General features: G+C 41.6%; 3 protein-coding genes, 1 long non-coding RNA gene, 1 other non-coding gene and 1 pseudogene across 7 annotated transcripts; 3 read left to right on the top strand and 3 right to left on the bottom strand.

Annotated features, from left to right (window-relative positions):
* Positions 1-23,465: 23,465 nt before the first annotated feature.
* On the bottom strand, positions 23,466-23,637 carry LOC112425203 (U2 spliceosomal RNA; annotated as a pseudogene).
* An 84,965-nt stretch (positions 23,638-108,602) lies between these two features.
* Positions 108,603-109,141, bottom strand: LOC139364095 (large ribosomal subunit protein eL21-like). The gene has a single exon (XM_071099419.1). The coding sequence runs from the start codon at positions 109,115-109,117 to the stop codon at positions 108,635-108,637; it is 483 nt and encodes a 160-aa protein (XP_070955520.1). The 5' UTR covers positions 109,118-109,141; the 3' UTR covers positions 108,603-108,634.
* A 17,248-nt stretch (positions 109,142-126,389) lies between these two features.
* Positions 126,390-127,995, top strand: LOC139364285 (uncharacterized). The gene is made up of 2 exons (XR_011625856.1): positions 126,390-127,601; positions 127,718-127,995. It is a non-coding gene; the product is annotated as an uncharacterized lncRNA (long non-coding RNA).
* A 108-nt stretch (positions 127,996-128,103) lies between these two features.
* On the bottom strand, positions 128,104-139,259 carry LOC105473600 (orthodenticle homeobox 2). 3 transcript variants are annotated; one of them, XM_011727455.3, is made up of 5 exons: positions 139,154-139,259; positions 138,934-138,997; positions 134,128-134,343; positions 132,954-133,129; positions 128,104-131,118 (listed from the first exon to the last, which is right to left on the bottom strand). In XM_011727455.3, the coding sequence occupies exons 3-5, from the start codon at positions 134,222-134,224 to the stop codon at positions 130,498-130,500; spliced, it is 894 nt and encodes a 297-aa protein (XP_011725757.1). In that variant the 5' UTR covers positions 134,225-134,343; positions 138,934-138,997; positions 139,154-139,259; the 3' UTR covers positions 128,104-130,497. The 3 variants fall into 3 exon arrangements, with proteins under 3 accessions (XP_011725757.1, XP_011725759.1, XP_011725758.1); XM_011727457.3 differs by having other exon boundaries at positions 132,954-133,105; XM_011727456.2 differs by lacking the exons at positions 138,934-138,997; positions 139,154-139,259 and adding an exon at positions 135,468-135,546.
* LOC105473727 (uncharacterized) lies at positions 138,066-256,685 on the top strand. The gene is made up of 5 exons (XM_011727675.2): positions 138,066-138,146; positions 140,752-141,028; positions 142,078-142,235; positions 255,379-255,942; positions 256,273-256,685. The coding sequence occupies exons 1-4, from the start codon at positions 138,066-138,068 to the stop codon at positions 255,397-255,399; spliced, it is 537 nt and encodes a 178-aa protein (XP_011725977.1). The 3' UTR covers positions 255,400-255,942; positions 256,273-256,685.
* Positions 154,111-154,217, top strand: LOC112425194 (U6 spliceosomal RNA). The gene has a single exon (XR_003016262.2). It is a non-coding gene; the product is annotated as a U6 spliceosomal RNA (small nuclear RNA).
* Positions 256,686-288,358: the final 31,673 nt, after the last annotated feature.

Raw genomic sequence — 288,358 nt, 5'->3', positions numbered from 1 at the left:
CCTTTGTACTAGGTTGAATAGTGTCTCCATGAAATTCTGGCCTTATTTGAAAATAGGATCTCTGTAGATCCCAATTTATTAAGGTGAAGCCACACTTCACTTTAGGGTGAACCCAAAATCTAATGATTAGTAAACTCATAGGAGGAGAGGACACACAGAGATAGAGACATGGAGGGAATGTGACCATGTGGAGGTGGAAACTGGAGTGATGTGTCCATAAGCCAAGGAATGACAAGAAGTGTCAGTTTTGATTGAGGAGAAAGGAAAAAAAAATGATTAGGCAGACAGGGTGGCTCTTTGGTTGAATCCTTTCAAACAAAAAAACAGCCTGCAGGGACAGATAAGGGAACTTGCACAGGAGGGCTTGCCTGAGACACGCTACAGCCATAGAGATAAGAAAAGCTACACAGGTGACTTGCCCAGACATGCCCGCAATGGAAAATTCCATCCCTGACGCATGTGCAGTAAGGGGAACCAAGCAATATGGAGTAACTCAAGCTACGGGCCCACATGCCCACTAGGAAGACGGGGTGGAGCTACCAGAAATGTGTGCCTTAGGCAAATGAGACACCCAGCCCTCATCAATTTCCTGTAAAAGCCTTTGCATGCAACTGTAAAACGACAGCCCTCTTCCAGGTTCCCTCTCTGCAGCAAGAACTTCTTCTTTGGCTTATTAAACTTTCGCTCCAACCTCACCCATTATGTCCAGGGTCCTGAGACAAAGAACTCTGGGTGATACCTTATAATGAGAAACTGCTACATTGTGGTATATTGGTGAGACTGTAACAGTTTGAGGGAATTTGTTACTGCAGCCCTAGGAAATTAATACATCATTCTTCACCGGTGACTCATCCCTTCTCAGGCATCTCTTCCTAAGGAGGTCCTTCCCTGGCCACCTTACCTAAGAGTATTGCTATTTTTCTCCTTTGTTGAAACTAGTTTCTTTATAGCCCTTAGCATGAGAGGAAGTCAGATATGTAATGTTTCATTTTGGGTTTTGTTATCTGTTTCACACACTAAACTGTAAGCTCCCAGAGGGCAGAGACCATTATCTACCTTTCTAGTACTGGCCTGAAACATGGTCAGTATCCAGTAAATGTTTGACAAACTAGTGAAATAGTGAGTGAGTGAATGAATGAATGAATAAATGAATGAATGGGATATTCAGAAGCTAGAGTGGACAGCACTTGTGACTGGTTTGATGTGAGGAAAAGGGGCTGCAGTGGGCAGAAATTCCAGGTTCTGGTTTGAGTCCTTGGTGGATTTGGGTGTCCTGAGCACAAGGAAGAGCAAGTTTAGAAGAAGGATAGTGAGCTCAGTGTTAGAGTTTTGAGTCTCAGGTGCCCATGGGGCATTTAAAAATAGATGTCCAGTAGCTGGTATCCCTGTTCCCACCTTTCTCTGCTCTCACTCCTATCCCCCTTCCCAGTCTATTTGCAACACAATAGCCAGAAGGAGCCTTTAGAAATACAAGCAGGTGACATCACCCTTTGCTCACCATCCTCTGATAGTGCTAACATCTTATTTATTTACTGTCCGACCTCCCCAATTCTAGTGACCTCTATGCTTCATGAGGATGGGATTTTTGTCTGTTTTGTTCACTACTTGTACATCCAGCACCTACAACAAGTGTTTGGAAGACAGGAGTAGTCGGCAAAATATTTGCGAAATAGAGAGATGATACTCCAGTAGGAATCCGGATTATGGGTCTGGCACTCAGTAGTGAGTTCTGGTCTAGAGATGAGGACTGGAGGCCACCAACATATAGACGGTACATGAAACCCTTGCAGTGGATGTGACCTCCCATAGGAAGGACACAGAGTAGGAATAAATGAGGGGCAAGGAAAGGGCCCTGAGAAACATCCATCTTTAAGAGAAGGGCAGAGATGAGGCCAGGTGCTGTGGCTCATGCCTGTAATCCCAGTACTTTTGGAGGCCAAGGGGGGCAGATCACTTGAGGTCAGGAGTTCGAGACTAGCTTGGCCAACATGGTGAAACCCCATCTCTACTAAAATACAAAAATTAGCTGGGCATAGTGGCACACGCCGATAATCCCAGATACTCAGGAGGCTGATGCAGGAGGATCACTTGAACCCGGGAGGCAGAGTTTGCAGTGAGCCAAGATCATGCCACTGCACTCCAGCCTAGGTGACAGAGCGAGACTCCATCTCAAAAAAAAAAAAAAAAAAAAAAAGAGAAGGTCAGAGAAAGTGATGTCCCCAAAAGAAAAAAGGAAGAAGCTTGTGTGATACCAAAAGACCAAGAGGAAAGGGCATTTTGGAGAGGGGGTGATCCAAGGTCAAAGCCACTGAGAAGAAGTAGTCTGAGAACAGAGATGTAAGGGTGGTTTCCTAGCATGACAGTGGAGAGTCCGATTTCAGTCTGGAGGAACGAGTGGGAAATTAGGATATGAAGACAGGAGCTGAGCAACTGACATGGACAACTCACCAAGAATTCAGACTGAGAAGGAGAGTGAGGATGATTACTGAAGGAGAACTTGGGGATCAATATGGATGTTTTAGTTTAACGATTGGAGCCAGCGGAGCCAGCTTAAATGCGGATGAGGAACAAGTGAAGAAAAAGCTTTCAGACACAAGTGAGGGACGGAGATGCCTGGCAGAGTGCAGAGAACAGGCTATAAAACCAATAAAGACTGGGGGGAGCCCTTCTGTGAAGGAGAGATACAGAAAGATGGGGCAGTAGCGTATGACAACGAGCACTTATTTCTTGCTTACACCCCTAGTGATGTGTAAGCACAACTCTAGTGATAAGACTAGAGTTTGGCTGATCCAGGTTAGGCACAGCTGGACTTGGCTTCAGGCTATTTAGAATGTCTCATTTCCTGGGACTGGCAGAGCAGGATGTCTTTCTCATTGCCATGACAGGAGCCAAGAGGGAAAACCCAGCTATGCAAGCACACCTCTATGCAGTGTGTTTGGGAAGTAGCAAGTAGGTCTGAGTGCCTCATAAATAGGAGTGAAGGCTACAGTGATGGGGAAAGAGTGTGGAATGGCTGGTGGGGCCATCTACAGAAGGGCTTTGTACGCCACGCTCAGGGCTTTGAACTTTAGAAGAGAGTTGAAGCAACATGAGGCCAGAGGAACAGATGGGTTTGGGGTATTCAGGGTTACCCAAGGTATATTTAGCCCTTCAAATAGCAGCCAGATGCCAAACAAATAATGAGAACCTGTTCCATCGACAGCCTGCTTCCTGTTTCAGGCTACCTCGCCCAAACCTGAAAGAGTGATCTTTGAGATGACTTTGCAGTTGCCCTTTCCCCAATGATCGCTGGCTTTTCTCTCCTAACCAGCTCCCAGGGTATTGAACGGTGACCTCTCTATGCTGAGATAGGGCTACATTAACATCTGCAAGGCCCTCTTCACTCCTGCCTGTGGCAGCCAAGGAGTGGAATGTCCCTGTAGGCCCCCCTGCTAACTTAGGCTTGGTCTTGAACATGACTTTCAATTTATCCCTGAATTGGAGTAGAGAGGGTTTTTGCATTTCTCCATATTTTCAAAGTGTTGGCAGATACCATCTATAGGAGCCTGAGTTAGTCTGGCAGAGAAATACACACGATCTCTTTGGAATGTTTGATGCCCTTGGAGGCTGGTGATAATGGCAGTCCCCAGCCCAGGGTCATCTCTCAACATCACTGTGTGTTCTGGATGGTATTTGATAAGCACCAAGAAAGAGAAGGAGCCCTCAGCATCATGAAGCAGTTTCTTCCTGGATTGTTTCTTGCCTTTCCTTCCATAACTCAGAGCAGGGGTGGGTGCCTGTGGTTCAGATATTGCCTCTGTTCCCAGATCCTTCGTGCCCTCGCACTATGCTTGCAAGACGTAACATTGCTTTCCCCCATCTCATATGCTGGCCAGAAGCAGGACACCCCAGCATCCCAAAGTTCCATAGGTCCACATGAGGAACACTCCATTACTACTACTTTTCGGCTACAATCTTATTTCTTTGCCTTTGGAGAGTGGCATAAAGCTTCCCACATAGTTCTCTACCTACATATTCAGAATGAAGTGCGTAATTTTTTGGTAAATTGTGATGTTTCTAGGGCAAGTCAGTGATCCACACTGAGCTTTCAGACATTACTCACTAAGTCTGTCGTCCAAAATGCCTTTGCATTGCACTGACATAACCTATTTGCTTTCTTGAGATGACTGTGTGTTTCCCAGGTTATTAAGGTGGAGCTTGGCCAGCACACTCCAGCCTTCTGAATGTGCAGAGCACCTGCTTTCTGTGTCTTAAGGCATTCTCTTCCAGGAGCAGTAGCCTTGGGTGAGGAGCTAGGGTGTTGCATGTGTTTAGGAGTTCGTGATCCCATCTTTCCTTCTCATTTGGGAGACCTCTGCAGGGCCTTGGACCTGACCTCTCTGAGCATCAGCTTCATCTAGAAAATGTAGGCAATGATATTTCCTCTATAGGATGCTGAGGGGATTCGATGATATAATAAATGCAAACTGGCCCATGCTAAGTGCTCATTCAGAATCTATTGCTGTTATTATACCACAAGCCAGGACTAGGCAGTGGATTTCCCCCGACTGTTACTCCCTTCTGTCTTATTCCATTTGGGATGCTAGAACAGAATAACATTGAATGACATATAAACAATAGACATGAATTTCTCAGGAGTCTGGGAAGTCCAAGATCAAGGTGCTGGCAGACTCAGTGTTTAGTGAGGGCCTGTTTCCTGGTTCCTTGAGGGGTGTCATCTTGCTGTGTCTTCACATGGCATAAGAGATCTTGGGGGTCCTTTTTTTTTTTTTTTTGAGATGGAGTCTGGCTCTGTTGCCCAGGTTGGAGTACAGAGGTGCAATCTCAGCTCACTGCAAGCTCTGCCTCCCAGGTTTACGCCATTCTCCTGCCTCAGCTTCCCGAGTAGCTGGACTACAGGAGCCCGTCAACATGCCTGGCCAACTTTTTTGTATTTTTAGTAGAGACAGGGTTTCACTGTGTTAGTCAGGATGGTCTCGATCTCCTAACCTCGTGATCCAACCACCCCGGCCTCCCAAAGTGCGGGGATTACAGGCATGAGCCACTGTGCCCGGCCAGGGATCCTTTTTATAAGGGCACTAATCCCATTCATAAGGGCTTCCCCATCATAACCTAATTACCTCCCAGAGGCCCAATCTCCAAATACCATCAGCTTGGGGATTAGGATTTCAACATAGGAATTTGGGGGAAACAGAAGCATTCAGTCATAGCACCTTCCTTCCCTCATTCCTGGACAATTTATTTCCCTTCTGGCTCAAACTCTGTTAGACTCAGCCTGTGGGCCACTGTGTGCTGCCCTCCGTTTCCAGCCAGAGTGGCTCCAGTGACAGCTTGACCACTCCCCGGGTCATGGATCAAGGTCACTGCTGCTGCTGCTGTCACCCCAGCAGACAGGGGAGTCCACTGGCTGGATTGTTCTCTCAGGCAGGGGTGCTGGCCTCCCCAATGGCTGCACGGAGACAGGTAATGCAATCCACAGTGCAAAAAGGTAAACTACCTATGGGCCAGACTCTAGCCAATGGGAGACAGGGATGGAAGGCAACTCTTGGGATCACTTATCTCCCTTTCTCCTCCTGGACAGACTGTGATGCAGTTCACATGGTCTTTCTAATGAACCCCACAGGATTGAGCAATCAGTGGCACCTGTTTCGAAGCTGAGACCAGCTCAGTAACATCCTCCCATATTTATCTCACTGCTTCTCTGCCTCAATTGACTTTCCCCTCACTTCTGCTTCCCTAGGATTGTAACTTGCACCCCAATAAAGGGTAACCATGTAAACTATTGCCTTGGGCACTGCCTTTTAGAGGACTTGGGCCAAGATGCACAGATATTTTTTTCCTAGCATACGTGTCAGGTGGTCATAAATGTGAGACAAAGACATGGGAGGACAATGATGAGCAGAGCATAAGGAGCTCACCATGTCATGGCCAGTCTTTCCACCATGGCTTCGAGCACTCTTTTCTCTGTGAGTTGGTTTGCATTCATGTATGTTGGTTTTAGTCTTTCTTCCTGGAACACATGGTGTGAGTCCACTACTCCTCTACTAATAGTACTTTTCATTTTTTATCCACAACAATGGCCTTCCTCAGTTTTCTCCACGTTAGACACAGCTAATCTCTTTATTCATTAAAAAAATGGTTTCTAGGCTCACACCTCCCATTGTTGTCACCTTCCAGGGCCGTGGTGTCCAAAATCAATGTTCCTCTTGAAAGGCAGCTTCCAAAACGAGATCCAATGTTGCAGGTGTAAACTGAGCAGGACAGAGGCTGCATGTGCCATGCTTTGGCCCCTCCCTTTGCTGACAACTGCATTAGATTAACCATCAACTCTCACCTGATTCACTGCATCTGAAGCATGGTCATCACCTCATTCTTATTAAATAGCAGAGGGAAGCCAGTTTTCAAAAAAAATAATAACAACATTTATTACGTAACTCCTTTTCAAAGTTTCCCAATTCAGAAAACTGGGCAGTACATTGACATCATAGAAAGAAAATTCATGAGTTTTGGGGTCCAGTGAAATTGGATTTGAATCTAGGCTCTCACTGGGAAAATTGGATAGCCAAATGCAGAAGAATGCAACTGAGCCCCATTTCTCCCCATATACAAAACCAATTCAAAGTGGATTAAAGACTTAAACATAAGACCCAAAACTATAGAAATACTAGAAGAAAACCTAAAAGAAAACTCTCCCAGACATTGGTCTAGGCAAATAATTTGTGACTAAGTCCTCAATAACACAGGCAACAGAAACAAAAATAGATAAATTAGACTAAACTAAAAAGCTTTTATACAGCAAAGGAAGCAATCAACAGAGTGAAGAGAAAACCTGTTGAATGGGAGGAAATATTTGCAAACTATTCATCTGAAAGAAACTAATTCCAGAATATATGAGGAACTCAACAGGACAAAAAGGTCCTACTAAAAAGTGAGCAAAGGAAATGAATAGATAGCTCTCAATAGAAGACATACAAATGGCCAACAGGCATGTGAAGTATATTTTTTGAATGCTCAGTATGACTAATCCTCAAAGAAATGCAAATCAAAACCACAATGAGATATCATCTTAGCCCCATCAGAATAGCTATTACTAAAAAGACAAAAATTAACAGATATTGGTGAAGATGCAGAGAAAAGGGAACTCTTACACATGGTTGGAATGTAAACTACTAAAGCCACTATGGAAGATTGTATGGAGATTTCTCACAAAACGAAAAATAGAATGACCATTTGATTCAGCAATCCCACTACTGGGCATCTACCCAAAGAAAATGAAATTAATATATCAAAGGGATACCTGCACTCACATATTTATTGCAGCACTATTCACAATAGCAAAGCAATAGCAATAGCAAAGATATGGAATCAGCAGATGAATGAGTAAAGAAAATGTGGTATATATACACAATGGAATACTATTCTGCCATAAAAAGAATGAAATCCTGTCATTTGAAGCAACTTGGATGGAGCTGGAGGTCGTTATGTTAAGTGAAATAAGCCAAGCACAAAAAGACAAATATCGCATGTTCTCACTTATATAAGGGAACTAGAAAATTTGATCATATGAAGGAAGGAAGTGGAATAACAGCTAACAGAGACTAGGAAGGATGAGTGGGGTGACGGAAGAGGAAGAAGAGAACTGGGTCAAAGGGTACAAACATACGGTAGTAAAACAGAATAAATTCAATGTTTGATAGCAGAGTAGGGTGACTATACTTAACAAAAATGCACTGTACTTAGATGCCCTGAAAACCCTGACTTGATCATTATGCATTATATGCATGGAACAAAATTTCTCATGTGCCTTATATGTTTGCATCAATAACTAAAAAATAAAACTTTGTGACCTTAGGCAAGTGACAATTTCAATGAGCCTGTTTTCTCTTCTTTAAATTAGAAATATTGAAATCTACCCCACAAGACTACTGTTAGCATTAAATTAGACAATATAACAGTGAGTGCTCAATAAGTGTTGGCCTTGACCATCCTACTCATTGAGCCTCTGCTTCCTTAAGGGTGGCTTTGAGACACAGAGAAAGTGCTCTGGACTGGTCATGAAGAAACTTGGATGTTGGTCCCAATTTTCTTTCTTCACATAGCAGAGGACTATGATTTTTGTTCTACATGGAGGCAGAGGTTGCAGTAAGCTGAGATCATTCCACTGCACTCCAGCCCGGGCGACAGTGCGAGACTGTCTCAAAAAAAAAAAAAAAAAAAAAAAAAAAAGATGGTTGTTTGGGTGGTTTTCTTTCCAATAGATTGCGGGCTTCTCTAGGGTAGGGACTTTGATAGGCTTGGCACATAGTAGGCATGCAAGCAGTGCTTACCTTGATGCATAGAAGTTTGTCATGTCAGTCAGTCAGTGAATAAAGAAAGCAATATTCTAAGCAAAGTGCAATATTCTGGACTCCAAAAAAATAGCACTGCGTGGTTAGGAAAAATGAGAAGTTCAAAAATGAAAAGGATATAGGCAAGAATTTGTGGGGCTAAGTTTAGGGCAAATGATACCATCTTGACAGTGAAGAGTCTTTTATGTCATAGTAAATATTTTTTTAAATTAATAGACTTTTTTTGAACAATTTTAGATTTATAGAAAAATTGGTTGGAAAATACAGTTTCCACACTCTCTTATCCCCTCTTCTCTTCCCCGTCAGTTTCCCTCATTAATATCTTGCATTAGTGTGATACATTAGTTACAATTGATGAGCCAATATTGATACACTATTATTAACTAATATCTATAGTTTACATTAGGATTCACTCTTTGTGTTGTTCAGTTTTACGGGTTTCAACAAATGCACACCGTCATATACCCACAAGTGTGAGTCACACAAAACAACCTCATTGCCCTAAAAGTCTCCTATTTTCTACCCATTAATCCTCCTCCATCTTCCCTGAAGCCCTTGGCAACCATGGATCTTTCTACTGTCTATATTTTTGCTTTTTACAGAATGTCATATAGTTGGAATCATATAGTATGTAGCCGTTTCAGAATTAATTTTTCTTTTTTTAAAAAAGGAATTTTTAGAGGCAGAATCTCACTTTGTCACCCAGGCTGGGGTACAATGGGATGATCATAGCTCACTGCAGCCTTGAACTCCTGGGATCAAGGGATCCCCCTACCTCTGCCTCCTGAGTAGTTTGGACTATAGATGCTAGTTACCTGGCTAATATAGGCCTGGCTAATATTTTTATTTTGTAGAAATAGGACCTTGCTACATTGCCCAGGATGGTCTCAAACTCCTGGCCTCAAGTCATCTTCCCATCTCATCCTCCCAAAGTACTGGGATCACAGGTGTGAGTCATACTGTGCTTGGTCCAGACTGGCTTATTTTACTTAGCAATGAGCATGTAAGGCCCCTCTGAGTCTTTTTGTGGCTTGATAGCTCACTTCTTATTACAGACTAATATTCCATTATATGGATATACTTGAGTTTGTTTATCCATTTGCTTATTGAAGGATATCTTGGTTGTTTTCAAATTTTCGACAATTGTAAATGTCAGGTTTTTGTGTGGGCATACATTTTCAACTCATTTTTGTAAAACACCAAAGAGTGTGATTGCTGGGTCATAGGGTAAGACTATGTTTAGCTTTGTAGGAAACTGCCAAACTGTCTTCAATAGTGGCTATACCATTTTGTATTCCCACCAGCAATAAACGAGAGTTCCTGTTGCTCTATATCCTCACCAGGATTTGATGTTGTCAGTGTTTTGGTTTTTATCCATTCTAATAGATATGTAATGGTACCTCACTGTTGTTTTAATTTGCAATTCCCTAATGTTGAGCATCTTTTCATGTGCTTAATTGCCATCTCTATATCTTTTTTGTTGAGATATCATTCAGATCTTTCACCCAGTTTTAAATGGGGTTGTCTGTTTCCTTACTGTTAAATTTGAAGAGTTCTTTGTGTATTTTGAATACAAGTACTTTATCAGGTAGGTGTTTTGCAAATATTATCTCCCAATCTGTAGCTTGTCTCTTCATTCTCTTAACAGTGTCTTTTGCAGAGCAGAAGTTTTTAATTCTAATAAAGTTCAACTTTTTGATTTTTTTCTTTCTTTCATGAATCATTTTTGTGTGTGTGTTATATCTAAAAAGTCATCACCCAATCCAATGTTATCTAGATTTTCTCATATACTATCTCAAAAAGTTTAATAGTTTTGCATTTTACTTTAGGCTGATGATCCATTTTGAATTAATTTTGCAAAAGGTGTAAGATTTACATCTAGATTCTTTTTCTTTTTCCTTTCTTTGCATGGTCCAGTTGTTTCAGCACCATTTGTTGCAAAGAATATCCTTTCTCCATTGAATTGCCATTACTCCTTTGTCAAAAATCAGTTGGCTATACTTGTCTGTTTTTGTGAGTCTATTCTGTTTCATTGATCTATTTGTCTATTCTTTCACCAATACCATACTGCCTCGATTATTGTAGTTTTATCATAAGTCTTGAAGTTGGCTAGCTTCAGACCTCTGACTTTTTCTTCAGTATTGTGTTTACTCTTCTTGGTTTTATTTGCCTTTCAATATAAACTTTCTTTTTTTTAACTCAAGATTTTATTGTCTTCCTAATCAAACAAAAGATGACACTTAGAACTGGATGACTTGGCCCTCTCTCTTCTTAACTCCTCCCCATTCAAAACGCTTGCATCTCTTCATAACCAGCATTCTTTCAGATCTGCAGTTGGGCTCAATGCACTCAAGTCTTAGCACAATCTTCTTTGTAATTTTAACCTTTTTCCAGAAAATTGGCTTAGTCTTCCCACCACAGCCGCTCTTCTTCCTGTCATAATACCACTTTCCCTGGGCATACAGAGAATCCTTGCCCTTCTTGTGCTGTATCACTTTGTGGGGTTGGTGCTTGCCTCACTTTTTTTTTTTTTTTTTTTTTTTTTTTTTTGAGACGGAGTCTCGCTCTGTCGCCCAGGCTGGAGTGCTGTGGCCGGATCTCAGCTCACTGCAAGCTCCGCCTCCCGGGTTCCCGCCATTCTCCTGCCTCAGCCTCCCGAGCAGCTGGGACTACAGGCGCCCGCCACCTCGCCCGGCTAGTTTTTTGTATTTTTTTTAGTAGAGATGGGGTTTCACCGTGTTAGCCAGGATGGTCTCGATCTCCTGACCTCGTGATCCGCCCGTCTCGGCCTCCCAAAGTGCTGGGATTACAGGCTTGAGCCACCGCGCCCGGCCAGTTTTTTGTATTTTTTAGTAGAGACGGGGTTTCACCATGTTAGCCAGGATGGTCTCGATCTCCTGACCTCGTGATCCGCCCGTCTCGGCCTCCCAAAGTGCTGGGATTACAGGCTTGAGCCACCGCGCCCGGCCGAAAAAAATAAACATATAAACTTTCCAATCAATTTGTTGATACTCACAAAATAACTTGCTGGAATTCTGATTAGCATTGCATTAAATCTATGGATCATGTTGGGAAGAACTGACATATTAATAATATTTAGCCTTCCTATCCATGAGCATGGAATATCTTTTGATTTATTTAGCTCTACTTTGATTTCTTTCATAGGTTTTTTTAGTTTTTCTAACATAAATGTCGTACAAATTTTGTTAGATGTACACCTAAATATTTTATTTTTTGGTATGTTAATGCAAAGATGTTTAACTTTATATTACAGGTGATAGCAAGTCAAAGAGGTTGCTATACAAGAGAATAATATACATTTATCTTTGAGATGTTTCTACTAACAATATGGAAGTTGGACTAGATTTGGGTAAGATTGGAGGTAGGAAGACCAGTTAAAAGAATTTTTTTTTTTAATGTGTACAAACAAAAGTAAAGTCTTTAACCCAGGAACTGGCAGATAGGGAGAACAGGAAGTCTCAGTCAAGAAATCAGGCAAATAGTAAGGATTTGGTATTTAGTAAGGTTATTTTCCTGAGATGCCTAGGTAGACATTCCAACAGCCTTGATGACTCTACACTAATCTTCACATTCCCCAAAGGGTTGGCATTTAAAGGTCAAAATGATAGTGTTAGCTGTCTGCCCAGCATCCATTTCTCCCCTGCCTCTTCTTCCTTCCCAACACAACCACAATTTTGCTCGAGTGTCTTCCTTTCACACCTGGCCAAGAATTAGAGGGGAAGCCAACTCCAGGAGTGGCTTGGTTGGTCTAAGAGTGACCCCAGCCTCCATGACAGGATGGGATCAGAAATGGACATGTGGGCCATCTGGCCAGTGAGACAAAATAGTCTGACATGGGCTAGACCATTTTTCCTCCATCCTAAGAGAAAGCAACAGGAAGAAACAGTCTTCTGTGTTGCTCGGCAGCTTGTTCCTTTTGTGACTCCCAGAACTGTTGCAGTCGTATTGCTATGAGTCCAAGGATGGGGCCAACAGTGAAGATGGGATAACCCAGAGAAGGCGTTGCTGAGCCACTGAATTAAAAAAAAAAAAAAATCACATTTCTTTATTATTTAAGGCAGTTTGAGGTGAGATTTCTGAGATCTGTATCTGAAAGCACTCTATTTGTTACACCCACTCTTACTTAGCAACTGAACTCCAGGAATCTTGCCTGCTATCCACCCACTCCTCTGGGGATGGTAAGTTCTTTCTTAGCATCAAATTAGATCATACCCTGAGAGCAGGACTTTGCCCATTGCTTCACTGCTCTATTTCCCTTACTAGAGCCTGACACTTAGTAGGCACTTGATAAATATCAAATGCACCAGTGAATGAATGAAGTACCCCAAAACTAAATTTTATTTTTATTTTTTAGAGATGAGTTTTGCTATGTTCTGAAACACAGTGGCTATTCACCAGCATGATCATAGTGCACTGTCACCTCAAACTCCCAGGTTCAAGTGATTCTCATGATTCTCCCAACTCAGCCTCCCTGGTGGGCCTACAGGCACATACCACCATGGTGGACAAGAACTAAAATTTGATTCACATTTGTGTAGCCACCCTTCACCCCACACTTTGTTTTATCCCATTAAGATTTACCATTATTGAGTTGCGACTGATATATGCCCTTTGCAAATGCCAAAGATTATAGCAAGAAAGAGCGATATCAGAATAGCTTCTGCATTTACTATATAACAAGATTGATAGACACACTGTATAATGTTCTCAAAGTTTCCTACACAAAGTCTCCTAAAAGAAAGTTAATGCACTGGGCGCAGTGGCTCACCCCTGTAATCCCAGCACTTTGGGAGGCCAAGGTGGGCAGATTACCTGAGGTCAGGAGTTTAAGACCAGCCTGGCCAACATGGTGAAACCCTGTCTCTACTAAAATTACAAAAATCAGCTGGGCATGATGGTGGGCACCTGTAATCCCAGCTACTTGGGAGGCTGAGGCTGGAGAATCGCTTTAACCTGGGAGGCAGAGGTTGCAGTGAGCTGAGATCACACCACCGCACTCCAGCCTGGGCAACAAGAGTGGAACTCTGTCTCAGAAAACACACACACACACACACACACACACACACACACACACACACACACACACAGAAAGAAAAGAAAGAAAGTTAATGCCGGAAGAAAAAACAAAACACCTCTCTTAGAGAATTGTCCTGCTTCCTTCTAAAAGGTTGTATGGACTGTCTCCTTGGGTATCCTTTCTTGCTCTGGCTGCCAGGAAGCTCAAGGCCTAATCTGATGCTAAATCACAGTAATTCTATTATACTTCCTAGTCAATGCTTGGTTCTTCCTCGTTTCCATGGCTTTGCTTCTCTAATTTTAGTTGAATGACTTTATTGTGTTTGCCTTTTTGTAAGTTGCTTCAAATCCTTTTCAGAAAGAGGTGCATATAAAAAAAAATTTAACAGCTCAATTCTAAAAAGCCATGGTTGGCACCACTTGCTCTTTGTAATAGCCTGGGAGGGCCCCCAAAGTAGCCTGGTGCTTTATCTTTATAAACACATGTCAGCCAGAGCAGCGGTGCTCACCGGAGATCTCAGGAGACAAGGGCAAAAATCACCCGTCATTTTCTACTGAATGGGTGTCTGGAGGACCATTCAGGCTCCTAGTGGCTGGATTTGGTGGGGAGGATTAATGTGGAGAGCCCTTGGAAAATCAGCATTGCTCCTGCCTGCACCAGCTATTGTTCCAGAGGTGAGTGTGCTGTCTATTTTGAAGATAGAATCTCTCTCCTGCCTGGCTCCCAGCCCTGCAAGCTTTGAATGCAGGGTGCTGCGCCCTTTCCCCTGACTCTGGGCCACAGGCCTCTCCAGCCAGCCCCCTGTGCCAACTGGCAGAGGGTGCTCTTGTATAGCAGATCTGACTCCCTCCCCATGCCTGAGCTCCTGATTGATGCCTTTCTGCTCCAGCCTGCTGCCTCGGACCTGCTGGGGGCCCAGGAACCCGGCAAGCACAGAGAGAAGGAAAATTCCTGTTTTCCCCAAAACCTGGCCCCACCTCTCCCTAAAATCACCGCTGAGCTGGCCTCATTTACCTTGAGGCTAGTGTGCCCCTCTCTGTACCCCAATTTCCCCCAGATGTCACAGAGGCTATATACATGTTGGGGGACTTGGGAGTTCGGCTTGCTTATAGAATATCATACATCTGTGTTCACAAGTGGATAGGAGGAGGCAGAGAGAGACAGAGAAAAGAATGGGAAAGATACTGCCTTCTTAGAGCTCTGCAATAATAGATTTCATGATTTAATTGGAAATTTAGTAAATCTGCTAAAACATTTAGTGGTTTAAATTTTTCCTGTTCTGCAAAGAAACAAAGGCTTCTGGTTTACTCTGTGTCTTTCAACAACTTTAATTTCATTTGTAGATTATGGATGGAAGTAGCATTTCCACTCGATTGCATACTGGGCATTAAGAAGACAAAAACCTTCATTGTTTGCAGCCCTCAGAATTTTTTTTCCAGACATTAAGCTGTAGGTGGCATTCTTTATACCTGACATCAGAGCACTTTTGTCAGGCGTTTAGTTGACAGGATTTACTGCAAGCCCGTCCTAGGTGTGTGAAGCAGGGAAAACAAGAAAATATTTCATTCAGGTGGACAGAAAGAGGAGCGCAGAGCCCAATCAGGCCGATCGGGTAACCGCTGCTTTTCAAACTGTGTAATTAAAGATCTTTAGAGTTCTTCGAAGGGAATTAATTAGTAGAGAAAGGCTGTTTTGTTTACAGTCTTTATCATCAACATAATCAAAAGCAAGCCTTGACATTGGTGGCAAATTGGACTGAATTCTCCCGAAGCCAAGGAGGCCTCCTGCAGCGCTTTTCTTGTGGTTTAAGGTTAGTTCCATCTGCAGTTAACTTGCCGTTGGGTGTCGGGGACAGAGTGGGATGCAGTGCCTCGCAGATGGAATAGGACAGAGTGGGATGCAGTGCCTCGCGCATGGAATAGGGGAGGGGCACACTCAGTATTGTCAGAACACCCTCAGCCTTGTTCCCGTCACTGATCACCCACCTGTGCGTGGTGCAGCAGTGGGTTGGGATTAATGTTTACATTCACCTGTCTGGATGGCTTGTTCATGAGTGACAATGTTTTCAGGTCTGAACCATGCACCTGGGAATCCCTAAACATCCGGTAACATGTCACAGTGGATGTCACTGTCCCAGCCTAGTGGCATCAGAAATTCAGAAATGCCTGCACTGCTTCACAATAAATGCAATTTTTGGGTCCCACCTAGTCTAGGACCTCCTGGGATAGGGCTCAGGAATCTGTTATTAACTCACTACCCAGGTGCTTCTGATATGCAGCCAGGTTTGGGAACTACTGATCTAAATTATTTGGTAACATGAACATGAAGAGGGGAGAAAGGCAAGGGCGCCCAGGAGATGATCTCAGGCCAGAAAAGGCCGGTCACAACGCATTAGACCCATGGCCTCCGAATAGAGACTGAAGCTGCTGGGTGGCAGGGCAAAAGACTCGAAGGACTATCCTGTGCATCTTGACTGAGCAACAAGGGCCAGTCCCCAAGCTGAGAGAGCCTGCAGGACAGCTCCAGCTCCATTGCCCATGTTCCCCTCAGGATCCCATTTCATGGTACCAGGAAATGTTCCAAAGGAACCACAGATTTAGAGGAAGGAGCTCTAGTTGATCGTATGATTATCCAATGTGTGAGAAGTCAGTCTCAGTGGAATCTGGGTTTAACAGGCCCAATGTGATCTGATGATCTATGTGAGAATATTCTGGATCCTATCTTGTCTTAGTCATGATAAGTGCTCATTTTCCTCAGTTGTTCCCAGTTGATCCTTACTTGGCCACCTATGCAATCCTTACCCACCATTTTCTCTGGATTTTATAGGAGATCTGGCTCTAGCCCCTGAGCTTCCATTTCAATGAAAAGTTTGTATTGTACAAGTAATACAATGTGGTGTTTTAAAAAATGTTTTTAAACAAGTAGAGGTGTTTAAAGTGAGGAGTGAAAGTTCTTCCTATAATCTCATCCTTCAGAGATAATCCCTGGTAAAGGAGTCAACTACCTCATTTAAAGATGTGGATACTAGGCTTCAGAGAGGTGAAGTCAAGCAGTCATTCTGTGGCAGAGCAAGGGCAGGGATCCCCGACCCCATCGCCCAGTGCTCTTTCCACCCCCTCCTCTGTGTAAGAGGCCTCTCCCAAGCACCTCAGGCCATTAGGAGCTTTTTGATGCCATCAACAGGGAGGTGACTAACCCATTCCTCATGTTCCCAAAACCTGAAGCCACACCTCAACCCCTGATTCTTCCAGATCACAGGGAACACGTCCTATGGCTGATTCCTCCTCCGCCTCCCTGGTCTTTGTAGCCATCCATTCATCACCACAAGGTTTCACTTTTCTGCATCGGTTCTCAATGAGGAAAGCAGAATTGTGCAGCCTTCGTAACTGTTGACCGGTTGCAGTCGGTGGGCGGAGCAACTGCAGCGATCTTGGAAAATGCCTTGGGAAGAGTCAAGAGGGTGAAGCAGGTTGGGTTATGGCCCTAGGAGAGCGCACTGGGCTATTCTGAGAGTTCTCCTAAGGGCCTTTGCACTTTTCCCTAATATTCCTGGAGACTCAAGCCTTCCCGTGGTTGTCCTATCTTTCTAATGATGGGATGAGGAGTGGGTAGAGTTGTAGAGTTAAATATCCTCAATTTCCAAGTAACGGGGGAGAATCCCGCAGCAGTTTGGTTATAGAGGCAACACTAACAACAGCACCCACAGCAAACTTAGAGGTTTAACAAGAAAGATGGAGGCTGTGTAGAGTCTCACTTAGCCCATTCACAGTACGTGCAGAGATACAACAATAAGCATCAGTATGTTATCTGCATTAAGCATCCAACATGTGCCAGGCACCAGGATTGGTGCTCCACATAAATGACCGTATCCAGTCTACGCTAGCAGAAGGTGTTATTATCATCTCTGTTTTAGATGAAGAGATGGAGGCCAGTCATGGTGGCTCACACCTGTAATCCCAACATTTTGAGACTTTGTAAGCCCAGACACTTTCGGGGTGGGAGGACTGCTTGAGCCCAGGAGGTCGAGGCTGCAGTGAGCCGTGTTTGCACCACTACTGCACTCCAGCCTGGGTGACAGAGCAAAACCTGTCTCAAAAGAAGAAAAAAAAAACAGAAAAGAAATTGAGACTCAGAGAAGCTATCCAAGGCCACACAGCCAGTTGCCAATAGAGGCAGATTTCCAATCCAGGTTGACATGATTGCAAAGTTTGAGAGTTTATACATATAAATGCAGGCCTGGTGTCAAATCTTGGCCTATATTCACTGCATTCTGAGACGCAGCTTGTCGAGGAAGGTAAAGACAGCTAAGGTGAGGACTGGTTTTCCACTCTGCACCCCAGCAAGTGGAGGCTGAACAGGGCTGTCCACGGCTGCTATGTTGGGTAGACCTTGTGGGGATACCATAGTCCCTGAAAACATGACAAGTGCAGATTCAGCCGGGTTTAGGAGCTCGTTATTCAGCCTGGCTGATTTATTTATTTATGTTTAATCCCCTTTTCCCCTAGAAAAATGATCTCCACCTCTTTTGAAACCCTTTGCCAAGAGTTCCGTTGACTGTAGTAATGTATACTGACCACAGCAATTGATAAAGAAATAAAGGTTTCCGTCAGATCTCAGGGTGGAAGGAAGCTGAGGGGCTACTAATCACTGAGAGGGACCTAGCCAGCTGGGAAGTAATTCCAGAGTAGCCAAGAGGCCAGCGGAGTGTTTTGTTTTGTTTTTTTTCTTTTGCCATTTTAAAACTCACGTCAGTAAAGCTAGGTTCTCCATGTGCCTCTCTGAGAAACCTCTTGCTTTTTTAAGCTTGGTCTGAATCTCTGTATTTGCCATGCTATTGTGGGAAGAGACCTTAATTTTAATTCTTTTCTTTTCTGTGGGCCCCTCCCTCTTCCCCAAATGTTTCAGCATCTGTTAATCCCAGCTGGAAACCTCCGCAGATAAAAGTCGTGTTCTGTGTAGATTGCTTCCAGAACAAATACAGGGTGGTAGATAATTCAGCATTCAGTTTCAGGAGGGTTTAGGGTGGGGGCTGCAGAGGACGGCACCTCTTCCTCAGAAGACATCCAGTGAAAGCCAAAGGAAAGTAATTCCCAAGCTCAGATGGAATGCATGTAGATCAGGTTCATTTCCAGAACTGCTGCTGCCTGCATTGAGGTGATATTAGAAGCCACCATGACAGCAAAGTAGTTTTATGCATAGCGGCTTAGTGAACACTTTGAGAACTAGTTTAGTGAAGCTATCAGGTTGAAAAATACCAAGTCACAAAGTTTTAATGAAACTAAGTGTGGATCAACGTATCATAAAGAGCATCCAGGACGACTTAAAAGATCCTTGGGTGGAAATTAGAATGGATCTTCAGGATTTATTTGGCAAAGCTGTTTATTTTGACCTTTTCCCATTTCATATTAAGGCTACCGAAAGTGTGTTTTGTTTGGCTGAGGCTGGAGGAGGACAGCAGCCATTGGTACCGTTACACTGATGCTGCCACTGAAGTTTACCTGCATTAATTGACTGATAAGGGCCCGGGCATCAAATAGAAGAGAGAAAGGCCATCAGAGATTTTCTTGCTTTATTTCTCTCTGCACTTCATTTACATCTTAAGCCATATTGGTGATCCAGATTTGAATAAAGCCACAGCTTAAGCAGTGATTAGATCTCAATAGCTTGGATTTCTATGAAATTGCTGCATTTTTACTAGATGAATTTAGAAATACTGGTGAAAACTGACACCTTGGGTAACTTTATCATTTAAAACGGAGCTCCAAGTGGATAAAAACCCCCAGCTAAAATGGGGGTATTAGTTGCCAGGCCTTTGACTCAAGCAGTGTCAGGGGTTAGAATTAGACAAAAGACAAGCTCAGCGTGACTTGAACAAGAAAGAACGCAGCTAAGTCAACCTACCACCTTCTTATAAGCCTCCTCTCCCCAAAAATGTTAATTGAAGCAGTGATCCCATCACCTGAAGAAAAATAAGGAAGCCACAACGAATATATAATGCAACAAGGAGCTTTTTTTATTTTGAGATTTTTTTTTAATCATAAAGCAATATTTTTAACTCTAAGGTTAACCTGCTAATCCTTAAGCTGGTGATATGACAGTGTCAAATGTGATGGGATTTTGTGATTCTCATTATTGTTATGTATTGTTCTTTCCCTGGTATTCCATATTAATATTTATAAATGCCCTTTTTATAGAAACAAGAGGACCAAAACCCATTATTAAATTTTTAAAATGGACAAACCTCGCATCCAATATAGTTGATTACAGTTTAGAACAAAAAGGATTTCGTTCCGTAGTAATCCACTTCTTGTTTCTCATTGTTGTTGATTTGTGTAGACAGCAGAGCTCCTGATGTTTTTTTTTAAAACTACTGTTTGCACAGAGTAACATCCAAATGACAGCGAATAACAGAATATCGATTGCACTGCACAAGGAGGAGGTGGAAAAGCGCCCTGTGCAGGTAAGAGGGCATAATGGAGAAAAGGTGAGTGTTTCACGTGCGAAAGTCACCCACCAAAGAGCAACGGCAAGATGAAACAATCGATTAAAATTTTTAAAAGAGGAGGTTGTTCATTCAGTTGTTTTCAAGTGCCTCATTTTACTTGACAAGTGGCCTCAGAAGGGTTCAGTGGGCATCCATGTGTGTGAAGGAGGAAGTCTCCATAATAAAGAGAGGCGAATCAATCATTCCATGCCCTACCTATAGAGGAGAGTCAAAATTAATGCCTAATCTACCCAGTCCATTTTCTTTTAGCACGATGGGATGCAATCCAGAGTCAAAAAGGAGGAAAAAAAGTCTTTTTGCTTAGAGATATTACTATGTTGCAAGATCTGGGTAGCCAAAGCCTTTAGCCCAGTGAGGAATATTTGTGGAAGGAGGATGTTTTATGGCTAACTGGCCTCATCACTCCCTCTGTCTCCGAAAGGACCTGCATAACTCATAGTAATTAGCAGGAGTGTGTAAGAATAATTGGTTGTGGTTTTGGGGATGGGGTGATTGGGTGGCCTGGTTTTGCAAAAGAGAAGTCAATGAGGAGAAAAGGTAATATTTCTGCTCCTAAAGCCAAGAACCAAAGCAGTGATAACAGATGGTTAGAAATATCTCAACTCATCCTTTTGGGGAGAAGATGTTTTCATAGGGGATATTTTTATTCTTGTTTATAATTTTTCCCCCTACTCAATACCTAAAGCCAGGCCTTCAGAATCAGAACTGCTTTGAGTTCTGGCTCTTGCCCTTTAAACTGTGTGATCACGGGCATGTTTTTTTTGTTTCTTTTTGTTTGTTTTTTTGAGACGAAGTTTCGCTCTTGTTGCCCAGGCTGGAGTGCAGTGGTGCAATCTTGGCTCACTGCAACCTCTGCCTCCTGGGTTCAAGCGATTCTCCTGCCTCACCCTCCCAAGTTGCTGGGATTATAGGCATGCACCACCATGCTTGGCTAATTTTGTATTTTTAGTAGAGATAGGGTTTCACCATGTTGGTCAGGCTGGTCTGGAACTCCTGACCTCATGATTCTTCCGCTTCAGCCTCCCAAAGTGCTGGGATTATAGGCCTGAGCCACTGCGTCCAGCCATGGGCATGTTATTTGATCAAGTTTCCTCGCTTATAAAATGGGGAAACTAGCACCTACTTCACACTGTTGTGAGGATCAAATGAGATTACTCTATCTTGGGCAGGACCTGGCACAGTAAGCACTCAAGAAATGGTAGCTCTAATTAATAAATTTCTGACTTAGAGATTTGAAACCCTGTTTCTTTCTGGATAATTTTCTCTGTTTTTTCCTCTCCTTATTTGGGAATTACAGCCCATGCATATGGGTCTTTGGAACTCTAGGTTTGCACATGCAAAAAATAAACCAAGTGGGATATGTGGTGGCCTGGGTCACTTGAGGAATTCCAGGCTGTGTTTGGCCTTCTGGAATAAAGCACTTGGGCATTTAGTTTTAAACATATCGAAGGTGTTTTCCAATACCAATAAGGAAAGAGGAGCCAGAATTGATGGCTAGTGGTTCTGACAGTTATTCTATTAGAGTGCAGAGTTACCGCCACAGAGGTAGTGTCTCAGCTCCCAGCTGAGTAGGATTGTATGTTCAAAGCAGCAACAGCGTAATCCAATTCCAGTGAAACCCAAGTTTGGTGGAGCAATGAGAAGGCTATTCATTGTGACCAATCTTTATAGAAACTGGCCTCGCCTTCTGGGGAAATGTGTCTTATGTTTCAAGCATGTGTAATGGCCTGGGTTTGCAATGTGGCCTTAGTTCAGAAAATATGCTAAGGATGAAGGCTTTTCAGACTTCTCAAAAACTTGTCAGTCTCCCTCTCTGTGAAGCCCTGAGTGCCCTGCTGTCTTTAAGCATCTTCATTTGAGTTTCTCCTAGAGGGACTCCTCCTGAGTATGGCTGGAGAACTTTGCCACAGGCGCTTCTCTCCTCCTTTCCACAGAGGACCTCTCAAGCTTCCTTCACACTCTCCTCGAGCAGTTGGCGATCTGAGTCAGTCTCACGGGCTTGCCCTGTTTTCCCCCTTCCACCAACTCTCACTGCCCCCAAAGGGTTCTTCTCCCACTGACTTATCGGGAATTTGCCTGTCCTCTGGTCCCTTTCCTCGGGAGGACCCTGAGGGAGCAAACCTGGCCCTGGAGTGGAAAGCCCAATAAATGCTTGATCAGAATTGAATACACATACTCAGTAGCTGGCACTAGCCTAGTGGAATGGTAACTTCTCCTCCGATAACATTTCCTTTAAGCCAGGTACCTTTGATGCCCTTTCTTCCCTTGACTCAGGCCACCGTGAGCTCCTGCTGTTGCTGCAGCAGCGTCCTGTGCAGTTGGAGCTTGACAGCCCTTCCTCGGCTGTCCTTCCTTTCTCCTGCTCCCACGCCCAGGCTTCTGTCTCTCCACAGCTCTGGTGCATGCGCACAAAACCCCGGAAATGGGGCGCCAACACTCCAGAGCAAACTTTGACCAAAGGATGGAAGAGCCAATGGAGAAAACCTCCCCTCTCCCATGCCTTTCAGTGGTTCCCCCGAAAGCCTCCCTGGGACACTTGTCCCACTTGTCCATGGGAGTAACCAGCTCTGTAGCTCTGTAATGCACCCCTAAGTTGGCTTTCCCTTCCTCCTTTTTTTTTTTTTTTTTTTTTTGAGATGGACTCTTGCTCTGTTGCCCAGGCTGGAGTGCAGTGGAGCAGTCTCAGCTCACTGCAACCCCTGCCTCCCGAGTTCAAGTGATTCTCATGCCTCAGCTCCCCAAGTAGCTGGGATTACAGGTGGGCACCACCATGCCCTGATAGTTTTTATATTTTTATTAATAGTAGAGATGGAGTTTCACCATGTTGGCCAGGCTGGTCTTGAACTCCTGACCTCAGGTAATCCGCCCACCTCAGCCTCCCAAAGTGCTGGGATTACAGGCGTGAGTCACCAAGCCCAGCCCTTGTTTGATTCTTCTTGATTCCCTCACACCAGACCCCTAGGATGGCTTATTAAAATAAACCACTGACACACAGGCCCTGGTCTCAGACTGCCGTTTTTGGGAGAAGCCAAGGTAAGACCTTCTTTTAAACAAAGGACTTCTTAAGAAAGCTTCCCTTCTCCATGGGTGGAATTTCCAGGCTGCAGGATACGTGCTGGGGTAATGCACTTCTCCCAAGCCCCCGAAGCTACCAAGGCACAATCTCACATGGCTTTTGTTCTGCTAGATTGTCAGGGCCCGCTTATTTGTTTATCTCCCACTTTACACTGAATTCAAGAACAGTGTCTTCGTTTTTTATTTTTCTGAGATGGAGTCTTGCTCTGTCTGCCCAGGCTGGAGTGCAATGGTGTGATCTCGGCTCACTGCAATCTCTGCCTCCCGGGTTCAAGCAATTCTCCTGCCTCAGCCTCCCAAGTAGCTGGGACTACAGGCGCCCACCACCAAGTCCAGCTAATTTTTGTATTTTTAGTAAAGACGGGTTTCACCATGTTAGCCAGGCTGGTCTCAAACTCCTGACCTCTTGACAGTGTCTCTTCTTTCTATATCTCTGTGCCTAGTACCGTGTCTGGCAAACAGTAGATCCTTAAAAGTATTTTTGATGGATGAATGGATGAATGAATGAGGTGAATGCAAGTGAATCACGACTGTCCTCATATTGGATATCATAGTTAACTATTTACTCTACTTAAACCCCACCTACATCCCCAGATAATTTAAACATAATACAACGGAAAAATAATATAACAGAATTACACTTGATCTTAGCCAAAAGGCCGAGAAGTGATTATAACAGAATTCAGTTAAATTTTAAGGGAAGAAGGAAGAGACACATAGTCTCCTGGATATTTCCGCCAACACACACAAAGAACTCTTACTTTTGTCACTGCATACCCGCTTCATTGGCACCCCTCCATTATCATCATGGTTGAGCCCCTTACGGTGGCTACTGAGTAGTTGCACTCGCCTCGGTCCCTTTCTCTTGCTTTCCCAGTGACCCGTTAGAGATCTGCATAGATTTTCCCTCAGAGATTCCTCTAGAGGAAGTGTAAGGGTGTCTTTTTTTTTTTTTTGGAGACAGAGTTTTGCTCTTGTCACCCAGGCTGGAGTGCAGTAGCATTATCTTGGCTCACTGCAACCTCTACCTCCTGGGTTCAAGCGATTTTCCCGCCTCAGCCTCCCAAGTAGCTGGGAGTATAGGCGTGCGCCACCACACCCGGCTTGTTTTCTATTTTTTGGTAGAGACAGAAGTTTCAGCATGTTGGCCAGGCTGGTCTGGAACTCTTGACCTCAAGTAATCCACCTGCCTCAGCCTCCCAGAGTGCTGGGATTACAGACGTGAGCCACTATGCCCAGCTGGAAGTCTTATATCAAGGATATGAAGATAGAAAGGATATAACTTTTCTATGAGGTTTTAGGACCATTCAGATGCAGAGTGAGTAGGCACACAGTGCCCATATTTCACCTGAGCTTCCCCTAATAGGAGACCAAATCATCTTGGGAAGCTGGCACCAGGAGAGACTTATCTTAAAAGGTGTCCTGGGATGCCAAGAAGCTCTGTCAGGTTCCCTTACCCTCTGAAGCATCACGTGCAACTGCAGTGTCACATGGTAATTTTTTTTCCACAACCAGATGCTGAGACAAGCGGGCAGGAGGCAGAGCCTGTGGGAGAATGCAGGTCCAGGGACCGAACTCCCTCCAGAGCCAAGAAAGTGCCACACCTCAGTGTTGTCCCCAGAGTTGGGAGCCAGATTCTCTCGCTGGCTTCTGTGGAGTCTTAAGGAGATAAATACTATAAAGCATTTAGAACAACTGGAAGTTTGTTTTTTATTTTTTATTTTTATTTTTGAGACAGAGCCTTGCTCTGTTGCCCTGGCTGGAGTGCAATGGTGTGATCTCTGCTCGCTGTAACCTCTGCATCCCACCGGGTTCAAGCAATTCTCCTGCCTCAGCCTCCGGAGTAGCTGGGATTACAGGTGCCCACCACCACACCTGGCTAATTTTTGTATTTTTAATAAAGATGGGGTTTTGCCATGTTGGCTAGGCTGGTCTCAAATTCCTGACCTCAAGTGATCCTCCCGCTTCGGCCTCCCAAAGTGCTGGGATTACAGGCCTGAGCCACCGTGCCTGTCCTGGAAGTTTATTTTAAATTTAGTTTCCTATTTAATTCAATTAGTTTTTTTTTTTTTTTCAAGACAGAGTCTTGCTCTGTCACCCAGGCTCTTGCAGTGGTGCAGTCATCGCTTACTGCAGCTTTGACAATTGGGGCTCAAGCAATCCTCCCACCTTAGCCTCCCAAGTTCCTGGAACTACAGGCATGCGACACCATGCCTGGCTAATTTTTAAGAAATCTTTTGTAGAGATGAAGTCTCACTATATTGCCCAGGCTGGTCTCAAACTCCTGGACTCAAGCTGTCCTCCCACCTTTGCCTCCCAAAATGTTGGGATTGCAGTTAGACATTGTGCCTGGCCCTAGATGAGAAAATGAGATTTTAGCAACATTCCTGCTACAAGAGTAGTAGTTGCAGAGGACTGAAGTTAAGTTTAATCTTGTATTGCTAAAAGCCATGATTTATCAGTTAAGATGCTTTTGATTGGAAGTAACTGTATTAGTCAGAGTTCTCTAAAGGGACAGAACTAATAGGATATATGTATATATGAAGGGGAGTTTATTAAAGAGAATTGACTTACATAATCAGAAGTCCCACAACAAGTAGTCTGCAAGTTGAGGAGCAAGGAAGCCAGTGGTGGATCAGTCCAAGTCCCAAAACCTCACAAGTAGGGAAGCTGACAGTGAAGCCTTCAGTCTGTGGCCAAAGGCCTGAGAGCTCCTGGCAAACCACTAGTGTAAGTCCAAGAGTCCAAAAGCTGAAGAACTTGGAGTCTGATATTCGAGGGCAGGAAGCATCCAGCTTGGGAGAAAGATGAAGTCCGGAAGACTCAGCAAGTCAAGTCCTTCTAAGTTCTTCTGCCTGTTTCATTCTAGCCATGCTGGCTGCTGATTAGATGGTGCCCACTCAAGTTGAGGGTGGGTCTGTCTCTCCCAGTCCACTAACTTACATATTAATCTCTGTTGGCAACACCCTCACAGATACAACCCAGGAACAGTACTTTGCATCCTTCAATCCAATCAAGTTGACACTCATTATTAACCATCACAGTAACAAACTCCAAATCAAACCAATTTGAACAATAAGGAAATTTATTATCTCACATAGCAGAAAGAAAAGAGGTACAGTAAGTTCCAGAGTTGTTGTTTCAGCAGCTCAAGGATGTCACCAATGATCCAAGACCTCTCTGCTCTCCCATCTTAAGTAGCCTCACCCTGGGGCTGGGAGTGAGATGGCTGTAGTGGTCCCAGCCTCACACCCAGACCTAAAATCTGGAGGGAAATGAGAAACTACCTCTTCCTGTGGTTTCTTTTAGGAGAGGAAACTTTCCCCAAAAGCTCCCTCATCAGATTTTTTTTTTTTTTTTTTTTTGAGACACGGTCTCTCTCTGTCTCCCAGGCCGGAGAGCAGTGGTGCAATCTTAGCTCACTGCAACCTCCACCTCCTGGATTCGGGTGATTCTCCTGCCTCAGCCTCCTGAGTAGCTGGGATTACAGGTGTGTGCCGCCACGCCTGACTAATTTTTGTATTTTTAGTAGAGATGGGGTTTCACCGTGTTGGCCAGGCTGGTCTCGAACTTCTGACCTCAGGTGATCTGCCCACCTGCCTCGGCCTCCCAACATGCTAGGATTACAGGCATGAGCCACTGTGCCCGGCCCCTCATCAGATTTTATCTGACATGTCATCTAGAATAGGGTCATAGCTTAAGCTAAATTATGCTCTAGTAGGAAATCATCCTCAACTCTCAGTAGTTTCAGAATGCAAAGGTGTGTTTCTTGCTTCATGCGAAGTATGTTGTGGTTCCAGAGACTCTCTGGGTTAGCTCGCTCCATAAGCTGGCTCAGAAATCTTGTGGACACCTGCATCTCCATTCCTCCACATTCCTTATGGCAGAGGGAGAGTAGCAGAGGGTCTTGCACAACTGTTTAATGCTGAATCCCTAAGTGATACTTGTCACTTTCGTCCATGGCTCATTAGTCATATGGCCCCATTCGATTGCAAGTATATGGAGAAGTATTGTCTTCCTATGTCCTAAGGAAGGACAGTAGAATCAGATGTGGAAGACACTGGAAAGTCTCCACCACCATGCCTAATCCTGACCAGTCACCCGAGAAGGTGGTGGTAGCAGGGCAGTGGAATAAGATTAGGCTAATTTTCTAAGGTGGGATGAATATTGAGGAGTAAATCATAAATCCACTCCAGGTGGTCTAACAATTAAGAAAACAAACATAAACCTTTTAGATCTAAGAAGATGACACAAATTAAAGAGTAATTTACTCTGTATTGCTCAGGTAATGATTACCCAATCTTTGATTTGATTGTCAGAAAAAAGAAGAATGACAAATCCAATTACGTGTGTTAGACTCTTACCTAAACGCACTACCACTATCCAGCTGAAAAATCCCTTCTGCCTAAACAATTTGAATTTGGAGACACAGGTGTTTCATACAATTTCAGGGTTCATTTTATTTGCACATCACAGTTGAACGTTTAAGGGTTCATAAAATGGTTTTTGATCCTGCAGAACAATCTTTATTAAATTAAAACTCTATTCAATCTCTAGCAACCAAATTCAGTCTCAAATATGAGGAAGAAGTTTATGGGCAACTTTTGGAAACTCTTTTCCTACAAAACCAAACACAGCACACTGTTTTTTTTAAAAAAGGGTTTCTCCTGGCCTCTCAATTTCTCAAAATGAAACCCAGCTTCTTCTTCTCTGCCACATTTGAAAAAGCTGTTTTTTGGTCTTGGCCATCCAGTGACCAGCTGCATCAAAATTCCCCGGAGAATTATAAACTGTCCTTCCTCACCACCACCACCACCACCCACCCACGCCCACACCTACACACACACACACACACACACACACACACACACACACACACACGGTAATAAATAAATATAAACAGAAAAAGCTGGAGCCTAGAGATTCTGCTTGAGTGGCTCTAGTATGTGGCTCAGGAAGCTGCACTTTTAAAAAGCCTCTCAAATAATCTGGGTGTGCTGCTGGTTTTACATCACAGTTATCTGTCAACAGGTAAAGGGCCGCCTATTGACAGTTATTTTCTTCACCTGATGGTTAGTTTATCTAACAAGTCATGGCTCTCATTAGGTTGTTAGGGCAACAGAGTGATCTTTATTGAGCCTAATAGAATAATAAATCCAGCTGGCGTCACTTTATTATATGTAAGTCTAGGTGTTTGTTTCTTGACACTATTCTGATGGGTGAGATGAGGATGTTTCTGATGGAAAAATAGATCCTTCCTTCTGGTTTGACTTTGTATAGAATGAATTTTAATGTAACTGAGCCCACCTTTAGTATAGCTTTTTCTCATTATAAATAGAAGTGGTTGCCAATATTCTTGCTTGCCTTTTAAAGTAGCAAATATTTAGTGATAAAAACCTTGTTTTGTTCTCTGTATGTCAGTTTATTCATCTGTAAAGTAGAGGCAATAATAGCATCTATTTGTTACAAGCGATGGTTAAAATTTAAACAAGACAGGCCAGGCACCGTGGCTCATGCCTGCAATCCCAGCACTCTGGGAGGCCAAGGTGGGCGAATCACCTGCGGTCAGGAGTTTGAAACCAGCCTGGCCAACTTGCTGAAACTCCATCTCTACTACAAATAAAAAATAGCTGGGTATGGTGGCAGGTGCCTGTAATCCCAGCTACTCGAGAGGCTAAGCAGGAGAATCTTGAACCGGGGAGGCAGAGGTTGCAGTGAGCAGAAAATGCACCACTGCACACCAGCCTGGGCAACAGGAGTGAGACTCCATCTCAAAAAAAAAAAAAAAAAAAAGACAGAACATAGTACCTGGAAATAGACCAACATACAAATATATCCAATCGAATTTTGATAAAGATGCAAAAGAAATTCAATAGAAGAAAGAGAGCCTTTTCAACAAATGGTGCTACAGCAATTAGACATCCATAGGCTGTTCCTTATACAAAAATTAATTCAAAATAGATCACAAACCTAATAAATGTAAATGGAAAAACTTCTAGAAAAATATAGGAGAAAATCTTTAGGATCTAAGACTAGGCAAAGAATTCTTATACTTGAAACCAAAAGCATGATCTCTTAAAAAAAAAAAAGACAAATTGTACTTAATCAAAATTTAAATTTTTGTTCTACATAAGACCCAATTAAGAAGATGAAAAGACAAGCTACAGAGTTGGAGAAACTATTGCAAATCACTTATCCTGTAGAGGATATGTAATATTCTAGTATCTAGAATAGAAAGAGAACTTTCAAAACTTCACAGTAAAAGCAAGCAGACAAACAAACAAAAAAAACCTTCACCAGAAAGGAGAACATTACAATAGAAAATGGGCAAAAGACATGAAGAAATATTTCATCATAGTGGATACACAATCATCATACAGGACACACAAATGGTAAACAAGCACATGAAAAGATATTTGACATCAACCATTAGGGAAGTGTAAAATAAAACCAGAGTGAAATATCAGTATATACCTATCAGAATGACTGAAATAAAAAGTAGTGACAACACCAAATGCTGGTGAGGATGTGGAGAAACTGGACGGATCAGACATTGCTACTGGGCATGTAAAACAGTTTGGCAATTGCTCAAGAATTTAAACATGCAACTACTATACAACCCAATAATTGTATTCTTGGGCATTTATCCCAGGGAAGCAAATAGTTACATTCACACACAAACCTGTACACAAATGTTTACAGAAGCTTTATTCATATAGTCAAAAACTGTAACAGGTGGATGGTTAAATTGTGGTACTTCTGGACCATGGAATGCTATCAGCAATAAAAAGGAATGAACTATTGATATATACAGCAATCTTGATGGATCTCCAGACAATTACGCTGAGTGGGGAAGGCGGGGAATCACGCATTACATGCTGCTTACTTCTACTCATACAACGTCACTGAAATAACAAATTCATAGACATGGAGAACAGACTAGTGGTTGCCAGGGGTTAAGGAGGGATGGGAGTGACAGGGAAGTAGGTGTGGCTATAATAGGACAATATAAGGCAGGGGTCCCCAACCTTTTTGGCACCAGGGACCCATTTAATGGAAGACAGTTTTTCCACGGAGTGCAGTGGAATGGTTTCAGGCTGATTCAAGCGCATTGCATTTATCAGATTCTCATAAGAAGCATGCAGCCCAGATCTTTCACATGTGCGATTCATAATAGGGTTTGCGCTCCTGTGAGAATCTAATGCCGCCCATGAACTGACAGGAGGCCGTAATTCGAGTGATGGGGAGCGGCTGTAAATACAGATGAAGCTGTGCTCACTCACCCTCTGCTCGCCTCCTGCAGTGTGGCCCTGTTGCTAACAGGCCACGGACCAGTACTGGGTTGGGGACTTCTTTTATAAGGGATTCCCATGGTGATGAAAATATTGCATATCTTGACTGTGTCAATGTCAACATCCTGGTTCTGACTTTGTTCTATGGTCCTGCAAGATATTACTATTGGGGGAAACTAGGCAAAGGATACACAGGATCTTTTTATTTCCTATAATTGCGTGTGAGTCTACAATGATCTCAAACTAAAAAGTTGAATTAAAAAATTAAATGAGGCTGGGCGCGGTGGCTCACGCCTATAATCCCAGCACTTTGGGAGGCTGAGGGGGTGGTGAATCACCTGAGGTCAGCAGTTCGAGACCAGCCTGACCAATATAGTGAAACTCCGTCTCTACTAAAAATACAAAAATTAGCCAGGCATGCTGGCGTGTGCCTGTAGTCCACGTTACTGGGGAGGCTGAGGCAGGAGAATCACTTGAACCTGGGAGGCGGAGGTTGCAGTGAGCCGAGATCACATTACTGCACTCACACCACTCCCCAGAGTGAAAGGGCTGACTCTATAGATATTTTAAGAGTGACAGAGCAAGACTCCATCCCCCCACCCCCCAAAAAATTAAATGAGATAATATCCATGGCAGACACATAGTAAGCCTTTAATAGGTTTTAGCTATTATTGATTACACTCTCCTGCACTCAGTTAATATAACTCCTGTTCTGTCCCTGTGTCCCTTCTGAAATACCATGAAGCAACATGATACAGATGAAAGGCAGTGCTAGCTGGGAGACCAACTCAAGTTCTAATCATGACTCTGACACCTATGAATCAGTTATATGACATTGGGCAAGATAAAATCTTTCTCTAGCCTTATTCTCATCAATAAATCGAGGATAATTCCTCTTTGTCCTCATTGCAGGCCTTTTGGGTTTGTTTGCTTGTTTAAAAATCAAATAAATGATATTTGGGGGGAAAAAAGGCTTTGAAATATCTTAAGTGCTATAGAAACACAAACATATTCAACATACATTTATTAAATCCCTCTTACTCATCTACCACTGCTATTACTAATAAATATGACCATTTACTCTCTTGAAACCCATGCTGGAATTTGGCATGCAAATATCCTGAGTGTTGCTCATTTGCATTGGAAAAAGGGAAAGAGGTGGGAGGCCTTTTGAAGCCTTTTAAAAATTGAGCTCGGGGGATGAATTCTTATCACTGGGCCCAAGGTGTAATTGATTTTCTACACAATGGCTCACAGGTGCTACGTTTAACACCCTGAGTAGTAGGAGGGTGGAAATGTATCCCAAGGTGCAGCTATTACTTAAAATATCTACAAAGTCAGCCCCTTCGCTCTGGGGAAGGCAGCGAAGTCTTGGGGGTGGGAGGACCTGGTGGGGGGATTCCACCCAATTGGTGGATGTGCTGACAGAGGCACCTGCTCCTTACTTATCCCACTTGGAGAACTGGGCCTTGGCTTCCATGGCCAGAAGCCAAAAGCACCTCTTTTTCAGACCTGGATCACAAGGGCCGGGAAGAACACAGGGCAAACCCACCATGAAATACATATTAATATTATAACAACCCTTTCAGAATTCACTGTTGCTATGTCAACAAAGCAGCTGGGGAAATTGGGTCTTTGGGAAATTGGGAAATGAGGTCGGCTTTGGCAACCTGGCAAATGTTTCCTGCTCTCAGAACAATTGGTCTGTGACACCAGTCAGCCTTTTCCTACCTACCCTTTCTTCTGCTTATTTCTATGAAAATTGAGAAGCAAAACAACAGCCATTAAGGTTTGGGGTTAGGGAATTTCTGTGTCATGGAAGAAGAAAGAGAAACAAAACGATTCTTCTCTCCCCACCAACCTTAACCCTTTTCACCTGTTTATGCCTTTGTCTCAGTTCCAACCTGAACTCCACCAGACTGAAATGGATTCTGTAGCCATCTCTGTGATTTTAATTGAATTACTGACTTCATCTCAGTTTCAGTTACCTCCTCTTCTAAAATGAAAGTATATTCGCAGGACTGACTACATAATCTGTGGGGCGAATACAAGATGGAAGTGTGGGGTCCCTTATTAAAAAATGGTTAAGGCTGGGTGCGGTGACTCATGCCTGTAATCCCAACACTTTGGGAGGCCAAGGCAGATTGATCACTTGAGCTCAGGAGTTCGAGACCAGCCTGGCCAACATGGTGAAACCCTGTCTCTACTAAAAATGTAAAAATTAGCCAGGCGTGGTGGCACACGCCTGTAGGAGAATTGCTTGAACCTAGGAGGTGGAGGTTGCAGTGAGCCGAGATTGTGCCACTGCACTCCAGCCTGGGAGACAGAGTGAGACTTTGTCTCAAAAAAAAAAGGTTAAGAATTTCAAGACAGTGATAGCAGACCATCAAACCAAGCACAGTGCCCTAAGCATGGGGCCACTTGTTGAGTACACAGGTTGCATGCCCCTGAAGGTGGGCCTCTGTATTAATTAAGATTCTGTGTTTACAGATGAGAGAAGCCAAGTCATGCTTGTTCTGCAAAAAGATACTTTATGGAACGGTTACTGTGGTGTGGAATCTGAGGGAGAGGTGATCAAGTGAGGGGTTTGGCCTGTGCCACATACTCAGCTGGGATGAGCCCCTAGACCCCTGTCCTCTCATCTCTGCTCTCCTCAGAGTAGCAGCTCTGTCCCTTGCCTTCGTATGTACCCTGAGGATTGAGCAGTTCAGGCAACTCCTGAGTTTTCCATTTTAAGGTTCAACCACCAGAGAGATTCACTGACATGCTCTTGGTCTCCTAAATACAAAAAACCTGGGAAGGGCCGCCCTTCAGATTAGCTCGGGTGCCCACCCTAGACCAATCAACCATGGATGGGGGCCCCCAGTGAGCTTCAGAATAATGGGGGGGAAGTTGGGGGCAGACTAGCAAATAATCCTTATAGGTGCCTACCTGTTATAGGAACATGGATGTCAGCCGGGTGCGGTGGCTCATGCCTATAATCCCAGCACTTTGGGAGGCCGAGGCGGGCGGATCACGAGGTCAGGAGATCGAGACCATCCTGGCTAACATGGTGAAACCCCGTCTCTAGTAAAAATACAAAAAATTAGCTGGGCGTGGTGGTGGGTGCCTGTAGTCCCAGCTATGCGGGAGGCTGAGGCAGGAGAATGGCGTGAACCTGGGAGGCGAAGCTTGCAGTAAGCTGAAATTACGCCACTGCACTCCAGCCTGGGCAACAGAGCGAGACCGTCTCAAAAAAAAAAAAAAAAAAAAAAGAGAACATGGATGTCTGATTTCATCTTACGGCTGCTACAGATCTATTGGTAGCAACTGCCTCGAGGTGTGGCTAGAGACTATGCCTGGGGCCTCGCTAGACTTGGTAGGGCAGGCCACCCTGCTGTCCATGGCCCAGCTGCCTGCATCTGCCATCCCTGAACTAGATGCTGTGAGCACAATGTTCTCTCACAGCCCTAACATTCTATGCGTATTGCATCTCTCTGCTCGTATTCATCCCCCAAATCAACTTTCAGGAAGCCTTCACATGTAGGGATAATTTATTTCATTCAATAGATGTTGGTTCAATCTGATTAAATCTTTTAAAAATAAATGGATTTATTTTAAACACACAAGAGAAATGCGCTAGCTTAGGCAATCCCAAAGCGAATCCTTTTGTAAAGCAGACTCTTATTTAAATTGAATAGCCACTTAGCTCCTTCACAAATAAGAATTTTTATATAGAGTTCTTTGCTTAACTGAGATAGACTGAGGCTACAACTTGCAAATGCAACCACTGAGGAAGAAGGTGGTTGGTCCGCAGCTTATAGAAAAATGTATCAATAGGCCTTGATCTATCCCACCCCCATCTAAGCGCAAGAGAGGGTTTCTCCTTCATTGGTACATCCTCTGGTGACTACTTCCCTTCAAGGACGCCTGAGTGTTTATTTCAGCATGTGTCCACTTGTAGAGGAATTTTTCTTTTTTGTGGTGGTATGAGGGTGAGCAGCAGAGGCAGATAACAGTGACGACTTTAGATAAGCACTGTCTAATTTGGTAGCTATGAGCCACATATGCTTTTTTCTCTTCTCTTTTCTTGCTTTCTTTCTTTCTTTCCTTTCTTCCTTCCTTCTTTCTTTCCTTCTTTTTCTTCTTTCTCTTTTTCTTTCCTTTCTTTTTTTTCTTTCTCTTTCTTTGTCTTTTTCTTTCCTTTCTTTCTCTTTCTTTCACTTTTTTTTTTTTTTTTTGACAGGGTCTTGCTTTGTTGCCCAAGCTGGAGTGTAGTCGTGCAATCACAATCACAATCACTGCAGCCTCCACCTCCCAGGCTCAAGTGATCCTCCAACCTCAGCCTCCCTAGCTGGGACTACAGGTGTGTGCCACCCCATCCAGCTAAGTTTTACATTTTTTGCAGAGATAGGGGTTTCATCATGTTGCCTAGGCTGGCCTCGAACTCCTGAGTTCAAACGATTTGCTTTCCTTAGCCTCCCCAAGTGCTGGGATTACAGGCATGAGCCACGGCACCCAGCCCCACCTGTGCTATGGAGCACTTGAAACGTGGCTCTACTGAATTGAGACATGCTGTATATGTAAATACCACACTGGATTTTGAAGACTGTATGAAAAAAAGAAATGTAAACTGTCTTATTTTTACTATTTATTAATTTCATGCTGAATTTTTTTCATATATTGGGTCAAATAAAATGTATTATTAATTTTACCTGTTTCTTTTTACTTTTTAATGCAGCTACTGAAAAATTTAAACTGACTGACGTGGTTCGTACAGGCAGTCAGGAGGCCATGCTCAACTGGTTGCTTCTTCTCTATGTGGTCTCCAGGCTTCTCTGTGTGTTCTCTCCAGAAAAGGAATGGTGGCTCAAAGGTTTAAAGGAAGGAAGCAGAAACTGTCAGTCCTCTTAAAGGCTGGGCCCAGAAATGACAGAAAGTCACAGAGTCTGCCCGGGCTCAAAAAGAGGGGACACAGACCCAGTTCCTGGTGGGAGGGGTCTCAAAAGTTTGGCTGGGCATCTGTATCCCCCTCTGCATCAATCTCATAGAAGGTTCATGCCCCCGCTCCAGCAGATTCTCCTCTGAGCTGAGTATGGTGATCATCAGGGCTGAGAAGGGCTGACAAGGGTGACCGTGGGGCACGGAACTCTGGTCACCCTGGTGGCCTCTGACTCTGCTCATCACCCACCATGCAGACACAGGAAAGCTGCTGGCCCTTCCAGGGATGTTTTCTTCACTTAATGAGACATAGAGACTGTGCCACCTCAAATCTCTGCCTGGGAACGATGGCCCCAGGGAAGGGCCCTTGTCACCAGGCCTGAGGGACATTGCACATGGGGGAGAGGGTTCTCACAGGACCACATGGCGTCTTCTAGAATGACAAGCTAGTGCTCCCTCAAAGGAAGACAGGAAGGGATTCACGGGCATTCCCATTCAGCAGATGATGGAAAACATAAGCATCCCTCTCTTGCCCTTCCTTGATTCTGTTCTAACCTAAGGCTTATCCTCTAAAGCGCTGATCTTCTGCCCACTCTTTTCCTAAGGACTGGTAGGAAGCAGCCCACCCCATTTTACTCGTTGTCACATCGGACCTGAGCCCACCCTGCCCATTGTTTCATCCCCTTCCCTCCCTCTCCCTCCAGACCTGTGCAAGAAGACTTATTTCCTGTGTGAGAAATGAAGCAGAAAGTGGCAGTGGACGATCCACCGTCATTTCTGAGGCGCACTGCCCACCTAGCAAGGTTTGGGGGCTCAGAACAGCTAAGTGGCACCTTTACTCCCTGGGGCAGTATTTGAAAGTAACGTCAGCCCCCAGTACCCAGTTAAAATTCATACCTTTTATCCTCCACAATCATTTGAGATTCATATCATTAAGTTTGATTCTGGGAAGATGCCTCGATATTCTAAATTATTTGTCAGCCTGGCACGGCAAATAAACATTTGTGAAATCCATTTCAAAAGATGTTAACACTGGTGAAACCCACGTGCCCCCAGAGGGATTATACAAATTTCCATGTCAAATATTTGAGGCAAAGCACTTGTAGAGAAACAGTGTTTTTTTGTGTTTTGATGCCTTTCATTTCCATAAACTAGATTACTTTCTGAAATTACTTTCACACAGAGAACAGTTTCTATTGAATTCCAGTCAGTGAACTCCTCCAAATGTGAGGTGAATAAAATATTTTGGGGCTGTGGAGCTTCCTTCATGCATATACACCCGTGTCGTGTACGGACAGCAAACCAAGTTGAGATGTTATCTTCAGAGCTCATGTACCCCGATCTGCTGTCTTACAGTAATTGCTAAACAACTGATTCATTTAGAGCCTAACAAGGATGCTCTCCAGCTTTCTCCTCCCCTCATCTCTCCTACCTGGCTAACAATGACTCCAGCTCTGTTGTTAACTGCAGATTTGCTGGCAGGCAGCTGCTTGCTACAACGAGGTTCTCCAACAGTCAAGTTTTATCTGCTGCTTGCAAACACTGATTCTGCCAAAAAAAATACATACAGAAAAATTTGATCCCAGCAAGCATTGTCCTATTGTCCTAGTTCTGTCAAACCTACAAAATTAAAATGGACTTCGTTTTCTTAAAGGGGGAAAAAAGAAAGGAAAAAGAAAAAGTAGTGGAAGAACCAAGTAGAATAAAGCTGCTGGGTTCAATGTTACTTGAAACAAACAGGCATTTCCCATAGGTGGGAGCTGTGAGCTGCTGTATGGAGACAGAATGTTGATTCCTATACGGGTGGGAACAGAAGGGACAATCTCTTGTTAAAGTCACTTGAAGTTCTTATCTCCTAGGCATACCACGGAGAGTTCTCGGAACTGGGAAATACATTTCTTAGCAAATTTCACCTTGACCAACTTTAAAATGAGCAACTAATGATCACGCGAGGATAGCTCCAGCTGCAGCCAGAATGTGGCCCTGAAGACATCAGAGACCAGGACACTCCCACCTGAGAGGGAGGGGGAACAAAAGGCAAAGCCTAGAGAAGGTAGGGCTTGCTTGGTTTGTTGGTTTGGTTTTTTTTAGTTTTCTTTTTTTCAGAGGAGAAGAGAGCAGAGTTTCAAGCTCTCCTCTAAGTAAGATGGGAGCCACTGGAGGGTGTAAACTGAGGAGCGAGATGATGTGATTTACTAATGAACAAGATCACTCTGGCCACTGAGTTAGGAGTAGACCACAGGAAGGAAGGGTTAGAAGGCTGTTGCAATCACCAAGCCAAGAGATGATGGTTGCTTGAACTAGACTGATAGCAGAAAAAAAGGTCAGAAAGGATGAATTCTGGATGTATTTGAAGGTGAGACAACCCCTTCTGGGTGTGAGAATAAAGGAGTAAAAGATGACCCCAAACTTGTTGTCCTGAGCAGCTGGACAAATGAAGTTGCCATTTACTTAGATGAAGAAGGCTGCAGATGGAAACCAGGATTTGGACATACCCGATGCTCATATTAGACTGTTGAGTAGAAAAAATCAAACAGGCAGAGAGGGCAGTCTACAGTGGAACATAACTTTGAGAGTCATCTATTCATAGATGTATTCAAAGCCTTGGAACTGGAGGAGATCACCAAGTGGGTGAAAGTAAAGATAAGAAGAGGCCCTCAGGCACTGCAACATTAAGACATATTTGCAGCCTATCAAAATGTAAATACAATGCAAAATCAGTTAATTTTGTATGGACAAAATCTATCTGGTCACTTAATAGGCCCTAGAGGATTGAAACACAGAATGCATGCCTTTGGAAGGAAACACAGCAAGGTCACAAGGATTGGTTGACATTTGAGGGAATGGGAAGGAGGAAGGAGTGACATCTATCATCTTCAGAGCAGGCTCACTCCAGAAAGCAGAGGTTGTAGCAGTAGCCAAGGATGCAGATAGGGAAGTCCAGGTGTGCTAGGAGGTCACTGAACTGTTGAAAAAGAGCTTGAGGAGAAGAGGAGACCAAAGCCCAAAGAATAACATCTGCTTTGCAAATTCGACTTGGTTTCCTTGTTTCTCCTCGCCCTTCTCTATTTCACTGCCTTCACTCCTCACGCCCATGCACTGCAGGTACACATGCACATGCCCACGTGCTCTCCCATATTTTCCCTCCCTTCACATCCAGGAAAGAGGTTGGTAACAGGGTGCAGTCCACGGAAAGAGGCCTCCTGCTGGGTGAACAAATGCTGGAGATGAAAACAGCCACCCCACCCCTTTCATGCTCCATCCCCTCACCCTGCTTCACTTTTCTTCATCTCTTCACCACCACCCAACATTTCATCATGGATCTGTTTGTTGCCTTCTCAACCACCGAACGGGAACTCCACGGGGGCAGAGACTGTGTTTTCTTCACTAATGCATCCTTAGTTTCTGGGACTGTGGCTAGTATTAATACAGAGCAGGTGCTCAACAAAGTTATGTATTGAATGAAAGGAATGGTGTGCTGAAAGGTACTGAGGGTTGCAATGCCAACACCAACGAGTTATGTGACTCCGGACAAGTTTCATCATCTCTCCTAGCTTCAGTTATTCGAACTACAAAATGGAAAGCATATCCATCTTGGTGGGTTGTGAGAATTAAATGAGATTGTTTTTGTAAAGCACCTGGTCTGGAATGGGTACACAAGGAAACCTTTCTTCTTTCATGCCCCCAACTTCCATCCAAAGAGAGTTGCAGAGAATTCAATTCTGGTTTTAGTGATGCAAACTAGCTTTTGGCATTGTGGGTTCCCTCTACCTTTTCTAGCTTTCTATGAAGCAAAAAAGTTTTAAGTGGCAGAGAATGAGTTTTCATGGTAAGAACTGCATTTTATAAAGTACTTTAGGCCATGCATGGTGGCTCACACCTGTAATCCCAGCACTTTGGGAGCCCATGGTAGGAGAATCCCTTGAACCCAGGAGTTCAAGACCAGCCTGAGCAACATGATGAGACCCTGTCTCTATGAAAAATTTAAAAATTAGCTGGGTGATGTGGCATGCACGTGTAGTCTCAGCTACTCAGGAGGCTAAAGAAAGAGGATTGCTTGAGCCCAGGAGGTGGAGGCTGCAGTGAGCTGTGATCGTGCCACTGCACTCCAGCCTGGGTGACAGAGAAGACCCTGTCTCAAAAAATGAAATAAGGTACTTTAACAACATAAAATAGTAACACATGTATGAAGGGATAATTTCAGAAAATAACCATACAACATTTTCTAAATGACGACTTTGTACCTAATAGACATTCAACAATATTAGACGAATGAGTAAATGGACAGTGAGATAAATAAAAATTCAACCTAAAAGTGAAGGCTTTACTAAATCTTGCTTTTGATTATCACAACTTTATTTTTTTTTAATGGAGATGGGGTATTGCTATGTCGACCAGGCTGGTCTTGAACTCCTGGCTACAAGCTATCCTCCTGTCTCAACCTCCCAAAGTGTTGGGATTATAGCCGTGAGCCACTGCATGCCTAGCCTAAATTTTATTTTTGTCCAAGTAGCCTTTATTGTATTTCCTTTTTCTTTCTCTCTTTTTTTTTTTGGTGGGGTGGGGGGGATGGAGTCTCGCTGGTCTGTCACTCAGGCTAGAGTGAAGTGGCATGATCTCGGCTCACTGCAACCTCTGCCTCCTGGGTTCAAGTGATTCTCCTGCCTCAGCCTCCTGAGTAGCTGGGATTATAGACGTCCACCACCACACCCAGCTAATTTTTGTGTTTTAGTAGAGATGGGGTTTCACCATGTTGGCTAGGCTGCTCTCCAACTCCTGACCTCAAGTGATCCGCCCGCCTCAGCCTTCCAAAGTGCTGGGATTACAGGCGTGACCCACCACACCCAGCCTATGCTGTATTTTCAAGAGCTCTCATTTTGTCAGTGGGCTTTCCTTGGAGTAAATACTAAAAGGCAAGATTTACATTTCTGCATTGAAAATATTTAATATTTGATTCTAAATGTCTTTAATTTTTTTCAGCAAAAAAGGTTAATTTATTAGTAATTATGCATGAAATATAAACACTTCAAATACACCCCATTCTCCTCTGGCCTTTGTGTGTGTGCTTTCTATATTGTACAGAGGGTGTTTCTCTCTAGCTGCAAGATTCCCACTAATGCCCAAGGAAATTCTGGGCACAGAATAAATAAGAGGAAAAGTTGCCAGGAGCAAGGTTGTGATGTTTGCCATCAATAAGAGAATAACAGTGTGCTCAGGAGAGGCTGTGGGAGAAGCTCTTTTAGGCTTAGGCCCAGAAGGGAGGATCCAGGACACCTGGAGAAGCTGTTGCTGGTGACAGAACTCACCTCCAGAAGATTCGGAGAGGTGGGGGTGAAGTCTACTTTGAGAGGACTTTTCTGGGTTAAAATTGATTAAATGACTAATTCAAAATCTGTCAAAAAGAGAAAAACAAAAATAAAAAGCTTCTTCTTGGCTTTAGATATCCCATGTCAGATTTCCGCCTGCAGCAAATTTTCACGGCAAAGGTAGGAAAACGGCGAACAAAAGGCAGTGCTATGGAAAATCACAGCCTATGGCGTGGTAGTATAAACACAGCTTCGATGGGGAGTCGGCTAGGGCGGGTCCCTTCCAGAAACAGTGCCCACCCGGCCTGTCCTTGTTCCAGTCCTACACGCGCCCCTGCCCTCCCCTCTCAGGCTTCGAGTCAGCCCTACCCCAGGCCAGGCTTTCCAGGAAAAGCAGTTAACTGTGTTCCCAGGGTGTCTGTGGCTGCCGGCATCGCCTCCCACATCTCAGGAGAACTAAAAGAGCCTAGAAACTGAAGTGTTCCTGTGGGGTGGGGCCAGAAGGGGTGGGGGTAGAATCATGGTAATATTATCTTTCAGGAGCACAGTTTCACAGGCAGTGGCTTTGATTCTCTCTTCTGCCTTAGTTAGGGCAGGAGCTAGGGCACCTGGAGAGCTTTGTGTGAAGATGGAAGTTTCTTTTTGAGACGGAGTTTCACTCTTGTTACCCAGGCTGGAGTGAGTGCCGTGGCGTGATCTCGGGTCGCCGCAACCTCTGCCTCCCAGGTTCAAGTGATTCTCCTGCCTCACCCTCCCGAGTAGCTGGGACTACAGGCGTGTGCCACCACACCCGACTAATTTTTGTAGTTTTTTAGTAGAGATAGGGTTTCACCATCTTGACCAGACTGGTCTTGAACTCCTGACCTCAGATGATCCTCCCGCCTAGGCATCCCAAAGTGCTGGGATTACAGGCATGAGCCACCGTGTCCGGCCGGAGACGGAAGTTTTGCAATGGCAGAGCCACTCTGGCTGCTTGAAGAGCACATTGCTTAGTTCTTTCACTGACAGAGTTCTAGTGGCCATAGTTTTGGGGGTATAGGGTGCTAACAGCTTAATACTGAAAATTTTATACTCATTATCATTTAATCTACACCACAAATCTCTGAGGCAAGAATTGCCCTTTCCATGGATGAGAAGACCAAATGCATGGAGACTTTCAGGTCCTTGTCCCATACAGCTAGTAGTAAGTGGTGGACGATCCCAGATTCCAAACGTGATGCCAAATTCGGGCCCCGAGCCCATTTTCTGTACTGTAAGTAGGTTTTTCTCTCTCTGTCCAGCAGGTAAGGAAACACAATAGACTTCTTCTAACAGAAGAATGCTTCCTAGATCAGCGGGCAGCCCTGCACCACACTTCCTTTGGCTGCTTCAATTCCAACTCCAATACAGCCGGTGGTCCTGAATTAACCTGAAGAAAACACATAGTACCATAGAGAAAACACATGGTATCATTGTGGCTTGAACGTGCTCAAGGTCATAATGTGAACTTGACCTATACTTAACCCTAGTGCAGTCACGTAGACCTGAGAGGGACACAATTATAGAACTTAAAGTCGCCTGGTCCTCGCTACTCTTGCGGGAAAACAAGCTATCTGAGCGTTTCTCCACAAACCATCTTGGGAGTGGCCGCTTGGTTAATCTTGATGGCCAGGGATATTGACCTTATGTGGTTTATTAGTTAACAGGATTGTTTTTCTTATTCCTAAGATAATATGGATGCTTCTAATTGCTTTGAATGGATCTATGACCACCTGTTAGAATAGACACCCCCTATGTAGAGCATACAAACTTTTTCTGGTTAGGTTAACACTGGCAGCTGGGGAAACCTTAAACCTCTCTGACTTCTGATTTTTGTGGTCACATGGAAGATGTTTTTTGACATAGAACAGCAAAGGCAGCCTGGATCTCCTGGGTAAGCAGACCACCTCAGAAGTCCACATAAAGTCACTTCCGAGCAATTTAACGGGTAGTACTTTACTGACTCAAAATGTCTTCTAAAACACCTAGGCATTTAGCTGACAGCAAGATAATACACAAGGCTCCACTCAAAGGTAGATTTCCAGTATAGCTCAGTTTTTGAATGTTAGTAGTTCATTAAAAATGGTTAAAATCGGCAAGGTCCAGCTCAAAAACCTGGGCAAGGACAAAGAGTCAAATGTGGCCACTGGGCCTGGGTGGGTGTAGTCCTTGATTTTCCATTTCCTCCCTGGGTGGGATTATGCCTGCAGTACTTGCTCGATACTGGCACACTTCCTGCGGCTGGGTCAGCTCCAGAAGGGCCCACCCTGCCACCTCAATCCCACCTCTCTTCCCCATCCCCACCCTGTCCTCTTGGTCCCACCAGCCTTAACATTCATCTTGGCCTCTGCTCTCCCATGATTCTTCCACACTTCCTTCCCCCACCTTCCTTCACCACACACCACCCTTAGTCCCAGCCTTGGAACTAGGGCCTTCCCTTTTCATTCTGCAGCAGGAGTGATACCTTAAGAGGCTCTTTGCTTGGGAGAGGAAGTATTAGAATTGTCTTAGAACAAAAACATTTGAGAGCCAGTGCCCTAATCGCTTGCAAAAACTTTTCTGCAAATGTAAAAAGGAGAAAGAGACCTTAGCTCTAGCCTGGGCTTCACCACCTACAGATAGGAACCCAGGAATCCAATGGTGGGACTTCTGGCTCAGAAGAACCCCTGAGCCTATTGGTTAATGAGGTTGGCAGTCCAGGGGCTGCCTGCCATTGCCTGTATTCCAGCAAAGCCTTCTTCTGCAGGATCTGGAAGGAAGGGGTGACACAGGAGAGAAGAGTGGGGTTGCATCTGCTCCTCCCTAGTGGCAAACGAGGTTGTGCACCCTGTCTGCCTGTATAGGATTAAACTCACATCCCTCAGTAATGAAGCGGCACCCCCTTCCCAGGTAGCATGTGATTGTCCTTTCCACACAGTGTCACATTTGGAAGCTTTGTCCATGTTTTTCAGGTAATTAATTTGTTGTGAAAGCAAATATCTAGAGAGAGCAAACTTTTCTCAGGGATGCAAATAACCATGGATGTCTGCATTTTGTAAAGACCGCTAAACACTGCTGGTTTCATGAATAGCTTTATTACATGTATGAACCATCAGAAATGTAGCCTCACTCCCAATCAACAGGAGCAATTTGTAATCACAAACTTTGTGACAGAAAGACAAATGTGGAAATCTCAGGACCAAATTAAGCATAATTAGTTTCCATACAGGAAACTCTCCAGTAACCTGGCACTTTGCAGCCTGGGAAGGACACATGCGGCATTGTCTTAACAACAAGTTCATCAAACATGTAATTAGCCACCGGCCACCAGCCACCTTTGCAAACCAGATCTGAGCTGCTGCCAGTCAGAGACTGGTGTGCGGATGCCTCTTAGCTGGAAACAGTTTTGAGCAGAAGTTTAGGTGGGTGGATGTGCAAATTCAATGCGCACCAGTAGGGTCAAAGAACTACGCCTCTCTGGCTTTTTATTTCATGGACTCACAATATTTTTCCTTGTTTTAATGAACTTGGATTTCAGGGGTCAGTTTCGCTGACATTACTATCTGAAGCAGGAAGTTCAGGGCATCACTTTATGTCACAGTTTTGCCACCACTATGAAGATAGTCTGCCTGTAAAGGATGACCTTGATTCAATTACATTTTTCATCATCAAGAATTGATTTCAAGCACTTCCAATAAAAAGAAATATTCAGGCCGGGCACGGTGGCTCTTCCCTGTAATCCCAGCACTTTGGGAGGCCGAGACGGGCGGATAACGAGGTCAGGAGATCCAGAACATCCTGGCTAACATGGCAAAACCCCGTCTCTACTAAAAATACAAAAACAATTAGCCGGGTGTGGTGGCGGGCGCCTGTAGTCCCAGCTACTTAGGAGACTGAGGCATGAGAATGGTGTGAACCTGGGAGGCGGAGCTTGCAGTGAGCCAAGATCGTGCCCCTGCACTCCAGTCTGGGCGATGGAGCGAGACTTTGTCTTAAAAAAAAAAAAAAAAAAAAGAAAAATATGAAATATTCAGAAAATGCCAGGATTCATAGCCTCATACAACCAGTACAGTAAGAAAGACCTCAGGATCCCCACCTTTCAATTCCAGCATTACAGAAAGAATTAACTAAAAAATATTGTCTCTGCAAATAAAAAATAACAGTGCATCCAATTAAGCATGACCAATAAAGATTAAAGTCAGTGGCTTTTCCTTCTGGACATATCTGTCAATTCACTCTAGGACCAATATAGACTATTTCTCTCAGGAGGTAAGATTACAAAGGAAGAAAAATGTTCTCAGAGCTCAGTTGGTAATTAATCTTTGCATATGACTTCTTCATAGTTCCCATTAATTATCAATATTCAATCATGCATTAAAAATGGATTTTTCTTTGACAGAATTTAGCTGTTTATAAGACGGTATCAAACTAACTTCTAATATAATCACAGAGCTTGGCCTTGCAAACCTTCACTACATTTTTACAAACCTTTTAGGGAAAGGTTACATACAAACAGATTAATAATAGCCATTTCAGCAAAATCAATGTGCAGAAAAACAATATCAAAAGCAAACATAAGCATATCAACCAACTGCAACATTTGGACTTTATTTGGATTCTGATTCAAACAAACTAATTTTTCAAAAACATGATGACATTCTTAAGATGATCGGAACTTGAACAATGACTGGATATTTTATATTAAAAATAATTTTAAGTGCTATAATTGTATTGTGGTTATGTTTAAATATCTATGGATGAGATGATATCTAAGATTTGCCTCAAAATAATATGGGAGGGAGTGGGTGAGGGTTTAGATAAAACAATATTGGCCATTAGTTGACAAATGCACATGGGGGCTTTTTTTGTCTCTTCAGCCACATATAAACAAAAATGTAAAACAAACACATAAAGTCGACACCAGCATGTGTCTCTCAAGATTATTTATCAGGTAGCAACTGCTTAATAAAAATAAAAGCTGGTCAGGTGAGGTGGCTCATGCCTGTAATCCTAGCACTTTGGGAGGCCGAGGCAGGTGGATCACTTGAGGACTTTGAGGTCAGGAGTTCAAGACCAATCTGGTCAGCAAGGTGAAACCCCATGTCTACAACAAATACAAAAATGAGCTGGGTGTGGTGCTGTGCACCTGTGATCCCAGCTACTCAGGAAGCTGAGGCATGAGAATCGCTTGAACCCGGGAGGTGGAAGTTGCAGTGAGCCAAGATTGTGCCACTGCATCCCAGCCTGGGTGACAGAGTGAGACCCTGTTTCAAAAATAAATAAATACATAAATTACAAAAATTTAAAAAATAAAATAAAAATGAAAGCCAATTCTTTTTCATAGTCAAAACCCTAAGCCAGAACTATTAAACCAGAGACCTGCCAGTTAAATCTGGCTTGCCATTGTGTTTTGTTTGGCTTACATGGGGTTTTTTCAAACATTTAAATGTGTTACTAATGATCAAATCAAGATCTTTTGCCAGATTGCTGGCTTCTCTTGAAAAGTCAAAAGATGAGATGACTCACGCTTGTAATCTCAGCACTTTGTGAGGCCAAGACAGGAGGATCCTTTGAGCTCAGGAGTTCAAGACCAGCCTGGGCAACACAGTGAGACCCTGTCTCTATTAAAAAAAAGAAAGGAAGAAAAGAAGAAGAGGAAGAACAAGAATAAGAAGGAAGAGGAGGAAGAAGAAGCAAAGGAAGAAAAGTCTAAAGATTTGGAAGTCCTGGGCCCACATTCCCACTTGGCAGCAATTGGTGGGAGCTGAGTGGAGGCTGCCCCTGTTGGATGGGGCAGGACTCCTAGGTTGCCAGTCCCCAGCAAGCCCATGTAATGTTTACATTATCTGTGTGCTTAGACTTCAGATTCTGCTCTTAGAACAGCCCTCCAGAGTTCAGGAACCCACTGCCTGCAGACAAAGGGTTTCAAATCAGTTTTTCGGCCATTGTCATAAGTTGCGACAAGCCACCCACAGTTTCAAACCCAGTCCCTTTTGTTAAAAAGAGCAAAATTCTCTTATCAGAGGCCAGAAAGGGCTTTTAGACCATCTAGCCCAGTGGTCCCCAGCCCTGGCTGCACATTAGAAATTACCCAGGGGGATTTAAAACATTCCAATGCCCAAACTTCAATTGAGGCCTTTAAATCAGACTCTTTAGGGATGACATCTAAATTCATCTGGCCCTACCCAGCCTAGCAGTCTGCCTTCCATGCTAGCCTATAGGAGCTCTACCTTCCACACAACCTGAGCTGCTCATGAGTGTCTAAATGTGTCCCAGATTTCCCATTCCCTCATAGATGATGTTCCTACCATCAAAAACATCCTTTGCCTGTTGTAAAACTTTCAAGGGTTTAGGTGCCATCTCCTAATGATGCCTTCCCTGATTTCACTCCCACGAAGCAAGATCTTTTTCCCTCTTCTGATCTCCCCCATACCAAGTAATTGAAAACTTTCTTATAATGTTTCCCCTATTCTGCCCTGTGTTACAGCGATTTTATACACCTGTCTTTCGTAATCCCTTTGAGGACAGGGGTTGTGTCTTCATTATTTTATCTCCCCCAGCACGATGTTTTAGAAGCAAATATTCCAGGGATGTCAGTGAAATGAATTAGTCTAGGCCAGGCATACCTGTCATCCCAGCAGTTTGGGAGGCTGAGGTGGGAGGATCGCTTGAGCCCAGGAGTTTGAGACCACCCTGGGCAAGGAAGTGAGACCCTGTCTCTATAAAAGATAGAAAAAAAATTAGCCAGTGAGTTGGCATGCACCTGTAGTCCCAGCTACTAGGGAGGCTGAGGTGGGAGGATTGCTTGAACCCATGAGGTCGAGAGTACAGTGAGCCAAGGTTGTGCCATTGCACTCCAGCCGGAGTGAGAGACAGAGAGAGACCCTGTCTTCTTTTTTCTTTTCTTTTCTTTTTATTTTTTGAGATGGAGTCTTGCTCTGTCACCCAGCCTCAAGTGATTCTCCCACCTTAGCCTCCAGAGTAGCTGGGATTACAGGCACCTGCCATCATGCCCAGCTAATTTTTTTTTTTTGTATTTTTTGTAAAGCTGGGGTTTCACCATGTTGGCTAAGCTGGTCTTGCAAGTGATCCACCTACCTCGGCCTCCCAAAGTGCTGGGATTACAGGTGTGAGCCACTGCGCCCAACCAAGACCCTGTCCTAAAAAAATAAATAAATAAAAATAAAATTAATTTGAATTGCATTAAATCACTGGGACCTCATTAGCTTCAGACTCTTCAGTAATACCCACATCAAAAAACTACCTGCTTAGAGACTTCCCACGCTCAGCAGCTATAGAAACTCTGTTCTTCTTACTACCCAGGCAGGACTGAGGGCCTCTAAAAGGAATGCCGCGGTCCTTCCTCAGCCCATGGTTGCACTCCTACAGTGGGTGAGAGTGCCCAGGAGAACGGGTGCGTCGCAGGTCCTCCTCAACCAATGGTAGTTGTTGATGTGTTATGGGTGCTCAAGTATCCTGCCAAGTCCAAGTGCAGAATGAGCAGCATGAGTCTCCCGGGGCCCCACAGCAGTTGCTGGTCCTCACAGAAAGCTCAAGTAGCTGTGCTTATTATTATTTAAATCAGGTAGCCTTTTCAGAAACTGAAGAAAGCTGTGGGCTCCCTCCTGGAAAAGGTACACAGACATCCAAAGGTTGTGTACCATTTCAGGGACTTTATGCACAGCCCTGCTGAAGCTCCTCATTAGTAACCCTTGCTTAAGAAACTGCCCACAATGGATGACACTATGCACTGAAGCTTGAGAGAGAATGCCAAGTGCCAGTCCCAGGAAGCACATGGTTGTGGGCACAACTACCACCTCCTGGCCATGTGGCCTTGGATGTAGATTACCTCATTACCCATAGGATTTTTGAGGACATTAAAAATGAGACTTCTTTTAAACACTTGTCATCTGTCATAGTGTAAGTCCTCAATAAAGGTTATTTCCATCCTCTCAGGCAGAAAGGACTCGAACTCTAGCTAACTGATCACTAGGCCAAGAGAACATCAACAGTCAACATATTTGGCTTGTCTTTTCTGGGAATCAGAAATCTAATCAAGTAAGAGGACTTGTACCACATCCTGAAGGTCAAGCCCTTAGGGCCTGTCAACCTGGGGTGGAATGAACTGCTTTCAGAGGCTGACTTCCCTTGTACTGCAGGATGGAGATTATTTGGCACATTTGAATTGCAATTGAAGGTAAACAGAGCACTTGTGAGTCACTGGAGAATATAACTGGGTGCCTGGTGGATGTGTGAATCCTATTTTTACATTACACTGTGGTCCTGTTCGCCAATACCACACTCCAAACAAGAAAATTAAATTAAGCATTGTTTAAAATGCCTCAGACAATAATATAAATTTGTATTAAATGAATTTAGTGTCATTTTCTTGTTTGGAGTGGAAGGTGGGAAAACACTGGAGTGGTGGATAGAGTAAATAGCTAACTTGATTAATCCTATTGAAGGAGAGGATGGAGCCACACGAGCGACTTTTGTGTGTGTTTGGTTAATATTTTACTGAAAATTGCTATTAGCTCTAACTGATCCGAATCAAAATCCACTGTGTAATATAGCCAACAACTTAATAGCTAAAGAATGGGACGGAAGGCTTGGCATGATACCACACTATTCAGGGAAATGGCAAAAACAACGGAAAACTAAAGGGGCTAGGGAAGGGCTGGAGCTGGGGATTTAAAGCCCAGCAGAGGGAAGGTTCCAACCAAGTAGGAAGGTGGGATGGTTGTGGGACTCTACTGGAAGTCTGCTTTTTGTCATTCATAAATGACAAGGAAAGCTTTTAGACATGGGGGACAGAGAATCTCAAAGTGAAACCCAATCCCTACCCACCAACAACCGTGGTTGTAGCAGCTGCCATCTTCCCTAGAATCCAGCAAAGTCTAGAGTGAGAAGAGGGAGAATTCCCACGCTGTCCTCAGCCTATGGGGTAATTTTTACCCTTAACCTGAAGGAGGGAGGGTTATTTTTAATTTCCTTTCACAGGGGTGTGGAGGGAGCCTGAGAGCAGGGGTCCAGTGGAGGCTGCCATGTTCAGCCCCTGCCTCAGAGCCCAGGTCACCTTACCCATTAGCCGGACCTCAGCCCAGTGAGGCAGAACCACTGTGGGCAAGGGAGGATGCTCTGAAGGGCTGGGCCCACAGTCTGGGGCTTTCCTCCTTCCAGAGACAGTACAGCCAGGAAAATGAGGGGCTTCTCCACTCCATTATTCCATTCTAAGGTACACAGCCTTTGGAATCTCGCAATTCATGGTTGAAATCCTGATTTTACCACTTATTAGCTATGAGCAGAAAATTATGTGTAGAAAATGAGGGCTATTGTGGGGAATTGAAGAAGATGACATCTATAAAGAGTTTAGCACTTTACTTTCCAGTACCAGGAAGTAAATGTCCACTATTACTGTTATTATGACTTCCAGAGATTCTGAGATTCAATCCAAAACGTTGTGCAACCAGACAAGAAGAACTGATTACATTTGGCTACTCAGACTATATCTCACATGTTCCAAAAAGGATTTCAGGTGATTTACAATGTGAAAAATAATATCAAGTGGAACATTAAAGGTAGAAACAGGACAGAAACCATCTGGGGAAGCAGAGGAAGCTGGTCTTCCAGGAACTCTCTAAGAGGAGTTAATTAGTGTTGCTGAGGATTGATTTTGGCTTTAGATCTGTAGGTAACTAAGGCAAGGAGGAAAGTATGTTGGGTTGCATGGTGTCCTTACACACACACACACAGATGCACACACACACACATGCATGGACACACACATACACACATGACTATGGAGAAATTCTTCCCTTAAAACTAATTTCCAGGAGAAATTTATGATGTGAGTCCTTGAATATAGTAATATTGAGTAACAGGATAATGCTTTCTATCATGGCTTGGATACTCAAAGAGGACTCTTCTACCCACCCTTATGTACTGTGAGGTCATGATGCCTATAGCTAAATTACAGCTTGGAGGGGAGGGCAGCAGCAACTGCGATAATGTAGTACTAGATATTTTGCTCTCTCCTGATATACTTAATAAAGTGAGAGAATGTGAAGGATCTAGCAGAATGGATAATGGACATGTTCTTTAGCTATTCCTCTAAAATTCTCTGGCTCCTACTATAGATTCATGGTAGAAATCTCCAGTAAGTACCTACAGTGACAATATTTGAGGGTAGTAGTTAAACTACAAGCCATTGGTTTTAGTTACCAAATGTGAGGGCAGTAGGAAAACATCCTACTGACCCAGCTATGCTTTACTTATCTAGCAGAATATGTTAAAGATGTTAGCACATCAGTAAAATGTGGGTAAAGAAAAGAAAATAGGGAACGAAAGAGAAAACATAAGCATAATTTTTTTATTTTAACAAGCTCAACAAGTAACACCTATCATGAAACAGTAGCCATTCCTTATAAACCCAAAAAGCAGGCTGGGTACAGTGGTGCATGCCTATAATCCCAGCACTTTGGGAAGTCGAGGCTGGAGGATCCCTTGGATCCAGGAGTTCAAGACCAGCCTGGGCAACAAAATAAGACCCCATTTCTATTTTGTAAAAGAAAAACAAAATTTTTAACCAAAAGCAAAGGGGGGAAATGAATCTAATCACTAATTCAATAGTAGCCTCTAAGATGACACATGAATCAGTAAAAGGTAGTCATGAAGTTATTCTAGCTGGTTATTGCAAAAAAATTGGAAATGTAGGCATTAATTCCAATCTTTTGAACAAATTTGGGGGTCTATAAACAGTCTTGCTGAAAAATAATTGTTTTCCTTCATTCAACAAACGTTTGTTAGCATCTATCATGTGCCAGGCATTGTTCTAGGTCCTGGAGATACATCAGTGAACAAAACAAAGATGCCTGCCCTGGAGGAACTCACATTCTCAAAGGGCAGACAATGACAATACATTTAACAACAAGTGAAACATGTAATGTTGAAAGGTGATAAATGTTGCAGGGAGAAAAACAAGAATAAGAGGAGTTTGGGGGCACAGGAGATAAAGAGATGGGGCAGGGTACAGTTTTGAACAAAGGTAAACCTTGTTGAGAAGGTAACATCTGAGCAAAGCCCTGAGGAGATGAGGGAGGTCTAGATAACTGGTAGATGAATTTGTGTTTCACAACGAATGTGAACTCAATTTCAACATATCCAAATTTCACCCTCCAGTCCTTCTGCCCACCGCTGTCTACTACTGTTTCCATCTTGGTGAATGACACCACCATTCATCCATGGAGCTAGCAAATAGCCAAGGAACAATGGAGTGCACTAGACCAGAGTGATCAAGAGTAAGGGCTTGAACCCCAACTCCCTGGGTCCACCTGGCGGTTCTGGCATTTGCCTACGCCTCTGTCTTCTCATTTATGAGTTGGAGATAATAAGTTTACCTCCACATTGAGTTATTGTATGCAGTAAATGAATCATTACGTGTAAAGCACTTTGGCTAGTGCCAAGAACATAAAAGTTTTCCATAAATAATGGCTCTTTGTAACTCCTCATAAAACAATCACTGAATCCCATTGCATTTTGTATCCTAAATACCTATCAAATTCACTCACATCTCTCCTTCAACATCACAGTCCCAGTCCAAGCTACCATCATCTACTCTGGCTTAAAATCCTTCCATAGTTTGGACAGGTGTGGTGGCTCACGCCTGTAATCCCAGCACTTTGGGAGGCCGAGGCAGGCGGATCACAAGGTCAGGAGATTGAGACCATCCTGGCCAACATGGTGAAACCCCCTCTCTACTAAAAATACAAAAATTAGCTAGGCGTGGTGGCACGTGCCTGTAGTCCAGCTACTTGGGAGGCTGAGGCAGGAGAATCGCTTGAACCTGGAAGGTGGAGGTTGCAGTGAGCCGAGATCATGCCACTGCACTCGAGCTTGGTGACAGAGCAAGACTCCATCTCAAAAAAAAAAATCCTTCATTAATTTCCCTTACACACAAACTCTTATGTGTTCAACAAGGCCCTGCATGGTTGTGCCCACCACTGCAACCTCATCTCACAGCACGCTCCTGGTCATCCTCTGACTCTGACCTTCCCATTCCTCACCAACACCCTCCCCCCCCCCAACACACACTTCTCCCTCCTATCACAGACCTTTGCTCTTGTTGCTCCCACCCTCCTTCACCTAGGTGAGTGCTGCTCAACCCTCAGGTCTCAGCGAAAACATCCCTTCCTCCTGGAAGCCTTCCCTGACCTCCTCAACTAAATTAAATCTCAAGTATTACGGATTGTCCTCATCCAGTGTGCCCTCCTTTGCAGCACTGTCCAGAGGCTGTTTACATGTTGCTCTTCCCCACAGCTGGTCAACTTCCTGAACACCATGCTCGCCTTTACCCACTGATGCATTCCCAGGGCTGGGAACAGCCTGCCCCCTGGTATGGATGCTCCATAAACACTCCCTGAATGAATGATAGAGGCCCAAAGCACCTGCCACCAAAGATATGTGAATTGTCCCCAAGGAGCACAATCCTCAAAAAACCACCATGAAGGGCTCCAGTTAAGCAAAAGATACAATCTTCTTTTGAGAAATTTGAACCTAGCTAGGGAGACACAGTTGAATATTTACAAACAGCATATTGGCAGGACAAATCAGGGCCATACAAAAATAATTAAGGGGTCAGAAGTTGCAAAATCATGTTCAAATAATGTCAGGTGTGGCTCCTATGAAGGAGAAGAGTTTTGAGACAGGTTTTAAAGGAGGTAGGGCTCAAAGGAGGGAAGGGGCATGTTTTTATTCAGTATTCAAATTTAGTATTATTTTTATTTAGTATGATTCAGTCTAGGACACATCTCTGGAGTCACAATGCTAGTGAAACCTGTGTGATCGTGGACAAATTGCTTTCCCTCCATGTGTCTCAATTTCCTCATCCAGGCTGGGTGCAGTGGCTCACAGCTGTAATCCCAGCACTTTGAGAGGGTGAGGGCGTGGATCACCTGAGGTCGAGGGTTCAAGACCAGCTTAACCAACATGGAGAAACCCCATCTCCTCTAAAAATGTAGAATTACCCGGGGGCACATACCTGTAATTCCAACTACTTGGGAGGCTGAGGAAGGAGAATCACTTGAACCTGGGAGGCAGAGGTTGTGGTGAGCCGAGATGGCGCCATTGCACTCCAGCCTGGGCAACAAGAGTGAAACTTAGTCTCAAAAAAAAAAAAAAAAAAAAAAAAGAAGAGAATAATAGTACTTACCTCCAAAGGATATGGTGAGGGTTAAACCAGTCTGTACTTGTAAAGTGCATGTACTAATACTGCATGTGTGTTTGCTGCTATTTTTATTGATTGTTGCTATATTATTCTTACTGGTAGAAGGAATGGGCAAGACAGAGGCAAAGAAGTGCTAATTAAATGCTGCTAATGGACTCTCGCATGTCCGGCTAAGGATAACAGTTTTTAACTGAGAAGGTTATGAACTCTAGAACAAAGTACTCTGTTGTTCAGTCAGCATTAATCTCAACCAGCACAGTGCCTGGCACCAGTATGGCCTTAATAACAATTTGTGGAATTAATTACTTTTTAACCAAGTACTGGTTATGTACAATATTCTGGGCAGTAAACTACTTTATATGGATGATTATATTTAATCCTCACAAGAAACCTACAAGTGAAGCACTATTATTATCTTTGCTTTTCAGATGAGGTTTAGGAAAGTTAACTTACCCAAGGGCACACAGCCAGTACCTGGTAGATCTAAATATGAACACAAATAACCTGATTCCAGAGCTCTTAACTGGTACTCCAGAACAAATGAACAAATGAATGAATGATCAATCAGTTAATAAAGGGTTTGAGTACTGTCAACAGCAAGAGTCAGAAATAACCATGGGCAGGAAATGCAAAGGTATTACCTGAGATTTAAAAAAAAAAAAAAAAAAGGTTCTTAAGGGGCAAGATAGTGGAGACAAAGAACTTATTTAGAAGCAAATATGGAATACAGGCACTGGGCGATAAGGACCTGGAAGTGAGATAAAACAAGGTCTCCTGGGCAAGACCACACCGAGGTTTCTCAAGTCCTCCTTTGCATAAGGAGACTGGTGCCGGGTACCACCTCTTGCTCTAAAATTTGTTGTTTTAATTTGGGGGAATTGCTGTCGGAATCTAACAAGAACTATGAGCCTGTTCTTTGGAAACACACATGAACAAGTGTTAACATCTCCAGAGGAGCCCAGGCCTCCTGAAGCCACCACAGGCCCAGGTTATGAGCCCTCCTGGTCTAAATCCAAACCGGCAAACTCAGGGCACCCACCAAGCTTGCTAGTTGATGTTAGTATCTGAGGGATATAAGCCAAGGGGAGCCCTCCTGCCAATGCATATTCGCTGACAGCCAGACTCCCCTGCAGTGAGACAAGGCTATGGAGTTCCTGGGGGATGAAAGAAAGCTGGTAGTTCTAGGTTGAAAGCCCCATTTTCAGCAGCGGGATGAGAATGTATTGTAAGCCCCAGGCTTGCTTTCTTTCCTTTTTTTTTTTTTTTTTTTGTTTGAGATGTGTCTCACTGTGTCACCCAGGCTGGAGCACAGTGCTGTGAACACAGCTCACTGTAGCCTCGACTTCCTTGGCTCAAGGGATTCTCCCACCTCAGCCTCCAGAGTAGCTAGGACAACAGGCTTGCACCACCCTGAGTGAATGGGACCGTAGGCTCATACCACGCCCGGCTACTTTTTTTTTTTTGAACTCCTGAGCTCAAGCATTCTGCCCACCTCAGCCTCCCAAAGTGCTGGGATTACAAGCGTGAGCCACCATGCCTGGCCGAGCCCCAGGCTTTCATAAAGTAAAGAGAGCTCAGTGTGAAGCCCTGCAGATATGGAAATAAGAAGAGAGGTCACCTCAGGGACAGCATTCTCAGGTGATAAGATGATTTTTGTGAATTTGCAAGACTGATAATTAATCTAGCATTTTAAAAAGAGCATCTGGCCAGGTGCTGTGGCTCACGCCTGTAATCCCAGCTCTTTGGGAGGTAGAAGCAGGAAGACTGGTTGAGCCCAGGAGTTCAAGACCAACCTGGGCAACATAGTGGGACTCTGTCTCTATCAAAAATTTAACAAATTAGCCGAGTTTGGTGGGGTACGCTTGTAGTCCCAGCTACTGGGAAGGCTGAGGTTGGAGGATTGCTTGAACCCAGAAGTTTGAGGCTGCAATGAGCTGTGATCACACCACTGCACTTCAGCCTGGGTGAGAAAGTGAGACCTTATCTTTTATTTTTTTTTAAAAAAAAGCATCTAAAGTCAGCACCAAAAGAAGTGTTTCCGTTGATATTCCCTTGCTTACTGGAGATATCTTCAACCCAGTTAAAATCATAAGAAAATTTAAAAACAACCCCGGAAAACAGGAGCACATAGAATTACCCCAGAATTCAGTAGAAATCTATTCCAAGAACACAGTGAAAAATTCTGAGTGAAAAAAGTATAATCCATCTTATACAGTTTCTACTACTGAAAGAAACTGCCCACACTAAGTATTTCATACACCCAAGTATTCCTTTGTTCAACTTTAATAAAAGAAGATTGAGGCTTAATCTAAAAAATTAATTTTAAACCATAATGTTTCCAAATATGTTTCCAATGTTTATCTGATGCTAAATATCACATGTCCTGTAACCAGACATTTAAAGGCATTTTGGACTTTTGTTTGTAACATAAAACAAGTCATCTACAATTAGGAATAAAATAATTTTTTTGTTGTTCACCAATATACTATTCCTTCCTATAGCTCTGAAGGGAAATGAAGTGTATTTCAATAGGGAAAGCAGAAAACCTACAACTGAAAAAAAATTCTCTTTTACAGCATTAAATTTCATTTTATTTAATTAATTAATTCTTTTGTTGTTGTTGTTGTTTTGTTTCTTTTTTGCTTTTTTTTGTGAGTCGGAGTCTTGCTCTGTCACCCAGGCTGCTATGCAGTGACCTTATCTCAGCGCACTGCAGCCTCTGCCTCCTGGGTTCAAGTGATTCTCCTGTCTCAGCCTCCTGAGTAGCTGGGACTACAGGCGCCCGCCACCACACCCAGCTAATTGTTTTTGTATTTTTAGTAGAGATGGGCTTTTGCCATGTTGGCCAGGCTGGTCTCGAACTCCTGACCTCAGCTGATCCGCCTGCCTCGGCCTCCCAAAGTGCTGGGATTACAGGCATGAGCCATCGTGCCCGGCATAAATTTTATTTTCAACAACCAGAAGAGCCTTTGGGTTTTTGCTACTTTTGTTTGTTTGCTTTTACATTCTAATGTAATCCTTTAGGTGGTGGGAAATGGGAAACATAGGCAATTAAGTGGTCATGTGTTCTACATGACCCCCTAAAACTTCATTGACCGCTTATGGTCACTGACCACTACATGATGGGTTCCTCCACCCTGTCAAAATGCTGACATGCCCTTGGTGCAGCTGCATCCAACAGCTCTGTCTACAACAGAAATGTGCCCTCGGAAACTCTCCCTCCAGTATGAACTACTTGACTCTCTTTTCCTCTCAGTCATGCTCTGGGCATCTTTATATTGTTGAGTTTCAACAGCTTAGGGGAATTTGCTCCCTGATGTTAGGATTCAGGCATCCTTTATCAGTCAGAGAAGGAGAAGGGATTCCTGGGAAATTCTAAGGTAGAAGGTGAATTGGAAAGATTGATGCTACAGGGAGACTCTGCTACACCAAACTACGTGTCCCCCTGTGTAAGCGAGAAGCAGAGGGTATATGGCGCTCAGGCAAGAACTTCATGCTTCTCTGAATGGTTGGCAATTCCTAGAATAAATGTTTTGTTTTTTCTGCTTTTATTGGACTTTACTCCCAGGTGAGCTTTTGGTCCCTGGACAATAACCTTTAAAAAAAAAAAAAAAAAAAAAGCCTTGAAAATGTGATCCCTGGGTGACCAGTGTCCAGGAATCTGTGTAGCAACAGGGACACCATTTCAGAAAGCCCTAGGCAGAGAGGAGACCATTTATCTTGATGCACTTCAACGAAAATCATCATGCTTTATATTGCCATGAAATAACAATCAGAGCTGGGGGAAGGCACACAATTTCCCCTGCCCAGTTGTCCAAAATGGCAGCCCTGCAGAAACCAATTATGCTAATAATATTTTCATACTTAAAAGGAACTGTGCCATTGCTGGAGATTTTGTTTTGAACGGATGTTGTTTTTTTCCATTGGGAAAAATTTAAATGCAATTTTGTCATTTTCCTTTCCTCAAAAATGGATCTCAAATGGCAATAAACCCCAGTTACAAGAATCTTCTAGTGAATTTTGAGGACTAAAGTGTCGGTAACAGTGCTTGCCCCAAGCTGCTTTCAGTTTCTGGCAGGTTAGCACGAGTGCCAGGAATTCACCTGCCCACCTTGTTCTGTTCTGGCCTCTTCAAGCTCCTTAGTCATTTTCAGTCTGTATCCAAACTTGCAAATCAAATGCAGTCTTCCGTCTCTCAGGATCACAACTCACACACAAACTTCCAGTGGAACTGTCCAAGCTGTGGCTGGTTCTGGCTCATGCATAACCAAGGAGGATGCGTTCTCCCCTAACCAGGCCACAGCCCTTTAAAATCAAAACAAACCACCCCAAGCCCAACACAAAACAATCTCTGGGCTCTCCCCACTTTCAGCCCACTCTCATCCCCTCAGGAGTGATGCGGTCAAAAGCTCTTCCTTCTTCAGAGTGATTTCTAGTAACCTCCAGAGCCGTTTTTCTAATTAAATAAACCTCATCTTGTCTAGCTTCCTGGTCAGCATTTTGAACCCCCTACAGATGGGTCTGAAGGATTAACAGCAAATCCTCCTCGACCTAGCTCTGGCAGATGGGCGGCATGTGTCTGATAAATACTCGGTCTGGGCTTGCTTCCTCCTGTTCCTAACAGATAGACAGAACACCCAGCAAATTAATTTTAAAATGGTGCCCCTCGTAACTCTTAGAATGGCAAAGGAGGCCAAACACAAATGATATGAATTTCATATGTGGAACACATTATCACCTCCCAATAACTGAGAAAAAGGACCTGTTGGGTAAACAGGACCTGGGGGGAGGCTTGGTCAGCAAGCTTGCCCTCAGCCTGGAGAGCCGTCTATGCATACACCCAAGGAGGCATCTTCCTGCTCCACGTCCATATTTGCGTGTGGCCCTTTCCTGCTGTGAAAATGCCTTTTTGCTTTTGCGTTCACTTCATGGTGATCCAGGAGCCTTTGGAATTTGAGGGTAGATAAACCCGAAGATAGAACTCACGTGGCTTTCATGTTTAAAAAAAAAGAAAAAAGAGGCAGCTGATAGAAATAACCAGGAAAGAGCAAAACATCTTCCCTAATTGTTAGAGATTTTTACATTTAAGAATTGATGGCTATCGCAGTCTATTCCAACTTGGAAAGAGAAAAGCAATGCTAAATTCTGGGAGAAGGGAGTAATACACGTAACTTCATTTATGAGATGCCCTGTACTCGAGAAAGCGTTCTTCCAACTGCACCTCACTTTGCAAGCTGCATGGAATAGCTGGCCAAGTTCACCTTGTTCACTGGCTGTGTAACCCCAGGCCTCTATGAACTCATTTTGTAAAATGCAAGGAATACTATTAAGAGCTGTGATTTACACCCCCAGTAACTGGACAAGACAGGCAGAAATGTTATTTTTCTCATTCTACACAAATGAGGGAATGTATTCTTGGTGAGAACATACAGTAATTGCTCAGTAAATGCTGAATACAAGAGTAAAGGATGGAAAGAATGAAACTCAGTCACAGGGATAACCTCCCTAACAACACACAGCTGCTTTCTGGAAGAGACGGAAGGAGAACCCAGGCTTCTAGACGGTGCATCATTCCTCTATAGAGACAATGTACTTTGCAGCTACAACTCGAATTTCCCCAAGTGATACACGTGCTGATAACTACTTCACGGTTGAAGCAGCCTGGCTCACAGACATTGAGGTGACTAGCCAAAGGCAATACAGGAATTCCAAAAACAATTCAGATCAAGAATTCAGGTCTCCTGGCTCTAGTTTCTGCGCCACCATAATCTCTGTGACCTTATTAGCTTAATTTTTCTTCATACCTAGGGTGACCAGATGTCCACTTTTGCTCAGGACAGTCCTGCTTGACACCGTTGGCCTAGCGTAATTATTAATAATTTCCTCTTTCACACCCAAAGGGGAAGTGGTTTGGATGATTAAAATTGCATGATAAATCACCAACTAACATACATACTTATTATTATTATTATTATAATTACTTTTGAGATGGAGTTTCGCTCTTGTTGCCCAGGCTGAAGTGCAGTGGCATGATCTCGTCTCACTGCAACCTCTGCCTCCCGGGTTCAAGCGATTCTCCTGCCTCAGCCTCCTGAGTAGCTGGGATCACAGGCATCCGCCACCACGCCCAGCTGATTTTTTTTTGTATTTTTAGTAGAGATGGGGTTTCACCATGTTGGCCAGGCTGGTCTCAAACTCCTGACCTCAGGTGATCCACCTGCCTCAGCTTCCCAAAGTGCTGGGATTATAGGTGTGAGCCACCGCACCCAGCCTTGTTTATTATTTAATTTCCCATTAGAATGTCAGCTCCGGGATAGCAGGAATTTGTATGCTTTGTTCAATGCTGTATCCTGAATATTTTAAATGGTACTAATACATAGTAGGTGTTCAATAAATATTGTTAATTTGTGTTTTAAATGAGTGAGATTTATGACCTGAGAAGAATATTAAGGAACAAACACAATAAAATGGGTTTGAGGTTTAACTCCGGCTCTATGTGTTTATGTGGGTTTTGAACCAAATCTCCAGTGTCTCCTGGACGAAATGGGACTAATGGGAATGCCAGCTCTGCCTACAAGGGTATAAGCAAATGTGCTAATGTCTATTAACATAGATGAAAATGGCTTAGAAATTCTAAACTATCCTCCAAATTGCTATTTGATTTTACTTCAACAATTATAGAACAGTGGCTTTGTTAGAAATAAGATGGCAGTAGGGATTACAATGAAAGTGGTAGCCGGGCGCGGTGGCTCACGCCTGTAAGCCCAGCATTTTGGGAGGCCAAGGCAGGCAGATCACCTGAGGTCGGGAGTTTGAGACCAGCCTGACCAACATGGAGAAATCCCATCTCTACTAAAAAATACAAAATTAGCTGGGCATGGTGGTACATGCCTGTAATCCCAGCTACTTGGGAGGATGAGGCAGGAGAATCGCTTGAACCCGGGAGGAGGAGATTGCAGTGAGCTAAGATCACACCATTGCACTCCAGCCTGGGCAACAAGAGCGAAACTCCGTCTCAAAACAACAGCAACAAAACAAAACAAAAACAGGAAGCGGTAAAGCTCATATTTAGACATTTTTAAAGGACTGGGATACACTGTAACTTTTCCTTGGCCTGTGCTAAAGCCCAATAAGCTAAGGAGAGCATTGTAAAAGGATATTTTACAGGGCTGCGTTTAAAAGGCAACTTTTTGCAGATTTCTTCGTAAGGAAGGAGGAAGCAGGGAACACTGCTCTTAAATGAACTGTTTCCAGGCCCAGCTGGCTGCCTACCTCTGCTTCTCCAGGAGTCCCAGGGCAGCTCTGGAGCCTGACCGTCAGGGCAGCTACGTGGGTCCGGCTCCTCTCCACGGGCCATTGTACACACTTGAAGCCAAACCACTGCAGGTCCAGGGCTTTCTACCCTCTCCCAGGGAGTTCCCAGAGCAATTAACAAAACAGAAGGCCTAATTAGGAGCAATTGGGATTTACTGCCGACTTTAAAGTGATCCTGAGACCCTTTTGAAGAAAAGTGAGGTCTTTTCCCAGGATCCTCCAAGCAAGAATTTGTGAAAGATTTGTCTAAGGTGGCAGGCTGGCAGTTAATTCTCAAGCCTCTCCCGATGGAATCTCTACTCTTTGAAGGGTTTTCCTCCATCTAGAAAAATCTAAGTAGCGAGGCAAGGAAACATAATTTTGACAACTTGAGGCCTCACCCTTTGCAGATGACTTTCTTGGCTGTTAATTTGTGTATTTTCTTCAGTCTACAATGAATTTTGCTTTTGACCTTTTTCTCTTTTTCAAGGCCTGACCATTTAGAACATGTAAGTAGTGTGCCTGTGGCATTCCCTCAGTAACCCTTCAAACAGCATGCAGTAGTGATGCCTACGTGCTTTGCGCCACCAGAGACATCCAGAACAGTAAAATCACTGTAAATGGTCTTCTCTGTCTCAGCATCACTCATAGGAAGAGAAATGCAAATTAAACCTATATTGTGATACCTGTTTTCACCTGTTAGATGAGCACAGATTTAAAAACATCTTGCACTGTGTTGATGAGACTGTGGATAAAGGTACGTTGCTGGGGCATTTAAGTTAGGGCAGCCTCTTTGGAAAGCAATTTGTGGATATCTTTGACCCAGCAATTCCACTTCTAGGAATTTTTCTTACAGACATACTAGTTTGTGTAGGAAATAGCTTCTCCATATCAATCGGAAACTATTTACAATGCCTTATTAGTACAGTCGTAAAAAAAAACGTGGTGTGATCTGCCAGTTATATTTCCAAGTTAAGAAAACAAAGGGCAAACAATGCGTGCAATATGCTACTATGTGTCTAAAATGGTGTAGGGTGATAGAGTGCAGAAACACATGCAAGTAAGTTTGAACTTACATAAAATGTCTCTGCAATGATAACCCAGCAACAGTTGACATTGTTTGCCTTTGGTAAAGGGAACTGGTAGTCTGGGAACAAGTATAGAAGGGAGCCTTCTTTCTATACCCTTTCGTTATCTTTTAAGTTTTGCATCCTGGGCAATTAGCTTATGCAAAATAAGCAAGTAAGAATGTAAATAAATGTCTTAAATGGTGATTTGTGCATTCTAGATGCTTTCACTCTAGGCACCAATATTTGCTTGATCTGCTTGTTGTGAAGCACTGTATTCCCATTTTTCATGATTTTAATGCAAAGAAATACCATGTTGCACTTCTGAAGTGGTTTCAGGTACAGAATTAACACAGGAAAATTGGTTAAATGGTGCCTCTCCAATAAAAACAACATTCTGCCTAATTTCTTAATTCTGTAAGAAAAATAAAAATAAGATTAACAAAGAGATGAATTTAAGGTACCTGGAATCAGATGTACATCTCTAAAACCAGATCGTAATATTTGATCTAATAACGATAACCAAATCCCCAAGAAAGTATATATTTAAAGCAGAAATTAAGTTATTAAGTTTACTTTAGTATCTCTCTCTTTTTTTTTTTTTTTTTTTTTTTTTTTTTTTTTTTTGAGACAGAGTCTCGCTCTGTCACCCAGGCAGGCTGGATTGCAGTTGGTACAATCTCAGCTCACTGCAACCTCCACCTCCTGGGTTCAAGCAATTCTCATGCCTCAGCCTCCTGAGTAGCTGGGATTACAGGTGTGCCCCACCACATCTGACTAATTTTTGTATTTTTAGTAGAGATGGGGTCTTACCATGCTAGCCAGGTTGGTCTTGAACTCCTGACCTCAAGGGATCTGCCTGCCTCAGCCTTCCAAAGTGCTGGGATTACAGGCATGAGCCACCACACTGGGCTGTCATATTGCTCTCTTCTTTAAAACTCTTTCATGAGTCACTCTTTTCATCTTCTGAATTTTTTGACCTTTCATTTATATTTTATTAGGTAGCCCCACAATACGTGTTTATATTGAGCACAATTTCTGTGGCTAACCTAAACATATGAGGCTTAGAGAGACAGGCTAGCTTCAGATCCCAAAGCCATATTTACTAGCTATGTGACATCAAGCAAATTACATAATTTCTCTAAACTACTGTCCCTCACCTATAAAATGGGATGGTCCTGATACACAGAAGAGTTGTAGGGATGAAGTGAGATCATTCACGCAGAATGCCTGGTGTGGTGGCTGGTGAATGGCAGCTATCATCTTTGACATTTTAGCTCCTTGGTCTACCTCCTTAACTTAATTATAAGTGATAGCAAAGCTGCCTTTTTTTTAACCTGCTCTTTTCTGGCAGCATTAGTGACCTACAAATGGTGAGCACTAAATAAAAGCTGACTAGCTCATAGCTCTTAGAGATACAGGCCTCATTTAGGTCCAAACCCTTGTGCAAAGACATTAGCCACATTTTTTTATTTTTTAATTATTATTATTTTTTTTCCTTTTTAAGACAGAGCCTTGCTCTGTCACACAGGCTAGAGTGCAGTGGTGCTACCATGATCACAGCTGACTGCAGCCTCGACTTCCTGGGCTCAAGTGATCCTCCCACCTCAGCTTCCCAAGTAGGTACATGCCACCATACCCAGCTAATTTTCTAATTTTGTGTAGAGACAGGGTCTCACTGTATTGTCCAGCCTGTTCTTTTACTTTTGGACTCAAGCAATCCTCCCACCGCCTCCCAAAGTGTGGGGATTATAGGTTTGAGCCACTGTGCCCAGCCTAGCCTCATACAAGGTAAACGGGGTCCTAAGACAGTTAAAGAACTTGGATTTTGACTTCTTTCTTTAAAGCATCATTCTTTTGTTCTTAGAGAAGTACAAAAGCTAACTGAGTATATTTATTCTTTCACACTGTATTCAAATCCACCCATTATATTTCTTGTTACATCTTTTATTAGGTTCTCTTTGTTTTCATGCTATTTTCTAAGACATGATGTAAAAATACCCTCATCGATTTTTTGAAATGAGACCAGATGATCTGATGGAGAGTCTCAGAGTTTCGGTGGGGGAGGGTGTTAGGGAGTGGGCAGAGTCTTTGTCTGGCTGTGAGGGACAGCAGGTTGCCCCTGAAGCAATGAAGACAGGGTTGTTCCTATATATGGTCTTGGCAGCCAACAACTTTTGAGAGGCAACTGATGCCCAATCTGCTAGGGTCCCAGGCGGAAGACAGAATGTTCTTGAGAAGCCTGGGGTGAAAAGAAGTCTACAAGGCCTTCGCCATAGATGCAAACTCATTACTACTGCTGCTATTTTTATGGTTGTCATTATTATATTACCATACTGCATTTTACTCGAGTCCAATCAGCTCTATTTTACTTAACGTATATCAATTACTCTTTTCTATATTTAGGCCAGAAAAACTGAAAACAGGGATTTAGGTGAAAAACCACAATAAATTCAGCTCTTTCAAAGGATATCCGAAGCCACTTATCACTCTCCTTCCCCATCTTTTGCTCTCATGCTAACTTTCAGGTGTTCATAAGGGAAAGGGGCACTGCTTGTAAAACAGCCTTCACAATTAGTCCTCTGTTAAGCTCTGCAGTATCATCTGTCGCTCCCCTGCCACACTCCAACCATACTGAACCACGTCAATTCCCCCCGAGCATCATGAAAAGCCAGGCATTAACATGGCGGCTCTGGAATGGAAATTGTTAACATGGTAGTTCTGGATCCCAAAAGTCATTAGCTTTTGTCATTAAATATAGTGGCTCTGGAATTGAACACCTGGACTTGAATCCCAGATCTTCCCATTACTAGCTCAAGGACCGAGGGCAAGTTTCTTAAACTTTCTATGGCTTTCTATGGCTCATAGAAGTGTTTCTATGTTTATAAAAACATTGATAAAAATGGGGATTCTGACAGTATATGCATGCTTCATAGAGAGGAATGTGTGTGTGTGTGTGTGTGTGTGTGTACTTAGAGGAGTGCTGTGCAAATAGTAAGTGCTCAATACATATTAGCCGTCATTACGGTATAAACTCCGAGATTTTGCCCTTGCTGTTCTATACCTAGCAACACTCCCACTTTCCATGTGTGCCCCTTGCCTTTGCCTTTTCCTCATCCTTTAGATCTTGACTTAAAGGTCAACTTTCTGCAGGAAGCTTTCTCTCAACATCCTACTTAACACCACCAAGACTAGGTGCCCTTCCCTTGAGATGCCCTCACCCCTTGCCACCCTTAGGTAGAGCATACTATCCTCATTTGTAAGTATCTGTTTACTTATAAACAGATGGTTTCTCCATTATATCACAGGTTTCATGAGGATAACTATTTAGTGGGTTCATCATTACATTTGTGGCACCTAGTCAAGTGCTTGGCACATAGCAGGTCATCCATATTTGCATAAGATAGAATGTTTAAGAGCCTTCTCCCTTGAGTCAGCGATCAGCAAATGTCTTTGAAGCAAGCTTCCTATTGGAAGACCTCTTGACATTCAAAAATGGGGAGCCAATCAGAGATGGACAGCCAGGATAGACCTTGACATGAATTTAAAACTTGAAAAAAAAAAAGGTGACTGTAGATTGTAAAGATAAACCACTATTGAAATATCCCGGGTAGTAAGTACTTAGTTCTCTGTGTATTTTGGATCCTGCCAGTTGTTATTTTGACAGATATTAGCTAATTCCCATCCACAGAGGTGAATAAACACATTCATGGAGGTGAAAGGGGATGGTGCCATTACAACCTGATCCTCTGGGCTTCTGCCTGCCAGACCCACCATCATAACCTTCCCTTACTCCTTGACCATCCTTTAGTCCTTCCTCCCATCAGGAAGAACGTGACCCCAGGAAGAGAGGCTTGGCATGAGCACCCAGTGGGTCTTGCCACAAGTTTCCTCACTGTGGTAAGAACTCAAGTTCTCTAACCTAATATTTTGGAAAACTGACAAATAGGCTTCTTGTTGGCTAATATAGCAATATGGTTTTGTATCCCCAAACTTACAAATAGATCTTCAATAGGCTGATATGTCTGTGTGTTTGTATATTTGTATTTTTTAAAAGAAGGTAGATTTCTAGGCAAATATCAGGACACCAGGTATAATGTTGCCACTGTGTTATTTTCATACTCTCTGGCCTCAGTACCAGGAGTACTAGGATTTCTCCTAAGTTTTTGCTTTGTTTTCCTCCCGCAATAACATAACCAATTGCCTTTCCCTTTTCAACCCAGCCACCAGAAAATTAACACTACTGCTTTTCTAAGTTAAAACTGCTTTTCAGAACTATAAAATACAAATGAATCATAGATACACAGAATTTTAGTCTCTTGTAGATGAGCTAGTCTGCCCTCTTACTTTTCAGATGAGGAAATGGATCGAAACCGAGGAAGTGGGGGGCCAAGCACAGCCTGTGGTTTGTGCACCACCCTCCTTTTTGGTGCTCTCTCACTTTCTTACTCTTCTTTACTTCATTTTGCTCACCTATTCTTAATTTATCTTGCTTAAGTAAAAACCATATCTTCACTGAAATTTTGGTTTCTTTCCCTTTCGCCCTGTTCTTAAAGTAAGAAACTGATGTCTCTGGGAGCCCTGGTCAACTGGAATTGGGGACTTGGTGTTGCTGGTTTGGCTGAGCTGCTGCTGCTAGGCCATCTGAACCCACAGCAAGCTGGTGATAGACTGCAGGAAAAGCTCCATTCAGATAGCAAGGGTCCTTCACCAGCCCCATTCCATGAGGCACTCAACGACCCTGCCTCCAAGGTGAGTACACAAAGCTCATTGTTTTCTTTGGGGACCCTTTGCCACATTTCCCTCTCACTGTGCTTTGAAAATTAACCACCAGAGTTTGGTCATTACGGCTTCATTAACTATTCCTTGTAATTGCACCCGTCATAATTAATTCATTTGTTATTCACATGGGTGACATACGGACGCTTTAATAGATTTTCCTCAGGGAATTCCACATATTAACTGATATTGATGGTGCTTTTTAGAAAAGGCTTAAAGGGGAATCCCAATGTAAACTATTTTGTATAAGTAGAGATAAGCTATTTTATTATAAAAATGAAGTAAATATTTTTAATCCTTCAATCTTTTCAGATAAAAAAGTTGAATAAACTGGCCCTTCCTCCCTCTACCAGATTTTTCTAATCTATAACTTAGAGTGCCAAAATAAAGTCATTATTATAAAAATAGATGGTGTATTTACACAATTGCATGCCACAGTATTTAAGTAAATAATACGTGAATTAATTTCAGGTTAAAAATCTTTCCTTTAAGACTTCCTCATTTTTTTTCCGATATCATCTGTATTTTAACATCTTACTGCGCAGCTGCATTTCTCATGTTTAATTTATGTTGGAGTTCTTTTGTGACAAGCCCAACTTATTTTTTAAAGGAAATCAATTTATTTTAGATTAAACATTGATGACCCAAATATTAAAAACCCTCAAATTATGCACAATCCCTCCCCTACCCCTGGGCTCCCCGACAAATACACATCTCTGTCCCCCACCACCTCCTTATTGGTAGAGCTGAGTGGGAATTGCACACTGCTGAATATTTAACCAAATACTTTAATCATTGGTTATCTGGTAAAAGCATCAAGCCTATGCTAACAGACACACAATTAAGTGGCAGAACTGAGGTAATTATCTATAAATTCAGTTTAAAAACTAAACTCAATGGCCAGTTTTGCCTGAAATACCCCAATCATGGAGAGAGTTCCTTTTGGTTTGCAAAGTGTCCCTTTGGTTTGCATTATTCCCATAATTGCCTTAATTCCCACTTGACTCCGTGTGAGTGGAATCACAGACACACAGAATTTTAGTCTCTTGGAGATTAGCGAGTCCAACCCCCTTATTTTTCAGATCAGAAAACTGAGACCCACAGAGGTTAAAAGGCCTGTCCCGGTCATCAGAGGGTGGTAGCAGAGTCCAGTCATGAGCTTACATCTGCCAGCTCCCAACTCAATACAATGTCACCTTGTCCTGGCTCCATTACCTCTACAGAAAGAAAACGTGTCACCAACAAGGTGAAAGGGACAAGTAGTTAGTTATAATTCTGGTAAACTTTAAATGAAGACAGCAAAACTCCACTGAAATCAAATGCAACAATTCACCTTGGCTGAATATCGAATAACTTTCTCTATACATTTTCCAAGAACACTAAAATAACCAGCTTTGAAAAATAAACGAGTCTTCACAAAATAAAAATAATTTTCACCCTTCCGGTTTTTTTTTTTTTTTTTTTTTTTTTTTTTTTCCTGAGACAGAGTTTCACTGTTGTTGCCCAGGCTGGGGTGCAATGGTGCAATCTCGGCTCACTGCAACCTCTGCCTCCCAGGTTTAAGCCATTCTCCTGCGTCAGTCACCCAAGTCGCTGGGATTACAGGTGCCCACCACGATGCCTGGCTAATTTTTTTTTTTTATTTTTAGTGGAGATGGGGTTTCACCATGTTGGCCAGGCTGGTCTTGAACTCCTGACCTCAGGTGATCCACCGGCCTCAGCCTCCCAAAGTGTTGGGATTACAGGTGTCAGCCACCATGCGTGGCCTTCACCATTCCTAATAGGTATCCAGTGAAAAACCTACAGGAATCTTTTAAGACCCACAGGGAAACTCAGTCCGGGATGTTGCACGAGCTGAATATCTGGCTCAGTGTGAAGGCGTGCCCAGCGAAGTTATCAGTTCGAGGGCCTTCAAGCACAGCCAACACATTACATCAGACCGTTACAAAAGAGCCCACACTTAGGCCCAAAGTTCTCTATAAAGGAGCTCCCAGCCTGTTAGGTTGCTTTTTTACTCTCCTAGGGCATTAAATTCGACAAGCACATATCCGTTTTTTGGGTTTTTTTTGGGTGGCGGGGGGGGACAGAGTCTCGCACTGTCGTCCAGGCTGGAGTGGCGCCATCTCGACTCACTGCAACCTCTGCCTCCCAGGTTCAAGCAATTCCTCTGCCTCAGCCTCCTGAGTGACTAGGGCTACAGGTGCATGCTGCCACGCCCAGCTAATTTTTTTTATTTTTTTTAGTAGAGATTGGGTTTCACCATGTTGACCAGACTGGTCTCGATCTCCTGACCTCATGATCCACATGCCTTGGCCTCCCAAAGTACTGAGATTACAGCCATGAGCCACCATGCCCGGCCTATATCCTTTGTTTTTGAAACAAAAAAGTTTTTTTTGTTGTTGTTGTTCTTCTGCCAAAAGAGTACTTTCTGTTTTAAAGATAGCTCAGGATACCAAATGCTTAGTTTATCTGCCTTCTCTACCTTGAAGTTGAGCACGTGATTTTTTGTTTGTTTATTGCATTTTATATCAGTATTTCTCTGATTTTCAGAGCCATGGAGCTCACCTGTATGGTGGCTTGTGAGTATAAACTACCCAGGAAAGGTTGTGGTTGTTCTACATTCTACTGGCTAGAATGGAGGACCCAGACTGGGTCAAAATTATTATGTGGAGATTAAACTGTAGAATTTAATTATGTGTTCTGTTGCTCCTGGTACATTTATTAATTTAGCAGTACAAACTGACTGGAGCTAAACAAGCAGGACTGATTAATTTGCAAAGACATCTAGGTAACAGATTGTGATCAAAGTGGGGACCTGATCCTGTTAGATTGAAATGTGTTGTTCCGTGCTGCATGAAGGACATGAAGCAGCATGGTTTATCTTTATCAATGCTTTCCTCTGAAGGAGGGGAACAAGCTTGCAGATACTAATCAGGGCTGAGGCCCTGCCACTCAATAATTACCCACTGTCTCATCATAATCCCGGAACTAAGCCCCTGCCCAATCCATCTGGGACCCTTTTCCATCTATTGCGCAGCTCAAGAATATGTGTGTAAGCTATTACCTCTGGTTGTGCTATCTGTCCCCTGAGTATAGATTCATGGCAGTGACCAATTAGGTTGCTGTGTTCTCTTTCTCCCTTTGCTTCCAATTCATCCTGTACTTCTCAGCACTGGTAATGAAGCGGATTCATCGGGGTGCAGAAATCCACTCACCTCTAAAAGCTGTCTGGACACAGTCACTGATAAACATCATATGATGCCTAATATTGTAGGATACTTTAAAAAGAGAGGTGGCAAGATCATACCTCTGTATTCTGAGGCTTCTTCAGGTCACTCTCAACCTGCCACTGCTTTCTGCCAGGAACAAATCACACATGGAGGAAAATATTCCTGACCCTAATCCAGAAATCAAACAGCTGAGAAGTGAAGAGGGCAAATGTGGGGATAATTGAATCCTGCATCCCTGAATGAGAACCCAGTGCCCAGGGTCCTGAAATCCAAGACATGTATATTGAAACTCAGGTTCTGCTGTTTGCCGGCCAGTCCCTTAACCTCTTAAAGATTCCATTTTTGCCCTTGCTAAAACAGCGTCTGCTTCATCAGGTTGCTCTGAAAGTTAACTGAGACATTCCGTGTAAAGAACTCAACTTTACAAATGATAAAACCTTGATAAAAGTTAGCTACTCCTACCATTTTCTGAATTCCTATTGAAGTTATAGCCAAAACAACAAAATAAAATAGCTCTTGATCAAATTGTGCTGACCATTATCTACTAATTATTTTGTGTGTACACATTTCATCTTCCCCAAAAAAATATACATTCCTAAAGGGTAAAATTCACATCTTGTTCTCTTGTATTTCCTACAGGTGGCCATTAATCAATGCTTACTGATCTCTGTATTTGAACATAAGGACTCTTCACAAAATTCTTCATAAACAATTTTGAAGGTGAAAGGAACAAGTAGTTAGTTGTAATTCTCAAATAAAGAAATTAGGCTGAGCCCAGTGGCTCACGCCTGTAATCCCAGCACTTTGGGAGGCCAAGGCGAGCAGATCACCTGAGGTCAGGAGTTCGAGACCAGCTTGGCCAACATGGTGGAACCCCGTCCCTACTAAAAATACAAAAATTAGCCGGACGTGGTGGTGGGCACCTGTAATCCAGCTACTCAGGAGGTTGAGGCAGGAGAATCACTTGAACCCAGGAGGTGGAGGTTGCAGTGAGCTGAAATCGCGCCACTGCACTCCCGCCTGGGCAACAAAGCGAGACTGTCTCAAGAAAAGAAATAGAGGCAACGATGATGTTAATCAAGTTAGCCAGCAGATTTGCTGTTATTAATGGCAGAAATTCATAAGGTATGTGTTTCAAGTTACTGTTAGTTGTGGAATCTGCGGAGGAACAGCATGGGGCCCACTGCATGCTCTTGGTCAAGGCAAAACCTACTTGAAACGGCAGGGGCTGTTTTCAATGTACACTCTGTCAGGGCACAAGCCCAGCTCTTAGTTAGCCAGGACCCTATTTCATATCTTTGCTGATACTGACAGGGTTTTAATTAGTTAAATCTACAAGTTGGCTCTTCTTGTTCTCTGGCAGAGAGGAAAATATGCTAACATGTGAATGTTTCACATTTACACTTCCAAAACGCCCCTTCCCCGAGGCTTTGAGGATGTACCCTGAAGAAGGACCACCCTTTGGAATTTATACCAGCAGCCCTGACAGCTGTTTTGTATTTATTTCCACGGTTGGGCCATTTCAATTTGTGGCTTTTATTCATTATATAAGCAAATATTTGTTAAAGGATCAGGCACGGGATGAGGTAGGTTTGTCAGGATTGTAATTAAGGTGGTGTGTATACCAGGGCTGCAAGAGGACAGAGATGGGTTGGGTCTTCAACCCACTGTGGCTGTGTTACTTTGAAAGACTCACAGACCTCTCTGGGCCACATCTGGCCCACATGGCCGTGCATGTGCTGTCCTCATTCCTACTGTCCTAAAGGGTAGAGAAGAAATAATTAATTTGAATAAAACATTTTAAGGCCCTAATACATTAGCTTTTGGCAAATTATTTCCCTGCAGTGTATACTAATGCCCTTTCATTTTTCAGATTGTCTTTTTCAAAGTGAATAATAATTTTTTTTTTTTTTTTTTTTTTCTGAGACAGAGCCTGACTCTGTCACCCAGGCTGGAGTACAATGGCGTGATCTCAGCTCACTGCAACCTCTGCCTCCTGGGTTCAAGTGATTCTCCTTCCTCAGCCTCCTGAGTAGCTGGGATCACAGGCACGCACCAGTATTCCTGGCTAATTTTTGTATTTTTAGTAGAAACAGGATTTCACCATGTTGGCCAGACTGTCTTGAACTGCTGCCCTCAGGCAATCTGCCTCCCTCAGCCTCCCAAAGTGCCGGGATTACAGGTGTAAGCCATCGCACCTGCCTGTGAATAATAATTTTAAAAAATTTCTGAAAGAAGATTTTGGTTTATAAGTTTTTAATTATTTCTAATACATTCACTATTTCACTTCTTACAAAACAATTTTAGATGTTATCAATGAGTACTTTGCAGAAGACATAATTATTTCTCTGAACAGTTTCCTGACTTTGCCAGATGGCCCTGCGCTTGCCCCCTGAGGAAAACCAACCTCAGAAGTGTGGCACTCACTTCTCAGCTCCCCTCTGGGCATTCCTGCATCCCCCAGCATTACTTGTAAATATTTCAGATTCTTGCCAAATGAGAACACATAGCATATTCACACATACAGTATAGACTGTCTTATAGGCCAACTCCTTCATTTCGTTTCATAGCTTACATCTTGGAAACTATAGAAATTCATCAGTTTAGACTCCTCTGGTTTCCAAGTAGGATGTGTCTACCTTGTTAAGGTGGGGAAACTCAGGCTGTTGTAGTTATAAGTCTTCCCAGGGAGTCAGTCCTCTTTCTTATGAGGAAGTTGCAATGCCTGATTCCCAGCCAGGCCCCCACACTAGAGAACTCCGGTTCTCCATGCTCCTCTTGCCCACCTTCTCTGTAGCTGGTGACATTGCAGACTGCACTCTACATCAAACAAACCTGTGGCTTCTGTAATATGACCTTCCCTGGCTCCTTCTCCTTCTGGACCTCTGACTATGAGTGTTTCTTAATCTGCCATCAGTTTCTTTCCAAATTTAAGCCCTCTAGAACTTGCTCTTTCTAGTATCCTTAGTATCATCTCTGTATAGAACTTGGAAGTCTCCTTCTCCAGTCCTGCCCATGCCCTTGGCTCTGATTCTGTTTTACCAGCTCTTTCCAGATGTCTGTGCCTGGAAAAACCCTCATCTCCCTAAGTTCCACATGGCCCCAAATAAGCCCATTAATGCCTCTCCCCCCATACACACACCCTAGGAAAGTATTTCCTCTTCCAAACGACAGTATTTTACTTCCAGCAGTGGCTCCACACAATTTGACACTTCCCTTTTCTCTAATTGCTTACTTTGTGTGTCTGTTTTGCCTCCTGACTAGACTGCAATATCTTTGAGGGAGGAGGTTCCGTGGAGCAGGAGGCCCCCGGAGAGTCCCTAATAAGTGCCAAATGCAAAAAGGTTGAAGTCACCAGTTGAGAAAATCCGCATAAAATACACCTGAGCTTTTGGCCTGTATAAAATCAGCATGATGTTTTCTCCTGGGAGAGGTTCACAGCATATAATTTTAGTTCCCATTCTCCCCAATGCTCAAGTTACCCCAGGAAGCAATTTGGGGTGAGAGAAAAGCAGAGGCCCCGCTGAATATAGGGAAACAAAAATGCTCTAAAATATCTTCCATAAGAAAACTTAGTTCCACCTGACTGAACATTCCCATGACACAGGTAGACCTCGGAAAATCCCACAATCCACAGGCAAGGTGGAAATACCTTGCTAAGGCAATACAGCCTGGCACTGCAGAATCAAGCAGGCCTGGGTTCGAATCCAACATCAGCTGCTTACGCTCTTGTGCACCGTTGAGAAAATCACTTAACCTCTCTGAGCCTCAATTTCTTCATGGTAAAAATGGAAATAAGGCTACTTTGTAGATTTGTGTGAAGATTATTACTAGTAATAATTCAGTGAAGTCCCTAATACAGTGCTTGGCACAATGAATGGTGACTTCTATTTATGAGGTGGATGATGAGGAAGAGGGTGGTGGCAATGAGGATGATGTCCAGGACACACCTATCCACAAGAGAGGTCTGCGTATATATTTGGCATGCCACCTGCCTGCTCTTGGTTGGGGACCTAAGGATCACAGCTGTGAAAAGTGACCTGTGTGTCCAACCAACAAGTACTCCAGAACCGACTTTCTTCCAGCCAAGTCAAATGCTTTTCCACAATGCTGCCCTATTTTGAAAGAAAGATGCATGGGGGAGATGTCCCTGAGTTTCTGTTATTAGTGAAAAATGTGACACTCACCTGTGCTTTCTTCATTGTGAGGTTTTTTTTCCTCTGGGCAGAAATGTCACTAAAGGATGAAGTCTTTAGAAGCACTGATTGTAGTAGGGGAGGGTACATCTCTGCAGTGATTGTTCCTGCCTAAGATTTTTGCAATGTCTATAATGCTCCTGGTCATCTCAAGAATTTCTAAAAATTGTTTCAATTCACTTTAATAAAAAAAGTTTTGATTCACTTTAATTAAAAAAAAAAAAAAAAAAAACTCCAAAAGGCACTGTGTCTCCAGAAACCTTTGTAATTACTGGCTCCTAGTCAGCAGGTTTGGTAGAAGAGGGAACAAGCAATGAATATTAAATCATAATCTAATCAGTAGATTTCCTTTCTCATTTTTTTCCCCCAGTTAATGGGCAACTTCAGTAGTGCAAATGCTCTGAGTAGACCACTGGCCCACACAGAAACACTCACTGGGGTTAGTGAAAAGACTAGAATCATTCTCACAGTGCTATAGATGGAGCATCTCAGATTCATACTACATATTATCTAGTTGAGTCTATAAAATGACATACTTAGGATTCTGCCACCAGCTCTTGGGATGCACTGCTTGTTTATCACCCCTTATACTCTCCCATCCACTTTCCCAGACATTGCCCTGCTCTGAAGAAACCAACCACTCATCCGCTATGTTCACCTTTGAGATGTCGCCTATTCACATCCAGTCTTTTCCTTGTCTCTCAGTAATAAAAGAGCAAGGGTCAGTCACTGGCACTCCATTCTTGGAGAATTTTCCACCTACTTCTAGACATCTTCCATCCATTTATTCATTCATTCGTACAGCTAGTTCTCTCTGGACTGATCTCATCCATCTATACTGGGAGAATCCAGCCCTTAAGCACAGAGAAGTCTCTCCTAAGCCACACCACTGTGAAAAATACTTGTCCTGTCGAGATGTTGCTTGGCTAAACGTACTTTAGGGACAGACCCAGAAGGTGTCTTTAATCCTATACAGTGTCACAGACTTCAGTCTATGTAAGTTGAAATTATATCCTTTAAACTTTAGGGGTAAAACATCTCTTAGACTTAAGGCAGCATGAAATGACCGTTGAAGGAGAGCTGAGAGGTGTTCGATTTAATCACTGAGCTTTGTGGTTGGGGGGTATTCTAAAATGGTTTATGATGATTTTATCAGTCCACTTGAGTGAAGGTTGAATTTTCCGTTTCCTAGGACCTGCCGATTTCCCATCTGTTGGATTTGAATAATATACAAAGCGCCCGATATGATTTATAATCCCTTTACTCTCATAATCAATGTGCAATGCATTGCACCTTGGCCTACAGACAAGGTAGCCATGGGTTCAGGCTGATTATTGTCTTCATATACTTCCCACTGCCTGCTACTTCTCTTCCTAGTTTCAGATTTTGTTCCTCAACTTTTCTGTGATAGAGAATGTGCTTATTGGTGGGGATTTACTCCAGTCTGGGGCATTTGTTAGACTTTCAGGCACTAATCCAATTGCTGCCTTTTTGTTTCTCTCTCACGGACCACTGTCTCGTTGCCTTCGATAAGGATTGAAAGCCTCCAGCTTCATTCAGAAAGTGTGATGAGAAATCCAAATCCCACCAAAGTTGAGTTCCTTCTTAACACTCCAGAGTCTGAGGAGGGAGCTTGCATAGGACTGAGTGGACATGTGTGGATTTTCCTCTCCAGGGAGCGGAGTGCAAATCCTGAAATGTACAATAGTTAACCTAAGGATGGGTTCAATATCTTAAAACACCTGCCTTTGCAAGCAGGAGATGTCTTTGAGACATTTTCCCCAATTCCTCTGAGACAATTCATAGACTTAAATGATGTTCTCAATCTAGAAAGCCTCCCCAAAAGGTTAAGTTGTGGCGACGGGTTGGGACCGAGAATACTTTAGTGGGCCTTGCTGAGAAATATTTCTCTCGGATAGAGAATGCGGGCAGCCTCGGTCTGTGGTTTATGCATATAGACAAAGGTGAGGACACCACAGTCTGCAGGTTAAAAACCCCATAGGCAGGAAAGAGCAGGGGAGTTCATGACTTTCTTATGACTGCTGCACCTTCCCCCCTGACACCAGGGAGAGCAGTGGCTGTTAGTTCAGTAGCTTCACTTCGTAGCCCATGAAGTGGGACACACCACAAGTGAAGCTCACCTCCCAAATTCTAAGGAAGCAGCATCATTTTTTCTTTCTTTATTTTTTGAGATGGAGTCTAACTCTGTCTCCCAGGTTGGAGTGCAGTGGGCAGATCACTCGAGGCCAGGAGTTCAAGATCAGCCTGGCCAACATGGTGAAACCCCATCTCTACTAAAAATAGAAAAAAATTAACCAGGGGTGGTGGCGCATGCCTGTAATTCCAGTTCCTTGGGAGGCTGAGGCACAAGAATAGCTTAAACCTGGGAGGTGAAGGTTGCAGTGAGCCAAGATCTTGCCACAGCACTCCAGCCTGGGTGACAGAGCGAGATCCATCTCAAAAAAAAAAAAAAAAAAAAAAAGGACAGAGATCCCTAAAAAGGAAAGCACTGGCCATTAATGTTAGTGACTGGCATCAGGTTTTGTTAGGAAGGAAAAGACAAGGGTACTAGAAATATGAGGAGGAAGGTAAAAGAACAACATCCAAATGATGGTGTGATGAGGTGACAATGCCATGGTTGTTTGTCCATCATGTTCTTCCCAGCAGGACGATGTCACCCTGAGTTATTCACATGACCTAATGGGTCCTGCTTGTGGCCAACAGTATGGCGTCTGGTAGGGGAGGGCCCACAAGCCATGGCCAAGGAACAGATCTAAATGGCCCACACACAGGGACGGAAACTGACAGGGTCAGTCACACACATTACAAAGATCACACAATTGACTTCCTTGCCGAGTTAGCTCTGAGAGGAAGGATGAATGTGGTCAATTTCAGTTCAGGGAACTATGCAAAGCCAGGGTCAGAAATGACGAACAGAAAAACCCAAGTGTCTTCCCTCCCAAATATTCACCCCACAAGCTAAAAGTGTCATTGTCCTTTATAATCAAAGATGGCATCAGAAAGTTCTGGGTATGACCAGGCAGATTTAAAACTAAACACTTGTTTACTGTGTGCAATAGACACACACTGATCTGAAGTTGGATCCAAAATACCATATAACTTTTGGCCAAAAGAAGCCACTCTATTGCTTAAGATGAATGATAAGCTGACCTCTTAGTAGGTACATTCTTCCACTTATCTAATATAAGGCTGTGAAGTTTGATTTGTAGTTCAGTGTGCTCTTAAGGGTTTTTTGTTGTTTTTTTTTTTCTGTTGATCTTATTTCAGTTGACTGTGTAGCACCTTTCTGATGGTTTTGTCACCCATTGTCTCCACAAGTCAACCTCCAAGATCAGGATGAGACAGCAAGTAGCATTTCAATGCTGGCAAACCACAATCCACGACATAGTTGGAGATTCATTATTGCTGTGTTATATGATGGGCTGTAAAACTTAGCGTAGCTTTCAAAACTCCCCAGCCTACTTTTAGGGGTTGGTTTGAGTGCTGCAGAATAAGTTTCATTAAGCCACATCGATTCAGGTAACATATCCTTTAAGCAGTCTGCTAGAATGGAAAAAGCATGGGATTTGAAGTCAGCCTGCTCTGTTTGTCACTTGCCAGCTCCGTGAACTTAGGCAAATCCCTCTTTTTTTTTTTTTTTTTTTTTGAGATGGAGTCTTGCTATGTTGCCTAGGCTGGAGTGCAGTGGCATGATCTTGGCTCACTGCAACCTCCGCCTCCTGGGTTCCAGCAACTCTCCTGCCTCAGCCTCCCAAGTAGCTGGGACTACAGGCACATGCCACCATGCCAGGCTAATCTTGTATTTTTAGTAGAGATGGGGTTTCACCATGTTGGCCAGGCTGGTCTCCAACTCCTGACCTCAGGTGATCTGCCAGCCTCAGCCTCCCAAAGTGCTGGGATTACAGGTGTGAGCCACTGCATCCAGCCAGGGCAAAATCTTTAACATCTCTGAGTCTCAAGTGCCTATTCAATAAAATGGTAATCACAATAGTTTATATAATGTTTTTTATAATGCTACTTTAAATACCATTATAAAATTAAAAGTAATAATTGCTTTATTGACCACCTACCTGTATGCTAGACATTGTACACATTTTATTTAACTTTTACAACTCTTCCTTGAGTTTAGTATTATTCCCACACCCTCTATTTTAGAGATGAGAAAACTGAGGCTTCTGAGAGTCAGATGATGTGGCAAAAGACATGAAGCCAGCAAGAGGTAGAATTTTGATTAGGACCCAGAGATTTCTCATCCGAAGTCCATGATCTTAATTACTACATTACCCTTCTAAGAAGATTAAATGAGGCAATTTAGGTAAATGTATAGTATTTGGCCTTCGGAACTTGCTCATAAAATGTTACTTTGCTTCTGTTTTGCCTCCACTTTTGTTCTTAGCCTACTGAATTATAGCTTTCCTTTCTGTGCTCAGGTAATTCATACTGTACTTGTATTTGGCTTACTTTCATTCACATTCACTTAGCAATAGATATTTACTGAGTGTCTACTATGTGTCTTGCCCTATGCCAGACACTGGGTATTCAGTCATGAACACAAAAGACACAATTCCCCATCCTGAATGCACTTGTAGCAATGCCAGCAGCGTCCTCCAGGAGTCTCTGAATATGGAGGCTGAGCCACGATGTACTTCTTTAAGATGGATTAATACCATAGCATTTGCAACTATAATATTATGTTACCTTGGACACCAGGCAATTAGCAAGTAATTAAATCTCCCTTGGTCTGAATACACCTGCAACCAAACTGTCTGCTAAAGTTCCGTTACTCTCACTAATTAGCATGAGTTGAATGACAGGATAATCAGAAAGAAAATACCTCCTCTTGGAGACTAGGAGTAAATGATGAAAAAGTGAAATGTGCTTTTAACACTTTTTTGCTTGGGTTTATATTAATGTAGAGTGGATGGACCCATTGTTTATCAATATTAATGTCTCTGGCAATAAATATGTGCCTAGGGAGGACTGACATATGCTCATATTTATATTCATTCTTTCCATATCACAAAAACTTTGAAAATAACTGTTGCTTATCTTCTGAATGCTTCCAACAGTAACAAATAACTATCTCTCGGAGCTAATAGTGAAGGCACTGACACCTGATTAAGTACGGGGATACTCATTCAAGAAGCTGCAGTATTATTTTTATGACCACCTACTACAAAGACACTATAGAAAATAGAGGACTCATGCAATTTCTCCCCCGTCCAAAATATTCCCCACTTCAAGAGAGACTGATGTCAGCCAGATTAGCTTATAAATCAGGATAAATTAGCTTTCTGACTACAGAGTACTTTTTTTTTTAAATAAATGGAGAGAAGTATTCAATAGATCTTTACAAATTAAGTTTCCCACTTTTAAAATTCCTTGGCTCTTTGATTAATACATTGCTTTTAAGACTTCAGTGAGATGTATCATATTATCCTTGTGTTATCCCCTACTTAGGAGCCTACGAATGTCTCTTAATTGGGGACAAAAGTCACCACCTGGGCTGGTGGCTGACTCATTGTGCATGCTTTGCTGGACCTGCCACTGTTGAGTCAGTGGTTCTCATCCCTCCACCCAGGGCCCAAACAAGCTCCAGACTTCCCGCCTTTAAGAAACGTCATGCGCCTGTCATTCCAGCACTTTGGGAGGCCAAGGCGCATGGATCACGAGGTCAGGAGATAGAGACCATCCTGGCTAACACGGTGAAATCCCATCTCTACTAAAAAATACAAAAAAATAGCCAGGCGTGGTGGCGGGGGCCTGTAGTTCCAGCTAATAGGGAGGCTGAGGCAGGAGAATGGTGTGAACCCGGGAGGCAGAGCTTGCAGTGAGCCAAGATCGCACCACTGCACTCCAGCCTGGGCGACAGGGCGAGACTGTCTCAAAAGAAAGAAAGAAAGAAACGTCATGGATCAGGGCTGCAGCAGAAACAGTGAGTTAGAGCAGACTCGGGACAAAGTAAAAAGTCCTGAGAGCCCACTCTGGGTTTTTCAATGTCTACTATTTGAGACATTTGCCAGCCCTTAAACAAAGGCTCAATGGACAAACTTCAGTGTTCCCAGCTCTAAAGGAATTTAGCTTAATGCTAACGCAGAAAAATTCCCCAGCCACTCATGTAACTTTATTAGACAAAGTGGAGCATGCCTGCTCTTAAAGAAGAAGAAAAAAGACATTATTTTCTTTTTCAGAGATTGTGCTACCCTCGAAAGGGAATGCATTTGAAGTAGTAAATGTAGACATTTCAGGCAAATATGTACTTTGTCTTCAAATGAACAGCTTTCAAAATGATCTTGGTTAAGCTCCCTTTTATTTTTATCTTTTATTCCCCTACAATGCCAGCTGAGGTTACCCATCTCCCAACAGCTACCAAATGGACTAGTAATTGTAAGGCTCGGTGATTTAATTAGTCTCATTCTAAACACTCACATTTTTATCAATTAGTTAATGGGCTAAAGAGAGTCTCTTTGTTGGAGCCAGGTCATTTGGAAGCTAGAGGCTTCTTGAGGGCAAGAAGCTGAAGAACAGCAGCGTTAATATCTGTAATTAACCTCACGAGTCCTAGGTTGTTCAATTAGGAATGACCTCCCTTCCCTTCCATATGCCTTTCGTCAGATGGGGTTTTAATGTGAAATAATCACTGAAGAAAAATGAACCAAAAAGAAAGCTTCCCAAAAGTTAGACCTGGATGAAAACAGGACAAAAGAAAAAGTTCCCCATCTCAAGTGCTTCTCAAGTTATTTATTCAACTAGGGTTGTTAATTGGTGGCGTTCCTAAAAATAATAATGATGAATTTTTCAGATCATTAATGCTACTAATAATAGATATCAGAACATCTTTTAAAATAGGGGTTTGTCTAATCATGCAAGCTGATTCTAAAACAGGGGTGATCTATTGTGCTTCTGAAAAATTTTAACCTTTGATTCCTTTTTGTAAATTATTGCCTTCAACTTTTTTTGTATGGAGAATTCCGTTTACACTTCCCTGTGAAAAAAGGCTACCATCCTCTGCCTATAGTTATAATAAATAAATGCTAGGTGCATTGAATCAAAGATTATTTTGCTTCTTAGCAAGCTAGTCAACTTCTACTCTTGCAAGAAATCCATAGGCAGTTCACGAATTGTACATACCTATTCCTACTGCTGATTACTGATAAAACATAAAGCATCTTTACACATAAATAAAGACTGGTATTGATTTAAAAAATTAATCTGTGAGGATGGGATAAAACAATTCATAAATTAAAACACACCAAAGACCACAATGAATGATCTATCAAAAAAATTAACACTCTCAAAGAATATACACCGTTCTTTTTCATTTCTAACAAAATCTTTAAATCTCTATTGTTCAGCATCATCAGCATTTTGAATTTCGAGGAAAAAGATATATTCACTTTGATGGCAAACACATCAAAATAGTAGCAGTTACAAAGATAATTTCTTTGTTTTCTGCCTGGTTAGAAACCATTCACAAAGAAAATAAAGGACTGAATTTCCTAGAAACATGCTCAACAGAGAGAAAGTGACACTTGTTTTGAGGATTTTAACAAAAAAGGAGGATGGACCATCACTTGAGAAAATTGAATTCTTTCAGGCATTCATCACAAACTTTGAGTCCTATCTATTGCTCCTAGTCATCAAAATTAAAGATGCCCAAGCAGCTGGTAAAAAGTAGCAATTCCTTTCTCCTGCTGTAATTGTGTGCATGTTTCAGCAGTTCTGACCAGTAGCAGTTTACGTTTATTGTTATGATCAACAATTATATTGTGCATGCTCAGTAAATATGCTGCTCTGCTGCGCTTCATAAATGTGTCCTTTGTTTCCTTCATCATTAGGCAGACATTCGTTCTGTACAATGTCCAACTTCCAGACAGGTGGAATAAGGAGGTGGCATCTGTCTAAATATTGAATGCCACGCTTCCCCCATCTGCTGTAATAACAGTGCTGGGTCTGCTTGGCTTCAGTTATCCTCTTCTGCATACAACCAGCCAGCCATATGCCCTATATACTGCACGTGCCACCAGAGTGGCAGGGCCTGTTTTACAGCCTCTGAGCAAGTAGCCAAACAAGTGGGGAAAAGATGAGAGGAAAGAGGAGAAGCAGAGGTTGGAGGTCAGGCCAGTGCAGGAATCAGCAGGTGATGGTCAATACAGCCACTGAGAGCTGCTCAAAGAACCAATAGAAAAGGCCTTCAAAAGTCAATGGCCAGCATAGAGCACACTGCCAATCAAATTTTACAGGGCATACCTTCCAGGCTAGGCAAATAAGAAGATTTAGAGCACATGGCAGTTCATCGTTTATAATCCTGTCTTAGCCCAGCATGGCTTAGAGATAGTTCAGTGACAGATGATGAGCACATGACAGCTGCAGGATCTTATACAAACGCATACAGTAAAATTAAAATTAAATTAGTGACACACGTGTACACATTGGTTGTGCAACAGTTACACAATCTGTTCGGGACCCCTCACAGACTCTGCCACTAGGCCTTCCATACAGGATACCAGTAAAGCGCTTTGAAAAGGCACCCAGGAGTTAGTCCTAGCCAGGAAGAGCCCTAGCCTTGGGCAAAGGTAGAATTCAAAAGGACTCTTAGGCAAATAAAGGTGCTCAGGTTCCCACCTACAAAAATGGCAAAGTTTAATGATGCTTTCCATTGGCCTAATTAAAATGGACTGAGGGTTTAGAGTATTCAGAGGAGGAGAAAGAAACCCAACAAGGAAGTAAGTGTATTGGGCCTGGACTAAACCATTAACCGTCATGCTCCTTCAATCTGTAATCTGCTGATTTCACTACTGACACTTTTTATATGCTGTCATAAAAATATGAATTCCTGTACGGATAACTCTAATTTGAGAATAACTTCTGTTATTTTAATGTCTAGGTCCTTCGTTACAAATTATGTGTTCCTTCATTCGTCTGAAGATTTGTTTTAGGTAATTTGTCACAATAAGGGATTTTCCAAATCGCGTTTCTCTATGCAACCTTACAAAGGTGTTACGGATTTTTCAAAATTTAAAGTTTATTTTACTATTTTTGCTCTCTTTCCTTGACCCAACCCATTTCAAACGCATTTGTGTTTGATTTTCATATTTGCTTCAACTCAGATTTTAATAAAAACCACCATGTTGGCAAACAATTATATTAGATAGAAGAAAAGAGTTTTGGTTTCTGAGCCGCTTGTCACACCTCTGTAAAATATTCTATTTGCACCTCATGAAATCAAAACAAGAATTATAACTCCACAGTTCTGAATGTTTATAATAATTTACTCTGTATGATTACTTTATAAATCAATTCTATATTTTAATACATAAAATAAGACATTAAATTTTTTTAATTAAGAAAGTTTTTTTAAAGACTACTTTAAATTATTAGAACGTTTATATCAAAACAAATTTTTATATTGTTAATCCTCACAGTACCTCTTTGAACACAGTGAGTGAAACGTAACAAAGCGCCAAAAGAAATAAGCAGTTTGACCAAAGTCACATGCAAAAAAAAAAAAAAAAATTCATCAGTGGAGGTAAGACTCAAACAAAGAACTTGTTACCTGCCTGGTAGACTTTTATTCTAGATTCAAAACCTCCTCACCTAATTGTAAATTCCTGTCACCCTTTCTGGGCCCTGCTCTTCTGCTTTAAATCACCTCCGTCTCCCATGCTCCTGAACACGAAGGCAACCTTAGAATCCATGTAAATGTGTCTGCAGATCAAGAAAAAGCCAACCAGTTCTTAAGGTAAGGACTGAAGCCTGACTTCTAGACTACTTTGGAGCCATCTCTAAAAACTTGAAAGAATTGTATTCTTTTAAGAAAAAAGAATTTTCTGACAATGAAATCTTATCTATCAATTCTAACAGTGTTTTGGATATAGGATTTATTGGAGACTTTTACATTCTCATGATGTAGTAATAAAATCACCTCCTGTTTTCCAACTGAAGAATCTTTGAACATTTCCTCTTTGATTTCTATGTGATATGTAGCTTCCCTTGAGGTCAAGTTACACTGAGTATGCACACAAATTATTACATGCCTCAACTAAAGAGATTTCCTTAATCATTCTTTAAGAAAAAAGAAAAACGAAAAAAAAAAAAAAAACACTTTCACAGGCAATTGTTTTGTTTTTATTGTTACTGATATTTGACCAAAGTTTCTGCCAAATCCCAATTCTCTGTCCCATTCCCAGAAGGATTTCAAACAAGTTTCAGCGCTGGTCATATGTGTTGTGTGGTGGTATAGTACAAACAGAGGTATGGCAAACACAAATTCTGTGACACTCTACATTTACTGTGAGATGGCAGAGGCCTTTGTTTGAAAGAAAGTGAAAAACAAATGACAATTTTGAATCTATATCACTAGCCCTTTATTTTGTATATCCTAACAACAGGCTGAAAATCTGCCCCCTCCAGGGCCACGTATTCAAATTAGATTCCTAGTTCATCCATATCGTGAGTATAGTCTGTGTACCTGCTAACACAAAAACCGGAGGGTTTGTTGTCCTAACCCGTGTGAGGCCTGGAGATCTACAGGTGGTCAACAATGAGGATGTGCACACAAGGGGATGCACTCTTCTTCCAAAGGTTGGAGAAAATGGAAAATAAACATTGATAGTAACTATATATGTCCTATTAAAGAAATACGCACATACATTTTTTATAAATACTGTCACAGGAAGAGAACATCCAGGCATTAAGGGTAGTCAGGTTGTTGTAAAAGTTACCCAGGGGATGGAAACTCAGGGTTTGGGGGATGAAGTGCCCTGCCTATAATGGGAAATAGTCACAATCACAGCAGGTGGTCTCAAGTTTATTGAAAAATGATACAAATCATAATACCGAGTAAATCATAAACATACACCATTAGGCTGATGGTTGAGTTGATAAAGTTGCGAAACCAACAGGGACCAGCGTTTTCTTTCAAGGGAATTCTGTGTCCCAGCTCATCTCTGTAGTCCACCCATCAGGATGAAGCTCAAATCTTTCCTGGGTGGGCAGCAATGGAAGGAAAAGGCAGGGTGGAGCATGGTCTCTCTATATCCCCAAACAAATCTTAAAAAAAAAAAAAAACTTACTTATTATTGTTATTATTTTAAGTCCCAGTTCTTCATTAGAAATAAAAGAGTTGTATTCAGGAGCCAAATCCGAAATGATGAAAATCCTGAGAGGAAAAGAAGCAAGAAAGATTTAGCAGTTCACCCTTTTATTACTGTTATGATTACTCTTTATTACTTAGCACTTACATGGCACTTTATTTTTTTCCAAGTGCTTTACACTCCTTAATTACTTAATCTTGAAATATATTTAGAAAGACACTTGAATTTATTTGATGCTGCTATTCAAAACCTATTTTGCCCCATTTTCAGCCCCCACTCGCGGCAATACAGTATCTTCCTGCTGGGAATTGAGATGTGGAAAGGGGTGGCTGATAGAAAGGAACTCCTGAAGAAAAATGGAAGGGGAGGAAGGAGAGGAGAAACCAGCCTGTGCTCAAATAACAATAATCAGCAATGACTACTAGTCTCTCCTTCTCTTTGGCATTCATTGCCAATCTGGAGTCTTTCAAATTTTTAAATAATCAGTAATTTATAAAATGCAGTAAATATAGATTCTGCATACCACACACACAACAGATTTTTCTAACTGAATTATGTTGCTTGTCATGCAAATAGGTAGTCCTGAACCAATTAAAAAACAAAGGCATGTTGTAATGTAGTAATGGAAATTTCTTGAGGCCAGATCTTGGGTACAGGGTCCTTAAAGACAGAGAAGAAGAAAAAGAAAAAGAAACATGGAGAAAATATCATCATTCTATCAGCAGTTAACTTGAGTCTACTTATGCATGATCAAAGACTACAAATATAGTTTAAACAGCATGAAATAATCGCCGGGTTTACAATATGAAATGACTTTTAAAAGCAAAACCGACAACAATCCTGGTGCCACTATGTTTGGAGACTAATTTTGTGATGTACAGCCAAGCTGAGGTAGTGGTAGGGAAATTAGGGTTAAGAGGCTAACCTCCCTCCTGGGTTCCCTTTGAAGATTTCTATATTCTGGGGAGAGGGTAATGAAAATATTTTACCACTCCTATTGCAATTAGGTCAGTGGGCCAAAGAAAAAGGCTGGTCACACCACCACACACCAATGCAATTGCAATCCCAAAGGAGGCAGAAGGATGGTATTCAGTTCCGTCGGCTGCCTCGGAAAGGCTAAGTCCAAGGGCAGTGAACAAACTTCCTTCAGAACAGGTCTTCCTCTCTAGCCCTGGCATTTTGACAAGAGAGTGAGAGACTAAAAGAAGCAAGTCTTCCTTTCTTCTTCAGCTTCTCACACCTGAAGCGCACCCACACCAACAAGGAGAAGGAGAAAACCCAAACAAACCATACCCACAGCTTGGAGATGAGGGCTGGTATTTACGAAGATAAAAAGAACAACCTTTGCATCTAGATTCCCCTGGTAAGAAAAGAAAGCTGTAACTGGTAGGTTCCATCTATTTGGCTGCTCTGTTATTTTTCTATTTTAATTTTTAATATTGATGAGGCAAAGAAGTGACACACAAAAAATTAGAAAGCAGAAACTTAATAAAACAGCTCTAAACATGACAGCATTTATGAAAAAGATTAATTACTAGGAGTAAAGAGGCCTGATGCCAGGAATTTATAGGATTGATACAAATATGATGCCCTGCTGGGCTGCTAGGCCCATAAAATGCAACCCTAATCTTCAGGCCTATTATTGTTTTTGCAGAAACAACAGGCTTCAGCCATGACAACAAAAGGGCATATAATAGAGTTTCAGTAGGGGAAAAAAAATCACTCCAGCCATAGAAAATAAACACCATTAGAGAATATGTTTGTGAACACCTAACCCAGCCTTCCCTTAAAGCACCAGTGTCTACAGAGTGAAGGTGGCATTGTTGTGTGTTATCTAGAGGACTGAAGGAAAGGAGAGGACCAATTAGTAAGAAGAAATGAGGCCACTAACGGTTCTGATTGGCAGTGGACAGAGAATTTGTTCACTTGGGAAATAATCCAGCCACTTTCTTAAATAAAAGAATTGCTCTGGTAAAGGTTATGGGACAACTTCTGCTTACACTCACTACTTTAATTTCTTGTAAACATTTTTAAAGCCCCTCTCCCCCTTACTGTGGTTCTCCTTATGCATCTTGCCCATCTCTTATAATTGATGTGTCTGACATTCAGAAACACTTTGTGAAACCACAAATTAGTCATGGCAGGAACAAGAAAAGAAGCTCAACTCAGCAATTGGATTACACTAACCAATCAGACTGGTGTCTGCCTTTGTTTGTACTCATCACACTGATGGTAAAGAGAAAGACAAATTTCATAACTCATAATTTGAGGTTTGCACTAAATTCACATCTTAAATCATACCCATTTTCTGGGGACCAAATGAAGGAAAAGCAGTGTGCCATCTATGTTTGTGTGTCCGTAGCATCTTTGAAAAGTATGAACGGGCATACGTAAAATCCCCTACCCTGAGTGTAACTTGTGTTTACATATGAATTATCTTGATGTTCTACATCATTCAAAGGGTTTGTTTATAACATATGGTATCTGTTTCACACGCTAACAGTGACTTTTTAATTTGAAGTCAGCCACAATCAGTGGTCCTAAATCCTCACTGTCTCCGGGATTAATTATGGGCACTAGACAGCAATAGCAATCCTCTCTTCCTGATAAGCTCCATAGACGAGTTGGCAAGAGGAGAAAATAGGCCTTTCAAGGTTAGAGAGTTTTCAGAGCTGACATACACAGGCCTTTCATGACACCCATTTGGAACTGGAATATTAAAGATAAAACTCCCTCCATTATTAGGGCATCCTAGTAAAACATCACGCATGCAAAAAATGATGTTTCTAAATGCTTGCTTGCTTACTTTGCTTTACAGAGGTTTACGTTTTCCCCTCAGTAGAACATTTTAAAGAACTGTCTACCTCTGTCTCTGTGGTGGTTCAGTGATTGCTAAACAAACAAAACCACCCCCACAAAGGTCCCTAATCAAAATCAGGAACGAAGCAGCAGCCTGTGGCTCCACAGGTCGGTGGCATCACAGCTTCACAAACCGGAACTTGGGGGAACTCAGAGTGCGTCCAGGACACAGTGCCTCACTACAGATAAAGAGACGCTAGGTGGCCGGGCGCGGTGACTCACACCTGTAATCCCAGCACTTTGGGAGGCTGAAGTGGGCAGATCACAAGGTCAAGAGATGGAGACCATCCTGGCCAACATGGCAAAATCCTGTCTCTACTAAAATACAAAAAATTAATCAGGCATGGTGGTGTATGCCTGTAGTCCCAGGGACTTGGGAGGCTGAGGCAGGGGAATCGCTTGAACCCAGGAGGTGGAGGTTGCAGTGAGCCGAGATCGCGCCACTCACTCCAGCCTGGCGACAGAGCAAGACTACGTCTAAAAAAGAGAAAAGACTCTAGGTCTCTCCCCACAGATAAATGAAGCAGACACAGTGTAACTCACAATGCACCTACCTGGTTTCCCTGTAATGTCCAACCTAAAGATAGAATGCCTCGTTACAATTTCTCATGCAGACTCATTTACGTAATAGATGCTCTAACCAACTTATTGGTTAGAAATATACTATTCTGCCCATTCATTGCCTACTTCTAAAGATTGGAGACAGGGTCAAATGAGATTTCTTGAGATCCTTTCTAGTCCTATTTTTCAGAATCTAAGATGTTTTATTGAAGCAGCCTGATTGTGTCACGGGCACCTTGTTTACATGTTGTTCACCTGAGAACTCTCAAGCACCTACACCTTGCTGCGCATTGATTGCACTTGGAGTGAGCGTACCATAGTGGGAATAATGAACATTGGAGTTCCTACCTTTAGGGCTGCCAGAAGAAAAAGGGCATTAGATCATTCCGGGGATTAGGGAAAGTTTCCTTGAAGAAGTGACTTTGGGGCTGAAATCTTAAGGAGGAGTAGAAATTACCTGAATGAAGCCAAGAAAGGAAAACAGAAGTCAGCTTTCTCCAGGCAAAGGGCGCATCATGGACAAAGTTCCTGAGATGAGTGAGGGCAAGTTTCTTTAAGGAATTGAAAGAAGGCTAGTGTCTGGCATCCTGGGAGTGAGGAGGGCCTGGTGCTGAAGGAGGCAGTAAGTGTGGGCCGGGGCCCAGCTGCAGGGTCTGGATTAATGCGAAACCCAAGAGCCTTTTCCCTATGTCCTCTGCTCTTGTAGAGTCTTGTCAATTATACCATGAACAAATAAGACTGTACGATCTCACTTTGGAAACTCTCAAAGATTTAACTACCCCATAATACTCGCAAATAACGTAGAATTATAGAAACCTAGGGTTTACAGTCTGAGCTGTTCAGATATCCAACTCCTGTTTTGCAATTAACACCCCACTTTAAAGGCTTAACCATCTACTAATTTCAGAGCTGTAGCCAAAATGTTCTCCTCATGTGTACAACAGGTTAGCCTCTGAGTTAGGAACTTCACTGGCATGCAAAGATGAATAAGCTCCTTTATAATTGGGCTATATTCAATAAAATTTTGGTCTTCTATGAATAAAACTTTGGTTCTATCATAGCTAAGAATTTGTTTCTCAGTGTCTTCTTCTTAAACTACCCACGCAATTTTTAAAAACTAAATACCAGCACTACCAGCACTAAGATACTAGACTCCTAAAAAGTGGAAAAAAGACAAAAACAAACAAACAAAAACAGCAAAATCAGCCAAACCTACCTTTTATGAGATTGAGTTAGCCTGCCAATGTGGACAAAGGATTGAACTTGTTGTAGATACACAATTATATAAGGTATAGTTTCCTATGTCTTTGGAAAGTTGACCCTATGGAAGGTAACACAAGGAAGCATCATAAGTAGGGATATGCTGACTATTAACTTGACTCAAACATCACTAAAGAAAACATCTTGGCTGGGTGTGGTGGCTCACGCCTGTAATCCCAGCACTTTGGGAGGCTGAGGTGGGTGGATGATGAGGTCAGGAGTCGAGACCATCCTGGCTAACACGGTGAAACCCCATCTCTACTAAAAATACAAAAAATTAGCTGGGCATGGTGGCGGGCGCCTGTAGTCCCAGCTACTCGGGAGGCTGAGGCAGGAGAATGGCATGAACCCAGGAGGCGGAGCTTGCAGTGAGCTGAGATCGCACCACTGCACTCCAGGCACGGTGGCTCATGCCTGTAATCCTAGCACTTTGGAAGGCTGAGGCAGGAGGATTACTTGAGGTCAGGAGTTCGAGACCAGCCTGGCCAACATGGTGAAACTCCTTGTCTACTAAAAATACAAAAAATTAGCTGCAGCTTATTAATTAGTGCATGCATATAGTCCCAGCTGCTTGGGAGGCTGAGGCACGAGAATCGCTTGAACCCAGGAGGCAGAGGTTGCAGTGAGCCAAGATCACGCCACTGCACTCCAGCCTGGGCAACAGAGTGAGACTGTCTTAAAAAAAAAAAAAAAAAAAAAAAAGAAAAGAAAAGAAAGAAAACATCTTTTTCTTAGCCTAATTAAACACGAGCTACTAATGTACAGGATAGATAGTACTGAGCACTAAATTTTGTCATTTCTTAATTCATAAATTGCCTCCAAAGCATCAACTCCACACTTCATTGAATCTTTTTTTTTTTTCTTTTTAATTTTTTGACTTCCCTGATACCTTCATTGATTCTTCTAGGCCTTTCTTAAGCTCTTTGATTCTTTCTGAGGATGAGGTTCTTGTTTCCCATTGTTGACTATATCTTGCTAGTGGACATACTTTTGGGATTTTTAATAAAGTGTCTTCTTACCCTACATTCTGTCTTCTTTTACTCAACTCCTCCTCATTCAAATTTTTAGTTTTAGAGACAGGCTCTCACTCTTTTGCCCAGACTGGAGTGCAGCGGTGCAATCATAGCTCACTGTAACCTTGAAGTCCTCGACTCAAGAGATCCTCCCATGTCATCCTCCTGTGCAGCTGGGACTATAGGCACGCACTACCACATGTGGCCAGTTTTTAATATTTTGTAGAGACCAGGTCTCACTATGTTGCCCAGGCTGGTCTTGAACTCCTGGCCTCAAGTAATCCTCCCACCTTACCCTCCCAAAATGCTGGGATTACAGGTTGAACCACTGCTCCCTCCTCATTTTAAAAAAACGTGTTCTTGTTTGGTTTATTTTCCCTGAGCCAATTGCTTTTGTATAAGGCAGTATTCTTTCTCTTGGTCTATCAAACAGGGACTCCTATCTCTGTCATCTCTTCAGCATTGGCACCAGTAGCGGCAGCAGATCAGTCCTCTGGACTTTGTTTCATTTTTTAAAGTTCGTGGATAACTGTTAGTACCCTTTCCCTTAAGAGTGGGTTTAATTTTCAGGAGCAAGAACCCAAACATCAGGAATGATGTCATCCTTCAGTGCTAAAAGGCAACTATTATAATAAAACCCACTCAGTTTATATCCAGAAGCCATATTTGCAGCTTATTAATTACATAACTCTACAGCAACCCTCCAGGCTATTGGCTTTCAGCCATTTCACTTTTCATTGGCACTTTCAGTAGAAAAAGAACAAGAAAAAAACAGAAGGTTGAAATTCTCATAAAGCAGCCTTGGTTTCTCCCTTGTATATTGAGAATCTTAAAAATTTGGGGGAAAGGGCTTTAGGGATGATGTAGCCCATCCAAGACATGAGGAAACTGAGGCCCAGGACCCCGCAACTTTCAAGAACACAGCACTGATGTGATGCCAATGTGCAGATTAGAGCTAGACCGCTGACTCTGGGCCCTATGCCTCTCTGCTGTATTACAGATACTCTCTTCTGGGACAGGAAGTCAAAGTTTGGAATTCTAGTTTTCTTCTAGCTTCCTTCTGACACTGCACTTATAGGGGAGTCTTGTAAGTTTTCTGAAGCCCAGGATGATAACACCTGAGTTATCTATTTCACAGAGTTACTATACAGGAAATACTTTAAAAGTCTATAAAAAGATTTTTCTTTTGGAGGGCGGAAGAAAATATATTTGAAACATTGTAGTGAAAGATATCTGGTTCCCAAGAAGATGGTAAACAACTCGTGATATTGGTTTTCAGCATGAAACCTCGATCCTCGGTGGTGCCACTGAGTGAGAGGGGAACCGATGATTCCAGAACGTAAAACCCCTGGTTCTCCTTGAATAGATCAGTCCAGGAAATGGAGGGAAGAGAAAGCAGACAGGTCAGGTATCACAAACATGCTTCAGGCATGGGAGGGAGTACTTCTCTGCCATGCACTTTTTCTTCCCTCAGTGCCCTCTGTGCACAAGCCACCACTAAACTACCTGGGGCAGAAAAATATTAGTGCCAGCTCCGCACTAGCTGGCGGCAGTAGGACTCTTGTCAAGATAGCCCTGCAGCCCAGCTGTCGTGAGAAGCTAATAACATAATCTATACCTTTCTTGGAATTCCAATCAAAATTCCAGGAAGACTTTTTGGAAACTTGAACACTTTAATTCTAACTTGAAAATGGAAGAATAAAGATCCGTGAAGAGCCAGGATGCGTTTTAAAAAGAGGAGCCAAGAAGGAGGAGGAGTATGATTTACCCCGTGAGACGCTCAGACATGCGGTAAAGCCTTGGGAATAATAAAAAACAGTAGTTGTGCGATACAAGAATAGACCAATAGTTCAGAATAAAGAGTCTTAAAATAGTAAAATAAATATGCAATAAAACTATATCTAAATATATGAAACTTCTCTTACATATCAAGCACTTTGCATATAAGAAAACCATCACCACAAATCAGTGAAGAAAAAAAATGGGTCATTTAGAATGATACAGTCTCGGAAAACAGATTCATTATACGAAGAAAAATTGAATTTATACCTAAAAGGATGAACTTCAGTGAGAATTGGAGATCTCATTGTGAAAGATAAAACTGAAAAGCTAATATAAGAAAAATGTTGCAGAATATCTTGGTAAACTAAAGGTGAGGAAAGAGTTATTTTAAAAAATTTAAAGGCATAAACCATAAGAGGGAAAACTGATGGACTTGAAAAAAATATTAAAATTGGGAACTTTATTCAACAAAGGACACCACAGACAGATAGCAATTAGGCGACATATAGGAAAAATGTGTGTGTACTGAGTAAAACCAATTAATTTGGTTTATTAATTTCTAGACTATCCAAAGAAATCCTACAGATGAACATGAAAAAAGGAGCCGGGCGCTGTGGCTCATGCCTGTAATCCTAGCACTTTGGGAGGCCAAGGTGGGTGGATCATTTGAGGTCAGGAGTTCAAGACCAGCCTGGCCAATGTGGTGAAACCCCATCTCTACCAAAAATACAAAATTTAGCCGGGCATGGTGGCAGGCACCTGTAATCCCAGCTACTCAGGAGGTGGAGACAGGAGAATCACTTGAACCCAGGAGGCAGAGGTTGCAGTGAGCAGAGATTGCACCACTGCACTCCAGCCTGGGCAACAGAGTGAGACTCTGTTAAAAAAAAAAAAAAAAAAAAAAAAAAAAACCACCAAAAAAAAAACTTTGATAAAAGCACAAATCCCAATAGGAATATGGTTCAAAGATATAAATATTGAAGTCACAGTAAAGGAAATCCAAGAGGTAACAAATACATGGAAATGTAGGCAACAACACTAATTACCACAGCTATGTAAATTAAAACAATAAAATAACTGTTATGTATGTCGGATTAGTACAACATTGGAAAATCAGATAATGCTAAGTGTTAGAGGCTGAGATATTATGAACACTTATGCACTGCTGGTGGGAGTGGAGGCCTGTACAGTTAAGCTAGAATATAACCTGACACTATTTATGATGCATATGTGAGAGAAATTCTCCAAAACTATCACAAGAACAGAAAACCAAACACCGCATGTTCTCACTCATAGGTGGGAACTGAACAATGAGATCACTTGGACTCGGGAAGGGGGACATCACACACCGGGGCCTATGATGGGGAGGGGGGAGGGATTGCATTGGGAGTTATACCTGATGTAAATGACGAGTAGTTGGGTGCTGACGAGTTGATGGGTGCAGCACAGCAACATGGCACAAGTATACATATGTAACAAACCTGCACGTTATGCACATGTACCCTAGAACTTAAAGTATAATAATAATAAAATTAAAAAAAAATGATCATCTACAATGATGCTTATGGCAGCATTTTCATAATAGTGGAGAACTGAAACAAGGTAAACACAAATAAGATAGATGCATATAATATTATGTAGTGATCAAATGCAATGAGCTATAAGTATATACAGCAACATTTGCAGATCTTATAGTATGGAGGAAAAATTTCAAGTGGAATAAGATCCACAGTACAGGCTGGGTGTGGTGGCTAACGCCTGTAATCCCAATACTTTGGTAGGCCAAGGGAGAGTGGATTCCTTGAGCTCAGGAGTTTGAGACCAGCCTGAGCAACATGATGAAACCCCGTTTCTACAAAAAATTTAAAAATTAGCCGGATGTGGTGGCACCCCAGCTACTTGGGAGGCTGAGGTGGAAGGATCACTTGAGCCCAGAAGGTCGAGGCTGCAGTGAGCCAAGATCACACCACTACACTGCAGCCTGGATGACAGAGTGAGACCCTGTCGGTGATGATGATGTGATGTTAACTGAAGAGTATCATTAACTCAACTGTTTGCATCTGATGTTAAAATTAAAATAGAGGATTTTAATTTTACTACAGAGTGGAAACGTTTCATAAAGTTTTAAAAAATATATGCTAAGACCAACAAGGAAAGGCATATTGTAAAAATTAAATAAAGTAGTCATTGTGGACTTTTATCTGGAAACAAACATTCTCAAGGATAGATGACTGTTAGTCTCAAAAATTTAGCCTCATCCAGCGGGTGAACCTAAATGTTAGGCATTTCTTTCTTTTTTTTGTTTTTCTTTTTCTTTGAGACAGAGTCTCACTCTATTGCCCAGGCTGGAGTGCAGTGGCGCGATCTTGGCGCATTGCAACCTCCATGTCCCAGGTTCAAGCCATTCTCCTGCCTCAGCCTCCCAAATAGCTGGGACTACAGGCATGCGCCATCACGCTCAGCTAATTTTTGTATTTTTAGTAGAGACGAGGTTTCACTATGTTGGCCAGGTGGGTCTTGAACTCCTGGCCTCAAGTGATCTGTCTGCCTTTGCCTCCCAAAGTACTAGGATTACAGCATGAGCCACTGCTCCTGGTTGAAATTTCTTTATATTCTGTCTTGCAGAACTGGTATAGGGGAACTTTGCATCTCTAAAAGAAATGTGCTAAACATTTTTATTAACAGCTGGAATAAAAATGTATGTCTGCTTTTCAGGGCCAGTGTTAGAGAAAACCACTAGGAGAGTGACACAGTATTTCGGGACTAAGTGCCACTCATGGTACATGCAGACGGCACCTACTCTAGGAGATTCAGCATATTTGCACCAGGGACAATTCTTTGTGTGTGTGTTTTTTTTGTTTGTTTTTGTTTTTTTCTTTTCTGGAGACAGTCTCACTCTGTCGTCCAGGCTGGAGTACAGTGACACAGTCTTGGCTCACTGCAACCTCCACCTCCCAGGTTCAAGCGATTCTCCTGCCTCAGCCTCCCAAGTAGCTGGGATTACAGGCGCCCACCACCACGCCCGGCTAATTTTTGTAGTTTTAGTACAGCTGAGTGTTCCATCATGTTGGCCAGGCTGGTCTTGAACTTCTGACCTCAAGAGATCTGCCCGCATCAGCCTCCCAAAGTGCTGGGATTACAGGCATGGGCCACCATGCCCGGCCTGCACCAAGAACAAGGCCTGCACCAAGGACAATTCTAAAGTTCTAAAACATGAGAATTAAAAATAAGAGAATCCATCCCTTTAATTCACTTTATTTCTAATTTTACTATTAGCAAACATACAATGCTTAAAGTATCATTTGAAAAGTACTCTCTATTTCAGTGATTTGCAGTTATTATCATAAAGCTGCTCAAATATAAATAGTAGAGTTAGAACTTTATTCCCAAAGGACTTCATTTCTAAAGAAATTTCATGATGCATGCAGTGTGGTCTCTGTATCTACAGAAGGAACTGGAAATGAATTACGGGCCTCTGAGTGGTGCCCCTTTTAAGTCTGAAGTCATTTGCATGGTGGTGGGTGGTGTCATAGAGCATGGTTGTAGATCCCCGAACAAGGCTTGGCTGCTCCTCTTCTTCCAGCCCTGCATGGACTGTCACCGGTGCATTACTAATTGAACATGATGGGTACTAGGTTATTAAAGAGAAAATTGCACTCTACTACTTATCAAATGCTGATTAGCATAAACAGGACATGGGCTTGCTTTCTCTTGCCCTATTCAATAAACATTTCATTTGAAAAATGAATTCTGTCACCTGGGACATGGAGTTCTAACTCAAACTTCTTACTTGGCATGTAATATCCAGAGGAACTTGATATATAGCCCACGGTTTGTGTATGGTCATATTTATTTGAAAAAAATTCCCCAAGCAAAGCTTGATGTCTTTCCCTTTTAAAATAGGGGAAGTAGGCAGGGCGCGGTGGCTCATGGCTATAATCCCAGCACTTTTGGGAGGCTGAGGCGGGTGGATCACAAGGTCAGGAGATTGAGACCATCCTGGCTAATACAGTGAAACCCCGTCTCTACTAAAAATAGAGAAATTAGCTGGGCGAGGTGGCGGGCGCCTGTAGTCCCAGCTACTCAGGAGGCTGAGGCAGGAGAATGGCGTAAACCCGGGAGGCGGAGCTTGCAGTGAGCCGAGATCGCGCCACTGCACTCCAGACTGGGCGACAGAGCCAGACTCTATCTCGAAAATAATTAAATAAATAAATAAATAAATAATAGGGGAAGTAAAAAAGACAAATTATGTAAGGTACTGGCCCAAGGCCGTGAAGAGCAGCTGACCCAGGCCCCTTGGGCAATAGACCAGAGCCCAGCTTCCAGGAGACCCAGGAGCCAAGGCGAACTCCTCTCAGAGCAGTTTGGCACAGGCCAGTTGCAAAAAGCCTAGAGGAACCCAGCCCTCAGCTCCCGGCCTCATATCTGGCTACAGCTGCAGCAGCTTTCCAAACGTGAATGCCTTCCACACCCTGCCTCCTGCTTCCTCTAAATAAAGTTGAAGGTAAGCAAGTATGAAGGAAATTAGGTGAATAAATCATGGACTCTTCCTCTTCTGCTGTAGTTGATAGCTTTTGGTGTGTCTGCCTAGCTCACAATGGTTCCCTCCCTTCTGGAAGTAGTTCTCCTACCCTGCCTGTCAACATAGTAACGTGGCTTGTACTTCATTACCCACCAGGATCTTCATGGATTGGATTAAGGGTGAGGGCATCTGTCCCAAACTAATTTCATTCCTTCCTCAGAATTTGGAAGTGGGTCAGAAAGGCAGCACACTAAATTCCGCTGATACTTGGAATCATAGTGTGTACACTCAGGAACTGTGAGGAGGCCATATTCCACTACGCAGACAACAGAGAGAAAGAGAAAAAGAGCTGGCCAAAGAGGAAGCAAACAAGAAAATTCTTACGTGTAAATACCCAGAAGAAAAAAGAAACATTGAAGGCCTCAGGGCTTTGCACTTCAGCTTCGTGACTGCCTCCTGCATCCCTGACTTGAGTCTAGAAGAAAACCTTTAGATCCTGAAATGTCCTTCCCACTTTTGTTTAAAGTAGTTTTAGTTTCTTTTCCATAGAATCCATGAGTCTTGACCAACTAATATACCATTTTTCTTCCAAGTAGTTCAAAGTGACTGAAAGAGAGTTCCAGAAATCATCAATATCTATGAGAAGCTAGGGCCAAGATATCCACAAAAGTTTAGAAAGTGGAAAGCAGATGGCCAGGCAGTAACTCTCTCAGCAAAGCAAGTAAAAAATGTTATTAATAACACCTGCAGAAGAGAAAGACCAAAATCAAAATCAAACAAAACAGAATAAAAGCAAGATTTATGCCACAGAACCCAATAAGGGGCCAGGATTCAGAGGCACTAGAAAGAATAAAATAGGCGTGGAACCTTTCCACCGAAGAATACATCCTGCAGGGGTCACATGACCAGCCCTCCCTCACATCAGCAGGAGATAGGAGGGCTACTCTTTCAATAAATCAAACCAGGGCACTCCAGACATGGGCTCTCCAGGAAGGAGGAAGGCAGGGCGCGTTAAAAGACAGAAGGGATGACAGTTTGCAGGCTGAGTCAGGACCATCCAAACTTCTTTTCCTGCTTTTCCAGAATGCCAGGGACATGTCTTGTTTTTTTTGTTTGTTTGTTTGTTTTGTTTTTTTGCTTGTTTGGTTGTTTTTTTTTTGTTTTGTTTTGTTTTTTTGAGACAGAGTTTCACTCTTGCTGCCCAGGCTGGAGTATAATGATGCAGTCTCGGCTCACTGCAACCTGCGCCTCTCAGGTTCAAGCAATTCTCCTGCTTCAGCCTCCTGAGTAGCTGGGATTACGGGAGCCTGCCACCATGCCCAGCTGTTTTCTTTGTATTTTTAGTAGAGACGGGGTTTCACCATGTTGGCAAGGCTGGTCTCAAACTCCTGACCTCAGGTGATCCACCGACCTCAGCCTCCCAAAGTGTTGGGATTATACCACTCCAGACCATGCCTTGTTTTTTAACATGTTGAATACAGCCAGTGTAGCCTGGCGCCAACCAAATGGAATGGACACTGACCTGAGCATTAAGGCAAGGTCCTGCAGGCTTTAACTGTTTTGTTGCTAGGTTGTGGGAAGGGAGTCTCAGTGTGGCTGGAATGAGGCAGTCTGAGAACTTGAGGCAGTGGTTATGGGCCACTAGCAATAGGAGTTTCAATATGTTTACAAGTATGGCTGCACTGGTGTGTCCAGTTGACTGTCACCCCTGTTCATTTCCCATAGGCAGAAAATTTGAGAATTCTTCTCTGGAGAAACTTAACAGGCCCAGAGAAAAAAATACTGAAAACTTAGAGCCCCCAATATAAAGACCAGGTTATGCCCAACCATCCTACGGTGGACTCCAATAGTCAGCAAAACTCTACCTATGCATATAGAACTTCCGATTGACTTTTAGTGCCCCATGTTTAAACATAAATGGATATCCAAGGATCACCCTGCTTTAAAGATAGAGACCAAACAAACAACGAAAATACAGAACTCAGAGGAAACAGAGACAAGGCAGAAAAAGGGGAGAGAAAAAGTCCCAAACTTAAAAAAAATTAAAAATTAATATCTTCAGAGAGCTGAGTGAAGAAAATGCATACACGAAACAAAAACAACTAAAAAAGCACATACATTCATTCATTCAACAACTGTTTGTTGAGCATGTATCAGACACTGTTCTAATGATCACATTCTATTTGCTATCTCTGAAATTGCTCTCTGTTTGGCTGGCTGCCCATCCACCACTCCACAGTTATAGCCCTAAAGCAGCCTTCATCACCTCTCAACTGAGTTTTTAGCAGCTGACCTCTAATTCTTCTCCTTGCATCCAGTCTTGCTCTCCTATAATCCACCATTTACATTTAGTATGTAAACTCCCAGGGTCGATGGCATCTCCACAGCCCAGAGAAGAGAGCACAGAAGTCTTAGTGCTACAGACACAGCCCCTGTTTATCTGGCCTCTGTCACTGCTCCAGCCTCATTTATCACTCTCTCCTCAACTCAACAACATCAAAGCACTTGAATTTCCTGTAATATCTTTTGACATTTTGCGGTTGCATAACTTTAAGTTCCTTCTGCCTGAAATTACCTCCCCAAAGTTATCCGTCCTTCAGGCCTCACTTTGAGAGACACCGCCTCTCATCTCACCCTAACACTAGGCAGCATTGAACACCCGCTCCTCACTGCCTGCGCCATTGATGTTATGCTCTTCCCCTTGCAGGAAGTGTTTGGCTTCCTGCTCTGTTGCCCCATCTAAACAATGCACTCCTAGAGGCCCGGGACCTTGTCTCATTTGTCCTTTGGGTCCTCAATAGTCCAGGGCTCAATGCCTGGTGGAGAAATGTTCTTTGAATGAATGGATAGGTGAGTGGACAAATCCAGAGATGAAAGTAGGAATGGGCACACTGAAAATGCTACCTTCCTGAGAACACAGGCCAGGTCTCCAGAATGAGGAGTTTGGTTTAGATATGCCACAGAATAGGAAGTCATTTTTAAAATGATGGCTCGTAGGTCTTCAAGTAGTTAAAGCCTTGAGTTAGAATGATGAGTCTGTCATGAAGTCCAGCGTGGATCCAAAAAAGTGAAGGGGGAGTGTGGAGAAAGCAACATGTATGAACCCCATCTGTGTGCATGGTGCTTTACACGATACCTCAGGCAAGACTCATTCCAATCTGATGAAGTAGGAATTATTATCCCCCTTTTAGAGATGAAGGAACTGAAACAGAGAAGTTAAGTAACTTTCCCAAGATCAAGTAAATGATGATAAATTTAAATCCAGGTCTAGTCTGCCAAGGTAACTCACCATGAAGATCGCATTCTTTTCATAACTTTGACTGGCATAAAAATCTATATCATTTCCATACTTGACCCAAAATATGTGAAGTGCTCTGAAATAAACACCATTTAAATTAACTTCTGGCTTTAAGATGGGGTTTATTTCACCTATAACTAAGCAAGAAAACACATGCTGCCATCACAGGAATACTGCCTATATATATATATATATATATATATATATATATATATATATAAAGAAAAAAGAAAAAACACATGTCTATACATGTCTACTTCACTGGCCATAGTTTACTCATCTAGAAACAAATAATTACCTCATAGAGTTGGTATATAGATTAATGAGTTAATAAACTTAATGGACTTCGTCTTGACTGGGCATGATGGCTCACACCTGTAATCCTAGCATTTTGGGAGGCTGAGGTGGGTGGATCAGTTGAGGCCAGGAGTTTAAGACCAGCCTGGCCAACATGGTGAAACCCTATCTCTACTAAAATTACGAAAATTAGCTGGGCATAGTGGCATGCTCCTGTAGTCCCAGCTACTCAGAAAGGCACAAGAATTGCTTGAACCCGGGAGGTGGAGGTTGCAGTGAGCCGAGATCATGCCACTATACTCCAGCCTGGGTGACAGAGTGAGACTCTGTCTCAAAAAAAAAAAAGTACCTTGCCAGGCATGGTAGCTCATGGCTGTAATCCCAGCAATTTGGGAGGTGGAAGCAGATGGATCACTTGAGCACAGGAGTTCAAGACCAGCCTGGCCAACATGGTGAAATGCCGTCTCTACTAAAAACACAAAAAACTAGCTGGGCATAGTGGTGTGTACCTGTAGTCCCAGCTAAAAAGGAGTCTGAGGTGGGAGGATTGCCTGAACCCAGGAGGTCGAGGCTGCACTGAGCTGTGATCACACCTCTGCACTCCTGCCTGGGTGACAAGAGTGAGATCCTGTCTTAACAATAAAAAAATAAATAAAAATAAAAATAAATTTAAAAATAAAATACTTAGCTAGTACTTGATATATATCAACACTTGATAAATATTAGCTACTATTGTCATGTTGTATTTCTTTTATTAAACTGATACCATTCATCTCGTAAGAATTCTAACCAACCATTTAAAATGTTCTCTTTGAACACAAAATTTCTTTGCAGCTTGCATTAGATATAAGAATTATTTTGCAATGTAACATTTTAAAATAAATTATAGGAAATGTATAACTGAATCGTCTGTGAATACAACTATAAACAGCTGTACTACAAATATATTAAAATTACACAGAAGTCAGTCCATCAGATTGATTTTTAAAGATATTGCATGAAATATGAAATCAGACACATAATGATGTACTGCTTTTGAACTTCTTATAAGCCCAAAAGGTACCACAACTTGTTTACTTGACAGCTCAGCCATTAATTTCAGAAAGGCTAAAATGAATAACCACCCAGGTTACAGTTGCCTTGCAGGAATCCCTCTGCTATAATCTCATAGTTTTTTCACCTAATTAATTTCCCCTTTCCTTGTACCAGAGTTTCATGAGTGTATCTTGTTTGGAGGAGATTAAGAGTCACACGCTTCATTAGCAAGGTGTAAATTATCAGCGAGGCCCTCTCCATCCACCTGCTTAATCGGGTTAATGAAGCACCTCTGCAGGGCCTTCCTGGGGCCGCCCTCACCGAGCTCTCTGCAGGTTTTACCTCCCTCGGCTGCTTGAAAAACAGGGAACTGTTTAAAGGCGCTATTGGCCTGCTCTGTTTCCAACAAGGGAATCCTTGTCTCTAAAGTTCAGCCTCGCTTTGGTCTTTTGAAAGAGAAAAATGTTGCTTGGGGAAAATTACCAACAGGTGTTTTTGCTTTTTCTCTTCTGTCCCTTGCTCTTTTAGATAATTTGCCACAAATGGGGCTTGAGTCAGCTTTTGAGATTAGGCTTGTGACCATTTTGTATAGAGTCCCAACTTCCTTCTAGGCCTTTTGAATATCAGTGCAAATGTCAGGAAGGTAGAGCCTTCATCATTATTTCTTCTGGTCATCTCAGTTTTTGAGATTATCAAGGTACCTTTTCTTTTTCATTGCATTTAAGTTCGTGAGTGTTGACTTAAAACTTCTACAGAAAATTTTTAAATTGAGACACATCCCAGCTGTGTTTAAGCTGGTCAGTTCTAAAATATCCTTACTTATAAAGGAATGTTCTGGTGGTTCTTCCAAGCCTCCTGGGAAATCTGCACACTGACCTGGGGCATGCTTATCTTATACCTATTAAAAAAAAAAAAAAATGAGGCCGGGCACGGTGGCTCATGCCTGTCATCCCAGCACTTTAGGAGGCCGAGGCAGGTGGATCACTTGAGGTCAGGAGTTCGAGACCAACCTGGCCAACATGATGAAACCCTGTCTCTACTAAGAATACAAAAATTAGCCAAGCATGGTGGCATGCACCTATAGTCCTAGCTACTCAGGAGGCTGAGGCGGGGGAATCGCTTGAGCCTGGGAGGCAGACGTTGCAGTGAGCTGAGATTTCGTGGCTGCACTCCAGCCTGGGTGACAGAGTGAGACTCCATCTCAAAAAAAGAAGAAAAAAAAAAATAAAGAACTACAGGTGTGCAATGTAGACATTTACTGGGAGACTTAAATAGGTTTCTGGCCTGCTCTCCACTGCCGTCTTTCCTGATAGGTACAGCCGGCAGCTTCACAGCTCCCTCAGGTCCATGTATAGGTGAATGGGACAAAAGTGGTGGGAACAAACTCTTGGGATCCCTCTTTGGCATTTCCTCAGACCAAATTTTCAATGAACTTAAAACTAATTAGAAGTCAACTTTGGGTGTTAGTGACTATCTTGGGACTTTTATCAGAGAAAGAAGCCCATTCGTTGTGCTTAAATCACTTGGCTTTCTGAATGAAATCTCTTTTCAGAATTTGTCACTATGAGTTCCCTTATGTCCGATAAGAAATGCTCCTCTTCCTCCTTTCTGAAACTCCTTAAAGTGCAAGAAAACATACAGGGAGGAAAAAATCCTTTACTAGATCAAGTTCTCCCTCTGATCATCTGTATACACTTTGATTTAAAGGGAATCCGATAGAGGAGGTAGGTGGAGGCATAAAGACAGGAACAGAAAGAGGCCTGTGAACACATTCAACATGTGTGCTTGTTTTAGCTACTCAGGTGGAAACCACTAAGCATAAGTATGCTAAAGCCTTCAGTTGCTTCTGTAGTGTTTATACCCTTCAGTTTATATAACCCTTAACACATTGAAATTTGGGTTTTTAAGATGATGTCTCATTTGGTTAACAGTAGCCCTCAAACATAAACATACACACACAAGCACAGAACATACACAAACACTTACATGGATGACACACACATGCACAGACACACATATACAATTCTGTGTTTCATGGAAATCCATTCTTCAGTCTTACAATAGGGTAATTTAAGGCAAATTATGTGAATGACAGATTGATCCATCTGTAATGTCAACACTGATAATGCAAATATGGTAGGGATTTTAGACCTGTAAGCTTTTTCTTTTATTATTAATGGAAAATTAATCAAATGACAGCTGAATCTGTTTCCATTCAGCCTTGTGAAATAGTGTTAATATTAATGTTGGGATCTGTTTATCTTCACTGTCAGTCCTGGTTACAATTATTATGTTGTTAAGATAAGAAACCTTTACATTTACAGTAGGTTCCTCATTCTTTTATAATCACTCCCATTACAGACACAACTATCCACTTCTGATGTAATAATTCTCTTTTTAACTGTGTAATCTCTAGGACAACACCCATTAGCCTGCACCACGCTGACCTGAATGTGTGTGAGCCACCAAGAAGCATCCGGGGCTGCTCGGCAGTCAGGGCGCGGTAGCCAGCTCTGCCACCCCAAATGTGCTAGGAAACAAATATTAATCTATTCCTTCCTCTTTTCATAAGGAACATTTTTGCCTTTCTTTCCTTTGTAAACAAATGCAATTTCTCACTGCCGCCATCATAAAGCTAAGGAGAGAAAGTAGCCTTGAATCCATACCTGCATAATGGCTGCACACAGAACATGTTCTCCAATCTGACTGACAGCTCTTTTCCATGTTTGTGAAGACAAACTAGCATCTCCAATCAAACTCAGTTTTCTGAACCTGCAGGCACTAGTCATGTTTGGACCATTCCCCACACAGGGAACCATATTTTCAGCCCCATGGCAATTTCAGGAACAGTCTCTGGTAACATAGACTGACAACTATAGGCGATATAAACAGTGTGCAAATAATATCAAAGGATAAGTGAGAAACTGGATCTTTTGGGAGAACCACCTGCAATGTCAGGTGATTCCCAACAATGTGATTGTGATCATATATGATGCTGAATGGCTCAGAAGCTATGTAAGTTGACTCCATACTGGTCTTTTTCATATGTACCTTGTATGTATATTTCCAGCTATTGAACTTTTAATAGCCACTGGTGTTTTATGCTTTTAAATTTTTATTAATTAAATAAAAAGCAAATGCAACTTTGAAGTCTCCTGATTTTCTGCTACCCTGAAAACATAATCTGACTTTTCAGATAAGGTGATTACTTTCAATTATGATCACACTCCCTCATATTTCTGATAAGTGAGTCTGTACTAGGAAAGAAGAAGGAAAGAAATCATGTGATTTCTGAGAATGAGACTTTCCCACTAAGGTAATTTTGCAAATGGAAACTGCCCAGCCTTAGCTCCTTTTACTAAAATTTTATAGCAGTTGCTCTCAAATCATCTCCATTCATTTATTTATTCAACACTTGACAAACATTTACTGAATGCTAATACTCTGTGCTGAACACTGCACTAGACAATAAATTTATGTAGATAAAAGACAATCCCTACCTTCAAAGACATGCAGTCTAATGAGGAAGACAGGTCAGTGATTACCACAATGTGGGGTACTAGTATGACAGGGGTAGCCCCAGGGTGCTTTGTGAGCACTCAGACTAGGGCAGGAAGGAAATAAGGATGGTTTCGTTGGAGAAATGAAGCTAAGGATTTTAGAGTAGAAAGATATCTTAAACATCCTGTAATTCAACCTTCCTTCTATAGACTATGGAAATTCCTTCTACAGACTATGGAAATTCCTTCTACAAAACATAGGACCAAAATTTCATCCTGTTTCTGTTCGGATGGTTCGTAGATGAATAGCTCACTGCTCTGCGAGTCCATTCATCACACTATTTGGAGGCCTCATTGTTAATAATTTATTTCTTAGGATAAGTCAAAATTGTTTCTCCTTGTAACTTCTATCTAACACCACCCTACTACCTTTCACCATAGAAAATAATTAAATCCCTCTTTCCTTTTTCAATGTCTCCTATATTTAAAGACAGTAATTATATCCTCCTTATTTTTTTCTTTGGATTTAAATATTCCCAATTTCTTATAATGTTCTTCAAATGAGATAATTTACAAGTCACCAATCTGTGACTTGTTCTCCAAAGAGAACAAGTAATTGTCAAAGTCCTTCACTTTGCACTTCTGCGGTTATAATTGGGACACTATATTTTTACTAAGTCAGCCTACCATTGCATTTAATGTTTGTTACTTGATTGGGAAGCTCTCACTCTGTATTCCAGCAGCTTTAGAGTCAAACCATTTTTTTTTCCTGCAACTGCCCCCTAAATCTTCTCTTCTTACTACACACTCTCTCTTAAAGGCATCAACATACTTTCAGGCACCTAGACTTGAAAACTTAAAAGTCCTCATGTGGGTATTTATTATATCTCAGTTGGACTAATTAAATGGCTGCCAACTGGTCTTTCTGCTTTAAATCTCTCTCTGCTATAATCCATTCTTCAGCTGCCACCAAAGTAATCTTCACAAGGAAGGCTCTGATCATGTCACTCCAAGCTGATATATATGCTCTATCTTCTTAAACTTCCCCTGCACTTCTCGTGGAAATTTTTTTTAACCAAATATATATTTTTACTTGCCACATTCTATTCGTAATCCTATTACATACCATGGGAGTAATACCTGTGCGATTATATTTACAACCTTGTTTAATACTTCAAGTTCACTTTATTACCTATATTCTGTGTATTGATATATAATTATCCAGGGTCATAAGTATTGGTTTTAATTCTCAATCTTTTTTTCCCCCATTACTGGACATTTTTTCTAGTATGATTTTTCTTTAAAGGCCACAACTGTTGTTCTCCATAGTAACAAGAAAAAATATGTATATCGTAAGAGAAATACAAATAAAGTGCTATGGAAGATTCAGAGTGAAAGAGATTGCCTCCAGCTTGGGGGCCGTGACAGATAGGAGGAGGCCCAGGAAAATCTTCCTGAAAGAGGCAGAATTTGAGTTGAGCCATAAAGGATGGATAGAATTTTGGGATTGGGTCAGAGAAAGGGCATTATTGGTGTTGGAGTTTGCAAAGGAAAATAAACTGGGAGTGGGCAAAGAATTTTGATAGGTCCCATTGCCAAGAACATAAAGTACAATGAGGAAAGGGAGATAAAGCCCTAAAAGGAAAAGAGGGATCAGATCACAATGTAGTTGAATATCAGACGGAGGCATTTGGTGCCGTTAAAATAACAAATTTTCCTTTCCTTGTTTTTTTGTTTTTTGAGACGAAGTCTCACTCTTTCACCTAGGCTGCAGTGCAGTGGCATAATCTCAGCTCACTGCAACCTCCACCTCCTGGGTTCAAGCAATTACCCTGCCTCAGCCTCCCTAGTAGCTGGGATTGCAGGCGTGCACTACCACACCTGGCTAATTTTTGTATTTTTATTAGAGAGGGAGTTTTGTCATGTTGGCCAGGCTGGTCTTGAGCTCCTGACCTCTGGTGATCTGCCTGCCTTGGCCTCCCAAAATGCTGGGATTACAGGCATAAGCCATGGCACCCGGCCACAAATTTCCAATTTAGAGTGATCAGAATTCCATTTGTGCCTCCATTGCAAGCTTTGGATTGCCTATCTTTTCAAGGCCAATAAAGATATATACTAGGGACCAGGCACAGTGGCTTACACCTATAATCCTAGCCCTTTGGGAAGCCAAGGCAGGAGGATCGCTTGAGGCCAGGAGTTCCAGACCAGCCTGGGCAACATAGCAAGACCCCATCTCTACCAAAAAAAAAAAAAAAAAAAAAAAGCTGGATGCGATGGTTCTTATCTGTGGTCCTAGCTACTTGGGAAGCTGAGGCAGGAGCATGGCTTGAGCCCTCAACTGCAGTGAAGGCTGAAGTGAGCTATGATTGCACCACTGCACTCCAGCCTGGTGGCAGAGCAAGACCCTTTCTCTAAAAACACAAAAGATTTTTTAAATTAAAAAATAAAAGATAAATACGAGGTGTGGGTTCATATTGTGTCATGTGTTCCCATTTGAATCAGTCAAAATATGTAGAGGTTAGTGGGTTTGATGACCCTTGCCACATATCAATGTATAATACAGGAAAACGGAGACACTTCCCAATTTGCCATCACATGATGACTTTAGGCACAGATGCCTTTGTACTATTCAGTGCAGTGTCACTGATAATCACAACGTGTCTCTTCCTCCTGGGGACAGCTACAGAATTTCTCCGAATTGCCAAGACTTGTACATCACCTTTAAGATTCCTCCGAGTACGCTCTCTGCATCCTCTTCTGAGAATCTCTGCATTCACCCTTCAAAGAAAGAGTCTGTTACCTGTTGCATGGCTCTAATGCTGCCAAGTTTCTCTTCCTCCTTGTCCCCTTTATTATACTCCTTCACTACATAACTCTTGCCACTGACTTTTTGCCATTTCAGTGTATGTGACATTTTTCCCCCATCTGACTTCTATCTAATCAACCTAAGCACTCCAACCTCTCGGAAAAGGTAGTTGAGGTTCTTCGCCCTAGAACATGGATTTTTATTTTTATTTTTTCAGCCCAGAGGTCCTTTATTTATTTATACCCTAGAACATGGATTTTTATTTTTATTTTTTCAGCCCAGAGGTCTTTTATTTATTTATTTATTTTAACACCTATTATGCCATGAATTCATAGGGAATAGGTTCCAGCAGCTCAGGCTCCTTCCCATTGGTTCTCACAAAGTGTGCTTCTCTGGGTGGAGCAGGCTGGTGCTTCAGTTGAACCCAGGTACCTTTCTCTTTGGCTTCTTTCTTTTTCTGATCATTTTCCTTCACGCGTTTCAGGAAGCTATCTTGGCTCTTAGAGTGCTTAATATGCTCAATACGTACATTAATTCTCTTGGCAAGGATCTTGCCCTTAACTTGTTTGTTTACAACAATGCCAACAGCATGCTGGGTAACATTGTAGACTCTTCCAGTTTTGCCATGGTAACACTTGTGGGGCATTCCTTTCTGAACAGTACCCATTCCCTTGATGTCTACGATATCACCTTTCTTATAGATTCGCATGTACATGGCCAAAGGAACAACTCCATGTTTTCTAAAAGGACTAGAGAACATATATCGGGTGCCTCTCCTCTTTCCCTTTGTGTTCGTCATTTTGGCGAATTATTGGAAGATGGCGGTTCCGGCCGAAAGGCGAACATGGATTTTTAATGTAAAGTTCACAGGGGCAGCCCCAACACATACATATCCAAAGTGTTTGTGCATAGAATTCTGGGGGTCCATGAAATTGGATGGAAAAAAATTCTATAATTTCATTAATTTCTTATGGAAATTGAGCATTTTCTTCCATTATGAATATAGGTAACAAACTATTGTACTTTTTTTTTTTTTTTTTTTTTTTGAGTCGGAGTCTCACTCTTGTCGCCCAGGCTGGAGTGCAGTAGTGCAGTCTCGGCTCACCTCCCAGGTTCAAGCAATTCTCTGCCTCAGCCTCCTGAGTAGCTGGGATTACAGGTGCCTGCCACCACGCCCGGCTAATTTTTGTACTTTTAGTAGAGACAGGGTTACACCATTTTGGCCAGGCTGGTCTTGAATTCCTGACCTCAGGTGATACACCCACCTCGGCCTCCCAAAATGCTGGGATTACAGGCGTGAGCCACCGCACCTGGCCTTTTTTTTTTTTTTTTTTAGATGGCGTCTCACTCAGTCACCCAGGCTGAAGTGCACTGGCACGATCTCAGCTCACTGCAACATTTGCCTACCAGGTTCAAGCAATTGTCGTGCCTCAGCCTCCCAAGTAACTGGGATTATGGGCACGCGCCCCCATACTCGGCTAATTTTTTGTATTTTTAGTAGAGACGGGGTTTTGTCATGCTGCCCAGGCTGGTCTTGAACTCCTGACCTCAGTTGATCCACCTGCCTCAGCCTCCCAAAATGCTAGGATTACAGGGGTGAGCCACCACACCCAGCCAGCTGTTGTAAAAATTAAATGAAGTTTTATATCTATGTAATTAGCACAGTGTCTGTTAAATAGTAAGCATTCAATAGATAAATAATAGCTATTATTAATGATAATTATAGTTCATTATTAAAGTTGATAATACTACCAGTTTCGTGCAAAAGTAATTGTGGCTTTTGTCATTACTTTAATGGCAAAAACCGCAATTACTTTTGCACCAACCTAATATTAAATAACAACTATGATTCTATGTGACTTCCTCCTCAACTCTGTCAAAAATTTTTTATGTTTTTTCTAAGAGACAGGATCTCGCTCTGTCGCCCAGACCGGAGAGCAGTGGCTCTATCATAAGCTCACTGCAGTCTCAAACTCCTGGGCTTAAGTGATCCTCCCACCTCAGACTCCTAAGTAGCTGGGACTGCAGGTGTGCATCACCACACCAGCTAATTTTGTTGTTGTTATTGTAGAGACAAGGTCTCACTATATTGCCCAGGCTGGTTGGAAACTCCTGACCTCAAGAGATCCTCCCAGTTTGGCCTCCCAAAGTGCTAAGGATTATAGTTATGAGCCCCCGCACCTGGCCTAAGAAATGTTTTCTAATAGACTTTTTTCTTTAGAGCAGTCTTCAATTCACAGCAAAATTGAGCAGATAGAGATTTACCTCGAGACTTTTTGTCTAAAAACATTCATCGTTAAAAGTATTCTGTAAAACAGTGACAATGAGAAATTCAGTTCAATTCAATTCAACGAATACGTATTAAAGAATTATTGTGTGCTGGGCTATATACTGTATGCGAGATGGTGATGATGATGATGATTACTATTATTATTATTAGTATTTTGAGACAGGGTCCCACTGTTGCCCAGGCTAGAGTACAGTGATACAATCATGGCTCACAGCAGTCTCAACCTCACAGGCTCTGGCGATCTTCCCACCTTGGCCTCTGAAGTAGCTAGGATCACAGGCACGCCACCATGCCTGGGTAGTTTTTTTATTTTTGAGGAGCCAGGGGTCTCCTTAAGTTGCCCAGGCTGGTCTTGAACTTCTGGGCTCAAGCAGTCCTCCCACCTTGACCTCCCAAAGTGTTGGGATTACAGGCATGAGCTACCATGCCTGGCCAGTGCTGAGATTATAAAATGGATAAGACCTGGCTTTCTGCCCTGTGTAGCTCATGGTCTAGCTGGAAAGATAACCATGTAAACAAACAGTTATGATAACTTGTATTAAGTACTAAACATTAGTATTTGCAAAGTGCTGTGACAACTTGGTAGACAGAAGGATTCTTTGGCCGAGGAATGAATCCTTGGAGCTGGAAGGCCTCACAGAGATGATATTTGAGCTGTCTGGAGGGATGAGTTTAGTAGTCAGAATGAGTACAGAGAATTGCCAGGGAATGCCAAGAACAACAGTGTTTCTAGAATGTAGGGTGTGGGAATAAACAGAGATGAACCTGAAAAGGTATTTAACCCCTGGGCCAGGCCGTGTCATAAAACTTGCTACTCTGTGTGGTTCCAGGACCAGCAGCATCTGTATCACCTGGGAGATTGTTAAAAATGCAAATTCTTGGCCCGGTAAGGTGGCTCATGCCTGTAATCCCAGCACTTTAGGAGGCCAAGGTGGGCGGATCATTTGAGGTCAGGGGTTCAAGACCAGCCTGGCCAACATGGTGAAACCCACATCTCTATTAAAAGTATGAAAATTAGCCGGGTGTGGTGGCACATGTCTGTAATCCCAGCCACTCAGAAGGCTGAGACATGAAAATCACTTGAATCAAGGAGGCGGAGGTTGTAGTGAGCTGAGATCATGTCACTGTACTCCAGCCTGGGTGATAGAGCAAGACTCCATCTCAAAAAATATTACAAATTATTGGGCTCCACTCCCGTATCTACTGGATCAGAATCTGTATTAGTGAAATCCCCAGGTGATTTATATACATATTGAGGTTTGAAAAGCACTGCTCTAAAACCTTAAATGCCAGGCTAAGATGTTAAGCCTTTATTCTGTGGTCCATGTGTGTTATCGATCTGGTTTCTAGAAAGTAAGTCTAATAGCAGCACCAACCAACAGATTAGAAGGTGGAAAGCAGAAAGCAGGGGGCTAGATAATAGAGGCTTTCCACAATACTCTCTGATAAAGTTTTTACTGGCCAGTCCTGGTTTCATGGCTGAGCTCTGCTCATCTGAAGAGATGGGAATGGATCGTTAATGGGGGCTTAGAGCATCATCATATCAGCCATTAACTGGAGGGGAGGCAGTTTTTCCTTGATACTGCCCTGTGCCTAGAATGTTTAAACTAGACATTATTTTGTATCTATCGGTGCTATTTTAGAAAAAAAAAAGAACAACAAGAAGAAGAAATTCTGCAACACACCTTCTTCCCTATTAACATAAGAACTAGTCTGTTAGGCTAGGCACAGTGGTCATGTCTGTAATCCCAGCACGTTGGGAGGCCGAGGCAGGAGGATTACTTAAACCCAGGAGTTTGAGACCAGCCTGGGCAACATGGTGAAACCCTGTCTCTACAAAAAAATTAAAAATTAGTCAGGTGTGTTGGCGCATGCCCGTGGTCCCAGCTACTCAAGAGGCTGAGGCGGGAGGATCATTTGAGCCCAGGAGTTTGAGTCTTCAGTGAGTTATGTTCACAACACCATACTCCAGCCTGGGCGATACAGACAGACCTTGTCTAAAAAAAAAAAAAAAAAAAGAAAAAGAAAAATTAATTTTTTAGATGTTTGATGTAAATTTAAATGGCCTAATGAATTAGTAGCACTTAAAAGTAGTATTAATAATAGTGACAATTCAAAATATATTAACTTTTATTTCTTAGCAAGATACCTGTTCTTCTAAAATGAAAGAGTATTTATTATCTGCAAGAAAATCTCCCTTCTTGACCAACATTGCATCCTAATGTATACCTGTGATTCTTTCTTTATTGTTGGAGTAGCCAGCTGAGTGATGTCTTAGAAGTATCCATAACCCCACATTTTATAGCAGAAACATATCAGAAGGGGCCCCATAGCAGTTCAGCCAATGGACACACCTATCCCCTCTTCCTACCTGACTATGGACAAGTGGGAAAATTAGAGCTTAGTTACTAAACCAAGTTCTAAATATACCATCACCACCATTCTCTGTCCCTCTTGTTTGGTCTCTCTCTCTCTCTCTCTCTCTCTCTCTCTCACACACACACACACACACACACACACACACACACACACATATCTTTCTTCAGAAATTTCTCCATTGGTGTCATCTGTGAACAAGGCTAGCCCCATAGCAGATGCAGAAGAAATGAGGACATGCACACTAAATTAGGAAAAGAGACAAAAATATAATTTCACTTTATTATTAAAGAAAATACAAATGTGTATAAAAAACTACCTTGTAACTTGATTTGAACACTAAGTCCATTGTTACCTAACAATGTATTGGAAGTATGTAGGGAGCACAGCCTGTTGACAGGGTTCGGGAATGTCACTACAGATTGTGCCACTTGAGAAAGATTTGGGAACAGTCTGGGCACTCCCTCTCTGAAAGAGCTGTGGAAGCTACACAAAGCTTTCTAATGCTAGTAGCATGCCAGGTTTTCTAAGAGATGCATTTTCACTTTTTTGTTTTCCTAGTAGGATTATTACTAGTAGGATCTACTAGGATTACTACTACATCATAGAAAAACAAAAACAAAATCAAACCCTGTACTATTTTTCTCGAAATCAGCTAGTTTCTAAGTTTAACTACCAAGTCAGAACTTTGGCATTTACCTGGTATATCAGTTACTACTTTTAATACCATGTTTTCTCCGACTTTGATTTTTTTTTTTTTTGAGATGGAATCTTGCTTTGTTGCCCAGGCTAGAGTGCAGCGGCATGATCTCGGCTCACTACAACCTCTGCCTCCCAGGTTCAAGCGATTCTCCTGCCTCTGTCTCCCAAGTAGCTAGGATTACAGGCATACACCACCATGCCTGGCTAATTTTTGTACTTTTAGTAGAGACAGAGTTTTACCATGTTGGCCAGGCTGGTCTCGAACTCCTGATCTCAGTCTCCCAAAGTGTTGGGATTCTGTGTTCAGTTTCTAGTTTGAAATTTTAGTAAAACTCACCACACAGATTAGTTTAAACATATTCAATATTTTACTAAGTTAGCTCACTTCCAGTGAATCAAGGGTATAACAATGACTACTGAGGTTTAAATTGGGACATAAGAATAGTACTTTTTCCAATTAACTTTCTAAATAGAATAAAGGCACTAGCCACTCTGCTCCTGTGCTCCTGTCCTTATCTCCCTTGTCTTGGTGACCAGGGGAAATGCTGACCATCCTCTGGTCATGACAAAGACAGAGTGGGAGAAAGGTTGTGGGCTACGGATGGACTGCCAAGTCCATGCCAGTTGTAAAAAGGGAAATTATTAAGCCACAGCAGTCTTTTTGAGAACCCATTCATGCCAGGCACCACAAGAAGGAAACCTGCATTGGCAGGTTTTGTTATTTTTTAACTTGACCCTGACAATACCTGCTGGGTTACCTGCACTTTTTGCCAAATAAGTGTCAAATGAGGGAGGAAGTTTGCACACCTGGTGAATTAAACCTTACAATACCATTCGGAGAGGGGAAAGAGAGAGCAAGGCAACTACAGAAAAGAACAGAGACAAGAAATAGAAACTAGGAGGGAGGAGGAAGAGTAAAGAGACAAACAATTTGAAGGAATTCCCTTATGACATTTTCCAAGATCACATTACATCACAGGGACAGTAATAAGTATTATAGTAGCCCCAGAGTGGGACAATTCGCTACTCTGGGTTTGAGTTTTTGTACCTGGAACTCAAAAGCAAACTGCATCAGCCACTGTGCCTATCTTAGATTTTGATGACCTGTTTGGCTGGGCTGCTACTCTATGGAGTTTTCAAACGCATATAATTAAACATTAAGTGGTCTCTTAATGGACTCTCTTTTCCAAAAGGGCCTTTGTTTAATTTACAATCAGCATGTCTGTAGAAGACACTAAGTAATTGCTTTTGCCCATTCCAATGACATTTTGGTCATTCCTTTAAGAGCCCTACTTTTTTTTTTTTTTTTTTTTTTTTTAATATCAGGAGTCCGTTGGAGGCAATTGGAGAGGGTGAAGGAGTGGGTAGTTTCAAAGACATTCAACCAAAGCCAAGCTTGTTAGCAGCAACTGTCACACAACAGGGCCAGGACACATGACACCATATGGAGCTTCAGCAGCCAGAGACCCCGAGACCCACATGTGTTCTTAGTGCAGAGCACCTTGTGTGCACCAACCTCCTTCCACACATCCGGTACACCCGGAAAGAAAGAGAGACCTGGGTAAGGAGTAGCACACACTGTGCTTCCTTCTATCCATTGGAATGCTGAATTCTATTCAAATATGTCTTGGAAAATATGTGGTTTTATTCATTAGAGTGCTGACCAACATGAAGCTTCTGGTATTATTTCCATTTCCATACACCTTTAAACCCACTGCTGTTTCCTTCAGACTCAGAAGTTTCTGGCTCCTGTAATCACCACCCATCATTATATTCTCCCTTAACAACAAATGTGAGTTCCAGGGAAGCTGAAACCTTGTGTGTTCCAGACATTGAATGGTGTGTGGTACAGAGAAGACCCCCAAATATTTGCTGAGTGAATAGATACATCTTTGTCATGGCCTAATTTTCCTAAATTCCAAAGAAAGTTTAAATGGAAACTTAATTTTGAGTATGTCTGACACCTGACAACCCTTTCCTGTAGCCATTCTAACATACATTTTAATGTCTCTAGGGCCAGAAAAACACGATTTTTTTAACTCATGAAATTGTGACTAATGCAGTCAATGTCTACTGTTTGCAGAAATTTACAGTAGACATGAGAAGCTGGCAAGTGCTTGGTTATTCTTTTCAATCTCCTGAGGAGGTCAAAGCCGAAGTATCTTCAAGGCAAATGCTGACTCTTAAGTAACTACATTTCCCATGTAACAAATGCAAATCCACATGAACCTACAGAAATCCCTTTGGCAATAACATCATTAGTGACACAGCTGTCAAGAGAATTTTAAAAATAAGTGTTTAAGAAGCATACTGTTAGATAAAATGTAGATAGAAACTCACACCTAACAGGTCATTTAATAGTAAGCCCAAACCTCTGTTAATGCTGGACAGTTCCCCATGGCTTACTTCCAAGAGTTCTCTTCCTTCCCTAGTTTTGAATGTTCTAAACTGAAGTTTCTGACACTTGGCCTTAAGGGACTCTTCTATAGCTTGTGAAAGTTCATCATTGAGAGATTTCTTGTTTTCATCTCTTTACTACAAATTAGCCCCTTGGACGACCCTGGACAATTCTTCTGCCTACCTGGTGGGTGATGCCTTTTTAGACACTTGTAGGTGGTTATCAGGTCCTTGCTCTATTGCAAACATCACAAAAAAGGTCTTGCCTCCTGCCTGTGCCCTGGAACACATTTTGATTTTGCAATCTTAAACAAATTGATTCTTTGCACAGACCTGTGTGCTGAAGAACTGCTGAAGCTGGTGACTAAAGAAGCTTTGCTTTTTGCAAATGTGGTCCATTTTGCCTATTCAGAATTTCTTGAGATATTAGCCCCTCTAGCCACTTACTTATTTTCTCTGTAATTCCTTAGAGAGCTGAAATGCCGTCTTCAGTAAATTTATTTGAACAAATTCATTACCCTGTTCTCTTCTTCTTCTGCCATCATCCATGCTAGTTGATTTACATAAAGTCTTTGTTATTCCCAATTATTTTCTTACTTCCTTTTTAAACCAAGAGCCCATTTACAAGTCTTCATTACTTTATTACTAAACTGCTTTACACCACTTTTCTTACTAAATGCCAATATTTAGGGAGGAAAGTATGAAACGTGTTGGCAGCTCTGTTTGAGCCGCGTTTAAAAGGAAATGAAGACCAGAGTTTTTATAGATGAGGAAGGTAATAAACATGGCCCACAGACTGAATTAACCTACATTATATGGTAATAAACATGCTAGTATCATTCTCAATTATAATAAGAACAGGTTCTTATTCAGAGTACTTGAACTAGAGCTACTTGCAGTGATGGAGAAGTATTTTAAATCTTAGATGGAGAGGACTAAAGTGTGATCTAAAGACAGTGGGGTGGTTTGTTTGCTACAACTTGACTCCCTTGTAGAATTTGTTCTTACTTCCTTTTTTCCTAATATATTTGCAGATTTCTAAATTCTTATGGTTTCTTTGGTTGTTCAACAAAAGATACAGAATATATGTGACAAAGACAAATACAATACGCAATGAATTTAGCCATGCAGTTATGCTAAATATGTAGCTTGATATATGGTATGTAATATATCTCTCTTCTTGAATTCTTCCTACCATATCAGTGTTCCTGTCCTTTTAGCAAAATGAATAGACTCAGCATTAGTTCATCAAGGCTTCTGCTCTGACTCAGTGTAGCTGGCTAGAAACTGACTACAGTGAGAATGACAATAACAATGATAACTCTAGCAGGTAACATGAATTCAGCACTTACAACCTGCCAGACACTTAATCCTCACAACAATCTGGAAACTAGAAAGTGTTATTTTTCCTATGTTGTAGACAAAGACCCTCAGGCCCAGAGGGCTTAAATAATCTTCATGTGGACACATCTATCATGTTGTAGAGAACGATGGATTTAAAACCAGACAATCCAACTATAGAGGCTGAATGCTTAAACACTATCCTTAACTACTCCCCTGGTAAAACTAGAGGCCAATATTTTAAATAATTTTTTTAAAGTACCAATTTACATCTTTTTTTTTTTTTTTTTTTAAGACAGGGTCTTGCTGTATCACCTAGGCTAGAGTACAGTGGCACAATCTGGGCTCTCTGCAGCTTTGACTGCCTGGGCTTAAGCAATCTTCCCACCTCAGTAGCTGGGACCACAGGCATGCACCACCATGCCCAGCTAATTTTTAAAATTATTTACGGAGACAAGGTCTTGTTATGTTGCCCAGACCAGTCTTGAACTCCTGGGCTTAAGCGATCCTCCTACCCTGGCTTCTAAAAGTGCCAGGATTACAGATGTAAGCTACTGGGCCCAGCCCTAATTTACATGTTTTAAAGCACCTGGAAATCTTATCTTCTTATTAGATACTGTTGTATGAGGATTTCTATAATGTTGGGAGCCTAGAGATACAGACCAAAACAACATTCAATTTGTATATGAGGTTGGGATAAAATAAACCAAGGCTCGGGAAAAGCTCAAGATATTCAGAAAAGATAAGCAGGATGAGCCCAGATTGTACTTCTACAAGGGAAGGTGCAGACTTCTATTGGCACCATATCTACTAAGTTATCAATGAAACACACAGGTGTAAAAGTTCTAGACCTAAAATGAAAACCAGCCTCTGGAAAGTGGTAAATTTGCCAATTTGGACATATCTTGGAAAGGCTAAGTAAATCACCTTGTCCAGTGCCCTGCTTATTAGTTAAGATACATGCAAATCATTTCAGTATGTGGGATCAATCATATCACCATCATCATCATCATCATCATATCACCATCATCACGATCATCATCATCATCATCATCATGAACATGTGGCAGCACTAGGCCAAAAGAACAGAGGCCTAGTTTCCTCTCCTTCCAGGCTCTGGGCTCTAGCCAGACCACCTCTCATTGAGCAGATACTAAGGAAAGATAGTTCTGAAATTGTAATCCCTTCCAAATACTCTAACCATGATAGTTTACCTCTTATCTAACCAGGCAAATGCTGTGACTCTCTTTATGCTGTTTGAAGCTTATATCAGCAAGACACTGGAGCCAAAGCCAGTCTTAAGCAGTGACAATACTTCAATGTTTATTCCATGCCCTATTTCCTCACAATCACTTAGACAATCATACAGTGTTACAAAATGCACCACGTTATCAGTCAATCAGTGACTTTTTATCATAAGGAGTGTTCTTTTACCAATTGTAAACAGTGCACCCATACTGTGGCTATTCTGTTTTCCCATTAGTAATTATAGCTTGTGTTTATTGAGTGTATTATTTTTGGGAGAAGATACCAAACAATGGGGTAGGGTTTGCAAATACCAGTTAATTAAAAAGGTAGGGCAGCAAACAAAGAATCTAGGAATGAAGTTATTGAACAACATGGTGGGATGTCTTTGTGACATCATTTGCTGAAGGTGAAAATTCTATATATGATAACTTGGTCTTTCATCCTATCCAAAAGAATGTTTTGCTGAAAATACCTATTTTTTTTTAACTTTTAACATCAATAACCAACTTCCAACACATGAACCTTAAAAAATGTATTGTTAAAATCGCTGCAATATTTTGACACCTCTTCAAATTTTTTATCTGTCAATCCTCTCTACAGCAATCTAGCAAAATCAAACTGAATCATTTAAACTATGATATTGGGGTAGCAAGGGCAGAATAATTCCACCAGGCAGTAAAAACACATCTCTATAACTTCAGGCTAGAGATGAATACCCTGGGATATGAGGCTAAAACTGTTCACTCTACATATTTGAAAAGTGCAAATAGTATCAGTTCCCCAGCAGGCCACTTAGCCTGCTTCCCCAGAAGGCACCAAAACACAGGACAGTTTTTGTTCACTAGTACTCCCCTTTCCTTAATTCTCCACTGTTCTACCCACTTTACCCTGCCCCTTCTTGCCCTGAACTGATGCTAAGTGAGCATATGGTGATCTGTACTGACCCTGCCTTTTGCAAAAATAAAGCTGTTTTCAAAACAATAAAACCAATTCTAGATAGGACTTTACATTTTATTTTTTGAGGTGTATTTTCCATGTACTGTTTGGCAAAAACATCTACTTCCACAAGCTTTTTCTAGTCATAGTCACAGTGATCTTGTTCACAGTTTATTGGGTAGGGAACACACACAGTTACCTTTCCAACCTTTCTAATTTGTATTGGATTCTAAGCTCCCACATCTTGGCCCTCGGGCATTTTCCTTGATAAAGCCCTCCTACCTTAGAGTCCAATGAAGACCAAAGACTTTGGATATGAAATTTTTAAAGTAACCACTGGAGAAGAGGCTTCAATTGTATTGGCCCAACTGGCAATTTGTGGAAGGCCATATGAATTGCTTAGAGATAACACTCTTGCCTTTCACCTTGCGGTCACCAGTTTGAATCAAGCAGAGATTAACAGTGTCCAAGGGTTGTTATCATCTGGTGATGGCTTGGGAGCTGATATGAAATAAATTGCTAGTATCTTGTGTCTACTTGCTGGAGGTCACCCAGTTCAGACTATTTTGGGGACCAGATCCAAATCTTAGCTAAAACGGTTAATCTAAATGGAAGCCTCTGCACAAGGATCAAATGCTAAATAAACGCGTAGATTATGCTACCTCTTGCACTAACGGAAGATATCCTCCCAGACAAGGGTGGAAGCCAGGGAGTGATAGGTGGGGGAAATGGGCAATATCTGTGTATTCTGAACAGCAGGCTTCTGAATATTTAATTTAAATTCTACCCTGGCTCTCTTACAGGTGATTTTACCATTTGAGCTTGATTTCCTCACCTGCATGGTACAGCCATGCCCTCCTTCTGACTCAGAGCTCTCACCTCTTTTACCTATTGTTTCATCCAGCTTTTTTTTTTTTTTTTTTTTTTTGAAATGGAGTCTTGTTCTGTCACCCAGGCTGGAGTGCAGTGGTGTGATCTTGGCTCACTGCAACCTTCACTTCCTGAGTTCAAGAGATTCTCCTGCCTCAGCCTCCTGAGTAGCTGGGATTACAGGCATGTACCACCACACCCAGCTAATTTTTGTATTTTTAGTAGAGATGGGATTTCCCCATGTTGACCAGGCTGGTCTCAAACTCCTGGACTCAAACGCTGCCTGCCTTGACCTCCCAAAGTGCTGGGATTACAGGCATGAGCCACCATGCTGGACCTTCATCCACCTTTGAGAGTCATCAAGCTTTAAAGAAAATGAAAACTTTTTAAAAGAAACATTTGGGCACTTAGGCATAGTTGGTAAATTTATGTATGTACAGAGAAAGAGAGAGAGAGAGAGAACAAATCAAATAAATTTTCTTTTTTCATTTTTGAGACAGAGTCTCGCTCACGGCAACCTCTGCCTCCTGGGTTCAAGCAATTATCCTGCCTCAGCCTCCTGAGTAGCTGGGACTACAGGTGCGTGCCACCACGCCCAGCTAATCTTTCATATTTTTAGTAGAGACAGGGTTTCACTACATTGGCCAGGAGGGTCTCAATCTCCTGACCTCATGATCCGCCCACCTCAGTCACCCAAAGTGCTGGGATTACAGGTGTGAGCCACCATGCCCAGCCAATAAATTTTCTTAAGCTTTTAATTAGGGCCAGGTAATTGCTTTTGTTGTTATTTTGGCTGAAAAGGGTTTTTAGTCTGAATCATTAAAATACTTGTTTAAATTTTCTACATGGCATTTCACGTGTAGATTCTGTTCAAAATCATTGTTGTTTAGTTCTTTTATTAGTTTTTTTTTTTTTTTTTTTTTTTGAGACGGAGTCTCGCTCTGTCACCCAGACTGGAGTGCAGTGGCCGGATCTCAGCTCACTGCAAGCTCCGCCTCCCGGGTTCACGCCATTCTCCTGCCTCAGCCTCCCGAGTAGCTGGGACTACAGGCGCCCGCCACCTCGCCCGGCTAGTTTTTTGTATTTTTTAGTAGAGACGGGGTTTCACCGGGTTAGCCAGGATGGTCTCGATCTCCTGACCTTGTGATCCGCCCATCTCGGCCTCCCAAAGTGCTGGGATTACAGGCTTGAGCCACCGCGCCCGGCCCTCTTTTATTAGTTTTAAATTTGTCATACATAAACAGCCTCTTTAAAAATAATTCAAATTAAGTCTCACTGGGTAAAATTTAGAAATAAAAGTCTCTTTGGGGATTAATTTATTTAAATGAAATCAAAGTCTCAAAAAGTACAGGGTAGATTTACCAGCCCCTACGCCTGGCTCTTTTCCAGTTGTTACCAAGAACTACAACGTTTCTATCTCCAAGTTCACCCAACATAAGTATCAAAAAGACAATGGCTTTTAATTCTGGGTTGTTACCAGTCTCTTTGTGAATTTGATGAAAACTGTGGATCTTCTGCCTGGGAAGACTACACTGCAGAAATACAGAAAACAATTTTTTTTTTCCATACAATTGAAATAATTCACCCATCCTATAGAACCTATTCATGGACAACTATCTTCAAAGGATGCCTGAACTACAGATTAGGAATCTCTGAAAAAATATCAACTCAAGGATCTTGTGTTAAAAATGTGTACATAATCCACATTCTTATCAATACATATGAAGGAAAAAAGGAGACAAAACAATGTGCCCACCCAAAATGGGCAGGAATCAAGGGTAGTGGTTTAATCAGCTAAAATCATTGGTGAAGATGAAGATGGTGAAAGCATGGTTCTCCCGTTTTCCATTTCTCCCCACCTCAAAATCAGAGGGCCGGAGTGAATCGACTGTTTTAAGACTAAATGAAAGCTATGTTTTTGGTTAAAGGTAATTAACAAACAGACTGAGAGCTTGTTAGCTTTCTAAAGCTTCAAGTGGTCAATTTAGACTAGAATTAAAAATAGAACCAATTTAATCAGCAAGAAGAGCAGTTGAAAGATGCATTTCAATTAGACTTGCATCAATTTAAATGTAAAAATATTAACATGATTCCTCTTTCCAAAATTGCCCAGTTTCATCTTAGACTTCAATTTAAATACCTATTTGTTACATATATTTTATATCTACATGTATTTCTTTTTTATTTTTGCCCACATATCTGCCTCCCAAAAAAAAAAAAAATCTCTAGCATTAAGCAATAGCAATAAGGTTGGTTGGAAATCTCAAACCAAATGTAACTCAAAGGTCACGAAACTAACTCGGATTAGTGGCCATGAAGGACTTGCGGGGGTGGGGTGGGGTGTGAAGTGAGCTTTGTGTGCAACTGTAGTGTTCAAAAGCTCTAACTCAAAATTCATTTTAGGCCAATTCGTTAAACCAGCCGTCTAAACGGGCCCTGGCACTGGGTATCCGACCGCTCCACGCGCCAGCTGGTGAGGCCTGGAGTTGGAACCGGAAGCCGTCTCCAGCCGGCCTCCTAGGCCCTGGGTGCCCGGGTGGGCACACTTCCGCGAGGGCCCGGGGACAGCGCCGGCCAAATCTTGCGGGCAACGGCACACTCGGTTCCGGGAGGCAGGTACTAGGCTGGGAGCCTTGAGGCCAAGCCCGTCTCAGTTCCCGCGTCAAGAGGAATCCTGCGCTTCGGAGCCCTCCCTGCCTGGGGCCGCGATCCAGGAGCGCGGCGCGAAGAGCGCCCACGTTGTCTCCCAGTGTCGTAACACACACTCACCACACTCTGACCCCCGCAAAGACCACAAAGGAGTGGGAAAAGGGCTGCCTTCGTACTCCCCAAGCCACCCCTGCCTCCGAGCGCGGCGGCGCGGTGTCCGGAGGCTCGAGTCCTCGCATCCGCCGGGCCAGCGCTAACCACCCGCCGCCGCTCTGGAGGGGACCCGGCGGCCCCGCCACGTGCGGCCGCGAGCAGGGCTCTCGGCGCCGCGGGTTTCAGGCCCACTTCCGGGGGCCCGGGGCCGTCGGAGGCGCAGGTTGGGGGGTCGTGAGCCGTATGTCCCCCGCAGCTGGCCAGAAAGCTGCCTCTGAGCTTCCTGAGTAACTCACTGCCTCCCCCGGTAGTCTCTCTGGACTCTCCAAATGACTTTTCCTGGGGGCACCAGGCACAGGGAGGGCAGGCCCCCGGGATGACGCAGGTGTGTACTTTACAGCCAGGGAAGGCCTAGCTTTCAGGGACATTGGCTTAGACGTGGGGGTGGAGAATGGGAGCACTGTCTCTGCCAAATTTTCCGGAGAAACCCCGGACTAGCTCTGTCCCTGGTGCCCCGGCCACTGCCAGCGGGTCCTTAGCGCTGTCCATCGCGCACCGGAGCCCGAAGTCTTCCCCACCGCGGGCAGGAGAGGCCCGCGAGCTCTCCCGGACGTGTCCGGTCCTAAAGCGGGGAGCTGAGCAGCCACTTCAGGGATTGCACTCCGAGGGGGCCCCAGGCAGGGAGGCGCGCTGACCCAACGAAGGAGGCCCCAGCCTTAGGACAATCCGGGCGTCCCGGGCGAAGGTCTCAATCTGCCGGAGCCACTGCCATTCAGGCATCGCTCCATTAAGGCCAGGGAGAAGAGGGGCATTAGCCAGCGACCCGCCCTCCTTACATCCGGAGGTCACCCCGCTCCTACAGGCAAGTTTTTCTGTCTCCTTTGAGGAACACTATGCGGTTGTTACATCGATTAAATGAAGAACACGGAAGTCTCTCGCTCTGCCGGGCAAAAACCTCTTAAGAGTATCGCAGCTAAAAAGTGGGTTGGCTGTAAGCTGATAATCAGGTAGATGTGGTCAGACACCCACTCCAGAACCTCTGCTACTCAGAGACCCATGTTATCACACGCGACGTCCATTAGGCCCCAGTAATCCGCTATCAACGCATTTTAGAGCCATTTGAATGTTAAGGAGATTTTTATTAATGGTCCATGATCCTAAAATGTGACTATTGGTTCTAGGAACAGATTTTAACAACTCAAGGCTGTGATGAGTGATTTTCTGGTTTCCGTTCAGCCTAAGGCCTCAGGAGATTTCATTTGGGAGATTGGGGGCAAGACCTAAGGGAGAGAGCCCTCACTCCACTAAGGACCTGTCTCTAAAGGGTACTTTCCAGCTTTTACCTGGGGAACCTGAGATAGAGGGGGAGCAGGCCTGTGGCTCCTAAAGGCGGCATTTGCAGGTCCTTTAATGGGGAGTCCAGGGGGACAAAAAAAGCAATAGACAATTGTATAGCTACCAGAAACTAGCATCTTATTTTTAAAGAAGCCCTCAGCTGGAAATGTCACCTAGTGATGTCAAGTAGACTAAGAAATTATTAATCAAAAGGCCCCCTTTGCACACCTGCAGTAGGCAAACTAAGGCAGGAGCAGTAGGGGTATCAGGTAGCAGAGGATTCTGATTCTTGAATACCTTTTTTCCTTGTGGTGCTGAAACAGAAGTCAATCCAAACTTTGCCCACTTACCATTATATTTTCAGTGGGATTCTTTTTTGTTTTCTTTGTTGTTGCTGTTGTTTTTTCTTTCAAAATACCGTGTTTCCACTAAGAATTAAAAGAAAAGGGGTGGGGAGATTAAGGAATAAAAGTGAGTCATAGACCTCATGCTGTTTGACTTTCCCTCTAGGAGAAAAACAAAATTTGAAGCGACCCTCCCCCTAGTGATAGCCTGGCTTCCCTGGCACCTGCAGTTATCTTTGACCAAATGGGTTGGACTTGGTAGGGATCCTTTATTTGAATTTGCTTACTGTTTGTTTGCAGTTGACAGCAGGTTGGTTTTTAAACATAAAACACACTGCTTGCAAGAGAGGAAGTCTGGCTGTTTCTCTTTAGCATTGGGGGGCCTCCCTTGGTTGTGAGGACTGCTGCATAGTAGAAGGCCTTTCAAACGCACGTCTGCTCCCTTCTTTACAGCCACTTCAGTATACAGAAACTTCCTCTAGTTTCCCATTTGGTTCCGTTTCCTTCCAACTGCTGCCATCACAAAAACTACCCTTTCCAAATAGTGCCTAGATTTTGCTTCCATCGGGTAAAAAACAAAAAACCACCCCCCCAACACATTATTATTGAAGGTCTCATGTTGCTATTAACAGGCAGTTTGAAAGATGCTCCAAGCAATCCTACACAACGTGTCTCAATACACCGGAGCACTACGGTTTCACATGTAATGTTAATTCTGTCCGAGACAAATCCTATAATCTGTGCAGTTTCAGAGCCTAATACCAAAAAACATGGGGATGGGTTTTGTTTGGGGTTTTGCTCTCCCCATTCCAGGGGAAAGTCCCAGGGGCTCCCGGTCTTTTCTGTCACACCAACCCAAGGGCGGAAATGGGGCGACTGGGGAATCAGGTTTTATCAGAGCACCCTGCGCTGACAAGCTCGGGCGGTTTAGAAGAGAAAATCAGAGGTGCTCAGGGCACCTGGTCACAAATCTGGGCATGCAGATGCCTGATAGGGGACTGGACCCTTTCGTGGCACGAAAAGGAGAGAGATTGCTGTTCATCTTAAAAGTCTCGAAGGAAGGCAAAAACCCAGGCGGAAGTCATGGCTGACTCTGATCCTGCATCTTCCCATTCTGGTTGTTTTCCACCACATCTGCTTCCATTTGCGTGGGATGCGCTGGTCTCCTGCCCGACTCTTTTGTGTTCCTCTTTTGCATGATTAAAAACACGTTTCTGTATGCAATAAACCATCACCTAGCACTGGCACGCCTGGTTTTGGGTTACAGTTTTGTTTGGGTAACAACAGCGAGGTTCTCCCTGGGTGTGAGATGCGGGTTCGAACATGTGGTGTGCCGCTTCCGGTTAAGTGTTCACCGGGACTTGACTGCGGCCCCTGCCCTGCAGGTAACCGGAATAGACTGCCTGGCAAGTGTGCCCTGCCCGGGACGCCGAAGAGACCGCTTCCCCATTCCAGAGCTGGCCTCTGGCCTTCAGTGCCGCTGAGTACTGCGACACGTCCGAAAAGAAAGAGAAGGCACTCAGTTTAAAAAAGGAGATCTAGAGGACTGGGAGAAAGGGGATGAGCCAAGGGAAACTGGGAATTGCTCGTGCTTCCCCCCGAAAGCCTCAGTTCAGTGCCGGGGGAGACCCCAACTGAGGGCCAGACTCCCCCAAATCCAGGGGCCGAGGAGCTGGATTTCCTGGGAAGTTCCTCGGGGGCCCGAGGCAGGCCCAGCTGGGCCCCGTCTGCTTGGAACGCGGGAGGCCACAGCCGTGGCGGGAGCCCCCGCTGTGGCGGCCTCGCCCTTTGCGGCCAGGAGAAGCCGCCCCCTCCCAAGCCGTCCGCGGCTTATCCTACCGGGAGACCTAGGAAACTAGCGGCCGCGAGCCCCGCCGGGCTTGCTTTCGCCGTCCCGGCCCCTTCTCCCCGGCCGGTGGACCAAGCTCGCCGTCCCGTCTGTCGGTCTCGGTTTTAGCTCCTTGGGGCGCAGGGCGCTCGCCTCCTGACCAGGCCACCCCACCCGCCAGTTCCCGAGGCCGACCCGACCCCTGCACTACGCCAGGCCGCGAGGTTTCCCAGCGACCAGCACCCCGGCCCGCGGCCGACCTGGAGGCCTTACTGCAGGGCTCGGGCGGGGCCCTCGCTCGGCTCTGGCTGGCGGCCCACTCCCGCGGGCCCACAGGCCTAGCCACCGGGCCTCGGCCTTGCGGCGGCCCACAGCGCCCTGGGCCCGGCGTCCCCGAGGCCTAAGGACTAGGCCCAGGGGGCGGGCTGAGGCTCAAGAGAGGTCCTAGGTGCGGGCCAGGGACGGAGCCAGCCCAGAGAGAAAGGGGGACACCCGACGAGGCAAGAACCTCAGTCTCTCCCCTGCCTGGCTCGCCAGGCTGTGAGTGGGGCCTATTGGGCAGCGCCAGCCTGGGGAGTCCGATGTCTGCCCCGGCTGGGGACCCTGGGGGCAGAGATGTGAGTGCTGTTCCCGGGTAACTCCGACTGGGCCCTGGGGAGTTAGAAAGCCAGATCTTTAGCCAGAGCGCCGAGGGCGCGGCGGAGAGCGCGGGCCGCCCGGCACCACGTTCCTTCTGGCAGTCCCGCCCCAGCCTCCCAGCGTCTTGCGCCTGTGGCGGCTGCAGTACGGGCCTGGGGGGACACCCACAGGAAAGGTGAGATTAGCGGCACCGTGTGGGAGAGGGGTTGAGGAAACCCACCATTATCTAAAACCTGGAGGTTTCGAAAGCCGGAACTTAATTGAGTTGATTGAATTTCTCTTCTTATCTAGGAAGGAAAGAAACACTCCCAAGGTGAAATACAAAGGGCCAAGAATCTCTGTGGGAAAGATAAAGGTTTGGGGCAACAGATCTTTGTAAAGCAAACTACCCCCACCCTCATCAGGACCTGCCCTCCAAAACGAAGCTTATATTGTCGGCTCACTTCTTGTTAATTGCCGATACGCAGCTGAAGTAGCTCCCTGACCCCTTTGGAGGACGGCGTCATTTCAGCACCAAGTATCACCATTATTGGGCTTATTAACTTCATTAAAACCGGTCTTGACTAGGAGTGGAGATCGGAACTCTCTGGATGTCTTTAAGCCAGTGCTAGCTCCCCGCCTCCTTCCCTCCCTCCGTTGCCTTCGGTCAGGGGAATTCATTTCTGCTTCGCCTTTGATTCAAAGGGATTTAACTGCGTGGTCTTAGTTAAGAGAAGTTGTGCAGAGGTGATGGAAAAATTAGTTTCAGAGGGTGCTCAGGGCCTCTTCTTTCTGACCTTTTTAAAAAAAGTTTCAGGAGAGAAACTGCCCATTGCGTTATTTGCTGAGTAGCCCAATGTTTATCGTCATTATTGTTTTTAAAGAAAGGGTCATCTTTCCCTGCCCGTTGCGGGACATCCTGAAAAACTGAAGGCAATAGTAGAAAATGGTTATTTTGGTACTGCTTTACTGTTGCAGAAGAAAAGCTGGGAGATTAAGACCTTGAATCTGGGTAAACCTCAGGCCCCAATTTAACTTCATGTAAACTACAGTATGTTGAAGGTTATCAATAGGTACTGAAAACTCTTGCCATCAAATTTGGCCTCAAATGTTGGTTGCAAACTATTGCATTTCCTTTACCAGTGAACCAATTTACTTATTAGGAAAGATTACATAGAGTTCAAGAGAGCATGCGCAGCCAGGGACCGGAAAAATGAAATAGCCAGAAAACAAAATGGTTGCAACTGCTAACCTTCATTTAAAACGTTACAATCAAGAAGCACTTAATTTTGGTCAGCTGTAAGAGCTTAAGCAGCTTAAAATGAAATTAAATATTGCTTTTACCTGAGGAGCACCATGATCATCGGCCCATTTGTCTTTTCTGGTGACTGGTTTACAAAATGCAGGTACGACTGAAAAGGGACCCATTTTTTTCCCCCCTCGGCACTTTCTTAAACACACACAAAAAAACTGACCAGGGTGCCTTATGTTCAACTACTGAAATTATAGGTTTTAAAACTTTTCTGAAACTCTTTTGTTCAGAAATCATTTCTGCCTGAATTGCTTTCAGATTCTGATTACACTCCCTCTCACGTTTACCTCAGTATTTGGAAGTTAAAAAAAAAAAAAAAAAAAAAAAAAAAAGTCCCCTTAACCAAATAAGAGAATAGAAACAAGAAATTCTTGTTATTCTGATGTTTTCAGAAATACTCCAATTCTCCTCCTCCCTCTTAAAAACTTGATATATTTTTAAACATACTAATAAAGTGCCTAAGAAATTGTTCAGGTTTGAGGCAGGAAGGGAAAAGCAAGGAAAACAAGATCCTATTGATTGTCAGGCTCTCCAAACTCATTTTCAGAGCAATCCTGATGAAAGTCACAAAAAGTCTACATACCACTGTCGTTCATATCTAGTTTATGCATAGATTAGCAAAAAAAGAAAAAGTAAAAATAAGTTTGCTAATTTCCTCTCTGTCCTAAGAAAAACGTGTTTTGGGAAGGAAAGATTGAATGTAGGCTTCTCATTTGTAAATAGTGGTGTAAAATTAAACTGGACCCAATGTTGTGCTAGAACCATTTTAATATAATTATACATATCTGCCAAATCCAGGAAGAAAAGGTTTATGCATATATAACTTTTCCAGTTAACATCTGCAAGCATAAACGACAATGATCTCAGTTTAATAATTCATCAGGGTCAGAGCAATTGACCAATGTCTGTTTACTGCTAGGCTTACCAACAGTAAATTACAGATGAATTCGTGTCCTTTTGCTTCTCTTCTCTCACTCTCCTTGTCCAGAGACATTTTGTCGTAAAGTTTCTGTGCAGCTCACCTCCAGCCAAAGGTAATCTTTTTAGATCAGTACTCAGTTGCTCTGAATTTTGCTTATAATTATAACCTATTTAATCACAGAAGAACCCCTGCAGAGGTGGAGTTCAAGGTTGCATACAATAACAGGAGATCACAGTTTTGAAGTCTAGCACAGATTAAAAACCACAGATGTACCATTTATAAGACACACACTGATTGTCTCTTAAACTACATATTGACTCCTTATGAACATTATTTTTTAAATAAAGTAGTGCATCTAGGACAATCAGTCGCACAATTCACACAGCCCTGAAAAGTTTTTTCAGTGCCAACTACCAGTTGGTCATGAAACGTGAATGAGCTTGAGACACTGTTCATTCCTAAGATTCAACCAAGGATTGGCTAAAACATTGGAACACCTCTGCTTAAGAAGGCTATGGCCTTCCCTCCCCCTTCCTTCACAACTTAGTTTTGTTTGATTTTATTTTTGGTGGTGTTTGGTTGCACATGGCTAGAATGCTTTTGATCACTTTGCAAATCAGGAAAACCAATGATCTAAAACTATGACAGGATCTTAAGTAGATTGGTTTGTCCATTTCGGGTTGCTGGTTGGTAGGCCCCTCTAAGTCCCTTCGTTTTTCCTTCTATGCCTCTCGGAACTTTGATCAGATGAGTCTGAGCATCATCCCATCTAACTCTTTTAACCAATGCCTGGCTAAAACTGGAATGTCCAGCCCAGTATATTTAAAAATCACCCACAAAAAGAGGTTCTACAGGTCTTCACAAAACCTGGAATTTCCACGAGGATGTCTGATCTTTATAATCCAAGCAGTCAGCATTGAAGTTAAGCTTCCAGGAGGCAGTTTGGTCCTTATAATCCAAGCAATCAGTGGTTGAGTTAAAACCCAAGCTTGAAGCTCCATATCCCTGGGTGGAAAGAGAAGCTGGGGACTGATTGAGATGGCTGGTGACTGCATTGGTACCCATGGGACTGAGTGTGGCCCCTGGTCCGGGAAGCTGGTGATGCATAGGGGTCAAATAAGATCCACAGTCCATGCCCCCAAAGTAGGAAGTTGAGCCAGCATATCCTTGACTATAACCTGAAGCCTGAGTATAGGTCATGGGATAGGACCTCTGCATGCAGGAAGAGGAGGTGGACAAGGGATCTGACAGTGGGGAGATGGAAGCTGGGCTCCAGATAGACACAGGAGCACTGCTGCTGGCAATGGTCGGGACTGAGGTGCTAGAGGGGGGAGTGAATTGGCCACTTGTTCCACTCTCTGAACTCACTTCCCGAGCTGGAGACGTCTTCTTTTTGGCAGGTCTCACTTTGTTTTGACCTCCATTCTGCTGTTGTTGCTGCTGTTGGCGGCACTTAGCTCTTCGATTCTTAAACCATACCTTGGAAGGGAAAGAAACTTCTTTAACACAGTTTTGATAACTCCTTAAGGACAACAATGGCTCCCATATTATAAATCTATCCTACATTGGCAGATGAGCTAAACACACAATTTCCCCTGCCACTGAAGACCTATCATGTGGCACTCTCATATAAACTCCTGGACTTGTAAGAAAGTTGGGGAGGCTCTGTCAAAACACTTGACGCTGCCTTATTTCTTGCCCAGAATAACATTTAAGATAATCCCCCAAATCATATAGCTAAAAACTCTCCACATCACTTTCCTATCTTATTTTGCCTCTAACACACACATACACATAGACCCAGCTATATTTTGGAACACTCTCACAGAGGAATAGAATGTATCTATGTCTTTTGGAGGGAAATACATGAGAGGTGAGAGAAAGCAATTCTGTTGTTACATGCTAACAGGAACAGCCTAAATTCATTTACAGTTTGTCTTCCAGGAAGCAGCTGCTAATATGGAGGTTGGTTGGGTCCATCACCCTTCTATCTCTCTTAGAAAGAAAGGCTCACAAAACAAAGCTCAAGGGGAAGAAACGATCTTGTTGAAGAAAGAGGTCTGAAAGTCACTATTTGCTAAAAGCTTCTTTGTGGTAAAAGGAGTGACTTACATGCACTCTGCTTTGAGCTGGGAGCACAGACCTGCTAGTCTCTGAGACTCGAGTCTGTGTCTTTAGAGTATTGCCACTCAGCACATAGACTCAGTCTCCTGTGCTGTGTTTACTGACTTACCACTTCCACCCCCTGCTGCAATCTTGACAATTCTCTTTACCAGCCCTGTTCATGTTCTGCAATGAAGGAGCTATGATTGGTGTACGAGGGGGCTTAGAAGAGAAACTACTGGCATTTTCTGGAGGACAAATCCTTAGCTGAACTTTTGAACGAGCTCTCTGTATGGGTGCTGTAACTGTGGTAAAAGTGATGCCACCAAGGCCAAGCTCAAGACCACCAACCATTTGGAGCCATTTGTTTTCTCCTAGTGAGGACTTTGGTTCAAGCCTTGCAAGTGCTAAAACTTCCTCTAACCTACTTTGAAAAGGCCCCTTTCCCAATTTGCAACCGACACTGATGTCTGTCGCTTTCATAAACATATTCTAGCTGAAGGAGAGGCCCAGGTGTGTATGTGGTTTATGTCCTAAACACTTTGCAGAGAACTCTGTATGGGGCTCACTCACAAGGCAAGCTGGAGTTGACCTTCCCTCTTCAGTTTAAGGTCAAGTTTAGGGAAACTAAAACAAGAGAGGTGTTACTAGAGACATTATGTAGATATTTTATCTGTTAAATGGCTCAGAGCTAGACAATTCTGTTCAATCCCTAAGAAGTCAAGGAAATACATTCTTTTTGTGTTGATTTATTTAGTAAAAGCACCAGCTGCATCTATACCCTGACTCTGCCACCAAACTTAGTTATGACCTTAAGCAAGTCATTTACTCTATTTTTTCATCTGTAAAAATATTTGGACTGTCCAGGAGCTGAGCTGCTTTCACATGTACAAGTCCACGAGAATAGGAGAGGATTTCTATACAGAGGAAGGGAAGGGTTACAACACCACGTGACTACTCTTGAAATCTGCTCAAGGATGGGTCTCTGTCCACCAGCAACCCGGGCCTTGAAGACCCTTGCTTATAGGATTAAGTGGTGATGGGCAGGCAAAAAAGGACAGGAGGAGAATAGTTTCCTGGCCCCTTAGTGAGTGAAGGAGAATTTCAAGCCTTCCTTCAGTCTTCTCAAAGACCTGGGGCTCTCCACAGCCCCATACTCTGGGGAAAGGTGGCATGATCAGGAAGGATGGTTCTGCCTGCATCTGCCCTACCTGCACCCTGGACTCGGGCAAGTTGATTTTCAGTGCCACCTCCTCTCGCATGAAGATGTCTGGGTACCGGGTCTTGGCAAACAGTGCTTCCAGCACATCTAGCTGCGCCCGAGTGAACGTCGTCCTCTCCCGGCGCTGTTTCCGGGGGGTGGCTGCGGGACAAGAAGCCCAGGGCCCTTTAGGGTGGGGGAGCAGTTTCTCAGTCATAGGCGTTTCCGCGGGTTCTCCAACGCCCCTGCCCTCCACCCCGCAGCAGTCCCCAGTTCCTCACAGCCCTTCAACTGGGAGCCTACCAATGCTCTCCCCACCGTCTCCCCAGCCTTGCTCCCCGGGAACCCAAGACACACACTGCTTTTTTCCCCACTCGTCTTGGTGCTGGGATTGCTCCAGTCAGAGCATCACTTGGAAAGTTAACAAATGAAACATTTTTAAAAACACACACACACACACAAAACTTCTGCAAGGTCAACCCCCAAACCGCAACACATAAAGGCTATTCCATGAAGTCAAAGGATCTGCGAGGACAGACTGGCAGCTCGAATTGATGGGGGAAATCTGGGATCCTGTTCCCATGATTTTTAGCACACCTCGGGCCTTTGTTCCTCCATCTTTAAAATGGGGACATAGTTCATACTTCTCCTTCTGGGAGGATTTTAAACAGATCTGATCGGAAAGGAAAGCACCCGCATTTGGAGGAAGTCACGCCTCTTGGGATTAAAGCAGGCTCTGGAGGTCATAGGGGAAGGCCTGGGCATGGAGGGAACAACTGCAAAGCCCGAGGGTGCTAAGGACTTACGGAGAGAAAACTCGGCTTCTCCAAGAGGACACTTCTGAGGAATTGGGCATTGAGATATGGGCAGCGGTCTTTTGCCCAAATGACAAGGACAGTAACCTTCCTCATCCCACTCTGATGCCGATCCTTATTTACTTGAATTAAGAATAAAGTGATGTGATTGTAACTGTTGCAGACCCACCTACTCACTTCTCCCAACCCCTGTTCTCTGCTTGGTGAGTAAATGCCCCCCTCAGAAGGCAAACCTAGTGGAGACCTACCCTGAAGCTGGGTGGGGACAGTGTGACTGCCAACCCCTGTGTTCCATGGGAACAGGGTATTGCATCCCCGGAGGATGGGCGTGGGGAAGGGGGCTGCGGGAGTGCAGCAGGGCTCACTTACCCGGGTAGCCCACGGAGGGGTGCAGCAAGTCCATACCCGAAGTGGTCAGACTCAGCCCATTGACTGCGTAAGGCGGTTGCTTAAGATAAGACATCATGCTAAGGTTGTTTGGAGGTGCAAAGTCGGCCCAAATCGGGGGTACCCAGCTGGAAGATCTTGATGCGCCCGGGGTGGACAGGTTCAGACTCCTTGGTGGGTGGGTTTGGAGCAGTGGAACTAAGGGCAAAGCAAACAAACAAACAGAGGGGCTGGTTTACTGCTTCGGAGGCAGCAGTTCTTCCACGTTTCACCACTAACTTAAAAAGAGCACGGGCTAGGCGAGGCAGAGGCTTTTAAAGGACTTGCAGACACTCCCCCCCCACCCCCATCCCCACCCCCACCCCCAGCTGCTCTGGAACTAGAGGGGATGGAGGGAGACCAGATAAACCTGTCTTCCCCACCCCCACCCTAAAGTTAAAAAAAAAGTACCCGAAGAAAGCAATTACAATCTGCCTTCCCCAAGAAGAAAACCCCACGCCTTCAAATGCACACATTGCATTCCTATCCCTACATTTGCATAGGACTCATTGGCTGGCACTAGCTAATTGTCTCAAACAAAACTTGATTGGGGCCATTTGCAGAGACAAAGAACTCTTTGGCTAAATAAATAATGCTGATAACAAAGCCCATTGGTGAGAAACAAAGAAACAATTCAAGAAATCTACCTCTCCCCAGACTGTTGCCTTTCCATGGCAGAGATTTTAATTATCTTAGCTTTTTACTACTTTCAACTGCTGCGAACCTAAAATGTCAGTGCGTTTAACATCTAAAATACCAACTTACTAAACGACAAACTTGGAAAAACCGCTCAACCACTATTATTCCACATTTGAAGTCATTTCCGGTAATCATTTTCACCTAATTAGTAGTCTGGGTAATTAGATTTCGAGGTAAGTAACAGATTTATTAGGGTTTTGGAGAACCTTGATTATACGTGTCTAAGGAACGAAAGCTAAACAAACAAGTATTTAACTTTTAATAGACACCCATCAAATATTTAAACATATTGCAAAAAAGTCTTCAAGATTGGCACAGGGCTTGCCAGAAATTGTGAAGTAAAGTTAGAATCCCACCAATCAGATAATGACGGGACCCCACATTTGTAGTGCAAGCTGCTTCCATGTTGATTTTGATGTGTGGAGGCTGCAGATCCTGCGGGAGGCAAATTTTCAGACATTTAGGTCCTCCGCAGCTGCAGCAGAGCTTCCTGTTAACTCTAACTGCCTTTTGCACATTTTAGTTTTGAAGAAAGTAGATACACAAACACCCAAAGTTGTGAAACTAATAGAATTTCTCCCTACCTTTCAAGTTTCCTACAATCCTATAAGAAAAAGAGCTCAAGGGGGAAAAGAAAGGAAGAAAAAAAAAGTTATTTACTTTCTTCAGCTGTGTTACACGCCCCCCCCACCCACGCACCCCAGCAAAGAGATTCAAAGTAGATGTTAATATAGACTGGCAGTTTGCAAGTCTGGCCTTTATTTTCCTAAAATGTGGCACTTATATGCAAGGATCTCTACTTTGAAACTTTGACACCATGAGAGATTGCTTCAAAATGGCGGATACAAGATAAAGGTCTTACTGAGTTTAAAGGACTCCGGGTTTTCATATTTACGTTGCTTAAGACAGCAAGACACAAAAGTCCATAAATGAAACTCAGTAACTGTAACTTCTTTCTGATTTAAATTCAGAGCACAAAAGTCATGCTTTTCTACCCCAAGATCTAATTTAATGTAATTTTATAAATGTCTTTCTTGAAGGAGTTTGTATTATCCTCAGTAAAACTAATTTAGTTGCCCCTACAATACAGACTTCATGTTTTTGCATTGTCTTTTCTTTTCAAAATGCTGTTCTTTAGAGGCTGGGAAAATAAACAAAAACCTTCAGGTTAGAGGCTGTTTAAACACATATACGACTGCTTTAAAATACAGTTGTATATGTGTTTAAACAGCCTCTAAACCGGAGATTGGAGATTTTTTGTTTAATCGTACTACCTTGCAAAGTTCTGAACTACAGACTATAGAGAATCGTAAAATCATATCAGGTGTACCCTTGAGAAATACGGAAATGTTCTTACATGTCGAGCTCTCACCAAATTAGAAATGCCTGACACATCACACAATAAAGTGGCACATTCCAACATAAAAAGCAGTAACACGCAGAAAGCACCAGGGCCGAGATCCTTCCAGGGGCTCCTTTGCTCTTACCATTGCACAATGGCTAAAATTCTCGGAATAGACTATTTTCATTTTTCTCTCTGGATCCACCTTTAAAAGGAAAAGAGGAAAACCAAAAACCAAAACTAAGAGATTCTCTCCACAACTGGCCTAGTATGCACTCTGCATAGAAGGCATGGGCCCTTCAATCTAACTTTCAAAGCCCTTTTCCAATCTCGAAGCGGGGTCCAGAAGGGGGAAAAGAAATGACTTTTCAAAAATCCACGCCTCACTATGACTGCTCACGAGGTGGCCTCTGGAGAACTCATACCTAGAAGCTGGCCGCGGTCGCGCGGCGAGTCCCGGCAGCCGGTCGGCGACCGCACCTCCAGGCGCGAGTGCCTGGGTCCCGCGTCCCTGCCCGGCAGCCCAGCAGCCCAGCAGCCCCGCAGGCCTGGCGCCCGAGGTCCCGCTCCACTGCCCGCGTCGCCCGCGCAGCCTTATATCTAACGGTCAATTCGTGCAATCTGTCGCTTCCCCCTCCCCCCGCCTTGTTTTTTTTTTCTTCCAAGAAGCCCATCTACCAGTTGCTGTGTCCTCGCTCAACAATAATTACCTCGTCCGAGAATTAATTATAATAAATGTTTTCTTGATAAACTAACGAGATAATCCGAGGGGCACACGTCCCTTAATTACAGGCCGCCATGCTCCGCTCTGCTTCTCGTCCGGGCTGATTAATTTTCTGCATGATGGAAAGGAAACAAAACTACGCGGACTGGCGACTGGCCTGCGGCTGGGAGGACGACGAAGAGGAGGAAAGAAAGAAAAAGGAGACGTGTGGGCACCGCGGAAAACGGCCGGCGCTGGCCTCTCCGGCGAACTCGAGTGAAAGTTTCTGGTCTCGGGGAATCAAATAACTTTGCCACCCGCGAGGGAGGGAGGAAGAAACGTGCCAAAAGGGTTGGCCTTGACTATTAATTATCGTTGGGAGAAAGCCCCGGTGTTAGCGCTGAGGTCTGGGTGTCTACCTTACTCTGGGGGGAGGAGTTTCCTCTCCTACTCCCCCCTCTGTTGCTAATAACTTTTGTGCCTGGAAAAAGTCCCGAGCTGAGCAGAAGAAATCCTGACCCCCGAAGCTCTAGAATGGGGGGGGGGGCGGGGGCGGATAATTTCTAGGAGGCACTTCCCGGTCCCCTCCCCAAGTAATCCACCACCGCAGGGTCAGCGCCGCTCGGCCTTCGCTCCCCGAGCACCACTTCGTCTGTGAAGGAGGCAAAAGCCAACTCGGTGGAATCCTGACAGGGGACTTGGGTTTCCAAAAATGTGTCCCGAAATCGGGCATCGATTTCAAGAGTCACTTCAACGCAGCAACGCGAAGACTTCTTAGGAGTTTGCAGCGCGACCGGTCGCCCGCGCCTGGAGCTGGCAGGGACCTTCGGATGGTTCTCACTGGGCCGACCCAGGGCACAGGTTGGGCCTCGGCGAACCCCTCGGCCCCCGCCCGGCCCCGACCCACAACACCTTATTGTCCCCGAGCCTGGGAAGGGGGTGCGCGAGCGCGCGGGCGAGCCCTGTGGCTCCCCGCCAGAGAACAGCTGAGGGGCCGCGGTCCCAGCGGGAGGATTCCGGTCCCTGGCCTGGCCGCGGCCTCGGGCGGAGCAGGGGCCACTCGCTGCCACTTCTGCCCGCTCCAGGTGCGCGCGGAGGGCTACGTGGGGCGGGCCGCGAACCGTACCCGACACAGTCATGTTGAAAAACCACTCTTCACGTTCGCTCGGCCTGGTGACCAGGGTCGGGGACCACGACAACCAGGGGTTGGGAGGCTGCGTAATTACAACCCAGGGTGGTTTGGATTTTGGGGCGTAGTGGGTATTTAAACACAAAAAGGAGATCTGGAAGCGTTTGGGAGAAACAGAGAACCGAGCTGTGCTAGGCTGAGGGAGAGGAGGCCAAAGAGAGCAAGCAGTGAGCGCCGGAGCAAAGAGAAGCCAGCGCTCCCAGCCTCCTCGGTTATCCGCTCCGGTTTCCGCTCACGTTCATCAGGGGCCGACAGGGGCTCGAGCGGCGGCCCCCAGCCCAGGCCGACCCGCAAGCGAACTGGGCTTCCGGCGCGCGGGCCCAAGAAGGCGCCTGGCTTTTTATTATTGTTGTTTCAATCCATCCATCTAGCTACATTTGCATCTTTCTGTCTCGGACTCTGAAAAGGTCCCTGGGATCCATCCAAACGACCCCAACCCGATCTAGGGGCCAAAACGCAAAGATCGCGGAGAGAAGCCTAGAACGGCGTTGACATAAAAACAAAACCACAAGCAAAACCTTCCAAAACATCCCAGATTACACTCGCAGCGTTTCGACGACGTTTTGCAGAAGTGACGACCCCCAGGAGCACGCTCTCTGCCTCTCTCTCACTACCGTTCTCATCCCTAGATCACATTTTTCTTTTTGCAGCGATCGTTATTACACCTCAAAATTTGTAAGAGAAAAAAATACATCCGCCTACAGAACTCCACGTTCGCAGAGGGGCATCGGTCGGTCTATTGGAGGTACTGGGGTGATGGCCGACAGACACGGGGACACGTAGATATGGATATAGACAAGACAGACGGACACTTACCTTACAGCCTCATGGGAGGTTAGAAAAAGTCAAATATCCTTTAAATTCCAAATAGCCAGCTATCCTAAAAGAAATCAAGAGTATTGAGTTAGAAACCTTGCAGTCTTCACCCTTCCATGAAAAGTCAAACACAACCAAAAAAAAATTTTTTTTTAAAGAACAGAAAATGAGGAAGTAGGCTAGAGTTCTAAACACGCGTGGGCCCCTCTGCAATACATACAAAGTAGATGTGGTGAGTGAGGGCTGCTCTAGCAATTTTTATTTTTAATCACAGTGGAGGCTGAGTTGGAGCTGAGGTCGGTCCCGCTCTCAGGGAGATTTGCTGAGAAAGCGCCTCTCTGGCAACTTTTTGACGCAAACTCTCCAACCAATGGCAGGGAGAGAATGATTGACACATCTAAGCCAGAGGGAAAATAATAAAAACACACAACAGGGGGAGGAAAACAGGCCGCTGCTGCACAGGGGGACGAGCAGGCAACAAATCCAGGCCTCCGACATTACCAGAATGTTCTTTAAAGACACTGGGCTTTGCTTAAAATATACATTATGGGCCGGAGCATGTGAATTAATTGTATAATTAAAGTGATGGACAGGGAGTTCTTCTCTTACCCTCTTTCCCCTGCTTCTTTTACTCCGTAATTTCCTTTCCCCTCATTCTTTTTGTTTTTTGTTTTTAGGGAAGGGAAGAAAGGAAACCCATGCAATGTAAGATGGAAGATAAAAATATTTAAGTAAATGCTGGAGAAGGGCGGGGGATAGGGAGTGACTGGGTTATCACATTCAACCCCAGCAATAAGTGTGTGGATGACAGGCAGAAAGCAAGTCAGACTGAAACTCAAAAACACTAGTATACCGTCTCAAACAGGGCCAGAACACGCTGACTGCCAGAAAGGGTAAAGGAGGAAGGCCTGGGAGTGCGATGTGAGCATGTACGGAAAACAGAGACAGAAAGATACACAAGTCCAAGAACAAACTATTTTCTAAAACTCAGTGTCTTCTCTATTCCCTAAGCCCTTATAAATATCCTTACACATATAAAATAAATGATCCCCGAGTGAGAGACCCGGGCTTCTGGTAGGCGCCTGGGGTTTTTTGGAATTGAGAAGCCCACGACAGACTGCAGGGAACACGAACCCCAGAATCTAATCCCAGGGCCCATTTAGGGGAAGTAGCTGGGGCCACATCGGGCCTCGAGGATCCGAGTGTGAGGTCGACAAGATATCAGGGAAGGGAGCGAGCGAGGGAGGCCCCCGCTGGAAATAGCTTCTGTGTTAGAACAAACGCCACCAAACGCCCGACACTGCGAGGCCTGGAGCTAACTGGGCTGGCGCCGCCCGAGCCCCGGGCTGAGAGCCGGGAGGCTGGGAAGTGATGGGACCTGGGGACCCGAGCTGGAGAGTGCGACCCCCAGCCCAACTTTTTTGCCTGGCATAGAGAGCAGGGACCGGACAGGTTTCAAACGGATTCGAGTCCCTAGAAAAGCAAAAACAGACTGGGCGGAGTATGGGGTGGGGGCTGGCTAGTGGAACTGCTGAGTGTGTGTGAATAAGGGGGGTGGGAGTGGGAGCAGAAGACAGCTCTTCCTTCACAACACCTAGTGCAGGAAAAGAAAAATAAAATCTCTTCCTAAATACCCCACCCCCCGCCACCCACCCACCACCAACTACCATCACCACCACGGCTAGTGGGCCCAAAGAAACAGCTCGCTGCTTTTAATTTGGGGACCTATGTTAATGAAGTTGGTAATTAATTCGTCGCTTTGTTGTCGGTTCTTATACTGTATGTGTAATCAAATGTGGCCGTCCTTGGGATTTACAGCAATTAACGAATTACGGGAGTGCGCACGAGGCAGCAAGCCCTCAGCAGCCGGGCTGGGCTCCGGCTCCTGCTCGGCCTGGGGCTGGGGACTTCGCGGCCGCGGCCCCCGTCACAGGTGTCTCTAGAGCTTTGGGCCCTGGCGGCCCCTCTAGCCCCCGAGGGGCCCGGGGCCCGCCCAGCTCCTTCCCGGCCCTCTGCAACAGCTCCAGTCCGGAGACCCGCTGGCTGTCACGTTCCCAGGAGTCAAGACTTTCTAGGGGCCCGGGCGGGGGGGAGGGTGAGTACGGACCTTTTTTTCTCACCCCACCCCCACTGTACTGAAATACCTGGCGACCGCCCCCGAAGCCTTTAATGGGGATGGTGGTGGGGAGGGGGTACCAGTGCCCCAGGCGTTATGACCCTCTTGGCGCTGGCTGTCGGAGGCACTGGTTGGGTGCGCTTGGTCAGAGTCACGATGCTTTCGATGAAGGAAAGGCAAATCCACCCCGATCGCTAGAAGCAGAGTCCCCTTCCTACCCCTAGAAAAGACAACGTTTCCCCCAGTTTGATCACAATGATGCTTAAAGCATAAAAGAGCCGAAGAAGAAAAATGGACGTTGTGGATCTGGCAGAGGGGAAGGCCGGAGGGAGGCCTCGGGGACAGTAGGCATAGGGTGGGATGCAGAAATATCAGAACATGCTCTTGCGAGCTCCACCAAGTAAACCATTTTGGGCTGGGAGATCCATCTGCTGTAGGGTTCAGTGTCCAGGGAAACCTTTCAAGCCCGATGTAGAGGTTTGCGATGTCCTCCCAGATGGCGAGGGCAGCTGAATCTCCCTAAAAATCCCCCTGTTCTATTTGACAGGGGCAGATTTATGCGTGGTGGGGCGTGAGAGGGTTTTGCCCTTCCAGCGGCCGGCAGCAGACAGCTCCCGCTTCTCCTTTGCACTCTAGTCTAATAACTTCGCAGAAATACCGGGCCAATAAACTACGAGTTGGAAATGGACAGTGTTAAATAAACAAGGGTCTCTTTAAAATTCTCATCCACTTCAGATGTCTAAAGTAAGATTGTGATGATTTTGTCACGGTTTGGTAAATTTACCCCTTTAAGAGGCTTTCATAAATCCCAGAACACACCTTCAGCCAGATTTGAATATAGATTTAGGTTTTAAAACCCAGAAGCTGGAAACACCGCTTTATCAAAGAGAATTTCCCTTTAGCTTAGCAATGTGCTGAAGCTCTTAAAAGATTGGATCTGAGAGAGAGAGACACAGAGGAGAAAGAGAACTAGAGACAGAGAGAGGCAGACAGGGAGGGGGGGGGGAAGACTTTCTTTTTCTTTCTAGAGGAATTCTGCCCAGACTCTGCAGCAGTTGGTAGCAGGCAAGCTTTCTCCTGGGTGTCGCCTGGAAAAGTTGCAAAATTGTTCTTCACCTGTAAGAACATGCTCTTTATCTTCCAGTCTCTTCTTGTCAATTTGGAAATTGCAGACAGCCCGGCTCAGGTACAGTCCCCACAAACCCTATTCTAGGTCAGGAAAAAAGCCACTGGCTTTGGGGGAAGGGGGCTGAGCTCTTTTACTGAAAACCTTAGATGCTTGGTGGGAGAAAAAGACTCTTTGGATGAAAAGTCTAACTCTTGATTTTCAGTAAGTTCTTGAACTTCCAATTTACTATCTGTTCATTGTATTTCTGTGTTTAACTTTTCTGTGTCCTGTGTCTTCAACATTTTTTTTTCTATGAATCTGACTTACAGTAGCATGCTTTGTGTTTTTAGATAATTTTCATTAACAAGTGGGTGGTTTTTAATTGCCACTTGCACAATTATTTTGCTATGCATATGAGATATAAGCATTCAGAAGCTAAATTAAGAAAACCAATACGAAGGGAATCAAATTATTTGCCAGAGCTTGTGTGCAGTTTCCAGAATATGTCTGATGCTCATATTTTGAAATCAAAATTCATGCGTGGCACTAACTAGGCTCACTTTCTCCACCGCACAAGCCAGGCCAGTTTAAAATATTCCAAACTTTCCTCCAAGTTTATTAACTTTGGTGGGGGGGAGTGGGGGAGGGGGAGGGGAGAGAAGACATCCCAGGATTCTTCCAGGCTAATTAAAAAAGAAGAACAAAACCCATATTCCGTGAGAACATAGCCTCTTGAGGGAAAGGAGCCAGTTAGACTTCCTTAACACTGACTTCAGAAATATGAACATTAATTTCCAATCTTTTCAGCAATTCAGTGGACAGTGAGGGACTACATTTTGCCTTAGAAGCACCATAATACCTAGAAAGAAGTCATTTTTTCATTAGGTTTTTAGATATGTCTTTATTATAAACTTTGATGAGACTAACCATAATTTTTTAAATAGGGATTTAAGATTGGAAATGCAGACAGAATTTAGGGGAAAAAATAAGGCAACAGATCACTTATAAATTAAGCTTGGGTCTCTCACTCCCTGCACTGCGGTTGCCTCAAAAAAGAGGGTAAGGGAGGAAGAAACAACTTCAAAGATAGGATTGTGCTGTCTCGATAAAAGAGTAGGGAGGCAAACTCCAAATGTGAAAAAGAGGAAAAGAGGACCATGTTGTTCCGGAATGAAACGGATTAAGATTGTGTGACAAGTGCGAGATGTGGGGCTGTGAGACATTTATGAGCAGAGTGTGAGCCGGGAGCTGTGCCTCTGTCCCTGAGAGTGTGGGGACCAAGGGTGTGTGCAGAGTAAGGTTACGGTGAGGGATAGGAAGGGCATGTGTGGATGTGAGACAGAGAGAAGTGTGAGGCAGGTCTGTGTATGTGTGTGTGGGTGTGTGTGTGTGTGTGTGTGTTAGGAGGGTGTGGATGGGAATGTGGATGGATTGATGAAGGGTGGTAGCTGTCAGTTTACATAATTTTCATCTCCTGGACCTGAAGTTTCCTTGAAATCAATTCTACTGCAGGCAGCAGCCTTGAGCTTACAGAGCTGATATAAAACAACCATTACAGTCCAATATCTTGCCTGTTTGCAAACTTCATTTAAAACTGGGGAAAAAAAGACCCAGGAATGGTTTTGTAAGAAAGGAAAAAAAGAAGAAAAGAAAACCACAGTGAAGCTTTAAACTAGTTTGGATAAATCTCTAATCTTTTATTTGTAACCTTTTACAAGCTTTATTTCCCGTATATGAAAAGCTTCTTTTATATGGGCACGACAGACTTTTCCTTTGGATTTTTAATTAGAGTCCATCAATTGTAGCCATATTTAAGAATCAATATAAAGTAATCCTTCGAGATGTGATAAGGTTTTAATCGAAAATCTAATTTCCCTCTCTTTGCAGATCATTTTAAGGGGCTGGTTGATAAAAAAAAAAAAAAAAAAGTTCAATTTTTAAAAGATAGACACCTAAAACCTGGAAAAGACCATGTCTACAAGAAACCAACTGATGTTGCCTTACAAAGAAAAAGTCTGGCGGTTGTTGGGAACTTTTTTTTTTTTCAACTTAGAAGAATTTGACTTATTTTTCTCTCAAACAGTATTCCCTAATGCGGCTCCTATGAGAGTATTCACATTGAATGGAGAAAGAAAAAGACAGAAATTATTTGTCTGAAACAGTATTTCATACGCAAAAGATAGCAACCTTAATTTTTTATTAACAAGAAAACCCAGAAATCTTGACATATCCCTTTCACCACATGGTCCCAGATTCCCAAGGTTAGAGAATAAATAACACACACTTTTTCATTTTTGTTCATGAATGCAAACTTCCCATTTTCGGATTCAGGAATGAATATTTCTGACCAATTTTAAAACTTCAAAATTAGAATTTTGCAATTTTTAATTTTTTTGCAACAATTGGAAAGTTGCTTATCTCGAAGGTATAGAATTTTAAACAGTTCTACCAGGGTCACTGGCTTTCAGTTTGTCTTAAAAGAGAAAAGAAAAGAAAATGAAAGCAAGGAAGAAAGCAAATAAACAAACAAACAAATAAAAACTAATTGTAGGTGCACAGTCCAGACCGTTTGTGCTGCTGAATGATTAATCTGAGGCATTTGTTCAAAGGCCGAACATTATCTAAATGTGCATAGTGCATTTCCAACATTCACCGCTTAGTTTAAGATCTGCAGATCATCCGTAAACTAGAAGGGACCCCCCCCCCAAAAAAAAGTTTATAGTATATTTTCAGGCAGTCACTGTACTTTTAAAAACTGTTGTATCTGTTAAGTGCATTTGGAAAAATGAACTCATCATGTTTGCTTTAAAAAATCTGAATGAGGTGTGTTTCAACATATTTGATAGCCATGCTTTTCTTTTATCTGCAGAAATTTCAATTTATTTAAAAGCCTGGCGTTTAATGCACTACATGACCGCATGAATTTTAGAGGAGCCCTCTTGTATTTCTCTGTAATCGTGTCTAATGAAAACCCGGGATTTTCCATTATTTAAAAAAAAGTGAAAATATAATGCATCTTCATTAGGAAAATTGACTGCTGTGCTCACGACAGTTCTTAATTGAAAAGGCAACCTATTTTAATGGTGTGGTTGAGAAGAAGATTACATACTTTATCCAAACACAAAGACAATTAATAATGAGAAGCAGGCTGCTGCCATTAACTCTAATGCAGTTGCATCAATGTCAGTGAAAAGTGCTCATACCTGAGATACACGGTGCAAACTCCCCCGGCTCCCTCCTTTCCCAATTCACCCACTTCTTAATTTGAGTTTCTTAATGTGCAAGCGCCAGGGCCGGCTGTGGTCAGGCGGGCTATTTTCTGGCAAGTGCGGCGCGGGACTGGACGCCCCTGCCGGCGGGTCGCCGGGTCTCGAGCTGCGCCGCCCCGCTGGAGGCGCCCGGGCTGCCTGGCTCTCCGCGCAAACCTCGCGCCCTTCCGTTTGCGCGCGCGGAGCCGGGTGAGGGCGGCCGCGGCTCCCGCGCGATGGAGGATTTGGAAGCTTAGAGCCACCTGGTACATTTTGAGATATTTAGCAAACCAGACTGGGCTGCCTCGGAAACTGGGTTCTGTTCTGACTCCTTTGCAGAAAAGTTATGAGGAAAAACATCTTGTAAAATTAAGGTTATGTTTGGCGGGTACAGTCGTGAACGCACATGGTCATCCGGCGAATCAGCCAAGTTTTCCAAAGCGCCCCCTCTCCGGCTCTCAGGCCAGGGGAGCAAAGCTTACGTGTGTGCGTGTGTGCGCGCGCGCGTGTCTCTGTGTCTGCGTGTGTGCTCGCAAGCGCGTGTGGGTTTGGGGTGGGGGAACATCCCGACCTTTCTACACCCTAGTGCGTCCCAACTTCTGACTGGGAGGAGACGTCGGCGGCCTCTGGTCTTTTCCCTTTTTGGGCGAGGTGCGGCCAGCTGAGACCTCACGCCGGCCGCCTCGGACCCAGGGCGCCGAGCTAGGGGAGACAGCGTGGGACTGGGGGACCCCCGGGATCCCGCCCTCGGCGCGGAAGGAGTGGTAGTCCTTGGTGCCGGGCCTGATCCTTGAGACTGCCGGCCTTCCAGGGCGCCAGGACTCGAGGACGCGGTTTTCTTCCGCAGTCCCAAGACCCCCGGGGCCGTTACAGCTTGGGGAAGGGGCAAACTCTGTTTGGTCTCCACGAAGTGCTTCGATGTTCGCGAAAGGGTAGGCCCTTCTTGCTTGGCGTCCTAAACCCCTCGGAACTGGCTCTGCCCCTGCCTCTTCCCCAGCACAGTCTCCCAGCTAAGGCTCAGACAGCCGGGGAAAGAGGCGCCCCCATCAGTATCCCCCACAACCCGCCCCAGTGTGAGCCTGGGCGCGGCTGCAGGCTGACAGGCGCACTGTGACCAGGCCGTCACTTCTCTTCACCAAAGATTAGATGGGGAGCGTGCACCCTCTGGGGAGTTCGCAAAGCTTCTCGCTTTGATCAGCCAAGCACAGTGCGAGGGAGAGATATTGCTGGGGTCTGAGTCCATCGGAAGTGTCTAGGAGAGAAGAGAGAAGAGCAGGTAGTCGCTTTGGCGGCTGACCTGCGGACACCTGCACACATCCAGCCTCGTGGAGAAGGAAGGACCCTGTCCTCCAAGGCCAACTGAATACACTCTCCTCCCTTGAGGCATAGCCTCACAGGAAAGCTCCTTCCACAAATGCACGCTTCCCTCTGCATCCGTCAGTATCCTGGGGCCAGCTCCGTTGTCCCTCAATCAAGCATACCCCACTTCCTTCCCTGCTTCCATCGATTTATCTACAGACTTCCTATAGACTTGCCACTTTTGTGATTTTGCCCACGGGCTAGGTAGCCTCTTCAAGACTCTGAAGACAAGCAGGCCTGGAGATATCCACGAAGCCCCAGGTACCTGCTCTTCCTCCCTTAGGGCAGGTGAGTCTCTAGAACATTGTAACCTCCCTTTGGTGAGAGTCAACTATCAGCTACTTGGTGTGGTCTAGGAATCTTCTCGCCTCCTTTGCAGCTTTCCATCAATGTTAGATAAGCCTCCTTGCATGATGAATCTAGAGTTTCACCTGTTCATTTTAAATGCCTTTTTCAGATTGCAAACGTTGAAGTACTCAGTTACTATTTATCAACCAAGCTCTGGTTTCTGCTTTTGGTGAGGCCATGTGTGTCAGCTGGAGTAAGGAGGACACCAGGTCTCCCAGGGATAGCTTGAAGTCTAGATGTCTTACTTGCCCAACAACATAAGAGCAAAAACAGACTTGCTTCCATTTGTGAATCTGTTTCTTAGCATTTAACCTATGGATGCTTGGAGGCATCTTTATTAGCAAGTGTCTGACTTTGGATAGCCACTCAATAATGACATTCCTAATCATTTATTGAATACCATTTAAATGAGTTCAACCACAGACAGTAACTCTTAGCCTAAATGGCAGCTTTCTGGCAGCTTATTCAGCCAATGAACATGCAAAAAGTGAAAGATATCATTGCTTCCAATACTTGCTCCCAAATATGACAATGAAAGCCATCACTTAAGGGACATACAGATCACCTACGTGTAGATGGTGTATTCTGGGTTACTGGAAAAGCAGTAACCCTTTTGATTATGCTCTTTTGTATTTGATGGACAAAATGTGTCAGATAAGCACAGAAGAAACAAGCATGGAGTATAGACCTTGAGTATCAACAGAATCTTGGGCTTAAGTCTACACTGACCTTTTCCTACTGCTTCAACCAAAAACCAGAAGTAGTGGTTGAAGTGGTTGAAGTCTTTCTCTAACAAAAAGACATTCTGTAAACATGAGATATTCACCAAGGAATTGGAGGGAAACCAAACAATTTCATTATCATCAAGAAATATTTTTAATATCCTGGTAGTTGGCATTGGGTAAATATAACTTCAGTCAAGTCTACAGTCTTAATGAAAACATTTTAGTAAAAGTAAACAACATTTTACATTAGACCATATATTCTTAAATGCAGTTGCACATTTTGATCAATTTGGTTTATTAACCAATTGGTGCACACATGGTGGGATGGATAAATTTGTTTTTTTTCATGTGCAAAAATATTTATTGAAGTCTCTGATTTATCTAAAGATTTGTGATTATCAAGCCAGGACATCTCTAGAGCATAAGTACTTTTTCAAAAGTTTATTGTAACATGAACTCACGTTCATTCATTCATTCGTGTATGCATTCAACAAGCATATCTGGGCGCCTACTACGTAGTAGGCAATTGTCAGGAATTGATTATGTCTAGAGGTTTGTATTTTTCTCATTTCAAATAATCGAATAGTAATAATAAACATCTGATCTAAAAGTTTTCATTACTCTCTTCTGGCCGAAAATTAAGCCTGGAGAGATTTGCTCTAAGTTGTAAGGACCTGTACTGCTCATCCATAGCAATGTTCCCAGGGAAAGCTGTAGGAATTGTTTGCATGAACTGACAGAAGTATATGACTTTTAATGTTCAAATCTAATTTGCTTCTAAAAAATAAAATCAGAAGGCAGCTCAGTATGATTTATTGTGTGTTTAGAATATGTGCTCCTTAGTAAAAAATGATTTTTTGATGGGAATAAAACAAACTTTAGATTTAACTCTATATTCTTTTAGTTCATCTGTAAAAGATAGAGACCATATATGCATATATGCCATCATTACATTCTTATCTTATTTCAAACAGAATGTAAAAGCAAGTATTCAATTAATTATAAATACAATTTACTTTTAAAAAACCCCTTTCTGGGCTAGAAGTAGTTACTGTTATTTATTTATGTCCATTTTAGCTTCAACTGCTTGCCAGTCCTAGAAATTAATGGGTTTAATTTCCCCTCGAATTTAGGATTTTTTGAGTAACAACTTACACTCAAATGTAGTCTTTCTTCCACAAATTCTCTCCCTCTCTATTTTATTCACTTTCCATTCATAACACAGACATTACCATGGAAGTTTTCATAGGTTATTGATGGAGTTATTGAACGTGCTGATCAAATAACAGATTAAAACTGAGTCTCCATGAGGTGGCCAGTGCATGAAGGTTTCTTTTTTTCTGAAGAATTCTCACAGGAAGAATTAAATGCTACTTCTTACAAATCAGTCCTACTGATCTAGTGTGTGTTTGGACACACTAGAGACTTTGAGCCACATCCTCACCAATAGTACTTTACCTTTTGGGTATGAATTGTGGGTAATAGTGCCCGTGCATAGCCTGTGGTCTGTAGAGAAGCCATATTGATTAATAGTTTTCATGCAAATCATTCAGCACGTTGAGGAATTTTTTTTTAATCCCCAAACCTCTAAAAACTCATTCTTTATTTTTCAAATTTGGTCTTTTTAATTTCCTTCACAGCTAAGAAGGTATGAGAGCCCCTTTGTTCTGGAGCTGCTGATTCTGGTATTCAAGGTGTTTGTTTGTTCCAAGGACTGCACTTATGATTTTAAAGTGCCATAAATTCTTCAAACTAAGCTCCTACGGTCTTTATACCACCTTACCAGCTTAGATTGTGTGATCCTAAGAATGAAAAAAAAAAAGTTTTTATGAGATTAGGTAGCTATTCATATTATAAATATGAATTTATTAAATTTAACTGGCAAAAAGATCTATTATGAGTAAAGAAGGTGAAAATATAAGCTTAAAATATTCAGGACTGAGAAGAGAGCATTGAATTTCTGATTCTCTCTGTAGGTGGGGTGTGAAATAGAATGCTAGTATTGCTGAGCCAGAATGCTTGCCTATTTTTACACTTCCGTAAGAGATGTGGGCAATGGAAAGGGATACTTATGGAAGTACAACAGGGTTTATTTAAAAGTTCATCAGGCTTAAGGAGGGCAGTATTTGCCTTATGGAAGACAGTGGGTCTCTTGATGCCCAAAAATGTATATGAGAAAGACAGTGAAATGAAAAGGAGATGAGAATCCAGACACTCCATCAGCAGCCTTACCCTGTGACAGACCCAGAGGCAACTCCAAAGCCACCAGGGCAACTGCCTGTTCAGTTTGCCAAAGAGCCAGATGCTGTTGCTTGGAAGAATCTCTTCCACAGCTTGATGTCTGGGTCCTGTGATTGCCATCCAAAGAACAGTGGTGGGGCATGCTGGGATGAATGCAATCCCGGCATCCCACTACAGTGTTTTCTTTTTTAAAAAAGAGTCATTTTAAATTAAACAAGTTTTAAAACTCACATATTATTTTTGAAAATGTAAAAACGAAATTGGAGGATAATAGTACAAGGCAAGGCTGTCTATTTGAAAAAAAAAAATCCGCTTAAAACTTAACTTTGCTTATGGGTCATTTTAATTTATCCCATGAGGAATGGGACATTTAGAAGAGACAAAAGACCATCCACCATTCACAGTGATGAAATAAAAATCACTACAATCTAGAAGAATGGTGGTACAAATAATACTTATTGCTTACGTTACTCACTATGATCATTTACAATATTTATTTAAATAAAATAAAGTAAGATATTCGATATTGCATTTTGTAATAGAATTTTGATTGTGGGTGCCACTGAACATGTGCTTAAATAAAAAAGGCAGTAAGAAAAATCATTAGTGACATTTAAGGGGAAAAATCATGCCTGCCTGAGTGTCTGATGAGTCACTAACATCTCTTCTTAAATATTATCAGTATTGTCACATGAAGCAGCATCTCTCCTTTTCAAAATATGTGTTAATATTTGCTGTGTTGTAGCTAAGTGAATAATAGCTGCTGTACGTCTTTGAGTCACTCAGACTACTTCAACAAATGAATGTCATTTGATCCTAGTGTACAGCCAACACCTTTGCTTTTCCATGTAATCTTTTATTTTTTGTAATTATGGGAATTTTTTCCCCTTATATTCCCAGACTTTGTCTAATAGCCTAATGGTAAGTGCCTGAGCACCACAGTAAATCTATAATTTCTTTAATCATTGTGATCAATGTGAATCATGGCATGATTAATGTGGCTGGGGTAATAGGTAATGGTTAAAAAGATAATCAAAATATTTGGATAGTAATAACTCACTATACAGCAGTGTTTCTCAACCAGGGACAATTTTGTCCCCCCAGGGGAGATGTGGCAATGTCTGGAGATGTTTTTAGTCATCACAACTCTCATCTACTGGGTAGAGATCAGGAATGCTGCTCAACATCCTGCACTACAGAGGACAGCACCCTACAACAGAGAATTGTCTGGCCCAAAGTGTTAATAGTTCCAAGGTTGAAAAATCCTGGTGTAGAGAATGGATAACATGTATAATGATATTGACATTTTAAAAAGTTTGGTGACTACCAAAATATAGATAGCTCTGTAGTGCTGTTAATCTAGATAAAAAGAAAAAAAAATCAGTAACAGATATTTTCAAATATCTTCACATTTGGGATCATATTGACAAAGTATAAAGGCATAATATTGTCACTTTCTATAAGATATGTTTCTCATCCTCACTTCAATTATTTTTTAAGCACATAGTTAGCTACAACTGGATGACATCAACAGCAGCTTGGGGATATCATGTTCCTATTTCATAAACAGAATACTAATTCAACAGGAAAAACATATAAAAGAATTTTCAGTTTTTAAATTTTCTTCGATTCCAAAATTTCCTTCCAAATAATTTAAAAAATACATAAACTTATAAAGAGGAAAATGAAAGACATCTTTAATCTGGCCATCTTAAGCTTTTAGTTTCTTTAAACTCAAACTTGTATCTATGGACATTGATTTCTTAATATAGGACAAAATACTGATCACCAAAATATTTTGTTATGGTTAAGTTTTCATGATATTAACTCCTTTGTCTAGCACATGTAAAGTGAAATTTATCGTTGTTTTCCTAATTGTTCTGTCCATACCAGTTTGCCTCCCTTTTTTTTGAGTGTGGATTTATTGGATTTTTTTTTCTTTTCTTTCTTTCTTCCTTTACTTCTTTTCTTTCTTTCTTTTGTAATGTATTCAGTTATATTAAGTGGAAGACATCTCCCCATAGAGAAACTGGCTTGGACCTCACCTGCCTTATCTGTTTATATCTTGTAGGACTAGTATTCTCCAACACTATGTATGACTTGTCTCCTAGTCATTTCTTCTTAAGTCAGATGTTTAGAACTAATATTCCCCAACACTATGTATGACTTGTGTACTAGTAATTTTTTCTTAACTCAGGTGTTTATGCTGCCGAGCTAAAGTTATTTAACAGGTAATAGTTTTGCCTCAGTTAAATCTATGGGTGAAGATATTTCCACTGGGCAAGACTAAGGTGGTAGTTACAGTTACCAATGGGTTTGGGCAGGGAGACAGGCACAGAGCCCTTGTTAGGGAATGAAACCCAGAGAGAAGGGAGAGGAGAACTGCCAGAAGATAGAGCAGCCTAACATGGACAAATTACAGAAGGAAAGAGGACAAGAGGACGATAATGCCATAATGCACAGCCTTTAAATAACACATTGAACAACAATGAGTTTGCATTTAGCATTTGGGCAGTGCTATCATCTGAATGTTTGTGTCCCTCCAAAATTCATGTTAAAATCCTAACCCCTAAGGTGATGCCGTTACGAGATGGGGACTTTGGGAAGTGATTTGGGAAGTGATTCATGAGGGAGCCCTCATGAATGGGATTAGTGTCCTTATAAAAGAGACCCCAGAGAGACCCTTACCCCTTCCATCTTGCTGTGAGGACAGAGCAAGAAGGTGCCCTCTATAAACCAGAAAGCAGGCCATCACCAGACACCAAATCTGCCTCGATTTTGCACTTCCCAGTCTTCAGAATGGTGAGCAATAAATTTCTGTTGTTTTAAAGCTACCCAGTTTATGGTATTTTGTTATAGCAGCCCAAGTAGTCTAAGAAGGGCAGTTACATGACAAGACTTTTGCTTTATTTGAGGCATTAATCTTTGGTTTCCTCCCCAGACCCATATTATTAGGTTGATGCAAAAGTAGTTGCAGTTTTTGTCATTACTTTTAATGGCAAAAATTGCAATTTCTTTTGCACCAATACCTCTTGTCAGGGAAGCGGAGAAAAATTGGAAATGCGCCCACAATTTTCAGGGTTTATTTTTTCCAGGATTTTTTTTTCTTTTTTTTTTTTTAAATAAGATACCATGTTGTCCAGGTTGGAATGCAGTGGCTATTCACAGATGTGATCCCACTACTGATCAGCACTGGAGTTTTGGCCTGCTCCATTTCTGCCCTGAGCCGGTTCACCCCTCCTTGGGCAACCTGTTGGTCTTTTGCTCCCAGGAGGTCACCATATTGATGCTGAACTTAGTGCAAACATGCGATTGGTGTAGCACAGAACTCCTGGGCTCAAGCCATCCTCCTACCTCAGCTTCCCAAGTAGCTGGGACTAGAGGTGCATGCCACCACACCTGGCTTTTTCAGGAATTTAAAACAGTGACTAACTCAAGCTACCACAAGTTCTGCATTGGGCAACTGACAATGCCAATTTCATGGAAACCTCCCTGCTGCAATCCTGCCCCACCTGCAATATAAAACAAAAACTTCACTCAACAGTTTCTAGAGCAGAACTTCTTTTCCTCTTCACAAAATAGGTCTCACCCTTGGGTAATTAATAGGTGGCACATGCAAACAGTAACAGGGGAAGCTGTTTATTTGTTTGTTTGTTTGTTTTGAGAAGGAGTCTCGCTCTGTCGCCCAGGCTGCAGCGCAGTGGCGTGATCTCGGCTCGCTGCAAGCTTTGCCTCCCGGATTCAAGTGATTCTCCTGCCTCAGCCTCCTGAGTGGCTGCGACTACAGGCGCCCACCACCATGTCTGGCTAATTTTTTTTGGTATTTTTAGTAGAGACGGGGTTTCGCGTGTTAGCCAGGATAGTCTCGATCCCCTGACCTCGCGATCCACCCGCCTCGGCCTCCCAAAGTGCTGGAATTACAGGCGTGAGCCACCGTGCCCGGCCTTGTTTGTTTTTATGTACTCTGAGCAACAGAATTTAGAAGCCAGCTCTCTTGTGTCCACCAAGTTCAGGCACATGAAAGGGAATGTAGTGCTTGCTTCGGCAGCATATACACTAAAATTGGAACAACACAGAGAACATTAGTATGGCCCCTGTGTGAGAATGACATGCAAATTTGTGAACCATTCCGCATTTTTTAAATTACAAAACAAAAAATAAAAAAATAAAGAATGAGTACATAAGCAGGAATTTTTTTAAAGATTGCAAAAGGTTCAGTGAAGAGAAATGAAATATACCACAGAATGAATAATATGCCAGTCAGTAAAAAATATATGAGAGTTCACCTGAAGTATGGATCCTTTCCACGATAATGGGCAGACAAACCCTTTTGTCCTTAAGACTACAGAATCCCTTGTTCTGATTCTGTGTTTGGTCTTCCTCCTCATCAACTAGCTGATTATGGGTCTCTGCTGGGCCTCCTTTAGGTCCTGTTCATATCCAAAGTTGGCCTATGCCAACCTGGTCACTTCTCTGAATCAGGACTGACTTAGGAATTACAAAAAAATCTCGGTCTATGGGTGTTACTTGAAGTTTGAAATTTAATGTCAAGTGTCTTCATCAACTTTATGTCTATAGGTCTAGATATTTCTGTTCCTATTATGGTACAAATATCAGAGATGGCTCCTCATTTAATTGTGTAGTCATCTGTAAGTTGTTATGACTGCCAATTATAAAACTCGTTTACTTTTGTTCTGCTGCTGTAGAGAAAGGGGTCTACACATCCGCCCTAGTGTTGATAGAAAGGGAATGGTAACTACTCTGGTTACTGCCTGGAGTTTTCTTTTTTATTTCAGTCACTTACTTGTACATCTTTGGCTGGAGGATACTCCTTTTTTATATTCTTACATGCACTTCCATCATTAACTAAAAAATTAACTAAAGAACCGTGTGCTTCTTTACTGGGGTTTTGTGTTTTACATGAGGCCCATTTGTATGTGGTTTGTATATACAACACATTCTTCTCCCAAGAATGCTAAAAACAAAGAGAAGGAAGGAAGGAAGGAAGGAAGGAAGGAAGGAAAGAAGGAAGGAAAGAAGGAAGGACAAAGAGAGATAGAAAAAGAAAGAGAGAAGAAAGAGACAGGAAAGAAAGAAAGAGACAGGCAGAAAGAAAGAAAGAGAGAAAGAAAGAAAAAGAAAGAGAAACATAGTATACATGGCCCAGGGAGCACTCTAGCACTCTACTCTTGGGACTTGGGCTGAGTACAGGGCCTACTTTGGTCACTGTTCTTTAAAACACAAAGGATGTGGACAACCCAAAGTGAACAGAAAGAGCTATTATGATAGAAATGTCTTATGGTCATCTCTATGAGCATAGCACATCAAGGGTAGGTTTGTTAAACTTGATGAAGAATGGCTAAAGAGAGAATCCAATTAATGTCTTGAAAAGCATGGATATTTTCTAGAAGAGGAATTTTTATAATAGTTCTCCATACCTTGAGAGATCCAAGATGATGAAAGAACTTAACATAGGAGCTGTTTCAGCAGAAACACAGACTCACATCCCCAGCTTAGCTATCCTAGTGCTGAAACATGAGAATATGTTCATTGGTGGCCATTGTGGAATCTCTTTGTTTGGAGATCTCTGAGAAGAGATTTGTAAGCTTTGGTTAAATACCTCTATTTACACCTGCCTGAAGATAATCAAATGATTCTTTAAGTTTCCTTCCAGTTCTTATTCTATGAAGCAAATACAATTTTACAATTATTTTTATTAATTGGTGAGCAAAATATTTATTCCCAACTAGTAAATGCTAGGAAAGCCATCTCATCTTTTGAGGTTGTAAGAAGTTTATGTTGTGAAGATTTACTAGCCTTGAAATTCTCCCTCGAAAAAGCTCAGAGTCCCAGATTCCATCTGTGATAGATTGTTTTGTGATATTTGGGGGGATATACTTTAAAATATTTTTTCTTGTTATTTATAGTCTTAACATTATTTATAATTTAAAAAATGTTTATTTTATGCCATAGGTGATATTTTATCCTTCAGAGCCTAGCACAAACATTTTAAAAAAACTAAACTATTACATCTTCAATATTAGTTTTGACTGGTTGTGGTGGTGCAATGTAGCCTGGGCAATGTGATGAAGACACCCATTGCAAAAAAAAAAAAAAAGAGTTAATTTTATTATTTGAATTATCATACAGTAAAATGGACTTCTTTTGGTATACTATTCTGTGAATATTTTAATGTACGTATAGATTCATGTAATCACCACTACAATCTGGATACACCAAACTCTTTTAACATAAGATACTCTCCATATTTTAATAGCTTTGTCACTGAAATCCATTCTCTAATGTAACTGGTCAATGAGCAAAATATATAGTAGAGTATATAATACTTACTACAAAATGTAAAGTAGTGTTTACGTACAATAAAGTGCTTTACTGAAGATATTCTTAAAAGATACAAGTTGCTGAATCAGACCCATTGTGTTCAAATGAATTTTATGCAATTCCTTGTTATTGTAACAGCTGTCATCATTAACAGACAACAGCATATGCATATATACATATCAATATGAATATCAATTCTCCATAATTTTGAGGATTCAATAGTGTCTCATAAGGTTTTTCAGTTTTTAAAATCTAATTTAAACTATGACATAGATTTACAATCAGATTATAACTTATAGAACTTTCTGATTTACAATCAGATTTACAATTGGATTGTAACTTAGAGTACTTTCACTCAATTACTTGTTGTAGAATCTACCCTGATTATGTTTTGTTTTATTTTTTCTTTAAAAGTTGCTTAGAGGCCAGGCGTGGTGACTCATGCCTGTAATCCTAGCACTTTGGGAGGCCGAGGAGGGCAGATCACGAAGTCAGGAGATCGAGACCATCCTGGCTAACATGGTGAAACCCCATCTCTACTAAAAGTATAAAAAATTAGCCGGGCGTTGTGGCAGGCACCTGTATTCCCAGCTACTGGGGAGGCTGAGGCAGGAGAATGGCATAAACCTGGGAGGTGGAGCTTGCAGTGAGCAGAGATCAGGCCACTGCACTCCAGCCCAGGTGACAGAGCGAGACTCGTCTCGAAAAAAAAAAAAAAGTTGCTTAGAACAGATTGCAGAAAATATGACTTCCATCATAAGCCATCAAAACAAAACAAACTCTTTGCCACAACAGATTTATGTATCCTAAAAATACTACACTCAAGATTAAAGAAATAGGTTTGGAGATTTTTTTTTTTTTGAGATGGCATCTCACTCTGTCGCCCAGGCTGGAGTGCAGTGGTAGAATCTTGGCTCACTGCAACATCCACCTCCCGGGTTCAAGTGATTCTCCTGTCTCAGCCTCCCAAGTAGGTGGGATTATAGGTGCCCACCACCACACCCGACTGATTTTTGTCTTTTTAGTAGAGACAGGGTTTCACTATGTTGTCCAGGCTGGTTTCAAACTCCTGACCTCGGGTGATCCGCCCTCCTTGGCTTCCCAAAGTGCTGGAATTACAGGCGTGCGCCACTGTACCCGGCCCAAGATTTGGAGATTCTACCCACCTTTTATGACTGAATTGGATACAATAAAAAGCTTGGGTCATTCTGACTTGTCCAAACTTCCTAAGAGGAATTAATGCTATAGACGGAGTCTTTTTGATAGACCATGATGAGTCAGATCTTTTAGCAGTGTCAAATTTGCTTACCTGTTTGTAGATATATAGCATGTTAATAATTTACTGTAAGCCAAGTTTGTATATACACGGGTAAATAATATAGGTAAGATAGCATTGATTTTTGGTTATGTTGTCTCTACAGATAGAAGAAAAGGTATGTTTGTAATTTTTAAGTAGCTAAGTTGAAAAAGTCAAGAATTTGTGCTCCAATAATTACAGTCAACACACTGAATCGATTTTTGTTAAACGTGGCCCTTTCTTTCCATCTCTTCTTCAGAAAGGGGGTTTATTTTAAGACTGTAAACATAATACAATTAAAAGTACCTGGAAATTTAGTACCTAGTGTCAGAGAAGATACCACAATAGTCCAATGTAATGAGGTTGGATCGTGTGTATTTTTCCAATTTTAGTCATTTGCTTTCAAAGCTATTATTTCACCCTTACTGATAACCTCTCTTCAGTTTTAAAAAAAATTACCATTAACATTCACTCACTTTTTGCAGGTTTTGAACAGTTTTTTAATCCAACAAGCTATTTTACCTTACACAATAGATGCAGTCTTAGCCAATAATCTTCATTGTTAATAACATTCAATGGCTTTTTAACAATTATATGACATCCATTGTGTTCCATTTTCTTTCTATGGCAGTAATGCCCTCTAAAGCATTCCAACTAGTAAGGTACACAAGGATCGCTTTCATAAAGCTATGCTAGCTGTCTCTAATTCAATTACTTACCTCAAAGACTTCCTTCAATCTTCAATGCTGCAAAATTGTCCGGATACTTCCCCATTTCTGATGTTCACCTGAGCTGTTTGTGGTTGCTTGTACTGTAAAATGTTTCTTTATCTATTTTCCTTTTTTTTTTTTTTTTTTTACCATTTCACTTGTCATGAAGAAATAAATGGTTTCAGATTTTTTTCTAATCCTAAAGGATGATCATAGAAGTTATAGTAGTAATAGTAGTTATATAGTATAGTAGTGTAAGTGTAAAGAAGAGCATCTTGGAGGAAAAAGAATCAGTATCTCTACTCGTGAAGAAAGCCAAAATGTTAAAGTTCAAACTGTACCACCCATGCCACTGCTCATTGCTGCTTACCACTCTTCATCTCCTTATTTCTAAGAGGAAAGCTTATTTTGGATATTTGATTATTTACTTATTATCTCTAGAGGGTGGGCAGTGGGTGGTGCTGCTCAAACGAGCATGGTTCAAGGAGCAGACCTCTAAATACACTCAAAATGCAATAAAGATCAGAAACTACAGTATCTCCCTTAATTCACAGTGGTTGTGTTCCATGATCTCCAGTGGATGTCTGAAACTTTGGATAATACTGAACTCTATATATACTATGGATAATACTGAACTTTGGATAATGCTGAACTCTATATATACTATGTTTTCTCCTATACATACATACCTATGACAAAATTTAATTTATAAATTAGTCACGGTAAGACATTAACTATAACAGCTAATATTATAGAACAGTTATTAACAATATACTGTAATTGGCCAGGCACGGTGGCCTACGCCTGTAATCCCAGCACTTTGGGAGGCCGAGGCGGGTGGATCACCTGAGGTCAGGAGTTCGAGACCAGCCTGACCAACATAGTGAAACCCCTGTCTCTACTAAAAATACAAACATTAGCCGGGCGTGGTGGCAGACGCCTGTAGTCCCAGCTACTTGGGAGGCTGAGACAGGAGAATTGCTTGAACCCAGGAGGTGGAGGTTGCAGTGAGCTGAGATCGTGCCACTGCACTCCAGCCTCCGTGACAGAGGGAGACGCTGTCTCAAAACAAAACAAAACAAAACAAAAAAACACACAAAAACCAATATACTGTAATCAAAGTTTTGTGAATGTGATTTCTCTTTTTCTCTGGAATTTTCCATTTAATGTTTTCGATCCCTGGTTGGTCTCAGATAACTGAAATCATAGAAAGTGAAACTATAGGTAAGAGGGAACTGCTATAGAGAGGATTAAACCCCTCTACATTTTATAGTGATTGCTAAATTTATCTTTTGAAAACCCACTGGCTTTACCCCACAATTTCATCCTGGGAGAAAGTAGAAATAATGTTGAATACATTTTCGGAAGAGTCAGTATGTAGTTCTTTGCCACTAATCATGAATCATTTCTCTTATAAAATAAAAATTTGAAGTTAGTTTGTCATAGTTTTTTTTCTTTCTCTCTGAATTTTTAGGTATGGAAACTGATGCAAAATCTCTCATAGGTTTAATTCCATGGTGACTGAAATGATGAAACATTTGTCTGAAATAATTTTGTCTTTTTTTAATCCCTCAAGGTTAATGGTTATAACTCTCAATCCACCTACACCACTGTTAGGATTTTGAATAGCAGGACCCTGGTATTCCCACCACAATCAACCTGCTGTTGCTGTTCATTGACCTAGCAAACTACCAAACAGTTATTTCTTCATGGAATATTGGCTATAAATGCATTAATTGCAATATTATTCTTGGTGAACAATCATAGTGATGCTAAAAGGATACTAATCAGATAGTGGTACTGCTCAAACCGGTATGGTTCAAGGAGCATGTATTTTGTGGTAACAGGCCGTCCTCTGACTCTGAAAGACAAGGCAGAAGAGCTTGAGGGTTGCTTAAGAAAGACCACTGAGGGAGGAGGACCAGGCTGCAGGTACCTGTGTTTACTTTCGAGAAGTGACAGCCTCTCAAAAGATCACTGCTCAGGGAGTCATTTAACCTGTTCTCCAGGTTATCTATGTACACCTATCTTTTCATCTCCACTGCACAGAACTAACGTACTTCTTTTCTCACCCATGTGTGATAGGCATGTGTCAGGTGGCACCTAGGATATTCAGTAGAAAAGGGTGGAGATAAGCAGGTGAAAAAGCTGGGACTTTCTCAAGTGATTGACAGCTTATGTATTCATCAGATCTATTTAATTTTTTATCCATTAGATTGAGAAATGCAAAAACATGTCCAGAAAAAGGACTGAAAATAGGAGGGCAAAGTCTGGTATGACTGGGTCATCAGAAACTCCATTAAAAAGAGTGAAAAGCAAAGAAGGAGAAAAACGTAAGTTTCATTTCAACTAACCCAGTTTATCGGAGTCCAACTAATTTTTTCCCCAGAATAAGTGGTACTAAATATATGAACTATTTTAATATAGGTTAATTAATGTCATAAATACAGATTCAAGAAGAAACACGATGAGAAAAAAAGAAATAGTACTATGTTTGGTTATGTATAGGTACTAGGTGAAGGTGAATCTTCTCATTAGTTGAGGACCCATAGTTCACAGATTCTTTTTCTTCTGTGAAGTATCCAGTGTTAATTCAGGTATGGTAGTCCGTCCATGGTTTTACTCCTTCCTTCAACAAATGCTTATTGAGCCCCACAGTGAGCTAGATGTTGTGAGGACTATATGGAAGCATAACTCATGGGAATACACAGAAGCAAAATCCACGGTTGCTGCCCTAGCAGTCAGGGTGCTGGCACTCAAGGATGGTAATTGATGGTGTCCTCAAGCATGGCAGTTGAGGAGACTTCAATGAAGGGAGTATTTACAAATGTGTTGGCAGGGACACAGGAAACCACAAGGGGTGGTGAAGCACATGAGACTAGCAACACTTGGGAGCCATTACCACCCATAAGCCTGAAGAGGTCAAGGAAAGGGCTGGGAACTGGAACCCAAGGCTAGCTGGAGCTGTGGTTGTGGCTGTAGCTGGAGGAGAGGGCCACCTGATGGATGCGGTGGCCTTCAGGAGATGAATGCTGACCCAGTGCATCCCAGCATGGTGGGCACTGGGCAGCAAATGCTACACACCCTCTCCTCCCACGCACTGATTCCTGCTGGTGGCTTGCATTGGTTAAACTCAACCAAGAGCCAGAACACAGGGGAACTCGCTGACATAATTCACAAAGGTCTGTGTCCTACTCTACAGAGAAGGGTAGAGAAAGGTAGAGGATGGTTCTAGAGGGGCAAGTGGCATTTGCAGCATGCTGCCCTGGGACATACATGGAAAGAAACATAGCCACAAAATAAAGCTGCGATACAAAAGATGTCACAAGATGACAGTGAGTGGTATAGACAATAGGTTCAGGTGAGGGATGTAATATAACTTAGGGAAGATCCCTAGGAAGAAAGGAATACTTTTTTGGGTTGGGCCTTTAAGAATGAGTAAGAATTAGATTAGCAGAGAGGAATATGGAGGACAGGGAGAACAGTGGAACAAAGACATGGAAATAAAAATAAATATAGTATGGCTGAGAGGCTGTATCCAACTGGCTGAAGCACAGAATAAGCAGATGCAGGCATGAGTTCGAGACTAGCCTGGCCAACATGGCAAAACCCCATCTCTACTAAAAATACAAAAATTAGCCAGGCATGGTGTGCGTCTGTAGTCCCAGCTACTCGGGAGGCTGAGGCAGGAGGATTGCTTGAACCTGGCAGGTGGAGGTTGCAGTGAGCTGAGATTGCGCCACTGCACTCCGGCCTGGGCGACAAGAGTGAAACTCCATCTCAAAAAAAAAAAAAAAGATACAGTTCCTTGGGAGTGATCCAGTTTCAAAAGGCAATAATTGAGAGTTTGACTCAGCCTGAACCTCATCTAGTTTAGACAGGATGTAAGTGAAGTGTGCTCTTCCAAAGCAGGTTCTGATGAATCCACAACAGGTGGTCACTAAATATTTGTTGACCAAATGAATGAGATAAGTAATTAAAATGAAGTTACTATAAATTTCTATGATGTTTTGAAACAGTGCATAAGACGGCCATTTACATTGATTTCCAAAATCTAATCATCAGTCTAGGCACAGTGGTTCATGCCTGTAATCCCAGCACTTTGGGAGGCCAAGGCGGGCAGATCACGAGGTCAGGGATTCGAGACCAGCCTGGCCAATGTAGTGAAACCCCATCTCTACCAAAAATAAAATAAAATAAAAAATTAGCCAGGTGTGGTGGCCTCTGCCTGTAATCCCAGCTGCTCGGGAGGCTGAGGCAGGAGAATTGCTTGAACCCAGGAGGCAGAGGTTGCAGTGAGCAGAGATCGTGCCATTGCACTCCAGCTAATCATCATGCAGACCCACTCTGAAAGCAGGAAGCTGGTCTACCTTGTTCTTAAAATAATCCCATCTCCTAGCACAGAGCCCAGCTCAGAGCTACAGCATCATCCTGTATCTGTTGAATAAATGCTGGGATAAATTAATAAATGAACGCATACTTGAATGCATTTATCCTTTTACAGTCAGGTTGCTTGGGGTGGTGATCCCTCCCTACCCTTGGCAGGTACAGTTACTGTTAAGGTACATTAAGTAGTCAGCCTTTTAATGATTACTTGTTTTTTTTTTTTGTCTGTTTGTTTTGTTTTTTTTTGTTTTTCTGAGATGGAGTTTCGCTCTTTTTGCCCAGGCTGGAGTGCAATGGCACAATCTTGGCTCACCGCAACCTTGGCCTCCCGGGTTCAAGTGATTCTCCTGTCTCAGCCTCCCAAGTAGCTGGGATTACAGGCGCCCACCACCACACCCAGCTAATTTGGTGTTTTATAGTAGAGACAGGGTTTTACCATGTTGGCCAGGCTGGTCTCGAATTCCTGACCTCAGGTGATCTGCCCGCCTCGGCCTCCCAAAGTGTTAGGATTACAGGCGTGAGCCGACTACTTGTAAGTGCTTCTTAATTTTTCCTCCCTTTAATTTCTTGTGAGTCTCAGATGTGCAGTTGTTTAAATAGCTTAAATATAAGGGTGAGTAAAAAAACAACTCAGGCCCTGCATCAGCTTTGAGAGGCAACCCATGAGAACAACACATTTCAGATGCAGGGCTTCTGTCTTCAGCCTCCAGCCTGGGGTATGCGCACCTGCAGCTGGCCTCAGTGCCATTTGCTGCAACGGAGGTGGTTCCTGGGCTCCTTTTACCTTTGTTCCTTTCTTTAAGCATTCAACTTCTTTTCCCACTGCCGTTAAAATCATATTAAGTAATTCTGAAGTGCTTCCCATAAACACCAAATGAGAAGTACAACCGTGAGAACAATTATCTACCTGTGTGGAATAGGTTATTATTTTAATTTGTAATCCGAGTGACATTCATTTTAGAGAAGAGAGTATTGGGGTGTACACCCTCCCCACATGCCCCATTTACTCAACAAAGAGTGAGGCACTTTTTCTTCTTCCTTAATAGGTAGCTTTAACCTTACTGCCTTGTTAATTATGATACCTGAGGGCAAATTCCTGTTTGCTGGCTTTTAAACATTACAATTTTTATTTGCCATCAGACACAAAGAGAGAACTAAGTTCAAACTTATTTTATGGCTTATAGAAGCTAAAAGTCAGACAAGGTTAATATCGTCAGATGATGATAAATATGTGGTAATTTTAACTTTAAAGTGGACAGCCCTCCTTTTATGGTGAATTACATTTGCACAACCTAATTTCTCATTGAGTTGAATTTCAGTTTAACAATTCCTATCTCTTTGAGGAGATCCAAGGATTTCAGGTGTCTCTAAGATCTGGGAATACCTACTGCAATCCAACTGTGGGAGAGGTGCTCTGTGTTTATATTTAGAAAGAAATAGAATGTTAGACCTAATACCATAAAAATCCTAGAGGAAAACCTAGGTAGTACCATTCAGGACATAGGCATGGGCAAAGACTTCATGTCTAAAACACCAAAAGCAATGGCAGCAAAAGCCAAAATTGACAAATGGGATCTAATTAAACTAACGAGCTTCTGCACAGCAAAAGAAACTACCATCAGAGTGAACAGGCAACCTACAGAATGGGAGAAAATTTTTGCAATCTACTCATCTGACAAAGGGCTAATATCCAGAACCTACAAAGAACTCAAACAAATTTACAAGAAAAAAACAAACAACCCCATCAAAAAGTGGGCAAAGGATATGAACAGACATTTCTCAAAAGAAGACATTCATACAGCCAACAGACACATGAAAAAATGCTCATCATCACTGGCCATCAGAGAAATGCAAATCAAAACCACAATGAGATACCATCTCACACCAGTTAGAATGGCGATCATTAAAAAGTCAGGAAACAACAGGTGCTGGAGAGGATGTGGAGAAATAGGAACACTTTTACACTGTTGGTGGGATTGTAAACTAGTTCAACCATTATGGAAAACAGTATGGCGATTCCTCAAGGATCTAGAACTAGATGTACCATATGACCCAGCCATCCCATTACTGGGTATATACCCAAAGGATTATAAATTATGCTGCTATAAAGACACATGCACACGTATGTTTATTGCAGCACTATTCACAATAGCAAAGACTTGGAATCAACCCAAATGTCCATCAGTGACAGATTGGATTAAGAAAATGTGGCACATATACACCATGGAATACTATGCAGCCATCAAAAAGGATGAGTTTGTGTCCTTTGTAGGGACAAGGATGCAGCTGGAAACCATCATTCTTAGCAAACTATCACAAGAACAGAAAACCAAACACCGCATGTTCTCACTCACAGGTGGGAACTGAACAATGAGATCACTTGGACTCAGGAAGGGGAACATCACACACCGGGGCCTATCATGGGGAGGGGGAGGGGGGAGGGATTGCATTGGGCGTTATACCTGATGTAAATGACGAGTTGATGGGTGCAGCACACCAACATGGCACAAGTATACATATGTAACAAACCTGCACGTTATGCACATGTACCCTACAACTTAAAGTATAATAATAATAAATAAATTAAAAAAAAAAAAAAAGAAATAGAAAAAGATTGTTAGTGCCGATGGCACCCTGCTGACCTGAAGAGGGAGTTTGTGATGAGGGGGTTTTCAGAATCTTGTGCCTGAGATAGGATGAATTCTTTTCACTTGAACAAAAGATTGTTTATGACGAAAACCTTCACCTATACACTCTAAGACAGACTGAAATGTAAAAAAGGTGAAAGGACTCTGAAACACATGGATGAAAAAATGTTTTAAACCTGTGTGTTAGAAATACAATTATGCATATGATACCTTCAGCTCTGAGTATTTGTTCTAATTTATGAATTTTTTTCTTGTTTTAAAGATTTTCCCTCTGCTAAATATACTTAGATCTTAATGTGCAGATGTCTTTGCCAGCATTCAGTTTCTAATGTATATGTAATATTCTAAGCAAGTTTTTAGTAGAGATTATGAAATTAAACTGATACATTTAGTTTTTTCCCCAATAATAATTATTGTGGATGCTACATAAAAATAACACAATAGTACATGTTTGAAGACCACTGTACTTCAAACTACAATGTACTTCAATGCTACATTGAGACCACTATAGCATTCCAATAGGTGGAATTTTTTTTTTTTTTTCCTTTTAGAAGTTCATGAAGAAATGAAAAAAAAAATCTGCTTTGGTCTGAAATATGAGACATGAAATCTCAGTTGAGGAGTATAATTTGGAATTATTTAAACATTTTTCAAATGTCTTCTGAACCCTAACAAATTTTAAATTGACAAACAATAAAATTTACTAAGTTTTTGTTACTTCCCATCACCTCTTTCAGTAAGTAAGAAACAAAGATGGTCTACTTTTTCACTGTATTGAGCAAGCTGTAGGCATTTTAGCAAATAAGAAAAGAAAAGATGGCTTAATGGCATGGTGATTTAGGATTTTTAAATTTAATTGATGGGATGTCATTATTTAATTTAATTAATTTATTTATTTGTTTTTGAGACGGAGTCTTGCTCTGTCACCCAGGCTGGACATGCAGTAGCGCGATCTCGGCTCAGTGCAACCTCTGCCTCCCAGGTTCAAGCAATTCTCTGCCTCAGCCTTCCAAGTAGCTGGGATTACAGGCACCTGCTACTGTGCCCAGCTAATTTTTGTATTTTTAGTAGAGACGGGGTTTCACCATCTTGGCCAGGCTGGTCTTGAACTCCTGACCTCATGATCCACCCGCCTCCGTCTCCTAGAGTACTGGAATTACAGGCATGAGCCACCGTGCTCAGCCAATAATTTTAAATAAAAACATTTAAAATAAATAATCTGTAATTCCATGTCTGATAGGGTAGGCAAGGTTGCAGTAGTAAATACAACCAAACAAGTAATGGCTCAAGACAATGGAAGTTTAGTTCTTGCTCATGTCAGAGTCTTGGGAATATGAACAGAATCTCCAGCAGCTCTCCTTCACGCACTTGTTTAGGGTACCAGGCTGATAGAGACTTTGCCATCTTCAAATTATAGCTTCTATAGTCACTGTAGTTATCTCCATCATAGCCAGCTGAAAGCGAGAAAGAGTACAGAGGAGAATGGGAGGGCATTATGGGCCAGGGAAGGAGTGGCGCACGTCCTGTTCCCATTCCATGTGGCTGGAACTTAGTCACATGGCTACCTAACTGCAAATGTATTCTAGCTCTGTGCCTAAGAAAAAGGGTACATAGATTTTGGTGAGTAGCCAATAGCCTCTGCCACAGTCTAGCACCCTCCCAGCCTAGCAGAGTGTGTGATATGTAGTATTCCATTAACATTTGTTGAATTGAGTATGTATATATTGCTTTCCAAAATCATGTATGTTTCTATGATGACACAATAGGATAGTCATGCTATTTCCTGTTTTGCTACTGTGACTTCATAGTTTATTACTTGTTTCGGTAGTTACTTATATCCCAATTTGTTATAAAAAAGAATTAAAGATACAATAATCTGGCAACATGAAATAACTTGTCATTAACTAATAAGTATTTTTCTATGCTTCTGAATAGGCTTAATAATTGCAATGCTACAATTAAATTTATTAAGGCTCATTCCAAATGTTGACATAGTTTTGCTTTATACATATGATTAAACATAACTGTAAAGGGATTATTTTTGTGCACATGTGTATTTATGTTGGTTGAAGTAGTTGCTTACAATAAATCCTAGAAGTGAAAATATCGGATCAAAAGAAGTAAACATTTTCATGATTTTTGTGAGGTATTTACAGTATTGGCAGAAATGAGTGCAAAGTTCAGTGAGGCTGCAACCTCATCAGTCTGAATGGCATTGGAAACACATTTCAATGCCTAAAATGTGCAAAAACGATACCAATTATTTTAATTTCTATTTCTTTGATTGTTAGTGAAATTTTCTTACTGCTTTCCCCTCTTTGGGGAAGTAGTTCTTATCTCTTTAGGTTTGATGACTTATTGAGTGCTATCATTAAACATGCTACTTGGAAATAAAATTTATTTTTAAAATTTTGCCAGGGCACGGGAAGTGGAAAAAATGGGGAGATGTTGGTCAAAGGGTATGAACTTTGAGTTATAAGATGAATAAGTTCCAAGTATCTAATTTACAGTGTGATGACTATAATTAATGGTGTATTGAAATGTTCTAAGAGAGTAGATCTTAAGTGTCCTCACCCCACACACCACCACACGATGGTAACTATGTGTGGTGATGGATATGTCAACTAATTTGATTGTGGCAATCATTTTACAGTGAATATGAATGTCAAATCATCAGGTTGTACAGCATGCATATATACAATTTTTATTTGTCAGTTATACCTCAATAAAGCTGGAAAAATAATTTGTTTTAAATGGGTTATAAATAATATCTGTACGTTTTTCTTGGTTGGGAAACAAAAAAACACTAGTTAGTTGGAAGTTCTTTTTTTTCTTTTTCTTTTTCTTTTCTTTCTTTTTTTTTTTTTTTTTTTCTTTTTTGAGACATCTTGTTGCCCAGGCTGGAGTGCAATGGCACGATCTCAGCTCACTGCAACCTCCACCTCCCTGGTTCGAGCGATTCTCCTGCCTCAGTCTCCTGAGTAGCTGTAATGACAGGCATGCCACCGCGCCCGGCTAATTTTGTATTTTTAGTAGAGACGGGGTTTCTCCATGTTGGTCAGGCTGATCTCAAACTCCCGACCTCAGGTGATCCGCCTGCCTCAGCCTCCCAAAGTGCTGGGATTACAGATGTGAGCCACTGCACCCGGCAAGAAGCTCTTCCTTTTAATTTTATGTTATTAAGAGTCTATGGCTCTATGACTCATAGATACTAGCTGTATGTGACTAATATTTCTTAGTTTTAGGAACTTTGTACAAAAGACTAAACAATAATGTGTTGTTATTTTTTAAGAATATTTCAAATATCAGAAGACACAGAAATAAATAGTGGGAAAAGTGAAAAAAACAATAAAAGTAACAAGAGAAAAAGTAACAAGAGAATTAAACTGAATTATAGCTGGAAACAGAAGTAAAGAAGAGGCAGAAACACAAAGTAACATGGGAGAAAGATGAATAGTTTTGTCCTATACTCATAATAAATAAGGAGACGAATTATTATAGAGTGATTTTCATCTCTTAAGTAGACATCCATCCCACTAGAATACAAGCTCTGTGTGACAGTAATCTTGCCTGATCTTGACTGTGTTCCCAGCACTTAGAAGAGTGCCCGTTACAGTGGTGGGTGTTTAATGATAATTGTTAAAATAGATTTCTAAGTCAAATAATTTCCAAATAGGAAAAATATACACCTTGAAATCTCATTGGAAAGGTGGCAAAAAAATAATACAAGATGGTACAGTGACCAGTGATTGTTTGATTCAAACACTTTATTAGGTCCATGCAAGTACTGTAACTACCCGGTTACAAACGGCTCACAGTCTTTTAAGTTGAGTGGCCATACCAAAAGAAGCCTTGGAAGGGGAGGGAGAATTTCACCCCACTGTAATCTCAGTGCCATCTCTCCTTCAAATAAGTGTGCTCTAATAAGGAAAACTGATGTTTCTGTTAGTCTTAAAATATGAATAAGGCTGGGCGCAGTGGCTGACACCTGTAATCCCAGCACTTTGGGAAGCCGAGGAGGGTGGATCAGGAGGTCAGGAGATCGAGACCAGCCTGGCCAAGATGGTGAAACCCCGTCTCTACTAAAAATACAAAAATTAGCCAGGCATGGAGGTGTGTGCCTGTAGTCCCACCTACTTGGGAGGTTGAGGCAGGAGAATCACTTGAACCTGGGAGGCGGAGGTTGCAGTGAGTTGAATTCATGCCACTGCACTCCAGCCTGGGTGGTGGAGTCTTGCTTAAAAAAATTAATTAATTAATTAATTAATTAATTAATTAAAAATAAAGGCATTTTTAGAAAACTTTATTCTCTCATGGATTTTAAACACACAATCTAAATAAAAAGAAAACACTTATTCTAATAAAGAGTAATGATCATTCCCTTATACTTTTCTCCTTCCACTCTGATTGCTCTTTCTGGATTGAATTCTGGAACTGCCATTGTGTAAGACAAAGAAAATAATGAGACAAACAACTATTATACAAGGTTGGAAATGTTAGGGGCCCTAAGAAATGTTTAGGGAAAGTATTATGAGGGTTTGGGAAAAGGAATGATCATCCCTTCTATCAGTCAGTGTCTTTGACTGCAAACAATAGATACTGGTAGTGGCTAATTTTACAAAGAACTTCATTGGACGGGTATGGAGTTCTTCATGAAATTAAACTGTAGGTCAAAGAACCCAACACTTGCAAGAGCTAGAGTAGGTCAGCTACAGGGATCCACAAGCAGGAGTCATTGCTGGCCTCTTCAGGGCATCAGTGAGCTCCGGCCATTTTCTATGCTCACAAAATGAGTCAAGAGTCAAATTGCAGCCTGAGGGGGACATTACTAGCACGTGCACAAGTGCAATTCTGATTGGCCTAGTGAACCTCATATCTCCATCCCCTCGCCAGAAAGACTGGGACATTTTGAGTTATAATTCCATCAAGACTGCATGCATCCCCAAGATTGATTGTATTCTCAAAGCAAAACCAATGCATCCTAGAAGTATCCAAATCATTCTGAAAGAATGGTGAATGAATAATGTCAGGCAAGAAAAAAGCCATAGGTGTCCACAATACTCATTGGGCTGGGGATACAGGAGTCAGAGAAACCATCATGAAAGAGTTAATATTGGAATTAGGTCTTAAAAATACATAGCATTTGAATATGCAGGGATGAAGAGGAAGGGTTAGGTTTGAAGACAAGAGATCATGGTATAAACAGAGGTACATATGATGGACCAGAGAATAGAGTCTGTCCTACAGAGGTATACAGGGAAGAGAAAATGGTTCAGTTTGGATAGAGTATAGAGTAAGAACAAGCCATGAAGAATCATGAATACTAGCCCAAGGAGTTTGGATTTTATTCTGTAAGCAATTGAAGGGCTGATATTTTTGAGATGGGAGATGTAATTAAATATTGGAATTAGTTATGTACTTTTTTAAAGGGAAGATGTCTTTGGTGACAAGGGATGGAAGGGAGGAGAAGAGATTAGATGCAAGAAAACCAGTTCAGACGTTATTGCAAAAGCTTGGTCTAGAATTACTAAGGAGCTGAATGAGTATCATGACTGTAGGAATACAGTTGAAGAGAGAGGCATAAGAAACATTATAAAAGCAACATATAGTGACAGGGCTTGCTGTCAACCAATACCATATGAAGTGAAGCTGAATGTGGGACTGAAAACTCTATCATTAAAATTCCAGGAAATATTATGACTCAGAAATACTAACAATGTGGCTGGGTGCGGTGGCTCATACCTGTAATCCCAATGCTTTGGGAGGCCAAAGTGGGAGGATCACTTGAGGACAGGCGTTCCAGACCAGCCTGGCCAACATAGCGAAACCCCATCTCTACAAAAAAATACAAAAAATTAACTGAGTGCGGTGGCACCCGCCTGTCATCCTAGCTACTTGGGAGGCTGAGGCATGACAATCACTAGAACCCGTGAGTGGGAGATTGCAGTGAGCTGAGATCATGTCACTGTACTCCAGCCTGGGCAACAGAGTGAGACTCTGTCTGAAAAACAAACAAACAAACAAAAAAACAAAACAACTAGCAATGCAATTCAGCCACTGTTGCAAGTTCTTTATCAGTTAATCAAATATTCTTGATGATTACAATCATACTATTTGAAAAAAATCCTTAAATGCATGAATATAATCCTATAGCTTAAAACTTCAAAGTGAAGGGAACCAATTCTGACAATATATACCTACCTTTCATTAAAAGCAGCAGGAAAGACACTCCAGGGCTGGACTGGCAAACTTCTTCTGTAAAAGGTCATATGGTAAACATTTTAGGCTTTTTGGGCCATACAGTCTCTGTTGTAGTTACTCAACTGTGTGAAAGCAGCTGTGAATAATATTTAAATGAATGAATGTGGTTGTGTTCCAATAAAACTTTATGTATGGACACTGCAATTTGAATTTTATATAATTTTCATATGTCATGAAATATTCTTTTGTTTTTTCTCTACCATTACAAAATATAAAAACTATTCTTGTCTCATAGGCCATGAAAAAAGAGAAAGTAGGCTGGACTTGTCACTTACTGTTAGTGTCATTGTGTCCTACGACAGCACTAGAAACCAGGACCAACCTATCTTTCGTGAGTCAACAACAATATGAACCTATTCTGAAAGTAGTAGTTGAACTAAGAGAAGGAAAATATGAGAACAAATTAATATCTCAATAATTTATTCTGTTCTACTTGTTTTTGTTTCAAATGAATGGAGTTTTTTTTTTTAAACTTTCCTTCCTAATGTAGCAAGTTTTTTTTTTTTTTTTTTAAACTTTCCGTTCTAATGTAAGCAAGTTTTTTCTCTTTTGACTTTCCTTTCTAATGGTGTTAATACTTGTTAAAATACAGGTTAGGCTAAAGTAACAGAGGCATTCTCAAATACAATGGTTTGAACAGGATAGAAATTTATTTATCTCTCAAGTAAGGGTTTGAGTATAAATAGTCTGAGGCTTGCAGGGAGGCTTGGGGGTGTCAGAGGTGCAGGCTGCTTCTGTCTTTTGCTCCATCATCCTCAACCCACAACTCTGAACTCACAGTCTATGATGGCTGCTCCGGCACCTACCATCACATTTGCATCCCAGCCAGTGGGAAGAGGAGAAAGAAGAAGCAAAGGCCATACTCCTTTCCTTTAAGTGCCAGCTTGGAAGTTGTATATATTACTTCTGTTCACATTTCACTGGTCAGAAGTTAGCGATGTACCTACAGCTAGCTGCAGAGGAGGTAGGGGTTTGGAAGTATAATCATCTGGGAAGTCATGTACCCAACAAAAATGGGGCCGTCTATCCTTTTTTTTAGACGGAGTTTCGCTCTGTCGCCAGGCTGGAGTGCAGTGGCGCGATCTCGGCTCACTGCAAGCTCCGCCTCCCTAGTTCACGCCATTCTCCTGCCTCAGCCTCCCGAGTAGCTGGGACTACAGGCGCCCGCCACCACTCCCTGCTAATTTTTTGTATTTTTAGTGGAGACGGGTTTTGACCGTGTTAGCCAGGATGGTCTCGATCTCCTGACCTCGTGATCAACTCGCCTCGGCCTGGAAAAGTGCTGGGATTACAGGCGTGAGCCAGCGCGCCCGGCCATGGGGGCGTCTGTCCTTAAAGAGATGGATAGAATAGATATTGTTAAAAATCGGAAGACAGTAGGTGATCTCTGCCAAGCCTCGCATATTGCTAAACAATTTCTATACTCTATACAGAGATCATTTTAATTGCTTCAATCGGGGGAAAGAAGTTATTCAAAATATATTTAATGATTACCTTAAATCCTAAAAATCACAAGGAGTTATTCTGGTGGCAGCCTTTTTTCCAAGGCTTTTACCTTAGTAGCTTCCATAACATCAGAAATTTATTCAACAAATATATTTGAGCACCTATAGTGCTGGGCATTTTTCCAGGCAAATAAATATCCCCATTTCCTACACCACAAACAATGTTTACTCTAACACATCATCTCTGTTGAAGACACTACCTTGAATGTGTAGTAAAGGCTCCTAAAAGCATGGGGAATGAAAGTTGGGAGTCCTGGTGTTAGAATACAAAGTGAAGGGTGCTTTGAGGTGGTGAGGAGTAGGAGTTGGGGGTGGACTCCAGCCCTTCAAAATCTCCATCAGTCCTACAATTTCACCCCCAGTAAACATGGACTCCAAACAACAGACTGTTTTCTGTGTAAACATTTTTATTTTTGAGACAGTCTTGCTCTATTGCCCAGGCTGGAGTGCGGTGGCGCCATCTCGGCTCACTGCAACCTCCGCCTCCTGGGTTCAAGTGATTCTCCTGCCTCAGCCTCCCAAGTAGCTGGGACCACAGATGTGTGCCACCACACCTGGGCAATTTTTGTATTTTTAGTAAAGACAGGATTTCGCCATGTTAGCCAGGCTGATCTCGAACTCCTAACTTCGAGTGATCCGCCCGCCTCTGGCTCCCAAAGCATTGGGATTATAGGCGTGAGTGACTGACCGCGCCCAATGGTGCAAACATAATTTCAAGAGAAGTTCTCTGTCTCCCTTTTCTGCCAGATTGCACCTATTCTTTTTAGAAATTCTAGACCCCTCCTGGTGGGGGGATTGGGAGTGATATTTAGGTAGCTCTCTCCCAATGCTCCCAATGGGAAAATAACAGTGGATCCTAAAATAAGAGCCTACCTGCATGTGTTTGCATCTTTCCCAAGTTGTATTCTCTAAAAAGAAAGAAAAGCAAGCTGGCAAACACTAAGCACTCCACTGGCATGACTTCAGAATGCTTGTGATTAAGATATTCTGCTTATTGTTAGTCAAAGATCTAGGCCTGCCTTGCTCCACATAAATAGAAGCTCTGTTTCTCAGCTGCCTGCGAGCATCCTCTTACATGTCCTTAGGGTGCTAGAACAGCGGGACTTCTCTAAATGGTTCTTAGACTCGAAGAACATGAAAAGAAGCAGTGAAGGGCTCCTGAAAGCATTTACATTGACAAGTAATATGTATCGACAGTACATTTTTCCTTTTCTTGCTATCAAGTAAAAGTCTTTGTGCGCCGCTTTCCGTTGTTAACTCCAAGGGTAATTGAGGCGGCAGCAGCGTGGCCAGCAGCAGGAGTTGGCTGAAATTAATTAAGTGAGGCGGTTTGGACTGCACCATCCTCACTCCCTGCCACTCCCTTGTACTTTAACTGGCTGGGATTCAAGGGGCATGGAGCAGGAGGGAAGAGTGACATGGCCGTGCAAGGTAGAAAGAACCAGAAGTATTTGTTTGGAGTTCAGTCACTTGTTTCAGGTGGTTGGAGAAGGCACGGATTTAAAGAAAAAGCACCTTTGGTTTCTATAGCATGAGTCAAAGCAATTAAGTACCAATAACAGCTAACACTTATTGAGCTCCTTTTATATGTCAGACGCTGTTTTTGTTGTTGTTGTTGTTGTTGTTGTTTGTTTGTTTGTTTGTTTTTAGATAGGGTCTCACTTTGTCACTCACCCAGGCTGGAGTGCAGTGGTGCGATCTCGGCTCACTGCAGCCTCGACCTCCTGGGCTCAGGTGATCCTCTGCCTCAACCTCCTAAGTAGCTGGGATTATAGGTGCATGCCACCATGCTTGACTAAATTTTTTTTGTATTTTTTGTAGAGACAGGGTTTCTCTATGTTGCCCAGGCTGGTCTCAAACTCCTGGACTCGAGTGGTCTGCCTGCTTTGGCCTCCCAATGTGCTAAGATTACAGGCTTGAGCCAATGCGCCCGGCCCAGACACTGTTCTAAGAGCTTTATATATCATTATCTTATTTGATTCCAATAACTCTCTGTGGTAGGTGCTCTTATTGTTTCCATCTTTCAGCTAATGAAACTGAGGCTGGAAGAGGTTAAGGCTTTCAGCAGCAGGCCCAGAATTCTATTGTTGGCAGTCTGACTCCAGAGAAGCAAGCCATCCACTGTGCATGGCAGTGATGCCTCATAGATAGACGAACGCCTGGTTGTTATTTCCCTCTTGATTTACAGCATTGATTTTTGTCACAGGTGAGGGTATAGATTAGCATATCTTAGTTGAAGAGGAAATCAAGTTAAATGATAAAGAAGAGAACGCTCGAAAAGTGTGACGTTTGAAAAACGGCAAAGAGCTTGTGCCTTTTTTTTCCCTGACTGCCTGCTAGCACATTTCTTACTGTAGAGAACTACATATAGTACAACAGTACTAGATTCTATATAAAGCAATTTACTATGTTTTGAAAAGTGATAATGGCCTTGTTTTCATCTTAAGAGTTGAGAGTGGCAAAAGACTGATAGCACCCTCAGAAGCATGCACTTAGCAAGATTCCCTAAATAGTTCTTTCCTTTCCAGTCCTGACCCAGTAACCTCTGGGCCATTCTATTCCCTGGAATCTCCTGTATAGGGCCCTGAAGAGTATGCTGATGCCTGCAACATCCTTTTAGGATTTGAAGACCTGTAGACAAATGGTTCCTGGGGACAGGGAACATATCAAAACATAATCCTTACTCATAACAGAATTGAGTTCGGTTTGAACCCAGCAATCAAGGAATGAAAGGTGAGTGCATTAACCTACCATGTTATCTGTATAGGAGTTTTATATCTTAAATGGAACAGACATCCCTGCAAAACAATAATGGACTGAGATTAATGAGTTACAGGTGACCCTCAGACACGGGAAGGTTGACTTTGGATAAGCACCCACAAAGGTCAAGTGCTTATCTGAATTAACCACAAGTCTTGGATCTGGGGTAAAAATAAAGGACGAGAAATACCCCAGAGAGAGGCTTTCTTTAGCCTGAGTTTTGTGTCCTTTCTTACCTTCTGCTAAATTCTGCACTGGATTGGACAAGCCCTTTTCTTGTGCCATTTCCACACACATCTCCGGCCTACACTAGATCTTAGCATTGTGGAAACAGCATGAAAACCCAGAGCAATGCTTTTCAGACATCCAGGGTTTCAGGATGTATGTTGTAGATCAATTATTTTTGTTAACATAGCATTGAGTCTTTTTGACAGAGAGTTTATGACAGCAGGATGGAATCTTTGTAACTATAGTCACTTTTGCCTGGTATTGATGGGAGGATTTGCATATGTCTCGTTATACAGTACAAATATGGAGTGGTAACTATGACTTTCTCTGTTTATTACTCTTGCCCTTGGGCTAGTTTTAATGTTTCCATTTAAGACAATAACTCATCCCCAGAGCAGTGCTGTATTCTTGGGTTATTGAAAAACACACCTGACCACCTACCTCCATTAAATGGAGTTATATAGCAACCTAGTGTATTCTCTGGAGAGAGTATCTGCTAGGCCCTATCTTAGGAGACAAGAGAGAACAGATTGGTACAGACTGGGGACGGAGTTGAGGGAGGCTAGGGACAGACCTAGATCAGACTGTAGAAGTTCAGTGTAGAAGATGGAGCGTTCCCTTGGCAAGGTGAGCAGACACTCACCTAAATACAAAACACCAGGGAGTCTCCACTGCCAGGTAGAATCCTGGTCCAGGTGTGTTGTCAGTAATAGAGAGACACAATGAGACAACCTTCATCCACTCGCCCCTGCCAGAATTTGGAAATAAGACACCTACTGAGAGCAAAACTTTAAAAACAACGTGAACTAAAATAGAGCATAGATATGCAAAGTTTTCTTAGGACCCTAAGAAACCTCATCAAATTCATTAACACATGCAAAGAAAGAATGTGTTAATCAGAAGGGGGTTGGCGAACCCTGGGAGGTAGGGGGAGAAAAAAAGAGCCCGTAAGCCAAAGGCAGTGGAGCTGGTCCAGGCTTGTCCCTGGAAGGCCAGATCTGGCCAAAGTGTTTCAGACTGGGTTAAGCATCAACTGAACATCTATCCCAACAAATCGGTATGGAGTTCCTACAATGAGTCGGGCATGTATCAGACTCTGGGAAAAAGTGCCAAGGCCTGGAGACTACCTCTAGAGGTTGAAGACTGACCTGAGCCAGGCACAAACTGGAAGAACACACCAACATAATGAAGGAAACTTGAGACTGAGAACTTGCGGTCTCAGGAGGAGACTTGCCTGAGGAAGGAACACTAGATCTGAGAGACAAGGACGTGTGGGAGTGAAACAGTGCGAGGAGGTGGGTATAAGGACAGTACCTTGAACAGGGCAGCATCTGCTCAGGCAGCCAGGCTGGAAAGATCTTGGTTTGCAGCCTATTTGGAGGATGGAAAGAAGGCGGGCGTGATTGGATCCAGAGTGGTTTCCAATAATAACAGATAATATTTACTGAGTTTTTGGCAGTTGCCAGACATGGTCAAAAGAAGCTTACTCTTTTAATTTTCATTATAATCCTATGAGATAAGCACTATCTTTATTTCCATTGTATTAAGGAGGAAACTATGGCACAATATAAGTAAATAAATCACCTGAGCCGGGAATGAGAGGAACAAGGATTTGAACCGTTGAGGTGTGGTCCCAGAGCCCACATTCCTATCCAGTTCTTATACTGAAGACAGAGGCTGAAGTGCCCAGATCATTGTAGGACTAGTAGGTTGAGGATTTTTCTTCTTTTAAGAACGATATACAGTTTTAGGCCGGGCGCAGTGGCTCACGCCTCTAATCCCAGCACTTTGGAGGCCAAGGCGAGAGTGGATCACTTGAGGTCAGGAGTTTGAGATCAGTCTGGCCAACAGGGTGAAACCCCGTCTCTACTAAAAATACAAAAATTATCTGGGCGTGGTGGCAGGCGCCTGTAATCCCAGCTACTCGGGAAGCTGAGGCAGGAGAATCGCTTGAACTCGGCAGGCAGAGGTTGCAATGAGCAGAGATCGCGCCACTGCATTCCAGCCTGGGTGACAGAGCAAGACTCTGTCTCAAAAGAAAAAAAAAAAAAAAAGGAGGAATATACAGTTTTAAAGGAGTGACCTGCTCGGATATGTGCTCCAAAAAATATCACTCTGGCTGCAATGTGGGGAAAGATTCACTTAGCTACCACGTCTCTAAAGCCCGACTATTATTTTTCTTCCTGTGTAAGTCTGCTGAGAAAGACAGGATGCATAGATCATATACATTTCAAGAATTTTGCTCAGCAAGTCAATTCTTGACTGCAGGGAGAGAAGATGTTGCTTGTGTGTGTGTGTGTGTGTGTGTGTGTGTGTGTGTGTGTGTATGTGTTTTGAGACAAAGTCTGCTGGAGTGCAGTGGTGCAATCTCGGCTCACTGCAACCTCCACCTCCCAGGTTCAAGCTATTCTCGTGCCTCAGCCTCCAAAGTAGCTGGGACTACAGGCACGCACCACCACGCCCAGCTAATTTTTGTATTTTTAGTGGAGACGGGGTTTCGCCAGGTTGGCCTGGCTGGTCTTAAACTTCTGACCTCAGCTGATTTGTCAGCCTTGGCCTCTCAAATTGCTGGGATTACAGGCATGAGCCACTGCGCCCAGCCAATCATGTGGTTTTTGAGCTTCCAGGTCTTGTAACATTTATTTCTCAATGTAAATTGACAAAATGGTACTCTGATTTGCAATATCAGACTTAGGAGAAAGATTAGGCAGTCTGCCCTAGGACGATTGATTTACTTTCTAAAAATATGAAGTTTCTGGTTTGCAGTATTAAGAATTGGGCCTTTCCTAGACCACAGTAAATTCACCACAGCAGTAACTTTTCCCGTGGCTGCTCAGGAGGGAGCCTGCTCTGCTGCCTTTTCCCTGAGAGTGGCAACTGACAACCCACACCACTCAGTTTCTCTGGGCTGTGCACAATAACCACAAGCCATCCTTGTCTTCCTGTTCTTCCTCTTTCTCTTCATTCTCCTCCTCTTTCTCCTCTTCTTTTTTTCTTCTTCCTCCTCCTCCATACAAGGTTTTCAGAAACCTAGACAGGTAGGCAGTATTAGGAAAGTCTGTCAGCAGGTATCAGATACAAAGCACTTAAATGGAAACCAATAAGAACAATATAGGATCTCAGACCTCAAGGAATTATGGTATTAGACAGGGGAAGAAGAGAGAAATTCATGTAACATAGCTGGGGAGCAAGAGAGAACCTAGATTTTGTTTCATGATAGAAGCTTAGGGTAAGAGCCATACAGACTGGAGATGGAAATCTGGATAGCACTGTAGAGATGGTATCTAAAGCTGAGGGACTGATAACATCCTCTAGGAATTGAATGTTGTTAGGGAACAGAGGTCTGAGCCCTAAGTTCTGGATCACTCCAACTCAGAGTCAGGGAGATGAAGAAAAATGGCCTAAGACACAGGAGAAAACTCAGGAGAGCACGGCATCCTGGAAGGCAAGTGAAAAAGTGTTTGGGGGGCAGGGAGAGGAGGAGAGCACCTAGATACATGAAATGTTTAAGTACGAATAAGATGAGGACTGAGAACTGGCCAATGGACTTGTCAATGTCCTTAGTAACCTGAACACAGGACATTTTGATGGAATGCTTGCTATGGAGAGGGAAGAAGCAGGGGGGAGCTGATTGAATTGGGTTCAAGAGAGATTGGGAGGAGAGAAGTTACCAGTGAATATGAACAATTTCTTGGAGAAGTTTTGCTGTCAAGTGGTTCAGAGAAATGGAGCAGTAGTTGGAGGGAGATATGGCATCAAAATATTTTTGTTTTTATTTTAATTTAAAAAGGTTTTTTTGTTTTTGTTTTGTTTCTGTTTTGTTTTTGTTTTTTTTTTTTTTTTTTTTTTTGAGACAGAGTCTCTCTCTGTCGCCCCAACTGGAGTGCAGTAGCATGATCCTGCCTCACTGCTACAGCCTTGAACTCAAGGTCTCAAGTGATCCTCCTGCCTCTGCCTCTGGAGTAGCTGGGACTACAGGTGCATACCACTACGCCCGGCTAATCTTTTTATTTTATTTTTTCTGGAGACTGAGTCTCATTTTTTTGCCTACACTGGTCTTGAACTCCTGGCCTCAAGGGATCCTCCCATGTCAGCCTCCCAAAATGCTGGGATTATAAGCATGAGCCACTGTGTCCAGGCTGTTTTATTTTTATTTTTTTGACACAGAGTTTCACTCTTGTAGCCCAGACTGGAGTGCAGTGGTGCAATCTCGGCTCACTGCAATCTCCGCCTCCCAGGTTCAAGCGAGTCTCCTGCCTCAGCCTCCCAAGTAGCTGGAACTACAGGTGGGTGCCAACATGCCTGGCTAATTTTTTGTATTTTTAATAGAGACAGGGTTTCACCAAGTTGGCCAGGGTGGTCTGGAACTGCTGACACCTCAGGTGATCCACCTGCCTTGGGCTCCCAAAGTGTTGGGATGACAGGCGTGAGCCACCACACCCAGCTTATTTTATTTTTAATGAAAGAAACAAGAGCCTGTTTGTATGCTATTGCAACAGTCCAGCAAAAGGAGGGAAATTCATGATGCAGGAGAGAGGGGAGGGATCTAGTACATGAGTCAGGGACTGATCCTGATTGGCCTCAATAATCTATCCAAAGTCACAGAAGGAATGGTAGGGTATACAGGCTCTGATGCTGGTAGCTAGGGAGCTGTGATGGTGGGACATGAAGAAGATCGTCCTGGGCACTTCTGTTTTCTTGGTGAAACAGGAAGCAAGTGAATGATGATGGGCGGGCAGGTTGTGAAGGACTGAGGAGAGAAGTGATGAAAGAGTTGTTGAGAAGGGTGGAAGAGGGAATAGACAATGAATGACAGCTGGGCAGCATTCATGACTCACAGACGGTTATAATGACCATGATTTAGCATGAGACCAACCAGCATGGTTGTGTGGTTTTCTCCAGCACATTTAGTGGCAGGGATGCAGACACAGAATGGGCAAGAAGTTGGAATGAACTGGGGTGAGAATTTGCCAGTACAGTACAGTGACAGAGCACCAAGGGAGTTGAGGGAGCTTGGAAAAGAAGGCTGGGCACGGTGGCTCACACCTGTAATCCCAGTACTTTGGGAGGCTGAGGTGGGTGGATTACGAAGTCAGAAGTTCAAGACCAGCCTGGCCAACATGGTAAAACCCCACCTCTACTAAAAATATAAAAATTAGCCGGAAGTTTTGGCGCAAGCCTGTAGTTGCAGTTACTTGGGAGGCTGAGGCAGGAGAATCGCTTGAACCCGGGAGGCGGAGGTTGCAGTGAGCCAAGATCATACCACTGCACTTCAGCCTGGGCAACAGAACGAGACTCTGTCTCAAATAATAATAATAATAATAATGACTTTTGGAATTTAAGCAGGGTAAGAAGGAGGAAAATGAGGATGTGTGAGAGTTGCTGACAGGGACAGGCAGTGAGATCCACCTCGTAGGACTCTAAATTCCAGTGGAGTCAAAAATATATGTGCTCCAAATGGCATTTCTGGCCCTTGTACTAACAAATCTCTCCAAATCCTAATGTTCAAATTTCTTTAAATTTTGATGGAGATAATAATAACACACATATACATAAATTGTTCATATTTTTCTTGGTTACCAGAAAATTAGGATAGTGCCCCAGCCTCAGGTTTGTAGTCTCTCAATGATTCTCCCAAGGTTTTTAGAGAATAAGAGGAAGTCCACAGAAAGGCGAAGATAAGACAAAATGTCAGGAAATGAAAGGTCTGGAGAAAAAGCCTTTTAAATACAATGTTTGGCCAGGCACAGTGGCTTACGCTCATAATCCCAACACTTTGGGAGGCTGAGGCAGGAGGATGACTTGAAGTCCAGAGTTCAAGACCAGCCTGGGCAAAAAGTGAGAGCCTGGCTCTACAAAATTGTTTTTAAAGTAGCCAGGTATGGTGGCATGCATGTGTACTCCCAGCTACTCAAGAGGCTGAGGCAGGAGGATTGCTTTGAGTTCAGCATTTCAAGGCTGTAATGAGCTGTGGTCATGCCACTGCTCTCCAGCCTGGGTGACAGAGTGAGACCTCATCTCTTAAAAACAAAAAGACAATGTTTTACATGAGAACTTAGTTTATGGATTGTATCAAGACATATCACTGTGGGAAATATGTGCTACAAACTTGATAATCACTTCACTGGGGAATATGGCTCTGAAATGCTGGCAGATGTCTTTGTGTAGTGACCACAGATAGGTAGTTACCTGAAGCTTATCCTGTGGGAATTCTCATGTTTATGACCCTCTGGTCATCAGCCAAGGGTTATTTGGTAGTTTAGATTTTTAAATTAAAAATGGGACTTTTACATCATTTGGACCAATGCTTTCCAACTGTAAATTTTATCAGTTTATAATTGATAAAATTGGGCCCTAGCAAGGTGAAACCTGTTTTCTATATTATGTGGTAATATAGGAGATACATTCTGGCCTCTGGCTGTGATCAAAGTATCCCCTTCTTCCAGGATTCTATGTAAGACCCGTTCCTGTCATGGCCTCCCTTGTCCTGTATTAAAAGTGTTGCTTGCTTTCAGGATTGAGATGCCCTTCCCATGACCCAGGAAGCACAAACTCGTGGCTTCCTGTACTGTTATGCATGGGATGGAGCAAGAAGTTTTTGTTTCTGTTTTTCAAATTGGATATAAATTTTACTCAAGAGAACCATCAAAGACTGAGGGATGAGGAGGGAACAAGGTTTTCATCCCTCTTTAGAATAAATTGTGTAGAAGAGAAATAAAGATAATAAGTGAACTTTGCTGGAAAGAGCATGGGTTTTGGAGTTCAACAATAATACTAGTCAGTATACACGGAGTGTTTACTCTTTGTTGGCATTGACCTCTCTCACATCTTGATGTCATTGATTACTAGCAATGTGGTCTTTGGCAGGTTACCTGATTTCTCTGAACTTATTTATGTATGTATTTATTTATTTATTTTTGAGATGGAGTTTCGCTCTTGTTGCCCAGGCTGGAGTGCAATGGCGCGATCTCAGCTCACCGCAACCTCCTGGGTTCAAGCAATTCTCATGCCTCAGCCTCCCAAGTAGCTGGGATTACAGGAATGCACCACCACGCCTCGCTAATTTTGTATTTGTAGTAGAGACAGGGTTTCTTCATGTTGGTCAGGCTAGTGTCGAACTCCTGACCTCAGGTGATTCCCCCACCTCGGCCTCCCAAAGTTCTGGGATTACAGGCGTGAGCCACCATGCCCAGCCTGAACTTTATTTTCTTTTAAACAAAAATATAAGTGCAAATACTTTTTTACCTGGTTTTTAATGTGCAATATGAAATTTGATAGGCATGTGAAACTATCTGGCATATAACAGGTGCTCAGTAAATGTTCATTGTTCTTTCTACCCTTCCCCTCAAGATTCCTGAGGTTTAAAAATACCTTTTCAGGTTTTGAGCTGTTCAAAAATTTCACAGCAAGGGTGGAATGGTTATGATTAGAACCATTTGATATTGTGTATTCAATATTGTAATGTAACCTGATATCAACAGCCAAGATCTTTGTCCTGAAGGGAATTTCAATATTCAGCAAAGTTGGGCTGATTTAATAGCCATTAATTCTGAGGGTATGTTCAAGTTCAAAGTCCGTCTGTTTTAAATGTAAATTGTTCTTTTTCATGTATTTTGTATTGGAATTTAGGAACAAATGCTGTCACTTTTCTTTTTCTTTGCATGGTATTGCAGGCACCTTTATTATCACAGAACCCTATTATTGTGATACTTCGCACAGAAAATGCACACTCTGACATTAGGCACTAAAATTGCTGAAATATCCTGTGTTTTCTATTCAGCAAAGCCCCAAAGCACTATTTGCAAATTCCCTTACTTTAATTACACACCTCAGGGATGTGCATGCCAAAAAAGAGCCAGTCAGACAAAAAGCCAGATCTTTGCCAAAAAACCCCAGCCCCCTAAACTGGTAAACATTTATTTTCAGCTGGGAAATCTGCTATTAATTCATATAGTGACTTTCCCAGCTGAAATAATGAGCCAAGCCAAGTGAACCAAATGTTCGCAGTGAGCAAACATGAACAGTAGGGAAGCAGCCCATCTCTTATTTACATGTTTGTTCCTTCTGCACTTAAGGAATATTTGTATATTTCTCTTTTACCTGGGAGTGTATCAGTATTTTCCTTTTACCTGGACGTATACCAGTGTTGATGCTTCTAGTGTCTCAGTTTCCAAAAAGAACTTACGGACTCCATTGTAGGTAGGTGCTTTAAGAAGAGGCAAATCACCAAACCGAAGTATTTATTAGACTTTAAGAGCAAAGTCTTGCCACCAGCCTCACTGACTTTCCTATTTTATTGAATTTCTTAAAAGAAGAGAATTAGAGAAGACACAGGATTTTGAGGAAAACACTCTTTCAGAATTATTTTTGAAAAAAAATTAATGATAATTCTAAACTTATGAATAAGAAAATGTATTGTTTCATTAGGCAAAGTAGGGATTAAAATATATTTTTAAAGATTTTTAAATTTTTCAGAAGAATTGTTTTTCATTTCCATTTAATTACAAGCATTGAGGTGTGGAAAATAAGAAAGGAAATAGCTATCCACATACACTTTACGCATATGACAAGGTAGAGTATTATTTACACTTTCTTTTTAAGGCCTGAATGCACACAAAATGTACTCAGATCCTAGAATAGTAAGTTACCCTATATGTGTAAAACTTAGAATAAAAAGTAGTTTGTATAGAACAGCATGCATGAAGGCTTCATGGAAAGCAAAGAAGGAAGGAGAAACCGTTAAATTAACACATGAAATAGCAAGTCAGAGAGTCAAAAAGTCAATATATTGATTAATTCCTATGATGATGTAGAGTATCTACTCAACAGTCAATTAACCGTTTAACGTGTTTCTTGATATAAAGGAAGTTTAAAAAAAGTCTCCAAACTCATATAAAGCTATAATCCAAAATTGGAGTTTTAATGCCTCTCTTAATATAAGGTTGAATACAGAGTTTTAATCTATTCTCAAAGAATAAAATGCTTTACATTTTAATGAAGGTGTGGTTTTGATAATCACAAACCTGAGAAAAAGTAGCTTTTAATTCACAGCACTTTAAAATCAAGGAAACTACCTTTGAACCTTTTTGTCTAAATGAAATTTTTGGCAGATACATGATTTTTTAGCAATGAATAAAATGGATGAGAATTCTTTTTTGTTCTATAAGCAGCAGCAATGCCCTATTAATTTTGACAGACAACTTGGCATTAGCCATTTTAAAATCCAACGTGGGATGAAGTTATGCATTACTAGTCTCTCTACATTTTTGTCAAGAGATGAACATTTTGCCAGATTTTTAATAATATGCCAAGAGCTTTGTCAGTCAGTTTATTTAGCTCTGCATGGTTATGCCAGTTTTCGTCCACCACCCCACTGGGTGTAACACTGCCCGCCACAGCCCACATAACTCCTCCCCTGCAATTAGACAAAGTCAACACAGCAATCACTCCCAACCACCCTTGAGGTACCTGCACTATCAACAGCGCAGATTCCGAGGCTTGAACAAGCTTTGCTTTGTCACTGCCTCCCTACCCCAATTAGGACTTTTTTCAGCCCAGGCAATTTAGCACCAACACCATGGGTGGACCAGATAACTCTTTTAAAAAAGCCCATTTAAGTCATTCTTCTGCCCTTCCCCCTCCAGCCCAACCCAATCAATTCTTTCTCCACCCTCTTTTCACTACTTCCTCCACTGCCGTCCCCTCCCTGCACCTCCCCCCAACCCCGAGAAAGCACCCTCAGAAAGCAATAGGAGTCTGCCGGAAGGCAACTTGCAGTCCCTAACTAGTTACCATGCCGACTGGAGCCTGTGCTAAGGAATGTGCTGCTGCCACGCTGAACTCAATGAAAAGATGAAGAAAATGTGCAGGCAATACTAGTTTGGCTGCGATGCTGGGGAATCTGAGACAGGGCTATTGGTATGGAAGGATCTCACTGCATGCAATTTGCAAACATGCCAACTCAATAGCATGTGATAGGCACTGGATGGAATTTAGAGGTCCTGGGGTCTTAAAGGGCTGGAATGGAATAAGAGAGCTGAATGGGGGGAAATGTGCCCCCATGAAACAACGCTTGCCCCTTATATGTGATTTATTAATTTTAACAGGAATCTATGTAAGTTGTTAAAAGAGTTAAACTTTTTATAAACCCACTTCTTCTGAGTCCAATCATTATACCTTCTTGTTAATATTATCTGCACCTTAATTTTGATCCTGGCCATAAGAAAAAAAAAAAAACTGACTTTCTGACTTAGAAGTCGGCAGTAGAATTCATATGACACCAAGGTTGTGTTGTCACGAGCTCTGATGGAGTTGTAAACAGCAAAAATATTTTCTGAACAGTTGCACATAGAAAAGAGTTGCTTTAATTTTGCGTGGGGAAAGCTGGAGGCAGAAGGCAGTCCATGAAGAGCAGAATTTTGAGAGGTGAAGAGTTCCATGGTCTTTCCATTCAGAGGGAGGCAGATTTGGGTTTGCACTAGGGTATTTCAAGGGAGTCTCCCTTGGTCTGGAGAACTGGGCGGCCATGAGATTCTTCTTAATTTAGAGGTGCCCTTGGGATATTGAGGGTAGATACAGGACTCCCATGGGACTAGGTTCATTCCAACAAAATTTCTATCCAAAACCTCTCTTCTAGTTCCATGTTCATGCAAACCAGAGACTACCTTGGAATTTCTGGAGAGGGTGGGAAGAATTTTCCAAAGTGAACATGATTCAGGATGATTATACCTCACACTCAAATTAGTAAAATTTCCTTCTTCTTGCCTTTTCTGTCTTCCACATCGATTGACTGCAAACTGTCCTGCACATCGCTGGCAAAATAGTTTTCTATGCTTGCCAATTCGACCCTGTCTTTTCATTGCCCACAGCCTCCCCATGGCTCCTCATTGCCATGGCAACCACATGTCCTGGATTTTTCAGGACATTTTTTATTTCAAATATTCTGTCGTGTGGTCAAACCATGTGTCAGATCATATGCCAAAAGATATGTTCTGATTTGGATTTTGAAAATATGGTCACTATACCCATTGCTCCCAAGATATGACCGTTGTTTGCCCTTCCCTTGTCTAGTTTACTAAAGTGGACGTAGTGTTTCCCTTTTAATATAATAATACCTTTAACTTGGAAATACATTGTATTTTGCAGAGTACTTTCACATGATCAACTCAATGGATCCTTTCCTACCTGTGGGGTAGGCAACATAGGAGACATTTCAATTTTACAGATGAGAAAATTGGGGCACAGAGTGGTTAATTGACTTTCTATCATTCCCAGAGTGGCAAAATGACTGAAATTCCAGCCTCCTGACTCTAATGTCTTTTTTCTCCAACATACGGCTTCCAGATATAAATGTGCTGCTTTATACTCTGGGTTTGTTTGCCACTTACATCCCTGGAAGACTGTCTTTCTTTCTTTCTTCTCTCTTTCTTTCTTTCTTTCTTTCTTTCTTTCTTTCTTTCTTTCTTTCTTTCTTTCTTTCTTTCTTTCTTTCTTTCTTTCTTTCTTTCTTTCTTTTTTTTTTTTTGAGACAGAGTCTTGCTCTGTCACCCAGGCTGGAGTGCAGTGGTGTGATCTCGGCTCACTGCAAGCTCCGCCTCCTGGGTTCACGCCATTCTCCTGCCTCAGCCTCCCGAGTAGCTGGGATTACAGGTGCCCGCCACCACGCTCAGCTAATTTTTTGTATTTTTAGTGGAGACGGGGTTTCACCGTGTTAGCCAGGATGGTCTCGATCTCCTGACCTCGTGACCCACCCGCCTCGGCCTCCCAAAGTGCTGGGATTACAGGCGTGAGCCACCACGCCCGGCCACATCCCTGAAAGACTGTCTTTCAGGGGACCATTTGACTGTAGGAGACCAACTCTTTCTTGATATATGCTTCACATCAGCTCATGATGTTGAGCAACAGTTGAGGGGAAAAGCTTGAAGGTAGAAGAAGTGGGGGACTGAGATGCTAATAACCAACGTCATACATAATTTAAAAGAAGGAGAGAGAAAGAAGGAGGAGGAGTAGGAGAGGGAGAAGGGGAGAAGGAATAGGAAAAAGAAAATAGTTTTAGAGAATCTGCTCAACAGTTTCACCAGTGATATTTCTGAAAGTCAGGCTATTTAGCACATGTCTGCAATGTTTGTAAATGTCTGCTTCTTAATGTTATTATTTCTCAAAAATAGTATTATTGTGTTAAATTCTTCCATGTTGTATAGTGCTGGATGCTATACCTGGGAATAAAAAAGAGGAGAAAATGCATATTATTAGCCTAGTTATTCATTTATGTATTCAATAATTAATTTGACAGATATCAAGCACCAACTTTTTGCCAGGTGCTATACTACACAATACAGATACAGTGGTGATGTCTCAGAGCTTATAGTCCGGTGATAATTATTGATTGTAATAAGTGCTGCAAAGAAGATAAACAGGAGTATGTGATAAAGAGAACTGCAGGAAGTTGGGGAGGTGCTAGGGAGAGCTACTTCAGATAGAGTGGCCAGGGAAAGCCTCTCTGCGAAGGGGGTGTTTAAATTGACACTGGAAGGATGATAAGGAGCCAGAGACATGCACAGAGCTGGAGAAAGAGCACTTCAGGAAGAGGGAGCAAGGAGTAGGAAGCCCTGTGATTGTTGCTCTGTGTGCCTATCGCATAGTGACCAAGCTGTTGCGGGGTGGGAGAATGGTATGAGGTGAGGCTAAAGAGTTTTACTGGCCTTGAAGGCCATGGTAAGGGGTTGAGATTATATTCTTTTTTTTTTTTTCCCCAAAAGACACCATTGTTCCAATTTATTATTCAGTATAGTCAGAGTTAGTAATCATGAGACCAGCAGTCATAGCTAATGTTTATTCCTTTGTGTACTAAGTGCCGGCTATTGCAGATGCATTATCACATTCAGTCTGCACAATAGATAATAAGAGTAATAATAATTATTATTGTTTTTGAGACAGAGTCTTGCTCTGTTGCCCAGGCTGGAGTTGGAGTGCAGTGGTACGATCTCAGCTCACTGCAACCTCCACCTCCCGGGCTCAAGCGATCCTTGTGCCTCAGCCTCCGGAGTAGCTGAGATTACAGGCGTGCACCACCACGTCTGGCTGAATTTTTTTTTTTTTTTTTGGTAGAGGCAGGGTTTCTCCATGTTGGCCAGGTTGTTCTTGAACTCCTGACCTCAAGTGATCTACCCGCCTCAGCCTCCCAAAGTGTTGGGATTGTAGGTGTGAGCCACCATGCCCAACCACAGTAAGATAATTATTATTATCCCCATTATAAAGGCGAAAAAGCCGAGGCTTTGGGAGGATGAGTAGCTAGTGAAGGTCACATAGCTAGGAAGTAGGGGGCCAGAATTCAAACCCAGGCCTAGTCCGATGTTAGGGCTAGTGTGTATTTTTGTTCTGTTTTGTTTTTTTTTTCAGTGAACCTCAAAGGACTATTTCATACTGTTTTTGTTGATTAGGAATTAAATTGTTTTGTATGAAATATCATTTGAAATTCCTCAATAACATCTGGGGCTCAGAAATATCTTTTTTTGTATATATTTAAGCTGTACAACATGATTTTTTGATACTTAGCTTGATGTACATATATGTAGTGAGTGAAGTGGTTACTACGGTCAAGCACATTAACAAACCTATTGTCTCGTATACTTCCCTGTATGTGTGTGTGTCTGTGTGTGTGTGCACGCGTGTGGTAAGAATACCTAAAATTTACTCTTTTGGCAAATTACCAGGATACAATATGATGTTATGAACTGGAGTCCTCATGTTGTGCAAATAGATCTCTCAACTTATTCATGCTACATTACTGTAACTTTGTACCTTTTGATCTACATCTTCCTATTTCCCCCTGTGCTCCCCACAAATCCTGTTTTCACTGTTTTTATGTATTCTTTTTTTTTTTTTTTTTTTTTTTAACTGAAGACATTATGCTAAGGGAATAGGCCAGACATATAAAGAAAAATACTGGTTGGGACAAAATTATAAGAACAATATGAAGTAACTGAAGCCATTGAAGAGAGAGACTTTTAGGTAAGATTCTTTTAGGGAAAAAAATGCAACACTACTCTTCACCCCGATTCTTACCCCAAAGGCCAGAGACTACAGAAGCAATGCTATTGGTAGAATATCAGAATTCCCAGGAGCTATTTGTGCAGCATTATAGAGCTCTTTACCCTCTAAAAATGTTAAGAGCAGAATGTTTATGCTAGATTTCAAACTGTAGGTGAGCCACTCATTCATTAGCACCTCTGATATGCCAGGTTCTACATGATCTATGCTTCTTAACTCAAGATCAATACTATCCAGTCATGGGAATGCAACCAAAGCTAATTTGGGAGGAGACGATATGAAAATAGGAACAAGCAGGCAGATTGTTTCTGGCTAGACAGGGATGGAGAGGATTTGTTATTAGGCAGAGATGGGTTTACATTCTAATTGATGTTGGTGTCTTCAGTCTTAACGTTTTGCCAGAAAATGAACGGGAGGCGGCAGTGGTAGGTGACAGAAGCTTTTCTGCGTAACAGTTTACCATGGAATCCACTCACCAGGCTGGGATTTAAATTTGGCTGTAACTCTAGTCAGGGCAGAACATGAGTGGTGTGTGCTTCTTTCTACTGTGATCCATGGTTATGTCTGCATAATAACTATTGCAAAGAAAGGTGAAAACTTTTGGTTAATTATCAGATGCTTTGCAATGGTCAGACATAATGCATAATACATGTCTCATGGATTTCAGTTTTTAGTTGGATGTGTTGGCGTTAAGGTGAGTGTTTGCTAAGGATGGGCACAGATGTATATGTGACCCTCAAAGGAAGCCGGCTTAAGACATTTTTGCATAACAAAGCCAGGAGTCTCTCTCTCTCTATATACATATGTGTATGTATACACATGTGAGTATTTTTAATCAAATGATATGGTTCTCATTCTATATGCTTTATTTGTTAGGAATAAAGTATCAAATCAGTTTTAGAAAAGGACTGATTGTTGGATGGTTTATATTTAATTTGCTACACTGTTGGAGAGAAAAAGATTAAAAGCCAATTCCAGCTCAAAATCATAGCTTCTTTCAGTCTCGAAGGGGTGTGTGTGTGTGTGTGTGTGTGTGTATATATATATGTCTTCATATACATACACACAAACATATATACATATATATACATACACACATACATATTTATGTATGTTTTTAGAGACGAGGTCTCACTATTTGCCTAGATTAGCATCGAACTCCTGGACTCAAACTCACTGGGAGGACCTAAGCCATTCTCCCTCTCAGTCTCCTCAAGTAGCTGTCTGGAAAGGTATATTCTTAAGAGCAGACATACAGGTAACCCAAACATACCATAGCTGGTGAAGGATCCCTATTCAAGAGGGTTTACTAATGGAAAAAGTCAGAGAGCTAGTTCATTTGAGTCAATGTAGCTTATTTTTATGCTACTTCCAGAATAATCACCTTAGATCTATTTTAGTAGTCTCACAATAATGCAAAGATTCCATGTTACAAAATAAGCCTTAGAATTCTAAACCTGTAATGTCAGGTAGGCCCTAAGATTTAGTCATGCAGCAATGATAGGCTAAATATCTAACTACTCATTTGTTAAAACACACAGAGCAAAAGCATTTTCTTTTAAAAGCATTGGTTTTCCCATTTTGCTCTTTGGATTTGAGTCTTTCAGATTACATAACATAGGGCAAATGCTTAAAAGCTAAAATATACATAAGTTACTTCATACTATCTTTTGTTGCTTTTTAATTTATTTAATTAAAAAATTAAGTTCTATAGTGCAGTTAATATAAGAAAAAGTATAACAATTTTTTTAAAAAGAGGCATAGCTGTATTCTCTAGCTGTTGGTCTATACCCTTAAATTACCAGTTTTTAAAATTTTTAAAAACCGGTTAAAATATTCGTTAAATAGGTGACTAGGCCAGATGCAGTGGCTCATGCCTACAATCCCAGCACTTTGGAAGGCCAAGGAGGGAGGACTGTCTGAGCTCAGGAGTTTCAGACCAGCCTGGGCAACATAGCAAGACCTTATCTCTTAAACAACAACAACAACAACAACAACAACAAACAGAAGCAACAATTAGCTAAGCATAGTTGAGTGCACCTGTAGTCCCAGCTACTGGGAGGCTGAGGTGGAAGCATCCTTGAGCCCAGGATTTTGAGAGTGCGGTGAGCTGATTGCGCCAGTGCACTTCAGCCTAGGCAACAGAGCACGACTCTGGCTCGAAAAAAAAAATACTTTTTTTAATGGGTGACTGAAGTTTTCTCTCTACATTCATTAATAAATAGCTTTGAGTGTCCACTGTGTGCCAGGCCCAGGGCCAGGATCTAGGGATACAGCAAGCAGAGCAACCCAGTTTATTTTTGGATGGGATTTAAAGGTGCGGGTGTGGGATAGGAGACAAACCAGAAAGGAGAAAGGGCTTTAGAGAAGCCAGTTTTGACAGGTATTCCTGCCAGTGACCTTATGCATCCAGTAACTAAGCATGAACATTCTTCTTGTTGGTAGTTGTGACCCTCTGATACCAAACATATTTCCCCCGAGTGGCCTTATTACATGTCCCACAACAGATGACATTCACAGCCTTCACATACTTCATCACTGAACTCGCAGCTAGCAGTAGGCTTCTCTTTTACTTTCTGTGAACTGATTTTAATTAAGAGAATATAGTAGTTTTGTTTTTTTTTTTCTGTCCTAATGTTTTGGCATGTTTGTGTACTCCTCAGAGTACAGCTTCCTATGAGAACACCCTAAGCTTGAATGTTTTGGGGCAGATGTGGGTGATGGTGAGAGAGGAGGTAGGAGGGGAGGGCTTGAAATCTTTTTGGAATGTAACTTCTCTCCATGAATGCATTTGCATCCACTAGTCTACATTCCCTTGAATCTGTTCTATTTCTGCCATTTAGTGAAAGCATCACAGAAGATGCTGGCTGCCACCGCAGGAGAACAGAGAGTTTTGGTGACTCAGAATATAACCATATGGCATTCAAGCTTCTTTATGTTGCCCAAAGAGAGCTCATAATAATCTGATCACGGAGTTTGTGCACTGAGAGAAACACCTCTACCGCTGTGAAGCTGACTTAAAGTTGCAGCTGTTTCCTTTGTCTCCTATCCAAATGAGTATGATAGAGTTTCTTTTAAGAAAATTCTCAACTCTTCCATTTTGGGTGCGTCCTCTGCCAAGTGTTTTGAAGACCTTAAAGCAGGGTGCCTGGGTAGGGTTGCTAGATAAAATACTGGATGTTCAGTCAAACATGAATTTCAGATAAACAACAAATAATTTTTTAGTATAAATACGTCTCATGCAATGTTTGGGATATGCTTATATTAAAAAAAAAAAAAAACTATTTGTGCCATCTTATATTTTTATTTGCCATATCTGGCAACATTATGCCTGAGCAATAGGCATCAGAGTATTCATATTGTGGTATCTATAGATAGAGTATTCATATTATGATATTTAGAGTATTCATATTGTGGTAAGCATAGATAGATCAGATTATGACTTTTACTTATTTATTTATTTTGAGACAAGGTCTCATTCTGTCTCCCAGGCTAAAGTGCAAGGGTGCAGTCTTGGCTCACTGTTAACCTCTGCCTCCCAACCTCTAGCAATCCTCCCACCTCGGCCTCCCGAGTAGCTGGGACTATAGGTGTGTGCCCCAACACTGGGCTAAGTGTTTTGTTTTTTTTTGTTTTTTGTTTTTTTTTAGTTTAGTTTTGTTTTTGTTCTTGTTTGGTAGAGATGGGGTTTCACCATATTGCCCAGGCTGGTCTCAAACTCCTGGGCTCAAGTGATCCTCCTGCCTCGGCCTCCTAAAGTGCTGGGGTTACAGGCGTGAGCCACCAAACCTGGCCAAGATTATGATTTTAAGGCACTATTGTCAGCACAGTTTTGGAGCCTTCAATAGCAGCACCACAAACATTGTCTATCAAGTGTCCACATGCTCATCAGAGTTGTGCTGGTTGCCATGCCAAATTAAAGTGGACTTGGTCCTTTCAATCTAGAAAGACAATAAGAACAGGACAATATCAACAGTGAGAGACCAGATAAAAAGAAAGGGAAACATAAAAAATTTGACACACATCAAAGGACTATGTACAACAAATAAAGTGCATCTATTATGTGAACAACTCATTGTTGGGAACTGACACGAGACCATAAACATTTCACAGAGGTCACTGGGCAACTGTTCATATCTTCTGTTTGGAGACAAAACAATGACTCAGGAGTAAAAGAATCTCTACTTCCTTTAATTCCCAGAATTGCTCCAATTCCAGAATCACCTCAACACTTCATCTCTGCAAGACATTTCATAGGATGATAAAGTTATATGTGTATATAAAAAGGCATACGCACATATGTAATCTACACACATACATATCATTAGGGGAAAATGTAGCCATTGGTACAATCAGAAAATTCTCACATATTTATGTGTAATTGCTCTGATCAGTTTGCCCTCAATAATGAATGGGATTGTTAAATATATTCAGATCAGTGGTGCAGAGGCTGATTTGACTAAGATGACGGGAATGACCCAGTTTATTGTGCCACAACCTAGTCTTATGGTGAATACTCACTTGGCAACCAGCTTATCAAACTTTAGAATTTGATTTTAAATGATTGATTCAGAATGTCCATAGGTAGGAATGGCATAGCCTGAGAGATTGTCAAGGTTATCTGTGCATATTTTCATATTTTTTTCTTATTGCAAAAGTTATACATAACCATTATAGAGAGTTTAAGAAAAGTAAGATAATAAGAAAAAACAGCTTATGCCAAGCGTGGTGGCTCATGCCTGTAATCCCAGCCCTTTGGGAGGCCAAGGCAGGCATATCACTTGAGGTCAGGAGTTTGAGACCAGCCTGACCAACATGGTGAAACCCCATCTCTGTTAAAAATACAAAAAATTAGCCAGGCTTGGTGGCTCATGCCTGTAATCTCAGCTACCTGGGAGGCTGAGGCAGGAGAATCGCTTGAACCCAGGAGACGGAGGATGCAGTGAGCTGAGATTGCGCCACTGCACTCCAGCCTGGGCGACAGAGTGAGACTTGGTCTTAAACACACACACACACACACACACACACAAGCAACCATAATCTCAGGTCTCTGAATTCCCCTTTAAAATGACTAATAATGACACTTTTCAAACACCCCCAAAAGAATAGGAATCTATCACATTTCTATCCACTACCAATACATTTATTATTATTATTATTACTTGGTTTGTATTTCTATGTCCATCAGTGATAGACTGGATTAAGAAAATGTGGCACATATACACCATGGAATACTATGCAGCCATAAAAAAGGATAAATTCATGTCATTTGTAGGGACACGGATGCAGCTGGAAATCATCATTCTCAGCAAACTCTCACAAGAACAGAAAACCAAACACCGCATGTTCTCACTCATAGGTGGGAACAATGAGAACACTTGGACACAGGAAGGGGAACATCACACTCCAGGGCCTGTCGTGGGGTTGGGGGAGTGGGGAGAGGGGAGGTATAGCATTAGGAGATATACCTAATGTAATGATGAGTTAATGGGTGCAGCACACCAACATGGCACATGTATACATATGTAACAAACCTGCACGTTGTGCACATGTACCCTAGAACTTAAAGTAAAATTTAAAAAAAATTTAAAAAATATTCTGTATTTTGAAGGAATGAAATATAACAGATACTGCTAAAAACACATCTCTTTTCTTTCCTTCCCTTGCCAGGAGCAACCACTGCTTTGAAATTATTGTCATTCCCATGAATGCTTTTGTCCTTTTACAATATATGTGTGGGTATATAAACTATTGTTTTGTGTATTTAGAAAAAGAGAAACACTGCACATATTCGTTGGAATCCGTTTTTTTCCACTTGCTTCATATTTTGTAGATTAATTTATGTTAATACATGTAGATTTAATGCATTTACTTAAACTGCTGTAAAGTATCCCACTGAATGAATATATCTATTCAGGGACAGTTAGAATGTTTGCATTGTTTTATCCGATACAGTGTAGCAATGGGTGCTTCCAAGTACACATACTCAATATATATACATTTTTAAATAGAGACAAGGTCTTGCTGTGTTGTCCAGACTGGTCTCCAACTCCTGGCCTCAAGTGATCCTCCTGCCTCAGCCTCCAAAGTGCTGAGATTACAGGAGTGAGCCACCATGCCAGGCCTCAAGAATTTTTTAGGGAGGACATCTAAAAGTATAATTTCTTGCAAAATATGAAAACCTTCAGTTTTCTAAGTTTTCTAATGTTTGCCAATCTGATGATGGTGAAATAGTATCCCATTGATTTAACTTGTATTTATCTAATTGTTATTGAAGTTGAGGATATTTTTCATGTTTATTTACTATTCACATTTCTTGTTCTGTCAATTTTTTATTCATAACTTCTGCTTTAAAATTTGTTTCCTGTTCTTTCTTTCTTTTTTTTTTTTTTTTTTTAGAGTTTTGCTCTTGTTGCCCAGGCTGGAGTTCAGTGGTGTCATCTGGGCTCACTGCAACCTCCGTCTCCTGGGTTCAAGCAATTTTCTTGCTTCAGCCTCCTGAGTAGCTGTGATTACAGGCTACTTTTTTGTGTTTTTAGTAGAGAATGGGGTTTCAGCATGTTGGCCAGACTGGTCTCGAACTCCTAACCTCAGGTGATCCACCAGCCTCAGCCTCCCAAAGTGCTGGGATTACAGGTGGGAGCCACTATGCCTGGTGTTCTTACTGGGTTTTAGGAATTTTTAATATGGCTTAGACACAGATCTACTGTTGCATCATTTGCAAATATTTTCTTCCAATCTGTGACTTGTATTTAATTTTGTTCGTGATATCATATCGAATATTTGAATTCAAAGTAGTAAAATATATTCATATTTTAAGGTTTTGGGTTTTTATATATTTTTTAACATATCCTTCAAAAGATAGAAAAGTGGGAGGGGGTCGAGGGATGAGAAATTACCTATTGGGTACAAGGTATACTATTTGGGTCATGGTTACAGTAAAAACTCAGACTTTAACACTATGTAAAAAATACATGTAACAAAACTGCACTTGTACCCCTTAATACTATAAAAATTATTTTCATTTTTATTTTATTTTATTTTTTGAGACAGTGTCTCACTCTGTTGTACAGGTTGGAGTGCAGTAGCACGACCTTGGCTCACTACAACCTCCGCCTCCCCAATTCAAGCAATTTTCTTGCCTCAGCCTCCTGAGTAGCTGAGATTACAGGCACCCGCCACCACATCTGGCTAATTTTTTTGTATTTTTAGTAGAGACAGGGTTTCACCATGTTGGCCAGGCTGGTCTCGAGCTTCTGACCTCAGGTGATCCACCTGCCTTGGCCTCCCAAAGGGCTGGGATTACAGGCATAAGCCATCGCACTCATCCAAAAATAAACTAATTTTTAAAAGATATTTTTCTTTATTATGATGCCACAAATATATTCTACCATGTTTTCCTCTAAAAGTTTTATATATATATATATATATTTTAACATTTGGGTTTTTTTGTCTTTCTGGAATGACATAATTTTGTTTATGGTATGAAATAAGAATTCAGTTTTATCTTTTTCCATATGAATTTCTAATTGTCCTAGCACTATTGTTGGATAATACATTTTTTTCCCCATGGATTTGTAATGTCTTCTCTATTATATATCAAGCACTCATATAAATATATAAAAGAGACTCTTTCTGGGCTCTCTATTTTGTTCTATTTGTCTACTGATGCTCTAATGCCACCCTGTTTGGAATAAGCTCCCCTTTCCCATTCTTAACTCCTCCTTCTTTACAAGGATTGTCTAGCCTCTCCTTAGCTTTCTATTATACAATAAGAGTTGTCACATTCAATGAAAAATCATGTTGAGATTTTGATTGGCATTGAATGTAACTTTTAGAATAACTTAGAGAGATGCAATCTTTGTTGAGTCTTTTCATCTATTAACTTGGTATATCTCTATTTGTTTTAGTTCTATCATGTTCTTTTTTTTTTTTTTTTTCTTGATACAGGGTCTCACTCTGTCACCCAGGCTGGAGTGCAGTGATGCCGTCATTGCTCACTGCAGCCTCAACCTCCTGGGCTCAAGCAGTCCTTCCACCTCAGTCTCCCATGTAGCTGAAGGTGGGACTAACAGGTGTGTGACTGGCTAATTTTTTTTTTTTTTTTTTTTTTTAGTAGAGATGAGGTCTTGCTGTGTTTCCCAGGCTGATCTTGAACTCCTCAGCTCAGGACACCTTCCTGCCTCAGCCTCCCAGCGTGCTGAGATTATAGGTGTGAGCCACTGTGCCCAGCCTCATGTTCTTTAATAAAGTTTCATATTTTTTCCATCAAGTGTTTTTTGTTGTTGTGTATTTTCCCTAGGTTCCTTCTAGCTCATGTGGCTATTGTAAATGGAAAACTTTCAATTACATTTTCCAGTTGTTTGTTCTATAGAAATGCAATTAATTTGGGTATGTTGATCTTATATTTAGCAGCCTTGAACTTTTATACTAGTCTTATATTGTTTCTTTGAACCAATCTTACTGTCTTTGAAAACTGACAGCTTCATTTCCTTCTTTTCAATTTTATACCTTTCATTTTTGTCTCCCTGTCTTACCGTGCTATCTAGAGCAGTCAGTACAATGTTGAATAGAAAGTTGATGCTGACTGTCCTTGCATTCTTTCTGATTTTAAAGGAAATGCTTATAACCATTAAATAGGATGTTTACTGTAGGTTTCACCATTAAATAGGATGTTTGTTGTAGGTTCCTGAGGAAGGTAGCTAATCTCTCTAGAGTTTTGGGGTTTGTTTATTTTGTTTTGCTTTTAAAATAATGGAGGATTGAATTTTATCAGATATTTTTGTACATCTATTGGGATAATCATGCGGCTTTTCTCCTTTAATGTATGTTTTGTTATATTATCTTTGCCTGGCTTTTGTATCGAAAGGGAAGGGAATATTAGTTTCAGAAAGTAAGTTGGGGACCTTCTCTTCTTTTTCTCTTTTTTGGAACAGCTTGTGTAAGATACAGTTTATCTATATTGTGAAAACTTGGCAGAATTTTATAAAAGTGTCTGAGTCTGGTATTTTTGTTTGTTTTGTGGATAGATTATTTTTATAACTGATTCAATTTTTTAAAAATGTTACAGTCTTTAGTTTTCTTTTTTTCTTGAATCAGCTTTAATAAATTTTATTTTCAAAGGAAAATTTCTAACTTTTTACGTGTGTTTCCAAATTTGTTGTTATGAAAGTAGATATTCATAGTCTATTCATAGTATTCTCTCATTATTTATGAAATATTTATTTGTACTGATGTTTGCCTTCTTATTAAGTTCTTGCTTGTTTATAACTTAATAGTTTTTCTTAAACAAAGACGTTTGACTTGCATATAAACACAAGAAGAAAACAGCTTTTAATTTATTACAAATTTCTTAATTTCTGCTCTTATATTTATTAAGGATGCACTATTTGGATTGAGTAAGGTATTTTTATTGTTTACTTCTTTTTAAAAAAATGTTTATTTCGCCAGTCGTGGTGGCTCATGCTTGTAAACCCAGCACTTTGGGAGGCCAAGGTGGGTGGATCACCTGAGGTCAGGAGTTTGAGTCCAGCCTGACCAACATGGTGAAACCCCATCTCTACTAAAAATACAACATTAGCTGGGCATGGTGGTGCATGCTTGTAGTGCCAGCCACTTGGGAGGCTGAGGCAGTAGAATTGCTAGAACTCAGGAGGAGGTGGAGGTTGCAGTGAGCCAAGATTGTGCTGTTATACTCCAGCCTGGGCAACAAGAGCAAGACTCTGTCTCAAAAAAAAAAAAAAAAAAAAAAAAAAAAAATATATATATATATATTTCCATAGGTTTTGGGGGAACAGGTCGTATTAGGTTACATGAGTAAGTTCTTTAGTGGTGATTTGTGAGATTTTGGTGCACCCATCTCCCTAGCAGTATACACTGAACCCTATTTACAGTTTTGTCCCTCACTCCTTTCTCACCTTTTCCACCAAATCCTCAAAGTACACCGTGTCATTATTTTGCCTTTTCATCCTCATAGCTTAGCTTCCACTTATGAGTGAGAATATTCGAGTTTGATTTTCCATTCCTGAGTTACTTCACTTAGAACTCCAATCCTATCCAGGCTGCTGCAAATACCATTAGTTCATTCCTTTTTTACGGCTGAGTGGCATTCCATCGCAGTTTCTCTATCCACCTGTTGATTGATGTGCATTTCACCTGGTTCCATGTTTTTGCAATTGCGAATTGTGCACTATAAACATGTGTAAGCAAGTATGTTTTTCATGTAATGACTTCTTTTCCTCTGGGTAAATACCCTTTTAGTGGGATTGCTGGATCAAATGGTAGTTCTACTTTCAGTTTTTAAAGAAATCTCCACACTGTTTTCCACAGTGGTTGTGCTAGTTTACATTCCCACCAGCAGTGTAGAAGTGTTCCCTTTTCACCACATCCACACCAACATCTATTATTATTATTATTTTTATTATGGCCATTCTTGCAGGAGTAAGGTGGTATTGCATTTTGGTTTTGATTTGCATTTCCCTGATAATTAGTGATGTGGAACATTTTTTCATATGTTTGTTGGCCATTTGTATATGTTCTTTGGAGAATTGTCTATTCATGTCCTTAGCCCACTTTTTGATGGGATTGTTTGTTTTTTGCTTGCTAAGTTATTTGAGTTCCTTATAGATTCTGGATATTGTCTTTTGTTAAATGTATAGATTGTGAAGATTTTCTCCCACTCTGTGGGTTGTCTGTGTACTCTGCTGACTGTTTCTTTTGCGGTGTAAAACTCTTTGGTTTAATTAAGTCCTGGTTATTTATCTTTGTTTGTATTGCATTTGTTTTTGGGTCATGAAATCCTTGTCTAAGCCAATGTCTAGAAGGGTTTCTTAGATGTTATCCTATAGAATTTTTATAGTTTCGGGTCTTAGATTTAAGTCCTTAATCCATCTTGAGTTTATTTTTGTGTAAGGTGAGAGATGAGGATCCAGTTTCATTCTCCTACATATGGCTTGCCAATTATCCCATCACTATTTGTTGAATAGGGTGTCCTTACCCCACTTTATGTTTTTGTTTGCTTTGTTAAAGGTCAGTTGACTGTAAGTATTTGGGTTTATTTCTGGGTTCTCTATTCTGTTCCATTGGTCAATGTGCCTATTTTTATACCAGTATTATGCTGTTTCGGTGACTATGGCTTTATAGCATAGTTTGAAATCATATAATGTGACACCTCCAGATATTTCTTTTTGCTTAGTCTTGCTTTGGCTATGTGGGCTCTTTTTTGGTTCCATGTGAATTTTAGGATTTGTTTTCTAGTTCTGTGAAGAATGATGGTAGTATTTTGATGGGAGTTGCATTGAATTTGTAGATTGCTTTTGTCAGTGTGGTCATTTTCACAATATTGACTCTACCCATCCATGAGCATGGGATGTGTTTCCATTTTTTTTTATGGTTTACTTCTAAACATATTCTACTTTCGTTATGATTTATTCCTTAACTCAAGAGTTGAAGTATGTTTTAAAATTTTTAAAAATGGCCTAGCTCAGTAGTTCATACCTGTAATCCCAGCACTTTGGGAGGCTAAGGTGGGAGGATTGCTTGAACCCAGGAGTTTGAGACCAGCCTGGGTGACATAGTGAGACTTCATCTCTACAAAAAGTAAAAAAATAAAAATCAGCTGGGAATGGTAGCTTGCTCCTGTAGTCCCAGCTATTTGAGAGGCTAAGGTGGGAGGATCCCTTGGGACCAGGAGGTGGATGCTGCTGTGAACCAAGATTATGCCACTGCACTCCAGCCTGGGCAATAGAACAAGATCCCATCTCAAAAAAAAAAAAATAAACTTAAAAATTAATAAATAAAATTAAAAATTCCGGGAATTTTTTTTAGTGTTATTGCATTGTGGTCAGAGAACATGGTCTATAAGATACCGATTTTTTGATATTTGGTTTGTGACCTAATACATGGTCAATTTACATAGATGTACTGTGCAAGCTTGAAAGAAAAGTATCTTCTCTAACTGTTGGTAGAAAATTCTCTATATTTATTAAATCAAGTTCATTAATTGTGTCATTTAAATTATAAATAATCTTTCTAAATTTTTAGTCTTCTTGATAATTAAAGAAAGATTAGTGTTTAAATGTTCCTCTATGATTGTGGATTGTTCAAATTCTTCTTGCAGTTCTGTCAATTTTTGCATTATTTGGAGGCTATGTTATTGGGAACAAACGATTTGTAATTGTCATATTTCCTGGTATATTTTTTCCTTTTACATCATTCAGTGATCTCTTTTATTGCTAAAGAAGATTTTTGCTTAACAATCTATTTCATCTGATACTAGCATAGGTATACCAACTTTATTATTTGTTTGATATTTCTTTTCTCATCTTTTATAACTTTCTGTGTTTAAAAAATAACGTATACCTACCTAGATTTTTATATATATATATATATATGCACACACACACAAACACACACACACACATAGGAATATTCCTTTAAGTGATAAATTTGGTTTATTTACATTTTTCATTTTTGTTTTGTTTTGTTTTCTTGAGACAGAGTCTCGCTCTATTACTTAGGCTGGAGTGCAGTGGCGTGATCTCGGCTCACTGGAACCTGCGCCTCCTAGGTTCAAGCTATTCTTGTGCCTCAGCCTCCTGAGTAGCTGGGAATTACAGGCATGTGTCACCATACCCAGCTAAGTTTTGTATTTTTAGTAGAGATGGGGTTTCATCATGTTGGCCAAGCTGGTCTTGAATTTCTGACCTCAGGTGATTTGCCCACCTCAGCCTCTCAAAGTGCTGGGACTATAGGCATGAGCCACCATGCCTGGCATGATATCGTATTATTTTGCATTTGTTTTTCACAATGATTTTTCTTTATATTTCCCTTTCCTTTCCAGTTTTCTATTGAGACAGAGTGTTTTTTCAGAATTCCTTTACTCCTCTTTAATGGTTTCAAAATTATATAATCTAATTTTGTTCTCTTTATTGTTATATTAGTTAGCTAATACTATATAACAAACTATCCAAAAATGAGACAGCTTAAAACAACAATGAATATTTATTACCTTACACATCTTTGCTGGGTCAGGAATTTGGGAATGGCTTAACTGGGTGGTTTGGGTCAGGGTCTCTGAAGAACAGACAATCCAAATCTAGCAGGGACTACAGTCTTCTGAAAGCTTGGCTGGGGCTGGAGGATCTGCTTATCAAATGGCTTATTTATATGGCAGTCAAGTTGGTGTTGGCTGTTGGAGGAGGCTTCAGTTCTTCACCACACGGACCTCTCCATAGTGCTGCTTGAACGTCTTCACAACATGGTGGCTAGTTTTCCTCAAAAAGAGTGATCCAAGAGGGAATAAAACAAAGCTGGAATGTCTTTTATGATCTAGCCTTGGAAGTGACATACCATGTCTTTCACCATATTTTATAGTCACAAGACTAACTGGGAAGGAGCTACACAAAGGCATGAGTACAAGGAGGTGAGGCTCACCGGGGAGCCATCTCAAAGCCTGGCAATCACAGTCACCTGTAAGATTTTAACAAGCATACTCACTTTAACAAAGCCTGAAGTTAATTAATATCCCTGCCTCTTTTTGGGCAATATAAGGATCTTATTAAATTGGTGCAAAAGTAACTGCGATTTTGCCATTACTTTCTTTTTTATTTTCTTTCTGTCCTTTTTTTTTTTTTTGAGAAGAAGTCTCATTCTGTCACCCAGGCTGGAGTGCAGTGGCATGATCTTGGCTGACTGCAACATCCACCTCTCAGGTTCAAGCGATTCTCCTGCCTCAGCTTCCCGAGTAGCTGGGACTGCAGGCATGTGCCACCATGCCCAGCTAATTTTTGTATTTTTAGTAGAGAAGGTGTTTCACCATGTTGGCCAGGATAGTCTTGATCTCTTGACCCCGGGGGATCCACCCGCCTCGGCCTCCCAAAGTGCTGGGATTACAGACGTGAGCCATCGTGCTTGGTCTGGTTTCATTCAATTTTATTGTTGCTCTTGTTTTGTGTGTTTGTGCGTGTTCCTGTGCCTAATAGTCAATGTTTGCTTTGATTTATCCCCATACTCACCAACTTATTGGTTCTCTTTTATTTCTTGCATCTTCCTTCTGGATTGACTTTCCTTTTCTGCTCTTAAAGTCTATCCCTAGAAAGTTCTTTCATTAAGAATCTGTGAGTGAGAAACTCTTAAAGATTTTGTCTGAAAGTGTTTTAATTTTACTTCCATTCCCAAATGCCAGTTTCCTTGACTTGTATATAGAATTTTAGGTTGATAGCTATTTTAGTAGTATAAAGACATTATTCCATTTACTTCTGGTCTTCACCATTGCTACTAAGCAATCTGCTGTAAGTCTGTCATTTCTTTTTGTAGGTAATCTATCTTTTCTATGAAGTGGCATTCTCTCTCTCTCTCTCTCTGCATTTTCATTACAGTGTGTTCAGGTATGGATTTATTATTGCTTATCCTACCTGGGACTCACTATGGCTCTTGAATTTGAGGATACATGCCTTTTCATACTTTGGAAGATTCACAGCCACCATCTATTCAAATAGTACATCTCCTTCCTTCTCTCTTGTCTATCCTTTTGGCATTCCTATTGACAAAAAATGGTCTCATGCCAAATCACGCCTGTAATCCCAGCATCTTGGGAGGCTGAGGCAAGTAGATCACAAGGTCAGGAGTTCGAGACCAACCTGACTAACATGGCAAAACCTCGTCTCTACTAAAAATGCAAAAGTTAGCTGGGCATGGTGGTGAGCACCTGAAGTCCCAGCTACTTAGGAGGCTGAAGCAGGAGAATCACTTGAACCTGGGAGGCAGAGGTTGAGGTTGCAATGAGCCGAGATCACGCCACTGCACTCCAGCCTTGGTGACAGAGTGAGACTCTGTCTCAAAAAAAAAAAAAAAAAAAAAAAAAAAAAAAAAAAAAAAAAAAGGGAAATATCAAAAGTTAAGAAATGTTGAGAAGACAATGAGAAGGTCTAACATTCATCTATCTGTACTTCATTCTAAGCATTCTCTCGGATTTATTTTATAGCCAATTGATCCTTACTTTATCTAGATCTAATCTGTTAATTAATTAATTAATTAATTAATTTGTTTTTGAGACAAAGTCTCACTCTGTTGCCCAGGCTGGAGTGCAGTGGCACAATCTTGATTCACTGCAACCTCCGCCTCCCGGGTTCAAGAGATTCTTGTGCCTCAGCCTTCCGAGTAGCTAGGATTACAGGTGACTGCCACCACACGCAGCTAATTTTTGTATTTTTAGTAGAAACGGGGCTTCACCATGTTGGCCAGGCTGGTCTTGAACTCCTGACCTCAGGTGATTCACCCACCTCAGCCTCCCAAAATGTTGGGATTACAGACGTGAGCCACCACGCCTGGCCTGATTTTTTTAAATAAGTGAAAATTTTGTTTCTGGAAGTTTTATTTATTTTTTTCTCAACTCTGTCTATACTTTCTTTTTTTAAAAAAATACAGTGTCTTGTTTTTGTGATTTCAATTCCTTCTTTATATGATTTAAAACATACGTAGGGGCTGGGCATAGTAGCTCGTGCCTGTAATCCCAGCACCTTGGAGGCTGAAGCAGGACTACTTGAGGCCAGGAGTTTGAGACCAGCCTGGGCAACATGGTGACAACCCATCTCTACAGAATATTTAAAAAATAGCCAGTCATGGTGGCACATGCCTGTGATCCCAGCTACTCACAAGACTGATGCAGGAGGATCACTTGAGTCCAGGAAGTTGAGGGTGCAATGAGCCATGGTCATGCTACTGCACTCTAGCCTGGGTGACAGAGTGAGGCACTGTCTCAAAACAATAAATAAAATAAAATATACTTATATCATGGTCACTTCTATTATCTGAACTTCTTGGGGATGAACTATTGTGGATTTTAAAAAAATTATGTCTGCCTGACTTGTTTATGTAGGATTATTTATGATATGCTTTGACTCTAACTGCATCTCCAATGGGAATTTATCTGTGAGAAACCACTGGGGCCTGGGTTGAGGTATGTCCCTCTGAGGCAGGTGCCAGGCACCCGAGTGGTATCACTAGATCGTTGAAGGCCATCTCAAAGGTTAGCGATCACTGGCCTGGAACCACTTTTTCTTTTCCTTTAGAAATGGGGTCTCACTCTTTCACCCAGGTTGGAGTGCAGTGGCAATTCACAAGCACAATCCTAGCTTACTGCAGCCTCGAACTCTTGGGCTTAAGCGATCCTTCTCCTCAGCCTCCTGAGTAGTTGGGATTACAAACACAAGCCACTATGCCCAGCTGGAACCACTTTTTATGTTGGTTCCTACACTTATGGGCTGCCCTGACCTTGTAGTATAAATTCCAGAGGAGGTTATTTTCTCACCTAGAGCTGTGGAAGATTCAGATAAATTTCTTGGGGGCCAGGCATGGTGGCTCATGCCCGTGATCCCAGCACTTTGGGAGGCCGAGGCAGGAGAATCATTTCAGTCCAGGAGTTAGTGAGGTCTTGTCTCTACAAAAATTTAACAAATTAGCCAGGCGTGGTGGGGCACCTATAGTGCCAGCTACTCGGAAAGCTGAGGTGGGAGGATTGCTTGAGCCTAGGAGATCCAGGCTGCGGCTGAGCTATGATTGTGCCACTGCACTTCAGCCTGGGTGACAGAGTGAGACGCTGTCTTAACCCCCCTGGTTCCCTGCCCCCAGAAAAATCCAGATACATTTCTTTATCACCTCTCAGTAGCATTGGGTAGATTTTTTTTTCCCCCAGTCCTTCCCTTCACTGAAGGTCAGAGTCCTGGTTTTATGCCAGGATCTTAGGTTCAATTCCACACTTTATGCTAACTCAGTCTTGTCTTCTGTTTCTAATTGAGCATCAGAACTCAAGTCTCTGTGTTACAAAGGACTATACTCTCTTTTTCTTTCTCAGATGCTTATCTATCTATTAAAAATATTTGTATGTTTATCTAGTTTTTCTAGTGTTTATAGGAGGAGGGATTGCAGGTTATCTCGTTTTCCATCTTACCAGCACTTGTCTTTGCTCATGTTACCGTTTCAAGAAACAGGAGTCAAGTTGTCACTTGTGCCTGAGCTGCTTTGTGTATCTGCTATTCCTCCAGCAGGAAACAGGCAAACGTCTGGGCAAAGCAAAGCTGGAAAATGGTAAAATTCGTCTTTAGCGCCTTCTCATCCAGAGCTTTCTCTCCTACCTCTCCAGTCCTCTGGAGCATCTTGTTTGTCCTTCCTCATTGAACCCTGCCCTTCCAGGATGCTCCAAAGCCCTTCCAGGACTTGTCATTTGCTGTGCTTTTCCCTCTGCTTTTTGTGGAAATGTGCCTCACCAGTATCTCTGCACTGTCCAAAGTGTCCAGGTGACAATTAGCTAATCTGATAAGCTCATTCATGCTAATGTGCTAATGAAAGAGGACTACAGAAGATGGCTGTCCTTCCCCTACCTCCTAATCAGGGGCTCTTCTTCTCCTGCCAGGTAACATATGTGCAGAGCAGCAGTGAGCTTCTAGAGACCGCGACCCGGCTTTAGTGGTCTAACCTGGAGGATTGACATTAATGGAATTAGATTTTTAAGTCAAGTAGGAGGAATAGCCAAGTTGAGGCAGGCAGGAGAGGGTTAGAATCAGGCAAAAATGACTGTCAGATCATTTGTGAGTGTCTACGAAGTAGAGGTTGCATTAACCCTTTCATTTCTAGGCTGTAAAGAATAGAGAGGATTTCTTGGAACCTCCCTTGCTGCATCAAAATTATTCTTATTGGAAACCCCTCTACGAAGCAAGAACCAGAACTAAGCAGAACCGATAATAGATTGGGTTCATGACTACACATTCTGATGTTTTCATTTTGCTGATTCCATGGGATAAGTCTACACCCCTTTTAAGAGATGGATGAGAAAGAGATGGGTCCTTAAATTGGAGGCCACAACGTGCAGGGTTAGCTTCAGACAAAATAGAGAAGGAATGGTAACTGTTTTTCTCCCCTTCTTTCTGAGTCTCATTCTATTGCATCCCAATCTCTGAAGAGTTAGGGTGTCAGCTCTTAGAAGGTCAGCAGAGATGAGATAGACTCATGCAGAGCTTCAGTGGGACTGATAGCACCTTTGAGCCTCAGAGAGAAAGCCACATCTTGTAAGAAAGAGTATACAGGTATATGCACATTTATTTTATTGTTTCCTTATTTTCACAAAACAAATGTTTTGGTCTAGTTCTTACTAACTATGCTATGTGGCCTAATGATAGGGTAGACTTTGATAACTGTATTTGTTACAGCTAATGGATAAATCTAACTGCCTTGAAGACACCTTATTACAGGGGTGCCCAATGCCAGGGCCATGGATGGTACCAGTCTGTGTCCTGTTAGGACATGGGCCGCACAGCAGGAGGTGAGTGGGGCTGGGTGAGTAAGCATTACCACCTGAGTTCCACCTCCTGTCAGATCAGCGGTGGCATTAGGTTCCTACAGGAGCGCAAACTCTATTGTGAGCTGCCCATGTGAGGAATCTAGGTTGCATGCTCCTTATGAGAATCTAACTAATGCCTGATGCTCTGAGGTGGAACAGTTTCATCCCGAAACCACTTTCCCCACCCTCAGGTCTGTAGAAAAGTTTTCTTCCATGAAACCTCTCTCTGCTGCCAAAAAGGTTGGGGACCACAGCCTTATTAGGTAGAATACTGTGGCTGGCGTCTTCCTTTTGAACCTTCTCTATCCACTCTCTAGGTTCCCCTGCCTTCTCTCTCCCCTGGAGGCTGACCTATATGAGCTGTATCAATAGGTTCTCTTGCCATTTGACTTCTGGTTGGGTTTGGCCAATGAGGCATACTGGTAGGAGGCTGGAGAGCAGGATGTGAGTGGTGCGTTCCAGGTTCCCTTCTCACAGGTTTGTTACAGGCTGTTTTCCTCCCTTGAAAGCCTTACCTCCTCTACAAGCCCCTTTCCACACAGCCTTCTATTTCTTTGGCTTCTGCTCTGTGCGCTTTCCTTCCTAGCCCTGAACACCTTTCTCCCCTTGTGGTTTCCTTATGCTCTGCCCAAACCTTTGTAAAGAGTTCCTTTATGAAACTCCTCAAATTGTCCTAATTTGAGTGTGCCATCTGTTTCCTGCTGGGAACTTGACTGATAAAACTCCTGAATTCTTCTTTTTATTTCTAGTTTTTTTCTTAAAGTAAAAGCTGTGTTTTTGGTTGTTTTTGTTTTTGTTTTTGAGATGGAGTTTTGTTGTTGTTGCCCAGGCTGGAGTGCAATGGCGCGATCTCCACTCACTGCAACCTACGCCTCCCGGGTTCAAGCGATTCTCCCACCTTGGCCTCCTGAGTAGTTGGGATTACTGGTGCATGCCACCACACCTGGATAATTTTCAGGGTTTTAGTAGAGACAGGGTTTCATCGTGTTAGCCAGCCTGATCTTGAACTCCTGAACTCAGGTGATCCACCGGCCTTGGCTTCCCAAAGTGCCGGGATTATAGGCGTGAGCCACCATGCCTGGCCAAGTAAAAGGTTTTTTTAAAAATTGTGATAAAATATACATAACGTAAAATTACCATTTTGACCATTTTTAGATGTACAGTTTAGTGGCATTAAGTACATTCACAAAACTTAATGGAGATGGATGGTGGTGATGGTATAACCATTAGTAACTTCTCATTACTCCAGCTCCTCAGCCCCTGTTAACCACCATTTTACTTTCTGTCTTTATTAATTTTACCATCCTAGGTTCCTCATGTAAGTGAAATCATACAATATTTGTTCTTTTGTGTCTGGCTTATTTTACTTGGCATAGCATTTTCAAGATTTATAAAAGGTATAAATAGATTGATGCAATAGTTGATCCACAGGGGAAAATATTGGTTTGCCTTTATAAGCTTATAAATCTTGGAGATATTTGTGGGCAACTTCCTCTGGAAAGCTGCTGTGATAGAATCAGTGTATGGATTCCTTTTTTTTTTTTTTTTTTTTTGAGACAGAATCTTGTTCTGTTGCCAGGCTGGAGTGCAGTGGCATGAGCTCGGCTCATTGCAACCTCTGCCTCCTGGGTTCAAGCAATTCCCTTGCCTCAGCCTCCCGAGTAGCTGGGACTTCAGGTGCGTGCCACCACGCCCAGCTAATTTTTTGTATTTTAGTAGAGATGGTGTTTCCCTATGTTGACCAGGATGGTCTCGATATCCTGACCTCATGATCCTCCTGCCTCGGCCTCCCAAAGTGCTGGGGTTACAGGCATGAGCCATCGTCCCCGGCCAATGTTTGATTCTTTAGTGGTAAGAAATCATTAATTCCTTAGTGGTAATAATCTAGTTTCTTCCTGAGGGAACTTTATGGAGCAAAATCAAATATTGACCAATAATGCCTTCAAATGATATCAGCTGTGCAATTGTTGTAATATTGAAGAGCGTACTCTAATCTTGATAATCCTTGAGAGGGCCTTTTCGAATATTGTGAAAGATCTCTTTCTGGCATTTACAGCCATTTAGGAATATTGGTGTAAAGACAGCAGAATCCAGAAGTGTCTTGCCTGGGATCATCTGAACATGACTCGATTCCTGATCTACATGGTCACAGGAATAATAAATATCACTTTTCTCACATGATGGAGAATGAAAGCATTTTGTGGATTGTATTCTAATAAACTTAGACTGAAAATATGCTCTATGGTATTACTGAGCAGAACAAGGACATAACTCCCAACGGCCTGAAGAATATTTGTTCTGTCTTGAATCTGAGTTTCCTGTTATATGTATTTTACTAATTCTGTGGGCAAAGGTGTTGAGTCAGAGGATGTTCTAGTTATCGATCGTTGCCAAGCTAACTGTCCCAAAATTGAGTGGCTTGTTTATTTATTTATTTTAGGGTCAGGGTCCTGCTGCGTCACTCAGGATGGAACGCAGTGGCATGACCATAGCTAACTACAGCCTCCAACCTCAGGGCTCAAGCCATCTTCCTGCCTCAACCTCCTGAGTAGCTGAGACTACGGGTGTGCGCCACCATGCCTGGCGAGTTTCTAATTTTTTGTAGAGACGGTCTCACTTTATTGCCCAGGCTGGTCTCAAACTTCTGGCTTCAAGCTGTACTCCCACCTCAGCCTCCCAAAGTGCTGGGATTACAGGCATGAGCCACGGCACCTGGCCAATTTCACAGCTTAAAACCAATTTATTATTATCCTTCGGTGACTGTGCTGGCTGGGCTTAGCTGTATGGTTCTAGCTTGGGAACTCTTATGTGGCTGCAGTCAAATGGTGGCCAGGGCTGAAGTCATCTGAAGGCTTCACTCCTATATGTGCCATCTGAGCTGGGAGATGGTTAGAACAGCTGAGAGCAGATGAGGTATCCATTTCTTCATGCCACCTTTCCACTGGCTAGATTGAGCTGCTTCACAGCATGGCAGCCTCAGGGGTGTCAGACTCCTTACTGCTGGCTTTCCCTAGAGCAAGGGGTCCAAGGGGTCCTAGGCAGAAACTGCAAGACTTCCTATGACCCAGCCTCAGAAGGCCCAGAACATTACTTTAGTCACCTAGTATTGCTGAAGCATGTCACTAAGATCAGGCCAGATTCAAGGGGAGGAGTAGCAAAAAATTTGTCTTCACCTTTAATCTATCCCAAGGAACATGTTTTTTGTTTGTTTGTTTGTTTTTTGTTTTTTCACAGAGTCTCACTCTGTCACCCAGTCTGGACAGCAGTGGTGCGATCTCGGCTTACTGCAACCTCCACCTGCCAGGTTCAAGCGATTCTCCTGCCTCAGCCTCCTGAGTAGCTGGGATTACAGGCATGCGCCACCGTGCTGGGCTAATTTTTGCTTTTCAGTTGAGACAAGGTTTCGCCATGTTGCCCAGGCTGGTCTTGCACTCCTGATCTCAAGTAATCTGCCTTGCTTTGGCCTCCCAAAGTACTGGGATTACAGACATGAGCCACCATGCCTGGCCTGGAACATGGATCTTAATCTCAATTCTGCAGCTCCCAAACTCTGGGAACTTAGGCTTGTCCATTACCTGCTCTTTCTGAGAGTTATTAGTTTATTAAATTATTAATAGTTTCCTCATCTGTACAATGCCAAACATTCCATGGATGATCTTAAAGACTCTTTCACTTCAAAATTATGAGTTCTCTGCCTTCAAATGACACACAACATTTGCAATAGAAGCCTTTCTTGAAATTTCTCTGGAGTAGACATTTTATAGTTTTAGTATCTAGGATCTTTTTATTCTACATAAATAGAAAACTTGAGTCACCCAAAAGATATCAAGACAAGATTTCATTATGAATTTTCCATACTTCTTTGCGCTAGCCAAATAGTTTACAAAATGGAAATGTTGAATAGAAGATAGATTTCCAAAATGTAAGACGCAATGCCCTAATTGAGTTGGAGATTCCAGTTGGAAACACTAGTTCTCTAAACAATAGTGGCTCTCGTTGGTGCCTTTTCAGAAATTCGATGCTCATCAAAAGCTGTTATCTAGTTTTAGGTGAAGCAGGGACAGTGAGAAATATAATTAAGGAAAACGTTTGAACTTGTTAGACAGAGTATGCTTCTCTTTGGGAACCTCCATTCTGTTTGCTATGTTTGTTTCAGGGTAGGGTAAAAGTCTCTCAGCATATGAATTCCAGCAATAAGACTGACCCTTCACTTTTCGTTGACACTAAAATTGCTCTTTTTAATACGGTCCCTCAGGTTTCTAGGTAAAGCCCTTGGCCAATTGTATACCAATGACACCTTAGAGTTGAATTTCATGGCTCACACTGCCCAGATTTTGAAAGCCAGAATCTCAGGGGTGTAAATACTAAACAAACAAACAAACAAACAAAACATATAGAACACAAAACAAGAAGTTTACAAGTCTGCTGAAAAACTTTCGTCCAGATGAGCCCATTTTCTGCCCTACTTCTTCCAAAATAAACCACTGTGACAAGTGGTATTGAAATACAAAAATATCGAAAATTCTCTGAGCAGACCCTGCTGGTTGCCTATCCAACAGCTGCTCCTCTTTTCTTCCTTGCTTATGGAACTCTGATCTTTCTCCAGAATTTACCCCATTCCAAATTTAGGGCAAATCCTGATTAGTGTAAATCATGATCCCGTTGACAGTCATTAGTTTAGGGGTGAGTACGTGACCCAAATCTGACCAATAAGATATAAAGGGAGATCTGCTTGGGGGTTCTGCAAAACGTAATTTCTTTCTCAAAACAGCACACAAGAAAAGACATTTATTTTTGTCCAGTGAATTTTGTGTCAGAATATAATTCCCAGACTGTAGTTACTGCAGTCATCTTGTAATCATGAAAGTCCTGTTCTGCAGTCCAAGCTGACACATGGAACATGGCAGAGCAGAAAGGTGAAATGAATCTGGGTCCTTGACGATGTTATTGAGTGGAGAATTTGACCAGCTGCAGCGCCACCTACCTCTGAACTTCTCATCATGTGCCATAGGAATTGTCCTCATTGTTTAGACCAGTCTAATCAGAGGCCTCTATTACTTGCAGTTTAAATTATCTTAATGTATCCCTTTCTCACACATGGCAAGGAAATATTGGCATACCTAATATCCCCACTTCACCTGTGCTTGGAGCTGATGTTGCTATTTCCTGAGATCTGAAAAAATAAAAATAGGTAGTGATATAACTCGATGGGATTGTGTCCAGGGTTGTTGAAACATGGCTGTATCCTGACAAAGCCTTAATCCCTGAGAGGAGAATGATATTCATGATAAAATGATAGCCGACACTTTCTGAGTGTTTTCTCTGTACACGGATACTGTTTTAAGTGCTTTATATGTGTAAGTCATTTCATCCACAAAGAACTCTATGAGATTGGTGCTGCCATTATTCTCCCTTACATATGAAGAAAATGAGGCACAGAGAGGTGAAGGAATATGCCCAAGGCTGCATCTCTTATAAGTGTTCAAGAACCCACAATCTCAATCATTGCACTCTTTGGCCTTTTCACTCCTGAAGGCTAAAGGGACACTTCTTTACTATCAGCAGTCCGGGGGAAGCCGTCAGTTTTTCCTGTTTTCTTTTTTCTTTCTTCTTTTTCTTTCTTTCTTCTTTTTCTTTCTTTCTTCCTTTTCTTTCTTTCTTTCTTTCTTTCTTTCTTTCTTTCTTTCTTTCTTTCTTTCTTTCTTTCTTTCTTTCTTTCTTTCTTTCTTTCTTTCTTTCTCTTTGTTTCTTTCTTTCCTTTCTTCCTTTTCTTCTTTCTCTTTCTTTCTTCTTTCTTTTCTTTCTCTCTCTCTCCTTCCTTCCTTCCTTTCAGTCTCTCTCTCTCCCTTCCTTCCTTCCTTCCTTCCTTCCTTCCTTCCTTCCTTCCTTCCTTCCTTCCTCCTTTGTTTCTTCCTTTCTTTCTTTCTTGACGGAGTCTCACTCTATTGCCCAGGCTGGAGTGCAGAAGTGCAATCTCAGCTCACTGCAACCTCCACCAACTGGATTCAAGCAATTCTCATGCCCGAGCCTCCCGAGTAGTTGGGATTACAGGTGCCCATCACCAGGCCCAGCTAATTTATGTACCTTTAGTAGAGACTGAGTTTCGCCCTGTTGGCCAGGTTGGTCTTGAACTCCTGACCTCAGGTGATCTGCTCACCTTGGCTTCCCAAAGTGCTAGGATTACAGGTGTGAGCCACTGTGCCCACCCTAGTTTTTCCTAGGGAGGTTTGTGAATAACCACACTCGGTTTCACATATGCATTGTTATTTGGGGTCATTCATTCATTCCTCAAGCATGTATTCAACACAAACTATGCTGTAGGCCTTGAGTATTTGTTTATATATTTTTGAGACAAGATCTTGCTCTGTCACCCAGCCTGGAGTGCAGTGGCATGATCATGGCTCACTGCAGCCATGACCTCCTGGGCGTAAGTGATCCTCCCACTTCAGCCTCCCAAGTAGCTAGGATCGCAGGCATACCACCACCACACCTGGCTGATATTCTCCCTGTGTTGCTCAGGGTGCTCTTGAACTCCTGAGCTCGAGTGATCCTCCTGCCTTGGCTTCCCAAAATGCTGAGATTACAGAGATTACAGGCATGAGCCACCATGCCTGGCTTGACACTTTTGATTTTTTTTTTTTTTGTAAAGATGTGCTTTCACCATGTTTCTAAGGCTGGTCTTGAGCTCTTGAGCTAGCTCAAGCGATCCACCTGCCTGTTGGGATTACAGGTGTCAGACACTACACCCAACCAGTCTAGAGTATTTAAAGATGAAGAAAACCTAGTTTCTGTCCTCAACTTAATCTAGTGGGGGTGGGGGACAGATCGTTAATTAAACATTGATCAGAGAGCACCCTCAATGCTTTAGCTGGCCTTTGAGTATGGAGGATGTGTTAGTGAGTTTTGAGGACATAACATGTAGTAACTATTGAATGATCACACATTCCCTATTTTCCTGATAAGGTAACTAAGGAAGAGTTCAGTCCAACATTCCACAGCCGGTTAGTGATGGAGGCTGAACCTAAGCAACCTTTCTGGTTCTGGAAACCACTGTGCTGGGTGTACGTATCCTGGTGGGAGCATGAGGAGCAACTGCTTCCAGCTGGTCAGTGCAGGTGCACAAAAGGGATCTGGCATGCTTCATAGATGAAGTGACTTTTAAACTGAGCCTGGAAGAGCAAATGTAATGGAGGTACCATGAAAGGAAAACCAATTGAGAATTAAAAGAAAAAAAAAAATGGAAGAAAGGGCATTCCAGATAGGAAAAAAGCAGCATGTACAAAGGTAGGAGGGCTTCAGGGAGCCATGGGATACTCATGGAATGGTACATTTTGGGGGCTTCCACATGGTGTGTGAAGGATGGAGTGATGGGGGACCCTGGGGGTGGAAGGCCCTTTTGTATACATGAGGAGTCTACATTTTATTCTGTAAACAATAGGGGGCACATTGAAAATTTTAAAGGTAGAGAGGGATAAGAGCATCTTTTACAGTGATTTAAATGAAAAGTAAGCAACTGGAGTCTTGGGACTTTAAGATGTCTAATATTGACAGATGAGTGGGGGAGGTCAGAGTGGAGGGACAGCATAGGTGAACACTTTGGAAGTAAGTATACCTATTTGGCGGCTGTTGTTGTTATCTAATGACCATCCAGCCTAGGACTCAATAATAGGTTTTACAATTTTAAAAGGCTGTAAAACAAACAAAAAAAGCAAAGAAAAATATGCAGCAGAATAAGACAGAATATGTGGCCTGCAAAGCCTAAAATACAGAAGGACAAACATTGTTTGTTCAATGTTGTTTTGTTATAATGTTGATGAGAAAAAAAATCAATTCTAGCCAGGGCCATTGTCTGTGTGGAGTTTGCACGTTCTCCCCAGTCTGCATGGATTCTCCCTGGGTACTCTCATTTCCTCTCATGTCCCAAGGATGTGCATGGTGGGTGAACTGGCGTGTCTAAATGGTCCCAGTCTGAGTGAGTGTGTGTGAGTGTGTCCTGCAGTGGGATGGTGCCCTGTTCAGGGCTGGTTCCTGCCTTGCACCCTGAGTTGCTGGGAGAGGCTCCCACCACCTGCCACCCTAAACTGGAATAAATGGGTAAATAATTATTTTATTTGCTGTTATTAATCTTTCTTAAATCTATGTATAACTCACATTTATTTTAGTATTTAGTATTAAAAGTGTTTTAGGCCGGCGCAGTGGCTCACGCCTGTAATCCCAACCCTTTGGGAGGCCAAGACTGGTGGATCACTTGAGGAGTTCGAGACCAGCCTGGCCAACATGGTGAAAACCCATCTCTATGAAACATACAAAAAATTAACCAGGCGTAGTGCTTCCTGTTTGTAATTTCAGCTACTCAGGAGGATGAGGCAGGAGAATCACTTGAACCTCAGAGGCAGAGGTTGCAGTGAACTGAGATTGCATCACGGCACTCCATCCTGGGTGACAGAGCGAGACTCCAACTCAAAAAAAAGAAAAAAAAAGAGTTTTGGGATGTTTTTGTGACTGGAAATATGCTGTAGAAACTTAACTCTTGTTTATATCAATTAGCCCATGGTAAAGTGGTTGCAGTTTCCAAGAACTTATCAATGATGTAAAGTGAGAACTTACTGCATTTATCATCTGTCCCTTTACAGAAAATGTTTGTGCTAAGTTAAAGCTGGTTGTGGCCTGCAAGTGGGGAAGGGGAGGAAGGGGAGGAAGAGGAGGCTGGTCCTCCTTAAAGCCCTTAGGAATCCTGGCCAGAGGAGGTGGGGAATGAGAGGGGATATCAAGGCTGAATCAAGGAATTTTGGTTTGGACAACTCAGTTTTCAGAAGTATCATCATCAACATACAAAATACAGGAGGGAGGATCTGGACAGGGGCAGGAGGGTAGAGAGATTCACTGATTTGGGACCTGATGCTATGAAGTGTCCACAGACATTCAGGTGAAAATGGTTGGGAGACATGCTACACTGAGCAATCTTCTGTGTCTGCTCCCCTGTGATCTAGAATATAAATTCCTTAAGGGCAAAGATTATACAACTCTTTCATATAGACCCTGGCACATAATAAGCTCTGGATCAAGTGTGTTGAGCTTACTGAACTCTAGACAGTTGAATTCAGGAGACTCAGTGAGAAAGAGTCTTATGTTATTGGCTTGTAGGTGGTAACTAAAGTGTGGAGGTTTATGGCATATTTAATATACACTTAGTGCAATGGGAAGTTGCGTCTTGACATGCATTTGTTTAGCTGTCCAGTTAAAAGCAAGTCCCTTCTGAGTCAGCATGTATCACTTTTGATTCTATTTGCAGAGAGGCAGGAGAGCACAGCGGTTAGGAACCAGGGCTTCTGGCCAGGAAGCTTGAGTTTGAAAACCCACCTCCTCTGCTTCCTAGGTGTAACTGTGAACAAGTCACTCAACTTCTTTGTGGCTTAGTAACTCATCTATAAAATGCAGATAATAATAATACCTGTTAGAGAATTGTGAAGTTTAGTAATACATGTGTATGTTTGGAAAGACCTACTATCTGTTCTTCAAACAGCAGCCAGAGTTATCCTTTTAAAAAATAAGTCAGCAGGGCACGGTGGCTCATGCCTGTAATCCCAGCACTTTGGGAGGCTAAGGCAGGTGGATCACTTGAGGCCAGGAGTTCAAGACCAGCCTGGGCAACATGGAAAGACCCCACCTCTACAGCAAATACAAAAAATTAGCCAGGCATGGTGGTGTGAGCCTGTAGTTCCAGCAGCCTGGGAGGCTAAGGCAGGAGAATCACTTGAGCCCAGGAGGCAGAGGCTACAGTGAGCTGAGATTGCACCACTACACTCCAGCCTAGGCAACAGAGCCAGACCCTGTCTCAAACAAAAACAAAACAAAAAAACTAAAAGCTAAACTAAACTAGGGTCAGGCGCAGTGGCTCATGCCTGTAATCCCAGCACTTTGAGAGGTTGAGATGGGCGGATCACTTGATGCCAGGAGTTTAAGACCAGCCTGGCCAACATAGTGAAACCCCATCTCTAATAAAAATACAAAAATTAGCTGGGCGTGCTGGCAGGTGCCTGTAATCCCAGCTACTTGGGAGGCTGAGGCACAAGAAATGCTTGAACATAGGAGGTGGAGGTTGCAGTGAGCCAAAATCGTGCCACTGCACTCCAGCCTGGGTGACAGTGAGACTCTCTCTCAAAAACAACAACAACAACATCATCAACAACAAAACTAAACTAAAAAATAAGTCATATCATGTCAGGCCACTGATAAAAACTCTCCAATGGCTCAGGTAAAGCCAAAGTCCCATGGCCCACCGCACCTTACCTCCCTGAGCCCATCTCCCTCTGTTCACCTTGCTCCAGCCACTCCGGGCTCCTTGCTACCTTCTCAAACTCACTACAGACACTCCTGCCTCAGGGCCTTCGTGCTCACTTTCCTTCTGCCTGGAGCACTCTTCTCCAAGATATCAGAATGTCTTACTTCCATCTCCTTTGAGCCTTCATTCAAATGTCACCACCCTTTTCTGAATAGCACACACTCTCTCTCCTGAATTCCTTCTATGCTATTTTACCAGAAGAGTTCTCACATGCTAATGTACTACATAACTTATTTCATGTATTATCTACCTCCTCCCATGGAATGTAAGCTTCATGGGAACTGAAATACTGCTATATTTATATAAGTGATGCCTACTACATAGTAAGTACTCAATCCATATTAGCTGTGGTGGTTCCCAAAATGTCTTGCACTACGTTTTTGTAAGTGCAGTTGATGACACACAGCTACCTCTCACTCTGTACCTCCCCCACCATACCAGCCCCAGCAACACGGAGGGGACAGTAGTAAGAGCAGGTCTCAGTGTCTGTTCCCTGACTCCCTCTCTCCATAAGCCCCCAGAGGGTTTCCACTTCACCAGTCTTGGACAGCCATTTTGTTAAATGCAGGGATTTGGAAAAATAGGCAAAGTAGACAAATGCTTCAGAAGAGTACAAAACCCATTTGTAGTCTTTCAGAACTGGTTTAACAACCCAAAGAAGAAAATTTGTATATACACAGCATTACTATTCTTTTGATATTAAATTAGTATTAAAATGGGATGGAAACTGCTTTTCTATTGGGCTCCTATGGAGACAGACAAAGCAATTTAAGAGAAAAAGCAGCTGCCCTCAGCAGTAGGCTCAGAAATGTCAATTTTAATTAAAACATTTATTTTCAAATACATTTCATGGTTCATATGTAGTGATATGTGCCTACTTCATGCAAATATTCAAACTGCTGGGCTGAGGAAATTGGAGAGAGGCATTTTGATAAAGAGCAGTATGATCAAAACAAAGAGATACAAAGAAAAGAAAATCCACATCATGCTTCCATTTTTCCTTAGTCCACCTGTCAGATTGTTTCTCATGGACTTGCCCACTGCTATGTAAAGGCCAGGGAACTCCACCGTAGAAATCTGGATGTTAGTGAGTCATCTGGTCATTGGTGGGACATCCCCTCACTCTTACGTGAGCACTGTTTTATGTACAAATTCCTGTTTACTTCACTAGAAGAACCACCCCTCCCCCAGTGTTTCTAGATCAGAAGAAAACAACCAAAGTGGCCAACTTCCAATTCAAAATTCTTTCGAACTCTGTCTTTCCCTGAGTACTATTTTAGGTTTGAGTCATTAAAGCTGCAGAAAGGTGTCCAAATTTTACAATTACCTTCTGAGCTCACCTCTCCTCTTGCTCTCTGCCCTGCAGAGCTCACGCACCTGCCAAACTTCTGTTGACTTCCCAGGGAAACCGGTCATGACTTCAACGTGGCCAAAAATCATTGAAATAAAAATGTGGCCAGCTTAAATAAGTGGTGATTTAGGCTAAGAATTTCTGAAAATTTTGCTCAAATTTCTGTAAGGATTTTTATGAATACATTTTGATTTATCAGAATTTGGCATTGGAATATTATTAATAATAAAATCTGTACATGTACTTGCTAAAAAAATCATTGTCGTTAGGTTAAAATCAAAGACAACCAGCAATATTTATCAATGTGATGTGTCCTTTATCTTGTAGTCTGAGGAGTGCATTTCTGATTAAGGTGTATTCTAATATTTGAGCAAATTATTACATATAAATACAGTTGCATCGATTGTTGCTCTCAATATGCTTTTAACCTCTTCAGAGGAGCCATTAACATCACAGTCAGAAACACATAGTCAAGTCCAGAGAATATATGCAGGTATCACTTTTGGCTGTGTATGCCAGTGCTAAGCACTTTTACAAATTATTGAATGTTCCAATTTATAAGTTGTGAGAGTTTGATTTTGTATTTAGTGATGTTGATAGTACACTTCCATTTTATTTCTGAGCTTATTTTAAAATGCTTTTGAGTTTTGCACTTTGATTTTAAAAGTATACTAAGTTATAATCAATACTTTATTAAACCCAAGCATTATTCCCTCCCTATAGTTACAAACACACACACACACACACACACATACACACATGCACACACAGACATGCACACAGAGCATTTTGATTGAGAGCTCTGATAAAGGAAGGGAGACCCTGGCAACTGCAATCTTTTGGATTGTGAGAAGGACTATTTGTTCACTGGGCTATCTGGTGACAACATACGTATATTCTGGCAGAGTGAACTGAGTGATGCATCAATGCCATAGAAAAGTACATGGATCAAGTTTAAGAAAATCAGCCTAGGATACTTGACATTCACAAATGAAAAGAAGACACTTACTAAATGTTGACCATGTTGAACCAGGTGGTCTTCTAAGAGTTTTACACCTAATCCTACCAATACTACTTTGAGAGAGGTACTATGATGGTTCCCATTTTTCCGATGAGAAAACTGTCACAGAAAGGTTAAGTTGCCTCACATCATATAACTAGTGAAAGACTTGAACCCAGGCAATCTGCTTTTAAACATTCATGTTTAATAAAAACATAGGATGTGTCATTCTATAACACTCTTTTCCATGAGATGGTGTTTGGTTGCTCATCGCATAGTGGTTAAAAGGGCAGGCTTTCAAGCCCACTACTAGGTTCAGGTCTTAGCTGCTCCAGGTCCAGCTGTGTGACCTCGAACAAGATACATAACTTCTATGTGCCTCAGTTTTCTGCTTGGTAAAATGGGGACGATGTGAGGGTTAAATGAGTTGGTACACAGCAAGCATTTATAGAGGCTAGTTATTGTTGTGACTAGTTCTGTTACTGTCAACCTAGGAAGAGAGTAGATTAAGAGCACATTGTACTTACAGAGGCCAGTAAAGCCTAAGGTATTTTTTGTGGTATGTATACCACAGAATACTATGTAGCCATATAAAATAATGAAATTGTGTCTTGCAGAAATTTCAGTGGAACTGGAGGCCATTATATGGAGTGAAATAACTCAGAAACAAATACCACATGTTCTCACTTACAAGTGGGAGCTAAATCATGTGTACCCATGGACATAGAGAGTGGGATAATAGATACCGGAGACTCGGAAAAGTCAGAGAGTGGGAGGGGAGAGAGGGATGGGAAATTACCTAATGGGTACAATGTATACTATTCAGGTGACGATTATACTAGAAGCTAAGACTTCACCTATGCAACATATCCATGCAACAAAACTGCACTTGTACTCCCTATATCCAGGAAAATAGTTTTTTTAACCCAAGATATTTTCACAGCTTTTTTTTTTTTTTTTAAACAGAGTCTCGTTCTGTCACCCAGGCTGTAGTGCAGTGGCACAATCTTGGCTCACTGCAACCTTTGCTTCCCAGGTTCAAGCGATTCTCATGCCTCAGCCTCCAGAATGGCTGGGATTATAGGTGTGTGCCACCGTGTCTGGCTAATTTTTGTATTTTTAGTAGAGATGGAGATTTTACCGTGTTGGCCAGACTGGTCTCGAACTCCCAACCTCAGCTGATCCGCCTGCCTCGGCCTCCCAAAGTGCCACAGCATTTTTTTTCAGTAATAAAAAAATTGGAAGATAGTTAAATAATGTGGTGTAGCCTCTTTTTATAAAAGGAGAGTAGATGTTTTTCAGCCCCTGATTTTGGTATGTATCTGGCATCTGAGTTGATGTAACCTATCACTTACTGTGAACTTCAGCCTTCAGATCTCTATTTTTTTTTTTTGTTCCTTCACCCACATTTTTATGTTAGTTCTCTTCCTAACATCTTCTGAAATCTAGTCAGGGTTAGCTTCAACAAAACTAGGTGTCACAGGAGAAATGGTAAAGGATCAGGTTAGCAGGCTGCCCAGATGAAGCAATAAATGTATCAAGGAAAAACTGCAAAATCCATGGGTGATGTGCGTAGTACTCGCCCTGATAAAGCATCTGACACAGGCCTGTGAAAAAGCAAACACATTATGTGCTCTATGTTCATGTGGTTCCGTTAAGCAGAGAAGAGACAGGATCTTCAGAACCAAAGGATGTGAAGAAATGGAGATTTTCTTCCGTCACAATTAGGCATCAGGGTGGAAGTCACTTATTACCAATATAGTAGATAGAATCATTCTCTGCATCAGTAGAAGTCTTTATGCCTTGTACAAGGGGCACTGTGTGCTGTAAATAATTCAACCATAATGCAGCCATGGAGAGAAAGCCATCATCAGTAAGAAGGATTCAACCCAGTCAGCGACCGGCTTGAATTAGAAGAAGAAATATAATGAATTGGTAAGATGTTGAAAGTTGTAGGTGTATTTACTTAGAATTTTTTTTTAATTAGTAGAGGATAATTTTTGTTTTGTGAAGCATTTGATTGATTTAAAGTAGCTCTTGTCATTAAATAATCTTTAAATTAACCTTCAACCATGTATCAGCAGCTGTAAGATAGAAACAAATGCATTATGTATTACTGTTTTGGATATTAGTTCTGAAAAAGCCAACTGTCATTCTCAACATCAAAGAGCACCCCTTATCAAGGGCTTGGCTGAGAGGATAAAGCACTGGCTATTTACCTTATGACCTTGGTCCCAATCCAGATCGTATTGCCAATGAAAGGACTTTTGCGATCCCAGTGCCACACAGGTAGATGGTAGTCCGTATCACCAAGAACACAGATTGGCAAAACTGAAATTTTCCTGCTTAGGAGACCTAAGACAGAAAAAAGTTCAGAGCCATGGAAGTGAAAAAGTGTCCAGCTCATACGCCATCCTAGAGATGGCAGTCTTCTTAACTGGACGAGGTGGCTCAGAATAGCAAGCTGGGGATGCGCTCCAACCTGGCTTGCAGATAAAGAAATCTGTTTTCAGAGCTTGCAACTCGTCCAAGCCTATTTTCAAGCCAACACCTCCTCTCCAAATTCTCCCTTCCCCCACCCCTCTCCTTCCAGAAACAAAAAGCAGAAGGATCTTTAGGTTGCCATTTGTAGAACCAGGTTGATGGTTTTAATCTTTTCAAAGGATGATTGCAACTGAGCTGATATGTTTCAGACTTTGCTTTTTAAAAGGAAGATTAAAAACAGTTAGATATTACATTCTCAGTACAGTTTTTTAGATTACAGAGTTAACAATTTATTACAATTATGCCTTCACATCACATTCTCAGGAAGGAGATACACTCCATCAACTGTAGAAAAAACTACACTAGGTAGAAAACTTTTTATTGGCTCCATATGAGTGGTTTAACATTTTTATAATATATACTTAAAGTCATTAATAAAAGATAATGTAGTTTGTATTTGACATTTGCATTTATTTGATAATAGATACCATAAATATTTCAATGTGTAATATCTTATTTCAGGCAATTTCTCCTTGCTTCTATACATTTGGCCAGTTTCATTTGACCACTTTTATTTTTCATTCTATTAGTTTACTAAGTTAGTCATTCCTAGTCTTTCCAAGAAATATTTTAGTGATTGTAAATAGTTAACATATAATTATACTTATTTGATCCACTGTGCCCAGCCCTACATATATTATAATTATACTTATTTGATATTACAAGAAGGGAGGCCTCCAACATCTGGTCATACACCACATCCTTTATTTCCAAATAGAGCTAGAGAATAATCTCTCTTTAGCTGTAAGTTAGGATACTCAGCTAGGCAGGCAATGTGAACTTCTATGATACTGTTATTAGAAGCATTTAAGAGCCTATTCTACACATATGAATACTAAATAACAACAGCTATTTTAAAAGTGAATGCACATCTCCTGAGTAGGGAAAGGAGCATTGCTATGTGTTTATGTTTCTACTAAAGGAAAACATCCCTCACCCATAAGACTTAAAGATGACTAGTACCACCCACATGAGGGGAAGTTTGTCTATTCTTGTTCTATATACAATACAAAGTGTGAGAGCATTGGAGCTTCAGCCTAGCTCAACTTGCTCAGACAGCTCAGATGGTGGGCTTGAAGGAAACTCAGGTTGGGGAGGTTGTCAGGACACAGAAAATTGCATGGAGCTCCAGGCATTCCAATGGTCTTGTCTGGGAAGCGGATCCCTTGATTTTCCATGAGGCTGTTTGTCCTTGGTGCCTAGCATTCCTGTAACATCCATTAGGCTAAATTGGCTTCTCTTACATGCACAGAGGGGAGAGCAGATGAAAGGATACAAATGCAACAGACTTTTATTGTCAGCAAACAAAAAAGGGCACATATGTGCCAGTTTATAAATTACTGTTTTCATTAAAAAGGAGTTCAAAAATCAGGTTCCACTTATCATTGTTAAAACCTTAAATTTTTTTTAGCTGTATGATTTCATTATATGAATTACAGAACAGTAATAGAGTAATATTACTCTTAAGCCAGCTCACTTAAATTTAAGACATTCAAGACCCAATAATGCATTAGGTTCTTTAGTTCAAGTTATGCAAATAATATACATTTTTTATTCGGCTTCCCACCAGGTTATACATGTATTATAAACACAACAAAGGCCCCTTTCTTGTACAATATATTACTCAGAAGCTGGTGAAAAATAGAAGCCAAAATATTGTGAATTACATTCTTTTAATGGTTTGGCTTTGTACTACTGGCTGACATATTTTAAATGCTAAAGAGAAGCTGAACTGGAAAGAGAGAAATGTTGACTCACTGTTCCCTACTACTGTTGTCATTCATACTGATGTTCTTCAATGTCTAAATCAGATTATTATCTTTGTTTTCTTTAGAGTGGAACTAGTAGATCCAGCTTTGCTACATTTGGAAAATCAGCAGGGGGAATGGTCATCTCAAAAAGACAAAAATAAAAGAAGGGACTGAAACTTAACATAAATTACCATGGCTGTCCCTGAACTCAGAACTGGAGAGAACCTTTTTATTCTTTTACACAAAGCTTATGATGGAAATCAATATGGATTATTTCACAAGTATTGTTTCGTAAATATTTAGTATAGTTGCCTAATGTAATTCAGACACTTAAAAAATACAGCCACTGATGTACTAATTCCAGCCAGGCATTATAATTTTTAAAAAGCTAAAGTTTAAAAAATTAGAAATACTGAACATTGTCTTCCGATGAAAACAATATTCATAGACTTTGCCCCAAAATTTATACACTAAATAGTGAGATGGCTCTGTGCTCTTCCGAAGATTTCCGCATTTCCATGTTTGCCCAATATAGTCAACTGGTAACTAGCTCAAGTGAATAAAATAAAGCTGAAAACATTATGGATTTTTCTAAAAAGTGAACAGTAACGTGCTTATGTGTGTCCTGAAATACACAGATTAGTCCCATTATAATCTCATACTTTAAAAAAAAATTCCTTTACTAAGGGAGCGTTACTTGTTTACGCTGGGCAAATTGAAAACAAAAATAAGAAAAGTGGAAAATAAGAAATTCAGTCCTTTAGCTTCATGACGTAACATGAGCTTTGTGGGAGCGAGAGAGCATTCCTTTATACTTGTATGCAATCTGAGCCCAGTGGCTTTGAAAGCTCTGAAGTCCTCCACAAAACTCTTTCCTCCCTTTTCTCCCTCAAAAAAAACAAAACAAAACAAAACAAAAAAACCCACCTCCACTAATGTATATAATCTCATCAGCATTTCTAACAGAAATTCTCACCTCAAATTTCTTCCTGTGTGAGAGTAGAACCAGTCTCTGGAGTACTTGGCAAAACACCCCGGGCCTCTTGTTTAATTCAACAAGTGTGAGTTGTGCTTCTCCTGAAAGCATATAGCTCTTTATACACGACAAAAAGAGCCACACTGGATGGCAGGCAATCGTGTTTTAAGATGGTGCATCATCTGTTTGGATGCTGCCAGTCTTCCCCTGGATCTGTAGATGGCTCCTTTCTTAACAAAATGTAGGCACAGAATTGCATTTACTGTCCACCGTGATGATGTGAAAGATTAAAAAATTGCCCTCCATCAGATTGCTATTAAGAAAAAAAGACTGTGAGGTCAGAATTATTTCTTAATTGCATTTCACACCTGGTTAAGATAGTGTATACAGCTGCAAGGAGATGAAAGGAATGATTGATCCCTGAAAAGAGAATAGGTAGAGTAGGCATTGGAAAGCTTGAGAGCCAGGCACACTGGGGTGGAGTGAAAAGCAGAAATCACTTTTGGTAGAATTAATTTCTTGCCAGCATTTGAAAAAGAGGAAGGTGGCTCTGGAAGCAGCCTTCATTCTCCAATGCTGACTGCAAATCCCCCACCAAAACAGTCTCACTGTAAACAGCAGATATTTTAGATGCAATTAGGCTTCCATGTGCCATGCACAACAGCCGGGAAGAGTTTGCAAAGTTTTCTCTTAATTTGAGCACAATCCTAAAGAAATAAAATATCCTGACAACTTTTAGTGTTGTCTTGTGACTTTAAAAAAAAATCAGCCTGTGAAGTATCACTGCTCTGTTTTAGTCTAATGCTACTTCTATCTTTTATCCTTTTTAATTAGAAGGCAAATTCTCAGACCGCCAGGCCTAATCCCTACACAGTGGAACAAAGCCCAGCAAAGCCTTTGAACACTGTTCAGCCGGGCAGCACAAACCCTAGTAACTGTTGGCAGTAGGGGCAGGACTCTGACCCTCATCTCAGCCATTCTCCTGCAGCTCCTGATGCTCCCTGCCCTTCAGAACCCTATCTGTTGTTCTTCTGTTTAGACTGAAAAGACAAAAGAGGAGACAATGTGGGAAACCTAGAGGATTGGCTAGGTAGGATGCGGGGAGCTAGTGACGATAGGGGCAAGTAAATGGAGTTTCACGGGAATGGACACAGTGGGGAGAATTGGATCACCAGATTAGGTCTTTAGGTTCAAGAAATTTCTTCATCCCTCACTAAATCTTTTCATGGACAATGCCACTTTTTAAACAATTGTTGCATTTCCAATTACTCCAGGAGTGTTCAAACAAATGTCCCAAACCCTCCATGAAAAGTTTGCTCATATTTTAAACTCGCCAGATGAAAATCAATAAAACAAATACCCCCCAAATCAGTGGCAGACACTTACATCTCCAAAGTATTTACACTTGTAATAATATTTGAGTCAAGAGCATAATTTGAGCTCACTCAAGCAAAACATGCAACTAGACAGAAACGTGAATTTTCAAAGCTAATCGGAACAATCATGAATCAAAAAGCCAAATTCCAAGTATGCAAATATGAAAAAGGATTGTTTGCATTTCCTACTTTGCTAACTGTGAATTATTGAACAGTGAAACAACAGATGCTACTACCATGTTGCAACCTCTTCCAAATTGTTCTTAGATTGAGCTTCGTATGTGTGGGAATTACTGTCTGATGCCAGGATGTTTAAGAGTTGTAATGGGATTTCTTAAAAAGATAGGCATTTTCTGTTTTTTGAGATATGTGGAGTAGACATTTCCAGAAAAAAAGAGAAGAAAAAAAAACCTTTTATTGAAAATATTTTTAACAGTCTGTCAGTTCTTAAACACAGCAGGTTTTATAAAGCCACTTTCAGTTTTCCTTCTTCTAATGTCTGCAGAAAACCCAACATATGTAGTGCAATGCTTAACCCAATCATTAGGGTTGTCTTTGTAGCCAAGTAGAAAATGTGTTACTGATCTGCCTTTGGGTCATTAAGAGGTTAATTTAAATCATAGGAAAGGATTCATTCAGGGGTTTAGATGAGTATTGTCCAATAAATGTGTACGTTTTACCAAGTAATCTTAAATCCAAAGTTAGAGCTAACACTTTTAAGGAAGCTTCCATTTTAATAAAGACAGATATCCCAAGTTTTATATTTAAATAAAATATGATTTCAAAATTATTAAAGTGTAAGTTTTACATGGATTTCTAGCATTTATTTTGAGAATATATGCTTATCTTATTAAAGGGACAGCAATTACTGTAACTATAGTCCATTTTTATATAATTTCTATTATTCAAATGACAAAACCCAATATCTTCCTCCAGATTCTCCGTCTTTGTGCTGCATAAGCAAATCTTTTCTCCAGGTCAAAAGTGGTAAAATAGGTAAAATCCACAGAGATAATGAAATACAACTATGGATAATAAAAGGAATGATGCAGCATTATTGACAGTCGTGTCTCAACCTGCTTTTATGTTTGTTTTTACCTCTGATCTTATCAAAAAATATACAAAATATAGCTACTTACATCGATACTCTTTAAATACATCTTATGTTTATCATTTTTTCTTTTTTATTTAAATAAAAGCTGTCTGAAAAATTAATACACTATTTCAGGGCTCTAAGCAGTGATCTTAATTTGCAAATAAAAGAACTTAAATTTTAAAAAATACTTTTTGTAAAGACAGAAGCCATTTAAAGAAATTGTCTGAATGTTTGCATGCATTTCACTGTCTAATGCTCCAATGGAAATGATCAATAAACATTCGCATAAAAAAGAGCAAATTCATTGCATGTATGTTTTAATGATAATTGGAAATCTTTACGTAGTGGAAAATTATTTCCTGTTGTTCTGCATGTACATGCCATCTTTCGCAAGTAGGTAATCAAATCCAACAGGCAACATTCTATAGTGATATTTGGTGCGGTTCTGAAAGTTCTAAAGATTCAGAGATAGTCCTGCAAATGCACGTAACCCACAGCTAAACACAGTTCCCATAACTCAAACCTGGCATCACTTCTACTATCAGGGAATGGCTTTTGTGTTCATTTTTGTCCCCCATCACTATCATCTACCTACTTACCTTAATCATGTATATGAAATAATTTTATCAGAATAGAATAGAAGAGATTCTTGATCAGAGGAATCTAAAGCTTTTGAAGACAGCTTTTTCTTTTAAGAAACTAAGACTTGGGTGAACGGTGACAATGCAGCACACCTAGTTATCAAACAGGGTTGAATATACTCATTAAAACTTACTAGAATGTGAACATTAAAATAACTGCTATATTTCCCGTTTTCTCTTCCTTAGAATTCATGTAACTTAGGTGTACATAATAGATTTGAGTCGATCGGGTTGCCAAAGTTAAAATATTTTTTTGTGGAGGTTAGTTTTTGTTATTGTTACTGTTTCTTCTACTGAATAAAGCTTTCTTTACTAAGAATAAAGCCTTAGAGGGTTTCTGAAGCTTATAATGTAAATGACTATAAATATTAAGCTCAATCAAAACAAATACTAAAAAAAAAAAAAAAAAAAAAAGGAAAAGAAAAGAAAGAAAAAAAAAAGCCAGGCCTTAATTCTGTATTCTGATCCATCAGTGACTGTATAACTATATCATTAACGATGTTCTCTAACTGGGGAAGTCCCTACCCTAGAGTGTAAGGGATCAAAGAAAACATTCTTTTCTGTCTGGTACACTTAGTAGTCCTGCCTCCCAACAGTGGGATAAAAGGAACTTGCTAAACTGTTGCCATTTTGCAACATCTGCTATAATTCCCCTAAATCCAGATTTGCCTGACACAGAGAGGCCTGTTCTTACATCATTGCCATGTGACAGTATAACACCAGTCACATCAAGCTTGGGGATTGCAGCTTCAGGCTATGATAATATGAAGAAAACCTTTTTGCCTAGGGCAAAACACTTGTAACAAAGTATTATTCATCTGGCCAATTTAAATCTTCTCTCAAAAAGGTACCCAGAAACATATGCAGTATTCCTTTGTAAAAGGCTGGAGCAGCTCATAGGCAAATGACCTGAACCAAGAGTACAAAACCTAATGTCCTGATTAATTACTGTTAAGCAGCTCTGATACACAGAAAGGAGAATGCTGGTACTAATCCTTAACCCTGTCCTACATTCTCAAAATAGGCCAAACATTGCTGACAGTTACAAAAACAAACCTGTCTGGGGTTTTTTTTTTTTTTTTTTTTTTTTTTTTAAATAGTGGTACATTATCACTTAACGCCCTCCACCTTAAAAAACAAGGATGCAGTTCATATCAGTAGACAGATCAGGGAATTACCAGTTCAGGGGACTTCTTGGGACAAGGGCACAGGCTCACAGAAAGAAAATAATATGAAGGCAAAAAAAATCTAACAAACACAAACTCAAACAGAAATATTGTGGGTGTTCTTATTTTCAGGGATCAGCTTGCATGAGATTGAGCTTTTCTAAAAATTGTTCCTTGAGTTGAGCAACCTCAACAATTTTTTGCTGATTAACATGGAGCAGATAGATTGTAGCGCTTAGGATTTTATTAGGATGAGATGTTCAAATTCCCTTTACCTATAAAAATAAGGGGATACTCATAGTTCACTAAAAATATCAGACATTTTATAATTCCAAACTATTTGAATTGTGAAGCTCTATTGGCTTCAATCACTCAAATTACAGGTACTTTTATCAATAAAGTAGACATCTGGAGTTTCTTTCACTTTTGCTGAGCAAGATATCAATGGTTAAAAGAAGAAAGTCCTATATAAGGAAAAAAGAAGTTGCATATCTTAGCAGATTTTTTCATTTTTTAAAACAATCAGAAAGTCACTAAAATACAGCTCATGTTACTACCAGTTGTGACAGTTTTATATCATAGGTTGATCACATTAAAATATACCTCTTTTGGGCTTTATGTGTGAAACCTGGCACTCTGATAGCACTAATTCAAAATGAATAATGAACCTTACCTATTTTGGAGACTGCCTTTAATTTGACATTATTTTACAGGCACACTCCCACCTCAGTTCTAGGAAATAGTGAGAAACCGGAAGCCAATGGAGGCCAAGGTCCTGAAGGGCCAGCCTAACTATCCATGGGGTCATTTTTCCCACGGAGCTACCAAAGGAGAGGAGACATATTTTCACCTGAAATACACTCATTATTAAGTCTGATTCCATTTTAGATTTTCAAGAATATTTCTGTGTGTAAGCACATTATTTTTAGACACAAACATTTTCACATGGCGCAGCAGCAACCCATCCAGTGTTCAACAGACTGTGTAGGAAACGAATTTTCCACCTGTCCAGATCAAACAGGATGCCAGAAGCCCAAGAAAATACAAGAAGCTGGTTCAACGTAGCAACCTGAGTTTTGACAGTCTGTGCTGTTTTTCACAGCATCATGCACTTGTTTCTCTTTGTCCAACTTCTTTTCCTCCTTTTCCCTACCCATTTTCCCTGTGTCTCCCTTCCTCAGCTGGTCCCTAAGGGATGCACTTCAGTTTCTCATCAATCCTCATCACCACCCCCCTCCCCGCCCCCAACTTTCTGAATTGGAGTGACTCACTTTCTCATTAGTGGGGTTGTAACTCTGGAGTCAAGTCACCTTGGTTCATAACGTCTTCTCAGTTCCGAGCAACATCTGCTCCCGGGCATGACGACTTTTGATGGCAACTGTCCCTCCCTGAAGCCTGAAGCTCTGACTCTATTCAGGGTCAGAGTAAAGAACCAAATCGCTGTTTCTCAGGTTTGGACATCCCACTTGACAGTTCTGCAGAAGTGAAAGAGTTGCTTTATTATCTGCAAAGATTGACACAATTTGGGGGAACTTTCTCCTCTCTGGTCTGTGGCAGGTTTTCTTTTGCAGAAAGAAAAGTTAAAACAGAAAAGTGAAGAAGTTTGAAAATCACTGCCCTTCCTGGAATTTGAACTGAATATTATTAAGACTGGAAATACTCAAGCATTTCCTAGTTTCCTAGAATATTATTAAGACTGGAAATAATCAAGCATTTCCTAGTTTCCCTTTCACTAATCAGTCTCCCTAAGTCATAGGAAGTACAATGGAGAGCACATATATTTTGGATTAGAGAGACACAGGCAGGCTGAAAACCTAGCTCTCATTTATCAGCTCTATGATCCTGAGTGAATTACTTGACCTCTCTGAAACTCAGTTTCCTCAGCTATAAAATGGGGGCAAGCAAGGCCTATTTCACCCCATCATTGGGAGGATCAAATGAGATAATGAATGTAAAGCAACCTCTTTAACCAACCACAACAATCCTATTAGGCATTATAATCTCCATTTCGGCCGGGCGCGGTGGCTCAAGCCTGTAATCCCAGCACTTTGGGAGGCCGAGGCGGGTGGATCACGAGGTCAGGAGATCGAGACTATCCTGGCTAACACGGTGAAACCCCGTCTCTACTAAAAATACAAAAAATTAGCCGGGCGTGGTAGCGGGCGCCTGTAGTCCCAGCTACTTGGGAGGCTGAGTCGGGAGAATGGTGTGAACCCAGGGGGCGGAGCTTGCAGTGAGCCGAGATCGCGCCACTGCACTCCAGCCTGGGAGACACAGCGAGACTCCGTCTCAAAAAAAAAAATTAAAAAAAAAAAAAGAAAAAAGAAACGGCTTTATAATCTCCATTTCACAGAACAGGGGGGAATGGGGAATGATTCATGAAGGTTAAAGCACATGCCAAATGTCACAGTCACATTGTAGGTGTTTAGTAAATGGAGTCTATTATTCATCAACCCAAGAAACATGGATTCTCACCTATCTCAAAATAACTCGTTAGTAAGTTGGAGGGCCTTTGCTCTAGTGGGTGAAACAGCCAAGCTTCCTTTTTAAAGAGCTCGTCAGAGGCCTTTCCAGGGAAGCCCAAAGGGAAAGTTCTTCTCATTTTCCAAACCCTGACTTCGTTGTACGCTTTACTGAAATGTTACCTCTTTAGTCAACCCAACAACACTTCTAGTTACCATCTCCTTTTCCCAGAGCAGGATCCAGAACTTTGAGAAATGTTAAATCATTTGTCAAAGGTCACAGGTTTTACTTATGGTGGAACCAGGTTTGTAAATCTAGATCTCTATGCCCTTGAAGACCATGTTTTTCCATCCCGGCTCATGGCTGTCCCTCACCACCCATCGGCTCAGGGCACGGAACCGTCGTTAGATGTTGGAGGAAGAATGGCTAAACCTTTTCAAGGGGCATCCTCTCCTCTGCGGCAGGTTCTTCTATTAGCCCAACAAACCCATCACGTTTTCTAGAATGAAGCCTAAATAGAAATGAATCTTAAATAAAAAGCAGAAATCAGGGTCAAATCGCCAGATCAATAAATTGAAAAGGGCAATACAGTGGAAGGCATTTCAAGGTGCAAAACAAAGGAGAGGAGAGTCAGATCAAATTCCAAATTATTTCCAGGAGGAATAGGGACCTAACAGCATAAACTTTTAATTGTGTACATGCTAAAAGGTTTAGAAAACCAGGTTAGTAATAATGGAGATGTTTCTCTCCTGCTGATTCCCACTGTTCTTCTTACCTCACTTTCCCCTCCAACCCACACCGCACATCCTCCCTGGCTCACTAGGGATTGTGAATGAAAGACAGAAAATGAATTTAAAGAATCCACAAGCGTACTCTATATCCTTGCCTTCGCACCGACCCTCAGGTGATTAAAGAAATGTGCATGTGAATCACCTGGTGATCTTGTTATAATGCAGATTCTGGTTAAATAGGTCTTGGGGTGAGGCTTCTATTCTGCTTTTCTAACCGGGAGCGCAGAGTTCAGGTAACGTCACTCAGATTCTTCAGCTCTTCTTGAAATGTCAGTGCAGCCCTTAGAATTCAAGGTATCCTCGCGGAAGCAGGGCTGTGAACTCTAAAGTGTTACTCCCTCCCAGACCTCAGAGGACTCTCAGCTGGAAACTCTCTCGACGGTTAGAACAGAATCTGCCTAAGTAGAACAGGCACTCAAGTTAGAGCAGGCACGTAACCGATTGTATAGACTCTCACCTTGAATAAAAAAAAAAGACAGAAAAGAAAGGGCCGTGAGAGACCCAACGAACCCAAGTGATAACCTCTGAATACAGACCAGACGCTGATTGTCTTAAAGTCAAATTTCTTTCCATTTGAACTTCGAATGTGAACAATTGCTGGCAGTAGGGCCTATTGGATAGAAGTCAGGGAGAAGGGACGGTGAGTTAATCAGGAAAGGCAAAACTAGACTGATCCAGCACAGAACTGGGCTGGAGCAGGGGTCAGTGGGGGCCTTCTCCTTCTTTTCGTCAGTTAGGGTAACTTTTCTGGCTCTGATAAAGTGAAAGAGAGTCAAGTGGGTGAGCTATAAAACTGGCTAAGGCTTAAGGACATGAATTCTGCTGCAGGGGGCCAGAGGAGAGGTTGAGCCAGCTTCATGAATGCTGCTTCTATGCACAAGGGTTGAAAACTTTGGCTGCAGACAAGAGAAGGGCAGAACTCACTTTTTCTTTGTCTCTGTTTCTTGTAAACCTGCTAAATCCCAGCAGCTGGGCCATATATTGTCTTCTATCACCCAGTAGCAGATTCAGGTTGAGGCTGAGGTTGAGTTGAGGAAATGATCAAGAACCCCAGGATTTAGGGCCGGGCACGATGGCTCATTCTTATAATCCCAGCTACTTGGGAGGCTGAGGCCGGAGGATCAGTCGAGCCCAGGAGTTGGAGATCAGCCTGAGCAACATGGTGAGACCTCCCAGCTCTAAAAAAAAAAAAAAAAAAAAAAAAAAAGATTGGGTGCCATGGCTCATACCTGTAATCCCAGCACTTAGGGAGGCCAAGGTAGGAGGACTGCTTGAGCTCAGGAGTTGGAGACCAGCCTGGGCAAGATAGTGAAACCTCATCTCTACTAAAAAACAAACAAACAACAACAACAAAACATGAGTGCTGGTACATTCCTGTTGTCCTAGCTACTTGGGAGGCTGAGATGGGAGGATCACTTGAGACCAGGAGATCAAGGCTGCAGTGAGCTATGATTGTGCTATTGTACGCCAGCCTGGGCAACAGAGCAAGACCTTATCTCAAAAGAGACAGAGACAGAGAAAGAAAGAGAGAGAGAGAGAGAGAACTCCCAGGATTTGGGTATCATCACTCATTCCCTGGGAGGATTGAACATTAGATTTAAACCCAACTGCCCTCTGCCCCTGCGCTTGCCACTCACAGGCAGAAAAGGCAATGAACAAGGTCAAGACTGCTCAGATGATCTAGGATGCCCTGTTGGGCAATTTGGTGGAAGAGTGCCAATGTGGGTTGGTTCCTGGTGTCTCATAGCAAGATTGTCTCTTGCATAAAATTTTTTAAAATGCTCTTGACAAGATAAAGATATGAGGCTATGAGAAATATACTCAAGTGTTTGGTTAAGTTGTAACAATTAATCAGCCGGGCATGGTGGCTCACACCTGTAATCCCAGCACTTTGGGAGGCCAAAGAGGGCAGATTACTCAGGAGTTCGAGACCAGTTTGGGCAACATGGCAAAACCCAGTCTCTACAAAAAATACAAGAATTAGCTGGACTTGGTGGCACGCACCTGTGGTCCCAGCTACTTGGGAAGCTGAGGTGGGAGAATCACCCACGCCGAGGAGGCAGAGGTCGCAGTGAGCCAAGATTGTACCATTGCCCTCCAGCCTGAGTGACAGAGTGAGACCCTGTGCTAAACAAACAAACAAACAAAAGTAATTTTCAATTATTGAAAAAGGAAAATCATTTTCTACTGGCGATGAAAATATATGCTACCTCATAAGGTCAGCAGACCAGGTCCCTGTTTTCAGAAGCTGGACGGAACCAGTGGTGGAAGTAAAGCGCTGTGGCTCACTCCACTTAGGCCAGCTACCATTTCACATCACTAACACCCCTCGAATCTGTTAACATTCTTTTTTTCCTAAAAACTTTATAGTGGATGTGGAAAAAAAAGGGGGGCGGAGGGGCCTGGGGGATAAAGGCTACTGTCAAATTGATTAAGTGAACGCTCATTAGAGAAAGTAACCAGAGGTAAAATCTGCATATGCATTGCAGAAATGTGTCTGATCTTGCTTAAGTTGTAAAAGACAAAAAGGGCTGAAAACCTCCCTGGCTGGAAGGACTTGAGGGAGAACTGGGGGAGGGGAAGGTTCTCTAACAGTAACTTTCCTTCATTGCAAACACAAGCCAGAGCAGCCACAGACTCCAACACTCTGGTACAAACTTTGTTTTCTGATAATTTGTAGGACGATTATTTTAAAAAAAGAATTAACCTGACTGTTCTTAGAATACAGTAGCCAGTTCCTCAATTTCTTTTAATGTAAGGTGTGTGTGTGTGTGTGTGTGTGTGTGTGTATGTGTGTGTGTGTGTGGTGGTGTTTTGAGACGGAGTCTCGCTCTGTTGCCCAGGCTGAAGTGCAGTGGCACAATCTTAGCTCACTGAAACCTCCACCTCCCAGATTCAAGCGATTCTCGTGCCTCAGCTTCCCAAGTAGCTGGGATTACAGGCTTGTCAGAAGTACATAAAGACTTGTGTCACTGGAGCATAAGTTTTGTTATTGTGCAGTGTAGAACAGAATTTTTTTTCTCCCAGTTTTAAAAGAAAAACAAGGCTTCAGTTAACTATTTGTGTGTGTGTGTGTGTGTGTGTGTGTGTGTGTGTGTGTGTATGTATGTGGTTGTTGGAGGTGGGGGCAACCCTCCCCAAAGTCTTCTAGCTTATTGGCCCAAACAAATAAATCTAGAATGAAGATCCAGATTCCAGGTAACACTGTTGATTTTGGAGCAGATAAGGGTCCCTCTGCTTCTCATGACCATCAGCTTGGTAGTGTAATTCCAATGCTTAAGCTAGCTACTTGGATAACCCTTTTAAGAGGATAGTAGTATTTCCAGTTGTCCCGATCTATGAGAGTGGCCTAATATTACAGCCCTACATCATCAGGATAACCCTGATGATTTTTTGTTGGTATGTATTTTTAAGGACAAACGTTTCAAAAATAATGTCAAGTCGGAAGGTCCTGTTAACATTCACACTCATGCATTCTTGTGATTAACATTAAATGTTTTTACGAATACCTCTAACTTGCCTCCTCCTCTCATGAAACCTAACCAGAAAATTTCTTAATGAAAGAGATGATGATGTTGACCTTAACCTCCAGAATGAAGAAACTTCAGGACTTAGTCTGAAAAGGTAAGATAGACGATGACATCAAATGTACCCCAGTTGGCAGAAACCCTTAATTTTGTAAAGTTAAAAATAAGAAAGACACAAACTTGACATTTCTTAGGTTCAGAAGAAAGACAGCATGGGTACTTGAGGTGTGAACCAAATTGTCTGGAAGATTTGAAAAGAAATGAATAATAATCATAATTTTGTGCCAGAGAATGTTCTTTGAAATAGCTGCAGACTGGGGACAAAGCAGTTCTTCTCCTATATGGGGTTGTCTGAGCTGTTTTGCACCATTATGTGCTTCGGAGATCCTTGTAATTACAAATTTAAGACTTAAATCCTCAGTCCTTCTTTATACTTCTAAACTACCCCCATAGGTATATTTACTTCTTTCTTTTGTCAAGCTTAAACATTTCCAATTACCTCAGCCTCTAAAGGGAAGCGTGATGGTTAAATTCCTGCACTAGTAATGACATTTATTAATCTAGTTCTGGTGAGAAATGTTGAACCTCTTGCCTTCCCAAATCATACATTTTAATTCTGAATACACCTCCAAAGAACATTGACATTGTTTAATTAAAATAAGAGTGCACATTAATAAGAAAGGATATCATTTTGTCATTTGTATGTAATTCTATTTTGTTTAAAAAAAAAATGAACAGAGACTGGTAAGTTCCATAATTGCCCTCCATGGTGAAGAAATAAGTGTAGGAGAGAAGAAAAGCACAGTAAGACACATATGTTAGTAAAACACTCCTTAATACTACCCAAGCTACAGAAAATGCTACTTTGCATTTGGTCCTCAACGTGGCTAACTGCAAGCCATTGAGTAAAAAGTGCACCTTTTAAACTAATTCCATAGTCAGAAGATAGAGCCACATCTTGAAGCCTCCTCATTAATATGCTATAATGGTCAAATAAGAGATTAATAGCAAAGTCACCTGCTAAAGCAACCAGGAACCTGTTGATTAACAATAAGCCTCCCCAAAATAAGATACCAGATTGCAAAGCAAAATCAAGTCCCAGGGCAACAAGTGCTTCTGTAATTTATTCCTTCTTTATATGAGGGCATAAAGCTCCCTTTATAAACGTGTTTTCTAGGCCCTGCTGTGAGCTGTAGGTGTGAGCTTTTCAGCTGATTTATTAATTTTAGTTTCAATCAACGTGTCACCTGCAGACACAAAAATGTAGGCCTCACCACAGAAAATACAATTTAAGGAAAAAAAAAAAAAGAAAGAAAGAAAGAAAAAAATGGGGCTTTAATTCAAAAACTCTGCCAAGATTTTTTTTTTTTAGATGAACACTGGAACGCCTATTCTTTGAGATCTAAAATAATTCCCAGCAACGTAATTAAAAAAATCAAAATTAAACATTTTTGTCATACTTCGAAAGTCAGTCTTAGACCCAGGGAAGAGTAACATGAGGCTGCCAAAACAGTCAGCTACTCTTGTCAGTAGGGGTACATTCTCCCCAAAGAATCGAATGAACAGCAAGTCCCCTGGGCAAAATGTGCAAAAAATTCTCAATTAGTTGTCTTTATTTAGTGAGCACTATGGGGTCCTCAACCACACTATAGAATTATGGCAAGAAAGCTGAGCTCTTCACTGGCTTATTAGCATTCTCAGAGGGTTGGAGTGCTGCTGATAGCAGGCTGTTGCCTCCAAGAGCTGTTGGTGGGACCCCTACACTCCCGGGCTTTGTCCTTTTGTCCTTCTAAGCCAGCAGGAAGTACTGCCCCATGTTCAGGGCATTCTGGGATACCTTCATTCCATTCACAGTTTGCATTACCGACAGAGGCCGAAGTCTTTGTTATTGACTATGACCATCACTGTTGCAGGTTTCAATGAAAAGCAAAAGCAATCTGTATCAGTCAATTCTAAATGAAGGTTTAGGAAGTAGCCCCCTTCCAAATGAACATCCTTGTAGGGCTGGAGTGGCCTTACGTGGCCAAAGCCCCATAGGAAATCAAGGTCTCGTCTTATAATCTGGCTGCTGCATTCTTTTCATCCTAAAACTACAGTGTTAGGCAAGGGAACCAAAATAGGAGTGGGCTAATGCATATTCCAGACTGACGCCTCAGTATATACATTTTTTTAGCACTCCCTTGCCCATAGAGCTCCCCCAACGCCCTCCTTCCCACACAAACCCACCTACCCCTAACTACCCTTTCCCCAGAAAAAGAAAACCAGAAAGATGAAAACAATGAAAAAGAACTGGCAGCAACTATTAGAAATGTCTTTTCTAAACAAGAGGGTATTTGCTGCTTTAGGGAAAACACTATCATTGACTAAATTAATAAGTTGTCTTATCAACTGCCATAAGCCTTGGAGTCTAATTAATTTAGTACTGATCAATAGTCCTGAATGAGGCATTGATTTCTGCCTGCTTGACAGGGCTGGAGCTGAAATCACTTTCTCTGTACGCCACACACACACACACACACACACACACACACACACACACACACACACACGAAGCTTATACGTTATCACATTAAGATTTTATTTCCCTCATCCCATATGGACATGAATTTCATGAACCAACTATAAATGAGGAAATGGGATGAAAAACAACTTTGGAAGTAAGAACAGGTTCACTAGAAAGTGCAAACAGAGCTCGAACACTCCCAGCCAAAGTTCTGCTTTCTTTGAAAATGTCCTCTGAGTGAGATAGAATATGTAAAAAGAAAAAAAAAGAAGCTGAAGGGCTTTGCTTAAAATACATAGTAGATGCTCTAATTGATCATGAAACATGTAAAAACGGATTGGGTTATCCAAAGAGTAATATTCTTCTGTTTCTTGTTTTTTAAATGCTGATGATACTTTATTAAAAATATTCTGACGCAAATAAATAAAAACAGTAATGCTATCTGGCCAAGGGCAGAAGCAGATGGGGAGCCTTTGATAAGAATGAAACCATGTGAAAGATCTACCCCAGATTTGTCTTTCACTGCTGCGATTGGTGAGCTAGGGGTGGGGGTGCAATGAGGAGGACTTCCCACTCTCCCCACCCCCACACACACCAAAAAATAATAATAATAATAATAAATGGGGATAATACTGAGACAGTATTGGTTGAAAATAATTTAAGCATTTGACTTTTTAGTTTTTATTTGGACTGACAAGATATTTATTCTATTAAGATATATATCCCAAAAAGGGGCTAGGTTTGCATCAATGTTTTCACATTTTCCTAGGACACAACCCTGCATTTTCTTTCGGACCCCTCCTTGTTTTTGCAGCTGTTCATTTTCATTGTGCAAGCCCTCCTTTTGACACTCCTGAAAATCCTGGGATCTACCCCTTAGACCAGGCCACCGGACAATTTTTTCTCCCATTCTTAAACATGACTTGAAATAAGAAGGATAGCAAAACTTTTCAAATATTTTAAAGATGATGCTTCAATTTCAAACAGGGAAGGAAAATAACTCAAGAACTTGACTATCTCAGAACGATTTTCTATTCAATAAACACCACCAAAAAAAGAAAAGGAAAATAGGAGAACTGAAAATATGAACTGCCTTTTTTTTTTTTTTTTTTTTTTGACAGAGTCTCGCTCTGTTGCCCAGGCTGGAGTGCAGTGGTGCGATCTCAGCTCACTGCATCCTCCGCCTCCTGGGTTCAAGCAATTCTCTGCCTCAGCCTCCCGAGTAGCTGGGATTACAGGTGCCCACCACCATGCCGGGCTAATTTTTGTATTTTTAGTAGAGACAGGGTTTCACCATCTTGGCCAGGGTAGTCTTGAACTCCTGACCTCGTGAACCACCCGCCTCGGCCTCCCAAAGTGCTGGGATTACAGGCGTGAGCCACCACGCCCAGCCTGAACTGCCTTCTTTTACAGGGTTGGAGAAACTATCTAAAATAAAACAAGGAATTCATATTATTTCCTGAGCATTTATTTAATGCCATTTAGCTTTTTAAAGATTATATATATATATATATACACACACACACACACACACACACGCAAACACACACGTATATATATTTGAAAGTCCTAGAAGAGTCCCACCCTTAAGCTCTTTGAGGCCTCTATGAGTTTCCATAGCACTTTACAAAAGATCTTTATTGAGGAAAGGATTGGACAAACTTTCCTTATATGTGTGGCCCACACCATTAATTGCCCCATCTCCTTTAGTAAGGCCTTATTCCTATGTAAATACCCTTGCATAATGTTACAGGCTATTGTTAGGCCAGCGCCAGTCAGTCGCCACTTATATGCATTTTTACTTCAATCTGCTGCTCAGAGAATGAAAAGATGTCTGGACTTAAGCTGTTTACCAACTGGGCCGAAGCTGCAGAGCGGCAAAACTGAAGAAAGCCTCAAGCAACTGCAGGAACAAGCTTTTACAATGCGAGCAGCCATTTTCAGTTGAGTTATTAACCCACCCTGAAACTCTTCTAAGCTATGCCTTTTTTAAAGAACAAATGTGCTGAATCAAACATGAATGAGCCAGAACTATGAAGAGAGAAATCCTCTAAAGAACTATTGAACACAACATAGGTTTGTAATCATTTTGTCTCAGTTGCCTGCTACCAACATTATCAAGGATGATAATGCTGGCTCAGTTGAGGCAATTGTCTCGTAATTAAACAATAGCGCGGTACAGTAAAAACACACATGCAAGCAACACACACTCCGAGTCACAAAACAATGTGCAAGAGAGGAGAAGGCTGAGTTAATAGCTCACCACCAGGATCTTACATTAATTTGACTACTAAAACACAGTGATCTCTAATGAGAACAGTGGAAAATGCCTCCATATCCAAGTCTGTCTGATTCTCTCAACCCTATGTGGCATCATCTGTGCTTAAACTGAAAAAATAAAATACTTTTTACTTTATAGTTGTAATGATCCCCTGGCATGGCACACCATGAACATAAAGGAGCAAAATTCTACCAAAGGGAGCTAGCTTTTTTCTCTGAAAAATGTGCTACAGGCAAAGATCATTGTATTTATTTAATGGCACCACAATCTGAGTAGTGTGGTATTAGCCTAAAGAAACTCTTGACTATTTGCATGCTTATTAGAATCCAATGAGTACTTAATAGGTGGATATATATGACAGAAAACATCTCATTGCATAGTTAGTGCTACAGGAAAGACGGGAAGACACACACACATACACTCTGAAGAAAGCAGTCTTGAGTTAATTAACATCACAATGCAATCAAGTACAACAGTCATAGCTGGAAAACCATTTCTATTAAAGCTGCTAGACTCAACCTTGCCTCTGCAGGTCAGCTATGGCACTGATAACCTTTCCAGCAGACAAATACATGTAACATCGCCTCATCTAATTAAAAGCTCAGGGAGGTGTAGAAAAATACCAGCACATTGAATCAAAGCAAATGAGTGCTGCCTTCGGCTGATGAAGCTACCATATGCTGCTGCTGTTTACTCTGGAAGGAAACTGAGTCACTTAACATTTCAATAGGTTAATCAATTGACAATTAAATAGAGAAATTGGTTAACTCCGAAAACAATTAACATGACACTCCATTAAGTACACTTTCTAATTGCCACAGCTGTGAGTAGAAATTAACGTGCATGTTAAAGGATCTAACTGGGGTGGCACTGTTTTTTTTTTTGTGTTTAGGAAAACGGAATTAGCTGAAAAGTCGGGTTTTATTTTTATAGATTAGACAGTAGGAATTCTATCATCAACTGCCGTTTAGCAGAGGGGAGCTATGTATATTTTTTCCTTCTTTTAAGGACTCACTTCAAGTTGTTGAAATATTTAATTTGCAATAATTAATTAAAATAGCCCGAACTCCTCCCACCAAATTACAGGTTGGTGAACAAAAAGAGAAATCGCTCCCTTTGCCCATTTTGTGGACAGAATTACTTTGCAGGAACAGGTATATTTCAAGATTTCCTTTCCAATTAAACAATGCAGTGCACACATTGTAAAGACAGAATTTTCACTGAACATTTTCATGAATGGTTTCTGGTTGTTGGCTGTATCCTGAACCTTACTGTAAAATGGTAACAATAGTGTTTGCTAGTAACAATTTTAAATTAGGAGGCCAGGAGTTAGGATTTTATAGACTAATACACATGCCTGCTATAGCCAGTTGGTAAGATGAAGAATATTCATTTACAAAACAGGCGATAATTTAAGTAAATCGTAAATCTTTTGATATATATTAAAAGCCAAATATATTTTTGAATGAATGAATATCTTTAAAAACTGATTATCAAAATTATTTTATGTAATCTCTCCCCCCTCACCCTCCTTATTACCTTTTTGCATAACTTTACTATCTCTGGATACTCAAAGATGAATAGGATAAATCCTACTTTGAGGGACTGATGGTCTGGCAGTGGGCAGAGTGGCATTTGAGGAGAAGAGGCTAAAGGACTTAGTGAACTGGTGCAAGAGAGGAACACTAAGAAGACTGAAAGTTTTCTAGTTTGGACCCCTGGTTTGGCGGGGAGGTTATTCATCAAAATAAAGAAGGAACACAGGTTAGGAGTGGGGTGGGGATCACAGATAGTAAATTTAATTTAGGACATCCTGAATTAGAAGTGTCGTAGGATATCCAGGTGCAGATGTCAACTAGGCAATTAAACATATATACATATACACATGTATTTATGTAATATATTTACATGTACATATATATTTATGTTATACTCACACTATATACATAGAGAGAGAAATTTGTGGGAGTTGTCAGACTATTAGCAGCCACCTGCTAAGAGTCTGGACACCTGGTTTGGTAGTGAAGTCATTAATCAAAATAAATGAGCAGGTGGCTGCTAATTATATGGAAGCAGATGAGATTGTCTATGCAGAACACGCACAATATGTAGAATAAGAGAAGAGGGCTGAGAACAAGATCTTAGGTAACACCGGTATGAACAGGATAGACAGAGGAAGAACCAGCAAAGGAATCTGAGAAGAAAGAGGAAAAGGAGGAGAATGAAAAGAGAGTTGTCACGGAAGTCGAAGGAGAAGAGAATGACTACTACCTATGGTTAGGTAGGAAATCAGCAGGATGTGTTTTCCCAGCACTGGTCACAAGACCCTGCTCAAGAAAACAGGAGCTGATCAAAACGATTTGCAGCAAAGGAACTGGTCAAAATCAGCTAAACCCAAGACAGCAATGAAAGAGACCTCTGGTTGCCCTCATTGCTAGCTGTACACTAATTATAATGCATTTGCATGCCAAAAAACACTCCCACCAGCGCCATGACAGTTTACAAATGCCATGGCAACTCCTGGAAGTTACCTCATATGGCTTAAAAAAGGAGGCACCCTTGGTTCCAGGAACTCCCAGAAAGTTCACAAATAGCCCACTCTTTGTTTAACATATAGTTAAGGAATAGCCATTATATAGCTAGCCAGCAATCTATGAGGGCTGCTGCTTCTGCTGCTGCTTCTACTGCTACTGCTACTGCTACTACTATGTCTACAGAGCAGCCATTTTCCTGTACCCTGTTTCTCTAATAAAGTTGTTTTTGCTTTGCTTTGTTTACTCGTTTGTGAAGTCTCTCCTGTGCAAAGCCAATTTTGAAGTCGGGCTGCATCAAAGGGGTCTAGTAAGAAGCTGGCAACTTATAATGTGGCAATTTGGAACCACTGGTGTCTTGGTGATGGTTGTTTGGTTGGCATGGTGAAGGCTTGAGTCAGAACATCATCCCCACAGGTGAAGAGTTAATGGATGATGAGGAAGGAGAGATGTTGGATCACTTTGAGAAGCTTGATTATGAAGGAGAGGGACAGAGCAGTGGCTTAAGGACTGCAGGATATGAGGACAGTTTTGTTTATGTCTGAGTTTGGAAATAATTGAAGATAGGGCTATATTCAAATGACCCAGAATGGGAAGATGGAGGTTCTGACTGTTGACTGCTGGCGCGCGTGTGTGTATGTACTAATTTTTGTACACTCGGCTAATTTGTATGCCTGGCTAATTTTTGTACTTTTAGTAGAGACGTAGTTTCACCATGTTGGTCAGGCTGGTCTTGAACTCCTGACCTTGTGATCCGCACCCCCTCGGCCTCTCAAAGTGCTGTGATTACAGGCGTGAGCCACCATGCCCAGTCTCCCTCACTCTTAAAACTCTGGCATTATACCATCCAATAAAGACTTAGGTCATAACTTTTGCCTTGGGACCATCTTTTGAGGACACCAGTGTACCAAAAATGTAATGAAGATGGTAATGGTAGTATCATCATCAAGATTTCAGTCCACCCTTTCCAGTGAGAATAGGGAATAGGAAGGGAGGCAAAGGAATATAGTGAGGGCACTGCTAGCCCACATAAACTATTGTACAAATTTAAAAAGTTGACTTCTCTGGATCTATGCAACTCATAGGCATGGTTTATTGCATAGAGTTTGGACTGGATTTGAGCTCTCAGGTATCCCCTCAGCTGCATATCCTTATGCAATAAACATCCTATACGAGCATAGTCTTGAGCATAGTAGAAGCATTATGCAACTTATGAAGGAGGAAATTCAGAAAGCTCAGTTTTGTAAAGCACTTCTAGTAGCACATGTTGATGTGGTTATATCCAGTTCTAAGCAAGAGATGAATTTTACACTTATTATTTACAGTCTCTGTTTATATGACAGTTTACCTTTTTTAGGAAACAGCTTAAATGGGTCTTTCCCTTAGTAGGCTGGTAGAAGAGAGATGAGTTGAGCTGGGTTATAACTAGTCAATTCAATTCATGTTGAAGCTGTTGTTTAAAATGTTCCAGGCGTTATACTACATGGGGGGCAACAATAAGGAATCAGCACGAGTTTGCATACATTTTTAGCATCACTGAATAACGCAGAATAAAGAGCAGAGAAAATGGATGATTGTGCTTATTCAGGACTGAGAATGCCTTTCCGTTTTTTCATTAGCTACTCACATTTTTACCTTCCACTCAAACCTGGTTCAGGTTCTACATCACTCAGGGCTTCGATCTTCTCCTAATACTCAACCCCTACATCCCCCAAGGAGGCAGTTAGATTTCCTGCTTCACCATGTTCGATACATCAAAATCCCAAAGAAATGGAAGTACAACAGCTGTTCTCTTCCATTTATCTGCTGAATACAAACCTCCCTTTCAAAACATTGGAACACTCATAGCCCTCAAGATGGCAGGTGGAACTTTGGATACTTGGTGGAATGTGGAATGATGGGGCATGGGAGAGGGAAAACCCAGCAACTGTGCTTAGGTGTGGCCAAAAAGAAAAGCTTGCAGACCCCTCACTACACATTCTATAACAGAAAGACATTCTCAGGCTCCCTTAGTTCAGCAAACATTTCTTTGTTGCTTACCATATGCCAGACCACGTGTTACCACAAAGGTGAGTAAAAGTTTCTGCCCTTCACGAACTTACGATCTAGTGGGAAAGATGAAAACATGAACAGATAATTTCAATATAATAAAATGACTGCTGTGAGAAATGCATGAAGAGTGTGCAAAGGGCATTGGTGGCTCATCCTGCCTTCGGGGTGATGGAAGGCTTCCCAGAAAAGACCCAGGAGCTGGCTTGAGTCTGTCACTCAGGGACTACTTATCACCTGGCTCTCTGTTAGCCTTATCCCTTTCCTGTCTCCACCTAACCCTCCTCGATTCCCCCTGCAATGATTCACACTCCACTTTCCCTAATTTTCAAACACTTTATGTTTGCACAAGCTAGACTTTCAATCTGGAATCTCTTCTCCCACTTCCCAATTCTGGAAAACTTCTATTTATCCCTTACTACTCACCTCCAAAGTAATTTCTGTGACGCTTTCCCTGAAACTCCTAGGCAGAATTGCCTCCCTCCTCCTTCCTGTTCCTAACCTACCATTGTACTCCTAAGCCCAAACTGAGCTCTCCAGACTACCATTGTACTCCTGTGTTTACCACCGTGTGCTTCTAAGATAATATTCACCACATTTTTTTCTGCATATGTTTGTTTTTCTGCGTTAGACTGTGAGCTTTTAGGGCAGAATAGGGCAGAAGTCATTCATCTTTGTTTCCCGAGCGACTAGCGTTGCAAAGGGTCCTTAGCTCTGTAACTTGCTATGTGAGGGATGAATGATTATATATAATATACTATGGAAACATTGATGATGGAGTCACTCACTGTGCTGTTTGTGCTGAATAAAACATTTGAAACATCGTGTTAACATAGTAAATAGGCATAGGTAACATGTGAGGGAGGCTGAAGCAGACCTCTTTGACTGTGGTATTCAGGGCTTCCTTGCTGGCTTTCTGGTTTTCTTTGCTTGGGGGGTTTCTCTCTGAGGACAATTTATCTTTTTTTTTTTTTTTTTTTTTTGTGAGATGGAGTTTCGCTCTTGTTGCTCAGACTGGAGTGCAACGGCACGATCTCGGCTCACCACAATCTCCACCTCCCAGGTTGGAGTGATTCTCCTTCTCAGCCTCCCGAGTAGCTGGGATTACAGGCATGAGCCACCACACCCAGCTAATTGTTTGCATGTTTAGTAGAGACAGGGTTTCTTCATGGTGGTCAGGCTGGTCTTGAACTCCCTACCTCAGGGGATCCACCGGCCTCGGCCTCCCAAATTGCTGGGATTACAGGCGTGAGCCACTGCTCCTGGCCTGATGACAATCTCTCTATAGGAGGCATCGGCAAGAGATCAGAGTCAGAGGAAGGATGAGGGTATTTATTCTCCCGGCTCTCTCTCTGCTGGTCCACTGGTAGGCAGTGGCTGCATGAGGCCACATCCTAAGGCCACAGCCTCTGTTGGTGAACTTTTCTCCACCACAGCTCTTTCCAGGTTCCCATAACCACTCCCTGTGACCCTCCAGGTCTCAGGTGGTTTTGTCCCTTCACTGATGCCAGCCCAGTGGTGCCATACTGTTCCTTGTTAGTTTCCCTTAATTCTTTGTTAACAACCTTTGTAAATATCTTCTTCATTAACATGCATACAGGTCTATTTTTAATTGGTAGTGGAGAATCACAGTGATAGAATCAAATCATAGTTTTGATTTGCTCACTTAACGTGACATCACAAACATTTCTCAAGGTTTCCACAAAGGCTGCACAATAACCATTTCATGGTAACACAATATTCCACCTTATTATATACAATAGTTTCCTAATATGTTTTTCCTTTCCTTTCCTTTCCCTTTACTTACTTTTTCTTTTCCCTTTCTTTCTTTGTTTACCATTACAGATAGACAAAATAAACATTCTCAAGGTGCAGATTTTTAATGCATCTATCTTCTTCTTTTTTTTTTTTTTAAATCCTGAAGCCGTTTGTCTTTCAGCCACATTTCTACCTTTTCTTCTGAATTTTTCTATAGGCAAATAGTTACCTCATTCTACTTGAAATGTATTAACACTCACCTGTCAACAGACATTTGTTTAAACTACACTCTCCACCTGAAATACTGTCTTGTCCCAGTTTTTCAAATGCAGACTTTCCTGGCTATTCAAATTAGATATGTTATGTAATATCATATATTACAAAAGATATGTTATGTCTTTTGAGTTTTCTTTTGAACTGCTCTATTCAAATAATTTATTTGGTAATTAGTGATTTTTATTGTTATTTTGAAATGTAAATTAAGTCTTTTAGGTTATTTAACTTTAAACATATTATTATATTTTCCCTTCCAACTAGACTATTAATTTCTTGACAATAGGAACTATTTTCTTATATCACTTTATGTCTCTTATAGAGATTTTCATGTAGTAATTGTTTTATAAATATGTGTTAATTTGAAAAATGTTGGAATACCATATACAAAAGATTGGCTTTCCAAAGGCTACATAGGTTTAAGTGTGTTTACACTGAGTTCTCTGTTCATTTCTATGACTACAACCCATGGCTTCATTATATGACGCTTAGATTTCCAATGTTGTGTGAGAGTGTTATTGTTCTTATGTGACATTAGGAGGGGAAATGTCTTAGAAGTGTTTACGTCTCTCTAAGTCAAAGTGGAGCCCGTGCATGAGAAAGAAACACCTCCACAATGTAGATTTAAAAGGAAGAGCAGTGGTGGGAAAAATCAGCTTCTGATTACTAATAATAGAGATTCTAAGTTCTTCTATAACATTTGCCCTGCTTTTTCATTATAGCGTGCTATCACCTCCAGATACGTTTCACATTTATTTTGTTATTTGCAATAATGATAAAACCTTCCTTACCACAGCTAAGATATATGCTACATCAGAGTAAGGGCTTTTTCTGTCTTGTATTCTGTATTGTATTCTCAGTCCTAGAACAGACATAGAGTAGGCACTCGATAAATATTTGTTGAGTAAATTAATGAATAAATGACCATCTATTTGCACAGTCATGCATTGCTCAGCACCAGGGATATGTTCTGCAAAATGCATCGTTAGGCAATTTTGTTATTGTGCGAACATCATAAAGTATACATACACAAACCTAGATGGTGTAGCCTACTGCACACCTTCCTTACTGCAACTGAGATATATGCTACATGAGAGTAAGGCCTACACCTAGGCTCTATGGTATAGCCCATTGCTCCTAGGCTCCAAACCTGTACAGCATCATACTGTGCTGAATACTGTAGGCAATTATATCACAATGGTAAGTATTTATGTATCTAAACATAGAAAAAGCATAATGAAAATACAGTATAAAAGATTTCAAATGGTACACACCTGCATAGGCCACTTACCATGAATGGAGCTTGCAGGACTGGAATTTTCCCTGGCTGAGACAGTGAGTGAGTGGTGAGTGAACGTGAAGGCCGAGAACATGACCATACACTACTCTAGCTTTTATAAACACCGTACACTTAGGCTATACTAAAATTTATTTAAAAATTTTTCTTTCTTTGATAATAAATTGACCTTAGCTTTCTGTAACTTTTTCACTTTTTAAACTTAAATGTTTTTAACTTTTTGACTCTTGTACTAACACTTAAAACACAAACATTGTAGCACTCACTGTACAAAAATATTTCTTTGTATCCTTATTCTATAAGTGTTTTTCTATGTTTAAATTTTTAGTTTTTTTTTTTTTTCTTTATAAATATTTTTGTCAAAAACTAAGACACAAACACACACTTAAGCCTAGGCCAACACAAGGTCAGGATCATCAATATCACTGTCTTCCACCTCCATATCCTGTCCCACTGGAAATTCTTCAGGGACAATAACACGCATGGAGCTGTCATCTCCTATGATAACAATGCCTTCTTCTGGAATCCCTCCTGAAGGACCTGCCTGAGGCTGTCTTATAGTTGAATTTTCTTTTTTTAAGTAGAAGGATTACACTCTAAAATAACAATAAAAATAATAGTACATAGTATTTATGTAGTAAATACGTAATCTGGTATCATGGTCATTTATTATCATTATCAAATATTATGCACATACATAATTGTACGTGCTGTACTTTTACACAACTAGTAGTGCAGTAGGTTTGTTTACACCAGCATCTCCACAAATATGTAAGTAGTGTGTTGCACTATGACATTATGACGACTAAGACATCGCTGAGTGACTGGAATTTTTCAGCTCCATCATAATCTTATGGAACTATACTGTAGTCCGTCATTGACTGAAACGTCGTTACATGATACATGACTCTGTATTTTGCCATTTTTCAGATAGTGCTATAAATGCTTTGTTTTCCTTATCTCATTTGAGCTTCAGTACATCCTACTCAATAGGTACTATACCTTTTTAGTAAGGAGACTGAGTCTTAGAGAAATTAAAGGACCTCCAAGGTCACATATCTAGTAACTGGGGAAGGAAAGTAAGACTTAAATCCAAGCAGTCTGACTTTGAGTCCACAGCCTTAGCTACGGTATTAAATTTGTCAGTACAATATTGTGAAATAACAACAATTTGGCCGGGCACGGTGGCTCATGTCTATAATCCCAGCACTTTGGGAAGCTGAAGTGGGCAGGTCACCCTGAGGTCAGGAGTTCGAGACCAGCCTGGGCAACATGGCAAAACCACATCTCTACTAAAACTATGAAACTTAGCTGGGCATGGTGGCGGGCGCCTGTAATTCCAGCTACTCTGGAGGCTGAGGAAGGAGAATTGCTTGAACCCAGGAGGTGGAGGTTGCAGTGAGCCGAGGTTGTGCCATTGCACTCCAACCTGGGTGACGAGAGTGAAACTCCGTCTCAAAAAAAAAAAAAAAAGAAAAAGAAAAAGAGAAAAAGGAAAGAAATAACAGCAATTAGCATTTGCTATGTGCTTCTAAAATGTATAAACTATTTTCACATCTGTTTTCTCTTTTAATAACATTCAGTGACCTAAGCTAATGTTATAATTGTCCTTACTTTACAGATGGGAAAACTGAGAGATGAAGTTATTTGCCAAAAGTCACAGTGCTATTAAGTGGCAGACTTGGGAATTAAACTCAAATCTTCTCAGTCCAACCTCCATCTTTCCCCTACCCCCAGCTCCTGGCATCTACCATGCAACAGTTTAAATATGGCCAGAGACCCACATTTATGGTTTTAGACATATGAAAAGAAATTCTATTTCAGAAGTCTCTAATAAAACAACTGCATTTGGTAGTTACTAATAAAGAATTCCATTTTAATATTCACTAATTGTATTTTAGTAGTTACTAAGTCATTACTAAGAAAAAATTACACGAGTTCTATTTTTATAATTAATTTATATATTTTTGAGACAGGGTTCCATTCTGTCATCCAGGTTGGAGTGCAGTGACATGATCACAGATCACTGCAACCTTGACCTGTCAGTCTCAAGTCATCCTACCACCTCAGTTTCCCCAGTTTCTAGGACCACAGGCACACACCACCACACCTGGCTAATTTTTAAAATTTCTTTTTGTAGAAATAGGGTCTCACTGTCTTGCCCAGTTTGGTCTTGAACTACTGGCCTCAAAGGATCTGCCCACTTCAGTCTCCCAAGGTGCTGGGATTATGTGTGTGACCAATCATGCCTGGCCCATGAGTTCAAAATTTGGGGGGACAGTCCCCAAGCATCTTTGACTTTGGAAGGATATGACAGTAACAAAATTTTCACTGGTAACTTTCACAAAGACTGCACAATCATTTGTTCAGGAGGCGTTTGTTTTATATGTTGAAAGACATTTACTTGCCATTGGTACAATAACTTATCCCCTTCTCTCCTCTTAGATACTTAGTCCTACAACAGGTGATGGCAGATGTCTCCAAAGTGTTTTTTCTTTTGACAAATTAAAATATACTATAAACATGATTCTGACAATTAAGATTCATGGCATGAATGTAAAGAAAACAGTCTGGGTGAAGTGGCTCACATCTGTAATGTCAGCACTTTGGGAGGCTGAGGTACGCTGCTTGCTTTAGCCCAGGAGTTCAACACCAGCCTGGGCAACATGGTGAGACCCCATCTCCACAAAGAATACAAAAATTACCCAGATGTAGCAGTGTTTTCCTGTAGTCCTGGCTACTCAGGAGGCTGAGGTGGGAGGATCTCCTGAGACTGGGGAGATCTAGACTGCAGTGAGCCGAGATCGCGCCACCGCGATCGCACTCCAGCCTGGGCAACAGAGCAAGATACTATCTCCGAAAAAAAAAAGCGGGGGGCGGGGGAAAGAAAAGAAAAAAGAAAACAGTGGAATAGCAGTAAAAGTTACAGAGGCTGAACAGATCTAGAGGCTACACAGGAACGGCAGGAGATACAATCTAGAGCAGTGGTTCCTAACCTTTTTGGCACCAGGGACTGGTTGGGTAGAAGACAATTTTTCCACGTATGGGGGTGGGTTGGGAGCAATGGTTTCAGTATGAAACTGTTCCACCTCAGATCATCAGGCTTTAGATTCTTATAAGGAGTACACAACCTAGATCCCTGGCATGCACAGTTTACAATAGGGGTCACACTCCTGCGAGAATCTAATGCCACTGATCTGACAGGAGGTGGAGCTAAGGCCATAAGGCTCACTCACCTGCCACTCACCTTCCACTCACCTCCTGTGCGGCCCAGTTCCTAACAGGCCATGGTCTGTGGCCCGGGAGTTGGGGACTCCTGATCTAGAGGCTGCACTGAGGAATGGCAGGAGATAGGATGGAGAGAAATCTGAATCAATGTGCTGAAGAATGGCCGATGGTAGTGACAACAGGAGAAGGGGTGTCAATCAAGGCGGGCACAGACTTTACTAGTATGAGTTGTGGGATAAAGGTGAGATGGGTTTGATGAGGAGGAAGTAGATTAAAGAATATGTCAACCTTCTCTTCAGGGTAAGGGATGAAGAGGTATTCTCCACTTGTGGAAAGCGAGAAGGGAAGATTGTCACTTTACATCAGGGTGAGATGGTAGAGTAACTCTTCATAATATGAAGAATAATTAGCCTTATAATAGGAGATCCAAAAAATAGTTAAAAATGACTTGGGAATCTTTAGGGATCAGAAACTGAATTTGATTTAATATAGAAATATTTTCATTAATAGAAAGGTATTATGCTTTGACATAATAAAGAAGTATTCCTATTGTCTGTTCAAAAGTTTTACTTTTCATAAAGCTTTTAAAGTTTATTTATTTATTTATTTTTTTTTTTTTTTGAGACGGAGTCTCGCTCTGCCACCCAGGCTGGAGTGCAGTGGCCAGATCTCAGCTCACTGCAAGCTCCGCCTCCCGGGTTCACGCCATTCTCCTGCCTCAGCCTCCCAAGTAGCTGGGACTACAGGCGCCCGCCACCTCGCCCGGCTAGTTTTTTGTATTTTTTAGTAGAGACGGGGTTTCACCGTGTCGGCCAGGATGGTCTCGATCTCCTGACCTCGTGATCCGCCCGTCTCGGCCTCCCAAAGTGCTGGGATTACAGGCTTGAGCCACCGCGCCCGGCCTAAGCTTTTAAAGTTTATAAGCATGTTACTGGCCCGTTTGATGTTCAGATTAATCCAAGACTCACCTTAGCACATGCTGACCGGCTGCCTGCTTCTTCAACATACACAGATTTCTCTTTTTAGAACATGTGTGGCATTTACTTTCCATACTACTCACTTGGAATTTGTCGTAATTAGCTTCTTAATGATAGTTTCAGTTTTTACACATACACACCTGTAATCTTGCCAGCTAGATGTGTATGTTTATTCCAAGTAACCTGTGTTCGGGAGCACCTGCCACAGGCTTTTTCCTAGAGCTGCAATGCTTAGTTTGGGGCTGGTATATTTGCTTACTCAGCAACTAATTGCTGAGTGATTATTTAGGCTTTGTTTGGGCTGTTTTCTTCTTCACAGCCAGCAAAAGTTGCGGTGAAAACCACACGGTACAATTTCTGGAAATCCATGAGTTGTAATTCATTCACAATTTTACTTCTTGATGAAAGGCAATGAGCATCCCTTTAAGTGAGAAATTTGATAAAAACTGGATTTTAAGGAAGCACCACCTCCCCCAAAGGGTAGGCTTCCTTTCTGAGATCTCCTAGCTGCCAAGGTTGCTAAGGCAAACCTTTGCATATACAAATTTGGGTCAATGTGTTGACAGGATGTCAGATTTGTGTAGCTAAGGGAGCTTCAGCATGAATATTGAGCTGTATGCCACTCCATTGATGCCCAAATGAACCTGTAGGTGCCTATTTGTGCCTGAAGCTATTGGGGTGGAAAATAGAAGCCCTTCTTGTGAAAACCTAACCAAGGTCCACAACCCAGCCTTGACCAGCAGCAACTGGTTTTCAGCAACAACTGAAAAGTAAATTCAAAGAGATCTGAATGATGAAGCACTGATTTGTTTTCATCATACAGCCTGTAACTTCATGTTGCAGTTATTTTTCCTCATAGACTTACCTGTGCGTATATTAGAAGTCTTCCTGGTGCCAGGAATCAACAAAGAGTTGACTAACGAAGAACTAATTTAATCAGCTAATTGGGAGAAACTAAGTCTTACAATTATTATTTAGTTCATCAAAACATGTAAATCTCAATGAGAACAATGAAATACGTGACAACTCTTTTTTTTTTTATCAGAAAAGTACTGTTTGAAATTATATTTTAGGGCTATGAAAATTTTACTTGAGATTGAACACAGTAAACATCAGATGACTTTTATATTATTTAAGAAATAGATGTGTGAATTAAATAGTATTCACCATAAGCACTTGTTTTAACTTCCTAATGTTCTGTTACGTAACATTTTGTTACCTAGGATTTCACTAATTAGTGTTTCTACATATGTATAGTACAATGATAATTGATGTTATAATTGATCAATCACAATGATTTTGAGTCACTGAGTGACCTTTTCATCAAATATTTAGTTGTACACAAATCTAGTTTTACTTGATATTTGTTTTTAATTATTATTTTATAAAAATTGACAATCTATTAGAAAACCATTAGCTAGAGGCCGGGCGTGGTGGCTCACGCCTGTAATCCCAGCACTTTGGGAGGCCGAGGCGGGCGGATCACGAGGTCAGAAGATCGAGACCATCCTGGCTAACATGGTGAAACCCCGTCTCTACTGAAAATACAAAAAATTAGCCAGGCGTGGTGGCGGGCGCCTGTAGTCCCAGCTACTTGGGAGACTGAGGCAGGAGAATGGCGTGAACCCGGGAGGCGGAGCTTGCAGTGAGCTGAGATCGCGCCACTGCACTCCAGCCTGGGCGACAGAGCGAGACTCCGTCTCAAAATAAAATAAAATAAAATAAAATAAAAAACCAAAACCATCAGCTAGAGGATTTGAATTATATCCATCTCCTTCTATCATGTAAGGTAATATAATTTATTTTCTTTGCTCCAGTAGACACCTAGGGCATTTGAAACCTTGGGCAGATCATTTTTTCACACTTCCCTTGTCTTATACAACAAAATTATTTTCTGTAAAATTCATAAAATGAAATCAATAATAATATTGTCTAAAAAAGAAATGTAAACCATGAATATTTTCTTTTGCTGAACTTTAAATTTATAATTGTTCAGGTAAAGGAAAAATAAAGAATTCTAAATAAATAGAGATTATAGTACAAAAATGGAAAAAATGAATTAACAGTCTTTAAGTATAGTAATGCATTTTTTTGAGAAAAGGGAAAAATATTATATCTACATTTCAGTCTGTTGCAGTAATAAATAATATTATAATTTCTGCTTTTCACCTTGAGCTATAATTTCTGCAAATTTGTCAGTGACTTTGTCAAAATTGATCTTTACACATTTATATTCAGTAGATAATATAGTCAGACTTATCTTTTCCCTTTGTTGATTAAAGAACACTTTTGGCCGGGTACAGTGGCTCATGCCTGTAATCCTAGCACTTTGGGAGGCTGAGTCAGGAGGATCACTTGAGCCTAGAAGTTTAAGACCAGCCTGGGCAACACAGAAAGTCCCTGTCTCAAAAAAATTTTTTAAAAATTAAAATATTAAGAATAATTTTAATTAACTTTAGTTTTGAAATGTTTCTTTTATATGAAACAAAATATAACAATAGGAAAAGTTTTAAACATAATTTTAGCAGAAATTCATAAAAATCCCATTTTACAATAAATCCCATGTCTTTATTCCTTCAGAATCAATTCTAATGGTTCTTAAATATTTCTGCAGTAGAAAAAAATTAGCTATAAATAAAAATTCCACGTGAGCACTCAGGATGACAGGATTAAGTGCCTTCAATTCTATTTCTTTGTCTTTAGAACTGTTATGGTTTGAATGTTTTTCCCAAATTTCATGTGTTGAGAAATTAATCCCGAAAGTCGTATGTTGATGGAATTTGAAGGTGGGATCTTTAAGAGCTAATTAGGGTTAGGTAAGGTTAGTGAGGTTGGGACCCCTTGATAGCAAGGTGGCTTTATAAGAAGACAAAGAGAGCTAAGCTGGCCTGCTGTTGCCCTTTTGATATATGATATCCTCTGTACATGCAGCAAACAGGACCTCACAAATGCCAGCAACTTGACTTTGGACTTCCTAGCCTCCAGAACTGTAAGAAATAAATTTTTTTTCATAAGTCACCCAGTCTGTGGTATGCTGTTATAACAACAGAAAATGAACTAAAGCAGAATATTGGTACCAGAAGTGGGGTTGTTACTATAACAAATATCTGAATTGTGGAAGCAGCTTTGGAATTGGGTAATGACTAGAGGCTGGAAGAATTTGGAGGAGCAAGCTAAAAATAAGCTTGTATTGTCATGAACGGAGCATTAGGGTGATTCTGCTGATGGCTCAGAAGAATAGAAAACTAGGGAAAGTCTGGAACTTCTTAGAGATTACTTGAGTGGTCATGGCCAGAATGTTGATAGATAGTAAAGGTCTCAGATGGAACTAAAGAACAAGGTATTGGAAACTGTAGCAAAGACTATTATAAAGTAGCGAAGAACTTGGCTGAAGTATGTCTATGCTTTATGGAAGTCAGAATTTAAGAGTGACAAATTTGAATATTTAGCAGAAAAACTAAGCAACGAACTATTCCAGTTGCTGCATAGCTTTTAACTGCTTATAGTAAAATAGGAGAGAATATATATATTATTATTATTATTTTGAAATTGAGTCTCACTCTGTTGCCCAGGCTGGAGTGCAGTGGTGCTATCTTTGCTCACTGCAACCTCCACCTCCTGCATTCAAGCAATTTTCTCCCTCAGCCTCCTGAGTAGCTGGGATTACAGTCGTGCACCACCACGTCTGACTAATATTTGTATTTTTAGTAGAGATGGGGTTTTGCCCTGTTAATCACGTTGGTCTCAGACTCCTGACCTCAAGTGATCTACCCGCCTCGGTCTCCCAAAGTGCTGAGATTACAGGCATGAGCCACCGCGCCCCATCGAGAGAAGAGATTATTTAAAGACAGAACTTATAATTAAAAGGAAAGCAGAGTGGAAAGATTTGGAAAATCTGCAGCCTGGCCATGCAGTAAAGAATGAGAGTATTTTCAGCAGAGAAATACAAGAGTGTGACCAAGCGACTGCTTGAGAAGGTGAGTATGGGCAGAATGGAACCAGAGGCTCTTCATTAGGCTAATGGGAGAAGAACCTGAAAGTATCTCAGAGATCTTTCAAGCTGTCCCTCCCATCACAGTCCTGGAGCTCTGGGGGGACAAAATGGTTTCAGGGGACAAGTTACTTCCCGGTGCCACTTCCAGTCTCTGCTATCTGCATTCCAACGCAGTGCTTCTCGGCCACCTCAGCTGAAGCTCAAATGGCTCCAAGTGTGACTGCACCAGCCACTCCTGAAGGTACAGTTGTAAACCTTGATGGTATCCACCTGGCGTTAATTCTGTAGGTGCACAGAATGCAAGAGCTGTGGAGGCATGGCTTCCTCCACTTGGATTTTAAAGATTGCCATAAATAGCCTGGGGACACAGGCAGAGACTTGCCACAGGAGCGGAGACACCACAGAATGCCCCCACTACAGCAATGCCTAGTGGAGCTGCAGGGGCAGCATCACCCCTAAAACCCCAGACTACAACTACCAGTGTGCAGTGCCAGGCTGGAAGGATTCCATGAGACTTCAACATGTGAAAACAGCTGCTTGAGCAGAGTCCAGCAAAGCCATAGGGGTGGTACTGCCAAGGATTTGAAAGTCTAAACCCGCAGTGTTTCTAGGAGGTGGTATATGGAATAAAAGCTTTAAGATTTAAAGATGTTTTCCCTTTTGAGTTTCAGAATTACTTGAGACCACTTACCCCTTTTTTTCTTTCCTCTTTCTCCCTTTTGGAATGGGAATGTCTATCCTATGCCTGTCCCACCATTTTATTTTGGAAGTAGATATCTTGTTTTGATTTCATAGGCTCATAGCTGGAGGAAATTTGCATGGGATGAATTGTGCCTTGAGTCTTACCCATATCTGGTTAACATGAAACTCTGAACTTTGGACTTTTGAAGTGGTGCTGGAATGATTTAAGATTTTAGGGATATTGGAATGGAATAAATGTATTCTGCATGCAAGAAAGGCATAAATTTCAGGGGCCAAGGGCTGAATGATGTGGTTTGAATGTGTTTCCCAAAATTTATGTGTTGGAAACTTAATCCTCAAATTCATATGTTGATGGTATTTGGAGGTAGGGCCTTTGGAAGGTTATTAGGGTCAGATAAGATCATCAGGGTGGGGCCCCCATGGTGGGACTGGTGGCTTTATAAGAAGAGAAAGAGAGACCTGAACTGGCAAGCTCTTGACCTCTTGCCACAGCCTTCAGCTATATTACAATGCAGCAAAAATGGCCCTCACCAGATGCCAGCACTTCGTTATTGGACTTCCCAGCCTATAGAACTGTAATAAATTCCTTTTCTTTATGAATTACCCAGTCTATAGTATTGTTATAGCTAACAAAAAACAGACAAATGCCACAATCATTGTCCTCCTACTGTTCATTTAAAATATATTGTTTATATGCAAGAATATATAGTTAGTATCACTGAGTTGAAAGACAAACTACCCAAAGCAAACTCAATGGCTCTCAATTCTTATAAACTGACTCTCAAAATGAACATATGTAGCTGAGTCCATATATGTTGGGGACAATGTGCCTGACAGTTTTCTGAACTTTTATATAGAATGCAGTGTTTATAAAGCCTAAGAAATAAAATTGTGCAAACTTTTGATTTCACAGACTCACACCTGGGGGGAATTTGTCCACTACATTATTAAAACTTAATAATATGATTGAAGTGTACAACTATATTACTAAAACTTAACAGTAACCACAAATATTGTTTAGAACTTAGACAAACTATTTTTGTGGAGAGTATTATTTTATTCCTTACATTGTTTAGAATGATCAGCACCTGGGTATGATACCAAAAAGCAGATTTTTTTTTTTTTTTTTTGAGACATAGTCTCGCCCTGTTGCCCAGGCTGGAGTGCAGTGGCACAGTCTGGGCTCACTCCAATCTCTGCCTCCTGGGTTCAAGTGTTTCTCGTGCCTCAGCCTCCCAAGTAGCTGAGACAACAGGCATGAGCCACCATACCCAGCTGATTTTTGTATTTTTAGTAGAGACGGGGTTTTGCCATGTTGGCCAGGCTGCTCTTGAACTCCTGGCCTCATGTGATCCGCCAGCCTCGGCCTCCCAAAGTGGTGGGATTTGAACCATCATACTCGGCAAAAGCAGATTGTTTTTGAGGTTATTTTATTTTATTTTATTTTATTTTATTTTATTTTATTTTATTTTTTTGAGACGGAGTCTCGCTCTGTCGCCCAGGCTGGAGTGCAGTGGCCGGATCTCAGCTCACTGCAAGCTCCGCCTCCCGGGTTTGCGCCATTCTCCTGCCTCAGCCTCCTGAGTAGCTGGGACTACAGGCGCCCGCCACCCCGCCCGGCTAGTTTTTTGTATTTTTAGTAGAGACGGGGTTTCACTGTTTTAGCCAGGATGGTCTCGATCTTCTGACCTCGTGATCTGCCCGTCTCGGCCTCCCAAAGTGCTGGGATTACAGGCTTGAGCCACCGCGCCCGGCCGTTTTTAAGGTTATTTTAATATTGATTATCCGCTTTCTAAAGACAGTGCCTCATTACTTGTATGGATGGTTCTCACTGTTCCCCAGCGCGTCCGCTCCCTCCACCTTGAGTCCACCACTGCTTTGCTTTATAAAGTTATATTTCAGTATTATACTAGGTAGTTTGGAGTGTTGTTTTCAGAAATCTTTTTTTTTTTTAACAGTGGAATTTTTTTTCTATCATGCCTCTTCTTAGCATATCAGAAATCTTACTTTTTTCCAAGTTATTAATTGTCATTCAGGAAGCTGTATACTGTTTGATGAGAGCTAGACCTATAGATAAATACTGATTTGTATTTAGCATGTATTTGTACATTTGTTTAAAAGAATAATGCCTTTTAAAAAGTAAGAATGAAAGAGATTAAACAGAAGACTGTGGACGCATTCCCAACAGTTTTTTTTCATATGTGGTTGTATTTGCCCATCATCGAAACTAACTTATCATGTCCTATCTCTTTCATGGAGGCACAAAGTAAGAATCCTTCACAAGAGAGCTTTCTTTTTCTTCTTTCTTCATCCCAGTAAATAAGTATGCATGGATATTTTTATACATTTATCAGGTTTTGTTTTTCTTTTTCTAGCTGGCACCCCAAACAGTGCCCAGGCTGCATGATACTATGTATGAGTCTGTTTTTATTTGACACTATTGTATGCTTTTTCTCTTTATAAAATTAATTCCTGTATAGCATCTGAATGGGTTTACAAAAAAATCAATTAGCTTTTACTTGGAAAATCTTTTCCTGTCTCATATAGAATAATGATTTTTTTCATCTGTCAAGGGGGTTATTAATAAATGCCACCAGTGGGGTTAGAACATTCTCTGGTGTTTGCTTTAGGAGAACAAGGGGATTGTCGGAAATCCTAGCCAAACTGAACCATAATTAGAGAGAAAATGTTAGCAATTAGAACTATACGTTAGGCTTTAATTTACTACCATGGAAAAGTCAAGGGTGGCATTTCTATTCCATTTTTAGGTGCAGCCAGATGGATTGCTCATTACAGGGTAATTTCCACCGACCCTCTGCACTTCTCAGGGTAACAAAGCCGCTGACAGTGCTGCGCAGCTCAGTGGCTCAGATTTTATTTTATTTTTTGTGGGGGTGGAGAGTGGAGTAGGAGGTTGAGTAGTTATCAATTTCCTACATAGTCATTGACATTATTGGGAATCTTTTTACATGCTGTATAATTTTAGGCCAAGAAAGCAGTTTGGTAACACGAGTACATTAATACAATTTACTTTTCTACCTTGCCCTCCCTGCATGTGTTGGTTATACTAGCATATTTTAGCAATCTTCACATTTTCAAGTTCCCCTCTTCAGTGTTTCCACTTTTGGTTTTTCCTAGTAACCAAAATGAACATTTTAGGTTGTTGTTAAGAAAAGAAACTACACACACCATCTCCCACCAAAGTAATATAGCTGTAATCTAATTCTAATCTAATTCCAGTAAAGCTTTGGAGGCCACGAGGTGATATATTTTTGACGACGTGGGATACACTTTATAATTTTTTCTTTTTATCTCACAATCAAATGCCATTTCTTTGTTACATGTCCTATCCAATTTTTTTTTAATAAAATGAATTTGGTGCCAACATGGTAATGTAAGTGTATTTACTTTAGGGTTGCAACATTTTCCGGGGGAAATAAGTCTTCTACTTACTTTATATTCTAATGAGTCAGAATCAGTCACAGTTTCCTTTGCTCATGAAAATATAGTTGCAAGTTCCTTTATTTTATCTTTTTATTGAGATAAAATATATAGAACATAACATTTACCATTTTAATCATTTTTAGGTATACAATTCAGTGGTATTAGTACAGTCACATTGCTGTGCAAGCATCATCACCATCCCTCTTCAGAACTTTTTCATCTTCCCCAACTAAAATGTTGTACCCATTAAACAATAACTCCCTATTCTCCCCACCTCTTTAGGGAAGTGCCAGGTAAAACAGGAATCATACAATATGTGGCCTTTTATGCCTGGTTTATTTCACTTGCATAGTGTCATAAGGGTTTATCTGTGTTTTCAGTATTGCCTTCCCTTTTAAGGCTGAATAATATTCCATTATATATGTATCATAAAGGGAAGGTATCTTTATTTATTTATTTATTTATTTTTGAGACAGAGTTTCACTCTTGTTGCCCAGGCTGGAGTGCAATGGCACAATCTCAGCTCACAGAACCTCTGCCTCCCTGGGTCAAGCAATTCTCTTGCCTGAGCCTCCCAAGTACCTGGGATTACAGACAGGCATGTGCCACCATACCCAGCTAATTTTGTATTTTTGGTAGAGATGGGGTTTCACCATGCTGGTCAGGCTGGTCTCCTGACTTCCTGACCTCAAGTGATCCACCCACCTCAGCCTCTCAAAGTGCTGGGATTACAGGCATGAGCCACCACCCCCAGCCTCCTTTATTTTATTTGACTTTAGAGACAGAGTTTTGCTCTTGTTACCCTAGCTAGAGTACAGATGGCACAATCTTGGCTCACTGCAACCTCTGCCTCCCGGGTTCAAGCAATTCTCCTGTCTCAGCCTCCCGAGTAGCTGGGATTACAGGCATGCGCCACCATGCCTGGCTCATTTTGTATTTTTAGTAGAGACGGGGCTTTCACAGGGTTGGCCAGGCTGGTCTCGAACTCCTGACCTCAGGTGATCCACCTGCCTCTGCCTTCCAAAGTGCTGGGATTACAGGCTTGAGCCACTGTGGCTGGCTGGAAGGTACCTTTATTTTAAGTACTTTACACATATTTCCTAAGGCTGTACCTCCATACTCAAGTCTTGTTTGTATTCTGCTATCTGCAGCTAATATCTGTTAACAAAGCGTCGCTGGCCTCATCATGGTTGATGTGGCTGATAAGAAGGCTTGGCATGTTTTGCCTCATGATGAGCTCATCAGAGGCAGTTCAGACGATGAACAAAGGAAAATATCCAATCTTTCCATTAAAAATACCAGTTAGAGAGCAACCATGTAAGACAAATTTTTGAGTCATGCAGAGAAAAGTAGTTAATTTTATTTTCAGGTAAATGTTAAGACAGCATTACTAAAACCATTTGCATTCATAATTCATTACAGTTATCAATGGTTGAAAAATTCAAACAACTAAGTATCTTAAATTTTCTCTTTAAGGATCAGAAAACCAGAAATATTTTCCCTACATTCTATATTATATCAGACTTTAGCCAAAATTCTTCATGCTTCTTATGGAAAAAATCATCAACACAAAAATCCCATACTTTTGTCAATTGAAAATATTACAGTTCTATAACAGTGTGACAGAAGGTATTTATTCCTCAGAACATCCATATTATATAAACAAAACATTAGTGAACTCTTGGTTTTTAAATGTTTAGATGCTAAAACTTTTATATTAGACTACTCTGCCTGAAGTTAAAGTTAGCCTTTCATAGGCTAAGTTACTAAAAAAACTCTTTCCAAGAAAGGAAAGAGAAAACTTAATAGAAGAAAATTTAGAGTTATGGTTTAACAACCTGTTTAATATTTTTTTCATTCATTAGAAGAGGCAAACCTATAACTGTTTTTAGCTCTGTCTCAAAGATATCAGCTTTGTGCTCCTCCCCTTTCTGACTCTAGTCTTACTTTCTTTTTCATCACAGACTATTCTCTTCCCTGCTTCCTCCCCACAATTTTCTTCTTGCTTTCCACAATCATTTATTGAATGAGAGCTTAGTATGTGGCAGGTGGGACACTTGGGGATTGAGAGATTAATATGACATGTTTACTGCTTTGGAGGAGCCCCCTGTAGGTACAGGTGTGTCTGGTATGTTTTAATTGTGTATCCTCTCTAATCTACTGGTACTAAGTTCCCGGAGTACTGAGTTGGTAAGAAAGGGTATCAAGATCTATTAGTGATTTCTGTCTATGGCCTGGCCTGTAGACAGAATAGTTAACATACATGTCATGCCTTTGCCAACCCTTAGTCCAAGACAGCCACAGTTTTTTCTAGTTCCATTTTTTTTTCTATTCCAGTCTCTCAAGTTGAGAACTTTAAAAGATGCTTTAACTATCACTCTAGAACATATCACCTTATATTTCCACCAAGTGCCTACCCAATCAATCCCTAAATCATGTTCACCATTACCAATTAATTTCTCTCTCTCTTTTTTTTTTCTAGGCTACCAAGTCGTGATGGAGAAAAACATGAAACCATTGATTCAGTTCATTGCAAATTCATTCTACCAAACCTGACCTGGCTCTTGTTGCTGCTTGGTAGTCCTTTTATTAATCTCTTGGAGACTCACTGATTAGTTTCCTCCATTGGTTGTCTAAAAGCTTTTTTCATGTTTTTGAAACTCACTGTGTGATCTCCCCTTCCCCTTGCACTCAGAAGATGATCTTGCTTTCTGCTTTACTGAGAAGTTAAAGATTATCTGCAATCTCCTTCAACTTTCCACTCCTATCCTATTTTCTATTTTATCTCTTGCTTCCTCTGCTCTTTTGTTTTAGGGGAAGAAACAACCCCTCCATTTCTAGGTTGAACCTAACTTCTCCAGGACTCTTGTCTGTAAATTGTACTTTCTTTTTGTTCTCTCTTTTTTTTTTTTTTTTTTGAGACAGAGTCTCGCTCTGTTGCCCATGCTGGAGTGCAGTGGCATGATCTCAGGTCACTGCAACCTCCGCCTCCTGGGTTAAAGCAATTCTCCTGCCTCAGCCTTCCCAGTAGCTGGGATTACAGGCGCCCGTCATCACTCCCTGCTAAATTTTGGTATTTTTAGTAGAGACAGGTTTTCGGGTTTTCGCTGTGTTTGGCCAGGCTGGTCTCGAATTCCTGACCTCAGGTGATCCGCCCACCCCCACCAGCCTCGGCCTCCCAAAGCGCTGGGATTACAGATGCGAGCCACCGCGCCCAGCTGAATTGTACCTTCTGTTCTGTAAAATACTAAAATCCCTTGTTGTATGTTCTTTAATTTTGAGAAAATAATAAATAAAGCACAGAGAATAATAAGACAAATATGCTTGTTTCCAAAATGCAGAATTGACTGTTAATATTATCAAACGTTGGCTTATCTTTTTTCTAATAAAAAAGGTACAGATAAAGTTGAAGTTCCCTTTGACCTACCTTTGCAGTCCTGTTGCCTACATTCCCTCCCTCAAAGCAACCCTATATAATATCTGTATGTATTGTTTGAGGTCATTAAAGAATACATTTATGTGCCCATATACATAATAATATGTGTGATTGTTCAGTGGGTAATTTAAGAATTTACAAATTTAATATTCACAGCCTATTTTGTGATGTTTCTGTCTTCTATCCATGCTAGTATATGTGGATCTATTTGTAAGTTCTCTGAGGGCAGGGACTCTGTCTTGCTCATTGCTGAATTTCCAGCACCTAGAAGAGCATTTGGCAAGTAAACATTCAATCTTTCTTTCCTTCTTTCTTTCCTTCTTCCTTTCCTTCTTCCTCTCCTCTCCTCTCCTCTCCTCTCCTCTCCTCTCCTTTCCTTTCCTTTCCTTTCTTTCTCACTCTCTGTCTCTCTCTCTCTTTCTTTCTTTCTTCTTCTTCTTTTTTTTTTTTTTTGACAGGGTCTCACTCTGTCTCCCAGGCTGGAGTGCAGTGGCACTATCACTGCTCACTGCAACCTCCTCCTTCCAGGCTCAAGCAATCCTCCCACCTCAGCCTCCTGATAGGTGTGCACCATGTCACCTGGATAATTTTTTGTATTTTTTTTTTTTGTAGAGACAGGGTTTCAGCATGTTGCCCAGACTGGTCTCAAACTCCTTTGCTCAAGTGATCCTCCTGCCTTGGCCTCCCAAAGTGCTGGGACTATAGATGTGAGCCACTATGCCTGCCAATATATGTATATATTTCTTAAGTGAGTTAATATCGTTCATTTTTAACTGCTGTATAGTAATCAACTGTATGAGTATTCCACATATCACATTTTATTTATTCATTCTCCTACCAGTAGACAATTTGTGCTTTCCTAATTTCCATGCTTCTTATTACAAATAATGTTGTGGAACAGCCTTGTACAAGTCTCCTGTGCCTACGCTTGAGTTGTATCAGAGTTGGAATTGCTGCTTTTCACAAATAAACTTTAAACTAGATTTAGCCAAATTGCTCTTCAAAGTTTCCTGGTTTTAAAACATGTTCAATAATTGCTTTCCACATTCTTTTTTTTTTTTTTTGAGACGGAGTCTCGCTCTGTCGCCCAGGCTGGAGTGCAGTGGCCGGATCTCAGCTCACTGCAAGCTCAGTCTCCCGGGTTTACACCATTCTCCTGACTCAGGCTCCCGAGTAGCCGGGACTACAGGTGCCTGCCACCTCGCCCGGCTACCTTTTTTTGTATTTTTTTAGTAGAGACGGGGTTTCACCGTGTTAGCCAGGATGGTCTCGATCTCCTGACCTCGCGATCTCCTGATGCCCGTCTCGGCCTCCCAAAGTGCTGGGATTACAGGCTTGAGCCACCGACCGGCCTCTCTCCACATTCTTTTTTCCCGTTGAATGTTCTATACCCTGAAGCAACAGTTTTATTCTTTCTATCAGTGTTTTAACTTTTCAAGATGATAATCTATGGCCTTAGAATCTTCACGGCCTTAGGATCTTTCAAGCAAGGCCTGTTGCTTGAAAGAACTAACCTTTGACTTTTAAGTTATATTAGCAAGTCTCCCCTTATAAAGATAATTAATGTATATATACATATGTGTATCTGAGAAAACTATCACTTTGATCATAAATTTAAACAAAATTTGACTATATAATGTTGCTTTCATGTAACTAATTGCAAACTATTTTGTTCTATAACTACTTAAATACATATCTTTATAAATAAACTTTAAGATCTTTGAGGGCATAGGTTGTGTCTTGCTCACCTTCTTATGTCCATAGCACCTAGAACCTAATGAATGGCATATTTATATGGAAAAATAGTAACAATTTATGTTTACAATTTCTTTTCACCTCATAATAAAAAGCATTTTTCAAAAAAAGTCAATTTCAGAAGATCATCCTAAGTGGACGTTCTGTACTTTAGCTGGCAGTCTTCAATCTGCCACACATGTAGCCCTCAGAGGTATGGAAGATGTTTCATGGAGTACTCAGGCATACAAAGTTTTCAGGGAGCCAGTTTGCAGTTGATCCTCAACTTTCACGTTTGGCCTTTCATACATTTATTGATTTTCTTTTTTCTTTTTCTAGCGGTATGATTCCATTCATAGAAAGTACAAAACTATGTAAAACTAATGTATGCTGTTACAAATCAGGATGATGATACCTTTTTGAGAAGTGGTAGTGATGAGAAGGGCTTCTGAGGTGCTGGCAGTGTCTATTTCCTGGCCTAGATGTATTCAACTGTACAAAATTCATCAAGCCATATATTTGTTACATGAATGTGCATATTAAACTTTGATAATGAGCTTAAAATGGTTTGCTAGCAATCAGAAATAGAAAACTTTAAGTATTACATATCTTTGTTTTATAAGCCATGGGGGAAACTGATACTCTTATACACGACTGGTAGGAATTAAAAATGGTACAGCCTTTATGAAGGGGATTTGGCAAACTGATCAAAATTACAAATTTGTTTAGCATTTACCCCTTGACCCAGGAATCCCAACTGCGGAAATGTATCCTAAAGATATGCTTGCATATGGAACCGATCTATATTTAAGGTGATCCATTGCAGCATTATTTACAATGGCAGAACACTGGAAACAACCCATATATTCATCAGCAGCTACTTAAACTCTGGTACATCCACACAATAGAATATGATGAAACTGTTAAAAAAGAGGGAAGAAGTGCCGAGCATGGTGGCTCATGCCTGTAATCCCAGCACGTTGGGAGACCAAGGCAGGTGGATCATGAGGTCAAGAAATCGAGACCATCCTGGCCAACATAGTGAAACTCCATCTCTACTAAAAATACAAAAATTAGCCAGGCTTAATGGTGGGCGCCTGTAGTCCCAGCTACTTGGGAGGCTGAAGCAGGAGAATCACGTGAACCTGGGAGGCGGAGCTTGCAGTGAGCCGAGATGGCGCCACTGCACTCCAACAAAGCGAGACTCAGTCTCAAAAAAAAAAAAAAAAAAAAAAAAAGTAGGAAGAAGTTCTCTATGTGTTGATGTGGGAAAATCTTTTGGGTATACTGTTAAGGGAAAAAAAAATAAGGTATAGAACAATGTATATAACATGACCTTTTTATGAGAAAATGTGAAAAACTATTTGTTTCATTTTTATAAAGATATTAAATATTTATTTTATAAAGATATAATTGTTTTATTTTTGTAAAGAAATCCTGGAAGGATAGCAAAAATGAATAAATAGATAGATAAATAAAAATCTAACAATAATGGTTCCTTAAAGAGGTAATTGTAGGGTGACCAACCATTCTGTTTTGGCTTGGACCGTCCCAGTTTTTTGGTTGGTTGGTTGTTTTGTTTTGTTTTGTTTCCTTTGAAACAGGGTCTCACTATATTTTCCAGGCTGGAGCGCAGTGAAGCAATTATAGCTCATTGCAGCCTTGAACTCCTAGGCTCAAACAATCCTCCTACCTCAGCCTCCCAAGTAGTTGGGACTATAGGCACCACACCTGACTGTTGTCCCAGTTTTAACACTAAAAGTCCTGTATCCCTGGCAAATCAGGACCGTTGGTCACCATGGCAAAGGAGAGAGACACAGAGATGGGAGTAACATCTGTCAATGTGTACCTTTTTGTATCATTTTTATTTTTGAACCAGGTGAATGTGTTACTACAGAAAGCACTTTCAAGAACATTTTATTACAGAAAATAGCAAACATATCCAAATAGACAGAATAATCTAATGAACCTCCACATACTAATCACTAGCCCTCAACAATAATCAACTAATGACCAGTCTTGGGAGAGGGGGTGCCCACCTTCACTTATTATAATTATTATTAGTTTTGAGACAGGGTCTCACTCTGGTGCCAAGACTGGAGTGCAGTAGGGTGCTCATAGCTCACTGCAGCCTTGAACTCCTGAACTCAAATGATCCTCCTGCCTCAACCTCCCAAGTAGCTGGGACTATAGGTACCCGCCACCATGCCTGGCTAATTTTAGCCACTTATTATTTGGAAGCAAATCCAAGAATACCATTATCACAATTATACATTAATAATTTTTAAATATTAAACATATTTAGTCAGTATTACATTTCAACAGTTTGTTTATGTGAATGAAGCTACAAGTAAGGCCCACATGTGGGGACCAGGTATATTAGTCAGGGTTCTACAGAGAAACAGAATCAATAAGGAGTGCGTGTGTGTGTGTGTGTGTGCGCGCGCAGAGAGAGAGAGAATTGACTCATAATTATGAGGGTTGGCAAGGTAGGCTGGCAGGATGGAGACCTAGGGAAGACTTGATGTTGCAGCTCAAGTCCAAAGGCAATCTGGAAACAGAATCCCCCCTTCATTGGAGGACTTCAGTCTTTTCTCTTAAGGTCTTCAACTGATTGGAGGAGGCCCACCCAAATTATGGAGGATAATCTGCTTTACTCAAAGTCTGCTGATTTAAATGTTAACGTCTCTACTAAAAATACAAAAAATTAACCAGGCGAGGTGGCAGGCGCCTGTAGTCCCAGCTACTCAGGAGGCTGAGGCAGGAGAACGGCGGGAACCTGGGAGGCAGAGCTTGCAGTGAGCCGAGATCGAGCCACTGCACTCCAGCCTGGGCAACAGAGCGAGACTCCATCTCAAAAAAATAAAATAAAATAAAATAATAAAGTTACCACTCACAATATGACTACTGTAAAGTGTTCACAGTTCTCTTTTGCTGCTCTTTTCATTCTATTGATGACTGGATATACATGTAAATTCATTTATTTTATGTTACTTTTTATTTATAGGGATTTTTTAATATTTTAATTTTGTATGCCTCCCAAGATTTATCTAGAAAACAATGTATATTCAAAGAAGTCTAGTTTTTATTTCCTTAATTCTATTCTATTCTATTCCTTCCCTCCCCTAGTAGATAACCATTTAAATAATTTTATGGTTTATCATTCAATTTTTTAATTAATAAAAGTAGATTACACATGCACACTCACACACAAATGCTTTTTTTTTTTTTTGAGATGGAGTCTTGCTTTGTCGCCCAGGCTGGAGTGCAGTGGCCAGATCTCAGCTCACTGCAAGCTCCGCCTCCCAGGTTCACGCCATTCTCCTGCCTCAGCCTCCCGAGTAGCTGGGACTACAGGCGCCCGCCACCTCGCCTGGCTAGTTTTTTTTTTTGTATTTTTTAGTAGAGACGGGGTTTCACCGTGTCAGCCAGATGGTCTCGATCTCCTGACCTCGTGATCCACCCGTCTCGGCCTCCCAAAGTGCTGGGATTACAGGCTTGCGCCACCGCGCCCGGCCACAAATGCTTTTAACAAACATACTATACTTTCTCTACTTGAATATTATATATATTCATATTTATATTCAGTATACATTCAAATAAACTCAAATAAATATAAATGTAAATGTATACTTTTCTTGACTTACCTTAAAAAAATACCCGGGAGATGAATCAATGAGAATGGGAGTATGCAAAGACAGATATTCCTTATTCCTTTCCACAGGACTTCATTAGATAGAGAGGGGGTTTCGTGCTGGTTGCCCAGGTTAGTTAGTGATATCTCTTTTTTTTTTTAAAGACAGAGTCTCGCTTTGTCACCCAGGCTGGAGTATAGTGGTGCAATCTCGGCTCACTGCAACCTCCGCCTCCTGGGTTCAAGCTATTCTCCTGCTTCAGTCTCCCGAGTAGCTGTGACTACAGGTGAGCACCATCAGGCCGAGCTAATTTTTGTATTTTTAGTAGAGACGGGGTTTCACCATGTTGGCCAGGTTGGTCTCAAACTCCTGACCTCAGGTGATCCACCTGCCTTGGCCTCTCAAAGTGCTGGGATTACAGGCATGGGCCACAGCACCCAGCCATGATATCTCCTAAGAAGTTACTGGCCAGGTGTGGTGGCTCACGCCTGTAGTCCCAGTACTTTGGAGGCTGAGGCAGACAGATCACCTGAGTCAAGAAATTACTCAAGCAGGAGTAAGAGGCTTACCCAGTAAGGTAGCTGCTAAGTACACATGGCTATTTAAATTCAATCTTAATGAAAATAAAATAAAAAATTTAGTTTCTCAGTCACATTAACCAAGTATCAAGTACCCAACAGTCACAGGTGACAAGTGGCTACTATATTGAAGAGTATACATTATAGAACATTTCTGTCATTGCCGAAAGTTCTGTTGGGCAGAGCGAATCTAGAAGCCATAAATATCTCTGAAAGAAGCAACACAACTCTTTGACTTTCATGATGCTCCTGATGAAACTTGATGATGGTATGATGATGAAAGTTATAATAATAATAAAAAGCTAGTGCCATTTGTCTTTTACAACACACCAGGTATGGTATTAATCTCCTTTCATAAACATCTCATTTCTTCTCCCATCAACACTGTGCCATATGTATTATTTATTCTCATTTTACGATTGAGGAAATTGAAGATTCGCAGTGTTCAAGGTCACATAATTAGTATATACCAGAGCTGGGTTCAACACAAGTCTGTCTTACTCCAAAGCTCATGCTTTAAATCACTCCGCCATACACCCTCTCTTATTAAACATCAGAGATGACATAAATTATGGAAGATGAAGTTATGGATGCAAAATAAAACCTCTCCCGTCTGTGACTGTTTTCAGCTAAAACAGCCTGAGATGAGGCAACTCAAACCTTGCTTTTTGAGTATAAGGGAATATCTTAAAAGTAATACTGATATAAAAGAAGAATGCAGTTTCATTTTTTATTTTTATTTATTTATTTTTTAGAGATAAAGTCTTGTTCTGTCACCCAGGCTGGAGTGCAGTGGCTTAATCATAGCTCACTGCAGCCTCAAACTCTTGGACTCAAGTGATTCTCCTGCCTCAGCCTCTGGAGTAGCTGGGACTAGAGGCACATACCGCCAAATCTGGCTAATTTTGTGTTGTTTTTTTCCGGAGATGAAGTTTTGTTCTGTTGTCCAGGCTGGTCTTGAACTCCGGGGCTCAAGCGATTCTCCCACCTAGGCCTTATGAAGTGCTGCAATTACAGATGGGAGCCATCACATCCTACCCAATTTCATTTTTTAAAAGGCTCTAAACTTGTGATGAAAATGCAGCTGGCCTGAGCCATCCCTTATTTGCAGTGTTATCTATTAACATTAGACTATATAGCATAGCGATTAATGACTTGTGTTCTTGTGTTAGGGCTCCCTTTGCCATACTCAAATTTTGTGATCTCCAACAAATTCTTTACCAGACAAATGCATTATCTATAAAGTGGGAATAAGAGTGATACTTACCACACTGTACACCCAAAGAGCTTTTGAAAAATAATCTCCAGACCAATTAAATCAGAATCTCTGCAGAGAAGGCCCAATATCAATATTTTTTTAAAAAAAGGATACCTAGATGATTTTAGTGTGCATTTAGCATTGACAGTAACTTACCCTGATGGTGTTTGAGGTTACTTCCGACTCTCAGAATCTCTGATAGAAGCCCTTGGGCACAAAATCCTTCAGCCTCTGGTTTCCTACCTACAAATGTTTCTTCATGGGTAACTACTTTTCTGAAGATTAGGACTCATTTTCCTTACAAAGCTGAAGGCTTCTACTCACACTTGTGTCCTGCCTTATTGAAGATCCAGTTCTATCAATTACCTCTGTCTGTAAGTCTTCATTCGTCTTTTCTAGGGCTTCCTTCTCCCAGCAAATAAATGTATTCAAGCTCACACACACACACACACACACACACACACACACACACCACCTTTCTTGAACCTGTGTCTCCCTGACTACTGACAGATGAAGTATTGATACATGCTACAGTTCATTGTTCAGCTTCAAGAAAAAGCTATCTTCATCTGCTGTCTTCACATCCCAGGTCTGATTTAGTCTCCAACTTACTGCAGCCTGGCACTGCTCCTGTCTCCCTGACACAGCCCTCAGTGTTGTCATTAAGACCCTCCTCTTTATCGTCCTCATCTAACAAGACACTGCTAACCTCACATTCTCTCGTTTAAAAAATAGCGTAACATTCATGACATAAAATTTGCCATGTAAACATTTTAAAATGTGCAATCCGGCAGTGTTAAACACATTCACAATATTGTACAACAATCACCCTATCTAGTTCCAGGACTTTTTCATTACCACAAACGGAAACCCTGTACCCATTCTGCAGTCAGTCCTTACTCCCCATTCTCCACCAGCCTCTGACAACCACTAAGCTCTAGGGGTCTGCCTATCCTGTCTATTGTCTGTAATACAATATGTGGCCTTTTGTGTCTGACTTCTTTTACTTAGCATAATGGTTTCAAGGTTCACCCATTTTATAGCATGTATTAGTATTTCATCCTTTTTATGGCTGAATAATATTCCATTGTATAGATATACTATATTTTGTTTATCCATTCATTTGTCGATGGACATTTGGGCTGTTTCCACCTTTTGGCTATTGTGAATAGAGCTGCTGTGAACATTTATGTTTAAATTTTTGTCTGAACACCTGTTTTCCATTCTTATGGGTGTACACCCAGGAGTAGAATTGCTGGGTCATAGGGTAATTTTATGTTGAACTTACCAGGGGAGCTGCTAAATCAGTTTCCACAGCAGCTGCACCATTTTACATTCCCACTAGCCATGAATGAAGGCTCCAGTTCCTCTACATCTTTGTTTCTTTCTCAACACTTACTATTATTTTTTTCTTTCTTACTTATGGGCACCCTTAGTGGGCTTAAAGTGGTATCTTACTGTGTTTTGATCTGTATTTTCCTAATGTCTAATGATGTTGAGCATTTTTTCATATGGTTGTTGGCCAATCGTGTCTCTTCTTTGGGGAAATGTCTATTCAAGTCATTTGCCTATTATTTAATTGGTTTTTTTGTATTTTTGTTGTTGAGTTTCTCATTCTTCTTTAAAATCTGTTATTAATATTTTTTATATTACAAAAGAAATATGTGCTTGGTAAAAAATGTGAAGCAATCAAGGGCATAAATAAAATCTTCATCCTCCCTGGTTTTTTCATTACGGCACGATTTCTTGCCTTTCTTCCTACTTCTCTGAGCAGACTTCATCCGACTTTTCTTTGTATACTCTTTGTCCTCTTCCTGATCTTCACTTGTTTTTCCTTTCAGCTTTCATTTTAAGAACATGGGGTACATGTGCAGGTCTGTTACATGAGTAAATTGCATGTTGCAGTGGTTTGGTATACAAATTATTTCATCACGCAGATAGTGAGCATAGTACCTGATAGGTAGTTTTTTGATCCTCCCCGTCTTCTTGCCCTCTACCCCACAAGAAGGCCCCAGTGTCTCTTGTTCCCTTATTTGTGTTCATGTGTACTCGATGTTTGGCTCTCACTTATGTGTGAGAAAAGATGGCATTTGGTTTTCTGGTCCTGCGTTAATTCTCATAGGATAATGGCCTCCAGCTTCATCCAGGTTGCTGCAAAGGACATGATTTTTTTAAATGACTGCGTAGTATTCCATGGTGTCTATGTATCATGTTTAAAAATTTTCAGTTTAAAAAATCCCATTTAAAAAAATCCACTGCGGATGGGCATCTAGGTTCATTCCATGTCTTTGCAATTGTGAATACTACTGCAATGAACATATGTGTGTATGTGTTCTTATGGCAGAGCAATTTATGTTCTTACAGGTATATATCCAGTAATAGGATTGCTGGGTGGAATAGTAGTTCTAGTTTAAGTTCTTTGAGAAATCTCCAAACTGCTTTCCACAGTGGCTGAACTTACATTCCCACCAGCAGTGTTTAAGTGTTCTCTTTTCTCCACAACATGGCCAACATCTGTTGTTTTTTGACGTTTTAACAATAGCTATCCTGTCTGGTGTTAGATGGTATCTCATTGTGGTTTTGATTTGCATTTTTCTAAGGATTAGTGATCTTGAGCATTTTTTCATATGCTTGTTGGCCATGTGTATGTCTTCTTTTGAGAAGTGTCTGTTTATGTCCATTGCCCATTTTTAAATGGGGTTTTCTGTTTTTTGCTTGTTGATTTGTTTAAATTCCTTACATGTTCTAGATATTAGACCTTTGTCTAACACATAGTTTGCAAATATTTTCTCCCCTTCTGCAGATTGTCTGTTTACTCCGTTGACAGTTTCTTTTGCTGTATAATAGCTCTTTAGTTTAATTAGGTTCCATTCATTAGTTTTTGTTTTTGTTTCAATTGCTTTTGGAGTCTTTGTTGAAAAACCTGTGTCAGGGCCTATGTCCAGAATGGTATTCCCTAGGTTTTCTTCTAGGGTTGTTTTTTTTTTGAGACGGAGTCTCACTCTATCACCCAGGCTGGAGTGCTGTGGTGCGATCTCGGCTCACTGCGACCTCCACCTCCCAGGTTCAAGCGATTCTCCTGCCTCAGCCTTCCGAGTAGCTGGGATTACAGGCGCCTGCCACCACGCCCGGCTAATTTCTGTATTTTTAGTAGAGACGAGGTTTCACCACGTTGGCCAGGATGGTCTTGATCTCTGGACCTCATGATCTGCCCGCCTCGGCCTCCCAAAGTGCTGGGATTACAGGCATGAGCCACTGTGCCTGGCCTCTTCTAGGGTTTTTATAGTTTTAGGTTTTACATTTAAGTATTTAATCCATCTTGAGTTTGTTTTTATTTTTATTATTTAAAAAATTATTCCAACTTTCATTATAACTTCAAGGGTACATGTGCAAGATGTGCAGATTTGGTGCACAGGTAAACAGGTACCATGTTGGTTTCCTACACAGGTCATCCCATCAGCTAGATATTCAGCCCAGGATACATTAGCTGTTCTTCCTGATGCTCCCTTCCCCTTCACCTTGAAAGACCCCACTGTGTATTGTTCCCCACCATGTGTCCAAGTGTTCTCATCATTCAGCTCCCACTTATAAGTGAGAATATGTGGTGTCTGGTTTTCTGTTACTGCATTAGTTTGCTGAGGATAAAGGCTTCCAGCTCCATCCATGTCCCTGCAAAGGACATAATCTCATTCCTTTTTATGGCTGCATAGTATTCATGTGGTGTATATGTACCACATTTTCTTTTCTTTTCTTTTTTTTTTTGTTTTTGAGATGGAGTTTCGCTTTTTGCCCAGGCTGGAGTGCAATGGCGCGATCTCAGCTCACAGCAACCTCCGCCTCCCAGGTTCAAGCAATTCTCCTGCCTCAGCCTCCCAAGTAGCTGGGATTACAGGTGCCTGCCACCACACCCAGCTAATTTTTTGTATTTTTAGTAGAGACAGGGCTTCACCATGTTGGCCAGGATGGTCTCAATCTCTTGACCTCGTGATCCGCCCTCCTCAGCCTCTCAAAGTGCTGGGATTACAGGCATGAGCCACTGCGCCCAGCCTAACTACATTTTCTTTATCCAGTCTATCATTGATGGGCATTTAGGCTGATTCCATGTCTTTGCTATTGTGAATAGTGCTGCTATTGTGAATAGTGCTATTGTGAATAAACACATGTATGCATGTATCTTTATAATAGAATGATTTATATTCTTTTGGGTATATATACAGTAATGGGATTGCTGGGTCAAATGGTATTTGAGTTTATTTATGTATATGGTGAAAGAAAGGGGTCAAGTTTCAATCTTCTGCATATGGCAAGCCAGTTATCTCAGCACCATTTATGAACGGGGAGTCCTTTCTCCATTGCTTGTTATTGTTGACTTTTTTAGAGATCAGATGGCTGTAGATGTGTGGCTTTATTTCTGGGTTCTCTGCTCTGTTCCATTGGTCTATGTGTCTGTATTTGTATCAGTACCATGATGTTTTAGTTACTGTAGCCTTGTTGTATTGTTTGAAGTTAGGTAGGGTGATGCCTCTGGCTTTGTTCTTTGTGCTTAGGATTGTTTTGGCTAGTCAGACTCTTTTTTGGTTCCATATGAATTTCAGTATAGCTTTTTCTAATTTTGTGAAAAATGTTCTTGGTAGTTTGATAGGAATAGCATTGAGTCTGTAAATTGGTTTGGGCACTATGGCGATTTTAGCAATATTGATTCTTCCTATCCACAAACATGGAACATTTTCCCATTTGTTTGTGTTGTCTCTGATTTCCTTCAGAAGTATTTTGTGATTCTCTTTGTAGAGATCTTTCACCTTCCTCATGGGCTGTATTCCTAGGTGTCTTATTCTTTTTACGGCTGTTATGAGTGAGATTGCATTCTTGATTTGGCTCTCAGCTTGGACCTTTTTGGTGTATAGATATGCTACTGATTCTTGTATGTTGATTTTGTATCCTGAAGCTTTGCTGAAGTTGTTTATCATATCTGGGAGCCTTTGGCCAGAGACTATGGGGTTTTCTAGGTATAGAATCCTGTAATCTGCAAAGAGAGATAGTTTGGCTTCCTCTCTTCCTGTTTAGATACCTTTTATTTCTCTCTCTTGCCTGATTGCTCTGGCTGTCTTCCTGACCTTTAAATGATGGAGTTCTCTAAGATTCTATGTTCAATCCTCTTCATGTCTTACTGTAAACATTCCCTCTGGCATCCACATTCAAAGATTCAATAATATCTCTAGCTCCGACTTATTTTTGAGTCTAGAAAGAAGAGTCTCGCCTATCAGACAACTCCACTTGGATATCTCAAAAGGATCTCAAGCTGAAAATGTCCCCAAATTACTACCTACCTCTCAAAACTCACTGTTTTTTCCATTTTTCTTATTACAGTGAGTGATACTACATTCCATCTACTCCACTGCCCAAGCAAAATCCTGAGGGTTATTTAAAGATTTTTTTCTCTTTTCTTTCTACTCATATCTAATCAATCAGTAGCTACTGTCAATTCTATTTCCTAAATATACCTTACATCTTTCTCCTCTCTTCTAGCCCTGCTATCTCTGTACATTAGAATGGTTCAGATTTTTCAGAATCCCTTGGCTGGAATATTGCAGTAGCTTAATGACTATTTTTTCTGCTTCTAAGATGTTCTCTCCCAGTTTATTTTGTACATTTTCTAATCAAAGATGATCATGTTACATGAAATTTATCAATGACTCTCTATGGCCTATGGAATAAAAACTACATTCTTAAGCACGGCATAAAATGAATTTCTGTGATTGGTCTACAGTTTCCTGATGATACCTCATCTTCTATCACTACTCTCATATTTTATTTTCCAACAATAATGAACTACTAGTGTTTCCTTATGTAGGCAAATTGTACCATACCTCCATGTCTTGACATGTGATTTTTCTCTCTGCTTGGCACAGCACTCCTCTTTCCTTCTCTTTGTTCTTATTCATTCTTCAAGTTCCATCTCAAAAGCTACCTTCTCTATGAAGTCTTCCCACACTTCATCATAGAACCTTAATTCCCCTTTTATATCCCCCTCATATATTGCACATGCCTATAATACAGAGATTAGCTAATTGTTATTAACTTATTTAAATGAATGAATAAATAATCTTCTCAGAGCTATCCCCGACATCAGGGCATTTTGATAACTACAAATGTGCTATTTTCATGAAACTGTGAGATCCTTCTGGACAGGAACTATGTTGGCCTAGTGCCAGATATACAGCATGTTGACAAATAAACAAGCACTCAATATATGTGTATTAAATGTTGACTGTACTCCCATATTGATCCTCCTATTAGTGCAAATGGCACTATGGTTATGCAGAATCGCCAAAAAAAAAAAAAAAGTAAAGAACGTTAGCTGATGGTTATATGCAAATTCTTCACTACCAGAAAATAGCATGTTTGTCTATCATCATGAGAACAACACCTAAAACGACATAGAAAAACAATACAAGTCATTAGTCTCCCATCTTTCGTAAGCAAGCGCTAAGTATTAAATTACCTTTCCAGGAACAGATTTTTTCTTTATCATAAGTGATCATGTATATATTTTGAAAACATTGGTCAAAACTTTTATACTATTTATCTTACAAGAACTTTAGGCATTAATCTTCTCAGAGCTATCGCCTACGCCAGGGCATTTTGGTAACTACAAATAGCTGTTTTAAAACTTCAAATCAAAACATTTTTATAGTAGCAGGTTCCTTAAGGAAATATGCAATGAATTTTCTTTACTTATTTGAGGGCTACATTTGGCTTAGGCTGACCCCAAAGCATAATGCCTTTACATTATAAACATGAGTTACTGCATCTTATTTGACTTTAATGTCATTGTCTCTTGTTTGTGAGCTGTCTTTCTCGATAATGCTAATGGTTAATGGATAAAGTTATTTGGGAAAGAGATTTCATGCTACTCTGAGAAAATGTCAGAGTTGAAAAATCAGCTAGAAGTAAAGACAATAATACCCTAAGTCTAAAAATCTGGTCATTCTATCACACTGTTAGTGTCTGCACTTACTGGTTCTTCAAGACTCTGAAAAGGGAGGGAGAAAACTAAGCTGCCTTCTTAGCTCTCACAGGTGGTGTGAGGATTAGGGAGATAAGAGTTAGACTGTAGAGCTCACCAGTAAACAGACTGGAGTTTCTCTCCTTTAATAGCTAATGCAGGATGTTTTGGTGAAACCAGCAAATTTGTTACCAGACAGCTCAAACTTTGTCCTCTGATGCATCTTGGAGGCCACAGAGAAGTAGGAGTAATTCTCCCTAAAGCAGACCTAAATCGTGGTCATGAGTTTTACACTTGTTTCCATGATATTGGTGAAGGAAAAATAACTTTTTTTTCTCATATTAAATGAATCCCCCTATTGGGATCCATTTGAAGAGAAAGAGTGAAAAACATGAGAGAGAAGAGAGAGAAGAAAAAAGAGTAAAGGGTATTTGGTGGAGGCAAAGAAGAATGAGAGGAGGTAGAGGAAGAAGAAATGGAAAGAGGAAAAGGGCAGAGAAAGAAGAAAAAGAGTGTGTGTGTGTGTGTGTGTGTGTGTGTGTGTGTGTGTGCATGCGCATGCGCAGGGTGGGTCTCAAAGGAAAGAGGAAGAGGAAAAAGAGAAAGATAATAGGAAATATTGACTAGATTCTCTAGCAGCTCTCACTTGCTTAAAATTAGTGGAAACAAATGACAGTCCTCTCCCTAGACTTCTCTCTAGTTATTTTCCCTTGAACACGAGATAAAATGTCAACATTCTACTGGGAAATTTAGTACTTAAGACTGTAAATACTGTTACTTGGGTTCCACTTATTCACAAGGATTTCACCATTTTAGAATAAAAATAATTTTATTTAAAAATGCTGACTCTGTTAGACCATAACACCTTTCCTCTGAGCAGAACAAATACCAAAGCAAAGCTCATTTTTATTGTCAGAGTATGATGCCATTTCCAGAAGAGATGGAAGAAGTCCATGCTGTGTTCTTTTCTCCTACTAATATGAGCGAGTGATCTTACCCACCTGACTAGGTAGGCTTCACAGACTGAGGCTGACCAAGACTGTAGATTCAACATTCAGTAGATGTCTTGCCAGCATCTATTTCCTGCTTCCCTCTTCCCAGCAGTCCCTAGTTTTCTTTTGGGGATCAACATAATTTTGTGGAAGCTGACCTTACTGCCTCCCATTTACTGGTAGAATAGATGACGTAGGCCAAGCCAATTATCACATCTCATCCTCTTGACTACAGCGATAGAATCAAGGGTAGACGTGTGAAGGGAGCAGACCAGTAATTATAAGGGTTTTTCTGGGAATGCTGAAACAAAGTAACTCTCTCTGCCACACACACAAAAAGAAAGTATATGAATCCAGGAGCTGTGAGCAGCCATCTTGGGAGTAGGAGTGGAGCCAACTTTAGGATGAAGCTGACGCAAAGAGATGGAAGAACAAGGTTTTTGGGATATCCTTGAGACATTGGATGAAGCCTCATATAAAGTACCTTTATCTCTGGGTTTTTCAGTTATGTGAGCGAATAAATTTTCTTTATCGTACTTTCAATCTGGGTGTAACTTAAATGTTTTCCTTCCAGTAAATGGCTTGTGCTGCCAGAAAGAGCCATTAAGATGCTTTGTGGGCCGGGCGCCGTGGCTCAAGCCTGTAATCCCAGCACTTTGGGAGGCTGAGACGGGTGGATCACGAGGTCAGGAGATCGAGACCATCTTGGCTAACACGGTGAAACCCCGTCTCTACTAAAAAATACAAAAAACTAGCCGGGCGAGGTGGCGGGCGCCTGTAGTCCCAGCTACTTGGGAGGCTGAGGCAGGAGAATGGCGTAAACCCGGGAGGCAGAGCTTGCAGTGAGCTGAGATCCAGCCACTGCACTCCAGCCTGGGCGGCAGAGCCAGACTCCGTTTCAAAAAAAAAAAAAAGATGCTTTGTGTTGGCCGAGTGCAGTGGCTCACGCCTGTAATCCCAGCACTTTGAGAGGCTGAAACGGGTGGATCACTTGAGGTCAGGAGTTCAAGACCAACCTGACCAACATGGTGAAACCTTGTCTATACTAAAAATACAAAAATTAGCTGGGTATGGTGGTGGGCACTTGTACTCCCAGCTTCTTGGGAGGCTGAGGCATGAGAATAGCTTGAACCTGGAAGGTAGAGGTTGCAGTGAGCCGAGATCATGCCAGTGCACTCCACCCTGGGCTACAAAGTGAGACTCTATATTTAAAAAAAAATGCTTTGTGTTGTAATGATGACCTTTTTTCTCCTGAAATGGGGTCTCACTATGTTGTCCGACCTGGTCTTGAACTGCTGGACTCAAGCTATCTTCCTGCATCAACGTCAACCTCCAGAGGAACCAAGACAACCAAGACTACAAGGCACACACCACCATACCCATCTAATATTTTAAATTTTTTGTAGAGACAGGGTCTTGCTGTGTTGCCCAGGCTGGTCTCAAACTTCTGGACTTATGTGATCTTCCTGCCTCACCCTTGTGAGTAGCTGGGACCACAGGTGTGAGCCACCGCACCCAGCTGACCATAGTTTTTGACAAGATCATGGGACAAGCAGCAGCAGGATCTTATGTTGGGAAGGTACTTTTAAACGTAGCAGAAAATAATATCTCCAGATGTTGATCTAGGGTTTTCAGTCCAGGGTTCTTCCAAGAATCTCTCTTGTCATAGGATGTTAGACCCTTTTCATAATTAAAATTCTGACTATTTTAACTTGCTCCTGATTTATTCATCATCTATACTATGTGAAAGAAATTACTGTATAAAAATTCACTGACTAAAGAAATAACCTAATGTGAATATGAGAAAGGTTTATTCCAGCCAGAGTAAGTTTTTCACGGTCAAAAGTCAAAGAAGAGTGTAAAATTTCTTTCTAGTTTACAAATACTCCCAGAGCTTTAGTTTGTGCCAGGAGCCTTGCTGGATCCTGTAGGTACAACAGAGGCAGGTAAGACATAGTCCAAACTTCAAGAAGTTTGTAGTCCAGATGCTAAAGATTAGACAAGAGCTTAAATTAGATTAGCAAGAGTAGCTAATATTAGCTGCCATTATGATAGCATAAAACAAATATCATAATAAAAGTATAGTATGGTATAGAGTTTGAAAAAATGGGGAAGACCACATGATTACGAGAGAGTGGGAAAGACAAAGACAGGATTCATGGAGCTGCTGGCATCTGAACTGGATCATGGAGAACAGCTGATTCAATGAATCCCTCATCTCACAGCACCCTGTTCTTTTCTTTCTTAGCAGTTGTTCACAATTAGTTCTTACATATTTATTGGCATCTTTATTTATTTGATGGTCTCGGCTTTAGATTCCATGAGGTGTATCCTGTGGTCCACTCTGATTTGTTCCCCATTATATTCCTAGTACAAAGCTCAGTGTCTGATACATAGTGTGTGACCAATAAAAATCTGTTGAATGAACAAATGAATAGTTAGATGAGTGACGGATTGCAATAGATCCCATTACTAAATGTCTGTTAGGTAACAGCACTGCAGTAAGCACATAGATCATCAAAGTTAATATATTCAACAATGATACCAGGCACATTTATTATCAATTTTATAGAGGAAGAAATGGAGCCCTAGAAAAGATAAATAACTTGTCCAATGTCATATTACGAATACATGGCTGAAGCCATACCAGGTAGATCTAACTCCAAAGTTTGTGTAGTGAGTCACTGCACAATATTGCCTCCTATTAATTTGGTACTTACCATGTACTCATCATTTGATTGACATACATTATCTTTATTTCATTCACAATCCTGTAAATGAGGTATTATTAACTCATTTAATAGATAAGAAAATGGATTCAGAGATGTTTATTCATTCACTCAATAAATATTTAGATAATCTATCAAATGCTAGGCACTATGCTACCCTCAGAGATAAAATGCTGAGACAAAATAGACATCATCCCTGCCCATGTGAAGTTTGTGATCTAATGGGGGAGCAGATGGTAATCAAATGTGCATCAACAATCTGTGAGAAATGCTGTGAGGGAAAGTTAGAGGGTATCATGCGGGCTGTAATAATGAGGGGAACCAGCAGTGACCAAGCATGGCTTTCAACCAGGCCTATTCGACTCCATTTTAATTACAAAAAAATGTTAGAGGTTGGGGCTTGCTTTGTCACTCAGGCTGGAATGCAGCCTCAAACTCCTGGGCTCAAATGATCCTCCCACCTCAGCCTCCTGAGAAGTTGGGACTACAGGTGAACGCCACCACGCCCAGCTCAAAGTCCACATTAAAACAAACAGAAAAACCAAACAAAAACCCCCACATATTTAAAAAATCCGGGATGGATAAGGTTTGCACAGGCAAAGAGGAAGGCCTCCAAATTGCGACTGTCTGATATGACTGGAGAGGTAGGGAGATGTGTGGAGAAGAGTACCGTGAGTAGCGAAGGCTGGAAAAAACTGGAACAGTGAATGTCATGTTATGGATTGTCCCTGATTTAGGAGACAAAGGGGAGTCATCCAAAAGGTTTTGAATGATTCCCAATCAGAGGTGTATTTTAGGAAGAGTAGTCTAAAAAGCAGAAACTGCTAATATTCATGGATAAAGAGAGAGAGACATATTAACTAGTTGAGTGTTGCACTTGCAGCACAAAGTTTGAATCTATTTTATGACTACTATGTCAGTGTATTAGTTAGGATAAAGGTTTAGCTGAAAAAGTAAGAGCTTAAGACGGAAGCTTATTTCTCTCTCATGAAAGTTTGAGCTGGAATGGCAGCTGTGTTCCAGGGCACCATTAAAGGCTGTTTTTATTTTGATGTGAAAGACAGAAGAGGAAAAGATGACTTGTCCTTTCAGGGTACAGCCATTTGGTTGCACACACACTTTCACTCACTTCACCTTGGCCAGAACTTAGTCTTATGACTACAGTCAGCAGTTAAGGAGGCTTGGAAGTGTCGTCTATGTTTTTGTTGGCTGTGTGCCCTAGGTCAAAAGTCTATGACTATAAAAAAAAAGGGGGGGTATGATTATTAGGGGATGGCTGGCAGTCTCTGCCACACTTGGTGCACTCCTCCTCTGAGAATGACCAAATTTGGTGGTTCATTTACTCTTATTAGAAAAAAATTCCAAATTTTAAAATAATGTTGATGGTTACTATTGGTCAAATTGTTTTAAAAAAATGCTTTTTAGCCAGGTGCAGTGGCTCATACCTGTAGTCCCAGCTACCCTGGAGGTTGAAGCAAGAGGATCATTTGAGCCCAGGAGTTTGAGTCTGGCCTGGGTAACATAGTGAGACCTCATTACTGTAAAAAAAAAAAAAAAAAAGTTTATTACATACTATAGAAAGCTAAACAAAATTTGGCAGCTTTAGTTCCATTAATTAACAACAAAAAAAAGCCAAATTCATTCTAATTTCATTTTTAATTATCAGGAAAAACTATATTTAAGAATAAATTACCTGCAAAATAAATAACTGAGTTATACGTGAACCAGTTTTATGCCCCAAGACTGCAGAAGATGCTTTTTGACACTTTGATATGAACATTGATATTATTAATATTTTATATTAATATTGCATATATTTTCATTTCCCCTTAATTTCCCATGAAAAAGTGGCAACCCATTCCCAACTTGAAGATTTATCATTGTTTTTACCAAACTTAAAGAACCAGCAATTGAGAGAAAAGTGCCTCTAATTATACACGGGCTGTTCCCGTTTTGGTAGGTCCTACAGTGAGAGTTGCCTTCTCTGTGAACTAAAGACAGAAAGGAGACTCACGGGAGGGTGAGGAATGGACTGACGCTCTTCCTGCACCGTAGGTGACAGTAACTCACAGTGCCCACTCCACAGATTAAAGCATTTTTGTTTTCTGGGGCAGTCCTTAATTTTAGTTCATTTTCCTGTACCTATTTATTTGATAGCTCATTAATTGCCTCAGAGCAGAGAAAATGTTTCCTTTAAGAAGGTTAAACAAAGAGTTTATTGACATAAGTGAATTGGTTGAAGAAAACATTATTAAGTAAAAGGCACTTATTTAAACACCAAATTAATCATTTAAAGGCAAATTAGAGGTCATATCTCCTCCTAAATAAATAATGTTAACCAGTAATGAGATATCCAGTTTAGATTATAAGCATACTTACAGGTTTGGGCTGCTGGCTGCAGTGTGCCTTAGCTTTCCAAGTTTATTCAGGGTCTATAATTCCACTAATGTTTGGAAATGGCAACATTTTAAACTACAGTATATTTTATCTACAATATGTCATTTTTCATTGTATGATTTTTTTAAAAAAATTAAAGCTTTCCTTTCATCCCAGCAGAAGAGAAGGCTGGTGCTCTCAGAGAAGATTCCCTAGCAGTGGAGACGGATTCGCCTCTGGCGCTGTTTCAAGTCACTGAACTTATCAAACAAGCTGGTGCACAAGTGCCCTTGGCATTGCCCTCATAGCTCTGGCTGGGCCACAGGTAACTTCCCAATGTTGTAGCTGGGGCAGTGTGCAAACCTATTTCAGGAAGCTTCTATGTAAGTTTTGGAGGCTGAAGAGAAACACACAACGATTTTCGTTGTGGAAGTATTGGTGTCCGCAAAGTTGTCTGGTATCTTAGCTTTGGATTTTTCCCTTCCACTTGGAGGGTGTCATAGCTGCCTACCCACATCCAGCCACACATTTTTTTCCACGCAGGCACATAGGCAATGCCCAAACCCCTGCTCCACCGCTGGGCTCGCGTTAGCCGGCCTCCCAACCACAGTGACTGTTGAGTGTTGATAGGTACCAGATTCACGCTCCAGGCTCTTCCATAGCACAACGACGCTGATGCCAGCAGCTTTGTTCCACACCACATTGCAGTTTTGTTTTTAGCCAGACAGAAGTCAGGAAGTTTAAGGTTAGTTAATCAAATCTGACGTTAGCCCACCCCGATGATCTGATCATCTGATGGTCCAGCAGATTCTCCTTTTTCTCAAAATATTTTATTGTGCACTTGTGGAGAAGATGGAAAAAAAGAATCCCAATGGAGGATAATTCGAATTGATTTTTTTTTTTTCAGTGTCAGTTCTCGTCTGACTTTTTAAACCCCATTGAAATCAATTATTCTTGCTATTATAATAATCGTCTTGATTTTCATGTTTTATCAATGAATACTGTTCATCTCAAGTCACTGCTGCCCTTATTTAGGCAACTTACAATTTTTGAATACATGGGTCTAAATTCAGGCTTTTCAGCCTTGAGAGAACTAGAGATGTCACCCAACAAGCTAAGCCTCAAAGTTCCTGCCACATACTAACCAAAATGATGATGTCCTTCCAATCGCACTACCTTTCTTTTTCTCAACAGAGACGAGTGACTCTGCTTATGACAAATTGTACATCAGAAAACACAGATCTCTATGATGTGGGCGGGCAACATAATTTAAGATTCTGCAGGCTTATGGTCAGCCCATTATTTTAAGGATAAGAAATGCGAAAGGAAAAGTTGGTTCAAGGCATCCTGATATTGCTCATTAACTGGGAGACAAAAAGGAATAAAATAGGACTTTTCTGATTATTGTAGGTCCCCTCCCGGATTTCCCCACTCCACACCCCTCCCCTGGTTAGACATTTACACTGAAAAAGAAAGAAAGGCACTTTGTGTTTAAGGTTAATCAAGTTTCAGCACAATTTTTTTTTTTTTTTTTTTTTTTTTTACAAACTAGAATCACACTAATCTTTTTTTCTTGCTCTAATGTGTGGCTGTTGAAATCCTCAGCTGTGATAAATTAAGCTACTTATTAATCTAATTATCGTACATTCATCCTAGAAACTTTCATGTGACTTGAAAAGGCTATTCAACCTTTTCCCTCCCCTCCTAGAAAGGGCTCAACCTTGCACCAATTAAGATCATTCTGAAGTAAGGCTTTAAAAAAGCTTTCTCTAATCACCCAATGGAACATGGACCAGTGGAAACCAAACTCAGAGCTCTGGGAAAAAGTTTAGCATTCCTTTCTGTCTGCCAACTTTTATGGTTTCATTGCACAAGGGAGGAAGACTTCATTTTCCTATTTAGTTGTTCCTTCGCTGACCTCCAAATAAAGTCCATGTAATTACAGACCAAATAAA

The sequence above is a fragment of the Macaca nemestrina genome, chromosome 7 (genome assembly GCF_043159975.1).
Source record: "Macaca nemestrina isolate mMacNem1 chromosome 7, mMacNem.hap1, whole genome shotgun sequence".
NCBI classification, from domain to species: Eukaryota; Metazoa; Chordata; class Mammalia; order Primates; family Cercopithecidae; genus Macaca; species Macaca nemestrina.
The sequence above is the reverse complement of the archived record's forward strand: the minus strand, read 5'-3'. Positions and strand labels throughout refer to the sequence as shown.

Coding starts and splice junctions, on each gene's coding strand:
- LOC139364095 (XM_071099419.1), bottom strand. CDS start 109,117: ATGACGAACACAAAGGGAAAGAGGAGAGGCACCCGATATATGTTCTCT.
- LOC105473600 (XM_011727455.3), bottom strand. CDS start 134,224: ATGATGTCTTATCTTAAGCAACCGCCTTACGCAGTCAATGGGCTGAGT. Junction 133,130..134,127: donor CCCCTCCGTGGGCTACCCGG/GTAAGTGAGCCC, acceptor CCCACCCTAAAG/GGCCCTGGGCTTCTTGTCCC. Junction 131,119..132,953: donor TGCCCGAGTCCAGGGTGCAG/GTAGGGCAGATG, acceptor TTCCCTTCCAAG/GTATGGTTTAAGAATCGAAG.
- LOC105473727 (XM_011727675.2), top strand. CDS start 138,066: ATGTTGAAAAACCACTCTTCACGTTCGCTCGGCCTGGTGACCAGGGTC. Junction 138,147..140,751: donor ACCAGGGGTTGGGAGGCTGC/GTAATTACAACC, acceptor TGGGATTTACAG/CAATTAACGAATTACGGGAG. Junction 141,029..142,077: donor GGGCCCGGGCGGGGGGGAGG/GTGAGTACGGAC, acceptor TTTTCTTTCTAG/AGGAATTCTGCCCAGACTCT.